This window comes from Hyla sarda, chromosome 6 (assembly GCF_029499605.1).
Source record: "Hyla sarda isolate aHylSar1 chromosome 6, aHylSar1.hap1, whole genome shotgun sequence".
Taxonomy (NCBI): Eukaryota; Metazoa; Chordata; class Amphibia; order Anura; family Hylidae; genus Hyla; species Hyla sarda.
The window spans coordinates 116,346,223-116,634,580 of record NC_079194.1 but is presented as its reverse complement, the minus strand read 5'-3'; the positions used below and the strand labels follow the sequence as shown (position 1 = coordinate 116,634,580).

Genomic DNA, 288,358 nt, shown 5'->3' with positions numbered 1-288,358 from the left:
TCGCGAATATATGGACGAATATTCGTCATATATTAGCATATTCGTAATATTCTCGTTTTATTTTCGCATATGAGAAAATTCGCGTATGCGAAAATAACATATGCGAAAATTAGCATATACAAAATTAACATAAGCAAAAATTTGCGTATACGAAAATTAGCATATGCAAATTTTTGCATATGCGAAATTCGCACACCAGTCTCACACAGTAGTATTAAAGCCTTCTTTACACCACACAAGCTAGAAGGAGAGAGGGATGATCACTGTGATGTGTACTGTGAAAAAAAAAAAAAACGAATATTCGTAATTACGAATATATAGCGCTATATTCGCGAATATTCGCGAATTCGCGAATATGCGATATTCACGAATAAAATTTGTATTGCGAATATTCGCGAGCAACACTAATTACAAGTGGTCCAAGGAAGGACAACTGGTGACATGGTCATGGGTATTAAAAGCTCACTGATATATGTAAGGTGCAAAAACTAATTCAGTGAATTAATATTTTATGTGGATTAGTGTAAAAACCCTCAGGCAGAATATAGAATATTTGATACAGTCCTACCTCAGTATCTGAGGAAAGGGATTTAGGGGTCATTATTTTAGAGGACTTTAAGGTAGGCAGACAATGTCATAGAACAGCAGTATTAGCAGTAAAGAGTAAAGTGCTCTTGGGTGTATAGGGAGAGGGATTATGCTTATGCTGCTGTGGTGAGAACTCACTTGGAATATTGTGTGCAGCACTGGAGACCGTATCTCCAGAAGAATATAGATACTGTACATTGGAGAGAGTTCAGAGAAGATACTAAACTAGTACAAGGATTGCAGGATGAAACTTACCAGGAAAGGTTAAAGGACCTTAACATATATAGCTTGGAAGAAAAACAAGACAGAGGCAATATGATAGAAACTTTTATATACATAAAGGGAATAAACATGATAAAGGAGGAGAGCATATTTAAAATAAGAAAAACTTCCACGAGATGAAATAGTAAACTATCAGGAAGTATTACTTTACTGAGAGAGTAGTGGATGCATTGAATAGCCTTCCTGCAGAAGTGGTCACTGCAAATGCAATGAAGGAGTTTAAACATGCATGGGATAGGTGTAAGGCTATCCTTCATATAAGATAGAGATAGGTATACGGCTATCCTTCATATAAGATAGAGATAGGTATAAGGCTATCCTTCATATAATATAGAGATAGGTATAAGGCTATCCTTCATGTAAGATTGGTCTGACTAGATGGGCTAATCTAGTGACACATTCTATGTTTCTATCTTCAAAGTGTACCTGTCAGATCCCCCCCCCCCCCCAAAAAAAACTGTTATATGTTGCTTAGTACCTCATCCTGATCACGTAAATCAAATTTTTGTGTCTATGACCTATTTTTCTCTCAGAATTACCTTTATTTACTTGCTGTCATTTTTTACTTGCTATCATTTGCTCAGTGAGGAATCTGTTCATTCAGAGGCATGGGGCGTGTCCCTCTCTTCTCCTCACTGATGACTCCACCCCCTCCCTCACTCTGCTCTGACTCACAGAGGACCCTTGACCTGCCTGCCTTCAGCCCTGTCAATCACTCATGGTGTCCATGACGTGTCGATGTCCACTGGACACTGCAGGACTGGTATGTGTCCCAGGAGGCAGGGGGACCCCTAGTGGCCAGTTTTTTGACTGGCTTTTTCAGTATGTAATACTGAAAATTTTCTGATGAGAGCAATTACAAAACATATTGAAGGAGATTTATCAAGCTCCATAGTAGATATTTTTTTTGTGTAAAAATGTTGCACGTACATGCGCATGTGCAACTTTTCTACACATGCGACTTTTTGATTTTTGCTTATTCCAAAGCACATTTCTGAAATCTGCTCACATAGTATTTTTTTTTTACTTTGCAGTGGTCATGTATTTATCAAATGCCATAGTAGCTATTTATGAAGAAAAAAAAAAGTCACATCTCCATTTAAAAGTCGCAAATGCATTCCATGTCCAACCTGGCTTATAGAAAGTGCATACGTCTGCAGAAAAGGCCATTAACACCCACTTTAACAACTGTTCTTGTTCTGCATCATGAAACAAAGCTACTACATTAATGTTAATGTTAATTATAGAAAAAATTTATTATATAACTAATAACTATTAAATTGAAGGTTGAAAATACACACTGCACACTTTGTTAATTTTAGGACACGTACATGCTCGCATACCCACAAAATTTTAAAATTAATGTTGTGTTAAAATAGAATAAGGCACAAAATAATTGTGTAAGAATTTTTACAGACGATGTAAATAACCCATATGTGGAACAAAAATTTTTCCTTTAAAAACTGAAACATCCATAGTAATACAGCTTTATTATGCACATTTTGGGGTGAGTAATGTACCGAGCAGTTTTTTTTTTTTTTGTTGTTGTGGCTTCACTATTGTTTATGTGCCTGTTTGTGCTACGCTGTCTTCCTTCCTGACGTAAACTCTGGCCTCAGCACAGCAACGCTAGGCTCTGTCCACAAAATGCGGGCTCAAAATTAAACAAAAAAGCCTCCAGAGTACGGATATTCATGGTGCAGCATAGTGTGTTTTTAATATTGTTTAATTTCTGAGGACGGTGAATGGGTTGTTGCAGGATAGTTGTAGTGCAGCTATTTGGTGCCAGGCAGGCCAGTCAGGGTGTCACCCAATGCGGTACGCCCCCTACCCGTCACTCTCTAGCAACGCTACTGGTAATAAAGGGTAGATAAAGAACTTCGGACATTAACATAAGGGAAAACTTTTCTGCTTTATAAAAATGCTTTTGTAAGCGTGTTTCCCGAGTTTTTCTTCCTTGCGATTTATTTATCAAGGTCGTGCAACTGTTTGTTAAAATAGGTCACATGTAAGCAAAAGGTAAGTAAAAAAAAAAAAGGCGTATAAAAGCCATACATTTGAACATTTATAACATATCAAAAGTTATTGTATCTGACAGTGGCCATTTATTGACTGCTCCCCTAACTGAAGTTTTATGGGAATATATTAGGGAAATGTTTGTGTAGTTACTTCATACAAAAAAGTTCCCCAATATGACAGAATACCTAACTGTTAAACAAACAATTGTTGCATTTTATAGACTCTGTTTGCATCTTTTGCTTGTCATTAGGCACAATAGTTCTATTGTATGAGCTAACTCACCTGCAGCTTCTAATGGAATTTCCCTTTAATAATAGTAATGCACAATGTCTATATATTGCATAATCCATACCCCTTATCTGTGCTCATCTCTTCTATCTACCAGCTCATCATTTCTACTGCAGTATCATATGGAGTGAATCTTTATGGAAATTATGGCGTAGGCATTGTGGGGGATATTCCTACTGGGTATGTGCCTTTGAATTATAGGACAACATTATAGGATTATAGGATAAAATAAATTGGAGTGACATCTTTCTAACTGATGCTTAAGAGAAGGGGTGAAAAATACAGGGGGCGCTCCCTGATGAGGTGTTTCTGCTGGTGTGTACCTTACACCACACCCAGGTGATATACCAACCTTTAAAATAGCTGCGCTGGACTGTGCCACGCTTGAGAGGGTGGAGATAGTTGAGGTAGCTGGCTGCTGCACTCTTACTGGTATGGATGGTGCCCGATAGAGAGCAATGGAGGTAATCTTTAAAAAAAACTGGTTCGGCGAGGCGATGCTCAGTATTCGGTCAGAAAAGAAGGACTCAAGTAGCACAGGACAATATATAACTATTGGTGTAGCAGGGACAACGCGTTTTGGCATCCACTGGCCTTCCTCAGGTCCACTCACAGTTCTAAAAGAATAGATACATATAAAATACACATAGAAGGTGTGCTTTTTCTGGAAGGATAGAGAGGGAGTAATTTAATATATATAAAATAGGTATGAAATAAAAGTAACCACAGGGTGAGTTTAAAAGGAAACTGATCCGCTGCTGAAGTTGCAGGGCACAGGGTAGGTGATAGTGTGTTCATGTCACTTTTAAGCAGAAAATGATTACTTTAAAAAGGCCTTGGTGGTGCCGGAATCAGTAACGTGCTACGAAATTACGAGCAGGATGCTGTCCTCTCTATCCTTCCAGAAGAAGCACACCTTCTATATGTGTTTATATGCATCTATTCTTTTAGAACTGTGAGTGGACCTGAAGAAGACATCAGTGGATGACGAAACGCGTTGCCTTTGCTACACCAATAAAGTTTTTATTGTCCTGTGCTACTCGAGTCCTTCTTTTCCGAGCAAATACTGAGCTGCGTCTCGCCGAACCTTTTATTTTTTTTTTTTTAAGATTACCTCAATCTTTCTAGCTGTTAATCTCCATATTTCTGTATTTATGTGCTAATTATATTCTTGTGTTAGGGGCAATATTATAATAGTCATATACTTGTATATAGGTGGCAGTGTTATAGTAATTATATTCTTGTACATAAAGACAGCATTACAGTAGTTAGATTGTGAGGGCTCTGCCTGCAAGGGTTTACAATCTATAAATACTTGTATATTTTTATTTTTGTACATGGACCAATATTATAGTAACTATATTCTTGCACATAAGGAGAAGTATTATATTAGCTATATTATTGTTTTTCTGTTACAGGCTCATAGCTCCAACAGTGCCTAATGTTGAATTTTTTGTACATATTGCTGGAAATGCCTTTGCCATTGCTGTGGTTGGCTATACTATTAGTATATCTTTGGCTAAAATGTTTGCAATGAAGCATAGATATAAGGTGGACAGTAACCAGGTAAGTTTAATCACTTGAAAAACATTGAATTGTTGAGGCCCCTTTATTTGGGCCAATAATTAGCCAAATGAGCATTTATAGATATATTGGCTCCCAATAAATGGTGTAAAAGAGCCAATGATCAGTCAACGAACTGAGTAAAAGTATAAAAGGGCCAGTGATCAGTCATTTGTTAGCTGATATAACCTTTTGTTTAGGTCTAAAAAATTGTTATCTACCACACATTGCTTTGTGTAAACAGAGGATGTGTGGCTGGCAATGATGAAAATAAAGTGCCGCACAACAATCCAGTGTTTGTTCATGTGGCCTGGAATGCAAAATATTTGAGCCTTATGAACAAGATTGGTTCTCATTATCGGGGTCTACTCGCCCCGTGGAAAAGAGTCTTAGCCTTTGTATGAGATTAGAACAAATGATCAGCTTTTGTTTCCTTTGTCCATGAGCTTTTTCAAGTATTTTTGATCTACATTCAAGTAAATAAGGTATACCTGCAATACTAGACATAATCCATGGGTACGGTTGGCACTACATACAATAAAATGTACTGTAGATATAGTAAACCATTACCTGCCAGTATCCATGATCTGACTGTAACACTATTTTTATATGTTAATCCCCCTTTAAGGAGCTGATTGCGCTTGGATTAAGTAATATCACTGGCAGCTTCTTCCATTGTTTTGCTGTCACCTCATCCATGTCCAGGAGTCTTGTACAGGACAGTACAGGAGGAAACACTCAGGTAATGATAGGAGACTAAAGCACCATAGAAGCAGTCCATGCAGCTGCTAATGGGGCCCTAGAAAGCCCATTCTGGGATGTGGTTTTCACAGGTGTTGCAAAGTGGAATAGCAAGAAAGATGCACACAACTTTTGGCAAAGGTTTCTAATAAAAGAGAGCGCACAACCAGCTGTGCCATAAGGTGAAAAAAAATTCTGATATCATATAAATCAAGCTTAATTGTGGATTTTAAAATGGCAAAATTAAAATCTGCAACAAAACCAATGTGTTGCCGATTTTTTCTGTACAAGACTTTCTGCAAATTGTCTGCAGCAAAATCCAGAAGTCTAGAAAGCATACATAAAAAAAGTCATAAAAAAAAAAAAAAAACGCACAGCTCCCCTGCCAGAGCTTTTTGGTCCCCCAGCGGCCTTCGTACACCTGCGCTCTGGTGATGATGTGGTCACGTGTAATTACTGGAAGCCAGCTGTACAGAGACTAGCTAAGTGTCATAGATAAAGACAGGGGAAGGGGGAGTGAACCCTTGATACGGTTAAGGGGGTGGGGGGGGGGGGGGGATTAGGGATGGTGGCCTGCAACAGTAATGGTTCAGTGAATAATCAAAGTCCACTCTCTCCTGTTTTCAATTTATACAGGTTTTTACGCTTGGCAGTTCACGGGCACAGTCTTAGTTTCAAAGAACAGTTCAAACAAGGCTGGTGGTTGCAGCTAATATAGGTTATTTGAACCAATATGGGCTCTGTCCTGTTACCACATGGGGAGGTTGTCCTTAACCTGTTCCAGTCACTGTTCTGCTCTCCTCAACCCACCGGACAAGTTCTGCTCCTTCTCTCACAGCTTGGCACGATCTGGGGTATCTTTGCGGTTCCATCTCTTTCATACCCCTTTGGCTTCTTTAAAGCCTGGTGCTCTAGCCAAGGGACTCTAAGAACACCTGCACAAGTCACTTGTCAACAACATCACCTTTCTCAGCACATCAGCCACTTAAAGGGTACCTCTCATCAAAAAAACTTTTGATATATTATAGATTAATGTATGCAGAATAACTTTACAATTGCATGTTATTAAAAAATATGCTTCTTTCTATTCAATTTTCCACTTTGAAGAAATGACCACTAGGGGTCTCCCTACCAGTCCTGGCAGTAAGCATTTCAGACCCATGCTGGAGTCCTAAACACTACGAGCTGCCCGTCTGCTTTGTTCACAAAGGAGAACACTCAGAGCTGCCAGCCTGCTTTGTTCACAGCCTGTTTGGCTGTGAACAAAGCAGGCTGGCAGCTCTGCGTGTTTAGGACTCCAGCATGAGTCAGAAATGCTTGCTGACAGGACTGATCGGGAAAAATACAATTGAAAGAAGCATATTTTTCATTAACATGCTATTGGAAAGTTATCCAACATTCATTAATCTAAAATATATCAAAAGTTTATTTGATGAGAGGTACCCTTTAAGACAAGAAACCCACCTTTTTATAAGCTTCACCCCTCCCTACTTGTTATCAAACCTTGAACCTGCCTCCCTATCAAACCCAAGCAGAGCGCTGCTGTCATTTCGGGCAGGGATAAGTTCAGCCCTGAGTTCACCCACAGCCACTTTCCCTGCCTAATTAAATATTTCCATTAAACAACAAAATCCTTGTTCTCAGTGCAGGGGAGTAACCAGGTCCAAAATAATAAACAACAAAGTACAGACGTCAGTGAAGCAGGTCAGGGTACAAAGGGCTAACAGGCAAAGTACAAGAAACAAAATACGGGGGATGAACACACTAACAGAGTAGTCAAATAAACCGGGTCCAAACTGAGATAGCAGCAAAGGTAACAAATCAATAAGCAGATAATAGTAATGTCACAAGCTGAGGTTGGAATACACAGGATGAAACAGGCAAAGAATATACAAGAGCTTGTGCAGAGGAACTGAACACTAGCAAATTGAGTTATATGTGCAGTTGAAAAGGGTGTGGACGCTGAGACCAGTATCATGTAATAGGCTGTCCAAGCCTACTCATAGGGCGTCGTCACAGCAACGCCTGATGCCTCAGGCAAACACAGAAAAATTCATCCTTAAGAGGGGTACTCCCCAGGAAAAAAAACATTTTTAATCAACTGGTACCAGAAAGTTAAACAGATTTGTAAATTATTTCTATTTAAAAATCTTAATTCTTCCAGTACTTATCAACTGTTGTATGCTCCACACGAAGTTCTTTTCTTTTTGAATTTCCTTTCTGTCTAACCACAGTGCTCTCTGCTGACACCTCTGACCATTTTTGGAACTTTCTGGAGCAGGATAGGTTTGCTATAGGGATTTGCTCCTACTCTGGACAGTTTCTAAAATGGACAAAAGTGTCAGCAGAGAGCACTGTGGTCAGCCAGAAAAGAAATTCAAAAAGAAAAGAACTTTCTGTGGAGCATATATCAGCTGATAAGCACTGGAAAGATTAAGGTTTTTAAATAGAAGTAATTTACAAGTCTGTTTAACTTTCTGGCACCAGTTGATTTAAATAAAATAAAAAAAGTTTTTCACCGGAGTACCCCTTTAAGTCAAAACCATAACATGGTGCCTGGGGTGGATTTCCTCTCTGTCATGCTGCACAATTGTACTAGAAACTGCCAGCCAACCAATATGGCATAAAACATATGTATATGATATAAAATAAAAAGGTTCTAATAACACCACATCACACCCCTGGAGAGAGGGAGAGGGGGGGGAGGTTAGTAAAGTTACAGGAAGGTACTCTGATACACTGTAACAAACCCTGCATGTGATATAACCAGGATAGGTTCCCAGCTACCGGATGTAAATTAACATTTTCTGCTACTAAATTATTTTTCCTTATTCCCAGATTGCAGGATCCATATCTTCGGTCATTATTTTGGTGATTATTCTCAAGGCAGGCGAACTCTTTACATGTCTTCCTAGGGTAAGAATTTTTTCGCTTCACTTTAGCTTTTTATTTGCTCCCCTTTAACTTGTGTCCTGTAAATTCAGCCATGTTGGTGGTATCTAAGCTCTCACAGGAAGCGATATATGTATTCAAGCTCTCCCAGGGAGTGTTAAGGGACTTTGAAGTTAGCGCAGGAGCTGCGGTTTAGAGCAGTGAGTGTCTGTTACTGTCATGATGGGCTGCAGTGATCCTGCCACTGCCGGTCAATAACTCTTTAGAACCTGTGATCAATGCCTATCACAGGGTCTAGAATAAAACTAAAACATGCTGGTTAGCTCAGTAGAGCTTATCGTACCCCTGTGACATGATCGCAGAGGGTCCCCTTACCTGCCTCCTGTCACCGATCACCAATTCACTGATTCCGCCAGGTTTAGCTAGGCTGTATCAGGGGATTGCTGATCCCACTGTATAATGCTATGTCATGCATAATTGTCAAAAAGTCCCATCAAAACAATATGGGTACCAGTAAAAACTACAGATCACTTCACAAAAAAATGTACCCTCATGCAGGCATGTGTGGTTTCGGATGAGGGTAATGTGTAATTAACCGTTTTGTGACACCAGGGCGTGGTTGAACTATACACCACCCAAGGTAGACCAGCTTCTCCTGTGCCAGGCATGGGGCAAATAATTATTCCGACACAAAGTTACAGATAACTGGCTTGCTTTACTGAGGTTGGAAAGATCGTACAATCCATTACAGCTCAGATCAGCGTGAAGGAGATGCAGGGTGGAATTTGGGAAGCTTATTGGCTTGCTGGGACTTATAGTTGATTGTGCTGTATATGACTGACTTGACTTGTATGCAGCCCACGCTATACTGTAGTTACTTGGACTTGACTAGCTTGCTGGACTTGACTTATATTAAAGGGGTTCTCCGGTGCTTAAACATCTTATCCCCTATCCAAAGGATAGGGGATAAGATGCCTGATCGCGGGAGTCCCGCCGCTGGGGACCCCCGGGATCATGCACGCGGCACCCCGTTTGTAATCAGTCTCCGGAGCGTGTTCGCTCCAGGACTGATTACGGGCGACTACAGGGCGGGCGGCGTGTGACGTCACGCCTGCGCCGGCGTGTGACATCACGCTCCACCCCAATGCAAGCCTACGGGAGGGGGTGGGATAGCTATCACGCCCCCTCCCGTAGGCTTGCATTGCGGGGCGGAGCGTGACGTCACACGCCGGCGCAGGCGTGACGCCCTGTAGTCGCCGGTAATCAGTCCTGGAGCGAACACGCTCCGGAGACTGATTACAAACGGGGTGCCGTGTGCATGATCCCGGGGGACTCCCGCGATCAGGCATCTTATCCCCTATCCTTTGGATAGGGGATAAGATGTTTAAGCACCGGAGAACCCCTTTAAATTCCCCGGACTTCGTGCTTACCGCAAGGCTTGGATTTTCACCTGGGTACTGGGGTTAACTGATAGTAGATGCGTGGTTGCTGGACTAGGCCTCGGGCCTCCTTCAGGATCACCTCCCAGAGACTTCACCAAACTGTACTACAGCAAGAGTATTAAGAGAGAAAACTGAACTCCAACCCCACTTTACATGGGAGGAATTTAGAGAGATCCCACTGGCAGGACAAGCCACCTGGTTCACCTCTGCATACTCCCCTAACAACAAGGTTCATAGCAATAGGATTCTTAAAGTAACAAGTGCATAGAAAATACTCATAACCATTATATAACATTGCATTATATAGCGAATTATAGAAAGAATTATTAGAGGATAATTAGAGGAGAATTTATAAATCAATGGGACCCCCCGCGATTAAAAACGTATCCTCTATCCTTCGGATAGGGGATACATTTTTTTTCCCATGATACCTGTCCTTTAATGCTCTTTTTTCCCCTCTTGGTTTTGTAGAGTTTTAGGTGAATTGTGTTTTTTCAGTAATTGTTGCTTGTATGGAATCAGCTACTAGCTGTACTGTGTAAGTAAACATTACCCTTACAGAATTCATTTTTTGGGGAAAAGTGTTTGTAACTGCAATAGCCATTGCAGAATATATAATTTTAATGGTTATCCAGTTGTATTTGAAATCGAACAGAAGGGCACAGTGATATCATCCCTTACATTTTATAATGGATGGGAAAGAGCTAAATCAAAATAAATACTTCATACTTAATGCAGACCTAGTACAGGTGTCAGTTGGTTTGATAATCTGTGGATTTTCATAGGACTGCAAATTAAATGACTGCATTGTCTTATATTTGGGTTCTTTTACCTTTATCAGTGTTATGTTTTATTTTGTCACTTCTATCCAAGTAAAAACAGATTATGATATATTGTATTGTGCTGACATCTAGTGGTCAAAATTGCTAATCTACAGCTGGGCTCAAAAAGGGCATTTTAGTTTACAACTTGCAGTGACATTAAAGTGGTACTCCGGCCCTAAGACATCTTATCCCCTATCCAAAGGATAGGGGATAAGATGTCTTATTGCGGGGGTCCTGCCGCTGGGGACTCCTGCAATCTTGCATTTGGCACCCACCTCTTTGAGCTGCACGCCGCGCTGCCAGCTCACAAACTGCCAGGTGCCGACTTCGGGGCCAGAGTATCGTGACATCACGACTCCACCCTCGTGTGATGTCACCCACTGCCCCCGCTATGCAAGTCTATGGCAGGGGGCGTGGTGGCAGTCACGCCACTCCCATGGACTTGCATAGTGGGAGCGTGACGTCACACAGGGGTGGAGTCGTGACGTCATGATACTCCGGCCCCGTGGTCGGCACGGGCAGTTTATGAGCTGGCAGCGTGGCGTGCAGCTCAAAGAGGTGGCTGCCAAATGCAAGATGGCGGGGGTCCCCAGCGGCTGGACCCCCGTAGTCAGACATCTTATCCCCTATCCTTTGGATAGGGGATAAGATGTCTTAGGGCCAGTGAACCCCTTTAAAGAAATGACAGTGTATCATCTTAAGAAACAAAGGGGGAGATTTATCAAAGTTGTCTATTTCCCGCATCAATATAAACCAACCTACTGAGGTTTAGGCCGGTCTATTGTGCGCTTAATTTATCAAAAGTCACTAGGCTCTTGATAAATTCTGCGCACAGACTTCGGGATCTATGGTTTCGACTGTATTTAAACCTGCTCCAGCATGGTCTGACATTTCAGCATTCTTTTGGCCAATGCAACTTTTTGCCGAAAAGTTGCTATTGATAAATTCAGCACCAATGCATTTTTTCAGCTGTCACGCCCCCTCCCATAGGCTTGCATTGAGGGGGCGAAGTGTGATGTCACACGGGGGCGGAGACGTGACGTCACCCTGCTCCGGCACCCTGCTCCGACCCTGAGCGAACGTGCTTCTGGGACTGATTTTAACGGGGTGCTGCGTGCAAGATCACGGGGGTCCCCAGTGGCAGGACCCCCGTGATCAGGCATCTTATCCCCTATCCTTTGGATAGGGGATAAGATGTCTAAGTGCCGGAGTACCCCTTTAAATTATTGCCCCACAACTTTTTACACACAGTGAAACCTCTCCAAAAGGTCCCCTCTTTATGGAGACCAACCCCTTTTCTAGACCAGATTTTCTGTGATTTTTAGTTCTACATTTATTATGCATTCTTTGATCAGACCTCTCCCTATATAAGATCACTTTTTGTGCCAATGTGGGTGAAAAGCTCAAAGTGGTTTCACTGTATACATTGTGGCCTAGTATAATTGGCCCAGTCACTCTTTTATTGTTTGCTTTTTCTAAAGGCAATTCTGTCAGCTATTGTCATTGCCAACCTGAAGGGCATGTACAAGCAGTTTTTGGATATACCTCTCCTATGGCGGACTAACAAGTATGATTTGGTAAGTAACAGAATCACACGGCTCTAACTGCTATGGTAAGAATCTTGGTATGGTGGTTTACATCACTGTGAGAAAGGTATCTGCCGATTTGTACTGAGCTGCAAAGGAAATGTACTATTTTATATTTACCCAATTATTAATATGTGTAACATCATGGAATATTACTGTAATGTTCTTAATATTATGTAAATCAATGACTGAAACATTTACTATCCCAGCTTATATGGATTGTGACCTTCCTGTCGACCATCTGCCTGAACCTGGACATTGGACTGGCTGTCTCTGTCGTATTTGGATTGTTCACAGTAACTTTCAGGAATCAGTTGTGAGTTTTTAAAGAGTACCGGTCATCAAAAAAATTTTTGATATGTTATACCCGATTGTATATATAACTACTTTCTAATAGGATTTTATTTTGAAAGAATTCTTCCTTTTAGGTGTATTTTCATTTTGAAAATGTGGCCACTAGGGGTCTCCCTAGGAGTCCCTGGCCGCAAGCTTTTGCAGTAATTTCGGACTCACTCCGGCCTGGCAGTGAGTCGAAAATCGCAGAGCGCTGGCTGAGCAAGTGACGCTGTGTTCACTCGCATACCCCGCAGGGCACTGTGCACTGAGGACAAGCAGGGCTCTGTGCACTGAGGACAAGCAGGGCTCTGTGCACTGAGGACAAGCAGGGCTCTGGGCACTGAGGACAAGCAGGGCTCTGTGCACTGAGGACAAGCAGGGCTCTGGGCACTGAGGACATGCAGGGCTCTGGGCACTGAGGACAAGCAGGGCTCTGTGCCCTGAGGACAAGCAGGGCTCTGTGCCCTGAGGACAAGCAGGGCTCTGTGCCCTGAGGACAAGCAGGGCTCTGTGCCCTGAGGACAAGCAGGGCTCTGTGCCCTGAGGACAAGCAGGGCTCTGTACACGGAGGACAAGCAGGGCTCTGTACACTGAGGGCAAACAGGGCTCTGTACACTGAGGACAAGCAGGGCTCTGTACACTGAGGACAAGCAGGGCTCTGTACACTGAGGATGTGGTGTCCCAGTATGTGATAGGGACTCAACCTGATGGGATAGAAGGACCATATCTGTCCCCCGGGCTCTCCTGCAGTATCTCCCCCTGTGTACATTGGTTTTACATAAAGAGTAAAAGGACCTTTATTGTTTGTCACATGATTATAGTTGTACCACATGATTATGTTTAAGTCACATGTTCAAGTCATATGATTGTTACCCAGAGAACCCAGTAACTAGGTGACCTCCCAAGTGACCTATGGGCTCCTTGCACAGCCCCCCCTATATAAGATAGGGAGGAGCTGCAATCGCTCTTTTTCATCTCTCTTGTTCCTGAGGTCCATTGCAGTCAAGACGTCTTACAGAGTGTGTCCAGAGCATTGGAGGCCTCAAGCCTAAAGTCTGCAGCCACCTATCAATTACAAGTACGCTAAAGTCATCTCATTGTCAGTAATCAAGTCAGTTAAGTCGAGTCAACGTGGCCTGCATCATAGTTAGTCTACCCACTGCACGTCCCAGCATGCCTGCGAGGTCTCCTGTGTTACTGGTCACCTCTCTGGGATACTGGCTGAACTGCATAGACTGTACAACCTGTCTAACCTCAGAATTACCCTTAACCTGGCCTTGGACCCTTTATTGCCCCTCCCTGACCTAGGACAAGAGGTACTACCTTCAGGATGTTATATAGGAAAACCACGCCCTGGCATCACGAACACAAAGGGGTTAATACCATCTACCCCTGGGCAACACCATATGCCCCTTACACCTCACCTCACACCCCGTGGATCACCACAAGTTTTGGCATCATGAACAGGTTTCGGGTATGTGTCATATGCCACAAAGCCATGAGTCCTTCCCCTAGTCTGAACTGTGTCTCTGATGCGAAAAAGTTAGCACCAGAAAAGTATACGGGACTGTTCTAATTGTAATGTGTTTTTACTAAAGGCGCTGGTAAAATAGTGGGGGAGGTGAAAAGGAGTCCATTATCCGTTGTTGAAAATAACTTTGAAGTTGTGAACATTGTATGCAAGATCCATAAGGAAGCAATGTTACATGCCTAAATGTCTGCCATTGTACCTCAAAGGGTTAATCTGTTGGTAGAGAAGGGCGCGAAAGGTCCCCGCCAAAGCCAGCGTCCCACCCCTGGTCATGGAATCATGTTGCTGTGTCCGTGCCGAAGTGGAACTATGAAGATCCGCTTCCTGTTGCCAGGGGACTGGAAGTCAGCGCTGCACTGATGACGTGTTTCCGGCCGGTGGCCATCTTACTGGAGCCCATTGCAGAAGGGACAAGAACAGGAAGTCTCAGGTGCACAGAAAGGTTGGAAATCCCGGTGGCTGCGTCCAGCTCCGAAAATTCTGACACCAACGATCGCAAGTAAGTCTCCGGTACTGGAGGCAAGTCACATTAACTCCTTAGTGCCCAGCAGTGTCCCCGGGTACTTGCCATCACATGGGAGAGCACCACCCAGAGTATGTCATTCAGCTCAGACTAAGTTGCTGCAGCACCTTCCCAAGCATCTTAAAGGGCCAGTACTCCCCAGGTTGCAGGCGGGCTCAGTGGTGTAAAAAAAAAAAAAAAACGGAGGACCCGAATTAAAGCACATGTGGATGGGAAGACTGCAGATGGCTACCTTCTCCGTCTATTCTGTGTTGGGTCCATAAAGAAGCTCAACAATCAGATCAGAAAGACATCCTATACCCAGCATCAACAAGTCCATCGGATTCGCAAAAAGATAATGGAAATCACTACCCAAAAAGGTGCAAACAAATGACCTGAAGGAAGTTGTCAACAAACTGATTCCAGACTACACAGGCAAAGACATTGAAAAGGCCTGCCAGTATATCTATCCTCTCCTTTAAGTCTATGTTCGTGAAGTCAAGATGCTGAAAAAGCCAAATTTTGAGCTGGTTGAACTTATAGAGCTCCCTGGAGAGGGGAAATGCTTCTGGAAAGCCATCAGAGAACGTGCCCATGCCCACTCTGGTTGCCCCAGAGATTTGGCCTGACCAGCGGGCACCAACAAAGTGCCTCAGCCTACTCCAGCTGTTGTGGAGGTTTGGCCGTCCCAACAGGCCCCAGCAGTTCATCCCCCAGTGCCACAGGCTGCTGCTGTACAAGTGGTGGTCACTGTGAGCCCGACCATCACAGAGTCCCATTTGTCTCACGCCTCGTGGAACACACGTCAACCCCATGGAGAGGGCCCAGTCTCGCGGTCCTGGGTACGTGCCCCAATCTAGGAAACAGTCCGACCGGCGAGGCTGGAATGGAAGAGTACCTATGTAAAGAAACGTCACTATTTGTGTACTTGTGTACAGTAACTTTACCAAAAGACTGCGGTAAAGTAAGAATAACTGACACTCTTTTTGTTGTTCCAGCACACTTTTTGTTGTTCCAGGCTTACAAGCAATGCTCAAGCACAGTGCCTGACGAACTTGTTAAGAAAGTTTTGGGGTAACCAATCTCGTAAGTGGTGTGCCCGGCTTCAGCCGAGATTCTTTGGAACCTGACAGAGCCTGAACTCTATAGTGAATCTATAGTGGACTATTGGACTATACATTGACACCTGTGTACATATTGTCATAGTAATATATTTTTGCTCGTCACTATGCACGAGGGACATATTTGTGTTTCTGTACTATAATTGTTGTAGTATGATATAATAGAATGTATATAATCTGTTGTACACAAAAGGTCATGGTGTACATTGTTTTTTTTTGTGTCTGTCAGTTTTCTTTGTAAGGGGTATCCTGAATCAGTCAGTAGAAGCGACATTCACCCCCCACCGCTAACATTATGTACAGTCTAGGGCTACACATGTTCCATAAGTCCACCAAAATTCATGTACACATATCTAATGTACACTAGGGATGTAGCACTCCCCACATAACAGTCCATTCAAATGCCTTTGAGTGTCCTATATCTCACATACGTCTAAAGGGTAGAAAAAGGAGAGCGCTTCTTGGTGTGATAAAAGAGATAATCAGTATAAAAGTGAAATAAGACAGCAGCTCACCAGATGTGGTTGTGTAGCATCATACACAACAATGGTAAGCACATCAAGAGGTAATGTATCTGCAGCCCTCCGGCTAGGCAAGGTATTCGATCGGTCTGGCTTCAAGGAGAACGCCAGCTCCACGTGGCGCGTGGATACAAAAGGAATGGAGATCAGATAAAATGGAGATAATTTATTTCCCAAGATGCAACGCATTTCGCTACAGGAAAGCAGCTTCATCAGGCATAACAAGAAATGGGTATTTTATAGGAGTGGTAGTTTGTTACGTCAGTACAAGGAAGGGAGAGGGAACATTTGGAGTAAGTAATGTTACATAGTTAGTATGGTCGAAAAAAGACATATGTCCATCAAGTTCAACCAGGGAATTAAAGGGTAGGGGTGTGGCGCGATATTGGGGAAGGGATGGGATTTTATATTTCTTCATAAGCATTAATGTTATTTTGTTCCAGGAATGTATCTAATCCTGTTTTAAAGCTGTTAATTTCTCCTGCTGTGACCAGTTCCTGAGCTAGACTGTTCCATAAGTTCACAGTCCTCACGGTAAAGAAGGCGTGTCGCCCCTTGAGACTAAACTTTTTCTTCTCCAGACGGAGGGAGTGCCCCCTCGTCCTTTGGGGGGGTTTAACCTGGAACAGTTTTTCTCCATATTTTTTGTATGGGCCATTAATACACTTATATACGTTTATCATATCCACCCCTTAAACATCTCTTCTCAAGACTAAACAATTGTAACTCCTTTAATCGCTCCTCATAGCTAAGATGTTCCATGCCCCATATTAGTTTAGTCGCGCGTCTCTGCACCCTTTCCAGCTCCACAGTGTCCCTTTTATGTACAGGCGACCAAAACTGAACAGCATATTCCAGGTGAGGCCGTACCAATGCTTTATAAAGGAGGAGTATTATGTCCCTGTCCCTTGAGTCCATGCCTCTTTTGATAAATGACAATATCCTGCCGGCTTTGGAAGCAGCAGCCTGACATTGCATGCTATTCTGTAGTCTGTGATCCACAAGTACACCCAGATCCTTCTCTACCAGTGACTCTGCCAGTTTAATCCCCCCTAAGACATACGACGCATGCAGGTTATTAGTACCCAGATGCATAACTTTACATTTATCCACATTGAACCTCATTTGCCAAGTGGATGCCCAGACACTTAGTCTATCCAAGTCATCTTGTAACTTATGCACATCCTCTATAGACTGTACTGTGCTACAAAGCTTAGTGTCATCTGCAAAGATAGAAACAGAGCTGTTAATGCCATCCTCTATATCATTGATAATGCCATCCTCTATATCATTGATAAATAAATTAAACAACAGCGGTCCCAGTACTGAACCTTGGGGTACACCACTAATTACCAGGGACCAATCAGAGTACGAATCATTGACCACCACTCTCTGGGTACGATCCATGAGCCAGTGTTCAATCCAGTTACAAACTAAAATTTCCAAACCCAAAGACCTTAACTTACCTGTCAGACGTCTATGAGGGACAGTATCAAATGCTTTAGCAAAATCCAGAAACACTATATCCACAGCCATTCCTCTGTCAAGGCTTCTACTCACCTCTTCATAAAAGCAAATTAGATTGGTTTGACAACTTCTATCCTTAGTAAACCCATGCTGGCTATCACTTATAATACAATTATCCCCTATGTATTCCTGTATGTAATCCCTTATAAGTCCTTCAAACAATTTACCCACAATGCACGTTAAACTTACCGGTCTATAGTTTCCTGGGGAAGACCTAGAGCCCTTTTTGAAGATTGGCACCACATTCGCTTTGCGCCAGTCCCTTGGCACAATACCAGACACCAGTGAATCTCTAAATATCATGAACAGGGGTACAGATATTACTGAACTTACCTCTCTAAGAACTCTTGGGTGTAGTCCATCCGGCCCTGGGGATTTGCTTACATTTATATTACTTAACTTACCTTGTACCATCTCTACATTAAGCCAGTTCAGTACATTACATGATGTGTTACCAGCACTGACCTGTCCAATGTCGGCTCCTCCTTCTTCCCTAGTATATACAGAACTAAAGAACCCATTCAGTAGCTCCGCTTTCTCTTTATCGCCTGTGACAACCTCCCCATTATCATTATTAAGGGGTCCTACATGCTCTGTCCTTGGTTTTTTTGCATTTAAAAAAATATTTAGGATTAGTTTTGCTTTCTTTGGCCACCTGTCTCTCGTTTTGAATTTTTGCTGTTTTTATTACATTTTTACAGATTTTATTAAGCTCCTTGTACTGTTTAAATGTTATAGCTGACCCATCAGATTTGTATTTTTTGAAGGCTATTTTTTTTGTTGTTTATTACTCTTTTAACATCATTTGTCAGCCATGTAGGATTTAGTTTTAATTGTTAATATTTGTTCCCCTTTGGTATATATTTAGCTGTATAGTTATTTAGAGTTGATTTAAAGATGTCCCATTTACCTTCTGTATCAGTATTTGAGAACACCTCCCCCCAGTCTATGTCCTGTAGTGCAACCCTCAGCCCAGGGAAGTTTGCCTTTTTAAAGTTATATGTTTTTGCCTTCCCCGCCTGTCTTTGTTTTCTACATTTTAAGTCAAAAGTAACTATATTGTGGTCGCTATTACCAAGGTTTTCCCACACAGTTACAAAAATGTGATATAACAAATACAGGAGAAATATATCAAAAACATATATGGACAAATATAAAAATGTTTTTTTTTTATAAAAATACAAAAAGTAATGAATTTTATTTACTCAGAGTGAAGTGCATACATGCATGCACACATGCGGAAATAGGCATGCATGCATATATGCAAATGCATGCAAATATATAATTATATAGTCACTATAACATACACGAGAAGTGCATCCATAGCGTGGAAAAAATAGAATACAATGGGATGAGTAAAATACATAAAGACTACACACAGAAACAGGAAAGAAAAAAATCCTATACAAAACCCATGCTTATTAAGCAGATGTAAAAATTGAAAAATATGTAGACCAAACAGGCAATAGTAAAAATTATGAAAAAAAAAAGAAAGGAGAATAAAAGAAAATTAAATAATCAAGGGTGTAAATATAGGATGTAAATGTAGAAGTGATATGTACATATATTTAATCCAATGTATCTGAGTGTAGGGAGTAGAAACTGCGGTGGTCATATTGCAACTGTAAATGCCACTGCAGAGCATGAAAAATGTATGTACGGAACATTTTTTTTAGTTTTGTTTTTAATAAGTAAAATTATTCCTATTGTGCAAACCATGTAGACTATACGGTGCCAGTAAGTACGGCCTGGGAATAATTATCGAACATTTTTGATGGTCTCATTCAAACTAATGTGGATAATTTGAACATCCAAAAAGATTCATGATTAATTAAACATTGAAACCGATTAGGTCTATTGTCTGGTATTGTTTCAAGAATATTCAAGCGTAAAGAAGATATGTAATTTTTATGGATAATGAAAAAGTGCCGAGAGACACTATGTAATATAAAGTTATTTTTAATGTTAGATCTGTGTTTAGACATACGGGAGCGCACGGTTTGAATAGTGCGCCCCACATATTGTAGGTGACAACTGCAGGATAACAAATAGATAACAAACTGTGTATCACAATTTAACGATTGGTTAATAGAGAAAAAAAAATTGGTATGATGAGAGGTAAATTTATTGATGCTGCAACAAAGACAGCGACTTTTGTTACAAGGTGAACAACCTTTTAATGGAGAAAACGAAGGTGAATTGGTAACTGATATTTTTTAGTCTATTTGGAGCAATTATGTTCTGTAGATTTTTTGCCCTTCTGTATGTTATACCAGTATATTGGGAACTAAGTCTTTCAAAATGGGATCATACAAAATAATGTGCCAATGTCGTCTTAAAGTATTTTGGATCTCCTTTGATGCTCTATTGTAGTTGGTAATAAAATTATACTTAAATGAATTGTCTGTATGTTTTCTGTTTTTATCTTTTTCTGGATATATTTCTGCTCCATTATTCTTTACTGTATTAACCAGATGTAATAGTTTTTTGTCTTTTATTTTATGGAATGCTTGAGTGATTAATGAATTGGGATAACCCTTGGAAAGAAAATGATCTTTGAGGAGGGTGGCTTGGTCAAAAAAAAAAAAAAAAAAGCAGAATCTGTGGTGCAATTTTTACATAGCCTAAGATACTGTCCTGTGCACTGTTATATTCTAAAAAAAAAACTGTTAACATCAACAGATATAAAATGAGTTTTAGTGTGAATATGACCCGCTCTATTTAAAATCTCCAGGGCTAAAAAATTAATTCTGTCAGTGGAAAAATTAAGAGTGAACTGTAAACCTCATTTATTAGAATTGAGATGGGTGACTAAATCATGAGCCAGTGATTCAGAGCCTGTCCAAAAAATAAACAGGTCGTCTATATATCGATGAAAAAATATAATATAAGGGGAATAGATCAGAGACTGTGCTATGTGGATGGCTTTGAAAGACCCCATGAATAAATTAGCGTAAATTGGGGCGAAGCGCTTCCCCATAGCACAGCCTCTGATCTGTCGATAACACAGACCAAACAGGCAATAGTAAAAATAATAAAAAAAAAAAAAAAAGAAGAAAAGAAAGGAGAATAAAAGAAAATTAATTAAATAATAAAGGGTGTAAATATAGGATGTAATTGTAGAAGTGATATGTACATATATTTAATCCAAAGTATCTGAATGTAGGGAGTAGAGTTTAGCAAAAGTGAAAAATGAAGATAATGTCTGCAATACCTTTTGGTCTACATATTTTTCAATTTTTACATCTGCTTAATCAGCTTGGGTTTTGTTTATGATTTTTTTTTCTTTTCTGTTTGTGTGTGTAGTCTTTATGTATTTTACTCATCCCGTTGTATTTTATTTTTTCCACGCTATGGATGCACTTCTCGTGTATGTTATAGTGGCTATGCTCTTGCTCTTGCTCTTTCTGAGTGTTGCTGTGTAAGAGGGGGCGTGAAAGAGGAGTTTCAAAAACTGTGATTATCTGTTGTGCGGAGTGAATCTGTGGAGTGGGAGCGACTGCCTATAGCCCACATTCATATTTTGGGTAAGTTTTTCTCTTTTGCACATAGTGGGATAACTGTTAGAGTTTAAACACCCTTTTTCATTTTTTATTTTTTTTTTCTCTGTTCCACCTCTAGGGGGAGGAGGAGTAGATTGGGCACAGGTGTATAAATCTTAGCTTGGGACTCTTATTGAGAGCTTGCTCTTCTGAGTGTTGCTGTGTAAGAGGGGGCGTGAAAGAGGAGTTTCAAAAACTGGAGTTTGAAAGCAGGAGGTTGAGATCGCTGTGAGTTTTAATTTTTGAACCCACAAGGTCTACAAAAAATTTTAAGTGTAATTTTGACTGTCTGTTTTTTCCTATACATTTGTGAAATCCCCATAACTAGATGGCCTCCATGTTGGAAAATGCAGTCCAATGTACATCCTGTTCAATGTATGCAATCCTTGAACAACAGTTTGAGGGTGCATATTGTTGTGCGAGATGTGTGCTAGTTGTCCGTTTGGAAGCCCAGATCCTGCATCTAGAGGGGCGACTGGCAACAATGAGAAGCATTAACAACATGGAGAGGAGTCTTCTGCTCACTGAGCAGGCACTCTCGGGAATAGAGGTGGGGGAGGACAGTGGGACGGAGTTGCAGGACAGTCAGGCAGTTAGCTGGGTTACAGTTAGAAAGAGGGGTAGGGGAAAAAGTGTCAGGGAGGCTAGTCCTGAACTGGCACACCCCAACAAGTTTGCCCGCTTGGCAGATGAGGGGGATGCCATTACAGAGCTAGCAGAACTGCAGCAGGATACCGCCTCTGACCGCCAGGGGGGTGTCTGCTCCAGTAAGGAGGGAGGGAGGAGTACAGGGCAGGCCAGACAGGTACTAGTGGTGGGGGACTCAATTATTAGGGGGACAGACAAGGCAATCTGTCACAAAGACCGGGATTGCCGAACAGTGTGTTGTCTGCCTGGCGCACGAGTTCGGCACATCGCGGATCGGGTTGACAGGTTGTTGGGCGGGGCTGGAGAGGACCAAGCAGTCATGGTACATATTGGCACCAATGACAAAGTAAGAGGTAGGTGGAGTGTCCTTAAAAATGATTTCAGGGACTTAGGCCGCAAGCTTAAGGCAAGGACCTCCAAGGTAGTCTTTTCTGAAATACTACCAGTACCACGAGCCGCACCAGAGAGGCAGCGGGAGATCAGGGAGGTAAACAAGTGGCTCAGAAGCTGGTATAGGAAGGAAGGGTTTGGGTTCATGGAGAACTGGGCTGACTTCGCTGTCGGTTACCGGCTCTACCGTAGGGACGGGCTGCACCTCAATGGGGAGGGTGCAGCTTTGCTTGGGGAGATGATGGCTAGAAGGGTGGAGGAGTGTTTAAACTAGGGACTTGGGGGGAGGGAAGCTACAGCAAAGAGGGGGAAGATAGTGTAGATAGAGAGGTGGGAATTATAAATGTACCTGGGGGTGGAGCGGAGGGAGGGGTTAGAATAGTTAATAGGATTAGGCTTCATAGGAAAATAAAACTTACACCCTTGAATCCCATTAACCCCAATAACATAAAGGATGGAAATGTAAAGTGTATGTTCACAAATGCCAGAAGCCTAGCAAATAAAATGGGGGAGCTTGAGGCCTTGATACTGGAGGAACATATTGATATAGTTGGGGTCACTGAGACATGGCTGGACTCCTCGCATGACTGGGCTGTCAATCTGCAGGGGTTTACATTGTTTCGCAAGGATAGAATGAACAGAAAAGGTGGTGGAGTCTGTCTGTATGTAAGAAGTGGTATGAAAGTCAGTGTGAACGATGCCATAGTGTGTGATGATTCTGAGGATGTGGAATCATTGTGGGTAGAATTACAAAAGGAGGGAAATACTGAAAAAATAGTATTTGGTGTAATCTACAGACCCCCTAATATTACTGAAGAGATAGAAGTTCGGCTTCATAAACAAATAGAGAGGGCCGCCCGGGCAGGTACAGTGGTAATAATGGGAGATTTTAACTATCCAGATATAGATTGGGGTCCGGGGTTGGCTAAAACTACAAAGGGGCGACAATTCCTAAATTTATTGCAGGATAATTTTATGGGCCAGTTTGTGGAGGACCCAACAAGAAGTGATGCCTTGTTGGATCTGATCATTTCCAACAATGCAGAGCTGGTTGGTAATGTAACTGTGCGGGAAAACCTTGGTAATAGCGACCACAATATAGTTACTTTTGACTTAAAATGTAGAAAACAAAGACAGGCGGGGAAGGCAAAAACATATAACTTTAAAAAGGCAAATTTCCCTGGGCTGAGGGCTGCACTACAGGACATAGACTGGGGGGAGGTGTTGTCAAATACTGATACAGAAGGTAAATGGGACATCTTTAAATCAACTCTAAATAACTATACAGCTAAATATATACCAAAGGGGAACAAATATAAACGATTAAAACTAAATCCTACATGGCTGACACATGATGTTAAAAGAGCAATAAACAACAAAAAAATAGCCTTCAAAAAATACAAATCTGATGGGTCAGCTATAACATTTAAACAGTACAAGGAGCTTAATAAAATCTGTAAAAATGTAATAAAAACAGCAAAAATTAAAAATGAGAGACAGGTGGCCAAAGAAAGCAAAACTAATCCTAAATTTTTTTTTAGATATATAAATGCAAAAAAAACAAGGACAGAGCATGTAGGACCCCTTAATAATGATAATGGGGAGGTTGTCACAGGCGATCAAGAGAAGGCGGAGCTACTGAATGGGTTCTTTAGTTCTGTATACACTATGGAAAAAGGAGCTGACATTGGCCAGGTCAGTGCTGGTAACACATCATGTAATGTACTGAACTGGCTTAATGTAGAGATGGTACAAGGTAAGTTAAGTGATATAAATGTAAGCAAATCCCCAGGACCGGATGGACTACACCCAAGAGTTCTTAGAGAGGTAAGTTCAGTAATATCTGTACCCCTGTTCATGATATTTAGAGATTCTCTGGTGTCTGGTATTGTGCCAAGGGACTGGCGCAAGGCGAATGTGGTGCCAATCTTCAAAAAGGGCTCTAGGTCTTCACCAGGAAACTATAGACCGGTAAGTTTAACGTGCATTGTGGGTAAATTGTTTAAAGGACTTATAAGGGATTACATACAGGAATACATAGGGGATAATTGTATTATAAGTGATAGCCAGCATGGGTTTACTAAGGATAGAAGTTGTCAAACCAATCTAATTTGCTTTTATGAAGAGGTGAGTAGAAGCCTTGACAGAGGAATGGCTGTGGATATAGTGTTTCTGGATTTTGCTAAAGCGTTTGATACTGTCCCTCATAGACGTCTGACAGGTAAGTTAAGGTCTTTGGGTTTGGAAATTTTAGTTTGTAACTGGATTGAACACTGGCTCATGGATCGTACCCAGAGAGTGGTGGTCAATGATTCGTACTCTGATTGGTCCCCGGTTATTAGTGGTGTACCCCAAGGTTCAGTACTGGGACCGCTGTTGTTTAATTTATTTATCAATGATATAGAGGATGGTATTAACAGCTCTGTTTCTATCTTTGCAGATGACACCAAGCTTTGTAGCACGGTACAGTCTATAGAGGATGTGCATAAGTTACAAGATGACTTGGATAGACTAAGTGTCTGGGCATCCACTTGGCAAATGAGGTTCAATGTGGATAAATGTAAAGTTATGCATCTGGGTACTAATAACCTGCATGCATCGTATGTCTTAGGGGGGATTAAACTGGCAGAGTCACTGGTAGAGAAGGATCTGGGTGTACTTGTAGATCACAGACTACAGAATAGCATGCAATGTCAGGCTGCTGCTTCCAAAGCCGGCAGGATATTGTCATGTATAAAAAGAGGCATGGACTCAAGGGACAGGGACATAATACTCCCCCTTTATAAAGCATTGGTACGGCCTCACCTGGAATATGCTGTTCAGTTTTGGTCACCTGTCCATAAAAGGGACACTGCGGAGTTGGAAAGGGTGCAGAGACGCGCGACTAAACTAATATGGGGCATGGAACATCTTAGCTATGAGGAGCGATTAAAGGAGTTACAATTGTTTAGTCTTGAGAAGAGACGTTTAAGGGGGGATATGATAAACGTATATAAGTATATAAATGGCCCATACAAAAATTATGGAGAAAAACTGTTCCAGGTTAAACCCCCCCAAAGGACGAGGGGGCACTCCCTCCGTCTGGAGAAGAAAAAGTTTAGTCTCAAGGGGCGACACGCCTTCTTTACCATGAGGACTGTGAATTTATGGAACGGTCTACCTCAGGAACTGGTCACAGCAGGAACAATTAACAGCTTTAAAACAGGATTAGATACATTCCTGGAACAAAATAAGATTAATGCTTATGAAGAAATATAAAATCTCATCCCTTCCCCAATATCGCGCCACACCCCTACCCCTTATTTCCCTGGTTGAACTTGATGGACATATGTCTTTTTTCGACCGTACTAACTATGTAACTATGTAACTATGTATATATCGTTATTGATTTGCATATATGCATGCATGCCTATTTCTGTATGCATGTATGCACTTCACTCTGAGTAAATACAATTCATTACTTTTATATCTATATCTTGGGAAATAAATTATCTCCATTTTATCTGATCTCCATTCCTTTTGTATCCTGCGCCACGTGGAACCAGCATTCTCCTTGAAGCCAGACCGATTGAATACCTATGTCTCACATGTCTAATCTAACTTTCTTGTGTCCACGTGCTCAGGATACTTTGCTGGCCAGAAGGTATTCCTGTACTCACTAAGCACGTAACTAAAAAGTCAAAAGGTAACAAGTGTCTAGTGTTATCTGAAAATGTCTAGCATAAATATAGCTAAAAAGTGTTCTGGGGAGAAGTGTGTTATGCCAAGGGACCCCAGTAGCCAAGGCATTGGGCAGTAAGCCTCCGGCAACCCAATCCGCCAGTGTTATGTCTTAGTCATTTGTAGTCAAATGTCATAATATGCATAGTCAAATGTCATAATATGCATAGTCATAGTCCTATTCATAGTCAAATATAAGGTTAATAGGTCATGTTCCTAGCGTAGTCCTAAGTATGTTGCTAAGAGTACTCATCCTTATACTCCAGTAATCCTATGGTTGCTACGTTATACAATTTGTCAGCGCATGTATGGACATTGATGCATAGACTCTCGTGCATTCTCAGTTAATTGCGATGCCCCAGGACTGCATACGGCCCTGTGGCCATTTCGCTCCACAGCCTTCCAGGACGGATGTCGAGGGAGACTTTACTCAAGTAGGGGGTTTGTGGTGTCCCAGTACGGGATATGGTCCTTCTGTCCCGGTCTCTGTCACCGGGGCTCTCCTGCAGTGTCTCCCCCTGTGTACATAGGTTTTACATAAAGAGTAAAAGGACCTTTATTGTTTGTCACATGATTATAGTTGTACCACATGATTATGTTTATATTTAAGTCACATGTTCAAGTCATATGATTGTTAACCAGAGAACCCAGTGACCAGGTGACCTCCCAAGTGACCTATGGGCTCCTTGCACAGCCCCCCTATATAAGATAGGGAGGAGCTGCCATCGCTCTTTTTCTCTTTCATCTCTCTTGTTCCTGAGGTCCAGTGCAGTCAAGATGTCTTACAGAGTGTGTCCAGAGCATTGGAGGCCTCAAGCCTAAAGTCTGCATCCACCTGTCAATTACAAATAAGCTTAAGTCATCTAATTGTCAGTCATCAAGTCAGTCAAGTCAAGTCTACTGTCTAGTCAATGTGGCCTGAATTATAGTCAACCTACTGCAAGTCCCAGCAAGCCTGCAAGGTCTCTCTGTGTCACTGGCCACCTCTCTGGGATACTAGCTGAACTGTATAGACTGTATAACCTGTCTAACCTCAGTAAAAGCTACCATTACCCATAACCTGGCCTTGGACTCTTTATTGCCCCTGCCTGACCTAGGACTAGCGGAACTACCTTTGGATAGTTATATAGGAAAACCATGCCCTGGCATCACGAACATCTACCCCTTGGTAACACCATCTGCCCCTTACATCTTACCTCACACCACGTGGCTTACCACAGAGAACAAGCAGGGCTCTGTACACTGAGGACAAGCGGGGCTCTGTTCAGTGAGGACAAGCAGGACTCTGCAAAGCGGACTCACTTGCGCACACCCCCGCTGCTCTCCTGCTGGTAGCTCACACTATGTGAGCAAGAAGAGCTCTTAAAATTTTTTTAGGAGTAGTTAGGGAACATAGCCTGAGTTAGTTTAGAAAAGTTTATTTAGTGACAGGTACTCTTTAACCCCTGAACGCCTAAATATACGTCCTGCGCCGGCTCCCGCGATATAACGCGGACCCCGCGTCATATCGTGTTGTCCCGGCGGCATGCCATGCATTACATGGCAGTGATCAGTGTAAAAGATCAGTGTGTGCAGTGAAAAAAAAATTTGATTTAGCCCCTTCCCTAATAAAAGTTTGAATCACCCCCCCCCCCCCCCCTTTTCCCATAAAGAAAAAGTGTAACTAAAAATAGACATAAACATATGTGGTATCTCTGCGTGCGTAAGTGTCAGAACTATAAAAATATAATCATAAATGAAGACTTGGTACACTGTCTACTGTGAACACATCAATGTGAATTTTATTACGCAATCCAAAATGGTAACGTTTCGGTCCAAATGAGGACTTTCCTCAGACCGAACGGAGGATGAATGTGAATACAGAGAAACGGCTCTCAGCCGTGTAGCTGGTATCTGGAAATGCGACCTATGGTATAAATATATATCGTTAATTAAACCGCACGGTCAATGGCGTACGCGCAAAAAAAATAAAAAATCCAAAATTGCTTATTTTTGGTCACTTTTTACACCATTAAAAAATTTATGAAAAGCGATCAAAATTCCGATCAAAACAAAAATGGTACCAATAAAAAACTTCAGATCACGGCGCAAAAAATGAGCTCTCAAACCACCCCATACACGGAAAAATAAAAAAGTTATAGGGGTCAGAAGAGGACATTTTTAAAACGCATAAATTTTCGTGCATGTAGTTATGATTTTTTCCAGAAGTACGACAAAATCAAACCTATATAAGTAGGATATCATTTTAACTGTATTACTGTAAGCCATAATATGAATTTTTATGTGGAAAATTGAAAGGGTTGTAATTTTTAAAAGTTGAGGAAAAAACGAAAATGCAAAAACTGAAAAACGCAGAGTCCTTAAGGGGTTAAAGGAATGCAGACCAGGAACTAGCTATAAAAGGTGATGATAATGAATCCTTGAACAAGTAGGAATATACACTTTGGGGGGACATTTATCATTGGCTTTACACCACTTCAATGTTCTAAATGTCCCTGCAAATTTTGCGCAACTGCATTTTTTGCCCATTTTTTTTTTTGCACAATTTTCGAACATCTTTCAAAGTTGTCTACTGTTTGGTGCACCGTACCCCACTTTTTGCAGTGGAGCTCTAATTATTATGTGCGCCTTATTTTGTAAGCCTAGATTTTTGGCGCAAACCTATACCACCTAATAAGACACATACAAAAGCGTCACATGCCAGAGCACAAAGCTTAAACCAATCTCTGCAGACCACTGGTTTCTATGGTTGAGCAAAATTTTTCAAGCCCTGTGCACCTTTTTAGTAAATTTTTAGTAACTGTGCAAATAATACACCAAGTAAACAGGGGTAAAATCTATTCTACCTTAAAAGGGGTTCTCCGCTGCCCTGCCTTGTGGAGCTCCGCTTGCAGCGTCCGGAAGTTTATTACTCCGAACGATGTGTGCGGGCTTCCGTGTTCGAGGCCGCCCCCTCGTGACGTCACGCCCGCCCCCTCAACAAAAGTCTATGGGAAGGGGGCGCGACCGCACGAGGGGGCGGCCTCAAACACGGAAGCCCGCACACAGCATTCGGAGTAATAAACTTCCGGACGCTGCGAGCGGAGCTCTGGAAGGCAGGGCAGCGGAGAACCCCTTTAAACCAACATTGATAAAGGTCCCCTTTTATGTACAATACACTGACAATGGATACACAGAAATCACAGAGCCCAGTAACTCATAGTGCACTAAGGCACTAAGCCTTTATAGTTATACAGAGAATAGGTCATCAGAAAATAACCTATTATTTAAACAAAGTTTTTAGGTTAAATGTATTTTAAAATAATTTTTATATCTTTTCTAAATTTTCCATTTTACTATCTATATTCTAAAATAATTTTGAAATCTTGCAATTTTCATTCTGGCCACTAGGCCTTATATTAAAAAGGGAAACTGACAGGCTGGTTGCACGCACTAAACCCAATACACCACAAAATTTTTGTGCAGAATTCTGTGGAAATTTACTGCACATTTGGGTTTATTTACTAACATGATCCCAACTCTTTTTTTTTTTTCTTGGGTTTTGCACCCAAATTGTGTCGTACCTTCCCGGTGATACAATTTGCGACCAAAAAAAAAAAAAAAATCAAAACCCTCCATTTTACAAGAAAAAATACGAAAAGGGGGCATGGCCGCAGGAGAAAGGGGGCGTGGTCCCAAATTTTGATATCTAGGCATTACTTTAAAAAGGTGTTTTATGGGATTACATTTTTTATTTTTTTTAAATGACTGCAGGCTCGAGGAGCCAGCCTAAGGGGATGGTATGTTCACACAGTGGAATTTCGAGGCAGAATTTGATGGAACAATTCCGAAATAAATTCTCCGTAATTTTCTGACTTTGAATGGGATTCCGCAGTCTTAGACAGCAGAAAAATTGAGCCGGGGAAATTCTGCTTTCCACATTCCGTCAAAATATAAAAGACTAGTCTTATATATTTTGAGGAATTCCGTGGGGGAATCCCATAAAAAAGGAATGTGGATTTCAGCTGAATTATGTATTTAGATAACACAGAATTCTGCCACAATTTGGGCTGAATTCCGCAATTCCATTCAGCAAGCTTTGCTGAACAGAATTTCTGCAGGATTATGGAAATTCCGCCGTGTGAACATACTCTAAGAAAACTAACCCCCATCCTTAAATCCATTATTGCTTTGGTGTCCACTGTCAAGCCATACATGCAGGAAGAGATTGCTGATCCCTAAGATTGGCTGCATTGTCAGATGAAAAATGTATGTGGCATTGTTGCAGCTGCCCTCGTTGGAGACAATGGAGTAGTTGAGGTGCTGGAGCGGTGCTGGATTTCTTTTTGTTATAGCCTGTAGCCAGTTTTTAAAAAGAATGGCCATCACTAGGATTAGCCAATTACATATAGATTTATATAGCTATTGCTGATCAAGTGGGAGAAGTACCATACAATTTTCACTGAAAACCCCCTACACACTATCACACCATGACTAGTGATATTCTTTGTATGTTTTTAGATGACAATTGCAATATAAAAAATATTTAACAACCATCATGTGCACAATACAATGTTTCTGGTGTGTTGTTCTAGGCCTCATTACTCCATTCTGGGACAGGTTGTTGAATCTGATATCTACAGGGATGCAGAAGAAAATACATTGGTAAGTGACAATGACAACCCATGCATATTCCAAGATGGAGTGTGCGCATAAAGATAATTTGCATGAGGTATAAGAAACCATTACAGTCCCAATAAGGCATGTCATACTGCTTTCCACAGACCCGGAATGGTATATAATTCACCATTTTCCTTATCATCAACAAGCATACACAGAAAAAGTCAGAGTTCACTCTACTGAGAGCTTTACCAAATGTATTATGCCTTTATTAAAGAGGACCTGTGGTCAACCACCCTGGAAGGGAGATGTCCCCTGTACAGGGGCTCTCTTTTTCTGATTAAATTACATAATTCTGGCTGCCTGCACCACCACTAGTAAGAGCTAACTGTATGTGGATTTTTATAGCATATATTAAACTAGTCGTGGCAGAAGGTAGCTGTTATGGCAGTCTCACAGTACTGTTATGAGTCCATAGCTTGGGCAACATAACTGTTGTGTACCCTGTCTCTATGGTAGATATCCCACAGCTAAAGTCCCTCTGTCAAGCCATGACAGTCTCCCTGGGAAATTTATTGGCTGGCATTAGAATATGGCCTGATTTATAATCTATAAAGACATCAAGAACTATTCAGCCTAAATATATAAAGTGTGTAAAGGGGAATTCTGTCTTTTTTTTTTCAAGGCCAAAGAGATCCCTGGCATGAAGATTTTTCAGACAAGCTCACCGATTTACTTTGCCAATGCAGAACTGTATGCAAAAGCCTTAAAGATGAAGGTAAGAGATTTGGAGTCTAAAACACGAGGAATGTCATTTGAGTCTCTAGTCATTCCCATAAGTCTCAGACTCCGAAAAACATGTATTGTAGATTGGAGTAAATGTGGACAAACTGATAGAGAAGAAGAAGAAAGCCATTCAGAAGAGAAAGGAGGGCCTGCAGAAAGTCATCAACCTGGCCAAAATGATTCTGGCTAAAACACAAAAGGTGAGCACAGTCCCCATGGGCATATATTGGGTACTGCAGTCAGGTTTTATAGAGGGGTCGCTCACATGTACTAACTAGTTGAATCACAATTGTAATTCTAAACCCAATACATATCTTAAACAGATCCTGAATGTAATTAGGCCAATCCAGTATACAGGATTGATTTAAGTAGAGTATCCACTGGGAGAATAAGAGCAGCCATGTTGCATGCCATCCTGATTTTTCACATTCCAGCAGGAGACTACAATCAATTTAATTTTTCGTGCTGGGGAGGGCAAATTCTTAGGGTTCGGTTTTGTGTTTCATGTTCACACTGAAACCTTTATCATTTGTCCAGGGAATCGGATTGGATTTTTTGACAAACAAAGAAGAGGTTATTGGAAGCCTGAAGACTCTGAGTGAGTCCATTCCACAGAGTCCAGTTACCCTCTGCTCTTTAGGTTTGGAAAAACTTGACTTCCACTCCTTAATATTGGACTTTTCAGCTGTCAGTTTCATAGACACAGTTGGAACAAAAATCTTAAAAAATGTAAGTGACATTTTGTGTAAAGTAGACTTTTTTTTCCCAAAGTATTGGGCTTAATGTTAGTTATTCCTTCTTTCTTCTTTTTTAGATTTTCAAGGAATTTCAAGAGGTTGAAGTATATGTATATATTGTAAACTGTTCCTGTAAGTTTCCATATTAGTTTCCATATTCTAGTGATAAAATTAGCAAATATTGAATTTTTTTCACCACAATTTAAAAAAGCCTTATGTCAGTAAGTTTTAATACCTTTGTCTTAAACGTTCCACTGTTAAATGAGCAACTGAATACATATTGATATTGATTCTCCTGTGTATGACTTGGACTGATAACATTGCCTTTGTCTGCTGATCAAGACTGCGCCACCTGGATGCATTTGAGCTTCCCAGGTCTGCTGGTCTTACAGCTCCAGCTGAGTTATACCACAAAGTCAGCTCTGCTTCATCAGACTCAGTTGCTGCTTTAATACCATCTATAGCACCAGCTTGTCCCATCTGCCTGTATTTCTAGCCTGCCTGGCTAGCCGCCACTAACGCAAGAGTGGTCCACCGGGACCACTCTTGGGGTAGCGACCTAATGTCTCCCCGGCAGCTGAAGTCCAGCTTTAGCATCCTGGAGCAGGATAAAGAGGAAACACTTAGACTCCATCCCAAGTTTGGCCAAGCACAGTGTGTCCACACACGTTGGGGCATTACACTACTGGTGTCCTTTATGTGACAGGTCTGGCACCACCATAATTTTCTTTCTTCTAGTGCTATGACGGAGGACTACTTCATTTCCTCTGTTCCCTTATCTTGATATCCAACAGATAGTAGAGGAACCACAAACTATCATTCAAGTGTCTCTGCTACCATCTAGCTATTCTCTAGCAATAAAAGGGCTCCTCACATGGTTTGTTTATGGATATATATATATAACCAATAATGGAGCTCAGGTGCATATATGGAAGCTCACCTTCACGAGGCTTCTTAGTTTTTCCATTTACAAGCAAAATAAAGCAATTGTATTGGTTGCTGGTAAAATTGCACACCATATTTAGGACCACTGACAAGAGATTTATTCTTTCTTTTGCAGCCTCTGTGCTACAACAGCTTGAGAACAGCAATTTCTTCAACGGAAACATCACAAGAGACTCAATTTTTGCTTCAATCCACGACGCAGTTTCGTACATTTCCAGTGGGCAAAACAGCGAGTCCAGCTCTTTATCAGAAATAACTGCAATATGACCTGGATTATACTCTGGAGTCTATAAGGTCACCAAACTACTGAGATGGGTGCAAGATGTATATGGGTTTACATATTGTGTTCTAGCAGTGACCCTTTCTTCTGTATAGAACCTATGTAAGCACTTAGGGATGCGACACAAAACTTTTACAGAATACAGTCCAACTGTAGATGAACATAAGTGGCACACACCATTTGTTCTGTAGCCTTTTTTCATTCAACAACATGAAGATGAAATCCCTGACTGCCATTTGACATGTCCACATGTTTCCTCAAGGCCTTGACACATTTTCTGGCTCTTTTCTATAGAACAAAAGAGGATTTCACATAAAATAAACATAAACCCTCTACCTGCATCATATCAGTCTTATATGTATATAGAAGCTACTAGGAGTCTAAAAATGCCAGGTAACCTTTTAATTATGTGCACACTTCGCTTTTTGAGACTCATTTTGAAAAAAAAAAAATGTCAGAACAATGTCTGTTTTATATCTCAATATTCTATTACAATATTAAATTGAATTATAACATATGTAAAACTTTGTTCAAAGGGACTTCTTTTCAGCCATAAAAATGTTAATTTTTCGGAAGATTTTCTAGCACATTTTGTAGACGTATGGTTTGCTCAAAAAAGCAGTCCAAATGCCAGAAAAAACACCTGAACATTTTCAAAATACTGTGTATGCACATCATTTAACCCCTTCTTGTTGTGACGCCAGGGTGTGGTTTAGCCTTAACCACTCGAAGGTATACCGCTGGTCCTGGGCTAGGCACGGGGGCAAAGAAGACACTGACGCCAAGTTACAGACAACGGTAACTTTACTGAGGGTAGACAGGTGATACAGTCTATACACTACAGCCAAGGAGGGGACCAGTGACACAGGGGACCTCGCAGGCTTGCTGGGACTTGCAGTATATAGAGACACTTTAGTGCAGGCCACAGTGACTATATAGAAGACTTGACAATTGACATGAAGATGACTTTGAGTTTACTTGAGCTGACTTGTGGCTGCAGACTTTAGGCTTGAGGCCTCCAATGCTCTGGACACACACACTGAAACAACTGCACTGGACCTCAGCATAAGCAAGAATGTTGGAAGAAAGAAATTGTAGCTCCACCCCTGGTTTTTATAGCGGTGTCTAGCAAAAAGCCCATAGGTCACTTGAAGGGTCACCTGGTCACTAGTGCCTCCTGGGTAACAAGCACATGGTCACAGTAATTAAAGAAACATTACACTTTTAACATATAACATATGTACATAGGGGATAACACTGCAGGGGACCCTGGGGACATAAAGGGACTCTGCCTGACAGGGCAGGAGAAGGGTATGGGGAAACACCATACCATACTGGGCTACCACATACAGTAATGTTATAATCTCAGAGGGCTGTGTATGGAGATGAAAGTCACACAAATCCTATTGACAAGAACGGTGCAGTTTCTGGGAAAACTAGCCATATTATGTAATCTAATGCAACCCCTTTTGTGTGTGCTGCCCACACAATGCCTTCACGTGTACTGACAGCTCTGTTTTTTCAACATATGAAATTAAAATAATATCTGTGTGCCTCAGGTTTGTTTATTTTGACCAAAGCAAAGTTACAAAGTGGCCAAAAAAAACACAAAACATGCCCTAAATAATTAACCTACCTTTGCATAATGATAAATGATGGATCCTGCTCAAAATATGGTGTAAATATTGATCCAAAAACAACTAAAAAGACTAAAGGCATATTTAAAGTGGTATTCCCATCTTCTACAGTGATAGTATATAGTTAGGATATACCAGCACTTCATGATCATGGGGGTCCAACATCTGGGACCCACCCACAAATCCTGGGACTAAAAGGTAGATAGGACTATAACAGCACCCCCCTGTGTTTCCTATGCACAGCTGTGCCATTGCCACCTATTGTGCAAAGAATAGTGAGATGTCCCTACTCAAGCAATGCAGTGCTGCATCCCCTTCTTATTCAGGAATTGTGGGCATCAAGAGGTCGGACCTTGACCTGTCATTGTAACAATATTAGCAGATTGCTGGGCTGAAGAAATAATGTTCAACTACAGTAGCCCCCTTCTAGAGTATTTGGCACCTGGGGCAGATCCAATATTTGCAAGACAGTCCCCCCAGTTAGTAAAGTTGCTCCCCAAGTAAGCAAGGAGTCCCCCCCAAACCCCCTTATAGGCAGATATTCCCCTCTGCAGGCAGAAAATTTCCCCTCACCAGTATGCAGTTAGCCTCCTAGCAGCCAGGAAAAACCCCCAGTAGGCAGTAGAACCCCTAGTCATCAGGCAATCCCAAGCAGCCAGTTATCCCCTTAATAGGCAGACAATCCCAGGGTAGGCAGGTATTCCCTAGTAATCAGGCAATCATACCAATTAGGCAGTTAGTTCACTCAGATGCAGGCGGTGGAGGAGTAAGAATGACGTGTAATGTTGCCAGAGCAGAAGTCACTATCCACTCCTGCTGTACCTTAGGGGTTCTGACCTGGGGTTCTGGTAGAAGTGTCCTGAATTCCTTGGTTAGTAAGTGGATTATAATGTGGGTGGTTTGGACACGCATAAAAATCACCCCCATTATCCACTAGGTCCAGTGGATATGGGGGACTTGCCACCCCCTAGGTTAGGGGCACCTAGGTTGGGTGGTCCAACCTTATCCTGTCCCCCAGCCTCTCCATAAGTACGCCACTGTACCAATGCTCAGTTGCCTCTAGGAGTTGGATAGATGACCCACTAGTAATCGCACAAGAACATATGCATATGTAAGTGAGTGTTTGTGTGTGTATCAGTCAGAACTATAGACTATAGACAACTACTTACCACATTGACACAGCAGAATGGTAGTAGAAATACTGGCAGGAATAATGGAGCAACATTTCAAAATGTGTGGCTGTAGAAGGCAGAAGCAGGAATGTGCTATATAAAGGAACAACTATTCTTTGGGTTGATAAATGATAGGAGGAATATTTTTCACAAACAAATTTGTTCCATAACAGTCATTGTAACACTCACGGTTCAGTAGACAGGAACACTAGTGGTAGTGGATCCGCTGGACCTGTGTGGCAGATAACACAGGCTTTACCAGGGGGCGGGGTCTAAGGTGCCACTGGTTTTCACCAGAGCCCGCCACATAGAGAGATGGACTTACAGCGGCAGGCGGCACCCAGGTCGCTACCCCTGGCACGACCTCGATCACACAGACGGCTGAGGATGTTCAAGGCAGGATAGCAGAAGGCAGGGCATTAGGCACAGGAGCGTAGTCAGGAACGTAGCAGGAGGTCAGAAGGCCAGCAGCAAAGGAGCCCAATGTCAGGTTATGAAACAATGAGATCAGAAACCGGCAAGGCAACACACAGGAACGCTTTCTCTCAGGCACTAGGGCAACAAAGATCCAGCAGGGATATGTGGGAGGTGTAGAAACTTATAAAAGTGTGATAGGTGCAACGGATAATTATGGCCCTTTAACGCGTACAGGACCTAGGGCGTATGGATACGCCTTCTGTACCTGGGTCTTAAGGACCCAGGGCGTACCTGTACGCCCGTGGGAATTTCGGTCCCCGCCACGCACCGGGTGGGGACCGGGCCGGGGTGACTGCTGATATCGATCAGCAGACACCCCGTGCAAATGCCCAGGGGGGTCATCAGACCCCCCCATGTCAGCGATCGGCGCAAATCGCAAGTGAATTAACACTTGCGATTTGCGCCGATTCCGGGTCATATGGGTCTATGGTGACCCGGAATATAAGGGGGATCGCGGTTGTCTAAGACACCCATGATCCCCCTCTAGCGATAGGAGTGAGGTGGCAGAGGTGCCACCCCTCCTATCTCTGCTATTGGTGGTCTAGACGCAACCACCAATAGCAGATCAGGGGCGGGGGGGTTTACTTTCGTTTTCCCCGTTCTGCCCACCCACAATAGGCGGGGCAGGATGGGGAAACCGACAGGGACCGGCGCCGAAGATCCACTTACCCGTCGGTGGAAGCTGCGGGGCGGGATCGGCGGCGGTGATCGGCGCGGGCGGTGAGGTCGTGCAGCAGAAGAGGACGGCTCCCTTGATCCGACGGAAGCCGGTAAGTTGCCTAGCAACATCTAGAGGGCTACAGTTTGAGACTGTAGCCCTCCAGATGTTGCAAAACTACAACTCCCAGCATGCCCAGACAACTGCTGGGCATGGTGGGAGATGCAGTTTTGCAACAGCTGGAGGTCTACAGTTTAGAGACCACTGCACAGTGATCTCTATACTGTAGCACTCTAGATCTTGCAAAACTACAACTCCTAGCATGCCCACATAGCAGTTTGCTGTCTGGGCATGCTGGAATTTGTAGTTTTGCAACATCTGGTGGTCCACAGTTTGGAGATCACAGTGCAGTGGTCTCTATCTGTAGCCCTCCAGATGTTGCAAAACTGCAAATTCCAGCATGCCGAAACAGCTGTCTCGGCATGCTGGGAGTTGTAGTTGCGATCCCTCCAGCTGTTGCATAACTAGATCTCCCAGCATGCCCTTTGGTGATCAGTACATGCTGGGAGTTGTAGTTTTGCAACAGCTATAGGCACACTGGTTGGAAAATACTGAGTTAGGTAACAGAACCTAACTGAAGGTTTTCCAACCAGTGTGCCTCCAGCTGTTGCAAAACTACAACTCCCAGCATGCACGGTCTGTCAGTACATGCTGGGAGTTGTAGTTTTGAAACAGCTGGAGGTTTGCCCCCCCATGTGAACGTACAGGGTACATTCACACGGGCGGGTTTACAGTAAGTTCCCTGCGTCAAGTATGAGCTGCGGCAAATTTTTCGCCGCAGCGCAAATTTCTAGCGGGAAGCTCACTGTAAACCTGCGCCCATGTGAATGTACCCTAAAAACACTACACTACACTACACTACACTAACACATAATAAAGGGTAAAACACTACATAAACACCCCCTTACACTGTCCCCCCAATAAAAATGAAAAATGTATTGTACGGCAGTGTTTCCAAAACGGAGCCTCAAGCTGTTGCAAAACAACAACTCCCAGCATTTCCGGACAGCCACTGACTGTCCAGGCATGCTGGGAGTTTAGCAACAGCTGGAGACACCCTGTTTGGGAATCACTGGTGTAGAATACCCCTATGTCCACCCCTATGCAATCCCTAATTTAGTCCTCAAATGCGCATAGATCTCTCTCACTTCAGAGCCCTGTCGTATTTCAAGGAAACAGTTTAGGGCCACATATGGGGTATCTCCGTAATCGGGAGAAATTGCGTTACAGATTGTGGGGGCTTTTTCTCCTTTTACCCCTTTTGAAAAGGAAGAGTTGGGGGCTACACCAGCCTGTCAGTGTAAAAAAATTGAAAATTTTACACTAACATGCTGGTGTTGTCCTTTACTTTTTATTTTCACAAGTGTTAAAAGGAAAAAAAAGCCCCCCAAAATTTGTAACGCAATTTCTCCTGAGTACGGAAATACCCCATATGTGGGCATAAAATGCTCTGCGGGCGCATAACAAGGCTCAGGAGTGAGAGCGCACTATGTACATTTGAGGCCTAAATTGGTGATTTGCACAGGGGTGGCTGATTTTACAGCGGTTCTGACATAAACGCAAAAAAATAAATACCCACATGTGACCCCATTTTGGAAACTACACCCCTCACGGAAAGTAACAAGGGGTATAATAAGCCCTAACACCCCACAGGTGTTTGACGAATTTTCATTAAAGTTGGATGTAAAAATGGAAAAAAAAAGAAATTTCACAAAAATGCTGGTGTTATCCAAAATTTTTCATTTTCAAAAGGAAACATAGGAAAAAAGTCCCCCAAAATTTGTAACCCCATTTTTTCTGAGTAAGAAAATACCCCATATGTGGATGTAAAGTGCTCGGCGGGCGAACTACAATGCTCAGAAGAGAAGGAGCGCCATTAGGATTTTGAAGATAACATTTGTCTGGAATTGAAGGCTACGTGTGTTTACAAAGCCCCCATAGAGCCAGAACAATGGACCCCCCCCCACATATGACCCAATTTTGGAAACTACACCCCTCACGTAATGAAATAAGGGGTACAGTGAGCATTTACGCCCCACAGGTGTCTGACAGATTTTTGGAACAGTGGTCCGTGAAAATGAAAAATGTAATTTTTAATTTGCACAGCCCACTGTTCCAAAGATCTGTCAAACGCCAGTGGGGTGTAAATACTCACTGCACCCCTTATTAAATTCTTTGAGGGGTGTAGTTTCCAAAATGGGGTCACGTGGGGGGGTCCACTGTTCTGGCACCACAGGGGGGGCTTTGTAAACGCACATGGCCCCCGACTTCTATTCCAATCAAATTCTGTCTTCAAAAGCTCAATGGTGCTCCTTCTCTTCTGAGCATTGTAGTGCGCCAGCAGATCACTTGATGTCCACACATTGGGTATTTCCATACTCAGAAGAAATGGGGTTACAAATTTTGGGGGTCATTTTCTCCTATTACCCCTTGTAAAAATATAAAATGTGGGGGAAAACCAGCAATTTAGTGAAAAATTTTTTTTTGCCGTTTACACATCCGACTTTAGCAAAAAGTCGTCAAACACCTGTGAGGTTTTAAGGCTCACTGTACCCCTTGATGTGTTCCTTGAGGGGTGTAGTTTCTAAAATAGTATGCCATGTGTTTGTTTTTTTTGCTGTTCTGGCACCATAGGGGCTTCCTAAATGCGACATGCCCTCCAAAAACCATTTCAGAAAAATTCGCTTTTCAAAAGCCAAATGTGACTCCTTCTCTTCTGAGCATTGTAGTGCGCCAGCAGAGCACTTGACGCCCACACTTGGGGTATTTCCATACTCAGAAGAGATGGGGTTACAAATTTTGGGGGGTATTTTGTCCTATTATCCCTTGTAAAAATGTAAAATTGGGGGAAAACTAGCATTTTAGTGGAAAAAAATAAATAAATCATTTACACATCCAACTTTAACAAAAATTTGTCAAACACCTGTGGGGTAATAAGGCTCACTGGACCCCTTGTTACGTGCCTTGAGGGGTGTAGTTTCCAAAATAGTATGCCATGTGTTTGTTTTTTTTTGCTGTTCTGGCACCATAGGGGCTTCCTAAATGCGACATGCCCCACAAAAACCATTTCAGAAAAACTCACTCTCCAAAATCCCATTGTCGCTCCTTCCCTTCTGAGCCCTCTACTGCGCCCGCCGTACACTTGACATACACATATGAGGTATTTTCTTACTCGAGAGAAATTGGGCTACACATTTTAGGAAGATTTCTCTCCTTTTACCCCTTGTAAAAATTCAAAAACTGGGTCTACAAGGACATGCCAGTGTAAAAAATGAAGATTTTGAATTTTCTCCTTCAATTTGCTGCTATTCCTGTGAAACACCTAAAGGGTTAACAAACCTTTTGAATGTCATTTTGAATACTTTGGGGGGTGCAGTTTTTATAATGGGGTCATTTGTGGGGCATTTCTAATATGAAAGCCCTTCAAATCCACTTCAAAACAGAACTGATCCCTGAAAAATTTTGATTTTGAAAATTTTGTGAAAAATTTGAAAATTGCTGCTGAACTTTGAAGCCCTCTGATATCTTCCAAAAGTAAAAACATGTCAACGTTATGATGGAAACATAAAGTAGACATGTTGTATATGTGAATCAATATATAATTTATTTGGAATATAAATTTTCCTTATAAGCAGAGAGCTTCAAAGTTAAAAAAAAATTCAACATTTTCAATTTTTTCATCAAATTTGGGAATTTTTCACCAAGAAATGATGCAAGTATTGACAAAATTTTACCACTAACGTAAAGTAGAATATGTCACGAAAAAACGATTTCGGAATCAGAATGAAAGGTAAAAGCATTCCAGAGTTATTAATGCTTAAAGTGACAGTGGTCAGATGTGCAAAAAATGGCCGGGTCCTACAGTGAAAATTGGCTGGGTCCTTAAAGGGTTAAATCTTAGAGCTCCGGCGCCCGTGCACCCTAGGAGGCGGGGGCACGCGTGCCGCAGCTGAGAGGAAGCAGCAGAGGACAGAGGTGAGCGACGGGCTGGGATTCACATGCAGGGCATCCCGCACTGCGAATCCCAGCCCCGCTGGCTGGGGAAGAGAAGGGGACAATGCGCTCACAGCCAGAGTGAGTGGCCGGAGCACAAGTTGTGTTGGACACGTTTAGGTCCAACACAAACGTACAAAATCACTCAGACAAAAAAAAAAACAAAGACACGTGCAAACTATCAGCACAGACCACGAGTTACAAACTGGATAATGGCTACACCATCCAAACAAACAGGAATCTCACAGACACTACACACAATGGGGGAGCTTTATCAAAACCTGTGTAGAGGAAAGTGGTGCAGTTGCCCATAGCAACCAGATTGCTTTTATTTTTAAAAGAAGAAAAATGAAAGAAGCTATATGATTGGTTGCTATGAGCAACTGCACTTTTCCTCTACAAAGGTTTTGATAAATCTCCCCCAATATCACCTGCAGATGCACAGACATACAGAAAACGGTCCCTTAAAGGGGGTACTCCGATGGAAAACATTATTTTTCTTTTATAATTTATATTTATATCAACTGGTGCCAGAAAGTTAAACAGATTTGTAAATTACAGCTGCAGCAGAAGAAGGAAGTCATCGGAGCACTCACCTCGGACACCAGGTATAGCGTGCAAAGAAAGTCTTTTATTTCATCTTTCCAAAGCTGAATACAAAAGTAGGGAGGAGGAGATGTACAGGTGCGTGTGGACTGCAACCGGTGGGCGACGGTCTGTTATCGCGCCTTAGCGCTTCGTCAGGCCCCTTCCGGTAGGTGTGTTACAACCAGGTAAGTACAAAAGGGAGGGGTCACATTACCACACCCACAGAAACAACCAAGTTTAAATGAACTCAATAAGTGCCAGTGACTAAATAATGAAAAATACCAAGTCTGAACAAGGAGCAACATCAGCGATGGGGAAAAAACCTATGGAGGATTAAATCAAAGCAGCGCACTGAGTTCATTGTAATAATTTACATTTAATGCAACAGGCCCCCTTGGTCTAAATGATTACAATGAACTCCGTGCGCTGCTTTGATTTAATCCTCCATAGGTTTTTTCCACATCGCTGATGTTGCTCCTTGTTCAGACTTGGTATTTTTCATTATTTAGTCACTGGCACTTATTGAGTTCATTTAAACTTGGTTGTTTCTGTGGGTGTGGTAATGTGACCCCTCCCTCTGTCTTTTGTACTTACCTGGTTGTAACAAACCTACCGGAAGGGGCCTGACGAAGCGCTAAGGCGCGATAACGGACCGTCGCCCACTGGTTGCAGTCCACCCGCACCTGTACATCTCCTCCTCCCTGCTTTTGTATTCAGCTTTGGAAAGATGAAATAAAAGACTTTCGTTGCACGCTATACCTGGTGTCCGAGGTGAGTGCTCCGATGACTTCCTTCTTCTGCTGCTGCTGTGTTAGAATTCTGTTTGACATCGTGTAGCACCAAACACCTGTTGCATACAGCATAGGCTGAGTGTCACCTGCCTGGCAGAGGGAGACCTATTGTGCGATATAGAGAATCACTGACAGTGCCAGGACATCCTCCTTTTCATGAAGATTTGTAAATTCTATTTAAAAATCTTAATCCTTCCAGTATTTATCAGCTGTCGTATGCTCCACAGGAATTTATTTTCTGTCTGACCACAGTGCTCTCTGCTGACTCCTCTGTCCATCTCAGGTCCAGAGCAGGAGAGGTTTGCTATAGGGGTTAGCTCCTGCTCTGGACAGTTCCTGACACGGACAGAGATGGCAGCAGAGAGCACCGTAATCAGACAGAAAAAGGAATTCAAAAAGAAAAGAACTTCCTCTGTAGCATACAGCAGCTGATAAGTACTGGAAGGATTAAGATTTATAAATAGAAGTAATTTACAAATCTGTTTAACTTTCTGGCACCAGATGATTTAAAAAAAAAAAAAAAATCCACCAGAGTACCCCTTTAAATAAACTTTGGAATGCTCAGATTCACACAAAAACTTAGGATTGATCCACTCCCCAGGCACAAAACCCAAGTCTGCTGCCAGATACCTAAACTCAAAACACAGGAGATGACAATATAGTGGGTGCAATATTTTTATCATATTGAAAAAACGATTTGATGTGATAAAAGTTTCATACAGAAATATTTACTTTTGTAATATTTTTTAAAATTAGCTTTAGTCTGACTGCCAAATGCATTTTTTTATCTACTTAATGCCCACCATAACATAATAGTAATATTATTATTATTATTATTATTATTAATAGAAATAATAATACTTTATATATCACCAACAAATCTGAGAGTACTAATAAAGACAAATAAACATTACAATATAATACACTAAGGCTAGGGTTCACGCAAAGAAATCTGTTGGCAAAATTTCAGCTGGAGACCCCGAGGCCGACAACAGTCATCGATAGGACCGCGCAGACTGTATTACCATCCCCATAGACGACAATGCATTTCTGAGTGGATCCACCAAAAGAATGTTCATGTATTCAAACAAGAGGAGTGAGGGTCCTGCTTGTGACAACTTACAATTTATAAGGAACTAGCTGAGTACCCGGCGTTGCCTGGTTTTTCCTTCCTAATCCTTGTTGGGGAGGAAAATAAACAAAGGAGGAAGCTTTTGACTTCAATTCCCGACCTCCTATCCCAACCTCCTATTCCGTCCTCCTATCCCGTCCTCCTTTCCCGTCCTCCTTTCCCGTCCTCCTATCTCGACCTCCTATCACGACCTCCTATCCTGTCCTCCTATCTCGACCTTCTATCCCGGTCCTCCTATCCCGGTCCTCCTATCCCGGTCCTCCTATCCCGTCCTCCTAACTCGACCTCCTATCCCATCCTCATATCTTGACCTCCTATCTTGACCTCATATTCCGACCTGTAACATGCGACCAGGTATTGAAATATCTGCAGCCGTACAGAAGTTATGTGAGAACATACATTTCTCATTGATTTGCATGGGACTTTAAACAAAACCCCCAACCCTCACAAATGGGGGTAGTTAAGGGTTAAATTAACTATCCTATATTTTAAGTGGACATATCAGTAACATGTGACCAAGTATTATCGAAATATCTCCAGCCGTTTGGAAGTTATGCAGTAATATATATTTCCCATTGACTTGTATGGGACTTTAAACATAAACCCCGCCCCTGGCAAATGGGGGTGAGTAAGGGTTAAATCACCTATCCTATGTTTGTTGTTGACATATAAGTAACATGTGTGCCAAGTTTCATGTTAATATCTTTAGCCGTTTGGACGTGATGCTGGAACATACACACATACATACACACGTTGAGTTTATATATACGGTATATATATATATATATATATATATATATATATATATATATATATATATATATATATATATATAGATAGATAAAATAGATTATTGGGACCAGAGCATGTGTTTTATTAGCCGTATGTAATCACACAATAGAGAGATATTGGGGAAGATTTATCAAAACCTGTCCAGAGGAAACGTTGCTGAGTTGCCCATAGCAACCAATCAGATTGCTGCTTTCATTTTTGAGAAGCCCTCTGAAAAATGAAAGAAGCGATCTGATTGGTTGCTAAGGGAAACTCAGCAACTTTTCCTCTGGACAGGTTTTGATAAATCTCCCCCATTCTGTATATGTCTGCAGTTATTAATATGTTATTGCAGTGGAATTAAGCATTAAAAGGTCTTAAAAAATAATGTGAAAACGAGCAGCTGCAATAGACATAGTTCTATGGCCATTTCTATTAGTTGCATCTTTAAAATGTATAAAATTCCTACCCCGAGCTGCAGCGAAAAGTAAATGGAAAAATCTAACGTTTTACAGCATTAGTGAACAAGGCCACACTGTCTACCCGCTTGTGTAAACTGAACTCTAACAGCTGCTAGTGGGTTAAACAACCAGAGGAGGGCGAAGAAGATGTTACATCCTGTGCCTGCAAACAGGAAGGGATCCTGGGACTCCTCCAATCCTTCTTTGTGAACCGTAGTTACAGGGGAAACGTGAGATTGTAGACGCTTTCTAATTCAGAGGAGATGAGGATACTGAGGACATGAGGCGTCTGAGTGCAGAAGAGTCTGTGACAGAGGTAAGGAGGGACTGAGGCCTAGTATACAGAGGTAAGGAGGTACTGAGACCTAGTATACAGAGGTAAGGAGGTACTGAGACCTAGTATACAGAGGTAAGGAGGTACTGAGGCCTAGTATACAGAGGTAAGGAGGTACTGAGGCCTAGTATACAGAGGTAAGGAGGTACTGAGGCCTAGTATACAGAGATAAGGAGGTGCTGAGGCCTAGTATATGCTGCACAGGCATTGTAGGGATTACACACTGCACAATAGTAGTCTTTAAATCAAAGGTTCACTTATATTTTATAGAAATGCATTATCAGCAAATTATTAAATTATAGCCTTTACTATACAGGTACAGAAATGCCAGGGATAATACGCCCAAAAATATCATACATGTATATCACAGTACAAGCACAATACAGACACACTCATGTCATACTACAGAGATAAAAACAAAGTGATATCACAGTTCAGGTAAAATAAACACAGTAATGTCCTAGTGCAGAGATAGTAAATAAAGTGATGTCACAGTGCAGTAGTACAGTAATATCAGAGTAAGAAAACAGCCATGTCACCCTACAGGGATAAACACAGCATCAGAACTCAAATATAATAATCATAGTGATGTCACACTACAACAGTGGTCTTCAACCTGCGGACCTCCAGATGTTGCAAAACTACAACTCCTAGCATGCCCGGACAGCCGTTGGCTGTCCGGGCATGCTGGGAGTTGTAGTTTTGCAACATCTAGAGGTCCGCAGGTTGGAGACCACTGCCCTACAGAGATAACAAACACAGCATCAGAACTCATGTATAATAATCATAGTGATGTCACACTACAGAGATAAACAGCATCAGAACTCATGTATAATAATCATAGTGATGTCACACTACAGAGATAACACAGCATCAGAACTCATGTATAATAATCATAGTGATGTCACACTACAGAGATAACACAGCATCAGAACTCATGTATAATAATCATAGTGATGTCACACTACAGAGATAACAAACACAGCATCAGAACTCATGTATAATAATCATAGTGATGTCACACTACAGAGATAACACAGCATCAGAACTCATGTATAATAATCATAGTGATGTCACACTACAGAGATAACACAGCATCACAACTCATGTATAATAATCATAGTGATGTCACACTACAGAGATAACAAACACAGCATCAGAACTCATGTATAATAATCATAGTGATGTCACACTACAGAGATAACACAGCATCAGAACTCATGTATAATAATCATAGTGATGTCACACTACAGAGATAACAAACAGCATCAGAACTCATGTATAATAATCATAGTGATGTCACACTAAAGAGATAAACAGCATCAGAACTCATGTATAATAATCATAGTGATGTCACACTACAGAGATAACAAACAGCATCAGATCTCATGTATAATAATCATAGTGATGTCACACTACAGAGATAACACAGCATCAGAACTCATGTATAATAATCATAGTGATGTCACACTACAGAGATAACACAGCATCAGAACTCATGTATAATAATCATAGTGATGTCACACTACAGAGATAACACAGCATCAGAGCTCATGTATAATAATCATAGTGATGTCACACTACAGAGATAACACAGCATCACAACTCATGTATAATAATCATAGTGATGTCATCCTACAGAGATAACAAACAGCATCAGAACTCATGTATAATAATCATAGTGATGTCACACTACAGAGATAACACACACAGCATCAGAACTCATGTATAATAATCAGTGATGTCACACTACAGAGATAACACAGCATCACAACTCATGTATAATAATCATAGTGATGTCATCCTACAGAGATAACAAACAGCATCAGAACTCATGTATAATAATCATAGTGATGTCACACTACAGAGATAACACACACAGCATCAGAACTCATGTATAATAATCAGTGATGTCACACTACAGAGATAACAAACAGCATCAGAACTCATGTATAATAATCATAGTGATGTCACACTACAGAGATAACACACACAGCATCAGAACTCATGTATAATAATCATAGTGATGTCACACTACAGAGATAACACAGCATCAGAACTCATGTATAATAATCATAGTGATGTCACACTACAGAGATAACAAACAGCATCAGAACTCATGTATAATAATCATAGTGATGTCACACTACAGAGATAACACAGCATCACAACTCATGTATAATAATCATAGTGATGTCATCCTACAGAGATAACACAGCATCAGATCTCATGTATAATAATCATAGTGATGTCACACTACAGAGATAACAAACAGCATCAGAACTCATGTATAATAATCATAGTGATGTCACACTACAGAGATAACAAACAGCATCAGAACTCATGTATAATAATCATAGTGATGTCACACTAAAGAGATAAACAGCATCAGAACTCATGTATAATAATCATAGTGATGTCACACTACAGAGATAACACAGCATCAGATCTCATGTATAATAATCATAGTGATGTCACACTACAGAGATAACACAGCATCAGAACTCATGTATAATAATCATAGTGATGTCACACTACAGAGATAAACAGCATCAGAACTCATGTATAATAATCATAGTGATGTCACACTACAGAGATAACACAGCATCAGAACTCATGTATAATAATCATAGTGATGTCACACTACAGAGATAACACAGCATCACAACTCATGTATAATAATCATAGTGATGTCACACTACAGAGATAACACAGCATCACAACTCATGTATAATAATCATAGTGATGTCATCATACAGAGATAACACAGCATCAGAACTCATGTATAATAATCATAGTGATGTCACACTACAGAGATAAACAGCATCAGAACTCATGTATAATAATCATAGTGATGTCACACTACAGAGATAACACAGCATCAGAACTCATGTATAATAATCATAGTGATGTCACACTACAGAGATAACAAACAGCATCAGAACTCATGTATAACAATCATAGTGATGTCACACTACAGAGATAACAAACAGCATCAAAACTCATGTATAATAATCATAGTGATGTCACACTACAGAGATAACAAACACAGCATCAGATCTCATGTATAATAATCATAGTGATGTCACACTACAGAGATAACACAGCATCAGAACTCATGTATAATAATCATAGTGATGTCACACTACAGAGATAACACAGCATCACAACTCATGTATAATAATCATAGTGATGTCACACTACAGAGATAACACAGCATCACAACTCATGTATAATAATCATAGTGATGTCATCATACAGAGATAACACAGCATCAGAACTCATGTATAATAATCATAGTGATGTCACACTACAGAGATAACAAAAAGCATCAAAACTCATGTATAATAATCATAGTGATGTCACACTACAGAGATAACAAACAGCATCAGAACTCATGTATAATAATCATAGTGATGTCACACTACAGAGATAAACACAGCATCAGAACTCATGTATAATAATCATAGTGATGTCACACTACAGAGATAACACAGCATCAGAACTCATGTATAATAATCATAGTGATGTCACACTACAGAGATAAACAGCATCAGAACTCATGTATAATAATCATAGTGATGTCACACTACAGAGATAACAAACACAGCATCAGAACTCATGTATAATAATCATAGTGATGTCACACTACAGAGATAACACAGCATCAGAACTCATGTATAATAATCATAGTGATGTCACACTACAGAGATAACACAGCATCAGAACTCATGTATAATAATCATAGTGATGTCACACTACAGAGATAACACAGCATCAGAACTCATGTATAATAATCATAGTGATGTCACACTACAGAGATAACAAACACAGCATCAGAACTCATGTATAATAATCATAGTGATGTCACACTACAGAGATAACAAACACAGCATCAGAACTCATGTATAATAATCATAGTGATGTCACACTACAGAGATAACAAACACAGCATCAGATCTCATGTATAATAATCATAGTGATGTCACACTACAGAGATAACAAACACAGCATCAGAACTCATGTATAATAATCAGTGATGTCACACTACAGAGATAAACAGCATCAGAACTCATGTATAATAATCATAGTGATGTCACACTACAGAGATAAACAGCATCAGAACTCATGTATAATAATCATAGTGATGTCACACTACAGAGATAACAAACACAGCATCAGAACTCATGTATAATAATCATAGTTATGTCACACTACAGAGATAACACAGCATCAGAACTCATGTATAATAATCATAGTGATGTCACACTACAGAGATAACACAGCATCAGAACTCATGTATAATAATCATAGTGATGTCACACTACAGAGATAACACAGCATCATAACTCATGTATAATAATCATAGTGATGTCACACTACAGAGATAACAAACACAGCATCAGAACTCATGTATAATAATCATAGTGATGTCACACTACAGAGATAACACAGCATCAGAACTCATGTATAATAATCATAGTGATGTCACACTACAGAGATAACACAGCATCAGATCTCATGTATAATAATCATAGTGATGTCACACTACAGAGATAACACAGCATCAGAACTCATGTATAATAATCATAGTGATGTCACACTACAGAGATAACACAGCATCAGAACTCATGTATAATAATCATAGTGATGTCACACTACAGAGATAACAAACACAGCATCAGAACTCATGTATAATAATCATAGTGATGTCACACTACAGAGATAACACAGCATCAGATCTCATGTATAATAATCATAGTGATGTCACACTACAGAGATAACACAGCATCAGATCTCATGTATAATAATCATAGTGATGTCACACTACAGAGATAACACAGCATCAGAACTCATGTATAATAATCATAGTGATGTCACACTACAGAGATAACACAGCATCAGAACTCATGTATAATAATCATAGTGATGTCACACTACAGAGATAACACAGCATCAGAACTCATGTATAATAATCATAGTGATGTCACACTACAGAGATAACAAACAGCATCAGAACTCATGTATAATAATCATAGTGATGTCACACTAAAGAGATAAACAGCATCAGAACTCATGTATAATAATCATAGTGATGTCACACTAAAGAGATAAACAGCATCAGAACTCATGTATAATAATCATAGTGATGTCACACTACAGAGATAACACAGCATCAGAACTCATGTATAATAATCATAGTGATGTCACACTACAGAGATAACAAACACAGCATCAGAACTCATGTATAATAATCATAGTGATGTCACACTACAGAGATAACAAACACAGCATCAGAACTCATGTATAATAATCATAGTGATGTCACACTACAGAGATAACAAACACAGCATCAGAACTCATGTATAATAATCATAGTGATGTCACACTACAGAGATAACACAGCATCACAACTCATGTATAATAATCATAGTGATGTCACACTAAAGAGATAACAAACACAGCATCAGAACTCATGTATAATAATCATAGTGATGTCACACTACAGAGATAACACAGCATCACAACTCATGTATAATAATCATAGTGATGTCACACTACAAAGCCTAAACACTGTTGTTTCCAAATGTGACAAACTGGTCATTTTACCCTATATTGCAGCCTCTCACCTCTATAGTCCTTTTTCCTATTAATGCAGTACCCTAATATATTAGGTTCTGTTCACAGTGTGCTCTGGTGAACATGTTGAGTGTATGTGTGGGGAAAGCTCACAAAGCATATGCTGAACATAGACTACATGACAGAGGCCATAATAGAGTCCTGCTACTTCTACAAAAGAATAAGTATAAAACTGAAGAATATTCCCAAAATATACACCAATATGAATAAAGCCTTAGTAAAAGTTTCCCTCCTATTAATCAATGGCAGTGGAAAAGTGGAGAATGACATTCGCCAGATTTGTGTGCGACAGACACTTAAAGCGTCTCTGTCATTTGACTAAACTTTTGTCATAAGTATATATCGTATAAGAAAAAATAGGTGCAATCCAGCTCCCCTTAAAAATGTAAACTTTAATTCATCTAGTTAAAATCCATGTGCTCGAAACACATGAGCACATGTATTTGAACTAGATGAATTCAAGTTTACATTTTTAGGGGAGCTGGCTTACACCTATTTTTTGTTTGGAATCTTCTCCTCGAGAACCGTCTTGAGTGTGCTCCTCCGTGCTCCCTCGTACATTGTCCCGGTGTATGCGTACTGGACTTTAGAAGTGGTGCGCTGATTCTACATTTTTTTTTTCATTTTTATATATTGCATAAGGCGCACTCCTGAGACCTGCTGCGATCAGGAATGAGTGGAGGGAGTAAGGCGAGAGCTGGCGAAAACTTTGCCTGGCTGTAACTCGTGATCACAGCAAATCTCAGGAGTAGGACCCAGTGCAATCTTTTTTTTCCCACATGTCGGAACAACATGTCAAAATCTTCCGCAGACAGCCTGCCCTCATTCAAACTTGCAGCGGGAAACACGATGCACGCTTGCAATCAAGTCCGCCTGTGTGAACGAGCCTTAAGGAAGTAAAAAATGTCTAACAACCTCACCCAGATGAAAGCCAGACATACATGGGTATACAGTCATATAAAAGAATTTGTGATCGGTGGCTCAAATGCGTAGCGTACCTGCCTAACCACTGATATACAAACTAACAGGCAGTCTGAGTTGTGCCATATACTGCCGCGTGTAGGTACACCTGAATAAAATAGAGGGCATACCTTAGATAGAAAAAGACTCCTAAGAGATTAAATTAATCTTTTAAAAGAGGGGGGGTTGGGTGGGACGTGAAGAACCCGCGGCGTACTGTGCTAGGGGCACCGCGGGTTCTTATAGTGATTAACCCCGCCCCCTCTCACAAATACAGGCTAACTGCGTCAGCCTTCACACTTGTGATCGGTGGCTCAAATGCGTAGCGTACCTGCCTAACCACTGATATACAAACTAACAGGCAGTCTGAGTTGTGCCATATACTGCCGCGTGTAGGTACACCTGAATAAAATAGAGGGCAAAACTTCAATATTTGAAACAAAAACGCTATATGAAATAAGACAACATTACAGAACCAGAAACTGGAAAGCCTGGGACCTTCCAGACTTTGGATAGGGGATGGGCGCATGTATGAGCTAGACTTCAGCGACTCAAATTACAAATCACACGGGCTGGCATCCCCTGACGTGATGCTGATGAGGAGGCACCTGATGCGAAGGGGGTGTCCAGATATCACAGCCAAGTCACCCCCCAAAGCATATCACTAAAATGCGTACTTTAACGAATTGCGGAGTGGTGAGAGCAAAACTTCAGAATAATAATAACGGCTGTGACCTACTGGTTCCCTGGCGTGTGAACAACAGGTCACGTAGCAGACAAACCGGGCACTACCTATGAAATGAAATGTGGAAAAGCAGCATATGGTAACGACTTGCCCGGGTAACGATGTTTTGGTAGCGCTCAACTCAAGCTAATAGTGATCGGAATTCCATATCAGTTGGCTCAGTCTCCAACAAATGTCATTTTTCGTTTTACTAGAGAACTCACCAGGTCTGAGGAAGCCATAGTAACCCAGAAATAAAGCTGCTTTCCAACACAGACTATCTTTGTAGCTGAACGGGGGTCCTGTCTAGAACATCTACTAACTGTCTGAACGAGTCGGCCGACAAAGGCTGACGGGACGAAGGCTTGGATCCTTAGCGCACCTTTCAGCTCCGCTTTAACTGTATCGAATGAAACAAGGAGGCCAAGTCGGAATGTGCCAATGAGATGTGAAGCTGAACCACTGCTAGGTATAACTTTATCGTGCTAGATGAAGAGAAGAGTGGCAAAACTCAATAAAACCAAGTAGGAAAGTAAAGTGTGTGTGTAAGCTCCTCCGAGTACATGTTACAAACCAAACCCTGACCGTATGCTTAATCCCAAGTGCATATGTACATAAAACATAACTACCTATTCGTCAACCTAAAACCGCGTTAGGTTGTAACTGTAACCGACCTGTGGACGTGACAGGTGATGACACCACTCATGCGGCAAGCCTGATCATGACACTCAACCAATGTATAACCAAAATAATGATCAAACTGAAGCTAAGACAGCCAAACTTCAACTGAAACCAAGCTATATGCATGACCCCGATGCTAAATGACCTTGTGAAAACACATGACATTGTCGTCAACCCGAAGCCGTGTCGAGTAGTAACTGAACCGACCTGTAGACGTGACAGGTCTGAAAACTCAATTAACTACGAAACTAAAAGTATCACCGCCAAGCCGCGACAGGTCGTAACCATGATTGACGTATATACGTGGCCCCTGATGCTAATGAACTTGTGAAAACACATAACATTGTCGTCAACCCGAAGCCGTGTCGAGTAGTAACTGAACCGACCTGTAGACGTGACAGGTCTGAAACTTAATTAACTATAAAACTAAAAGTATCACCGCCAAGCCACGACAGGTCGTAACCATGATTGACGTAAATACGTGGCATCCGAAAATAAAGCTATACCTGTAGCCTAACCCAACTGCTACCTAAACACAACGTATGTGATGACACTGTCGCCAACCTGAAGCCGTGACAGGTTGTGTCCGGACCGACCTGTAGACGTGACTGGTCAATCCGAAATTGAAAACCTCAACAAAGTAACGTATGTGCTGAATGTATATGAACATGTACCGAGTATGAATACCGTAAGCATATACCAAGCATAACTCCTTGGCACATATGCTGCACATGACACTGAACGTGGGCCCGGCAAACCAACCAGACCATGTGTTCATCAATAACACCCAGACCACGTGTCCACACCAGACACCTTGACCGCATACATCGACCAAACTATGCGAGAGCCTGTTCCGCACAAAGCATATGAACGTGAGCTGGAATGAACTACACGAGCGAGTGTATGCACCAACTATCAAATATGTACATCACAATAACTACTAGCAGAAATACTGAACAACTTAAACCGATTACCAGAGCAAGTCCATGGAACAGACTAAGTAAGTGAATGCACACGACTTTATGAGCGAGTGCGCTTGGCAACTACATAAGCGTAAGCACAGAACTATTTGCGCGTATGCACAGGACTAACTGAGTGAACGTATGCCAGAACAAACTATGAGTGCGTCTGCATGGACTAACTAAGTAAGCGTATGCCGAAAACTATTATGCGCATATGCATAGAACTAAGTGAGCATGCCGAGAACGAACTGTGTGCGCGTATGCACAAGCTATACGGGCATATGCACAAACGAACTATGTGAACATGCGGGGAACAAACTATATGTTGGTATGTACGGAACACACTATGTGAGCACCTAACAATTATGTGAGCGTATGCACCGATCAAATTGTATGCGCGTGTGCAGAGAAAGAACCATACGGACGTATGGCCGAACCACTGCCTGTGTTCACCGAATGACCTGTATGCATAAGCTAACTACAGGCCCAGAACGAACTGCGTAAGCAAACACCCAGAACAAGTTATATGAGCGTATGCACAAAACTATATGGCCTCTAACAAACTGGGCAACTGTCCAAACCAACTGGATGAGCATATGCACAGGACAGACTATACGAGAGTATGCATGGAAACTGAGCGTATAGACCGAATGAATAAAATGCGCGTACACGAACGCCCAGAACAAACTATATACGTAAGCCCGGCCCCACTATACAAAAATATGAACGGAACAACTATGTGCATATGTATAGAACTGTGCCGTCTAACAGCTATGAGTGACTCTACCAACAAACTTGATGAACCTATACTCAGGACAACTGTATGCGCAAATGCACAACCAAACTGTATGTGCGTATGGCCAACGACAAACGATAAATAATACATGCATGCAGTAATTCTATGACCACGTACCCATGCACAGAACAACACTACATGCGCTGTACGAGCACACGTGCGGCCCAAATGCTACAAGCGCAAGAGCCGCACAAGCATCGCAAGCGCATGTACTAGACGTATGCCACAAGCACACGAACAGCATGGTTCTCATGAGCACACGTACAATACAACCCTACGAGCCTGCACAGTATAATTCCTACCAGCGAGTGTGCAACACAGATCCTACGAGCCCGTGTACAGCACAAATCCTACGAGCCCGTGTACAGCACAAATCCTACGAGCGCGTGTACTGTATAAATCCTACTAGCGCATGTACTGTATAGATCCTACGTACAGCATAAATCCTACGAGCGTGTGTAAATCCTACAAGCGAGTGCACCGTACTTATCCTACAAGTGTGTACTGTATAAACCCTACGAGCGTGTTAACAGTACAAACCCTATGAGCGTGTGTACACTGCACAGTATAAATCCTACGAGCGTGTGTACACTGCACAGTATAAATCCTACGAGCGTGTGTACAGTACAAAACCCTATGAGCGTGTGTACAGTGTAACTCCTACGAGCGTGTGTACATCATAATTCCTACAAGCGAGCGTACAGTATATATCCTACAAGGGCATGTACTGAACAAATCCTACGAGCGTGTACAGTACAAAACCTTACGAGCGTGTGTACAATATAAATCCTACAAGCATGTGTACAGTATAATTCCTACGAGCGTGTGTACAGTACAAATCCTACGAACGTGTACCGTACGAATCCTACGAGCGCGTGTGCGGAATAAATCCTACAAGCACGTGTGTAGGATGATCCTACAAGCCTGTGTACAGTATAAATCCTACAAGCGTGTACAAGCGTGTGTACATTATGAACCCCACGAGCGCGTGCACAGAATATATCCTACAAGCGCGCGTGCAGCACAAACCCCACACGCACGTACCAGTGTGCACAGTTTAAATCCAACAAACGCGTGCACAGTATGGATCCTACGAGTGTGTGCAAGCGTTTGTACAGTATGAATCCTATGAGTGAGTGTACAGCATAAATCCTACAAGAGTGTACAGTATAAATCCAACAAAAGAGTGTACAGTATAAACGCTACCCCCGTGTGTACAGCATAAATCCTACAAGCGTGTGTACAGTATAAATCCAACAAGCGTGTGTACAGTATAAATCCAACAAGCATGTACAATCGTATGTACAGTATAAACCCTACAAGCATGTGTACAGCATAGATCCTACAAGCGTGCGTACAGCATAATTCCTACAAGTGTGTACAGTATAAATCCAACAAGCGTGTGTATAGTATAAATCCAACAAGCATGTGAAAGCGTGTGTACAGTATAAACCCTACAAGCGTGAGTACAACATGAATCCTACAAGCATGTACAGGCGTGTATACAGCACAAACACTACAAGCGTGTGCACGGCACAAGTGCTACAACCGTGTGTACAGCACAAACGCTACAACCGTGTGTACAGTATAAACCCAACAAGCATGTGTACCACATGAAACCAACAGGCGTGTGCACTGTATAAACCCCACAAGCGTGTGTACCGTATGAATTCTACAAGCGTGTAAGGCATTAATCCCACGAGCACCTGTAAGGCCTAAATCCCACAAGCGTGTGTAAGGCACAAATGTTACGAACGAGTAAACAGAAAAACGCCATGAGCGTAATCAACGTGCGCGAGTGCATGAATCGTACAAATACCATGAGTGCATGGACAGAATTACCAGCGCCCATACTACGTGCGCCTGAACTGCACCAATGCTACAAGTGCATGTGTATTGACAAACACATGAAACAGGGCCGTGTCGTAAACCTTGAATAAGCTAAAACGTGTACGTGTATATATACATATATAATCATATACATGGAGCACATTAAGGGGGCGTGTGCAAGGAACCGATTATATGGTCGTATGCGTAGAATAATTATAGGAACGAAGATAAAAATTTTTTTTTTTTTTTTGCCTGCTCAGACCAACTATATGACCGTGTATGAGGAATAAATTATAAGAGCGTGAACACCAACAACTACATGACCGTATGCGTAGAAAATGAATCGTGTACTCGGCATAACTATCTGACCGTATGCGTGGTAGGAATGAGTGCATAGAATAACCTCTTTTTTTTTTTTTTTTTTTTTTTTTAAATATCCCTTACTGTAATGCAACGAGCGGAGCAGTCGAGAGTGTGCTGGCATATAATAACCCCTTATAGTAAAATGCAGAGCTGAGCAGCCAGAGAACGTGTCAGCATATAATTAACCCCTTGTAGTAAAATGCAGAGCTGAGCAGCCAGAGAACGCGTCGGCATATAATTAACCCCTTGTAGTAAAATGCAGAGCTGAGCAGCCAGAGAACGTGTCGGCATATAATTAACCCCTTGTAGTAAAATGCAGAGCTGAGCAGCCAGAGAACGTGTCGGCATATAATTAACCCCTTGTAGTAAAATGCAGAGCTGAGCAGCCAGAGAACGCGTCGGCATATAATTAACCCCTTGTAGTAAAATGCAGAGCTGAGCAGCCAGAGAACGTGTCGGCATATAATTAACCCCTTGTAGTAAAATGCAGAGCTGAGCAGCCAGAGAACGTGTCGGCATATAATTAACCCCTTGTAGTAAAATGCAGAGCTGAGCAGCCAGAGAACGTGCCGGCATATAATTAACCCCTTGTAGTAAAATGCAGAGCTGAGCAGCCAGAGAACGTGCCGGCATATAATTAACCCCTTGTAGTAAAATGCAGAGCTGAGCAGCCAGAGAACGTGCCGGCATATAATTAACCCCTTGTAGTAAAATGCAGAGCTGAGCAGCCAGAGAACGTGCCGGCATGTGACTAAACCCCCCCCCCCTTCCCCCGTTGTGCACGAACCCGGTAACCGACACACACAATATACACTACATAACCATGACAGGTGGCGGGGGTATGATGATAGCCTATAAGCTCCCCGATACCACAAACAGGGGCCAGTACCCTGGCAGAAAACCCTAAGGTGATAGCACCGACCCGGCTGTAGAAATGCTGGTACCGTACTGCCACGGGGGTTCGTGGGGGAGCGAGGACTCGCGCAGCCATCCAAAGACAGCAGCAGCATGCCCCCGTCACGGATCCCACTGCCGGAGGGGACTCGTTATGCACTGCCATGCCAGACCAGCCGGAGGAAGAGAACGGGCCACGTGTCCCACTGTTACTGAAACCGGGGCCGGGGCCTGGCCGAGGGTACACCCCCGGACTCCGGCTTACCTCCGGAGAGGTGGTTGCGGAGAAATGCCGCCACCCAGGCCAGCCCCGGCCACTTACCCGTACCGTACCGCACCGCACCGCCGGAAACAGCTTCCAGTCAGCTGACTGGTGTGTCAGCTGACCTCTCATCACGTGAAGAACCCGCGGCGTACTGTGCTAGGGGCACCGCGGGTTCTTATAGTGATTAACCCCGCCCCCTCTCACAAATACAGGCTAACTGCGTCAGCCTTCACACATATATAAGTCCATGAACAAGAGTAGAGGAAGGGAAATGATTCCCAAAATTAGAGACTCCAGACTGCACAAGATAACTAAACTAGACCATAACTAGCCCAGCCAAATAAAGACTATAACCCACAAACCTATGGCTAGGTTCGCACCGTGTTTTTGTCTCTGTTACACTGTATCTGTTACTGTCCATTTAATTTTGCTGTATGTAAAAATGTAGTCAATCACACTATTGTCTACATTAAAAAAAAAATCCATAATGGTCATCTTTTTTTTATATATAATGTAAGTGAATGGGAAACAGATTATGCCGTATGACATACAGCAGAATCTTTTTATAGCATATGCTATTTTATTTTTTTCTGAAAAAAACGTATATGTTAAACAAAGACAAAAACGTGGTGTCAACCAAGCATAAACCCACCAGCACCCAGGTCTAGGATCTGTTCTTAGGGAACGTTCACACAGACACAGCATATTTTACACTGTGGACCAGACGATGATGGACCCTACATTGTGCCTTCAGCTGTGCCTGCTCGTTGCAGAAATCCACGGCTACGAGCAGACAAGGCTGAGTGCGGCTGCGATGTGTGCAAGTATACTGCACATGCCCGCGGCGACTGGCACACATCGCAGCCGCACTCAGCCTATTGCAATTCATGCAAGTACACTGTGCATGAGCGTATTGCCGCTATGAGCAGGCACAGCTGGAGGCACAATGTATGGTCCATCGTCGGCGGATCCGCAGCGTAAAATATGCTGTGGATCCGCCCGTGTGAACGTACCCTTAAAGTCACCTTTTCTGAAGTCCCTGGTGCTACAGCTACATGTCTGAGGGCATTCAGGTTACATCAAATTTACCATGCCATTCCATTTTTACTGTTCTGTAAATGAATGCACCCTTAGGCTAGGTTCAGACTACGGAATTTCCGACAGAAATTCAGTCGTAAAATTTCCGTCAGAAATTCCGCTTGCTAAAATGTCTAGTGTAGTGAATGGTTTTCCGTTCACAAATTCACACTTCGGAATTTGTGAAGCGGAAAATCCGCTTAGAAATTTCCGCCTGAAGAAAGGGGTTGCTCTTTCTTCAGGCGGAAATCCTAGCGGAACACATAGCAGTCTATAGGAGACTGCAGTGTCCGGGCGGTCCTAGCGCCCGACTAATTCAGTCGGTGCAGGCGGAACTCGGAATCTCCGGGTGGAAATTTTCTGCCCGGAGATTCCGTAGTCTGAACCTAGCCTTAGGGTACGTTCACACGCGCGGATTTACTGCGTGTTTTACACTGCAAATCCGCTGGTGAAGGCCCTCTCTATGCTGGCTTTATATGTGCCTGCTGGTAGCGACAATACGCTGCTACCAGCAGACACACTGCGATGTGCGAGTCGCAGTATACTCGCACATCGCGGGAGCTCTCTGCCTAGCTCAGAGCAGGAAGAGCGGCTGCGATGTGCGAGTAAGCCGTGCACATTGCTGCACTGTGTCTGCTCGTGGTGGCGTATTGCCGCTACCAGCAGGCACATATAAAGCCAGCATACAGCGGGGCCTTCACCAGCTGATCCTCAGCTAAATACGCTGCAAAAATCCGCCCGTGAGATCGTACCCTAATGGTACGCTTACACCAGTGGATCCCCCGTATTTTACACTGCGGATCCGTTGCTGAAGGAACGCTGCACAGTGACTTTACATGTGCCTGCTCGGAGCAGCAATACGCCACCACGAGCAGACACACTGCAATGTGTGAGTAGCCGCTCATGCGCGGTGTACTCGCACACATCACGGCCGCTCCCCTGTTCCATGAGCTAGCCCAAGAGCTGCCGCAATGTGTGAGTATACTGCGCATGCGCGCTGCGACTCGCACATCGCAGTGTGTCTGCTCTCAAATTCCGCTCCGAAAACAGGCTGCAAACTTTTAGCAGTTTTACTGAATTTCTGTGCTTTCAAAACACAGATTCCGCTCGAATTCAGAGTCACGTTAACTTCATTGGGGCTCTGAACGGAATTCCGCTAAAATTTAAAGAGATGTCTTATAATTCTGCAGAATTCCGATGTGTGAATGGGACATTGCATCGCCATCAAAGTTAATGTGCAATTAAATTAACTGAATGTCCTTGCAGAATTTTTTTTTTTTGCGGAATTCAGTGTGTACATTCTGCCGTGTGAACATGGCCTCAGATGGCGTTAGTAAAGCTCCCCTTATATTTAACAGTACCTGCACACAAGTCTGTCAAGCAGTGTGATTCATCAAAACCTGTGCAAGTCAACCCGTTGCCCATAGCAACCAATCAGATCGCTTCTTTCGTTTTTGAAAAGGCCTCTGAATAATAAAAGTAGCAATCAGATTTGTTGCTATGGGCAACTAGTTGACTTTTCCTCAGCACAGGTATCTCTCCAGCTGTTGCAAAACTACAACTCCCAGCATGCCCGGACAGCCTTTGGCTGTCCGGGCATGCTGTGAGTTGTAGTTTTGCAACAGCTGGAGAGTCACTGTTTGGAAAACACTACTCTCTTACCTCAGCACAATGGGGGAGATTTATCAAAACCTGTGAAAAGGAAAAGTTGCCCAGTTGCCCAAAGCAACCAATCAGCTTGCTTCTTTCATTTTTACCAAGGCCTCTGCAAAATGAAAGAAGCTATCTGATTGGTTGCTATGGGCAACTGGGCAACTTTTCCTTTGCACAGGTTTTGATAACCAATGTGCATGTAATGTCTCAACCGGAGTACCCCTTTAAGCAGGAGTTTGAAAAAGGAGTGATACTTTAAGTGAACTTGTCTATCAGGTTCTGTGACTCTTCACCTGTTGCAAAAAAATTCAGCTCACAACATGTTTGCCAGCCAGGAAGTTTTTGCATAGCAAAATCTATAGAGCCACAGGCTACACACTACTGCTTTGAACAGTAGCTTTATCCTTGGTTAACCTGTTTGTAGAAGGATCTGTTCACATGTTTAGTATCCTGCGCATATTTGATGCACAGGATTTGAAGCTGCAGATTTGATGCTGTGTTCAGTCATATAGTTTACATTGAACTCTGCAGCAGAAAATCTACCGCTTCAAATCCTGTGCATAGAATATACGCTGGATACTGTACGTGTGAATACACCCTAAGGGTAGGGTCACAGGGACCATATTTTGCTGCTGCAAATTTTCTTACTTATTGGAGGCAATGGGTAGCAAAATCAGCTGCAGAAAATATGCAGTAAAATACGGCACGTGGGACCCTACCCTAAAGGAGAAATGCTTATATAACAATTCCCTTATATACTTTTATTACCCCAACCCCCCCCCCCCCTCCTCCTCCTCCTCCTCCTCCTCCTCCTCCTCCTCCTCCTCCTCCTCCCCCCCCCAAATACTCCCTTTATGAGCAGAGAAGGTTGGGTAACACTTGGAAAATCAAATTATGTGTTGCTTTCATTCACACTAAGGGTAAGTTCACACGCGCAGATTTTCGCAGCGTATTTAGCTGCGGATCCGCTGGTGAAGGCCCCGCTGAATGCTGGCTTTATATGTGCCTGCTGGTAGCGGCAATACGCCGCTACGAGCAGACACAGTGCAGCGATGTGCGCGGCTTACTCGCACATCGCGGCCGCTCTCCCTGCTCTGAGCTAGGCAGAGAGCTCCCGCGAGTATACTGCGACTCGCACATCGCAGTGTGTCTGCTGGTAGCGGCGTATTGCCGCTACGAGCAGGCACATGTAAAGCCAGCATAGAGCGGGCCTGCACCAGTGGATTTGCAGTGTAAAATCCGCGCGTGTGAACGTACCCTACAACAGGAAAAACGCACTGTGTGAAGACTGTTCACACAGTGGAATTTCTGAGTAGCGTCCCACTGATTTCAATGGGATTCTGCTGCGAACGCGGTGGAATTTCAATTTTGGTGTCCGCTCAGAAATGAGTCATCTCATAGATGGCAATGCATTTCCAAGCAGTCCTAGCGCCCAGCAGAATATTCAAGTGTGAAGAATGTCTACCCGTGTGGACATTCTGCACGTTTTCAGCTAGGGAATTGTTATTTATGCAATATATAGAAATCAAATATTCATTAATATATGTAATCTAATATTCACTAAAGGGTCTATTCACACGTACAGTATTCTGCGCAGGATTTCAAGCTATGTTTACATTGAGATCTGCAGCAGAAAATCCTGCCCATCAAATCTGCCCAGAATACTGTACATGTGAATAGACTAGAGATGAGCGAACTTACAGTAAATTCGATTCGTCACAAACTTCTCGGCTCAGCAGTTGATGACTTATCCTGCATAAATGAGTTCAGCTTTCAGGTGCTCCGGTGGGCTGGAAAAGGTGGATACGGTCCTAGGAAAGAGTCTCCTAGGACTATATCCACCTTTTCCAGCCCACGGGAGCACCTGAAAACTGAACTAATTTATGCAGGAAAAGTCATCAACTGCCGAGCCGAGAAGTTCGTGACGATTCGAATTTACTGTATGTTCGCTCATCTCTAGAATAGACCATTAAGGTGAACCATCACTTTAAAGGCCACGTGTAAAGGAGTCCTAATAGCCAAAGCTCAGCCTGCTGGAGGAGTAGTTTCCTCCCCTCCAATCTCTGGCTGGATTCAGCAGTCACTATTGGTTGTGTTGCTTGGATTCAATGCAACTCAGAAATCTGCAAGATCAGAGATAAAGGAGTGTTAAATAATTAACCTGTGATCCACACCCTCAAGACTCACAAGCCTTTAAATCATATGAAGTGAGTGGAGTAAAGGGTAAGTGCTGACTGTCGGCAGCAGGTATACATCTACTTGTATTTTATGAATCATTCATTAGACCAGAGTAATGTGTGTCAGATCAAAGTGACAAAGTCCCTTTAAATAGGAGAATAGACCTGTGAAAAAAACAGGTCTGTTACCTGCCTGATGGGACCTTTAGGACGGCACTGCTGCTATAGGTAGGATAATGATGCTCCCTGTAATCCATAGGACAGTGTTTTCCATCCAGTGTGCCTCCAGCTGTTGCAAAACTACAACTTCCAGCATGCCAAGACAGCCAAAGCCTGACCAGGCATGCTGTGGGTTGTAGCTTTGCAACAGCTGAAGGCGTCCCAGTTGGAAAACCCTGCAATAAGATATCATATCTTAACTGTTAGGGTATATACACACGCATCCGTATTACAGACCTGTGCTATATGGATCTCTCATAAGTCACACATAACCATATACTGTACCTCTCTGTGGTACTTTACAGGATCTGTTGCACTTGCTATATGCATTAAACATAGAGTGTGTCGGTAGATAACCATTTGGCTCCTCTAGTCCAATGTTTCATAAGCGCGGTCCTCAAGAACCCCCAACAGGTCATGTTTTCAGGATTTCCTTAGTCTTTACAGGTGATATAACTGGTGATTTCTGATTCACTGACCAGAATTATATCACCTGTGAAAGACTAAGGAAATCCTGAAAACATCACCTGTTGGGGGGACTTGAAGACCGCGCTTGAGGAACACTGCACTAGTCTGTCCAATATCCTGAATACTATGAATAGTCCCTAACCCTATCTTATATGGAGGAAAGCCTTATACCTATCTCTATCTTATATGAAGGAAAGCCTTATACCTATCTCTATCTTATATGAAGGATAGCCTTATACCTATCTCTATCTTATATGAAGGATAGCCTTATCCCTATATCTATCTTATATGGAGGAAAGCCTTATACCTATCTATCTTATATGGAGGATAGCCTTATACCTATCCCTATCTTATATGAAGGAAAGCCTTATACCTATCTCTATCTTATATGGAGGAAAGCCTTATACCTATCTCTATCTTATATGGAGGAAAGCCTTATACCTATCTCTATCTTATATGGAGGAAAGCCTTATACCTATCTCTATCTTATATGGAGGATAGCCTTATACCTATCTCTATCTTATATGGAGGATAGCCTTATACCTATCTCTATCTTATATGAAGGATAGACTTATGCCTATCCCTATCTTATATGAAGGATAGCTTTATACCTATCTCTATCTTATATGAAGGAAAGCCTTATACCTATCTCTATCTTATATGGAGGAAAGCCTTATACCTATCTCTATCTTATATGAAGGATAGCCTTATACCTATCTATCTTATATGAAGGATAGCCTTATACCTATCTCTATCTTATATGAAGAATAGCCTTATACCTATCTCTATCTTATATGGAGGAAAGCCTTATACCTATCTCTATCTTATATGAAGGATAGCCTTATACCTATCTCTATCTTATATGAAGGATAATGTTATGCTTATCCCATGCATGCTTAAACTCCTTCACTGTATTTGCAGCGACCATCTCTGCGGGAAGCCTATTCCATGCATCCACTACTCTCTCAGTAAAGTAATACTTTCTGGTATTACTACATTATCCTTTGCCCCTCTAATTTAACCACTTAAGGATGCAGGGTGTACCTGTACACCCTGAGTCTGCTCCCGTTCTAGAACACGGGGCCACAGCGGCCACGGGTCAGGTGAATAGCGTGTGGCACTGATCGCGGTGCCGCGCGCTATTAACCCTTTAGTCGCGGCATTCAAAGTTGATCGCCGTGTCTAAAGTGAAAGTTAAGTACTGCCGGTTAGCTCAGTGGGCTGTTTGGGACCACCGCGGTGAAATCGCGGTGTCTTGAACAGCTGGCAGACACAAGGAGGGTCCTCACCTGCCTCCAGGCATGAGCAGTCAAGCAGCAGAATCATCGATCAATGTTATCCTATGAAATAACAAAGATCGATGTAAAAGATCAGTGTGTGCAGTGTTATAGCCTCATATGGGAGCTGTAACACTGCAAAACAAAAGTGAAAAGAAAAAAAAAGCGAATAAAGATCATCATCTAATAAATGTTTGAATCACCCCCCTTTTTCCCATAAAAAAAACTGTGTAAATAAAAATTAAAATAAACATGTGGAAATGTCCGAATTATAAAAATATATAGTTAAATAAACCACAAGGTCAATGGCGTACGCACAAAAAAAATTCCAAAGTCCAAAATAATGAACAAATGAATAAAAAGCGATCAAAAAGTCTGTTCAATACAAAAATCGTACCACTGAAAACTTCAGATCACGGCACAAAAAATGAGCCCTCATACCGCCCCGTACGCAGAAAAAAAAAGTTATAGGGGTCAGAAGATGACCATTTTAAACGTATACATTTTCATGTAGTTAAGATTTTATCCAGAAGTACGACAAAATCAAACCTATATAAGTAGGGGATCATTTTAATCATATCGGCCTACTGAATAAAGAGGTGTCATTTGTACTGAAAAATGTACTCTGTAGAAACGAAAGCCCCCAAAAATTACTAAATTGCGTTTTTTTCTTCAATTTTGTCGCACAATTATTTTTTTTTCCGTTTTGCCATAGATTTTTGGGTAAAATGACTGACGTCATTACAAAGTAGAATTGGTGGCGCAAAAAATAAGCCATCATATGGATTTTTAGGTGCAAAATTTAAAGAATTATGATTTTTTATCCTGCAATTCATGTACTAGTTTAGTAGCTCTTCTCTGAACTCTCTCCAATGTATCTATATCAGTGATGGCGAACCTAAAGGTTGCACACCGAGCCCCCTCTGTGGGCACGTGGCCATAGTTCGCCATGGATGCCTTTTGATGCGCTCCGCCGTTGTGAGGTGGAAACTTGCCCCGTGCAGACTTGCGACCGCTCCTCCCCTCAGCTCTCCAAAGGTTTACGAAGCTAGAGCTGGGGGGAGCCGCAGAGCAGGGGACGCAGGTCTGCACGGGAGAAAGAAGCCAAGCCTCAAGCCATGCCCCCCTCATCTCCCCCTCCCGGAGGACACAGGTCTGCATGGCAGAAAGAAGGCTGAGCAGGGGAGAGAGGACGTACACTGCTCCACATCTCCCCTTCCCCTGCTCTGCCTTTGGAGGACGCAAGTTTCCACTGGGAAAAGAAGCCAGAGCAGGGGAGAGAGGACGTACACGGCTCCTAATCTCCCCTCCCTAATGATTTCTATGTGTGAAGGGGGACATACTGCACGGGCTGGGGATAAGGGGGGGGGGGGGCATCACAGACTGGGGATGATTTCTATTTGAGGGCACTTTGAGGGAAAAAAAAGTTGGCGTGCATTACGGTTTGGGCACTCGGGCTCAAAAAGTTTTGCCATCACTGATCTATATCCTTCTGGAGATACAATACTCCAAGTGAGGTCTCACCAGTGCTCTGTACAGCAGCGGCGTGTTTTGTGTCTCCAGCTCTCATTCAGAGCTATGTGTATACAGGGTTACAGGCTACAAAGAAATCCTGTATAATCTGATCCTGCAGCAGTGTGGATATTAAGGTTCTGCTTTTCTGATTTAAATAGTTACTGGCTGCCCTAAGAAATGGCGGATCCTACCAGCCCTGGTGATCTGCAGGAGAAATCCATTTTAACTGAGGCTGAACTGGAAGAAATAGCACCAAGGTCAAGAGATTCCAGGTTACATCTGTTAACCAAAATAAGAAGTAGGTTTAGGTGAGTGGACAAGTTGTGTGCTAGACACTTGGTGGAATGATATAAACACAATGGAGAGGCTCCTGTCTGTCTGACCGTCACTAAAGACCCGAGCAACCCAACAAACACCTATACCCACGGTGTAAAAAAAAAAAGGGACAATATGTTAAAAGTAAATGGGGCTCAAAGGTCAAAGATATCTGGTTTAAAAATAATTATTTATTAATATAGAATGATAGATTAAATAGGGAATGTACAGGGCCCTTGTACTCCCCTAATTAATTTAATTAAATACACAATAATAAAATATAATAATACCAATAACAACTATAAAAATAATCTGCGACTTGAGCCTGTAATAACAATATAGCAATCTAATAATCCTGTGGAACAACACAGTGCAAAATGTTCATTAAATTGTTCTTATTCTCAGTGCTCTTCGATATAAAGCAGATAAAATGTAGCAGCTACAGATATACAGTTAGTCAATTGACGCAATGGTACTGTATCTGTCCAGACAGTGTCAACTCGATCCCACCGATAAAATGTAGCGCTTGATGAACAGTGAACAGTCACTTAAGATCACTCTTTAAGCATCTCTGTGTATACCACACATCAAAATGTCATATCAAATCAGCCAGTTTGCAATAAACTCCATACAATGCTCACCACTCCCGGGATGTCACGTATCTCCCTTCAGTGTAGTCCTGTGTGCCGGCTGTATAGAATCTTTCGCCCGGTGACTTGTCTCAGTCAGGGATCGCACTGCTGGAGTCTCGGCCAACTCCTAAGATCGCAGCACTTGGTGGTGGGCACCGCAGCGCTGTCACGCGGAGTTCCTTAGTCGGACCAGCTGGGAATGGTGGCGGTCAGCAAGCATCAAGTCCTTATTGTGGATAGCCCGATCGGCTTTTCACTTGCAATTGATATAACGGCTGGATGCGGTATACTGAGTGAATAACCCGGCGGCGTTCCTCGTGCACAGGTCGCGCGCTCGGGAGATAGCGCACTGTAATGGATTCCTTGGATCTATCTCCCGAGCGCGCGACCTGTGCACGAGGAACGCCGCTGGGTTATTCACTCAGTATACCGCATCCAGCCGTTATATCAATTGCAAGTGAAAAGCCGATCGGGCTATCCACAATAAGGACTTGATGCTTGCTGACCGCCACCATTCCCAGCTGGTCCGACTAAGGAACTCCGCGTGACAGCGCTGCGGTGCCCACCACCAAGTGCTGCGTTCTTAGGAGTTGGCCGAGACTCTAGCAGTGCGATCCCTGAATGAGACAAGTCACCGGGCGAAAGATTCTATACAGCCGGCACACAGGACTACACTGAAGATACGTGACATCCCGGGAGTGGTGAGCATTGTATGGAGTTTATTGCAAACTGGCTGATTTGATATGACATTTTGATGAGTGGTATACACAGAGATGCTTAAAGAGTGATCTTAAGTGACTGTTCACTGTTCATCAAGCGCTACATTTTATCGGTGGGATCGAGTTGCTACTGTCTGGACAGATACAGTACCATTGCGTCAATTGACTAACTGTATATCTGTAGCTGCTACATTTTATCTGCTTTATATCGAAGATCACTGACAATAGGAACAATTGAATGAACATTTGCATTGTGTTATTCCACAGGATTATTAGATTGCTATACTGATATTACAGGCTCAAGTCGCAGATTATTTTTATAGTTGTTATTGGTATTATTATATTTTATTATTGTGTATTTAATTAAATTAATTAGGGGAGTACAAGGGCCCTGTACATTCCCTATTTAATCTATCATTCTATATTAATAAATACTAATTATTTTTAAACCAGATATCTTTGACCTTTGAGCCCCATTTACTTTTAACACTTGGTGGAATGAGCTGATACAATTGTAATGTCTCCCTAACTTCATTTCAGTGTTTTCAGTGATTTCCCTCATACACACTTTTTCTTGTCTAAATAGTCCTAACATTTGTGTGCTGAGTTGTCACATAGCTCCCATTCCTCAGTAGTTAAATTATAAGCTTCTGGCTGCTGACAGTCACCACTTCCAGTTTGTATGCATTTCATACACTGAATGTAAAAAGTGAAACAGTATGCAATAAGCTTCTCAGCTCCCCCTACTATCATTTAAAGGGTTACGATCATCTAAAAACAAAAGTTTTGATTGAACCGGGCCTCACTTCTGAGAGGTGAGTGGACTGTGATGCTGTGGTCACTCTAATTTTTTTTTTAGTTCTACCTATGAATGGCTAAGAAAGGTGGTGGTGGTGGTGATCATATACCTGTTTATAGTATGTTGATCAATCCACCCCCCCCCCCCCCCATTCCGGATATATAGTGTCCTGTAACCCCTCTGCTGATCTCAGTGCTCTGTCAGAAGAGCGGGATGTAATTATACTGTGTGCTGTGCTCGTGCAGCCACATAGTGCCAACCCAAAAATTAAAAAAGGGTGGCCTTTCCTGTTAAGGGGTAACTATTACTTTTAAAAACTTCTGATATGTCATTGTGAATAGTTTTGATCAGCAGAGGTTACGGTGCTAAAACAGAAGCACGCTGCAGAGTAGCAAGGGTCACGTAGATATTTAGAGGAGGTCTATAGACTTCGATCTGGACCTCCATCGATCAAAATTTCTAAAAAGTCATAAAAGGTGCTGTAATGATGCTTTAAGGACTTGGTACAAAATTTATGTGCTACATAGCTATGTCCTCAAGTGAGGTTTGTTTTACTTCATCGTAAGGATATGGATGCATATAAAAGAGATGGCTATACATTTACTTAATATCTCTATTCACTTTTTTTTTTTTTTTTTTTATTCAGATGTTCGGGAACAATTGTGAAATCCCTTCTACTAAAATTTATCCCAATCCTTAACTGGCTGCCACGTTATCCGGTCAAAGAATGGCTCCTCGGGGACATGATTTCTGGGCTGAGTGTTGGTATCATTCAGCTTCCACAAGGTAATACATCAGTGCAGAATTCCAATGGAGCAGTTGTCCATGGCAACCAATCAAAGCCCAGCTTTAATTTCTGTAGTCAGATTTGCTTTTAACTAAAAGGGGTGAGCGGTTAGACAGGAACTTGTTTTTTGTATGTGGGGCAGATTTATTACTAATGTCCTCTTAAAGGCTCTTGGTACACATTTTGGGGGACATGTATCATTGCATTTAGACCATTTTTCACGTCTACAAATTTTGCGCAATTGCACTTTTTTTGCAGAGAGCTGCGTTTTTTTTGGTGGACAGTTTTCTAAAGTTGTCACCAGTTTGGTCTACCGTACACCAACTAATCCAGTGGACTGGTATTTATCAATTGCGCAAAAAAAAAGTAGATGTTTTTTTTTGCGCAATTGCACTTTTTTGCAAGAAAAGTAGTCTAAACCTAAGAGTGCTAGCAAGGACTCGTAGAAAATGGCAGACGGTGGAAGATGCAGGTGGGGGATGCAGGAGCCTTCTCTCAGCACTGCAGTACTACAACTACTCCCATCATGGGACAGAATCTGTCCCATAATGGGAGTAGTTGTAGTACCGGAGCGCTGAGAGACGCACATCCCCCGTCTGCGGGACTCTATTGTGACTGTTAGGACTACTACTCCCATCATGGACAGACTCTGTCCATGATGGGAGTTGTAGTCCTGGGGCTGAAAGACAGATCACAGCAGGTCATTCTCCAGAGACCCGCTGCGCTCTGCATTTATTAACTTAAAAAGCCGGCGGTATATGCGGCTCCACTGCGCTGCCACCGGCTCCCGTATACAGATGTCACGATTCATAATCCCCGCCTCCGGGAGAGGGGAGCTCTGATTGGTGGAAAGCTATTCACCACTATTAGCCAATCAGAGCTCCTGTCTTCTGGCGGGGATTATGAATTGTGACAGGTCTATACAGGGGAGCGAGTGGAGCCGCTTCTACAGTATATAATTGTTATGTGTACTGTACCCCCCCCCCCCCCCCCAGACTAATACTGACCCCTTCTATAGTGAGCGCTGGGACCGCTGTGTGATTGACAGGTCCCCAGCGCAAGTGTCCGGCCCCACTGACCTTTATATGTTATAAATCTTTATGATACACACTGCCCGTCCTCCTCTTCATTCTTCTGATACCGGAGTCGCGCGGCTTCTGCTTTCACTATAGTCAGAGCGCCCCCTGCCGTTGTCTGGCCCCAGCCCCGTGCAGTGTGGAGGCCGGGAGGGAGCTCTCTGTCTATAGACTATGATACAGAAGCCGTGCGTCTCCGGTATCAGAAGAATGAAGAGGAGGACGGGCAGTGTGTATCATAAAGATTTATAACATGTAAAGGTCAGTGGGGCCGCACACTTGTGCTGGGGACCTGTCAATCATACAGCGGTCCCAGCGCTCACTATAGAAGGGGTCAGTATTAGTCTGGGGGGGGAAATACACATAACAATTATATACTGTAGAAGCGGCTCCACTCACTCCCCTGTATAGACCTGTCACAATTCATAATCCCCACCAGAAGACAGGAGCTCTGATTGGTGTATAGTGGTGAATAGCTTTCCACCAATCAGAGCTCCCCTCTCCCGGCGGCGAGGATTATGAATCGTGACATTTTTGGCGCTAATAAATGCAGATCGCAGCGGGTCTCTGGAGAATGACCTGCTGCGATCTATCCTTCAGCCCAAGGACTACAACTCACATCATGGACAGTCTGTCCATGATGGGAGTAGTAGTCCTAACAGTGACTATACAGTTTCGCAGCTGGGGGATGTGTAAGAGCCATCCCTCAGCACTGCGGTACTACAACTACTCCCATCATGGGACACAAAATTTCCCATGATGGGAGTAGTAGTCCAAGGGCAGACTGACGGATCTCAGGGGTCTCACTCTTGAGACCCCTTGCAACTTCTCCGCCCCTGCCCCCTAGTGATGACATAATTAGGGGGCGGAGCTTCACAGTCCAGGCCTGAAGCCAGGGTGGTAAGTATGGCTCTGTTCTCATTATGCGTTTTGCATAATGGGAACAGAGCCTTTTTGGCAGTGTGTTCCCAAACAGGGAGACTCCAGCTGTTGTTTACCTACAGCCCCCATGATGGGAGTTGTAGTTTAGCAACAATTGGGGGCTCCCTCTTTAGGAACACACTGCATTATGTGCGCTCTACCCAGGGGAGAGCGCCAAAAATGTACTGACCCATTTTTCGTGTTTTTATTTTCTTGTCATTTCAGATAAGTGAATGCAGAGGACTACCTGAGATTCGGTGGAGTGTGACGATGACTAGCATTTTTTTAATGTCAATAAAAGGGTTAACGAGGGCTGTGGGGGAGTGTTTTTTTAAATCCATTTTTTATTTCATGTGTTGTGTTTTTTATAATTGAAATTTCAGGCTTAGTAGTGGAAGCCGTCTTGTAGACGGAATCTATTACTAAGCTGGGCTTAGCGTTAGCCCCGAAAACAGCTAGCGCTAACCCCCAATTATTACCCCGGTACTCACCGCCACAGGGGTGCCGGGAAGAGCCGTTACCAACAGGCCCGGAGCATCAAAAATAGTGCTCCTTGGCCTAGGCGGTAACAGGCTGGGGTTATTTAGGCTGGGGAGGGCCAGTAACAATGGTCCTTGCCCATCCTGGTAATGTCAGGCTGTTGCTGATTGGTTGGTGTCTGATTGACACTGAAAATATGGGGAAGCCTATGTGTTGTTTTTTTTTGTAATAAAAAAAAGTGTGTGGTTCCCCATATTTTCAGTGTCAGTCAGATACCAACCAATCAGCAACAGCCTGACGTTACCAGGGTGGGCGAGGACCATTGTTACTGGCTCTCCCCAACCTAAATAACCCCAGCCAGGAGCGCTATTTTTGACACTCCAGGCCTGTTGGTACTGGCTCTTCCCGGCAACCCTGTGGCGGTGGGTAACGGGGTAATAATGGGGGGTTAGCGCTAGCTGTTTTTGTGGCTAACGCTAAGCCCGGCATTGAAAAAAAAAATGTCTTTAAAAAAAAAAAAAAAAAACACTCCCCACACAGCCCTCATTAAACCTTTTATTGACATTAAAAAAAGCTGGTCATCATCGCAATACACTGAATCTGACGTAGTCCTCCCCATTCACGTATCTGAAATGAGAAAAAAAATAAGTTAGGACATCATTTGCGATCTCACCTGGGGAGTGCGCCCATACTGCAGTGTGTAACAGGGAGCCTCCAACTGTTCTTGTCTGCCTACTGTATCCTGTATATACTGTCATCTATAGATGGCTGTATATACAGGAGAGCGTACAAAGATTTCTCAGAGCTGCAGTGTGGGTTAACTCTTTCCTTGCTGGGCTCCTGTATAGTATACATGGATACACTATGCCCCCTGTATACTATACAGCGGGTGGAGGTAAGTAGTGATGCACTGCACCCTGTATATGTATATGCTATACATCATTCCTTAACTCCTTACACTCCGTGGGGCGGGCGCTCTGCATCCGACCCATGGAGTAGTACCTGCAGTGAAAAAAATGCCCACAGGGTACAAAAATGTTTGTTTCCGCACACCAGCAAAAATGCAAGAAAAAACACAAGGGGAGAGATTTATCAAAACCTATGTAGAGGAAGAGCGGTGCAGTTGCCCATAGTAACCTATTAGATTGCTCCTTTCATTTTTGTAAAGAAGCAATCTGATTGGTTGCCATGGGCAACTGCACTACTCTTCCTCTGTACAGTTTTTGATAAATCTCCCCCAAGAAAAATTACCAAAATGCAGGAAAAGCTGGGACCGTTTTTCAGGCGTTTTTGCTGGTGGACAAAAAAAACCTCAGTGGAATCCTGAAAAACAATAGAACAAAAGCCCAGCGTCCAGGATACACCACTATTCCTGTGAGGTGTAGAACAGGTCTACAAATAGAACTTTGTGGAGATTTAGACCATTGCACGAAATTTATCATGGGGCTTGCACAAGTCTGCTGCCACCTGATGCCCAGGAACTGTCCAGAGCAGGAGAAAATCCCCATAGCAAACCTATGTTGCTCTGGACAGTTCCTGATACGGGCATCAGGTGTCTGCAGAGAGCAATGTGGACAAGACAAAAAAGAAATTCAAAAAGAAAAGAATTTCCTCTGCAGCATACAGCTGCTAATAAGTACTGAAAGGATTAAGATTTTTAAATGGAAGTAATTTACAAATCTGTTTAACTTTCTGGCACTATTTCATAAAAATAAAAAATTAAGTTTTCCACCGGAGTACCCCTTTAAGTAGTGTCTGTCAGATGTACACATTGGGGCAAGTCTCTGATGTTTAGAGGGGTACTCTGCTACAGACATCTTATCCCCTATCCAAAGGGGCCACTGGGGACCCCCGGAATCTCGGCTGCAGCACCCCGCTTTCATTACTGCACAGAGCAAACTCACTCTGTACCTAATGACAGGCAATACAGGGGCCGGAGCATCGTGATGTCATGGCTCTGCCCCCTCGTGACATCACGGCCTGCCCCCTCAATAAAAGTCTATGGGAGTGAGATCCGAGGGGTTCCCAGTGGCGTGACCCCCGGAATCTGACATCTTATCCCCTATCCTTTGGATAGGGGATAAGATGTCCTGGGGCAGAGTACCCCTTTAAGTCCGACATAAGCTTATGACTGATGCCAGATTGTGGTCCCATGGTAAAGAAACATATGTTATGCAGCATAAGTTTTTTTACAGGAACCAGTCCAATGGAATAGCACGGAGATCCAAACTACTACATTCAGCAGACCCTGCTGCATATGCCCCATATGATAGCTAAAATGACACAATTTTGATCTTTATCAGGAATTAACTGTTCCCTTCTTAATGTGAAAATCACCTTAGTCTGTAGTCAGGACATTGCACTGTGGAAAATTGACAGCTTGTTTTTAGGAGCCTCTTAGGCATTCTGGGAAATGTGGCAAGTATAGATAATTTTTGTTATTATTGATGATATTTTTACATTCCTTACTATATCTCTATAGGTTTGGCTTATGCTCTTTTGGCTGGTGTTCCCCCAGTATTTGGCTTATATTCATCATTTTATCCTGTAGTCATCTACACCATATTTGGGACTTCACGACACATCTCTCCAGGTAAAAGCATATATTTCTGTGTCTGTGTGTGTGTATATATACTCGGAGTACATTAAAAAAAATGTAGTACACTTTACACTACAGATTGTAACTAACAGATCCCACCTTTAACAAAAGGCCAAATTCCTTCCCTACAGTTAAATAAAATGAACATAAATTAATTGATAAATAGACACTGCATAGTGGACCAATCCAACACTATGCATACGGAGATATATATACGGTAATCAATAACCCCCCCCCCCCCCCCACCCAAGTGTCCCTCTTGATTTTGACCCAGGCCCCATTATTAGCTCTTTAAATATCCCTGTCCTTTAGACCTGATAAATATATGTGCCTTAATACTCTATTGCCCCAGAAGCAATCTTTATGGTTTCTAAATGTCTGGGACACAAACGTATATACTATTCTCTCATTTAACGCAATTTGTATTATAAAAAATTCTGTGTTCCAGTGATTTTGTGCTACTAGTTTGTGCCAAAATTATTCCAGTATATAGATATGTCTAAAAAAAAAAAAAAAAAAAAAAAAAGGTTTCCTACACAATGAGCCTAAGGGGTATTTTGGAATTGATTTTTATATGTATTTACATCTATAACTATATAAAATGCAGGCCAAGTTGTAAAAAATGCCTGCTTCTGAGACAACTATTGGAGCAGAACTCAGCCGATCACCAGCGCAGCCGTGTCCTGCTTCAGTCAGTGAATGGCTGAGCAGGCAGGTCTTGCTCAAATGTGTTGTCTGAGATGTATGCAGAAGAGATGCGCAGGAACAGAATAAGTGTCCCTCTCTGACCATGGGAGACCTAATTATATATTTAAGGGGTTATCCAGGGAAAAAAAAATTTTACATATCATCTGGCTCCAGAAAGTTAAACAGATTTGTAAATTACTTCTATTAAAAAAATCTTAATCATTTCAATACTTATAAGCTGTTGAAGTTGAGTTGTTCTTTTTTGTCTAAGGGCTCTCTGATGACACCTGTCTCGGGAACTGTCCAGAGTAGAAGCAAATCCCCATAGCAAACCTCTTCTACTCTGTGCAGTTCCGGAGACAAGCAGAGATGTCAGCAGAGAGCACTGTTGACAGACAGAAAAGAACAACTCAACTTCAGCAGTTGATAATTATTAGAAGGATTAAGATTTTTTAATAGAAGTAATTTATAAATCTGTTTAACATTCTGGAGCCAGTTGATATAAAAAAAAGTTTTTTCCTGGAATACCCCTTTTAAGCCTATAAATAAAAGACTGTTGTAAGACATGCATACCTCTCTTTCCACCACAGGCACTTTTGCTGTAATCTCCGTGATGGTGGGAAGTGTGACAGAGTCATTGGCTCCATCTGATAATTATATGATGCCAGGGAATGATTCAATGATTCTTGACACTGTTGCCAGAGATGCAGACAGGGTTCAGGTGGCATCAGCCTTAACATTACTAGTTGGCATTTTTCAGGTAAGAAGCATTATAGTAAAAGCCGTAAGGTCTTCATACACAATAATGAAAATATTTATATTGAGACCTCCTGACTTTTCCTCCAACAGATAATGTTAGGGAAGAAAATAGTCAGTCCTTTTGTATTGAGCGGGTGAGTCGGCTGCCAGAGCAGCCTGTCCGCAGATTTGGCCGGTAGTTAGATATATGGGCTCCTTTAACCCCTTAAGGACCAAGCCCATTTTCGCCTTAAGGACCAGAGCGTTTTTTTCACATCTGACCACTGTCACTTTAAGCATTAATAACTCTAGAATGCTTTTACTTATGAATTTGATTCCGAGATTGTTTTTCGTGACATATTCTACTTTAACATAGCAGTAAAATTTCGACGATACTTGCATCATTTCTTGGTGAAAAATTTTGCAATTTTCGAACTTTGAAACTCTCTGCTTGTAAGGAACATAGACATACCAAATAAATTATATATTGATTCACATATACAATATGTCTACTTTATATTTGCATCATAACGTTGACATGTTTTTACTTTTGGAAGACACCAGAGGGCTTCAAAGTATAGCAGCAATTTTCTAATTTTTCACATTTTCTAAATCTGAATTTTTCAGGTACCAGTTCAGTTTTGAAGTGGATTTGAAGGACCTTCATATTAGAAATACCCCCTAAATGATGCCATTATAAAAACTGCACCCCTCAACGTATTCAAAATGACATTCAGAAAGTGTGTTAACCCTTTAGGTGTTCCACAGGAATAGCAGGAAAGTGAAGGAGAAAATTCAAAATCTGCATTTTTTTTTTACTCTCGCATGTTCTTGTAGACCCAGTTTTTGAATTTTTATAAGGGGTAAAAGGAGAGAAATCCCCCCAAAATTTGTAACCCAATTTCTCGCAAGTAAGGAAATACCTCATATGTGTATGTCAAGTGTTCGGCGGACGCAGTAGAGGGCTCAGAAGGGAAGGAGAAACAATGGGATTTTGGAGAGTGAATTTTTCTGAAATTTTTTTGGGGGGCATGTCGCATTTAGGAAGCCCCTATGGTGCCAGAACAATCAACAAATCCACGTGGCATACTATTATGGAAACTACATCCCTCAAGGCACGTAACAAGGGGTCCAGTGAGCCTTAACACCCCACAGGTGTTTCACGACTTTTCGTTAAAGTCGGATGTGTAAATACATTTTTTTTTTTCACTAAAATGTTGGTTTTCCCCCAAATTTTACATTTTTACAAGGAGCAATAGGAGAAAAATCCCACCCAAAATTTGTTAGGCAATTTCTTCTGAGTACGAAAATACCCCATATGTGGCCCTAAACTGTTGCCTTGAAATACGACAGGGCTCCGAAGTGAGAGAGCGCCATGTGCATTTGAAAACTAAATAAGGGATTTGCATAAGGACGGAACCAGATGCAAGAATTACTCTTGCCTCCGATACCAAAAATACCCTATGGCAATGTTCCCCAAACAGGGTGCCTCCAGCTGTTGCAAAACTTCCAGCATGCCTGGAATGTCAATCGCTGTCCGGCAATACTGGGAGTTGTCTTGCAACAGCTGGAGGCTCCGTTTTGGAAACAGTGTCATACGAGAATTTATTTTTTATTTTTTTGGGGGGAGGTGACTGTGTAGGGGTATGTGTGTATGTAGCGTTTTACTTTTTACTTTGTGTAATGTAGTATAGTGTAGTGTTTTTAGGGTACACTCACACGGCCGGGGTCTACAGCAAGCTTCCCGCTGGGAGTTTGAGCTGCGGCGGAAAACTTGCTGCATCTCAAACTTGTAGCAAGAAGCTCGCTGTAGACCCTGGCCCTGTGAATGTACCCTGTACATTCACATGGGTGGGGGTGCTCAAACCTCCAGCTGTTGCAAAACTACCACTACCAGCATGCCCTTTGGCTGTCCGTGCATGCTGGGGGTTGAAGTTATGCAACAGCTGGAGGCACACTGGTTGCAAAACACAGTGTTTGTTACTTAACTCAGTGTCTCACAACCAGTGTGCCTCCAGCTGTTGCATAACTAAAAGTCCCTGCATGTACGGTCTATCAGTGCATGCTGGAAGTTGTAGTTTGCAACAGCTGGAGGCACACTGGTTGCGAAACACTGTTAGGTAACAAACTTTGCAACCAGTGTGCCTTCAGCCTTTGCAAAAACTACAACTCTCAGCATGCAGTGACAACTGAGGGCATGCTGGGACTTGTAGTTATGCAACAGCTGGAGGCACACTGGTTGCAAAACACTGAGTTTGTTACTTAACTCAGTGTTTCCCAAAAAGGGTGCCTCCAGCTGTTTCAAAACTGCAACTCCCAGCATGCACGGACAGCCAAAAGACATGTTGGGAGTTAGTTTTGCAACATCAGGAGGGTCCCAGTTTGGTGACCACTGTGCAGTGGTGTCCAAGCTGTAGCCCTCCAGATGTTGCAAAACTTCAACTCCAAGCATGCCCAGACTGTCAAGGCATGCTGGGAGTTGTAGTTCTGCAACATCTGAAGGGCCAGATGTTACAGAACTACAACTCCCAGCATGCCCGGACTGTCTGGGCTTGCTTGGAGTTGTAGTTTGGCAACTCCTGGAATGCAGCAGTGAAGATCACTAAGGGCTGATCTTTACTGCTGCGTCCGCCGCTGCCTCCGTCGGTCCCGTGCTGCCTGTCCCGCTGCGATCGTCAGTCCGGGTGTGAGGTGAGATTTCCGAACCCGTCCACCATCTTCCCCCCCCCCCCCCCGCTCTGCGCCGACATTCAGGGTGGGCAGAGTGGGGATTTCACCTTTAACCTCCCGCCCCCCTCCTGCCATTGATTGGTCGCTAGCCCTAACGACCAATGGCAGGGGTTTAGGAGCGAGGTGGCAGCTGCCACCTCAGTCCTATCCCTTAGAATGATCGGGGCTGTCTCTGACCGCTCCGATCATCCCTATTTTCCGGGCGATCGGGTCACCAGAGACCCGATCAGCCCGTAACCCCGCAAGTCCTTGTCAATAGTCAGTCACTGACTGACTAATGACAACGAACAGCAGCAGGGGACCAGTCTGATTGGTCCCCAGCTGCATAGTGTCATCGGTCAGCTGTCCAGAACAGCTGAGATGACGTTTCTATCACCATGCCAACGGACATGGTGATAGAAAATGTATTGGACGTGTATATACGTCCATTTGCGTTAAGTCACAGTAAAAATGGACGTGTATACACGTCCATTTGCGGGAAGGAGTTAAATGGGTAGTCCGGCGAAAAACAACTCACCCCCTATCTAGAGAATAGGGAATAAGTGTCTGATCATGGGGGTCTGCCGGCTGGGACTTCCCTGCAATCTCCTGCCCGGTGCCCCGGCTCTCTGAGAGGAGCACGTGCTATAGACGCACACTCTTCATTCATTCTCTATGGGAGCACTAAGAGACCTGAGCTCTGTACTTGGGCATCTCTGGCACTCCAATAGAAAGCGCTCCACTTAGAGTCACCAGTAATCTGAGGCTGGATCAGCTGTCTCTTTCAACCCACTTTCCCCCATACACAATCACATTCAGGGGGGGGGGGGGGATGTGTTGGAGAAACTGCTTGCCAGACTCCTCTAGTAGTTGTTTATCTATCTTTAGAATGAAAGGATCAGACATGCTGAAATCTAACTGTCTGATCCACTATCAGGCAGTTAGATTTCAACATATCTGCACACTACATACACTGCTCTCATAGCAGAGCCAAGCAGCACTTAAAACAACTAAAGGAGTAGCAGCACTCAGCTGAGTGTTGTGTCCCATTTCATTTAGGTGATTATAAAGGTCTCAGCACCAGGACCCCACCACCGATCAAAACTTCTGAAATCTTGCTATGATGTGTCAGAAACATAAGAGTTTCCGTCTAGCAGTGTCCCAGCCCTCTGGCAGGGAGCACATGGTAGGTGTTCACACTGGTGTGGTGCTCTGTGGAGGCCATTGTTGCTGTGATGCTTTGTCTGTGGGGTGGTGTGGCCCGGAACCGGGGGCTTGGTCGGGCAGCAGTGGGCTGCCTGCCCATTGGGTCATTCTCCCTGTGGGCATGGTGTCACTGAGGCAGTGGTCACCGCCCAGCGCTACACCAGTGTTATTAGGTGGCCTTTACATGGCGAGTGGGCTTGTACTTTTTGATCAAAATGTATAATAACAACCTGTTAGTTTTTGAACTTATGCTGAGAAGCAAGTAGATCAAAATACATATTGTGGATGTGCAGCTGTGTTTCTCTATTTTTGTTGTGCATTTTATTATAGCAAGTCATAAATATCATTATCATAGCGCACCATTCCACATTTAAGAAGATAACTAATATATTACTGCCCACAATGTATAAAAATATGCCTACTACAATACTGCCTCTATGTACAGATTTAGAACTACTATAACACTGCCCGAAATCTACAGGGATATTATTACTATAATGCTGCCGCTATTTACAATAATATAACTACTATAATACTATCCTTTGTACAAGAATATAACTACTATAATACTGTCCCCATGTACAAGAATATAACTACTACACTAAAAGTAAAAAAGAAACAACAGTGGCACCGATACCTTAAGCCCTTAAGACCACGAGATGGAGACGGCGTCCCGCTAGTCTGGAAATCCACCCTGGCAGCGGAGGTGCTAGGACAATAAAGACCGTAGTCACCAAATAGTAGTAAATAAAGAAAAAAGGTGTCCTGCACTCACCGCTTCAGTCCAGGTAATCCTGCTCCCATCTCGGGTCACGACTCGAACACGGAGAACATGGATAGTGGAGCGCTCAGAGGCAACTGCCGGCGGTTTCACGCATAGGAATGCGCTTCATCCGGCCTCGAGCAGGATTACCTGGACTGAAGCGGTGAGTGCAGGACACCTTTTTTCTTTATTTACTACTATAACTACTACACTGTTAACTAAAGTGTCTCATTCTTTGCAGATCTTATTTGGACTCGTACAGGTTGGCTTTGTAGTAACCTACCTCTCTGAGCCCCTGGTTCGGGGCTACACCAGTGCAGCTGCCATCCATGTGACTCTATCTCAGCTTAAAAGTATCCTGGGTGTGGAGATAAGTCAGCGGAGCCACCCATTGTCTCTGATTTACGTAAGTGTACAAAGGATAAGATCTACATTTAATTTTAAGGAAATATATAAATTGTCCATAGCAACCAAGCTGCTTTTCCAATTATCCAACCAGCCTTGTAAAAATGAGCTACAACTTTGACATGTTTACATATGTTTTTACATATTGACCCAGTAATATATTTGTCTGGTCTCATTATGGATTTATACACGCCAAGTTGTTAATAACTGCTGTGCTACATAATTGCTATAACCTAAATGTTATTACACGGATATACAGGGTACATGTATGGCTGTTAGTTAAGTATGTTTATCCATCAGAACAGAATATGTTTGGTTAAGGAAGTTTGTGTGTTTCAAATGGATTATGAAACCCTGAGAAAGTTGCCTAACAGTGACAGAACATGTGGGGCTCTGTGGGGGGCACATGTTGTGACCTGTTTATACCTGCATCAGTCTTGTCCCCGTCTGGTATCTTGCACTGGTTTGCATGTTTTAGGCTGCTGTCACGTCATGTTTTGCAGCCTACGGCTGCCGAATCCGGCTGGGGGATGGGTAAGCCAGGCACTCCCGTACCCCAGCCCTATCGGCGTCGAAACACATTCACATTAATGACCCGACCAGAGTCAAACAGTGACTCCAGTTGGCTCATTTTTGCTCTGTATCCGGTTTTGTGACCGGACCTAAAACTGTAGTATACTAGCGCCCGGTTTTCCCATCCCCCAGCTGGATACGGCAGGAATAGGCTGCAAACATGATGCAAATGCAGCCTTACTTTTACATTCATTTTTACATTCATGGCAATGTTACTTTGCTTTGATGTTATACCGTGTAATTTGACTTTGTACACTAGATATTGTTTTTTTTCTACCACATAAATGGTTTACACATGAGGTTGGGGCTCTAGAGCGACTGAGCAGTATTATCTGCCTACCATTTATATACATGTGCCCTCTTTAGGGTGGTTATATCCTCCTCTCATGTTTTTGTAGGAGGTTGCTCTGGTTAGAGGATTTTAATAGTTTTTAATTGTACTGTGTATTTTTGTATATAATATGCTAATAAAGAATAATATTTTATACAGAATATTATTGTTATTGATAGGTGTGCGCTGCATTTTAGTATATCTTTTTTCTCTCCTTTTTGTATTTTTCAAATGGATTATGAGACCCAAAACAGTCAAAACATTTGTATATGATTTGACAAAATATTTAGATTTACCCTAATTTTGTCTATAGGCTGACTTTATCTTTGACTAAATACTTGATTACAATAGACTTTGGTAAATATTCATTTCCTCCACAGACCTTTATCAATCTCTGTTCCAAAATCCCTCAAACCAACTTGGCTTCCCTTTTCTGTGGTGTTCTTGCCATTGTTTTAATGTTAACAGTGAAATTTCTCAATGAGAAATACTACTCAAAGATTCGGATACCAATACCTATAGAACTGATCACAGTGAGTATCCTGCTATAGTTATACTTTTTTGATTGAATATGTTTTTATTTAAAATGTATTAAAAATGATTACAAACATACATACAGTATAATGTACTGCAACTTTCCCCTGAGGAAGCCAGGATATGGACACAACACAAAGGTGTATTTATTACACCTAACCCAATAATGACAGGTCTTAATATTATTTGCTTGAATTAGATTTGAATTAGATTTTTTTTTTCTGCCTTTTCTGAGGTTCGTTTTTTCCTCTTTTTCAACACGTCACATGTTCTGTACTGCATGGTCTGTAAGTGTTTTTTTTTTTTTCAATGTATTTTTCTACTTTATATGCGTATCCTTACTTGCCTTACCATGAACATGTAATCGGATTTATTGGGCCTTTATAAAGGTTATTAACCTTGTATGTGATAGTCCAATTTGCATTGATGTGCATTTTTTATTTTTTTTTGCCTAAACTCACAATTTTTTTCTTTATGTGAATGGAAGTACCCACTAAGACAAAATGCCTCTGGTCACATGATTCTACTTAAATAAGTATTATTCACATATCATACCACATATTGTTAATCATGTATTCCACGCTTACCTCTTGTATTTAGAAAGCAGGCATTCATTCTAATATGGATTTTGTCTCATTTTTCAGCTAATAGTTGCCACTGGGATATCATATGGTGTAAATCTGAACAGAGCATATGATGTGGCTATTGTAGGACACATCCCAACTGGGTAAGTAATGAATAAAAAAAACATGGCTACTTTCTTCCAAAAATCAGTTCCACACCTGTCCACGTGTTTGTGGTTATTGCAGCTCAGCCTCATTTTCTCTGGGGAGCAGAACTGCAAAGCCAAACACAAGATATGGACAGATGTGAAGTGGCTTCTGAAACAGATATTAGACGTATAATTTTTAAGGAGCCATACCAGTCATCTGCATTATATAACATACAGTTCACAGACCATTTGCAGGTGAATGTGAGTAGAGAGATAAGAAATTACAGATTCAGAATTGCCATCTTTTAACCTATTCTGATTACCATAGTTTAGGGAAGGAAGGGGGTTTGTAGGTGACAGTCTCTTTAAACGTACCTGTCATATCAAAGAAAAAACTTATGCTTCTATGTGTTACTCACTAGGTAATGTATATGCTTTCCATGTCTTTATGTGTCTAGCTTCTGTATTTGGCTCACCACAAATCCCACCATTCTGCTGCTCACTCATTCTGACATCCACTGCTCTGGAAGAGGCATGTTCGAGGCAAGCACTGAACCTGCCCTCACTCACCATGCATTGACTGCCTCCCTGAGTCTGCTGTGTTGTGCTGGGTCTTTTAATCTAATCACTGCAGGCTGCTCTGTAACCCACTCCTCTGTTTTTAAACAGGAGTCTGATAGGACAGGAGTGAGCACAGAGTTGTGCTGGTCCCGCCCTCACTTACTGGACTTTGGTAAAGCTAGAAAATAAGAGCTCCACGATTAAGTATTTATTATTAGTGATACATTTTGGACTCAAGAAAAGACTGATGGCATTGTAAGCAGTAGCATGTTTGGCTGAGCTGTCAATTATGTTCACTCATCGTTTTGCTATGGGGCTCCCTCATTCTTTGGGGTAGAGAACAATTGAAAAGACACAGTGCCAAATGGCACTGCCCAGAGAAACCTCCAGACGACATGGGTGATGGGAAGTTCATTACTAAAACACAGAGGACAGCAAGTTATATTTCAGACTTCCTCAGACTGCAAACTGTGGAGGGAATATATGCCCCTGAAAGACATAATTGTTGTACACTGTTTTAATAAATTAACTTTCCATTACCCTGGGCATCTCTAAACAGATTCCTAGAGGTCTCTCTGGGCAGCGCCATTTAAGACTGTGTGTGTCTTTTTCATTGTTCTCTACCATTGGTTACGGTTCACATAGGCTGATCACCGGTATCCAGGTCCCCGGGCCGAGCAGCCCTATATTTATGGAGTGTACCTTTATTGTTGGTGATAGACCTAAACATATATTGCGCAAGGTCGCAGTTCGATCACAGGGTGGGCATTGGTGCCTAGGTCTTCGGACATTGTGATATCCTAGGAGGCATAGTCCTTGTTTAATAGCCTAGGAGGCATAGTCCTTGTTTGCCTCTGAGGGGCAAAATCGATGGGGCTAAATGGAATTTAACCTTTCCTGTCTTCCAAGTGCTGCCAGAGATGTCAGTGATCGCTTCTCTTCCTCCCTCTATTGATTTTACATTGGAAATATACATCCCTGTATGAATATGTAACTCATACTAACATAGTTGGAGAGGTCAAATCTTAGTTTGTACCAATATTCAAATGAATGTGGTCTATTGTTCTGTGCTTTCATGCATTCTGTTTTCCTGTTTATAGGCTACAGGCTCCCATTGTACCAAGAACTGACCTGTTTGCCAGTGTGGTTGGCAATGCTTTTGCTATAGCCGTGGTTGTCTATGCTTTCACAATCTCTTTAGTTAAAATGTTTGCTGTTAAACATGGCTACAATGTGGACAGTAACCAGGTGAGATCTCCTCTAATAAATCTCTTGTATGATTATAAAGCCATATGAACAATAAGAAAGTAAACATATATTGAGACTTAACAGGTACTGTATTTGCTATCCCCAAGTGATGGGCAAAATAATTTAGATTTAAGCTTCTCTTCTAAGTTTCATATTTATTCCTGCATCCTCTATGCATGTTATTAACAGGTTGTTCTTACTTGGTGTAGTCCTGATAAATAAATAACCATTCCCAATGCATTCTAATTAACTCCATATTGTAATACTTCAAACTCTGGTTGTCCTCCTTATCTTTCACAAAACTGCTTTCTTGCCACGATAGTCATAACAGCTCCCTGAAACAACCACCAGGACAAGCTCAGACATACAGAAGAGTTCAATACAAGCTATATTAAGTCATACATACTCAAGGTGGCTACTAGAGCTGGCAACCATCAGTTTGTGCAGAATGAATAAAGGCATAAAACACATAGTCAGGAACAGGGCCCAATCTGAGTTTATCTATAAAGCTGTATGATTTGTGGGAATGCCTCTGGTTTCAAGCATCACTATATTAAAATATACAGATTTTTCCAGTATGTTCTGTGTATAAATGTTCTATGTTTGTTTTGCAGGAGCTCATAGCTCTAGGACTGAGTAATTCTTTTGGAAGCTTTTTCCAGTGTTTTACTATTGGAACAGCCATGTCTCGGAGCCTGGTCCAGGAGAGTACGGGAGGAAACAGTCAGGTGCTGCTTTCAAATTTATAATAAGGCGCTTTCCATATTTACTGAGAACACTGTTCATGTCCCCAAAGATTTTAGTAAAATAGTCATCTCAATCCGCCAACCTAGGTGGGTACAGCAGACTGATTAAGATGTAAGAGGGCCCCCCTGGCTCTCCTCAAACTGATTGCCAGTGGGAGAAAAGGATTGGGAACCTTGGATTTTAATTGCCTGATCCTTTTTGTGCTTTGAGAGATAAACAGTTGCCACATCTTTCTGGCAGCAGCTTACCCCTTCTCTCTCCACTGAGAATACATAAATGTTCGGCCATCTGGGGAGATGAAGAGAGAGATTTGTTCACCCGAACATTCAGCCAACAGCTATTGAAGGTGTATCTACCATAAGGGGATTTTAGTACTTACCTGCCAGAACTAGGCATTTCCTGTTGCATTTTGTTCTCTAAACTACACATCCCACAGTTCTATGCTTGCAAGTATGAGGTCACTTTCCTTCCTCCCACACATCAGCCACCACACCCATTGAACCACAGTGTTTTCTAATCAGGGGGCCTACAGCTGTTGCAAAGTTGAAGCAGGACAGGCTCCCTCTGATCACCCTACTACTGAGGTCAGGTCTCGATGCACTGCAACCTGGGAAATCCCGAGACATGAGTCATTTTGTATGCTGTTAAAAAAAAAATATTGGGGCGATAATCGCAATTGTGAGAAAACCGTCACACACAGGTACAGACATTCTATAATGAACTACACTTACTTTACAGCCCCTGTAGCATAGTCAAATAAAAAAAATCCTGGAATACACCTTTAAGACTTTCAGGTCAAATGCTGCAAACTCCAATCATCACCTTGATCTTCCACCAGCTGTTATTCATGTAGACACATTGCTTCATAAATAGGAATACCTGTTAGATCTGTACTTCTACTTAGGAAACTTATATGTATTATAGTAGTCATATTCTTCTACGTGGGGGCAGTATTGGGCCATTAATTTAGTAGTTAAAATCTTGTACATAGGAAGCAGTATGATAACAGTTATATTTTTGTACATAAGGGCAGTTATATCCTTTGCATATATAGGCTGCAATATTATAGTAATATTCTTGTACATAGGAAGCAGTATTATAGTAGATATATTCTTGTACATAGGGAGCAGTATTATAGTAGTTATATTCTTGTACATAGGAGGTAGTATTATAGTAGTTATATTCTTGTACATAGGAAGCAGTATTATAGTAGATATATTCTTGTACATAGGAGGTAGTATTTTAGCAGTTATATTCTTGTACATAGGAGGTAGTATTATAGTAGATATATTCTTGTACATAGGAGGTAGTAGTTTAGTAGTCATATTCTTGTACATAGGGACAGTATTATAGTAGTTATATTTTTGTACATAGGGACAGTATTATAGTAGTGATATTCTTGTACAAATGAGAAAGTCGTAGTTATATACTTGTTCTTAAAGAGCAGTATTATAGTAGTTATTTTCTTGTGAATAGGGGGCTATTATGATAATCAGAGATTTTATATAAGTCCTGTTATAACAAGATGTCATTGATGTTGCTTCTTATGATTCTTTGTGAGTGCCCTTTTGGACCTTTATAGCTCATCCACAACTAATCCCTCTCTGTGTTCAGGTAGCTGGTGCTGTATCTGCCTTGGTTATCCTCATCATCATTCTCAAGGCTGGTGAATTGTTTGAGTCTTTGCCAAAAGTGAGTTCAGTCTCACCACGGTGAGTTTATCAGAACACTGTCTTTGTCCTCTGCAGTAAAGTGTCTTGTGACAATGTGTCAGGTCAGGTTATTTCAACCTGTACAAGCTAGAGAATAAGGCTTTGTATACAATGAAGGATATTGTTCAGCTATTGTTCTTGCAAGAACATTGAGAAATATTAGTATTGTGTAAACATCAGATAACCTTTAAATTAAGAAGTAATATTGTTAATGGGTAACATGCTTCTGTTTTCAGAAAGTTATAATAAAGCTATTGACTTTTCTGTATTTAGCATTAACACTTTTTTATTTTTTTTTATTATTATTTCAATCTGTTGAGTATCTGTGGCCCTTTAATATAAGCAGGGGCCCACAGCATAAAATGTAATGTGACATTGAACTGTATCCAAGCAAAAAAGATTGTGTGGCTCTTCTAAAATAGTCAAAAAGTTTTTGACAATTTGGACTCTAAGTATTGTTTACTATTGTCGCCTTGAATCAGGAACAGAATGCCCAAACTTCAGTGCAATCTGACTCGTATTTTCAAAAAAATAAATACACATAAATAAAAATATGTAGAACGTATGCCTCTCAGAACAAGAGGAAAGTTGGGGAACAGTCCCTATAGGCACTGAAATGGTATAGCTTGGTTGCTTTATTAAAAAGGAAATACTGTTTACTTTGCAAGATAACTCTGTAGCTGTAGACTTAGGATTCTTGACTATCGGACAGGAATACATACAGTCTAGAAAATTTTGAAAAACCTACAAACTACCAACACTTTTACAGTTGAGTGCAAGCAAGACCAACCAGATTTTTAGGCTCTTGTAAGTTTTTCTTTCCCCGTTTGCTGTTAGTGAACAGTTGTCTAGAACTGAATTCTTGTGTACCTCCAGAATCCATGTATATCAGTAATCCTTAAGTTTGGGTACTGTATTCTTATTTCTCACCTCATCCAGGCTATACTGGCATCAGTGGTTGTTGTAAATTTAAAGGGAATCTACAAGCAGTTCATGGATATTCCAGCACTATGGAGATCAAACAAAATCGATCTGGTAAGAAATATTCCTTTACCCCATCTGACTGTTTCTTCAAAGGGTAACAAACCCTAAATTAGAAATGTTTAAATGAATGATTGCATAACAAAAGTAGTTGCTGATATCAGTCACATCTATGTATATAAATGTACCTGGAGACACAAACTAGTATTCGTGGGGTCAGGAAGTTTTTTTTTTTTTTAATTTCCTGTCAATCCACTGAGGTACTACAACAGATAATAGTAGACATCTTTAACTGTATGGTACATGGTGATGTACAGCAGGGCTGAAAACTTTCTCAGGCTGTGAGTGGGTTTGTCATGGAGCGGTCATCTCTTTACGTTGATGTGTTCTCATCTTACAGATGGTTTGGTTGGTGACCTTTACAGCTACAATACTCCTAAACTTGGACCTGGGTCTGGCTGTGTCAATAGCGTTTTCCCTTTTGACCGTCATATTCAGGACCCAATGGTTAGTACAATTTATTCCACCAATAATTTACAAAGATGTAACTGTAGATGTAGCAGAGCTGAGTTTCTCGTCATACCACGGTTTTTTGTTTTTGTTTTGTTTTTTTGCATTTTGATTTGATGTGGTAGAATGTTTTGTTGCAGCCCTATGTAAAAGGACATATAATGCATTATGATTTGTTATTACCATCATAAAGCATTAATACAGGTACATTTTTATTTGATACTCCCACAACATTTGGTCATCTGTTCTCTCACAGGCCTCACTACTCAATGCTTGGGCAAGTTTCCAGTACAGACATTTACAGAGATATGTCGCAATATAAGCAGGTACGTTGATTTAAATGGTTACTCAACCACTAAATATTGACAGGCTGTGTGAATTCTATATTTTGGGTAAAGGTAACCCTTCCATACCTAGTGTTTCTTACTTGAAGCCAACTTCCTACTAAGTTAAAGGGGTTGTCCTAGCTCGCTCCTCAGCTTTCTCTGCTCCTCTGGCCTGTTTGCAGTGCTGTAGGTGTTTGTGAAAGCCAAAAAAAGCCAAAGTGGGGATGTTACACAATTTATGTAACTCCCTTTGACTTTAATGTAACCCCTCTAGCCATGCCATTTACGTAGCTTCCAGAGTTATGTAAATAGAGTATCCTGCTGGACTACGCCATTTGGTTACTTCCCCACTTTGACTGTTTTGGGCTTTCCTGACCACCTCCAGTGCTGCAACAGGCCAGAGGAGTGGAAAAGCCATATTCCCGTTTCTGCCTTAGCACTGTGTCTATATACCATGACCAAGGTAAAGTACATTTTTGGCACCCACCCTAGATATTACTATGCTGAATACATGTCTAATAAATCTTTGGTATTTATCCTGTAGGCTTTCCAGATTCCCGGTATTAAGATCTTCAGGTCTTCATGTACTCTTTACTTTGCTAATGCCGAATTATACGCAAATGCTGTTAAAAAAATGGTGGGTACGTAGATTCCTAAGAATGAATCCCATGTCTCCCCTCTTTTGCTTCAGTGTTTGTTTCCTTCTTCCAGTGTGGTATTGATGTGGATAAACTGATTGAGCTGAAGAAGAAAGAAGCTAAAAAAAAGCAGCAGCTGAAGGAAAAGGCAGAGAAAGAGGAGAAGAAAGGGTTAAAGAAGCAGAAGAAGAAGTCTGAGATTGCACAAGAAAAAGTATGTACTACTCAATTTCTACAACTGATGGGACAGCTGTCTTATAGTAAAATTCTCTTTGTTGGCCATAGCAACCAGAACTTTGGTAAAATTTAAATCCCAGCTCTGGTTGCTATGGACAACAAAGACAATCTAGAAGATAGCTTCATAAATCTCCACTATGTCATTATTTATATGTACATATAATCTACTTGAAAAGTTACTTTTGTAAGTAAATTACTTGTCTTGTTCTGATTCTATATTGTAGTCCACAGCTGTATTCCCAGTTGTTTGTCACAGGCACACTCCTAACAGCTTAGCTGGGCGTCTATACTGCAGACACAGATGGTTTTTCCTGATTACTGTACATTTGACACAAAGATTTCCAGCATGCAAATCTTTTGAACATGTTATATGCAAATACTGAACAAGCAGGGGTGGCTGGGAAATTGTAGCTCTGAGGTCTACAGCATTGTGAATACAGCTCCTGGGCTATACAGGCTATAATCCAAGATACATTTAGTATATGTATTTACAAAGTGAGTTAAGTTTTTGTCTAAATTTAGATGAGTCATTCCAAGATTAAGTTATCCCCCTATCTACAGGATAGCGGATAACTAGATGATTGTTGGAGGTCTGACCACTGGGACCCCCACTGATGACTAAAATGGAGGTTCATGGTCCCGCTTATGAATGGAGTAGCAGTGTGCAAGCTAGACTGCTGCTCCTTTCACCCTCTATGGTCAGGGTTGTATATACAGCTTGTGCTGCCCTAGGCACTCGAACCGATTCCACAAGTACTAGACTTTATGTCACAAATACACATTAAAAAAATCACCAGTTGCATGCAGATTTTCTTGCAGAATCACCGTAAATCTCAATGACAAATTCACAACATAATGGGGAGGAATTTACAAAGACTTGCATATCGTACACGTTGTGATAAATCCAGGCAGCCTCAGAAATCTACACCAGCTCCGAGCTAGCATAAATTTTAACTTCAATTTATGCCTTATGACTCTTTACTGAAAAGCGCCAAGCGCAGACTTTAATCACTCCTTCAATAAGCGTGCTGCGTCTGATACACTGCTAAGCACAGAACTTTGGTGCCTAATTACAAGCGCATTCCTGTCTGTGGGAATCTCAAACATAGCCGAGTGCTGTACGAGAGAAGTCCTGTATAGAGTTAATGAAGCGTCACTAAACATGCATGCCACCACTGCATTCACTCAGGGGAGAAGGGACTCCGTTCTTATTCTAGTTATCCCCTATCCTGTGGATAGAGTATACATTTTAACATATAAGCCCCTTTTTAAGTATTTATTTATTTATGCAAATGGTATTCAAAAATGGGCATGCTCTTTAAAACGAATCTTTCATCCCCAAATTTATATCATATACCTTCCTTACCAGCTGAGTAGAAACCATCAACAAGCAGGCAGGATGCTGTTTTGGCTTTATTTTAATTCTAGTTCTGGCTTGTATAAATATCCAGAGCATCAGTTCATCAGCCTATACACATTTACAGACAGTCAATGTTTTAATACATTTTTCTAGGTTACTTCTTGTCCCTTATGGATAAACACATTGGCTTTGATTTATTAATCTGTATGAGACCAAAAGAATCTGGTTTTCCCAACCAATCACAGCTCAGTGTTTATTTTACCAGAGCTATTAGTGAAATAAAAGCTGAACTGAATGGTTGCTATGAATTTTATTTATTTTTAATGTTTATTCATTTGATCCGGTTATGATTTATTTATTTTTTTTCCCCCATGCACAGGAGCTTGAATACATCCATTCACACAACATTGTTGTCAGGGAATCACAGATTGAAGTTTTAGGCAATGAAGTTCTGGAGGAGACCACATTAAACAGTGTGGAACCCAACAAATGTCCCTTCCACTCGCTCATCCTGGATCTCAGCACTGTCAGCTTTGTGGATACAGTCAGCATTAAGATCTTGAAGAATGTAAGCCATGTATGACTTGTGTCTGATGTATGACTATGTTCTTCTTCCTTTCACATATATGAAACCTATGTAAGAGTTCCTTTTCGTTGTCAGTGGCGTCACAATGCTCGCAGTTGCGAACGGGACCCTTAGCTTCTCGGCCACTAACCATATTTGCCAAAAGTCCTGAATTCTTCTGTTATATGTGGCTGCAAGCAGGACTGTAGTGTTTGACACTGTCAGCAGCCCTTGCGTCGTGAAAGAAAAAATCTTCTGCAAAGGTTGCCAGGGAGCAGCAAATGTTGTGCCATTTCTCTGGACCTTGTAAGTATGCTGGACCTTGTCACAGCACAATGCAGTTTAGTGTTCATGCTGAGCTCACATCACCCGGAAATGACATGGTCCAGCATTCTGACAAGGCCCAGAGAATGGCACAACACCAGAAACCAACATTGGCATACACTGGCACACAAGATGAGAAGACGCCATCATGCCTGCTAAAGTGAGGCAGTAGACTGGTGAGGAAAAATTGTGTACAACACTGGACTAAGGGTGGGTACACACCGCGATTTTGCTATACGGTTTCGGCATACGTTTTCATCAAAAAAACGTATGCAACCGTACAGAAAACCGTGCCCATAGACTTCCCATTCAAACCATATGCACCATAATGTATACGGTTGTCTCCGTTTTTCAAAGCATACGGTTTTTTACCTTTTTTTTTTTTCCCCCGGACAGAAAACCGGTGAAAAACCGTATTAAACCATATATGTGTTTTTTTTTTTTACATGGGAGACAATGGGAACCGTACAGAACCGTATGTGCCTACAGTTCCATCCAGTTTGCACCATACGGTTTTTGACTTTGCACAGTTTTTTTTCCCTTGAAATTTCAATCAAACAAGTGAAACTTTATTCATAATGGAGTGAAAAGTTTAAAAAGTATACGTTTTTTTTTCTTAAAAAACGGATGCAACCGGACATTAATTTTTCAAACCGTAAACAGTTTTTAACCGTATACAGATAAAAATTTGTACACACGTTTTGATACAGTTTAGTCAGGTTTTGAGGAATACGTTATTTTATCAAAAACCTGATACGGGAACTGTATTGCAAAAACGTGGTGTGAACCCAGCCTTAGAATGAAAATTAGTGAGTACGCTGGCCTACTCAAGGGTTGTATTTACAGCTGCCCTAGGCATGCAGGTCAATTTACAACCTTGTTAGGGCGACTTTACAAATTGCTTTTGTTGCGGATTTACAATAGATCTCCCCTATACACAAGATGTGGTGAAATCAATAACAGTGACTCCTCAACTTACAATGGCCTCAACATACAATGGTCTTTTCTGGACCATTGTAACTTGAAACCACTCAGCATACAATGCTACAGACAGTCCAGATCTGTGAAACGTGTCAATGGCTGGAGGAACTGACCAATCAGAATGGGCATTCACTCATAAAACCCCTGCACTGACTGGCTGTCTGGTAGCGCCTACAGCACAGGGAGGTATTACATGTTCTGTTTTGTGCCACAGTTAGCTGCTTCTTTGAACACCAGGTAAGGGCAGCTCCATGTTACTGAAGAAGCTCCTGTCCTCTACATAGATAGTGATTTACAGTTCCCAGCAGATCTTTCTTACTTTTATATGTAAGGACTTGCTTCATGTGTATTAGTTATCTACTTATTTTTGTTTAATCCTCACTTGTTTTCCTATTTTTGGTCTCAACATACAATGGTTTCAACATACAATGGTCATCCTAGAACCAATTAATATTGTAACTTGAGGGACCACTGTACAAATCCACAAAATAGTGAGAATGCTGCGGCTGTAAATCTGCAGGTAAAAATTAGCAATAATAAAAACAATATGGGCAACTCAACAACAAAGACTGTATGAGGTTAACTGGGTACACCTGTACTCACAGGTGTGAGAAAAATTCTAGAGACAATATAAAAGAGAATCCCAGTCCCCAAATACCTCAACCAAAATCGATGTACAATGGATACTTGGTAAAAATAAGTTTTATTGTAATATACAATTGTTGCATATAAATATAGTCACAGGGCCCATGTGATACACAGATATTCAATTCAGACATATAATGTTTAAAAAAAAAGGGAAAGGGGACCTGGATATAACCTGCAAAGGAAAAAGAAATAGAAAATATGTCCCAATGAACTAGTAATATAGTTACATAGTTAGTACGGTCGAAAAAAGACATATGTCCATCAAGTTCAACCAGGGAATTAAGTTCAACCAGGGAATTAAGACATATAGTCCTGTATTAAAAGAAGGTCCTATGATGGTATAATAGTCTTAGATGTCAGAAAAATAGATGTACTAGATAGTCCAAGTGCAATTGAGTAGCAAGTTCATAAGATGCTAGAACAAAATGGAAGAGCGCTCATAGCACAAAACCACCTATAGGTAATCCATCAATGAAACTTGTAACTCTTACCATAGGAGGTTGTGTGGACTAACGCACAACAATGTTCAGCGTGAATGAGCAATAAGCCCGGTCTGCAGCCTCCCCGACCAAACGAACAATAGCAGGTGAAGACTTCCAAGGGAGGAGGAGTGGGGTTCAACGGCGCTGACCAGGAGCAAGCACATCAGGTGGAATAAGGTTTATTGGATAAAAGAATGCAACGCGTTTCACCACACTGATGTGCTTGCTCCTGGTCAGCGCCGTTGAACCCCACTCCTCCCTTGGAAGTCTTCACCTGCCATAATAGGATGCGACCTACAGCAATGTAATACAGAGCAGGATCACCAAATATGATACATACAGTTGGTACTATGTACCGCTCACCACTTCAGGTGCAGATGTAGATCAATGACACACTGTATGCCAATCGTCAGCTCCGCTGGTCAGATGCGATGGTTCCTTGGTCACACCAATCGGTCCTCAGCCCAAGGCGTGGATGGTGAGTCTCGGCAGAGTCTGCATCTGATGTCACCAGTCAGCTGATCGATCCCCGGCTAGTGATTGTAAAGTGCTGGAGATTGTGAAGCCCTGGAGGTACAAAGCGCCTGTATTGCATGGCACCGATATTACAGGACACTGATGTTAATAGAATCACTAGTGTCACAAAATGCTTATCGATGTAACAATGTGAGCTTGCTTCAGTGTGTACCAACTTCAATAAAGATGTTGATCCTATACAGAAGGTGATATGGTCACAATCCAGGACATTGATCAAAAAGCAAAAAAGTCCATCCTCTGCAGTTTTGTATGAACAATGTTCAAATAGAGCAGATTAAAAAACATCCAGATAAAAGGCCAAAAGTGTTTTGGATGTGGACAAATATGTTCTAACCCCTTCCTCAGTGGCTGTGAATGGCTGCGATCGGTGTGACCGGACGCTGTCTGCACTGAGGTAGCTTGCATACAGTACCAGTAACCATCGCAGCTGACCAGCTAACACCAGCAGAGCTGACGGTCGGCATACATCTGAGCGATGCGGTGTGTCATCGATCTAAATCTTAAGTGTGGTACCAATTGTATGCATCATATTTGGTGATCATGCTCTGAATTACATTGATGTAGGTCGCATCCTATTATGAACTGGCTACTCAATTGCACTTGGACTATCTAGTACGTCTATTTTTCTGACATCTAAGACTATTATACCATCATAGGACCTTCTTTTAATACAGGACTATATGATTACTAGTTCATTGGGACTTTTTTCTATTTCTTTTTCCTTTGCAGGTTATATCCAGGTCCCCTTTCCCTTTTTTAAACATTATATGTCTGAATTGGATATCTTTGTATCACGTGGTCCCTGTGACTAATTATATGTATATGTGACATAATTTTATTTTACAATAAAACGTTTTTGTTTTTTTTAACAAGTATCCATTGTACATCCATTTTGGTTGAGGTATTTGAGGACTGGGATTCTCTTTTATATTGTCTCCAAAAATTTCCAATTGTTCTGACCCATGTAGAGTCAGCTAAAGGGGGGAAAGAGATTTTTTTTTCCTCTCCGGGCCACAGCATGGCACTTCAACAAATGTATTTACTATTTATTTCCCTCACTGAAGTGCTGCTCCACTCAACACTTCTGCAAAAGGCACAGGCCAACAGGTGCCTAATGGCAAATACAGCCCTGCACTGCTCTCACTTTTTTCTTTCTAAAGGTCATTTCCCCTATTGGACACCCCTTTGCTCACAACTGAGGGGAATGGCTGGTGAAGCTGGTGCAGAGCACTCTTGGAACTCGCTATTGTGGTGCCTGGAATGTTAAAACTTGTTTGCTTTTTTCAGTCGTGCACCATACATGAATATCACTGGACATATGTCTACACTTTTCTGTCGTCATCTATATAATTATAGCTCTGTTACAGGTTGGAGTGCTCAAAATGGATGAAATTCTTTCTTTTAAATGGTAAAATTCTGGCTACCCGCTGCTACCAGTAGGGGGAGTTCAGTGCATACAGATTTAAAGCACCACTGTAATTTGATTAAACTTTTGGCATGTTAACCAAACATGTCAAATGTTTTTAGATATCAGGTCTACCTCCTGAGTCCTGCTTCAATCATAATTTACAGATGGTTAAATTGTGCTGCTGAGTGTGCCTTACTTCCCAGAAGTCAATCAAATATGACCCTTTTACTACATATGCCAATGGAGCGTAAAGGTCCGCTGTGCCTGTAGGCTGGGGAGTAACTTATGATCACAGTGGGTCTCAGGAGTGAGATCAGGAGCAATCTAAACAATTGACCAGTCTGGACAACATGTCCAAAGCTTTCTCAAATGACAGTAATGCTTAAAATATCTTCTAATAGGTTCAACCTATTCAGAACTGATCAAAGATCCTTTTTCAAATGTGACTAAGCCAGCACAATTGTAATTTTTCTGATGCATTATTATAATGACAGAGACTCTAAATCATTGACACTGGCTAAGGAAGTACAGAGCTGTGTATAGCACCCCAAATTCTACCTCTTTGTACCAGTACACGGAGCCTTACACATGGCTATGTAAGATATACACTTTATAATTGATTACACAGGGAATTCCTTCCAATGTGGATGAATCTCCAGACATAGTGCTATCACCATTGTTATTTTCTATATATTTTAGAACAGTATTCTTAATTTTTTCCTTAGATATTTCGTGATTTTCAAGAAATTGATGTGACTGTCTATCTGGTTGGATGTCACGGTAGGTGATAAGGTCTTCCTATATAGTATAATTTTCTTATAATTTGGCAATGACCTAAACAAACCGCCCAGTCTGAAAAAATTGGTAGGGATTTTGGATTAGATATTGGGGATGATGGCTATCTGGATTATTCATCATTTTGTTAATACACAATAGCCAATTGTTGGACTTGCCCACCAGAAGTAAAAAACAAAATGAACACAACAATAATGTCCAGAAGACTGATGACAACCACCTGCCACTAGGATCAACTTGTTATGTGATGATTATCAAATACCTTAGGGCCTGCTCACACTATGGCATTTCCTTGTGGATTTAGCTTGCAGCAGACCCTTATTGATCTTAATAAATTTCTGCTGTTCAGTTCACACCATGAAACTTCTGTAGCGGAACTTTCAGTGCAGAATTGGGTTACCTTCAAGACGTAAAGGGGTACTCTGGGAGAAAACATATATATATTTTTTTTTTTTTATAAAGTGGTGCCAGAAAGTTATACAGATTGGTAAATTATTTCTATTAAAAAATCCTAATCCTTTCACTACTTATCAGTTGCTGTATAATACAGAGAAATGTATTTTTCTTTTTTAATACATTTTCTGTCTGACCACAGTGCTCTCTGCTGATACCTCTGTCCATTGCAGGAACTGTCCAGAGCAGGATAGGTTTGCTATGGGGAATTGTTTCTACTCTGGACAGTTCCTGCAATGGACAGAGGTGTCAGAAGAGAGCACTGTGGTCAGACAGAAAGGAAATTAAAAAGTAAATTAGCCTCCTCTGTAGTATACAGCAACTGATAAGTACCCTTTAAGGACCAAGCCCATTTTCACCTTAAGGACCAGAGCGTTTTTTTGCACATCTGACCACTGTCACTTTAACCCCTTAAGGACCGGAGGTTTTTCCGTTTTTGCATTTTCGTTTTTTGCTCCTTGCCTTTAAAAAATCATAACTCTTTCAAATTTACACCTAAAAATCCATATGATTGCTTATTTTTTGCGCCACCAATTCTACTTTGTATTGACGTCAGTCATTTTGCCCAAAAATCTATGGTGAAGCGGGAAAAAAAATCATTGTGCGACAAAATTAAAAAAATAAACGCTGTTTTGTAACTTTTGGGGGCTTCCGTTTCTACGTAGTACATTTTTCGGTAAAAATGACACCTGATATGTATTCTGTAGGTCCATACGATTAAAATGATACCCTACTTATATAGGTTTGATTTTGTCGGACTTCTGGAAAAAATCATAACTACATGCAGGAAAATTAATACGTTTAAAATTGTCATCTTCTGACCCCTATAACTTTTTTATTTTTCCGTGTATGGGGCGGTATGAGGGCTCATTTTTTGCGCCGTGATCTGAAGTTTTTAACGGTACCATTTTTGCATTGATAGGACTTATTGATCACTTTTTATTCATTTTTAAATGATATAAAAAGTGACCAAAAATGCACTATTTTGGACTTTGGAATTTTTTTGCGCGCACGCCATTGACCGAGCGGTTTAATTAATGATATATTTTTATAATTCGGACATTTCCGCACGCGGTGATACCACATATGTTTATTTTTATTTTTATTTACACTGTTTTTTTTTTTTTTTTATTGGAAAAGGGGGGTGATTCAAACTTTTAATAGGGGAGGAGTTAAATGATCTTTATTCACTTTATTTTTTTTCACTTTTTTTTTGCAGTGTTATAGGTCCCATAGGGACCTATAACACTGCACACACTGATCTTCTATGTTGATCACTGGTTTCTCATAAGAAACCAGTGATCAACGATTCTGCCGCATGACTGCTCATGCCTGGATCTCAGGCACTGAGCAGTCATTCGGCGATCGGAGAGCGAGGAGGCAGGAAGGGGCCCTCCCGCTGTCCTGTCAGCTGTTCGGGATGCCGCGATTAGCCGCGGCTATCCCGAACAGCTCGACTGAGCTAGTCGGGAACTTTCACTTTCACTTTTAGCCGCGCGGCTCAGCTCTGAGCGCGCGGCTAAAGGGTTAATAGCGCGCGGCGCCGCGATCGGCGCTGCGCGCTATTAGAGGCGGGTCCCGGCTTCACTATGACGCCGGGCCCGCCATGATATGACGCGGGGTTACTGTGTAACCCCGCGTTATATCAGAAGAGCAGGACCAAGGACGTACCGGTACGTCCTTGGTCCTTAAGGGGTTAAGCATTAATAACTCTAGGATGCTTTTACTTTTTTTTCGTGACATGTTATACTTTTTAATATAGTGATAAATTTTCGCTGATATTTGCTTCATTTTTTGGTGAGAAATTCCAAAATTTCATGAAAAATTAGAAAATGTTACATTTTTCTAACTTTGAAGCTCTATGCTTGTAAGGAAAATAGACATACACATTATATATATATATATATATATATATATATATATATTGATTCACATATACAATATGTCTACTTTATGTTTGATTTATAAAGTTGACATGTTTTTTACTTTTGGAAGACATCAGAGGGCTTCAAAGTTCAGCAGCAATTTTCCAATTTTTCTAAAAATTTGCAAAATCGGAATTTTTCAGGGACCAGTTCAGTTTTGAAGTGAATTTTAAGGGCCTTCATATTAGAAATACCCCATAAATTACCGCATTAGAAAAACTACACCCCTCAAAGTATTCAAAATGATATTCAGTAAGTGTGTTAACCCTTTGTGTTTCACAGGAATAGTAGCAAAGTGAAGGAGAAAATTCAAAATCTTAATTTTTTACACACTCACATGTTCTTGTAGACCCAGTTTTTGAATTTTTACAAGGGGCAAAAGGAGAGAACTCCCCCCAAAAATTTGTAACCCAATTTCTCTCAAGTAAGGAAATACCGTATTTATCGGGGTATACCACGCACCGGCCTATATCACGCACCCTCATTTTACCAAGGATATTTGGGTAAAAAAAGCTTTTTACCCAAATATCCTTGGTAAAATGAGGGTGCGTGTGTGTGCATGCGTATACCCCGATACACTGTTTCTGACCCCGCAGAAGCCCCCAGGAAAGGCAGGGGGAGAGAGGCCGTTGCTGCCCGCTTCTCTCCTCCTGCCTTTCCTGGGGTCTAGAGCCCTGCTGCCGCCGCTTCTCTCCCGCTGGCTATCGGCGCCGCTGCCCGTTCTCTCCCCCTGACTATCGGTGCCGGTGCCCCATTGCGGGCGCCGATAGCCAGGGGGAGAGAAGTGGCGCCGACAATGGGGCAGCGGTGCCGATAGCCAGGGGGAGAGAAGGGACAGCGGCATCCATGCCCCGTTGCCTCCCCCATCCCCGGTTGTATAATTACCTATTGCCGGGGCCGGGTCCGCGCTGCTTCAGGCCTCCGGTATGTGTCCCCTGCGCCGTTGCTATGCACTGCACGGCGTGGCGCAATGATGAGTGACGTGATTGCGTCTCGCAGCGCATAGCAACGACGCAGGGGACGCACACCGGAGGCCTGAAGCAGCGCGGACCCGACCCCGGCAACAAGTAATTATACAACCGGGGATGGGGGAGGCAACGGGGCAGCGGCGCCGGCAATGGGTGCCGCTGCCCCTTCTCTCCCCCTGTCTGCCGGCGCCGCTGCCCCATTGCCGGCGCCGCTTCTCTCCCCCTGGCTATCGACGCCGGCAATGGGGCAACAGGCAGGGGCAGAGAAGCAGGCAGCGACGGCAGGTCTCTGCACCTGCAAAGCCGCTGCAGTTCATTGATTTAAAGCGCCCGCTTTAAATCATTGAACTGCAGCGACTTATGGGCGTATAATACGCAGATAGACTTTAGGCTAAAAAATTTTGGCTAAAAAGTGTGTGTTATACGCCGATAAATATGGTACCTCATGTGTACGTAAAGTGTTCGGCGGGCACAGAAGGGAAAGAGCGACAATGGGATTTTGGAGAGTGAGTTTTTCTGAAATGGTTTATGGGGGGCATGTCGCATTTAGGAAGCCCCTATGGTGCCAGAACAGCAAAAAAAAAACACGTGTTTTGGAAACTACCACCCCCCCCCCCCAAGGAACGTAACAAGGGGTCCAGTGAGCCTTAACACCCCACAGGTGTTTGATGACTTTTCGTTAAAGTTGGATGTGTAAATGAATTTTTTTTTTTTCACTAAAATGCTGGTTTCCCCCAAATTTTACATTTTTACAAGGGGTAATAGAAGAAAATGCCCCCCAAAACTTGTAACCCCATCTCTTCTGAGTATGGAAATACCCCATATGTGGATGTCAAGTGCACTTCGGGTGCACTACAATGATCAGAAGAGAATGAGTCACATTTACCTTTTGGAAAGCAAATTTTGCTGAAATGGTTTTTGGGGGGCATGTCGCATTTAAGAAGCCCCCATGATGCAAGAACATTTTCACAAGTGGTAATAGGAGAAAATGTCACTGTAAATTTGTAAATACATTTCTTTGGAGAAAGGACATGCCTCATATCTGGACGTAAACTGCTCTGCGGGTGGGCAGTCAGGGGCCTTGAGCCTGTACTGAGCTACCTATGGAGCCAGAACAGCAGCCCCCCCCCCCCCCTCAAGGAGCGTTACATGGGGTACACTAAGTTACTAAAGTGAGGTACAGTAGGCCCTAAAATGACAAAATAGGTTATGTTCCCAGAATGATGACCCAGAGCATAGCCAAAACTAAAAAATATGCCCACCCCAAACCCTATGCTCTGAATCATCATTCTGGGAATGTGATGTGTGTGGCCGTCCCTAACCTGTTGTCTCAAATGCGCACCCCGCTCAGGTGGAGAGAGAGCGCTACGTATTTGAGGCAACATAAAAAGTCCCCGATGATAGTGACTCAGCGATCCATGACCCATTTTTGGAAAAAAATACCCTCAGAGGTCTTATCAGTTTTTTTTTTTTTTTAACATTTTATTTTTATTTATTTATTTATTTTTTTTGATGGAAGAGTTTTTTTTGGGAAATTTAGTGGTTAAAATTTGGAATGTACTCTGGACATTGGGGTCAAATGATGGGAAATGAAAAGGGAAAATTTAGCACTTCATGGAAGTGTGATACTCCCTGAAGCAGTTTTTAATGCAGAGGCCCGGATGATCGGTGCAAGTGTCACATTGAGCGGTGGTGTCCTTCCGAATCCCCCTCCTGTGACACTTACCTGGAAAGTGCTGGTCTGGGACGATCCTGGCGCCTTTATTTCCAGTTCCTTGGGAACTCCGGCCTGCTCTTTTCCGGTCGCCAAAGATCATGGCCTTTTAGGACTTTTTGTTGGAACTGGAGGAATGTCCCTGTGTTGCCAGCGTACTGGGACAGTACAAAAGAGTTGTACATGGCAACCTGTACCAAGTAGACTGCAACTTTTTTGTACCATACCCGTGTTTTCCGCATGGCCATGTATGGCTTGAGGACTTGATCAGAGAGATCAACTCCCCCCATATACTGATTGTAGTCCAGAATACAATCAGGCTTGAGGACCGTTGTTGTGGTACCTCGCACAGGGACAGGTGAGCTGAATTGTGGTCAGCATAAGGACATCCCTCTTAGCCTTATACCTGACCACAGGTTTTCATGTGTAAGGGCACGGGACTCACCCTTGGGCATAGGTGTCTGGAGTGAATTTAGAGGGAGGCCTCTCTGGTTCTTCCACACAGTCCCACAAGCAGACGTGGCTCTGGTACAGGTATGCCCTTGGTCCTTAAGTACCCTAAGTGGTTAAAGGAGAAATGCGGCGCATAACTTTTACCTTTCCTTGTGCCGGGGCTGCAAAAATGAAACAAACAAAAACTTTAACTCTCCTTCCTATGTTCCCCCATTGCGCCGATATCTGCATCCTGTTCCTCCAGAGCTGCTCTGCTATTCTAGGCTCGGAACGACACACTGCAGTCAGTGTATCACCGGCCGCAGCGATGTCCCGCCTCGACCGGTAATAGGCTGAGCGCACTGTCATGTAAGGAGCCCGGGCAGCAGGGAGAAGGCGGGGCCCAGGCTCCTTACATGACACTGCTCTCAGCCTATTACTGGCCGAGGCGGGACATCGCTGTGGCCACCGATACGCTGACTGCACTGTGACGTTCAGAGCCTAAGAAGCAGGGAGCCGAGCAGTGCCAGAAGACCAGGATATCAGCACAACGGGGAAACGAAGGAACGTGAGTTAAAGTTTTTTTTTTTTTTTTTTCGTTTTTGCAGCTCAGGCACAATGAAAGGTAAAGCTGTGGAACATATTTAACCTTTTAGCGGAATATGCCAGTGAAGTCACGACACACTGCTGTATATTTTTTTTCAAATCAACTGGTGACAGAACGTTAAACAGATTTGTAAACTGCAAGTGCCCTGCGGTCTTTAGTTTCCTATTGTTATAATTGTTATTCATACTCTTATCCATACTTTTAAATAAATTGAATATCATTCTTTCGAATATTTTTTTTACTTAGAGGTCCACTTACTTATGATTAAACCTCCTTTAATTTTCCCTTGGGTAGTGGATTAGCTGCACCTCAGTACTAAAATAGGTGCTAAAAGTGAGCTGCACTCCCATCGTTAGAAATTCAGATTTGTAAATTACTAAAAAAAAATCCCAACACTTCAAGTACTTATCAGCTGCTGTATGCTTCAGAGGAAGTTGAGTAGTTCTTTTGAGTCTGACCACAGTGCTTTCTGCTGACTCTTCTGTCTGTGTCAGGAACTGTCCAGAACAGGAGAGGTTTGCTATGGGGATTTACTCCAACTCTGGACAGTTCCTGACACAGACAGAGGTGTCAGCAGAGAGCACTGGTGTCAGACTGAGAGGCACTATACAACTTCCTCTGTAGCATACAGCAGCTGATAGGTACTGGAAGGATTAAGATTTTGTAATCGAAGTAATTCACAAATCAGTTAAACTTTCTGGAGCCAGTTGATATAAAAAAAATTGTTTTCCGGCGGAGTACCCCAAGTGCTGATTCCGGAGGAGGCTGCTGTAATCGGAATCTGCACAGAATTTCCATTTGAAAATTCTTAGTGGAATTTTTCTAGTTTAGTCATTTATGGCCTTATCCTTCCTTAATTATATGTTGCATTAGGATGCATGTAAAAGGGTATATGCACATATTCTATAAAGATGGAGGGTGCCCCCCCCCCCCCCCCCCCCCCCCATTATTATGTCCACTTTTGGGCCCAAGGAACCTCAGAGCAATATTGTTAGCACCAATCGGACTGTTCTGGTGAATAACATTTAGAATTTTTAATGTCTATCTTTTACAGAGAATGTTCTAGAACAACTGGAATGTGGGAATTTCTTCAGTAAGACCATCACTAAACATCAGCTATTTTTTTCCATCCATGATGCTGTCACTTATATTTTAAGGATCCATCGTAATAAGCTGGTGGAAGAAGAAAATGTAAGTGTTTGCATGTATTTTCATCTGTTTCTTTTAAATACTAAAAAGAGCACCACAGCCTCATATGTCAAGTGCAAAGAAAAAAAGATAATTTCTTCCACTTACATGTAAGTAATAGAAATGACAATAATTATTCGGCACAATAATATCTAGTAAGTATTCTAGTGTTCAACCTTAACTCTTTAGCTACATTTTTTATTCTCAACAAGAGAAGCAAATGAAGTGGCACCGGTACCTGTATAACTCCAGCTCCACGAGATGGACAGTATAACATTCGGGCTCACACCAGATCAAATCAGCTGACGGCTGTGCTAGGACGATAGGAGACCCAGTCAATATAAGTATAGAATAAGAGAAAAACAGGCATCCTGCACTCACCGTCAAAATTCTGATCAAACAGCTCCCTTCTCGGGCTGGTCGGTCCGGCACGTCAGGCAAAGATAGTGTGGGGCGCTCAGAGCGCCCCACACTATCTTTGCCTGACGTGCCGGACCGACCAGCCCGAGATGGGAGCTGTTTGATCAGAATTTTGACGGTGAGTGCAGGACGCCTGTTTTTCTCTTATCCTATACTTACATTTTTTATTCTGCTTTTTATATATTCATGATTACACGAGAAAACAATCATAAATCCACTAACTGCACATGTGTTATTTATTATTGCAGTCTTGGTCTACAAAGATATGAAAGCAACGATTTTCTACCAGCGCTCTTTATATGAATAACCCGATTCTAGGTGTTCAGGATAACACATGGACATTACAGCTGCATAAACTGCCAAGTAAGGGCTTTCCCTAGTGGCCGGATTATGTGATATGCCACTTCACTGTCTTTGAGAATCAAACAAAAGGAACCATCTACTGCTGCAACCGATGAATGATAAGGAGAAAATACATATCCCTCGTGCACAGATGGGAGACCATGTATTAAATCGGCATTAAACTGGTGCTACCATTTTATTTTGGTGCTACCATTTTATATTTAAAATGTAATAAAACATGTTTTGTGCTAATATTCCTGTCTGCTATGTAATGTGTGCCAAGTGATATTGGTAGCAGAAGTAGGACTATAGAGGCAAAAAAAAAAAAAGTTGTGTTGTAGAAATAAGGTAGATGTCCAAGCTTGAAAAATAGGGTCAGTTTTGTTTTACTGAAAAACAGTGCCCCTCTTGTCTATGTCTGGTATCGTAATAATAGACACTACAGTGGTCCTGCAAGTTACAATAGTAAGTTCCAGAATGAACTTTGTATGTTGAAACTACCGCATCTTGATACCATACTGCTATGGAAAACTAGTAATTTGGTTTATAGTCTCCAAAATTTTAACCTAAAATAAAAAAATACATAAATAGTAATGAAAAAGTGACAAGCTAAGTAAAACTGATAAAGTTATTACATGTAAAAGTCATAAATAGCTGCTAGAAGCGATAAATAATTTTATACATAGCGGGTAAGTGCTTCTTCAGGTTCCTGCACAGTGAGCCCGAGATACAAAATGGAGCCATTGTCACCTAGGGTCCAAAGGAGTAGCTAGTCCTAGGTAAAGAGCAGTACAGTACCAAATTACACTTTAGGGTGGCACTCCTAGACAGGGGTTCTACCAGTGAAATGCCCACTTTGATTGTTTGAATCTTCCAGTCATCCGCACAAGTCACAGATCCAGACTGTCTGTAGTGTTGTGTGGTTATTGTAACTTCAGGAATCACCGTACTAATGGTTTTTCTAACACTCCCTTTAATTAACCAGAATAAAGAAGCCTTAATAGTCAATGACATACTGAATTCACACCCTGTCTGGAGATATTCCAGGCGGCTATTCCGTCTGTATCAGTTGGTGCTAGATGGCACATTTTCAAGTGGATTTTGCAGAAAAATTCATTCTTTGTTCTTTGAACAAAGTTTTAGATCTGGAATTTTAGCTGCGAAAATCCAGTAGTATGAATTGAAAACATTGGGTGGCTGCTGCATCAGAATTTCTGAGCGGAGTTTTGAAGTGGAATTCCGCATGAAAATTCCATAGTGTGACTGGCCCTTTATAGTGAGGCTAGGAGGTTTACAGTGATAGAGGGACCCTTGGTGGTATGACATAAAACAATGGCATGATGGGACTTGAGGTTACGTAACTCATATACTGTACTTTGACAATAGGACTATTTGTGTGTGTATGTGTCCTGAAACAGTGGAACTTAACTTTTATTTATTATTAGTACAATATGTGCAAGGTGGGTTTAAAAGCACATCCACTATACCTATCCAGTCCCTATATCCCTGTGTATGTGCTCGATTATTATCCTTTTTATTAGGGATCCAGCACAGTTACACTTTATTTTCAATAGTCCTACTAGGGTTCGGATATTTAGCACTTATAGTAGCACCAACTAATGACAATTGCCAATGAGCAAGTACAACATGCACTCTGCTCTTTAATTTAACTTGTGGGTAGTGGTGCAACTTAAAATCTGTGTGTACTGCTACATCCTACATGTAGCAGTACACACATTTTAACAATCAAGTGGATAGTGGATGTGCTTTTAAACCCACCTTGCAAATATTTTACTAATAATAAATAAAAGTAAAGTTTTATGGTGGAGGGATCCATGAGGGAATAGTGCCTGTTGGGCACCCTTGATGGTTGTTGGCTATATTGTACTCTCCCCTCCAACCGTGGCAAAAATTGGCTGAAACAGTGGAACACTGCAAAAATTCCTAGGGCTGTTGACTCCCCATGGTATACTGAACACCCGTCAACTTTACTATCTTGCAATATCTATACAGGCCCGCACCATATACTGTGCCACCATATTACAAAAGCAGATTGAACTATTGACATGAACCACAGTGACCCTAAATAATTCATTTTATTCATTTACTAGCTTAATACCCAGCATTGCCAGGTTTTTCCTTCCTAATCCTTGTTGGGGAGGAAAATAAACAAAGGAGGAAGCTTTTGACTTCATATCCCGTCCTCATATATTGTTGTCATATCCCAACCCCATATCCTGTCCTCCTATCCCGACCTCGTATCCCAACCTCCTATCCCGTCCTCCTTTTCCCGACCTCCTATCCAGTCCAACATGTGTGCCTAGTTTCATGTTAATATCTTTAGCCGTTTGGACATTTTTGTGGAACATACATACATACATACATACATACACACACACATTGAGTTTATATATACAGGTTCTTCTAAAAAAAAATTAGCATATTGTGCTAAAGTTCATTATTTTCCATAATGTAATGATAAAAATTTAAGTTTCATATATTTTAGATTCATTGCACACCAACTGAAATATTTCATGTCTTTTATTGTTTAAATACTGATGATTTTGGCATACAGCTCTTGAAAACCCAAAATTCCTATCTCAAAAAATTAGCATATCATGAAAAGGTTCTCTAAATGAGCTATTAACCTAATCATCTGAATCAACTAATTAACTCTAAACACATGCAAAAGATTCCTGAGGCTTTTAAAAACTCCCAGCCTGGTTCATTACTCAAAACCGCAATCATGGGCAAGACTGCCGACCTGACTGCTGTCCAGAAGGCCATCATTGACACCCTCAAGCAAGAGGGTAAGACACAGAAAGAAATTTCTGAACAAATAGGCTGTTCCCAGAGTGCTGTATCAGGGCACTTCAATGGGAAGTCTGTGGAAAGGAAAAAATGTGGCAGAAAACGCTCCACAACGAGAAGAGGTGACCGGACCCTGAGGAAGATTGTGGAGAAGGACCGATTCCAGACCTTGGGGGACCTGCGGAAGCAGTGGACTGAGTCTGGAGTAGAAACATCCAGAGCCACCGTGCACAGGCGTGTGCAGGAAATGGGCTATAGGTGCCACATTCCCCAGATCAAGCCACTTTTGAACCAGAAACATGTCAGCTGCAACTTTTTAACATGCCATGTCAGCTGCTGGTGTTGGTCCACTGTGTTTTATCAAGGGCAGGGTAAATGCAGCTAGCTATCAGGAGATTTTGGAGCACTTCATGCTTCCATCTGCTGAAAAGCTTTATGGAGATTAAGATTTCATTTTTCAGCACGACCTGGCACCTGCTCACAGTGCCAAAACCACTGGTAAATGGTTTACTGACCATGGTATTACTGTGCTCAATTGGCCTGCCAACTCTCCTGACCTGAACCCCATAGAGAATCTCAAACCTACAATTCCGGCCATACACCGACTAAAGTCCATAAATGCTAGAATGAACTAACTATAAACCTACAACTAGCACCCAATAAGAATCCAGAAATATAAAGTCAAAAAATGAAAATACTTTATTTAGAACAATTCAATATACACAATATGGGACCCACCCAATTAAAACAACCCACCCTTAAAAATGAACCCCACAAAAATAGACAGGGGATAGCTCATCTCTAGACCCTAGCATACATGAAAGAATCACAAAAATATCAAAGTCAAAGAAGGAAATAATGTGGTCATGTGTCATTACCTAAGGTAGTCATACTGGGTCCTGCAAGATCACTATGCCCCCGCCGCCGCCTCAACACGTGTTTCGTATTCTTCCTCAGGAGGTGGGGATTAACACACTTAGTGTCCTTTTTATATCCGCCTGTCCATAATTGGCGCATGCGTCCGGGCCGCCCGCCGCCGGTAGTTCCGGGAACCGTCACTGAGACGCACACGTCACATTCGGTAATGGATGGGTAATAATACAACTTAGATATGTTAAATATTATCAAGGGCAACCCGTACTCCATCCCACTTGTGTTAGCCTAAATACAAAAATCATTACCCAAACAGTAAATACATTCGATAACTATAATTTTAAATTTAAGTTACATAACGGAACGGAACACACATAACAGAACACACACATCAGCGTAACATATTGCATATCACATATTTTTAATTACAAGTATCAGGATGAAACACTACATCCATATCTATAATCCTATTGGACATGGACCCCCCCCCCCCCTACTTCTTTACACCGTTTTAGTAGTATTATTATTATATTTTGAATTATATTCTTATGTTAATGCACTTTCAGAATATCCACTTACACATAGTGAAGGTTAATACTTAGGGGTAAAAGGGGGGGGGAGGGGGGGGGTCCATGTCCAATAGGATTATAGATATGGATGTAGTGTTTCATCCTGATACTTGTAATTAAAAATATGTGATATGCAATATGTTACGCTGATGTGTGTGTTCCGTTATGTAACTTAAATTTAAAATTATAGTTATGCAATGTATTTACTGTTTGGGTAATGATTTTTGTATTTAGGCTAACACAAGTGGGATGGAGTATGGGTTGCCCTTGATAATATTTAACGTATCTAAGTTGTATTATTACCCATCCATTATTCATCCATGCGGTTTATTGGGCGTTATAAATATTGTAAAATGTGGTCATCTGTTATTATCTAGGCTAGAGTGATTGAGATAGCGGGGCGCATGCGTCAACCGTGACACTGTTTGGTCAGCGGAGATACGCTTGCACCAATCTACACTCACCTTGTGAGGACATCCCCCTGTCAGTGCGCATGTGTGTGGTTCCGTCGCCGCTGGGCGTTCCGAGGAGCTGTCAATAAGGGGATAGCGCGTCACCGGATGTGACATGTGCGTCTCAGTGACGGTTCCCGGAACTATTGGCGCATGCGTCCGGGCGGCCCGGACGCATGCGCCAATTATGGACAGGCGGATATAAAAAGGACACTAAGTGTGTTAATCCCCACCTCCTGAGGAAGAATACGAAACACGTGTTGAGGCGGCGGCGGGGGCATAGTGATCTTGCAGGACCCAGTATGACTACCTTAGGTAATGACACATGACCACATTATTTCCTTCTTTGACTTTGATATTTTTGTGATTCTTTCATGTATGCTAGGGTCTAGAGATGAGCTATCCCCTGTCTATTTTTGTGGGGTTCATTTTTAAGGGTGGGTTGTTTTAATTGGGTGGGTCCCATATTGTGTATATTGAATTGTTCTAAATAAAGTATTTTCATTTTTTGACTTTATATTTCTGGATTCTTATTGGGTGCTAGTTGTAGGGTTATACCCATAGAGAATCTGTGGGATATTGTGAAGAGAAAGTTGAGAGACGCAAGACCCAACACTTTGGATGAGCTTAAGGCTGCTATCGAAGCATCCTGGGCCTCCATAACACCTCAGCAGTGCCACAGGCTGATTGCCTCCATGCCACACCACATTGAAGCAGTCATTTCTGCAAAAGGATTCCCTACCAAGTATTGAGTGCAAAACTGAACATAATTATTTGAAGGTTGACTTTTTTTTGTATTAAAAACACTTTTCTTTTATTGGTCGGATGAAATATGCTAATTTTTTTAGATAGGAATTTTGGGTTTTCATGAGCTGTATGCCAAAATCATCAGTATTAAAACAATAAAAGACCTGAAATATTTCAGTTGGTGTGCAATGAATCTAAAATATATGAAAGTTTAATTTTTATCATTACATTATGGAAAATAATGAACTTTAGCACAATATGCTAATTTTTTTTAGAAGAACCTGTATATATAGACTAGCTGAGTTCCCGGCGTTGCCCAGTTTTTCCTTCCTCATCCTTGTTGGGGAGGAAAATCAACAACCTCATATCCCGACCTCCTGTCCCGTCCTTCTGTCCCGTCCTCCTGTTCCGCCCTCCTGTCCTGTCCTCCTATCCCCTCCTCATATCCTGACCTCCTAACTTGACCTCCTATCGCAACCTCCTATCCCATCCTCCTATCCCGACCTCCTATCTCGACCTCCTATCCCGTCCTCCTATCTCCACCTCCTATCCCGTCCTCTTATCCCGTCCTCATATCCCGACCTCCTTACTCGACCTCCTATCCCGACCTCCTATCTCAACGTCCTATCCTGTCCTCATATCCCGACCTCCTATCTCCACCTCCTATCTCGTCCTCATATCCTGACCGCCTAACTCGACCTCCTATCCCGACCTCCTATCCCGACCTCCTATCCCGACCTCCTATCCCGACCTCCTATCCCGCCCTCCTATCTCGATCTCCTATCCCGTCCTCCTATCCCGTCCTCCTATCCCGACTTCCTATCCCGACCTCCTATGCCGCCCTCCTATCTCGACCTCCTATCCCGACCTCCTATCTCATCCTCAAATCCCATCCTCCTATCCCGACCTCCTATCCCGACCCGTAATATGTGCACCAGGTATTGAAATATCTCCAGCCGTACAGAAGTTATGTGAGAACATACATTTCCCATTGATTTTCATGGGGCTTTAAACAAAAACCCCGACCCTCACAAATGGGGGTGGTTAAGGGTTAAATTAACTATCCTATATTTTAAGTGGACATATAAGTAACATGTGACCAAGTATTATCAAAATATCTCCAGCCGTTTGGAAGTTATGCAGTAACATATATTTCCCATTGACTTGTATGGGACTTTAAACATAAACCCCGCCCCTGGCAAATGGGGGTGAGTAAGGGTTAAATCACCTATCCTATGTTTGTTGTTGACATATATTTAACATGTGTGCCAAGTTTCATGTTAATATCTTTAGCCGTTTGGACGTGATGCTGGAACATACATACACACACACACACACATTGGGGGAGATTTATCAAAGGATTTAGACTGGTTTTTCTTGTCTAAATTTGTCGCACAGAAAGTCGCAGTCTAAATATGTGCAACTTTTCTGCGACTTTTGCTCTAGAGGATTTTTAGAACATGATGCATGTTAGTCTATTTTAGACTGAAATGCATTGAAAAATGCATTGGTGCTGAATTTATCAAAAGCGACTTTTCAGCGACAAGTCGCATAGGCTGAAAGTACGCCGAAATGTCAGACCATGCTGGAGCAGGTTTAAATATAGACTAAAGCATAGATCATGCAGTCTGTGCAAAAGAGCCGTGCGCCATTTGATAAATTAGGTGCACAATAGACCAGCCTAACCCTCTGTAGTTTGGTCTATATTGATGCGGGACATAGACAACTTTGATAAATATCCCCCATTGAGTTTTATATATATATAGATAGTACTATTATATTCCACTGTAGCGAATAGAGATTGTGATCACTCACATGGACCTCTGTCCCCATTGATTTTTACAGTTTAAATGGTTTGTCAGGACTTTTATTTGATGGCCTTTCCTCTAGATAGGCTATTAATATCTGATCAGTGGGGGTCTGACACCCGGCACCCCTGACGATCAGCTATCTACCAGAGCTTTGGCTCCTGTGTATACTGTAAAGAGACAGAAGCAGACATCTCTGTACAATAAATGAATAGTAGCTGAGCTCCAGTAACCCAGCAGGACCATGACAAAATGTGAGGAGCTATCGGCTGTACATATGGACATCGACACTCTAGCAAACAGCTGGTCGGTGGGGATGCTGAGTGTCGGACCCTGACCAATCAGATATTATTAGAGACCTAATAAAAAGTCCTGGAATTCCCATTCATTTCCAAAGTTATCAGTGTGGTTAAAGGGGTACTCTGTCACTGAATATCTTTAGATAGGGGATAAGATTTCTGATCGTGGGAGGCCTGGCCGCTGGGACCCTTGCGATCTCTGGGCGGCAACCCAGTGTTCAGAAAATTTTTCAGGGCGTAACAGCTGTGGTTGCTTGTCGTCTCCCCCCCCCAATAGACATGAATGGAGGGGGCGTAGTGTGACATCAGCTCGAACACCTTTCAGCTAGAAACGGACTTGGAGAGACTGTTTCGTAATGTGAGACTGAAAGCTAATTTCTCTGCAGAACTGAAAGGGAGAGAGACTATGCTGGCTAGTTAATCGAGCCGAGAGAATACACAGGTTTTCTCTTTGGAGGACTTTTAACTTAAGACAGTTATAAACCCCCAAATACCATCACCCAGTCGAAACATTCTGGAAATCAGTCAAAAATGATGTTTATGCTAAAAGAAATGGAGAGAGGTAAACACCGTCGGGGACATTTATCATCGTTGCTTTGGTAAGCGAGTTCTGTAGGCATTTTTTTTCTTGCTTTTGGTTTAGCTTATGTGTGACATATTTATTATACCATCACAGGGGGTTGATAAATTTGGCTTACATAAGCAAAAACCAATAAATCACTTTTGAATACCATTTATTTTTTATTTTTTAGCACACACAAGCAAAAAACAATAAATTACTCCAGAACACCACTTTGTAACCCCACCTCCTCTTCTGCAAAAAATGTGATCTATATTTTAACCCCTTTAGGACACAGGGTTTTTTATTTTTGAAGTTTTTTTTTTTTCTCCTCACCTAATTTTCCACCTTACATATAAGGCCTTGTTTTTTGCATAACCAATTTTACTTTGTTATGACATCAATAATTTCACCACAAGATCTATGGCGAAACAAAACAGAGAAACAGCGAGACTCCAGCTGTTGCTAAATTACAAGTTATATCTTTCCCAGACAGCCAAAGTATGTCTGGAAATGATGGGGGTTGTAGTTTAGCAACAACGAGAGGCTCCCTGTTTGGAAACACTGGTTTATGGGCATTTTCCCTAAGGCTAGGTTTCCACTTGGTTTTTTTTTCTGGCAGTTTTTGGAAAACTGCCACTGCACTTTTTGAACCAAAATCAGAAATGTATTCAAAAGGAATAGGACATATAAAGGAAGGACTTACACTTCTCCTCCATATGGATCCACTTCTGACATTGGCTCAAAAACTGCAGTGGAAACTTGGCCTAAGGGAGGGCACCATAAATGTACTAACCAATTTTTTTTTCTTATAATTTCAGATTCATGTATGCAGAGGACTTCTTCGGATCCGGTAGACTACGGCGATGACCAGCGTTTTTTTTTGTTTGTTTTTTTTCTCTTTTTTTATATTAATAAAATGGTTAACGTGGGCTTGTGGGGGAGTGTTTTTTTGGAATAAAAGCTTTTAAAAAGTTATTTTTAAATTTTTTTTAATTTACTTTACAGGCTTAGTAGTGGAAGCTGTCTTATGGACGGAATCCATTACTAAGCCGGGGCTTAGCATTAGCCCCCAAAACAGCTAGCGCTAACTCCCAATTACTACCCCGGTACCCACCGCCACAGGGGTGCCGGGGAGAGCCGATACCAACAGGCCCGAAGAGTCAAAAATGGCACTCCTGGGCCTAGGCGGTAACAGGCTGGTGTTATTTAGGCTGGGGAGGGGCAGTAATAATGGTCCTCGCCCACCCTGGTAAAGTCAGGCTGTTGCTGCTTAGTTGGTATCTGGCTGAGAATGAAAATATGGGGAACCCCACACATATTTTGCATAAATAATAATAATAATTAAAAAAATGCATAAGGTTCCCCGTATTTTTATTCTCAGCCAAATACCAACCAAGCAGCAACAGCCTGACGTTACCAGGGAGGGCGAGGACCATTGTTACTGGCCCTCCCCAGCCAAAATAACGCCAGCCTGTTACCGCCTGGGCCCAGGAGTGACATTTTTGATGCTCCCGGCCTGTTGGTACCAGCTCTTTCTGGCACCCCTGTGACTGTGGGTACCTGGGTAATAATTGGGGGTTAGCACTAGCTGGTTTTGGGGCTAACGCTAAGCCCGGCTTAGTAAAGTAAAGACATCTTCCACTACTAAGCATGTAAAGTAAATAAAAAAAAACACTTTCTAAAAACTTTTATTCCAAAAAAACACTCCTCCACAAGCCCTCGTTAACCATTTTATTAATTTCAAACAAAAAAAATGCTGGTCATCGAAGTAGTCCACAATTCTGCATAAGTCCTCTGCATAAACTGATCTGAAATGAGAAGAAAAAAACACAGAAAATTGGTTAGTACATTTATGGTGCCCTCCCTTAGGGAAAATGCCCATAAACCAGCATTTCCAAACAGGGAGCCTCCAGCTGTTGCTAAACCACAACTCCTATCATTTCCAGACAGCCTTGTACTTTAGCAACAGCTGGAGTCTCGCTGTTTCTAAACTACAACTCCCTTCATGGGAGTTGTAGTTTAGCAACAGCTGGAGGCAGCAGCCACTCATCAGCCACCCGCTCGCACCTACAACCTGCCCGCTAGCTGTTACAAGACTACAACTCCCAGCATGCCCAAACAGTGAGGACATGCTGGGAATTGTAGTCGCAATGGCAAGCGGGCTGATGGTAGTTGCGGGCAGGTGGCCGGGTTGCGAGACCGACCAGCCAATCACAGCCCAGGTCGGAAAATATGAAAATACAGCATAGTTTCATATTTCTGGGAGCCGGCCGCTCATATGTTCCCCGCCGCCGCCCATCTCTCCTCCACCGCCCATCTCTCCCCCGCTGCCGTCGCCACTCATGTCCCCTCCGCTGCCGCCGCTCATCTACCCCCCCCCATGGCGGAGGAGAGATGAGCGGCGGGGGGGGGTTAGGTGATCAGCGGCGGTGACTTTTGCTCACGTACGGGAGTTTTGTACTCCAGATCAGACCTGGAGCAGACTTTTTGAAGGGGGTTTGTGACTTTTTTTTTTTTGCCTAAGTGCAACTTTTGCACATATCATGCATATCTGACAAAGTGAAAACTGAAATTTGCGTAGGTAAGGCTGTTTGTAACATTTTGCTTACCCACAAAAGTCGCACAAAAAATTGCTTAGGCACATGTGCGACTTTTGTAAGCAAAAAAAAAAGGCTCTAAATACCTTGATAAATGTCCCCCCCCCCCCCCCTGTGTGTTTAAAGGGGTACTACGGCGCTAAGACACCTTAGGATAGGGGATAAGATGCCTGATCGCGGGGGTCTTGCCGCTGGGGATCCCCGTGATCTTCCACGACTGTCATGCCCCCTCCCATAGGCTTGCATTGAGGGGGCGGAGTGTGACATCACACAGGGGCGGGGCTGTGATGTCACAATGCTCTGTCCCCGTGATCGCCAGTAATCAGACCCGGAGTGAACATGCTCCGGGGATAGATTGTAACAGGGTGCTGCGTGCAAGATCACAGCAGCAGGACCCCCGCGATCAGGCATCTTATCCCCTATCCTTTGGATAGGGGAAAAGATGTCTTAGCGCCGGAGTACCCCTTTAATAATTTATCAGCTATGGAGAGACAGGCTATGGAGGATCAATCAGCTGACCGGAGTATCACAATAAAGCCAGACGATAAAGGGGGCTTAGTGGGCGTTATGGACATCACTGCATATAAATCTGAAGTGATGCAGCAGCTAGCTGATAGTGACACCTATATCAAGTTGAATAGGAATCCTCTATTTCATGTTGAGAGTGTGATTAGATCTACGGTGACAAAATATAGAGAATTGGGGGTGATGGATGAAAAGATGTCTGTATATTTACAAAAAAAATGATCCTATTACACCAGTTTTCTATATTCTCCCGAAGATACATGAAGGCTTAACAAACCCACCGGGATGCCCAATTGTTGCATTAATGGACTCTGTTTTGTCTCCATTATCTATTGTTTTATAAAAAGTTTACACCTTTAGTCAAATCCACCCCTGCTTTCCTGTTAGATACCTCAGATTTTTGGGAAATACTCTCCACTATTGGGGGTGTAACTGATCAGACATGGCTGGTCACTATAGACGTGGTCAGCCTTTATAACTCAATTGAGCATAGCAAGGGCATTGAGGCAACCAGATGGCTTCTAGAAAAGAGTGACTATAATGAAATCCAACGTAATTCTTTTCTTGAGATGTTGGCCATAGTTTTGGGAGAGAATTACTTTCTTTTTGAGGATTGCTATTACTTGCAATGCAGGGGTTCGGCGATGGGAGCGAACGTGCCCCCCCCCCCCCCCCCCCCTTATGCAAACGCTTACATGTCTCACTTTGAAGATCAATATGTGTTTAATCATACTTTATTCACACATGTGAAGTTATGGAAGATATTTATAGATTACATTGTTTGCATTTGGGAGGGGCCACATTCGCTGCTTCAGAACTTCTTTGAAGATTTAAATTCCATATGCAGTGAATTGAAACTTACACTAACTTGTGACCAGACTAATGTCAGTTTTTTGGACAACATGATAGAGAAGGATGGTAGAGGGGGTTTGTGTCCAGATATTTATCGTAAACCTACGGACAAAAATAATCTGTTACATTTCTCAAGTGCACACCCACCAGCTGTTAAAACGCACATTCCCCATCTGACAAAAGCAGAGGGTAAGTAGGATTGTCACTGACCCCATAAAAAGGAATGAGAGATTGAGGGATTTAGAAGACAAATTCCGGGAGAGGGGTTATCCCCAAAGGTTATTAACCTCTACACTAACCCCTCAAGTAAGAGATGGAGATAGATCACGCACTACAATGAAGAATATCCCGTACAGGTCTATCATCCTGTATCTCCTAAGGTTGACAGCATTGTCAAGGAACATTGGAGAATTCTGGAGAAATCATACCCACAAGTAGAGGAATTTAAAAATCCTCCATTGATTTGTAATAAGAGTTTGCGGAACTCATTCGTGCAGACGTAGGTACTAAAGAGTAGACAGACGTTTTTGATTACCAGAAAATGTGTCACACACCCCTGTTTGAATTGCGCTCAATGCAGCAATGTTATTACAAGTGATTGTATAGTTCATCCACATACAGGCAAACGTTTTCCCATTAAAGGTTTGTTTTACCTGTCACTCAAGAAATGTCATTTAGGTGATAAAGTGCCCGTGCAGTCTCCTTTACGGTGGGGAAACCACCCAGTGTGTAGGGGACCGCATTGATAGGCACAAATTCACCATCAGGTGCAGTAACCTGTTGTTCCCTATCCCGTTCCACTTTTAACAGAAATGTCATTTAATAGCGCAACTTAAATTCCAAATGATAGATGAGGTTCTCTCCCCTAGACGAGGCGGAGACATCAAGAAATTACTTGTGCACAAAGAGGCTCAATGGATACATATATTGGGTACCCTGGGACCCCGGGGTTTAAATTGCGAATATGAATTATCGAGACTTCTATATTCAATGTATATTTTTTACAATTTGCTAATACATTGAATGTGTATTTTGTCTCTGTAGATACCGACATGATTTATTCCTGACAACGCTGAGAAATACTTCTTCTTCAAGTAGGATCATTTATGTTTACGTTTATGGTGGTTACTAGGCAAAGGTGACGTTGCAACCATGAGACTGATGTATAAAAAGAGCGTCTTACCTGTTCTTTGTTATGAAGTTAAGAAAGGCCTGTGTGCCGTAACGTGGGCTGCTGTTAGCACTTTGTACTAACTTTTGCTTCAATAAACACAAAGAGATTTTGAGCAAGTTACTTTTGGAGTGCCGGGATTTCCTTGTTCTTTGACATGATGACCACGGCCGCCCGAACCCATCGTTCTGAACAAAAATGTTTACAACGCTGGGTTGCCGGCAGGAGATTGTGGGGGTCCATTAGCCATTCCCCTATCCAAAGGTAAGATAAGATGTCCAGAAGCAGAGTACCCCTTTACAGAAAATGGATTACCCTGGGGAAAACCACTCAAAATCTATACAGGTGTAGCCAATGATTGGATAAGAGCCAATGACCCCAGTACTGCAAGGCAATAGTGTTATAGTGTTAACCACAAAGCACCTGGGCTTCTTTTCCCCCACTTGAACAATATGATATGTCAGTATGACATGCAATCTGATGAAAAATCCAAAAACAGTAAAGAGATTAGTCCTGCAGGAAGTGATGTTTGAATTATATGGAAAAGTTTACCTCTTATTTAATTCATTAATTCATCTTAAAGCATATTGCTTTATTCACTTTTGCTGGTACCTGTAAGATGCCACAAAAAAAATCAAAATATAAAAAAAATAGGTTACTCAGTGCCTAATCCTGACCATGTACATCTAATTGTTATACACATATCCCCTATATTTATTATAAAAATACCTCTTTTATTTAGCTCAGTGTAAGAAATCCTCTCAGGGGAAGGGCTTGTGTCCCTCTCTTGTGGTGGGAGGTGATTGGTGGGTCTGCTCATGTAGCCTTGTCCATGACTCATCTCTTGTCCATGACTCATGGAAAAGCCTGATGCTGCTGCAGGACTGGATAGCATCCCAGTAGATATGGGGACCCCTAGTGGTGGGATTTTCAGGAGCAGTTTTCTTTATTAAATATTTAAAAAAAAATTAAACAACCATATTACAAAAGGGGTACTCCAATGGAAAACAATTTTTATTTTTTTCAAATCAACTGGTGGCAGAAAGTTAAAACGGATTTGTAAATTACTTTTAAAAAACTGTAACTATTAAAAAATCTTACTCCTTCCTGTAGTTATCAGCTGCTGTATACTACAGAGGAAGTTCTTTTCTTTTTGAATTTCTTTTCTGTCTGACCACAGTGCTCTCTGCTGACACCTCTGTCCATGTCAGGAACTGTCCAAAGCAGGATAGGTTTGCTATGGGGATTTGTTCCTGCTCTGGACAGTTCCTGACATGGACAGAGGTGTCAGCAGAGAGCACTGTAGTCAGACAGAAAAGAAATTCAAAAAGAAAAGAACAGCCTGTGGAGCATACAGCAGCTGATAAGTACTGGAGGGATTACGTGTTTTTTTTTAATAGAAGTAATTTACAAATCTGTTTAACTTTCTGGCGCCAGTTTATTTAAAAAAAATAGTTTTCCACCAGAGTACCCCTTTAATTTTCATCAGTAACAGCACAAAAAAGTTTTGGGATTTGACAGTGCCCATTCAAGAAAGCAAGATGTCACATGATATCCTCTAGTCTTTATAATAACACACTGACCCAGATTCATCAGTCTGAGCCACTCGGTTATTATAAAAACTTGAGGCAAAAACTCCAATCACAGCTCACTTTTCATTTACTAGCTGTGATTGGTTGTTATGGGCAAAACCAGTTTTTGTCTCTGGCAGATTGACAAATCTGGGTCATTTTACGGCGGCACATGGACAAATGTTTGTATAAAATATTTGCGCTCCGTTTTGCTTGTAGTCTACACATGGGTGAAGTTGTCCTGGATGTTTACAATGTACTAACGGTGCAGCTAAATAGGGCACACAATAGCAGCTTTTCATTAAAACCTTTGGCTTTTGTGGGGTGATATGACTGGCAGTGCCAAGATCACTATGAAATTGTCCTACAGGTGTTGGGGTTTTGGTAATAGCTCTATGGCACCTTTGTTATCCCACAGTCAGTACAGGTGGGCAGAATAAATATTATTGGGCAATAATTCAAGTGGCACTGTATATATATACTGTGGTGACAACTGCTTCATATGATTTGGAGACAGTCACATGGGTGCATTGCAAATAGGATTACTGTATTGCAGCCGGGAATGTCAAAACGTCTATCATATGTGAAGAAAATAAATCACTGTATGGTAAGTAACCTTTGCTTCAGTATGTAGAAGGCTTCAGTGCTACTACAAATAACAGTATGCTCCAGTGGCATGTGACTTTAAATTCTGTAGCCACTATTTATAACAGTGTTTCTCAAGCGCGGTCCTCAAGTCCCCCCAACAGGTGATGTTTTCAGGATTTCCCTAATCTTTCACTGGTGATATAATTATGATCAGTGAATCAGGCATCCCCAGTTATATCACCTGTGAAAGACTAAGGAAATCCTGAAAACATGGCCTGTTGGATGGACTTGAGGACCGCGCTTGAGAAACACTGATTTAAAGAAACAAGATCACCTACATCAAAGTTTTTTAGAACCTTGCAATTGTGACTTAAGATACTAGGGTTAATGACAGTCACATCTCAGTTATGTACTTTACATCAGTACGTTGTACCCTTGTGTGTTTGTTACAACAACTCGCAGCATGTACAGACTGCCAGAGCATGATGGAGGTTGCAGACCACTGCTGTACAATGGCACATTGTGTCTATCTGCGTAGGGGTATTATTATTAGGGGTATTATTAGTAGATGTTGTAGCCTTCTGCAGTTAGTACACATCCCCTGAAAATAAAGCTGAACGTTGCACTGCTTAATGCAACTTTGCAAACCATCTAAATTGAAAATATACTGCTGTTTTTTGGGATACAGCGCTTATGCAGCCCTATAGGTTTTAGTAGCAACAGACAATAGACAAGCCTTGTGTAGTGTGATCCTGCAGCCACATTGCTTTGCACTGCTCCCCTATTTCCTAATACCAAACATTTGGTAGGATAGGAAGCAATGAGCACACCTACAAAGGAGTATTGCTATGTTCACACAACTTTTTTTTTTTTTTCAGCCGTCTTTTGTACAAAAAACAGCATTTTTTTTTTTTGCCATTTTCCATTGTCTGTATTTTTCCGGTTATTGGATTTAATGGCAAAACTGGTTACTGATACTTTACAATTGTCCTATATTGGATGTGCTACCTGTATAAACTGGATGGCAATCTCCTCCTATGACCATAGGCATGTGTGATATTTTTAGTAGATTTTTTACTTCACTTAACCCTTCCAATGTCTGAAATGTCCCGTCACTTTAAATTGGACTTTGATGTATCTGGCTATGGGCCTGTGTTAAGTTATGCGCTCTGGCCGCACACGCTGACCGTGAGTGCATGGTCCCGTTACCTGCTGCTGCCAGCGGGGCTGGGACTCGCATCACGTGACGCGCCCGCATGCGAGACCCAGTCCGTCACTCACCTGATGCTTTTCCTGTCCCAGCCTCTGCCTCTATGTTCCGGCATGCGTGTCCCTGTCCCCTAGGGCGCGCGTGTCAGACCTTTAAGATGTAAAGGGCCAGTGCGCTCACAGTGTAATTCACCTGTGGCTCATTGATAAATTCCTCCACACTCCTCACTTCCCTGCCAGATCTTTGTTGCCTTGTGCCTGATAGAAAGCATTCCTGAGAGTTGCCTTAAGGTGTATCTGATCCTTTGCTCTGTGACTTGACCTTGCTCCTCTGTCGCCTGCCTACTGACCTCCTGCTACATCCTGACTATGCTACTGTGCCACCTGCCCTTACCTTCTGCTATCCAGACTACGAGTTGCCTTATCCCTCCTGTGCCTCGCATCTCCTCAGCCACCTGTCTGGTCGAGCCGTGCCAGGGGTAGCGACCTGGGTGCCGCCTACAGCTGGTAAAAACCAGCGGCACCTTAGACTCCGCTCTGAGTCATCTGCCACACAGGTCCAGTGGATCCACATCCACTGGAGTTCCTGTCTTCTGAAACGTGAGTGTTACAGCCTGTCCTGGTCTTATCTATTTGTCTTTACTAATAATTGAATCTTAACCAGTGTCAATTACCAACTTTTAACTTTTGGTTTATCTTTGTGTATATTTACATATTTATGTCCAACACCTCACATCTTTGTAATGTATGTGTAATATCATTGACTTACAAGTTTTTGTATGTCATCTCCTCCATCCCTGAAGACCCTTTTTTTTTTTTTTTTTATCTTGGGAGAATTGTGTTGGAATAAGAAGTATGAGATAGTCCTTTTGTTATTAGGTGTTAAATATCAGTGGATAACTGATTTGTTAAAACACAATAGTAATTCCTGTCTGATTAAACATTGTTTAACAGCATGTCTAATAGATTCTCAAAGATTTTCTCTTTTTTAGAATCGGGTCATCCTACATATGAATTTCGTTGGAAATTATGGTGGGGTTCTTTTAAGACTTGGGAGTGGTTAAGACTGCTTTTTAAAATTGACGTCAGCTTTGGCTTCACTCCTTTATGGAATAATTTGAATCTGGTGGAATTTAGTAAAATAGTTCAAGTGGGTTTTTAGAACAGTAGGACGGCTTCATGCGTCACTCAATTTTATGAGGGTAATGAATTGAGGAAAACAGAATTAAATCTAGGAAAGGAGCATAACTTTTGGCTTTAACAAATAAAACAAGCAGATAGGTATACCCTTAATCGGCAATAGTGATGAGCAGCAGGGGCCATATTCGAATTTGCGATATTTCGCAAATATATTGACAATTATTCGTCCTATGTTCGCGAAATTCGCATATTTGCTATGTTCATTCCCATGGAAAATTTGCATGTGGAAAAAAAATATTCATCATTATAAATATACAGCACTATATTCTAAATATTCGCATTACGAATATTCGAGCTCAACACTAATCGGCAACTATTGAAAGTTGTTGACAATCCATTTTTTGAGTGGTTATATAGTGGAGTGAAAAAAAAAGTATGGTAAACATTTACAACAAACTGAAGGATGAACTGGGCAAAACTCAAGAAATGGAAAATCAAGGCCAAATGGGAAAGGGATGTAATTAAATTGGGAACCAAATCTTAGGTTATAGCCACTAATAATTTTAGATCAATGTCAGTTAATACCAATTTTAGAATCATGCAGTTTAAATATTTACATAATCTTTACTACTTCCCCAAAATATTTGCCAGATTTAAGGGCAGGTACAATTCAAACTGTCCCCACTGTGGATCTGAGGATGCAGACTTTTTTCATATTATCTGGGAATGCGAGGTTGTCCATATATATTGGGAGAAAATTCTCTGTACATTGAATAATAAAAGGTATTATAGCAGATATCCATTTTGTCACATTTGAAGAAGCTATTTGAGCCACTAATGCTATTGGTGGGAATGGGGGGGGAGAATAATAGAATTTTTTTTTCTATGTGCTAAGATGACTATTTTGAGAATTTGGCTGTCGGGAAAATACCCGAGCTATAAGGCTTGGCTCAACCTAGTGGAGAAGATTAGAAAATATGAACGAATAGATAGCAAAAGATCACCAAGAAGATTTATTAAAATGCAAAGAATTTGGGGGAACTGGTCCAAATAAAAGGTGACTACTCTTCTTTTTTTTGTTTTGTTTTTTCCCCTCTGGATGGGCATGGGTGGGTCAGGAAGGGATTTAAAGTCTTGGTTGTGTGGTTGGTATATTGTTTTTTTATGCATTGTAATTTTGGAGAAAATAAATAAATAAAAAATATCTCTTTACTTTATGGAACAAACCACTGTCTGTTTCTGTCTTACTGCTTGTAATAACACTGTATATACACTTTTTTGATATATCATTTATTTGTATTCTATCTTTTACAATTTTTTTGAGTAAAAGTTATGTTTTATGCATCTTTTTGGGCCTAATTGGTGGGTTTTTCCTATTTTTGTGGTATGTGCATATTTTGCTACCAAGGGCATATTTATCTTAGGTCTTCTGGGAAGACTTACATTTAAATTCCACTACTAAGTTTTGTTTGTGTCAAATGTATACAGAATTTTATTTAAATATTAGATTCATTGGTCCATAAATAAATTAGTAGCTAAGTCCTATAGCATGATAAATTTCCGTTGATACTCTACACAGCGTATTCGTGATGGTTTAACACAATAACAAGAATTTCTTTCTTTGACAGTAATGCCATAGAGCTTGTTGACTTTGGCAGCTCGTGTCTTAAGTCTTATCCCAAGGATAGATAAAAATGACACAGGACAAGAAAGACACGGTGCACATGCAATGTTACTCTGCCAGGCAACAGGCCTTAAGTGAAGCTGACCTGGACAGAATAGCTCCAAGGACCAGTATTGTAAGACCATCCCTCTGGAGGAGGTTCAAGAACAGGACACGGTAAGTAGATCTGGTAGTATCTGTAAAATTGTTGAAAGTTCTAACCAGCCTTTCCAAGTTATATCAGTTTCTGGATAAAAACGAATTGATTACACTATTAGGGTAAGTTTCCATGGTTAAGATAAACTGCTGAATTTTCTGCAGTGAATCTAACCCATAATTCACTGAGAAATTTGCAAGAAAATAAACACCAATTTGTGTGGATTTTGTAGTGGATTTTTCACGGCAGAAAAAAAAGAACCTTTACTAACCTATTCCACTACTCCCTTGCCAATACTCCTGTGGTCTTCTTCCAGTCTCTGTACAGCAGGCCTCCAGCGATAATATTTTATCATATTCCCACTGCAGCATGATGATATATGATCACTGGAGGCTGGGTATATGGAGACTTACTAAGAACCAGAGAAGCTCAGAGTTACCATGGGTGCAATGAGGGATGGTAATATAGTAATTTTGTATCTATTTTTAAACATAAGCTTTGCACATTTTGACTTTCCCATTGAAATCAATAAGGAAAATACTCAACCAACCCACTATCATTCCACAACATAGACTTACATGCTAAAGATTTGAGAATCGGCACCAGAGGTAATTTTATCAACTGAACAACTCCTGCTATATATAGGTACTAGAAGAATATGACATTTTGGGGACGGGAAAGCACTGTGACAGTCCTCGAGGGGACTATAATGGTGGTCACCCAGCTTTTTTTAAATGAAATTCATGTATCTGTTCTATTTTCAAGATGTTCTCGGGCCACGGCCAATTTCTTACTGCTCAAGTATGTCCCTGTCTTGAAGTGGCTTCCACGGTATCCAGCCAGGGATTGGCTATTGGGGGACCTAATTGCTGGTTTAAGCGTTGGTATAATCCAGTTACCACAAGGTAATTGCTCTATAAATCAAATAGGATTGTGTCACTTTTGTGTATAATTTCATGTATTGTTGAATCTCTTTGCCACTAATGGTATGCTGATCATTTATGATATGTTTATTATAGTAGGTTTTGGGTGTGCAATACATCTCTGTGTGTGTGTGTTAAAGCAGCAATCTGGGTAAATGTATTTTTTTTTTTTGTTGTTGTTGTTTTTCATGCTATATTTAGGCCAGGTTTACATCAGCGTTGACTTCCGTTCAGAGGAGCTCTGTTGACTGAGTCGTTCAAAGAACGTTGAGCAGAGAAAACATTAGTTGAGCAGAGAATAAAAATACAACAGGTTTGCTTTTTTCCCCCACTCAACTCCTACAAAACAACAAACAAACCTGAAATGGAAACTCGACAGACCCCATTCAAAGTCAATTGGATCCGTTGGTGTCAGTAGTGCAACGGACCATCCAACTCCAATGTTTGCCTCTGAAACAGCATCTGAGACTGAGCTTCACTGCAGATGTGAACTTGGCCTTAAACAGCCGCACTGATGTTTCTCTTACTGGATGGCCTTGTGGTCCTGCTGTCTTTGCCCACTTGACCGACTGTTTGAATTCTACAGCTACTGCTGTGTGGACCCGAATTCACTTTACTAATGCATCTCCATGGTGCTGAATGTGAGTCTCTAAGAGGTGTATAAAGAAAGAGACCATATACATTGCCTATCATGCTTGTCTTTGTAGACTGCAGTTACCGTTCACTGCAACCGATATAGGGACTTTTATATGAGCCTAGGAGACAGAAACAGTTTGGTGTCTGCGCCCACATGCATGCGCCTACAATCTTCTGATTGGCAGCAACTAGGCTGAAAGTGGAATAGAGGTGGTCAATAAGTGGAGATATGTTAAAAAAAAAAAAGCTCTCTTATTGCAATAATATGTCCAGGTTTTATAAATTCTTAACAGGGCTTAAGAGTGAATGAGCACCATGTGCATTTTAGGCCTGATCTGGTCATTTACACAGCATTGGCTCACAAATGCAGAGGCTCTTATGTGAAATAAAAAAAGAACCCCCTAAGAAGTGGCCCCATTTTGCAAATTACAACCCTCAAACAATTTTTCGTAATATTTTAATAATAATATTTATTATCAAGAAATTAATGCACAGCTGACTTTCCAAAGTTAAAATTGAAATATTACCACAAATATGCTATTTTACTGAATCAGGTATATAGAGTGAAGGATAGAGACTATAATTTCCTCATATAACATCTATACACTGTGTTTGATTTTAGGCTTGGCATACTCACTTCTGGCAGGCCTTCCCCCTGTCTTTGGCCTCTATACGTCCTTCTATCCAGTGTTTATATACTTCCTTCTTGGCACCTCGAAACATATATCTGTAGGTGAGTCCTGTGCTGTGTATCAGAGCTGTGACAATCTTCTATGATGACAACAAATATGATATATTGTAATGGCTTGACAATGGTTATTTTATAATGAATGGTATATATATATATATATTCCCATATAGGCAAATATAGGTATTACTGTATATTTATATTAAAATTTAAAGCTGTTTAAACTACAATTCCCAGCATGCCCCACATTATAAAATGGCTGGATTAATAATTCTATAATGCAGTGGTCGCCGACCATAGCTTTGCAGCTGCTGCTTTACTATACAATACTACAGTATTATAAAATAGTCCATAAACCTACAGTCTATATTATGTTCGCTGTCACCTACATTCACTTTAAAGGGGTTATCCAGGAAAAAACTTTTTATATATATATATATATATATATATATATATATATATATATATCAACTGGCTCCAGAAAGTTGAACAGATTTGTAAATTACTTCTATTAAAAAATATTAATCCTTTCAGTACTTATGAGCTGATGAAGTTGAGTTGTTCTTTTCTGTCTAAGTGCTCTCTGATGACACGTGTCTCGGGAACCGCCCAGTTTAGAAGCAAATCCCCATAGCAAACCTCTTCTACTCTGTGCAGTTCCCGAGACAAGCAGAGATGTCAGCAGAGAGCACTGTTGCCAGACAGAAAAGAACAACTCAACTTCAGCAGCTGATAATTATTGAAAGATTTTTGAAGTAATTTACAAATCTGTTTAACTTTCTGGAGCCAGTTGATATATAAAAAATGTTTTTCCTGGAATACCCCTTTAACTGTTTTTATATGGCAACTGCGCTGTCTTCTGTGCTGACTTTAGTTCTAGTGACCCTCTGAATTATAAAGGAACATATATTAATTCTCTTTAATATCTCATTTAGGTACATTTGCTGTAGTGTGTGTCATGATCGCCAGTGTGACAGAATCCTTAGCACCAAATGAAAACTTCTTGCTTGGAGACAATTCTTCTTCTATAGACACAGTTGCCAGAGACCTTATGAGGGTAGAGCTCTCTATGGCTCTGGCTTTCCTTGTAGGAATATTTCAAGTAAGATAACAATTCCATTATTTTACATTTTAAATCTGCAGCTATACACTTGAAGATTAGAATGCGCAAGCACTAGAACATTTGCAAAAATATTGTTTTATTTATATAGCAGTTATCTTCAGCACATCCTCTAGCATACTCCAGAGCTACCGGTTGCTAATTGAAACTTTCAACAAGGTTGCCCTCGTTCACCCCTCTAAGGGTCCATTCACATGGCAGAATTCCACCTCAAATTAAAGCCCATAGACTTGTATGGGATCCTGCACCAGGGATGTGGAATTCCTATCGCCCGACGCCCGGGACTAGCAGTTTTGGGCGCCGGGCAGGTGAATTTGTCCGGCCGTTAGCCCGGCTTCGGGCAAGCAGGGCCGGACCTGACAAGTGCGGCGGCGATCTGCAGTCTGTATGGAGCGGGCTCCAGACTCCTGCCCGCTCCATACTCTACAGCCTGTGTCCTCCGAAGCAGAGCAAGGGAGATGAGAAGCTGTGTATTTGTCTTCTCTCCCCTGCTCTGCAGACGTGCGGGGGGAGATGAGGGGGCATGGCTTCTTGCTCCCCGTGCAGACCTGCGTCCTCTGCCTTCACTCCCCCCAGCTGTAGCTTCGGAGAGCTGAGGGGAGGAGGCACGTCTGCACGGGGAGATGCATGTGGAGCTCACAGGGGAGTATGGAGTGGGCTCGGGATTCCTGCCCGCTCCATACTCTGCAGCCCCCGGCTGTTCTCAATAGCCAGGGGGCCGCCGCTAATAGCCAGCATGCGGCTATCGCCGCGGCTGGCTATTAACCCTTTAGATTGCCGCTGTCAAAGCTAACAGCGGCATCTAAAGGGACATGTGAATGCTCCCTGGTGGGCTAGTGGGGTGGATCGCCCCCCTGCAGCGCGATCGCAGGGGGGCGATCCACTATGGAGGTAGCCGGAGGTCTTACCTCTGCTTCCTCCTGTCCGGCTCTGTCATTGATAGATCCTGGCTGGACCAGGCTCTATCAATGGATCACAGAGCACACAGATAAATGGAGTTCAATAGAACTCTATTCATCTATCTAAGGAATCTAATGATTCCTCATAAGTCTAATAAAGTGTAAAAAAATAAAATAAAAAAGTTTTAATAAAAGTTTGAAAGACACACATTAACCCAGTGGTCTTCAAACTGTGCCCCTCTAGATGTTACAAAACTACAATTCCCAGCATGCCAGGACAGCCGTTGGCTGTCCGGGCATGCTGGGAGTTGTAGTTTTGCAACATCTGGAGGGCCACAGTTTGAAGACTGCTGCATTAACCCCTTCCATGTTAAAAGTTCAAATCACCCCCTTTTCCTATATAAAAGCATGTAAACATAATAAAAATAAACATATTTGGTATCGCTTCGTGCGTAATTGTACAACCTATTAAAATATAACATTATGTATCCCGTACGGTAAATGTAAAAAAAATATCAAACCACAGATTTGCAATTTTTATAATATCCCAGAAAAAAAAGTTAAAAAGCGATTAAAAAGTCAGATCAATACGAAAATGGTACCGATACAAAAAAAAGATTATGGCGCAAAAAATTAGCCCTCATACAGCCTGGTATGCGGAAAAAAATAAAGCTACAGGGGTTAAAAAATGGCAATTAAAAAAATTAGAAAAAGTTCAGAATTAGTAAAACATGACGTAAACGATACAAATCTGGTATTGCTGCAATCAGGCGACCTAAAGCATGAAACTAACATGTTACCTCAACCACATGGTAAATGGCGCAGAAAAGAAAAAACACCAAATCTGCTAAATTATCCTTTACGATTTCAATTTCACTTCCCTAAATATATATATATATATTTTTTTTGGTTCAGAGAATATGTTATTGAAAAATTAAAAGGTATCATTATAGTAGGTAGTTATGGCTATCATAGGGCGAGGAGGAAAAAGTTAGGGCGTAAAAGCGAAAATTGGCCGGGACAAGTGGATCGTCATGAGGGACAAGTAGATTTTGCTCCATTTTAGTCCCGTGGACAAGTAGTTTTGTTATAAAATTTCCACACCCCTGTGCACTCACATTCACACTTCTGAATTTCCGTTTGCGGAATTCCGCTAGCGGAATTCCGCAATCGGAAATTCAGAAGTGTGAATTGGAGTGCAGAATCCCATACAAGTCTATGGGCTTTAATTTGAGACAGTATTCCGCAAGCTAAAGTTCTGTCATGTGAATAGACCCTAAGGCTAGGTTCACACTGCGGAATCTCTGGGCAGAAAATTTCCGCTCGGAGATTACGAGTGCGGCCAGCGCCGACTGAATCAGTCGGCACTAGGACCGCTCGGACACTGCAGTTTCCAATAGATTGCAATGTGTTCTGCGAATATTTCCCCCTGAAGAATGAGCAACACCATTCTTCAGGTGGAAATTTTCAGGTGGAATTCCGCTTCACAAATTCCGAAGTGTGAATTTGTGAACGGAAACCCATTCACTATACTATACATATTAGTAAGCAGAATTTCAGCCTGCAATTTCTAAGCGGAATTGCAGGTGGAAATTCCATAGTGTGAACCTAGCCTAACTTTTCCTGCATGGGATTAGTGTACAAAGCAAATGAAAACAATTTTCAGAATGTAAATCACCAGTAAAAGTTCTGTGCAGACAGTGAATATAGAATGCTGGGAGATTTCAGCTTTAGGGTACATTCCCACACGGCGTATTTGCTGCGTATTTGCTGCTGCGTATTTTATTTTCTCTGTTGAAGTCAATGGGTAGGAAAATACGCAGCACCAACTACGCAGCAAATACGCAGCAAAATACGCCGTGTGGGAACGTACCCTTAAAGGAAATCTGTCATCAGAATCACCCGCACTAAACCTGTTACACAGGCTTGTAGTGCGGGTGATCCTGATTAAAACGCTCCTTACCTGGTTAAAAATGGTTCAGCGCTTCTTAAGATATCTATATTTTTAGTTTTCTGTTATTCCCTGGCTTGGGACTCAGTGGGAGGTGTTATCATCTGGGACTCTGCCACACGTCATTCTAGCTGGGCGGAGCTGCCGCCTGGCTCATGAATATTCATGAACTTATCCTCGTAGTCTGGGTCTGGTGGGGAGGGCCGCGAGAATAAGTTCATGAATATTCATGAGCCAGGCGGCAGCTCCGCCCAGCTAGAATGACGTGTGGCAGAGTCCCAGATGATAACACCTCCCACTGAGTCCCAAGCCAGGGAATAACAGAAAACTAAAAATATAGATATCTTAAGAAGCGCTGAACCATTTTTAACCAGGTAAGGAGCGTTTTAATCAGGATCACCCGCACTACAAGCCTGTGTAACAGGTTTAGTGCAGGTGATTCTGATGACAGATTTCCTTTAAAGCCTGCAGAACTGTGAATGCAGCTCTGGAGTGGGGTTTTCTTTCTTTTTTTACCCCACGGTCAAGCAGGGTGGGTAGGGTGATTAATGAAATGGGGGGACTTTTTAAATGTAATGTTATTGTTGGTTATAAATAAACATGAAACTAAAATATATATATATATATATATATATATATATATATATATTGGGCCTCATTTACGAAGAGTGGAGTTTTCTTTGTGGGTTTTTGTTTCCAACAGGTATTTTCCCATGGTATTTACTATTGTATCTTGTTTTTACATATGCTCTGATCTGTCGGGTTTTCCAGAGCTCAAATCCACCACATTTTATGTAATAACATCAGTAAATTTGTAGGTTTCTTTTGAAAATTTTATTTTTACAGAGAGACATCCCTTTTTCCCTTATGGCCACGCCCCTTTATAGGGTTTTCTGAGTAAAGTGGAGCGTTAGTAGGGGTTTTTGGATTTTTTTGTCAGAAATTCTGGCGCAAGACAAATGCGCCAGAAACAAAAACACTACAAAATCTACTCAGAAAAGCCTTAGGAAATAAGGCCCATTGTGTATACATATTTATTAAGTGTGATATATACTCAGTGTCAATCTTTTAATTTTTTTTCCACATCCATAGATAGCTCTAGGTCTCATTCAGTTTGGATTTGTGGTCAACTATCTATCAGACCCACTAATAAGCGGCTACACCACAGCATCTGCTGTCCACGTGCTGACATCCCAACTGAAGTACCTCTTTGGCCTTAAAATAAGCCAGAAGACCCAGCCATTATCATTAATATATGTAAGTTACATTTATGTAAAGGCTTTGCACACTTTTAATGAAAATGAATACAAATAATTTAAGCAACAACTAGCCCTTTATGCTTGTGCAGAGGCCCAGGGGGAGTGTGGATGTACTAACAGGAGCCCTGGTGAAAAAGAACTAAGAGCAGTAGCCTCTTTGATTTTCACAATGGTCACAGTGGGCAGAAGGTTTCCATCACTGTTCTCACACACACCTTGAGCCGGTGCAGTGATAGGGGGGCTGCACACCTAGTAGTGATGGTGTAAATTCCCCCAAAACACATCTTCTGTAGTGTCTGTCGGATGGATAATGGGTTGTCCTTGCTGTTAAGCGCAGATTTAAAAAAAACCACACACGTCATTTAAAAAACTCTTGACATGCTCCGTGCTGGGATCACTAGAACGAGTGAGATATGCACCGTAATAAGCTTCACTCCCTGGCTCATAGCAATCTATATCCTGTTTTGCTGGATGGCCCCATTGACTCATAATGGTACTGTCCTGTGAAGCAGGACGGAGATCTATGCAAGATTGGGTGTTCAGTACGCTACAACAGGTTTCTCAATGCTCACTCTAATTAATGGTGGAGGTCTCAGCACTTATAACCTGACAATCAAAATGTGTCTGTGACATGTGAAATGTGCCAGGGACAATTTTAAATAGTCAAAGAATGGCTGTAGTAGGGGATGCACTCTGAAGGAAGAAAAAAAGTGGTAAGTGGGGGTTTCCAGAATTAGTTTTACCCTTGGGAAGTAATTAGAGATGAGCGAATCGAATCTGACGAATCCGAATTTGTTCAATTTGCAACAAATGCGAATATCGTCGCGATTCTATCGCGCAAATCGCTTCATTAAACTCCGTTTAGTGCGGTCCAGGCTCCAGGGCATCTAAAATAGCAGATCCACATGTGAGGACATGGGGCAAGGAATCCTGGGAAGAAGGGAACAAGGGTAGGCGGGATGACCCTGAATCACATGCAGGATACAGCCTATCAGCAGCCAGTCACCCATGTGATGTCACAGCCCTATATAATCGGCAGCCATATTCCGGCTAGTCACTTCATCCTTTCACTGCAGAGAGATAGGACAGACAGCACTGTGTGTTACACAGAAAAGCTTTTTCCAGCAGCGTTTCACCTCTTACTCACGTCAGCGTTCTGTTGGACAGAGAGCAGTGCGTTTTTCACAGAAAATAATTTTTACTGCATCGATTAACCTCCCAGTCACTGTCTACAGCATTGTACTACAGAGAGGGCCAGAGAGATGTGTGTTGCCTCATACGTTTGAACAAACTGGTTCAGCTGGAGAAACGTTAGCAGAGGAGGGAGGAATACGTTTTTAGCGCAACTCTGTGTCTTTGTTCCACAACAAATGGTCTACTGGTTATACTAATCTATAGACGGTATAATACATACCCAGCAGTTCATTCCTAATAGTCTTTGAGAGAGAGTGCAATTTTGGATTTAGTACGCAGCGACTGTGTGCTGCAGCACTGTTGTGTACTGCTGGTGTTATGCACAAATTCTGAGATTTAAAGGGCCAGTGCGCCCGTAATTATCTGTTGCACCTGTCATACTGTTATACATTTCTGCACCTCCCACATACCCCTGCCGGATCTTTGTTGCCTTTATGCCTGAGAGAAAGCATTCCAGTGAGTTGCCTTGCCGTTTTCTGACCTCCTTGTTCCGTGACCTGACCTTGCTCCTTTGCCGCCTGCGTATTAACCTCCTGCTGCGCTCCTGACTACACTCCTGTGCCGCCTGCCCTGACCTTCAGCTTTCCTGACCACAAGTTGCCTTATCCTACCTATGCCTTGAACCTCCTCAGCCGCCTGTGTGGTCGAGTCGTGCCAGGGGTAGCGACCTGGGTGCCTCCTGCCACTGCAAATCCATCCCGCTTTGCGGCGGGCTCTGGTGAAAGCCAGCGGCACCTTAGACCGCGCTCCCTGGTACAGCCCGTGTCATCTGCCACACAGGTCCTGCGGATCCACTACCACAAGTGTTCCTGCCTACTAAACCGTGAGTGTTACACATACATCTAAGTAGTGTAAAATTTTGTACTTGTTATTCTGTCAAGGGCCTAGATACTGGGAAAGTCTAGGCAAAAGAAATCACCGGCTGGTGTTTTACTCAAATACTTTTTTAAGCATACTCTAGCGCATTGTTCTGCCCTCATAAGTGCATACCACATACCTACATCTAAGTAGTGTACTATTTTGTACTTGTTAAACTCTCAAGGGCCTAGATACTGTGAAAGGACAGCCAAAAGTACACACCTGCTGCTGTTCTAGACAAATACTGTTTTAAGCATAGTGTATTGTACTCCCCTCATATACGCATTAAGTAGAGAAGTGCCAGGACGTGCACAGAGGAGGCCTAGTGACATCTGATACCCTCAGTCAACAGTCGGTGGGTTCCTAAGACACAACCCTTAGTTGGCATGGCCCGGGAGCAGTCCCTGTCCTCACATTGCCTCTGTACTATGCTGTTCCCTCCCCTAAAGAAGTATCTTATGCTGTGGGTTATGCCCTATGATTAAAAGATTAATTCTGAAATTTAAACTGAAGATTTTGGGTAGCTAGTGGTACCATAACAACATTTTTATTCCCAGACTCAGGCCCAGCAGCATCAGTAAACCATATATTGACTGAATGACACAGCCTGGAGTTGGCTGAAGCATGAGGAGACCATGTAGTGTCTGAATGGCACAGCCTGGAGTTGGCAGCAGCATGAGTAGACACTAGGGCTTCACAATCCCTAAGATTAAAAGATTAATTCTGAAATGTAAATTGAAGATTTTGGGTAACTAGTGCTACCATAACAAAATTTGTATTCCCAGATCGAGGCCCAGCAGCATCAATAAACCATATAGTGCCTGAATGACACAGCCTGGAGTTGGCTGAAGCATGAGAAGACCATATAGTGTCTGAATTAAACAGCCTGGAGTTAACAGAAGCATGAGTAGACACTAGGGATTTACAATCCCTAAGATTAAAAGAGGAATTCTTAAATTTTAATTGAAGATTTTGGGTAACTAGTGCTACCATAACAAAATTTGTATTCCCAGACCCAGGCCCAGCAGCATCAGTAAACCATATATTGCCTTAATGACACAGCCTACAGTTGGCTGGAGCATGAGGAGACCATATAGTGTCTGAATGGCACAGCCTGAAGTTGGCAGAAGCATGAGGAGAGTATTGAAATGTATGATATTTAAATATAAGATTTTGAAATTTAAAGCGTACCTGTCAGATCCAACAAAAAAAAATGTTTTAATATATCACTCAGTACCTAATCCTGACCATGTACGTCTAATTTTTATGTGTCTAGCACCTTTATTTATTTTTTTATTACATTTTAAATTTAGCTCACTAGTCTGAATTCCTCTCAAATGCAGGGGGTGTGGCCTCTGTTCAGGTCTCCGCCCCCTCCCTCAGTATGCTGTCTGCTCACATCTCCCCTATCATTAGCAAAACTACAACTCCCAGCTTTTCACTGTTTGTACAGTCGGTCGAACATATGGAGGGTGGAATTCCACCGTGTGGCAACGTCACAAATCAGACTATGTTGGGGGATACCATTCTGACGCTGCAGCTCAAGGAGGGGGTGCTTTGCGGTGTACGAGTGGCTGATGTGCATGCAAAGTTTCCTTCCCATTGTTAGGATGTCTTGTAAATGCAGGAACCACATTCACCCAGTAAGCCGTAAAGGACACGTATTGTCCCTGACCGTAGTTACAGCTCCAGACATCAGCGCTGCGGTGCACTTTGGTACACATCGACAGGCTCAAGGACTGGAACCCCTTCTCTTCCACAAAATTGTGCAAGGCTGGTACTGCCTTCTTCACAAAGAAATGACCACTTGGCACTCTCCACCTTGTCTCGGCACAAGCCATCAGGGAGGGACTGCAGCACCAGCAACTTAGACAGGAGCACCCTCACCTTCTGCCCCGTTGGATGAGTTGGCGCATACTGTTGTCTCTTGGACATGGCTTCACCGACGGATTGTTGACGGAATGGCTGAATAAAAGTAGAAGGTGCAGGAGCATCTGGAGCGACAGAAGGAGGGTATGACACACAGCTCCCTCCGGCTGAGGTGGTGGAGCCTTGGCCTGCTGAAAGAGGAAGCAGCGCGCCACTGGGTGATGCAGCATGCTGGACCACTACATAGGAGCCACGGTTCTCCCAGGCTGCTTAATGGTGGCGAAGCATATGTTGACGCAGGGCCGTGGTGCCAACATTGGGACACTGGCCACGCTTCACCTTCTGCCGACATATCTTGCATTTGGCTATGTGAACCTCCTCCGGATGCTTGATGAAAAATGGCAACACCGCCGAGTAGCTGATTTTCCCACCAACAGTCTGCACTAATTTACTGCTATTGCCACCGTCTCCAGGAACCCTTGTTCCACTACCTCCCGGGAAGGTAGGCTGCCGCGAAGCAGGTGGTCTCCCCCGGAAACGTTTGACTTCAGAATTTCCACTTCTGCCACCATGCTGACTGCCAACCATGCTACCACCTTGCTGGCTCAACTGCTGCCTCACGGGCAACTTGCAACTCTCTTCTCCTGATGATGATGAAGCCCCTTCTTCTGCTTCAGGACCCTGAACCCTGGCAACACCGCCTCCAATGTCACTCTCCTCATCACTCCTTGCCCACCTAGAGGAGGAAGCGGCGGATGTCTCCTCCACTTCTTGGCTGGGCAGTAGCTGCTGACTCTCCTCTATTAGATTGTCCTCAGTGAATAGTGGAGCTGAACCCACAGCATAAGATACTTCTGTAGGGGAGGGAACAGCATAGGACAGAGGCAATGGGAAGACAGGGACTGCTCCCGGGCAATGTCAACTGAGGGATGTGTCTGAGGAACCACCGACTGTTGACCAATCGACGACGGCAGATGGGTTGCTGGTCGAGACACGACCGCTAGCTCATAACAGGAGCTCAGGCCACTCGCCCCTAGTCTGCTGCGAACTATGCCTGAAGGATTTAGGCCTCTTCCACTCCTCTGTGCACATCCTTGCACTTCTTTGCCTGACATACTCAGTGCGTATATGAGGGGAGTACAATACGCTTCACTATGCTTAAAACAGTATTTGTCTAGAACAGCAGCAAGTGTGCACTTTTGGCTGGCCTTTCACAGTATCTAGGCCCTTGACAGATTAACACGTACAAAATAGTACACTACTTAGATGTACGTATGCGGTATGCACTTATGAGGGCAGAAAAATGCGCTACAGTACACTTAAAAAAATGATCTGAGTACAACACCAGCCGGTGAGTACTTTTGCCTGGACTTTCACAGTATGTAGGCCCTTGACAGATTAACAGGTACAAAATGGTACACTACTTAGATGTACGTATGTGGTATGCACTTATGAGGGCAGAAAAATGGGCTATAGTACACCTAAAAACTCTGTATTTTTGTAAAACACAAGCCGGTGATTACTTTTGTCTGTCCTTTCACAGTATGCAGGCCCTTGACAGATTAACAGGTACAAAATAGTACACTACTTAGAAGTACGTATGCGGTATGCACTTATGAGGGCAGAAAAATGCGCTACAGTATGCCTAAAAACTCAAAAAAAGCTGTGTACTAAACACAAAATTGCACTCTGTCAAAGACTATTAAGAATGGACTGCTGTGTATTATACCATCTACAGACTAGTATAACCAGCAGATGATTTTTTTGTGGAACAAAGACACTGAATTACTCTGAAAAATTATTCCTGCTTCCTCTGCTAAGGTTTATGAAGTTGAGGAAGCTTGTTGAAATGTATGAGGCAACACACAGCTATCTGCCCCTCTTTGTAATAATATGCCAAAGACAGTGACGTTAATGCCTGCAGCTGCAGTAAAAATCCTTTTCAGTGAAAAAAACTATGCTCTCCGTCCACGAGAACGCTGATGTGACTAGGAGGATGTTAAACACTGCTGGACTATGCTTTTCTCTGCTGTAACACACACACACACAGGCTCTGCTTCCTATGATCCTTCTGCAGTGTATTGTAATGAAGTGAGGAGCCGGAATTATGGCTGCCAATTATATAGGGCTGTGACATCACAGGGGTGACTGGCTGCTGATAGGCTGCATCCTGCATGTGATTCAGGGTCATCTGGCCTACTTCCCTTCCTGCCTTGCCTTCTCGCCTTCCCAACGTTCCTTGCCCCATGTTCTGACATGTGGATCCGCCATTTTAGATGACCTGGAGCCTGCACCGCAGGAGACTGCACTCTGCGGTAATGATTCTAATAGTGATGCCTGTAATCTGCATGTCATACTGAATAACAGTATTATTTCACTAACACAGCACACTCCCTATGCGTGTAAGGACAAGGCAAAATATTCTACACCCCTATTGAGCCTCTCTGTAGGCCAGAAATAGCCATTTTTAATAGCAATTTGCCGCGAATAAATTTGGTGCAAAACATTTTTTGGGGAAAATTCAGCAAATCGTCCGAATCAAATTTTTCAGAAATTCGCTCATCTCTAAAAGTAATACACTAGTTCTTAGTTTACTCACTGATGGGTGTACACTGGTTGGCTCCCATTGCACTGTGCAAAATAAAATATTTACTGATCTGAGCTACAATGCAGGTCCGTAAATGGGCACTGTCACTTTGTAGAGACATGTCAAAAGTTTTGATTGCTTAGGGTCTGATTGTTCAGACTGTGACTAGCTGGGAGAATAGCACACTACGCGAGACAAACTTACATTGGTCAGCTGCACTTTTCTCTCCATACATTCTTATAGTCTGGGTCTGAACACTCAGACCCTGACCAATCAAAACTTTTACATGTCTCTAGGACATGTCAAAAGTTTTTAAAAGTGAAAGTTACCCTTTAAATAATTCCCTGGAAGGTCCTAGAAGTGCTATGATGCTCATAGAATGTGTCGGCAGATAAGAACCATTTGGCCCATCTAGTCTGCCCAATAATCTGAATACTATGAATAGTCCCTGGCCCTATCTTATATGAACGATAGCCTTATGCTTATGCCATGCATGTTAAAACTCCTTCACTGTATTTGCAGCGACCACTTCTGCAGGAAGGCTATTCCATGCATCCACTACTCTCTCAGTAAAGTAATACTTCCTGATATTACTTTTAAACCTTTGCCCCTCTAATTTAAAACTATGTCCTCTTGTGGTAGTTTTTCTTCTTTTAAATATGCTCTCCCCCTTTACCGTGTTGATTCCCTTTGTGTATTTAAAAGTCTCTATCATATCCCCTCTGTCTCTTCTTTCTTCCAAGCTATACATGTTAAGGTCCTTTAACCTTTCCTGGTAAGTTTTATCCTGCAATCCATGTACTAGTTTAGTAGCTCATCTTTGAACTCTCTCTAGAGTATCTATATCCTTCTGGAGATACGGCCTCCAGTACTGCGCACAATACTCCAAATGAGGTCTCACCAGTGTTCTATACAGCAGCATGAGCACTTCTTTCTTTCTACTGCTTATACCTCTCCCTATACATCCAAGCATTCTGCTAGCGTTTCCTGCTGCTCTATTACATTGTCTTCCTACCTTTAAGTTTTCTGAAATAATTACTCCTAAATCCCTTTCCTCAGATACTGAGGTCAGGACTGTGTCAAATATTCTATATTCTGCCTGAGGATTTTTACGCCCCAGGTGCATTATCTTGCACTTATCCACATTAAATTTCAGTTGCCAGAGTTCTGACCATTCTTCTAGTTTGCCTAAATCCTTTTTCATTTGGTGTATCCCTCCAGGAACATCAACCCTGTTACATATCTTTGTGTCATCAGAAAAAAGACATCCCTTACCATCGAGGCCTTCTGTAAAATCACTAATGAAGATATTAAACAATATTGGTCCCAGTACAGATCCCTGAGGTATCCCACTGGTGACAAGACCTTGCTCTGAATATTCTCCATTGACTACAACCCTCTGTTGTCTGTTACTCAGCCACTGCCTAATCCACTCAACCACTCCAAGCTCAATGACTGTAGTTTATTGATCTTCTATGTGGGACAGTGTCAAAAGCCTTACTAAAATCTAAATATGCGATGTCTACTGCCCCTCCGCCATCTATTATTTTAGTCACCCAGTCAAAAAAAACAATAAGATTTGTTTGACATGATCTCCCTGAAGTAAACCCATGTTGTTTTTCATCTTGCAATCCATGGGATTTTAGTTCCACAATCCTATGCTTTAGTAGGGTTTCCATTAATTTCCCCACTATTGATATCAGACTTACTGGCCTATAGTTGCTTGATTCCTCCTTACTACCTTTCTTGTGAATGGGCACAACATTTGCTAATTTCCAATCTTCCAGGACGGCTACTGTTAACATTGATTGGTTAAATAAATCTGTTAACGGTTTTGCTAGCTCACCACTAAACTCTTTTAATAATTTTGGGTGTATCCCATCAGGCCCCTGTGATTTATTTGTCTTCACTTTAGAAAGCAAACGTAGAACCTCATCCTCTGTAAAGACACATGCATCAAACGATTCCTTAGTTTTCCTCTCTAATGGAGGTCCTTTTCCTTCTTTTTCTTCTGTTAAAAACTGAACAGAAGTATTCATTAAGGCAGTCGGCTAGCCCCTTATTCTCTTCTACATACCTTCCTTCCTTTGTTTTTAATGTAGTTATTCCTTGTTTTAATTTCCCTTTTTCATTTATATATCTGAAGAATGTCTTATCCCCTTTTTTCACAGACTGAGCTAGTTTTTCTTCTGCCTGTGCTCTAGAAGTTCTTATAACTTGATTGGCCTCTTTCTGCCTAGTCTTGTATATTTCCCTATCTTCATTGCTCTGGGTTGTTTTATAATTACTAAATGCTAGTTTTTAGTTTTTTATGATTTTGGCCACTTCTGCTTAGTACCACAGTGGTTTCTTCCTTTTTTCTGCTTTTACTGACAAGTTTAGTGCAATTTTCTGTTGCCTTCAATAAAGCGTCTTTTAGTAGTCCCATTTCTCCTGAACTTCATGTAATTTGTTTCAGTCTGATAGGGACTCATTTATGACTAATCTCATTTTTGAAAAGTCTGTTTTTCTAAAATCTAAAACTTTTGTTTTTGTGTGGTGCGACTCCTTCACTGTTCTCATATTGAACCACACTGACTGGTGATCACTAGATTCCAAGCTTTCACCAACAAGATCATATCCCAAATCCTCATTTGTGAACACCAAATCCAAAATGGCCTCCTTCCGCGTTGGCTCCTCAACCACTTGTTGTAGAGATAATCCCAGTAGGGAATTTAGAATATATGTACTCCTGGCAGAACTAGCTATTTTGGTTTTCCAGTTTATATCCGGAAGATTGAAGTCTCCCATAATGATAACTTCTCCTTTCATTGCCATTTTAGATATTTCTTCAACTAGTAGATCATCTACTTCTTTAACTTGGCCAGGTGGTCTGTATATCACACCTACACGAGTTACTGCATGATTACCAAACTGCAACGTAACCCAAACTGACTCTGTGGTTGCCTCACTAACTTGTATTAGGTTAGATTTTATGCTATCTTTCACATATAGGGCCACTCCTCCTCCTTTCTTGCCTTCTCTGTCTCTTCTGTATAAAGAGTACCCTGGTGTGGATATGTCCCATTTATTCCTTTCATTAAACCATGTCTCAGTAACAGCCACTAAATCTACATTCTCAGATGCCATTATTGACCCAAGTTCATTGATTTTATTACCTAGACTGTGGGCATTTGTAGACAGGACTCTGAGCTTGTCATTTCTTAACCTCTGGGCTACTGACATGTTCTGGCATTGTTTCGGGGACAATTGGCCTTCCTAGTTTAAATACTCCTTAGCAAATTCTTGGAATTGTTCACTGAGTACATTTGTTCCTTTGAGAGAAAGATGCAAACCACCTTTTTGTACAGTTCCTTTCTATTCCAAGTAGAGCTATCATGAGACACAAAGCCAAATCCTTGCTCTTGACACCATTTACTAAGCCATAAGTTGAACTCTTTAATGTCCCTGTGGCTCATGTGCAACTACTCCCCAAAGTATCTTTCTGTCTCTGTATCTCCTCTTTGGTTATCCCCTAGATTGTAGAATCCTTTCCTTACTTTGCTTTGTTCACCATACTCTAAGCAAAAAAAACACTCACATGACTTATGGTACAGACGCTACAACAGTTATAGCATAATATCAAGTAACATAATGGAAATACATGTAAGCTATGCAGAACAAGATTCATTATGCATAAACAACATATTTTATTACAATCAAAATGTAGTAATAAGAAAATAAATGTCCAGCATCCAACATTTCTATCTTCCAAGATCATGCAGTTATATGAGCTCTGACAACCTCTTCTCAGATTGATTTAAATGAAGACGACAGTATTGAAATTTTTAAACATGTTTTTTTTTTTCTTGTACCTAGACAATCATTAAGATCTTCTCGAGAATTACAGAAACAAACATTGGCACGTTGGTCACCAGCATCATTGCTATCGTTGTTCTGGTGCTGATGAAATTTCTGAATGAGAAGCTTGCTTCCAAACTAGTGATTCCAATCCCTATTGAACTGATCATGGTAAATATCAATATTAAAAACATACAAAAATAAATGTTGTTCTTTAAGTATTTTTATATTTTCATTTATATATGATTTTGGAAAAGTTGGGTGACCACTGAAATGACATGTCATTACAGTTCACCCATTGGCTTTCTCAAATTACTGAAGTTCTAATCTAATTAATTATGTGGCAACACAAAGGTGGGCTCCAAAAGTACGAGTGGAACATGGTCATTGGATTGTAGAACTACAAGTACCAGACACAAACAGGGAAGTGGTCATAGAACTTGCAGGCATTGATAAAGCAGAAATTGATTTCCTCCCATTGAATCCTGGCCACATAAGAGTACACGATTTCACACATTCATATATCGTATAGAATTAGCTCCTTCTCTCACAGTTGATACCTCCCAGATAATAGATATTTCACCAGATTTTGATCTCTGCTAGAATGTAAATAAAACCTGTTTCCCTATAATATCATCATTTTCTAAAAATATGTATTTGAGAAAAGTATTTGAGTAAACACAGCTCAGTAATCCTGCAGCCCCTATTACACGGGAGATGTGGGGTCTGCAGTCAATCGTTTTTGATAGGTCAAAATGACCCAATCATAGTTACATAGTTCATAAGGTTGGAAAAAGACCAAAATCCATCAAGTTCAACCTATATCCCATGATAGACTTATCATTCCTGCAATTTATTATTAGTTTCTCATAAATATGATGGCCACCATGCATAGAAGATCAGTGCCCTTGAACACTTGCACTCTATGTATAAACATGTTTTTACAGAAAGACCTGCAATTACCTAGTCAATCTTATCATTTTCAGCTCATTGTCTCCACTGGCATATCATATGGTGTTGGATTAGATGACAAATTTGGGATTGAGAATGTTGGGTACATCCCTGTTGGGTAAGTAATATAGGATAAAAGTATAACCGCTAATCATTAGATATGTGACTACCATGACTGGAAAGGTAATTATGTTATAAAATTAATTGTAGGAAACCCCTTTAATTTCCATGTGTGGCCACTACTTTGTGAAGCTCACTGCACATGGACTGATTTAGCTCATGTTGACCACAATACTACATATGTATTCAGTAATCTCCCAGGCTGCCCCCTTGTGGTAGCTGCGAACACATTCTTTCAATTTATGTCAAAGCAGAGGATTTGGAGTTCTGTAATAAAAAAAAAAACTTCAAATAAAGATTTTGGACTTAATATTGTGAGCTGCTATGGCTCATTGGTCATTGCTTCTACTAAATAGACCTTTATCCTGTTATCTTCTTTAGTTTGAAGGCCCCAATGTTACCTGACTTCAGCCTGTTTACAGATATAATTGGAAACGCCTTTGCCATTGCTGTGGTAGGCTATGCCATAACCATTTCTTTGGGGCAAGTGTTTGCCTCTAAGCATGGTTACAAAGTGGACAGCAACCAGGTGAGATAATATTACCCCTTTTAATGCTTTGTGGAAATCATTTCTTATGAGTCATGGTGGTTAAAGAATTATTGGGGGAAAGGGATACAGCTGAAGGGTATAGAGCAGTCTACATAGGCAGTGCTGAGGTGACAGACATAGATATGAGGGTAATATACAGTCTATATAGGCAGTGCTGAGGTGACAGACATAGATATGAGGGTAATATACAGTCTATATAGGCAGTGCTGAGGTGACAGACATAGATATGAGGGTAGACACAGTTCATAGACAGACAGCGCGGCACTACTATCCCTTCAGGTGCAGAACGATGATGACACGGCAGACCAGGACTATAGTTTGCTGGGGGTGGTGCTCTGACTAGCAATAGTGCATGGAATCGCAACAAAGAAGAAGAGAAAAATAATCTGCAACTCACCGCGGTCAGCTGGCCGCGGTGAGTTGCCGATTATTCTTCTCTTCTTTGTTGCGATAGATATGAGGGTAATATATAGTCTACATAGGCAGTGCTGAGGTGACAGACATAGATATGAGGGTAATATACAGTCTATATAGGCAGTGCTGAGGTGACAGACATAGATATGAGGGTAATATACAGTCTATATAGGTAGTGCTGAGGTGACAGACATAGATATGAGGGTAATATACAGTCTATATAGGCAGTGCTGAGGTGACAGACATAGATATGAGGGTAATATACAGTCTATATAGGCAGTGCTGAGGTGACAGACATATATATGAGGGTAATATACAGTCTATATAGGCAGTGCTGAGGTGACACATAGATATGAGGGTAATATACAGTCTATATAGGCAGTGCTGAGGTGACACATAGATATGAGGGTAATATACAGTCTATATAGGCAGTGCTGAGGCCACAGACATAGATATGAGGGTAATATACAGTCTATATAGGCAGTGCTGAGGTGACAGACATAGATATGAGGGTAATATACAGTCTATATAGGCAGTGCTGAGGTGACAGACATAGATATGAGGGTCATATACAGTCTATATAGGTAGTGCTGAGGTGACAGACATAGATATGAGGGTAATATACAGTCTATATAGGCAGTGCTGAGGTGACACATATATATGAGGGTAATATACAGTCTATATAGGCAGTGCTGAGGTGACACATATATATGAGGGTAATATACAGTCTATATAGGCAGTGCTGAGGTGACACATAGATATGAGGGTAATATACAGTCTATATAGGCAGTGCTGAGGTGACAGACATAGATATGAGGGTAATATACAGTCTATATAGGTAGTGCTGAGGTGACAGACATAGATATGAGGGTAATATACAGTCTATATAGGCAGTGCTGAGGTGACAGACATAGATATGAGGGTAATATACAGTCTATATAGGCAGTGCTGAGGTGACAGACATATATATGAGGGTAATATACAGTCTATATAGGCAGTGCTGAGGTGACACATAGATATGAGGGTAATATACAGTCTATATAGGCAGTGCTGAGGTGACACATAGATATGAGGGTAATATACAGTCTATATAGGCAGTGCTGAGGTGACAGACATAGATATGAGGGTCATATACAGTCTATACAGGTAGTGCTGAGGTGACAGACATAGATATGAGGGTAATATACAGTCTATATAGGCAGTGCTGAGGTGACAGACATATATATGAGGGTAATATACAGTCTATATAGGCAGTGCTGAGGTGACACATATATATGAGGGTAATATACAGTCTATATAGGCAGTGTTGAGGTGACACATAGATATGAGGGTAATATACAGTCTATATAGGCAGTGCTGAGGTGACAGACATAGATATGAGGGTAATATACAGTCTATATAGGTAGTGCTGAGGTGACAGACATAGATATGAGGGTAATATACAGTCTATATAGGCAGTGCTGAGGTGACAGACATAGATATGAGGGTAATATACAGTCTATATAGGCAGTGCTGAGGTGACAGACATATATATGAGGGTAATATACAGTCTATATAGGCAGTGCTGAGGTGACACATAGATATGAGGGTAATATACAGTCTATATAGGCAGTGCTGAGGTGACACATAGATATGAGGGTAATATACAGTCTATATAGGCAGTGCTGAGGTGACACATAGATATGAGGGTAATATACAGTCTATATAGGCAGTGCTGAGGTGACAGACATAGATATGAGGGTCATATACAGTCTATATAGGTAGTGCTGAGGTGACAGACATAGATATGAGGGTAATATACAGTCTATATAGGCAGTGCTGAGGTGACAGACATATATATGAGGGTAATATACAGTCTATATAGGCAGTGCTGAGGTGACACATATATATGAGGGTAATATACAGTCTATATAGGCAGTGCTGAGGTGACAGACATAGATATGAGGGTAATATACAGTCTATATAGGTAGTGCTGAGGTGACAGACATAGATATGAGGGTAATATACAGTCTATATAGGCAGTGCTGAGGTGACAGACATAGATATGAGGGTAATATACAGTCTATATAGGCAGTGCTGAGGTGACACATAGATATGAGGGTAATATACAGTCTATATAGGCAGTGCTGAGGTGACACATAGATATGAGGGTAATATACAGTCTATATAGGCAGTGCTGAGGCCACAGACATAGATATGAGGGTAATATACAGTCTATATAGGCAGTGCTGAGGTGACAGACATAGATATGAGGGTAATATACAGTCTATATAGGCAGTGCTGAGGTGACACATAGATATGAGGGTAATATACAGTCTATATAGACAGTGCTGAGGTGACACATAGATATGAGGGTAATATACAGTCTATATAGGCAGTGCTGAGGTGACAGACATAGATATGAGGGTCATATACAGTCTATATAGGTAGTGCTGAGGTGACAGACATAGATATGAGGGTAATATACAGTCTATATAGGCAGTGCTGAGGTGACACATATATATGAGGGTAATATACAGTCTATATAGGCAGTGCTGAGGTGACAGACATAGATATGAGGGTCATATACAGTCTATATAGGTAGTGCTGAGGTGACAGACATAGATATGAGGGTAATATACAGTCTATATAGGCAGTGCTGAGGTGACAGACATAGATATGAGGGTAATATACAGTCTATATAGGCAGTGCTGAGGTGACAGACATAGATATGAGGGTAATATACAGTCTATATAGGCAGTGCTGAGGTGACAGACATATATATGAGGGTAATATACAGTCTATATAGGCAGTGCTGAGGTGACACATATATATGAGGGTAATATACAGTCTATATAGGCAGTGCTGAGGTGACACATAGATATGAGGGTAATATACAGTCTATATAGGTAGTGCTGAGGTGACAGACGTACCAGTAGATTTGAGGGTAATATACAGTCTATATAGGCAGTGCTGATGTGACACATAGATATGAGGGTAATATACAGTCTATATAGGCAGTGCTGAGGTGACACATAGATATGAGGGTAATATACAGTCTATATAGGTAGTGCTGAGGTGACAGACATAGATATGAGGGTAATATACAGTCTATATAGGCAGTGCTGAGGTGACAGACATAGATATGAGGGTCATATACAGTCTATATAGGCAGTGCTGAGGTGACAGACATATATATGAGGGTAATATACAGTCTATATAGGCAGTGCTGAGGTGACACATATATATGAGGGTAATATACAGTCTATATAGGCAGTGTTGAGGTGACACATAGATATGAGGGTAATATACAGTCTATATAGGCAGTGCTGAGGTGACAGACATAGATATGAGGGTAATATACAGTCTATATAGGCAGTGCTGAGGTGACACATAGATATGAGGGTAATATACAGTCTATATAGACAGTGCTGAGGTGACACATAGATATGAGGGTAATATACAGTCTATATAGGCAGTGCTGAGGTGACAGACATAGATATGAGGGTCATATACAGTCTATATAGGTAGTGCTGAGGTGACAGACATAGATATGAGGGTAATATACAGTCTATATAGGCAGTGCTGAGGTGACAGACATAGATATGAGGGTAATATACAGTCTATATGGGCAGTGCTGAGGTGACAGACATAGATATGAGGGTCATATACAGTCTATATAGGTAGTGCTGAGGTGACAGACATAGATATGAGGGTAATATACAGTCTATATAGGCAGTGCTGAGGTGACAGACATATATATGAGGGTAATATACAGTCTATATAGGCAGTGCTGAGGTGACAGACATAGATATGAGGGTAATATACAGTCTATATAGGCAGTGCTGAGGTGACAGACATAGATATGAGGGTAATATACAGTCTATATAGGCAGTGCTGAGGTGACAGACATATATATGAGGGTAATATACAGTCTATATAGGCAGTGCTGAGGTGACACATATATATGAGGGTAATATACAGTCTATATAGGTAGTGCTGAGGTGACAGACATACCGGTAGATATGAGGGTAATATACAGTCTATATAGGCAGTGCTGAGGTGACACATATATATGAGGGTAATATACAGTCTATATAGGCAGTGCTGAGGTGACACATAGATATGAGGGTAATATACAGTCTATATAGGTAGTGCTGAGGTGACAGACGTACCAGTAGATTTGAGGGTAATATACAGTCTATATAGGCAGTGCTGATGTGACACATAGATATGAGGGTAATATACAGTCTATATAGGCAGTGCTGAGGTGACACATAGATATGAGGGTAATATACAGTCTATATAGGTAGTGCTGAGGTGACAGACATACCGGTAGATATGAGGGTAATATACAGTCTATATAGGCAGTGCTGAGGTGACACATATATATGAGGGTAATATACAGTCTATATAGGCAGTGCTGAGGTGACACATAGATATGAGGGTAATATACAGTCTATATAGGTAGTGCTGAGGTGACAGACGTACCAGTAGATTTGAGGGTAATATACAGTCTATATAGGCAGTGCTGATGTGACACATAGATATGAGGGTAATATACAGTCTATATAGGCAGTGCTGAGGTGACACATAGATATGAGGGTAATATACAGTCTATATAGGTAGTGCTGAGGTGACAGACATAGATATGAGGGTAATATACAGTCTATATAGGCAGTGCTGAGGTGACAGACATAGATATGAGGGTCATATACAGTCTATATAGGTAGTGCTGAGGTGACAGACATAGATATGAGGGTAATATACAGTCTATATAGGCAGTGCTGAGGTGACAGACATAGATATGAGGGTAATATACAGTCTATATAGGCAGTGCTGAGGTGACACATAGATATGAGGGTAATATACAGTCTATATAGACAGTGCTGAGGTGACACATAGATATGAGGGTAATATACAGTCTATATAGGCAGTGCTGAGGTGACAGACATAGATATGAGGGTCATATACAGTCTATATAGGTAGTGCTGAGGTGACAGACATAGATATGAGGGTAATATACAGTCTATATAGGCAGTGCTGAGGTGACAGACATAGATATGAGGGTAATATACAGTCTATATAGGCAGTGCTGAGGTGACAGACATATATATGAGGGTAATATACAGTCTATATAGGCAGTGCTGAGGTGACACATATATATGAGGGTAATATACAGTCTATATAGGTAGTGCTGAGGTGACAGACATACCGGTAGATATGAGGGTAATATACAGTCTATATAGGCAGTGCTGAGGTGACACATATATATGAGGGTAATATACAGTCTATATAGGTAGTGCTGAGGTGACACATAGATATGAGGGTAATATACAGTCTATATAGGTAGTGCTGAGGTGACAGACGTACCAGTAGATTTGAGGGTAATATACAGTCTATATAGGCAGTGCTGAGGTGACAGACATAGATATGAGGGTAATATACAGTCTATATAGGCAGTGCTGAGGTGACACATAGATATGAGGGTAATATACAGTCTATATAGGTAGTGCTGAGGTGACAGACGTACCAGTAGATTTGAGGGTAATATACAGTCTATATAGGCAGTGCTGATGTGACACATAGATATGAGGGTAATATACAGTCTATATAGACAGTGCTGAGGTGACACATAGATATGAGGGTAATATACAGTCTATATAGGCAGTGCTGAGGTGACAGACATATATATGAGGGTAATATACAGTCTATATAGGCAGTGCTGAGGTGACACATATATATGAGGGTAATATACAGTCTATATAGGCAGTGTTGAGGTGACACATAGATATGAGGGTAATATACAGTCTATATAGGCAGTGCTGAGGTGACAGACATAGATATGAGGGTAATATACAGTCTATATAGGTAGTGCTGAGGTGACAGACATAGATATGAGGGTAATATACAGTCTATATAGGCAGTGCTGAGGTGACAGACATAGATATGAGGGTAATATACAGTCTATATAGGCAGTGCTGAGGTGACAGACATATATATGAGGGTAATATACAGTCTATATAGGCAGTGCTGAGGTGACACATAGATATGAGGGTAATATACAGTCTATATAGGCAGTGCTGAGGTGACACATAGATATGAGGGTAATATACAGTCTATATAGGCAGTGCTGAGGCCACAGACATAGATATGAGGGTAATATACAGTCTATATAGGCAGTGCTGAGGTGACAGACATAGATATGAGGGTAATATACAGTCTATATAGGCAGTGCTGAGGTGACACATAGATATGAGGGTAATATACAGTCTATATAGGCAGTGCTGAGGTGACACATAGATATGAGGGTAATATACAGTCTATATAGGCAGTGCTGAGGTGACACATAGATATGAGGGTAATATACAGTCTATATAGGCAGTGCTGAGGTGACACATAGATATGAGGGTAATATACAGTCTATATAGGCAGTGCTGAGGTGACAGACATAGATATGAGGGTCATATACAGTCTATATAGGTAGTGCTGAGGTGACAGACATAGATATGAGGGTAATATACAGTCTATATAGGCAGTGCTGAGGTGACACATAGATATGAGGGTAATATACAGTCTATATAGGTAGTGCTGAGGTGACAGACATATATATGAGGGTAATATACAGTCTATATAGGCAGTGCTGAGGTGACACATATATATGAGGGTAATATACAGTCTATATAGGCAGTGCTGAGGTGACACATAGATATGAGGGTAATATACAGTCTATATAGGCAGTGCTGAGGTGACAGACATAGATATGAGGGTAATATACAGTCTATATAGGTAGTGCTGAGGTGACAGACATAGATATGAGGGTAATATACAGTCTATATAGGCAGTGCTGAGGTGACACATAGATATGAGGGTAATATACAGTCTATATAGGCAGTGCTGAGGTGACAGACATAGATATGAGGGTAATATACAGTCTATATAGGTAGTGCTGAGGTGACAGACATAGATATGAGGGTAATATACAGTCTATATAGGCAGTGCTGAGGTGACAGACATATATATGAGGGTAATATACAGTCTATATAGGCAGTGCTGAGGTGACACATAGATATGAGGGTAATATACAGTCTATATAGGCAGTGCTGAGGTGACACATAGATATGAGTGTAATATACAGTCTATATAGGCAGTGCTGAGGCCACAGACATAGATATGAGGGTAATATACAGTCTATATAGGCAGTGCTGAGGTGACAGACATAGATATGAGGGTAATATACAGTCTATATAGGCAGTGCTGAGGTGACACATAGATATGAGGGTAATATACAGTCTATATGGGCAGTGCTGAGGTGACAGACATAGATATGAGGGTCATATACAGTCTATATAGGTAGTGCTGAGGTGACAGACATAGATATGAGGGTAATATACAGTCTATATAGGCAGTGCTGAGGTGACAGACATATATATGAGGGTAATATACAGTCTATATAGGCAGTGCTGAGGTGACAGACATAGATATGAGGGTAATATACAGTCTATATAGGCAGTGCTGAGGTGACAGACATAGATATGAGGGTAATATACAGTCTATATAGGCAGTGCTGAGGTGACAGACATATATATGAGGGTAATATACAGTCTATATAGGCAGTGCTGAGGTGACACATATATATGAGGGTAATATACAGTCTATATAGGCAGTGCTGAGGTGACACATAGATATGAGGGTAATATACAGTCTATATAGGCAGTGCTGAGGTGACACATAGATATGAGGGTAATATACAGTCTATATAGGTAGTGCTGAGGTGACAGACATACCGGTAGATATAAGGGTAATATACAGTCTATATAGGTAGTGCTGAGGTGACACATAGATATGAGGGTGATATACAGTCTATATAGGTAGTGCTGAGGTGACAGACGTATCAGTAGATTTGAGGGTAATATACAGTCTATATAGGCAGTGCTGATGTGACACATAGATATGAGGGTAATATACAGTCTATATAGGCAGTGCTGAGGTGACAGACGTACCGGTAGATATGAGGGTAATATACAGTCTATATAGGCAGTGCTGAGGTGACACATAGATATGAGGGTAATATACAGTCTATATAGGCAGTGCTGAGGTGACACATAGATATGAGGGTAATATACAGTCTATATAGGCAGTGCTGAGGTGACAGACATAGATATGAGGGTAATATACAGTCTATATAGGCAGTGCTGAGGTGACACATAGATATGAGGGTAATATACAGTCTATATAGGCAGTGCTGAGGTGACACATAGATATGAGGGTAATATACAGTCTATATAGGCAATGCTGAGGTGACAGACATAGATATGAGGGTAATATACAGTCTATATAGGCAGTGCTGAGGTGACAGACATAGATATGAGGGTAATATACAGTCTATATAGGCAGTGCTGAGGTGACAGACATAGATATGAGGGTAATATACAGTCTATATAGGCAGTGCTGAGGTGACACATAGATATGAGGGTAATATACAGTCTATATAGGCAGTGCTGAGGTGACAGACATAGATATGAGGGTAATATACAGTCTATATATGCAGTGCTGAGGTGACACATAGATATGAGGGTAATATACAGTGTATATAGGCAGTGCTGAGGTGGCAGACATAGATATGAGGGTGATATACAGTCTATATAGGCAATGCTGAGGTGACAGACATATATATGAGGGTAATATACAGTCTATATAGGCAGTGCTGAGGTGACACATAGATATGAGGGTAATATACAGTCTATATAGGCAGTGCTGAGGTGACAGACGTACCGGTAGATATGAGGGTAATATACAGTCTATATAGGCAGTGCTGAGGTGACACATAGATATGAGGGTAATATACAGTCTATATATGCAGTGCTGAGGTGACACATAGATATGAGGATAATATACAGTCTATATAGGCAGTGCTGAGGTGACAGACATAGATATGAGGGTAATATACAGTCTATATAGGCAGTGCTGAGGTGACACATAGATATGAGGGTAATATACAGTCTATATAGGCAGTACTGAGGTGACACATAGATATGAGGGTAATATACAGTCTATATAGGCAGTGCTGAGGTGACACATAGATATGAGGGTAATATACAGTCTATATAGGCAGTGCTGAGGTGACAGACATAGATATGAGGGTAATATACAGTCTATATAGGCAGTGCTGAGGTGACAGACATAGATATGAGGGTAATATACAGTCTATATAGGCAGTTCTGAGGTGACAGACATATATATGAGGGTAATATACAGTCTATATAGGCAGTGCTGAGGTGACACATATATATGAGGGTAATATACAGTCTATATAGGCAGTGCTGAGGTGACACATAGATATGAGGGTAATATACAGTCTATATAGGCAATGGTGAGGTGACAGACATATATATGAGGGTAATATACAGTCTATATAGGCAGTGCTGAGGTGACACATAGATATGAGGGTAATATACAGTCTATATAGGCAGTGCTGAGGTGACAGACATACCGGTAGATATGAGGGTAATATACAGTCTATATAGGCAGTGCTGAGGTGACAGACGTACCGGTAGATATGAGGGTAATATACAGTCTATATAGGCAGTGCTGAGGTGACACATAGATATGAGGGTAATATACAGTCTATATAGGCAGTGCTGAGGTGACACATAGATATGAGGGTAATATACAGTCTATATAGGCAGTGCTGAGGTGACACATAGATATGAGGGTAATATACAGTCTATATAGGCAGTGCTGAGGTGACAGACATATATATGAGGGTAATATACAGTCTATATAGGCAGTGCTGAGGTGACAGACATAGATATGAGGGTAATATACAGTCTATATATGCAGTGCTGAGGTGACACACAGATATGAGGGTAATATACAGTGTATATAGGCAGTGCTGAGGTGGCAGACATAGATATGAGGGTGATATACAGTCTATATAGGCAGTGCTGAGGTGACACATAGATATGAGGGTAATATACAGTCTATATAGGCAGTGCTGAGGTGACAGACATAGATATGAGGGTAATATACAGTCTATATAGGCAGTGCTGAGGTGACAGACATAGATATGAGGGTAATATACAGTCTATATAGGCAGTGCTGAGGTGACAGACATAGATATGAGGGTAATATACAGTCTATATAGGCAGTGCTGAGGTGACACATAGATATGAGGGTAATATACAGTCTATATAGGCAGTGCTGAGGTGACAGACATAGATATGAGGGTAATATACAGTCTATATAGGCAGTGCTGAGGTGACAGACATAGATATTGTCACGATGCCGGCTGGCAGGTAGTGGATCCTCTGTGCCGGAGAGGGATTGGCGTGGACCGTGCTAGTGGATCGGTTCTAAGTCACTACTGGTTTTCACCAGAGCCCGCCGCAAAGCGGGATGGTCTTGCTGCGGCGGTAGTGACCAGGTCGTATCCACTAGCAACGGCTCAACATCTCTGGCTGCTGAAGATAGGCGCGGTACAAGGGAGTAGACAGAAGCAAGGTCGGACGTAGCAGAAGGTCGGGGCAGGCAGCAAGGATCGTAGTCAGGGGCAACGGCAGGAGGTCTGGAACACAGGCTAGGAACACACAAGGAAACGCTTTCACTGGCACGATGGCAACAAGATCCGGCAAGGGAGTGCAGGGGAAGTGAGGTGATATAGGGAAGTGCACAGGTGAACACACTAATTGGAATCACTGCGCCAATCAGCGGCGCAGTGGCCCTTTAAATCGCAAAGACCCGGCGCGCGCGCGCCCTAGGGAGCGGGGCCGCGCGCGCCGGGACAGGACCGAGGGAGAGCGAGTCAGGTACGGGAGCCGGGGTGCGCATTGCGAGCGGGCGCTACCCGCATCGCGAATCGCATCCCGGCTGGAAGCTGAATCGCAGCGCCCCGGGTCAGTGGATCTGACCGGAGCGCTGCAGTGAGGAGAGTGTAGCGAGCGCTCCGGGGAGGAGCGGGGACCCGGAGCGCTCGGCGTAACAGTACCCCCCCCCCTTGGGTCTCCCCCTCTTCTTAGAGCCTGAGAACCTGAGGAGCAGACTTTTGTCTAGGATGTTGTCCTCAGGTTCCCAGGATCTCTCTTCTGGACCACAACCCTCCCAATCCACCAAAAAAAAAGTTTTCCCTCTGACCTTTTTGGATGCCAGAATTTCTTTGACGGAGAAGATGTCCGAGGAGCCGGAAACAGGAGTGGGAGGAACAGATTTGGGAGAGAAACGGTTGATGATGAGTGGTTTAAGAAGAGAAACGTGAAAGGCATTAGGAATACGAAGAGAAGGAGGAAGAAGAAGTTTGTAAGAGACAGGATTAATCTGGCACAAAATTTTGAAAGGACCAAGATAGCGTGGTCCCAACTTGTAGCTAGGGACACGGAAGCGGACATATTTAGCGGAGAGCCATACCTTGTCTCCAGGGGAAAAAATGGGAGGAGCTCTTCTTTTCTTATCTGCGAACTTCTTCATGCGTGATGAAGCCTGTAAGAGAGAATTTTGGGTCTCTCTCCATATGATGGAAAGGTCACGAGAAATTTCATCCACAGCGGGCAGACCAGAGGGCAAAGGGGTAGGGAGGGGGGGGAAGAGGGTGACGGCCGTACACCACGAAAAATGGGGATTTGGAGGAAGATTCAGAGACTCTGAAGTTATACGAGAATTCGGCCCATGGAAGGAGATCTGCCCAGTCATCCTGGCGGGAGGAAACAAAATGTCGTAAATAATCACCCAAGACCTGGTTAATTCTTTCTACTTGTCCATTGGATTGAGGATGATATGCAGAAGAAAAATTTAATTTAATCTTGAGTTGTTTACAGAGAGCCCTCCAGAATTTAGACACGAATTGGACGCCTCTATCCGAGACGATCTGCGTAGGCAACCCGTGAAGACGAAAAATGTGTACAAAAAATTGTTTAGCCAACTGAGGCGCTGAAGGAAGACCAGGAAGAGGGATGAAATGTGCCATTTTGGAGAATCGATCAACGACCACCCAAATAACAGTGTTGCCACGGGAAGGGGGTAAATCAGTAATAAAATCCATACCAATCAGAGACCAAGGCTGTTCGGGGACAGGCAGGGGATGAAGAAAACCAGCGGGCTTCTGGCGAGGAGTCTTATCCCGGGCACAGATAGTGCAGGCTCGCACAAAGTCCACAACATCCGTCTCCAGAGTCGGCCACCAATAGAAGCGAGAGATGAGTTGCACAGATTTCTTGATGCCCACATGACCTGCGAGATGGGAGGAGTGCCCCCATTTGAGGATTCCGAGGCGTTGGCGTGGAGAAACAAAGGTCTTTCCTGGAGGAGTTTGCCTGATGGAGGCTGGAGAAGTGGAAATCAGGCAGTCAGGAGGAATGATGTGTTGCGGAGAGAGTTCAACTTCCGAAGCATCCGAGGAACGAGAGAGAGCATCGGCCCTAATGTTCTTATCGGCAGGCCGAAAGTGAATTTCAAAATTAAATCGGGCAAAGAACAGAGACCACCGGGCCTGGCGAGGATTCAGCCGTTGGGCAGACTGGAGGTAGGAGAGGTTCTTGTGATCGGTGTAAATAATAACTGGAAATCTTGATCCCTCCAGCAGATGCCTCCATTCCTCAAGTGCTAATTTGATGGCTAGGAGCTCTCGATCCCCGATGGAGTAGTTCCTCTCCGCCGGAGAGAAGGTCCTAGAAAAAAAACCACAAGTGACAGCATGCCCGGAAGAATTTTTTTGTAGAAGAACAGCTCCAGCTCCCACTGAGGAGGCATCAACCTCCAATAGGAAGGGTTTGGAAGGGTCAGGTCTGGAGAGCACGGGAGCCGAAGAAAAGGCAGACTTGAGCCGTTTAAAGGCGTCTTCCGCTTGAGGAGGCCAAGACTTGGGATCGGCATTTTTTTTGGTTAAAGCCACGATAGGAGCCACAACGGTAGAAAAATGTGGAATAAATTGCCTGTAATAATTGGCGAACCCCAAAAAGCGTTGGATAGCACGGAGTCCGGAGGGGCGTGGCCAATCTAAGACGGCAGAGAGTTTGTCTGGATCCATTTGTAGTCCGTGGCCAGAGACCAAGTATCCTAGGAAAGGAAGAGATTGGCATTCAAACAGACATTTCTCAATTTTGGCATAGAGTTGATTGTCACGAAGTCTCTGAAGAACCATACGGACATGCTGGCGGTGTTCTTCTAGATTGGCAGAAAAAATCAGGATATCGTCCAGATACACAACAACACAAGAGTACAAAAGATCACGAAAAATTTCATTAACAAAGTCTTGGAAGACGGCAGGGGCGTTGCACAGGCCAAAGGGCATGACCAGATACTCAAAGTGTCCATCTCTGGTGTTAAATGCCGTTTTCCATTCATCCCCCTCTCTGATACGGATGAGATTATAAGCACCTCTTAAGTCCAGTTTGGTAAAGATGTGGGCACCTTGGAGGCGATCAAAGAGTTCAGAGATGAGGGGTAGGGGGTAGCGGTTCTTAACCGTGATTTTATTAAGACCGCGGTAGTCAATGCAAGGACGTAGGGAGCCATCTTTTTTGGACACAAAGAAAAATCCGGCTCCGGCAGGAGAGGAGGATTTACGGATAAAGCCCTTTTTTAAATTTTCCTGGACGTATTCAGACATGGCAAGAGTCTCTGGGGCGGACAGAGGATAAATTCTGCCCCGGGGTGGAGTAGTGCCCGGGAGGAGGTCGATAGGACAATCATAAGGCCTGTGAGGAGGTAGAGTCTCAGCTTGTTTTTTGCAAAAAACATCCGCAAAGTCCATGTAGGCCTTAGTGAGACCGGTTACTGGAGGAACCACAGAGTCACGGCAAGGGTTACTGGGAACCGGTTTTAGACAGTCCTTGGAACAAGAGGGCCCCCAACTCTTGATCTCCCCAGTGGACCAATCCAGGGTTGGGGAATGAAGTTGAAGCCAGGGAAGTCCAAGGAGAATTTCAGAAGTGCAATTGGGGAGGACCAAAAGTTCAATCCTCTCGTGATGAGATCCGATGCACATTAGAAGGGGCTCCGTGCGGAAACGTATGGTACAGTCCAATCTTTCATTGTTTACACAATTGATGTAGAGGGGTCTGGCGAGACTGGTCACTGGGATGTTGAACCTGTTGACGAGAGAGGCCAAAATAAAATTTCCTGCAGATCCAGAGTCCAAGAAGGCCATAGTAGAGAAGGAGAAGGCTGAGGCAGACATCCGCACAGGCACAGTAAGACGTGGAGAAGCAGAGTAGACATCAAGGACTGTCTCACCTTTGTGCGGAGTCAGCGTACGTCTTTCCAGGCGGGGAGGACGGATAGGACAATCCCTCAGGAAGTGTTCGGTACTAGCACAGTACAGGCAGAGATTCTCCATGCGGCGTCGTGTCCTCTCTTGAGGTGTCAGGCGAGACCGGTCGACCTGCATAGCCTCCACGGCGGGAGGCACAGGAACGGATTGCAGGGGACCAGAGGAGAGAGGAGCCGAGGAGAAGAAACGCCTCGTGCGAACAGAGTCCATATCCTGGCGGAGCTCCTGACGCCTTTCGGAAAAACGCATGTCAATGCGAGTGGCTAGGTGAATGAGTTCATGTAGATTAGCAGGGATTTCTCGTGCGGCCAGAACATCTTTAATGTTGCTGGATAGGCCTTTTTTAAAGGTCGCGCAGAGGGCCTCATTATTCCAGGATAATTCTGAAGCAAGAGTACGGAATTGTACGGCATACTCGCCAACGGAAGAATTACCCTGGACCAGGTTCAACAGGGCAGTCTCAGCAGAAGAGGCTCGGGCAGGTTCCTCAAAGACACTTCGGATTTCCGAGAAGAAGGAGTGTACAGAGGCAGTGACGGGGTCATTGCGGTCCCAGAGCGGTGTGGCCCAAGACAGGGCTTTTCCAGACAGAAGGCTGACTACGAAAGCCACCTTAGACCTTTCAGTGGGAAACTGGTCCGACATCATCTCCAAGTGCAGGGAACATTGGGAAAGAAAGCCACGGCAAAACTTAGAGTCCCCATCAAATTTATCCGGCAAGGATAGGCGTAGACCAGAAGCGGCCACTCGCTGCGGAGGAGGTGCAGGAGCTGGCGGAGGAGATGATTGCTGAAGCTGTGGTAGTAACTGCTGTAGCATAACGGTCAGTTGAGACAGCTGTTGGACTTGTTGCGCTATCTGTTGTGACTGCTGGGCGACCACCGTGGTGAGGTCAGCGACAACTGGCAGAGGAACTTCAGCGGGATCCATGGCCGGATCTACTGTCACGATGCCGGCTGGCAGGTAGTGGATCCTCTGTGCCGGAGAGGGATTGGCGTGGACCGTGCTAGTGGATCGGTTCTAAGTCACTACTGGTTTTCACCAGAGCCCGCCGCAAAGCGGGATGGTCTTGCTGCGGCGGTAGTGACCAGGTCGTATCCACTAGCAACGGCTCAACCTCTCTGGCTGCTGAAGATAGGCGCGGTACAAGGGAGTAGACAGAAGCAAGGTCGGACGTAGCAGAAGGTCGGGGCAGGCAGCAAGGATCGTAGTCAGGGGCAACGGCAGGAGGTCTGGAACACAGGCTAGGAACACACAAGGAAACGCTTTCACTGGCACGATGGCAACAAGATCCGGCAAGGGAGTGCAGGGGAAGTGAGGTGATATAGGGAAGTGCACAGGTGAACACACTAATTGGAATCACTGCGCCAATCAGCGGCGCAGTGGCCCTTTAAATCGCAAAGACCCGGCGCGCGCGCGCCCTAGGGAGCGGGGCCGCGCGCGCCGGGACAGGACCGAGGGAGAGCGAGTCAGGTACGGGAGCCGGGGTGCGCATTGCGAGCGGGCGCTACCCGCATCGCGAATCGCATCCCGGCTGGAAGCTGAATCGCAGCGCCCCGGGTCAGTGGATCTGACCGGAGCGCTGCAGTGAGGAGAGTGTAGCGAGCGCTCCGGGGAGGAGCGGGGACCCGGAGCGCTCGGCGTAACAGATATGAGGGTAATATACAGTCTATATAGGCAGTGCTGAGGTGACAGACATATATATGAGGGTAATATACAGTCTATATAGGCAGTGCTGAGGTGACACATATATATGAGGGTAATATACAGTCTATATAGGCAGTGCTGAGGTGACACATAGATATGAGGGTAATATACAGTCTATATAGGCAGTGCTGAGGTGACAGACATAGATATGAGGGTAATATACAGTCTATATAGGCAGTGCTGAGGCCACAGACATAGATTTGCGGGCAAGGCCCTCTCCCCCTCTGTGTCAGTCAGCAGGTTACTCTGTAATGCTTAACAGTAACCTTTATCATATGTAAAGTGCCCTGGAACCAAGGCACACTATATAAAGAAATAAATAATAATAATAATAAATCTGTCTGTGACCTTAGTATTGCCTATATATACTGTATATAACCCCTAAATCTATGTCTGTGGCCTCAGCATTCTCTATATAGACTGTATATAACCCCTAAATCTATGTCTGTGGCCTCAGCATTCTCTACATAAACTGTATATAACCCCTAAATCTATGTCTGTGGCCTCAGCATTCTCTATATAGCCTGTATATAACCCCTAAATCTGTCTGTGGCCTCAGCATTCTCTATATAGACTGTACATAACCCATAAATCTATGTTTATAACCCCCAAATGTATGTAAATTTTAGTCCCTGCCCCCTTCTCAGATTGACCCTTTTATATAAATTATTGCAAACTCTGCCCCTATTTGTTATCCAATTTATAGGTCAATTCCACTTAATTCATGACTGTTGGCTTTACAGGTAACAGAATGACGCGTTTCGACTGATGGATCAGTCTTCGTCATGAGTATGCATATGACTAAGACTGATCCATCAGTCGAAATGTGTCATTCTGTTACCTGTGCCCTTTTGAATTTGTGTCTACCTTTGAATAAAGCAAAACATCGGACTGAGAGCTGCTGTGCTGGACATTTTGTTTGGGTATTGTTATATATTCCATGTGTGGTCCTTAAGGGTCCGAGACATAGCACAAGGAGGGGTGAGCTGGATGCTACAGTTTTATTCGCACTGATAAATAATGTTACGTGTTTTGGGCTTGAGCTGTCCTCATGGTAACTATGATCTCTTCCAGGAGCTTATTGCTATTGGTTTCAGTAACTTCGTTGGCAGCTTTTTCCAGTGTTTTGCCATTAGCGCCTCTGTGTCCAGGTCTCTGGTTCAAGAAAGTACTGGAGGAAACACCCAGGTGTGTGATCTAGCTATATCTGTTTCTGGGAAAGCTGGGTGACAATCAATATGGCTGCAATTACAGATTACCAACTTATGGATCTCAATTGCAGCTCCCAGCCTAAAGGCATCTAGGATTGCACCAGCTGGAGAACCACAGGTTCAAAATAATACAAAATCTTTTACTAGGTACTAATTCTTTTATTTATCCTTCCTTAATATTTCTAGGTGGCCAGTGCAACAGCATCTTTTGTCATCTTCATCATTATACTGAAAGCTGGGGAGCTTTTCCAAGACTTACCAAAGGTAAATACAGCATCACCTTACATTGGTCTCCAAGAAGCGTTAAATGGTTGTGTATAGTGAATCAACAATGTAAAACTTCGGAGACCCTTCGGGGCTATGACGTCACGAGCTCCTGGCGCCGGCTCTAGCGTTTGGAACAGTTTGTTCCAAACACTGAACAGCGGAGTACCCCTCTAACTTGTCCCTAAAACAAAAAGAGGCAGCGTCGCTTAATTGTTAAATACATTTGTTTCTTTACTGCAGAAATGAATACACTTTAAGGGAGATATTACAGGGTCCCTATAACCCTATCTAAAGATAGACACCCTTGGTGTTAAATTTAGCAAAACCACATAAGAAATACACCAATAAGGTAAATAAAACTTAACCTTTACTTAGAAATAATAATAAAATACAATAATACAATTCATGGTTACTGTGATGAAGCCACCATTGTGGGGGGATGGGGAAAGGGGTACAGGTGAAAACCTAAACTACCTATGATGGGCCCTTCTTATTAATGTGTGGATAGGGAGAGGGAAATCAAATAAAAACAGATACTGGCGAAACTCCAACGCGTTTCGTCCTGCGATGTCCAGGACTCATCAGGGAGTATTTGTATTAGATAGTATAGATGCTCAAATTCAAAACAATATTACACACAGTAACACATGCTCAGATCGATAGATAGAACAAGACATGGTAGAGTAATATGGTCTGTCAGGCACTGTCCTTAAGCAGTCAATGATAAGAGAAGTCAATAGACAACAAATAGAAAGTGATATATTACATAGAATAAGCAGACATTTGGTAACACCTTAATAGTCAGTACTGCAAATAATAAGTGGAAAAAATCCACCTCATTAATAAGTACGGATAAAACTCTCAGTCCACAAAAGTATCCCAGACAATATGGGTTCCTATCAAATCGTACATAATGCTTGTATGTTCCAAGTACCGCTATCAGGAATAATATTTGTTGTCAGATAAAGTGATACTATAGATATGGAGATGAGCCCATAACATATTGGAAATCCAAATGAACTTGGACTGCTAGTCAAGTGATGAATCAATAGCAGGGCCCCATCAGAGCAGGCAGATACAATAGCCTGAACTTTAAAAAATATAGGGTTAAGATGTTTCAAGAGGTCAATGAATAGATGGTGCCTGTGTCCCGTCCTGGATGGAATGGAGGACGCCAGACAGAGCATATTACTCTACCATCTCTTGTTCTATCTATCGATCTGAGCATGTGTTACTGTGTGTAATATTGTTTTGAATTTGAGCATCTATACTATCTAATACAAATACTCCCTGATGAGTCCTGGACATCGCGTTGGAGTTTCGCCAATATCTGTTTTTATTTGATTTCCCTCTCCCTATCCACACATTAATAAGAAGGGCCCATCATAGGTAGTTTAGGTTTTCACCTGTACCCCTTTCCCCATCCCCCACAATGGTGGCTTCATCACAGTAACCATGAATTGTATTATTGTATTTTATTATTATTTCTAAGTAAAGGTTAAGTTTTATTTACCTTATTGGTGTATTTCTTATGTGGTTTTACTGCAGAAATACTGCATATTTTCTGCAACTGATCTGCAGCAGATCTTTAGTGTGTAAACATACCCTTAGGGTATGTTCACACTTGCTGTATAAATCTGCAGCGCATGTAGTACGTGTGAACATACCCTACAGTCAGTCAACCAGCACTTGATTTACTCATTCCCTGTCTGCTCCTCTGCCTGTGGCATTGTTCACCACAAGTTAGCATTCTGTAAATACACCTCATTCTTCCCTAAATGTCACAGTAAATTTTAATCCCCCCCTCCCACACACACACACACACAAAGTATATGGCAGGGCTGTGTGGGCTGATAAGAGGTGTTGATGTAAGCCTTAAGGGCTGGTCAGAGGTGATAGCACTCCAGGGGCAGGGCCTGAGCTCCCAGACAAGATCCAGCCAAGCCTCCTGAGACAGCAGATGATGATGCTTCATCTGGGAGGGAGGAGACAATACCACATTGAAAATGAACAAATGACACCTTCCTGTCAGGGTAATTCAAAAGATACTGAAGCCAGTACAATTGTGACAACACTATATTAGTAAGTTATGTATACTGTATATTGGGGTGTTATTTATTTAGATATAATATTCCGACACTGGAATACCCCTGTAAGGGGTTAAATTACTCCTGGAATTGTCTTCACAGATATGTTAAAGAAAAATGTACACTGTGTTTGTGCCTTTATTTTAGTCCATTCTGGCTTCAATCATTATAGTCAATTTGAAGGGGATGTTTAAACAGTTCTCAGAAGTTAAAGTCTTATGGAAAAACAACAGAATTGATATGGTAAGTACTGACTATACAAACTTTGTCATTACCCAGCAAACCCTATCAGTCCTCTCCCCACATGTGCACCATGGAAGTTCCTACATACTGTAGTATTACCACAAACAATAATTGGTAGCAAAACAGTTGTCTAGGATAAGAAAAATATCAATGCTTTATTTCTAAAACAGCTCCACACCCATCCACAGGTTATGGGTGGTATTGCATTTTATGTTATTCCCTATTCACTTCCACAGGTCTGATGTACCAGACACAATCCTTGGTCAGATGTGGCACTATTCAACTAGTAAGCAGCTGCTGCATAATTACAACTCCCAGCATGCCCTGCCAGCCAAAGTGGTAGTTTTCCAGCAGCCAGAGAAGTGCAACTTTGTAACATAGTTCCCGTTCATTTTCAAAAATTATTTAGATCTTTGTTAGCTGTTAACATATGGAAACAATGGTTGAAAACTCATATGAACTGAGGGTTTTGTCACAATTGTATCCAGTCTAGACAATCCACTAAGAGATAAACTGGACTCATGGATGATGAATTTTACTTGTACCTATACATTGTTATATGTTTATTTTCTTACTGATTTCTTTTTTGCTGTTGTTGTTGTAGCTTACATGGTTGGTGACATTTGTTGCCACAATTCTGTTTAATATGGACATTGGCCTGGCCGTCGCTGTCGCATTTTCATTGCTGACCATTATTTTCAGGACACAGTTGTGAGTATTCTATGATAGGATATAACAGCATACACATAGTAGGGATAGCAACTACTATTGTGCTTGTAGTGACAAGAGGCCTGGCGCTAGGGGTGGGTGAAATAATAAGGTGGACACTAACCCTAATAAAGGCGTAGTACCTTTCATAAAGTTTTTAGTAGAGACCATTATTTTTTGCTTACTTATAGGTTTTGCTATATGGTTCGACTATTAATCTGGGATCAAATGTTTATTTCTGTTTCAGATCCAATTACTCCATCCTAGGTCAAGTATATGAAACAAGTATTTATAGAGACGTGTCAAGGTGTCATCAGGTAACAGCCACTTGGATAATATCCTACAACTGTTGCAAAGCACCAGAAAGTAGAATAGCATGCAGATCTTAAAGTGGTACTCCGGTGAAAACCTTTTTTCTTTTAAATCAACTGGTGGCAGAAAGTTAAACATATTTGTAAATTACTTCTATTAAAAAATCTTAATCCTTCCAGTACTTATTAGCTGCTGAATGCTACAGAGGAAATTCCTTTCTTTTTGGAACACTGATGACATCACGAGCACAGTGCTCTCTGCTGACATCTCTGTCCATTTTAGCAACCGTGCATAGCAGATGTATGCTAAAGTCAGCATGGTGACTCAGTGGTTAGCACTGCTGCCTTGCAGTGCTTGGGGACTTGGGTTCAAATCCCACTAAGGACAACAATAAATAAAGACTTATTATTATAATAACGTCAGCAGAGAGAACTGTGCTCGTGATGTCATCAGAGAGCATTCCAAAAAGAAAAGAATTTCCTCTGTAGTATTCAGCAGCTAATAAGTACAGGAAGGATTAAGATTTTTTAATAGAAGTAATTTACAAATATGTTTAACTTTCTGCCACCAGTTGATTTAAAAGAAAAAAGGTTTTCACCGGAGTACCCCTTTAAAATCATGTCATTTTTATTTTACGTAAATACCAGAGCGGTTTCTTAACACATGAACATTCAAAGCATGTGAATTTTGTGTGTATCATGACAATATGTAAGCGCCTGACTTCATAGTTGGACATTTTGCAGTCCTTTATTACCTTTATAATTCCTTTCACATATGCTTGGTTGTATTCTGTTCCTCACTTGAAATCAGTGCTGTACAAAGGCACGAACGACATATTGTTGTTGTTCTTGTTATTTACTCTTGTATAAACTATACCTATCAAAAAAAAAAAAGAAACAGCTTAAACATTTTTGGCACCTGCCTTGGGCATTCATGTTTATAACACACAAAAAAGGTTAACAGATCAGTCAACAGCGGCTGCTGACAGTTTTCATGCAGCAAAGGTAAGTACAGTGGTCCCTCAACATACGATGGTAATCCATTCCAAACGGACCATCGTTTGTTGAAACCATGACATGTTGAGGGATCCGTGCAATGTAAAGTATAGAACAGTGGTCTACAACCTGCGGACCTCCAGATGTGGCAAAACTACAACACCCAGCATGCCCGGACAGCCACTGTTAGAGGAAGTTGTACTCACCTGTCCCCCCCGCTCCGGACCGTCACCGCTCATCACCGCTGCCTGGGATGTCGCCGTCCATCGCTGACGCCGCGTCCCCGAGGTGTCCCCGACGCTCCGGCAAGGCCTCTGCTTCCACGGCATCCGCTCTCCATCGCCGCCATCACGTCGCTACGCACGCCGCTCCTATTGGATGACAGGACGGCATGCGCAGCGACGTGATGACGTTGATGGAGAGCGCCGACAATGCAGAGGATCCCGAAGAGGACGCGCCGGAGCCCCGAGGACAGGTAAGTGATCATCAGCACAGGGCACGGGGCACCGTAAACAGCCGTTTATGCGATGGTCCCGACATACAAAAGCATCGTATGTTGATGCTGCCTTCAACATGTGATGGTCTCTGAGAGGCCATCGCATGTTGAAATTATCGTATGTCGGGGCCATCGTAGGTCGGCGGGGTCACTGTAGATTATAGTCAGTGTTAAACAGAGGTGGATATCCATTTAATATTCATTTCATAGATTTCATGCAAGCTTCTGTAAACTTCTATAATAATTTATACTATTATGTTTCATGTTTCAGGCTAAAGAGATACCAAGGATAAAAATCTTCCACTCTACCTCTACAGTCTATTATGCTAATGCAAATCAATATCTAGAGACCCTCTACCAGAAGGTAAAAGTAAAGAGCAATCTAAAGGAGATTTTCCCGTTTTGTCTCTATAGCGCCCATCAATTGTATAATGTAAACTTCTGCAACTTTGTAATACAAATTAGGGGAGATAATGAAAAACTGACTTGTTATTAGACAGTGTAAACTTAGACTAGACAGTCTAAGAATGTGCCAGATGTGTAGCAGTGATTAATGCATCTTTAGACCGTGTAGTCTAACTTTGACCTAGAGCTGGGCGGTATGACCAAAAATGTGCATCACGGTATTTTTGTAAGTTATGGCAGTTCCACGGTATTTAACAGTATTTTCCACCCCTCCAATCATGTGACCCATGGGCGCTGCTTCTCTAAAACCAACCAAACCCCCCCCCCCTCCCCCCCGGCCGGCTCCTTATATGACAGTGCGCTCAGCCTATCACCGACCGAGGTGGGTCATCGCTGCGGCCGGTGATAGGCTGACGGCTCTGTGACGTTACCATCACCAGCGTGAGGCCATTACCGGAGCGATGACGGGGGAACATAGAATGGTGAGTTAAAGTTTGTTTATTTTTGCAGCCCGAGCACAAGGACTATGTAGTACAGTACAGATTTCCAGCGCCGGCGGCCCGCAACTCACAAGAGGACGAGGTGACATATGATTAGTTCCCTGATGTGGGGGACAGCGCAGCGCTGGGCTGATAAACCATGGGGGAAGAGAAGCAGAACAACTCCCGCGGGTCACATACGATTGGTTCCCCGATGTGGGGACAGCACGCTGCGGTTGATAATCAAGTCATTTGAGGGGGGGGAGGGGCCCAACCGGTATTGCGGTATGGGAAAAATTAATATTGTGAGGGAAAAAAAATTGGTATTTGGTATGAACCGCAATACTGCCCAGCACTACTTTGAACTACCTATTAATCGTCTGGTTTCATGCCAAAAATGTGCACCAAAATGTGATACAGTTTTGGCACATTTAAGTCATACCCTCTTTTCAGAGAAGCCACACCCACTTTTTAGTAAGCCAAGTGTGGTTCAATCGCAAAAAAACATATTGAAAATGCGGTGCTAATCATGTAAGCCAGTTGTACCAGTTAGTGTTTTAAATCCACCCTATTGTCAAGATCTGTTTACTGCCAGTAAGTGGAAACGTTGGGGTAGATTTATTGTTGCAAATACTCCATAATTCTGGTGTCATTTGTGTCAAAAAATGGCTAACATGCTCCACATTTTTTCCTTGCCTTATAAGAGGTATGGCTTACTGAGAAAAGGGCATGGTCTACACATGCGCCAGATTTATCAAACATGCTAAGCTACTGTGATATTGTTACGCCGAGTGCTCCGGGTCCCCGCTCCTCCCCGGAGCGCTCACAGCGTTCTCTTATTCACAGCGCCCCGGTCAGACCTGCCGACCGGGTGCGCTGCGATAATGTTCCCAGCCGGGATGCGATTCGCGATGCGGGACGCGCCCCCTCGCGATGCGCATCCCGATTCCCTTACCAGACCCGTTCCCCGTCTGTGCTGTCCCGACGCACGCGGCCCGCTCCTTAGGGCGCGCGCGCGCCGGGTCTTTGCGATTTAAAGGGCCGGTGTGCCACTGATTGGCGCATCAGGTTTTAATCAGTACCTTCACCTGTGCACTTCCCTACTTATACCTCACTTCCCCTGCACTCCCTCGCCGGATCTTGTTGCCATTGTGCCAGTGAAAGCGTTTCCTTGTGTGTTCCTAGCCTGTGTTCCAGACCTCCTGCCGTTGCCCCTGACTACGATCCTTGCTGCCTGCCCTGACCTTCTGCTACGTCCGACCTTGCTCTTGTCTACTCCCTTGTACCGCGCTTATCTCAGCAGTCAGAGAGGTTGAGCCGTTGCCGGTGGATACGACCTGGTTGCTACCGCCGCTGCAAGACCATCCCGCTTTGCGGCGGGCTTTGGTGAATACCAGTAGCAACTTAGAACCGGTCCACCGACACGGTCCACGCCAATCCCTCTCTGGCACAGAGGATCCACCTCCAGCCAGCCGAATCGTGACAGATATACCTGGTGCATTTAAAAAATGTCGACTAGAAAATTTTGGGCAGATTTCATTTCAGTGTCGTTCAATCTTATGGTACAATCCAATTCCGCTACAAAAGTTCCACTACTCTGCCATGGAAATTCAGCAGTGCTCAGTGCGGAAATTCTGTGTTTTTATTGGAAATTACCTCTATTTTCTGATGCAGTTTTCAAGTTCAGCTTGTACAGAAAAGTGTTACTGTACCACTATGCTTTCCCTGTACAAGCCGTGCAGCCACAAAACCACTGTAAAACAACTTGGGGCACAAAACACAATAGGTCTGGGCAGTCTGACGTGCTTTGTCATGGACAACATCTGGGCTAATGTATATTTAGAAGTGCTGGTTTACTGTAAAAGCTGTAAACTGTACCAGAACCACAAAAGCCAAAAAATGTACAGTATATAAAGTAGTTGAGAAATAGGCAGGGATAAATGTGCTTCTAGAAAGTAACACGGCTGGAGGTATCTGTCCTATTACAGTGCGGGGTAGATGTGGAGAAGCTGATTGAGAAGAAGAGGAAAGCCATTAAGAAAAAACAGAAAAAGGAGCTTAAAGCAATGAAAAAAGCGATGAAAGAGAATGAGGCCGACAACCAGGTGAGGGTGTGACAACTACGCGGCAGATTCATTTAAACTGTATGACAGTATAAATTCTTTTGTTGCCCATATCAACCAGTGTTCAGATTTATTTTAACAGAAAAGCTTTATAAATATAATCTGAGCTCTGATCGCAACGGCCTGGACCGCGCAAATCTTCTGCAATCTTTACAAGAGGATTTCTGAAGTTCCTGTGTAAATGAAGTGGCGCTCAAATATGTGCACTGCTGCTCCATTCATTGTCTATGGAACTGCCAAAGACAGACAAGTGCTGTACTCAACTATTTTCAACGCTCATATAGACAATAAATAGAGCGGCAGTGCTTATATTCGACTGCCACTTCATTTACAAAGGAGTCATGTTCTTAAAATCGAGGAGGGGGAGATCCTGCGATCATACCCTTATCCGGAGATGAGTTAATGGTGGATCTTTTTTAAAAATATTTTCCCTCCCTGGAATATACCTTTAATATTTTAAATGCATTAAATCAATGAAAAAGAAATGGCAGCAACAGAGCATAAAGAGATAAGATTCTAAACAATGCCAATGATGCAATGCAAGTCTCCAGCATTGTGAATGATATCGGATAATACATTACAGCCAAAATGTTGTTAGAGTACATTGTCTTCTAGTCCTAACAGTCATTGTGTAGTAAGGGTGTTGGAATGGCAGATGTTATGAACCCTTAGGGCAAATGGTATTAACCCTTTGTGTTCGTGACTCCAGGGCGTGGTTTACCTAATTCACCACCTGAGGTATAGCCGATAATTCCTGGGCCAGACGCAGGCAAATAATCACTCTGATGCAAGGTTACGGAACAACGGCTTTTACTGAGGCAGACAAGGTGTTAAAGTCTTTACAGCTTAGCTCAGTTTTGGGGAGATGCAGGGTGAACTTCAGGAAGCTTATCGGCTTGCTGGGACTTATGGTTGCTATTGAGTTGACTGATGCAGCCATGCTTATTAACAGACTTGACTTTGACTGACTTTGCTTGGACTTGACTTGACTAGAATTCCCGCTGGTGTGGGTCCTACCTTGCAGGTCTGACTTTCACTACAGGTGCATGGGTTAAGTAGAAGCCTGCTGGCTGGATTAGGCCTCAGGCCTCCTTCTGGATCACACAGACTGCTCAGGTTCTCACTCAAGCTGTACTTCAGCTACGACTGCAAGAGGCAAGGAGCTCAAGAGAAAGAGCTGAACCCTGACCTCATTATATAAGGGGACAGTTTTGAGAGATCCCATTGGTCACCAACAAGCCACCTGTTCACCTTGCATTCCTCCCCTTGACAACAAAGGTCCTTAGTAACAGAGATTTAAAGGCACAATAACATATTAATACAGTATGCAACATTACATTAACCCATACATTACTGGACATAATTGAGAGAGTACTGAGGAGTGTGGGGCCAGGGGACATGGTCTGAGTTCGCCTGATAGGACTGACAGGGGTACAGGATGGCACATTCTGTACTGAGTCACCACAATTGCTCAATGGTAAAGTTGCGTGATTGTTGAATGTCAACTGTGTAACACAAAGTCACACAAATTGTCTTCTCCTACTGTTAACCCCTTCTGTCTTTATTCTTGTAGATCACAGGACATGACAATATCGCCTTTGACCGCCTTGAACTTGGAAAACTTGAATATGAGATAGAAGAGGTAAAATCTGAGGCCCAGTCACCAGCTTTCCCTTCAGTGTATTATGTGCTGTAGGCTAAGCAAAAAGGCAGTTTATGAAGGTATTATACTAAAGCAGTGGTCTCCACCCTGAGGCTGACACTGGCATATACTAACAGCTGCATGCTGGGAGTTGTACTTTTACAACAGTATATTCTAATGCATAGTTTACAATCTCAAGAACACCTTTATACACATGATTTTTTTTTTCTAATACCCTGACAGCACAAGGAGGAGAATATGACAGAGGGGTCCCTCACTGTTGTACCAGGCAATGCTGTAAATGAAGAGAGTGGTGGAAGGAACACACTGCAGTCACTGGGGCTGGAGAAACCAAATTTCCATTCCTTAATATTGGATTTTTCTTCAATGAATTTTGTAGATACAGTGTGTGTCAAAGCTTTAAGGAAAGTAAGTGTGTTGAATATTAATAGATTTATTTTAAAAAATGCTTAAAAAGGCTTTTTTGGGGCAGTGGCTTCTGAGGTGGTGTTTTTTCCTACCTCAAGAGAACCAAGAACATAGACCTAACAATGTTGGATGTCACCTCATTTTTATAAATATTTATAGGATCCAGGAGGGCCTAAATAATACATGATAAAGATAAAAATGACAATTATATTCAAACAGTCCAGAATGACAGAGAAATAAAAAATGCAGGGGTGCTCTCTTGTGTAGTATTTTGAGCGGTGGACTACTCAATATTTTTATTTGCCACAATGGAACAACGAGTTTCGGACCCTTTTTATTTTTCTACTACAGTCTAAAATAAGAATAAGATCTGACAACCTTGTTCACAGACTAGAATCAGGGTAGAACATGACAATCCGATTCAAAAACATGAATCAGCATAATACCTGACAACTTTATTAACACAATTCATAATAAAGAAAAAAACAGACAACTACTGCATATTCACTCTGTCCAAAATGTTAAAAAGGAGTTGAAAACCATATTCACATACTCCAGAATCCTAATAAGACTCAAAAACATCATTCACACAGTCTAGGAACAAGATAGGAACTAACAACCTTATTTACACAGTCATGGTACAGAGACACAAAAATCTAGTCTTCACTAGTTTGAGAGAACAATAATAAATATTTGTTGTTTTTTGGAAAGTAAGAACCGAACCTGAACGTCTTTAAAGAGTGCCTCTCATGATCTTGTTAAATTTTATAATCCTCTCAGTTCACTGCCCCCATCATAATAAACCACCTCCTGCTTTTATTTTTAGTATTTTTTTAGTTCTCTACCTGTATTTTCTGCTCAGTCACAGACTGGGAAGGGGTGTACCCCAGCAGGCGTAACATCATCTGAAGCAAAATAGGGGAGGACTTTCCTTCCTCATTCTGCTACACACAGCCCAAAGCAGTTCAGTGTGAGATGAGCTACGACTGGATAAGGCTGCACACCCCCCCCCCCCCCCCCCCCTCAGCACTCCAGACTGCATTTCCTGATTTTGGACTTCTGCCAGGCCAGCAGGAGTCCAAAGTCTGTGCAAGACATAGGGGGGAAATGAGCTCTGGACAAGTAGGGAGACACCAAGTGGAAGCTTTTTTAAACACAAATAAAACAGAAAACTTCATTTTTTTTTAAAAACAAAGTACATAACAAAGATTTTCTATTTACCATAAGGAGTGCAATAACAAAAATTAGTTTTAATAAGAGTGCCCATTTATGTATTCATAAAAATCCTTCTTTCTTTTCCCCTAGATCTTCAAGAATTTTGCTGAAATTGAGGTGGATGTCTACCTGGCTGGTTGCAATGGTAACATGTTAGGGGAATAAATATAATTTAAATGTCACTTTACAAATCTGGTCACATGATAAGCGCATTATGGGGTAATAAGTGGAGTGATTATCCTGCCTTGTTATGCAGCAATATGGCATGCGGTGACATATCACTGCATAAGCATAACTGTCCATATAAGTCATTCAGGGGACTGGGAAAGCTGCAATAAAATCCTTGTTGGTTTCTATATCTAAGTACAATGCTTTATGTTTATTCAGCAACAGTAATGACAGGACTGGAGGTTGGGAACTTGTTTAATGAAAATATCACCAAGTCTCAGGTTTTTCCATCCATCCATGATGCTATTACCTATCTGACCATGGACCATGAGCAGATCTCCATTCATGAAGCCAATGTAAGTTAACCAATGAGGAGGGATGATTTTCTGTATATGGAACATGAAAGCAGAGTCCTAAATGAGTCCTAAATGGCCACCATTAATTTATAAGGATTTTTATATGGGTTTTGAAGTGTGCCTCTGATAAACTGAAACAGCTATAAGTAGACATTCTATTCAGGTGAGAATGTCCCAGGTTCCTGACTGGCATATCTGCTTATAGCTGTATTACTTAATGCACAGAGACACTTCACAACTCAAACAATAGTACCTGCATTGGTGCCGGGGCTAGTAATGATGGCCAACTGGCTGTGTTCTTGCATTACTAAGCAGATATGCCATTGAGGGGCCTGGAAAAAGAGTGTGACAGTCAGACCCGGCTATAAGCAGATATGCATACTGGGAGTTGTAGTTTTGCAACAGCTGGAGGCACCCTGGTTGGGTAACACTGGCATAGGTGCTGTACACACAAAACAGGAGGGGAATTTAAAACAATATAATTGGAAAAATTGCTTAATTGTTCATATTAGATGCATTGGTTAGAAAACTTAGCCTGGTTGGACAAAACAGAGTACTTTCACCTACATATGGTCTTTAACTGTTGTAAAGGCTTTTAAATAGTCATTTAAATAGTCGTCTGTTTTACAGGGAGCTCCGGATACAAGGTTATAATCCATACAACTAGTTAATGAAGCAACCAACAACTGGAAGTCTTCTGCAACATCTATGACCTGTGTTTCGCACTGTTCCTATACTTTTGATAATATTGGTGCATTAATACAGGTGAAACTCGAAAAATATGAATATCGTTCAAAAGTCCATTATATTTCATTAATGCAACTTAAAAGGAAAGGAAGCATGAAGTGCTCCAAAATCTCCGGATGCGTTGACCCTGGACTTAACCCGTACAGGACCTAGGGCGTATGGATACGCCTTCTGTACCTGGGACTTAAGGACCCAGGGCGTACCTGTACGCCCGTGGGAATTTCGGTCCCCGCCGCGTGCCGGGCGGGGACCGGACTGGGGTGACTGCTGATATCAATCAGCAGGCACCCCGTGCAAATGCCCAGGGGGGTCATCAGAGCCCCCCATGTCGGCGATCGGCGCAAATTGCAAGTGAATTCACACTTGCAATTTGCGCCCATTCCGGGTCATACGGGTCTATGGTGACCCGGTGACCCGGAATATAAGGGGGATCGCGGTTGTCTAAGACACCCACGAGTCCCCCTGTAGCGATAGGAGTGAGGTGGCAGAGGTGCCACCCCTCCTATCTCTGCTATTGGTGGTCTAGACGCGACCACCAATAGCAGATCGGGGGCAGGGGGTTTACTTTCGTTTTCCCCGTTCTGCCCACCCACAATAGGCGGGGCAGAACAGGGGACCGAACGCCGAAGATCCACTTACCCGTCGGTGGAAGCTGCGGGACGGGATTGGCGGCGGTGATCGGCGATGTCGTGCGACAGAAGAGGACGGCTCCCTGGATCCGACGGAAGCCGGTAAGTTGCCTAGCAACATCTAGAGGGCTACAGTTTGAGACTGTAGCGCTCCAGATGTTGCAAAACTACATTTGCAGTTTTTCAACAGCTGGAGGTCTACAGTTTAGAGACCACTGCACAGTGATCTCTATACTGTAGCACTCTAGATCTTGCAAAACTACAACTCCTGGCATGCCCACACAGCAGTTTGCTGTCTGTGCATGCTGGGATTTGTAGTTTTGCAACATCTGGAGGTCCACAGTTTGGAGATCACAGTGCAGTGGTCTCTATCTGTAGCCCTCCAGATGTTGCAAAACTGCAAATCCCAGCATGCCGAAACAGCTGTCAGTACATGCTGGGAGTTGTAGTTCTGCAACAGCTATAGGCACCCTGGTTGGAAAATACTGAGTTAGGTAACAGAATTTAACTGAAGGTTTTCCAACCAGTGTGCCTCCAGCTGTTGCAAAACTACAACTCCCAGCATGCACGGTCTGTCAGTACGTGCTGGGAGTTGTAGTTTTGAAACAGCTGGAGGTTTGCCCCCCCATGTGAACGTACAGGGTACATTCACACGGACAGGTTTACAGTAAGTTTCCTGCTTCAATTATGAGCTGCGGCAAATTTTTCGCCGCAGCGCAAATTTCTAGCAACAGCTGGAGACACCCTGTTTGGGAATCACTGGCGTAGAATACCTCTATGTCCACCCCTATGCAATCCCTAATTTAGTCCTCAAATGCGCATGGCGCTCTCTCACTTCGAAGCCCTGTCGTATTTCAAGGAAACAGTTTAGGGCCACATATGGGGTATCTCTGTACTCGGGAGAAATTGCGTTACAAATTTTGGGCTTTTTCTCCTTTTACCCCTTATGAAAAGGAAAAGTTGGGGGCTACACCAGCCTGTTAGTGTAAAAAAATTAAAACTGTTACACTAACATGCTGGTGTTGTCCTTTACTTTTTATTTTCATAAGTGTTAAAAGGAAAAAAAGACCCCCAAAATTTGTAACGCAATTTCTCCTGAGTACGGAAATACCCCATATGTAAGCTTAAAATGCTCTGCGGACGCACAACAAGGCTCAAGAGTGAGAGCGCACCATGTACATTTGAAGCCTAAGTTGGTGATTTGCACAGGGGTGGCTGATTTTACAGCGGTTCTGCCATAAGCGCAAAAAAAGAAATACCCACACATGACCCCATTTTGGAAACTACACCCCTCACGGAAAGTAACAAGGGGTATAGTTAGCCTTAACACCCCACAGGTGTTTGACGAATTTTCATTAAAGTTGTATGGAAAAATGAAAAAAAAAATTTTCACAAAATTGCTGGTGTTACCCAAAATTTTTCATTTTCACAATGAAAAATAGGAAAAAAGCCCCCCAAAATTTTTAACCCCATTTCTTCTGAGTAAGAACATACCCCATATGTGGATGTAAAGTGCTCTGCTGGCGCACTATAATGCTCAGAAGAGAAGGAGCACCATTGGGATTTTGAAGATAAAATTTGTGCGTAATTTAAGGCTATGTGTGTTTACAAAGCCCCCATAGAGCCAGAACAATGGACCCCCCCCCCCCCCCACATATGACCCCATTTTGGAAACTACACCCCTGACGTAATGTAATAAGGGGTACAGTGAGCATTTACGCCCCACAGGTGTCTTACAGATTTTTGGAACAGTGGTCCGTGAAAATGAAAAATGTAATTTTTCATTTGCACAGCCCACTGTTCCAAAGATCTGTCAATCGCCAGTGGGGTGTAAATACTCACTGCACCCCTTATTAAATTCTGTGAGGGGTGTAGTTTCCAAAATGGGGTCACGTGGGGGGGTCCACAGTTCTGGCACCACGGGGGGGCTTTGTAAATGCACATGGCCCCCGACTTCTATTCCAACCAAATTCTGTCTTCAAAAGCTCAATGGTGCTCCTTCTCTTCTGAGCATTGTAGTGCGCCAGCAGAGCACTTGACATCCACACATTGGGTATTTCCATACTCAGAAAATGGGGTTACAAATTTTGGGGGTCATTTTCTCCTATTATCCCTTGTAAAAAATGTAAAATGGGGGGGGGGGGAACCAGCATTTTAGTGAAAAAAATTTTTTTTCATTTACACATCCGACTTTAGCAAAAAGTCGTCAAACACCTGTGAGGTGTTAAGGCTCACTGTACCCCTGGCTGTGTTCCTTGAGGGGTGTAGTTTCTAATATAGTATGCCATGTGTTTTTTTTTTTTTTTTGCTGTTCTGGCACCATAGGGGGTTCCTAAATGCGACATGCCCTCCAAAAACCATTTAAGCAAAATTCGCTTTTCAAAAGCCAAGTGTGTCTCCTTCTCTTCTGAGCATTGTAGTGCGCCAGCAGAGCACTTGACGTCCACACTTGGGGTATTTCCATACTCAGAAGAGATGGGGTTACAAATTTTGGGGGGCATTTTGTCCTATTATCCCTTGTAAAAATTTAAAATTGGGGGAAAACTAGCATTTTAGTGGAAAAAAATAAATACATAATTTACACATCCAACTTTAACAAAAAGTCGTGAAACATCTGTGGGGTGTTAAGGCTCACTGGACCCCTTGTTAGATTTTAAAAATTTGGGGAAAAATTGGAAAACTGCTACTGAACTTTGAAGCCCTCTGATCTCTTCCAAAAGTAAAAACATGTCAACGTTATGATGCAATCATGAAGTAGACATGTTGTATATGTGAATCAATATATAATTTATTTGGAATATTCATTTTCCTTATAAGCAGAGAGCTTCAAAGTAATTCAATTTTTTCATCAAATTTTGTAATTTTTCACCAAGAAACGATGCAAGTATCGACAAAATTTTTACCACTAACATAAAGTAGAATATGTCACGAAAAAACTATTTCAGAATCAGAATGAAAGATAAAAGCATCCCAGAGTTATTAATGCTTAAAGTGAAAGTGGTCAGATGTTCAAAAAATGTCCGGGTCCTACAGTGAAAATTGGCTGGGTCCTTAAGGGGTTAATGAAGCACAGTGGACAAACACCAGCAGATGACATGGCTCCCCAAATCATAGCAATTTTTTTTTTTTTTTTGGGGGGGGGGGGTTGTGGTTGGGGTTTTCATGAGCTGTAAGCCATAATCATCACAATTATGACAAATCATGGCGTGAACTATCTTGCTTTGCATGTAATGAGTCTCTCACATACAGGGCAGATGTAAGGATTTTTGTCTACACAAGCAAAAGTTCATTTTAGTGCACCCCCCACACACACACAATCACTGACTTAGCATGGGTTGAAGCACCAGGGCAAGGCAGAATATTGTGTATCCCCTAACGCCATACAGTGACCGTATAGTGATGACCATATAAGTGATTACAGTGCAGTTACATGTAGGGACTCACAGGGGCTTCTTTGTGGAGTCGTTCTCTTTCCTTTTCTTTCTCACTCAGACCGCCATGAAGATTCTTCCATCCATTATTCGTCCCCACAGAATCTGCAACAAAAACATGTTAGGGTCTGCACGTTTCCAGCACATTTCCCAATTCTTTCCTACCCTCAGTGCCCTAATTAGTGCAGGTAGATAATGCCAGTAGGAAGGTAGATAGCGTTGGTAGATATAGTGCAGGTAGGTAGTGGTGGTAAGTAGACAGATTTTACCCAAAAATATACATTATTCGTGGGGTGAAAAAAAAAACGCAATTTTGCAACTTTTAGGTGCTTCCATTTTTATGCAGTGCACTTTCTGGTACAAATGACACACTATCTTATTTAAAAAATGGGAAAGGGGGGGATTTAAACTTTTATTAGGGGAGGTTTTTTTCACATTTATTTACAATTTTTTAAATATTTTATTTATTACTTTTGACGCTGTAGAGCTGTGATCGAAACCTAAGGCTCTCTATCTGTTCAAAACTACAACTCCCAGCATGTTGCACTATATAGTAGTATAGTATAGGTCATGGTGCAACATGCTGGGAGTTGTAGTTTTGGGTCAGCTGCAAAGCCAGAGGCTGTGTCAAGGAATTCCGGGAGTTGAAGTTATTAACTACAACACCCAGCATGCCCTGATACAGCCTATGACTGCAGCTGACCCAAACTAAAACTACAACTTTCAGCATGTTGCACCATATTCTAGTATAGTAACGGTAATGGTGCAACATGCTGGGAGTTGTAGTTTTGGGTCAGCTGTAGAGGTACAAGCTGTATGAGGGCATTCTGGGTGTTGTAGCTATTAAGTGGAACCCCCAGCATGCCCTGACACAACCTATGGCTTTGCAGCTGACCAAAAACTACAACTCCCAGCACGTTGCACCATAACCATACTATACCACTATATGGTGCAACATGCTGGGAGTTGTAGTTTTTGGTCAGCTGCAGAGCTAAAGGCTGTGTCAGGGCATGCTGGGGGTTGCCATTACTAACTATAACTCCCAGCATGCCCTGATACTTCCATTGGCTCTGCAGGTGAGCAACTTCAGGCAATATTAACTTTTAACAGTGTACTGTCATGCACTTACCCCCACCTTGCCAGTCAGCCCAAAGAATACTGCAGAGAGAGGAGCACACACCACCGCGCTCCTCTCCGGTGGTCACTGACGTCTGTTATCCTGGACAGAAGTGCACATGGCACGCATGTCTGTTTCCAGGAGACCAAGAGCCCCTGAACATAAAGTGACCTCCGACCGAGGGGGGCCTATGATCCTCCGCTGCAGCCTCCAAAGATTTATAGTGGCCGTGCGCCTGGCCCACACCAGAAGACCAGGACATCTCTCCGCTGCCAGCGCCGTAACGCAGCCGCTTTGGTTGCCTTCGACTAGCGCCAGGCCTGCTCTCATATATTAGCTTCACCTTTTAAGTTGCATTACTGAAATAAATGAACTCTGCACAATATTCTCATTTTTCGAGTTTCACCTGTAAATGTTGGTGATCATTTTGGACACAACTATTGTGTGTATATATGTCAGTCATATATGTAACTAGTTGTATGTTATCCTGATGAAATGTACAGATCTGTAAATAAATCCAATTCTCTCATTTTTGGTGTGTTATGTTATAGGGTAACTCAATGGCCCAGATTTATCAATCTGCCTGAAACCAAAATGTCTGATTTGCCCACAATAACCAATCACAGCTTAGCTTTCATTTTAGCAGAGCTCGTTAAGATATAAATTGGTTGGTTGTGGTCAGAAAAATCAGACATTTTTGGTTCGGGGCAGATTGGCACCATTGCTACCATAACTACTCAAAGCGTTTTTTCTTCATGTAAATTCATGGACTTTTTCTATAGATATAGGATTGTAAGGGTAGGGCCACACACAGCGTATTTGCTGCGAATTTTCTGCATGTAATTTCAATGCTGAAATTCTTGAAGTGCCTAAAATGTAACTTTATTGGGATAGATTAAAAAAAATCACCACAAATTGTGAATACCAGCACACAAAGAATTCTCAGAAATAGCTACCAGCAGCATGAGGTGGTAAGTTACCTCTAAGTGTAGTAAGTACTGGGAAACAAATAGGGTGTCAAGGTGAGAAGGTAAGTGAGCTCTTTGTGGGTTGCTAAGGTCTTGTTTACCTTGTATACTCACCTTGGCATATATTTGGTGCAGCTCTGGTTCACTGCAGAAAAGCTGTAGAATTTACACAGCAAAAAAAAAATGCTGCATTTGTCCGTACCTAAAAATTTGAATGCTGAGACCCCCGCTGATCACTAAAACAAACAAAACCCATTGCAACAGCTTTTCTCGTACACACAAGGTTGGTCTATGGGCCGACCACAGGCTATAAAGCTATACTGGGAGTTGTAGTGTCAGTGGGAGAGACAATGCTTAAAGGTTACTGAACTAGAGAAGGGGAACAAACTAGATGTATATTAATTGATTAAGGATTACATGTTAAAGTAGTAACTAGTAATGATGGCCAACTGGCCGTGTGCTTGCATTACTAAGCAGATATGCCATTGAGGGGCCTGGAAAAACTGAGTGTGACAGTCAGACCCAGTTATAAGCAGATATGCTATTTAGGATCCTGGGAAAGCTGGGTGAGACATTCTCACCTAGCTTTTCTAAGCTCATGGATGGCATATATGCACCCTCAGGTACTATAGAAATGTCATGCAGTACAATACATTCCATTATGGGTGCATAGGGAACTGTTGGGCACTATGGACTTGGTGTGGACGTTATGTTTACACAGGGCACTAAGGCGGCTGTGTACCTGGTGGTCCTTGAGTTTATTATGGACAGAAGTCCTCCTAACCCTTTGGGTGAACCTGAGCGGTGCAACACTATGCCACCGCACCAATAAGATTAAACACACAAGGAGGAGTCAGCAGCAGTATAGCCAATCGCAGGACACTTGAGGCTGCAGAGCAGGTCGCTAGTGTCCAGCTGTTCTCTCTGAGTTTCAACGCGCACCGGATGCCAGAAGTGAGATGAATAAAGGGAAAGTGACTTTACGCTAATCCAACCCATGCCTGCAACTGTTCGTTTTTTTCTGGGACATATAAAGAGCAGAGGGGTCTGCCCTGTGGTGCGGGAGTTTGTAGGGGATTTGTGGGACCCGCAGGCATAGTGTTTGACCACCTGCAACATACTTAATACCGCCCTCGTCCGCAAGTATTTCATCAAGTCCATCTGCATCCTAATCCCAAAGCAGTCCTCTACATGTAACCACACAAACAACAATATTTAAGATCCTGCAAGTCAAACTGATAGGAGTCCTGGAAGATACGTGGAGTGGTTGCAGACTCCTTACATAGGAAAGCTGTTTTAGCTTATATTGTGCCATCTGTGACACAGAGGATAAACTGTGGTCACAGGGTTGCTCTGTCCTAGACAAACACCATAGTCGCTCTACAAGGTCAAGGAGATGTTGTTTGTGCACTCACTTGTAAGTACTTGCAACTCTCATTCTCTTCCTAGACGGGTCAACAACATATTCACAACTACCTCTCTGCTGAAGAATGGAGCTACCAACACAATGTAGGAACAGACTGCACATGGTGTGATTGTAGACTGTAACCATGGAGATTACCCATTAGTCTGCATAGGCCAGTGTTTCCCAACCAGGGTGCCTCCAGCTGTTGCAAAACTACAACTCCCAGAATGCCTGGACAGCCAAAGGCTGTCCAGGCATGCTGGGAGTTATAGTTTTGCAACATCTGGAGGCACCCTGGTTGGGTAACACTGGCATAGGTGCTGTACACACAAAACAGGATGGGAATTTAAAACAATATAATTGGAAAAATTGCTTAATTGTTCATATTAGATGCATTGGTTAGAAACGTGTACATAGCCTGGTTGGACGAAACCGAGTACTTTCACCTATATGGGGTATTTAACTGTTGTAAAGTCTTTTAAATAGTCGTTTAAATAGTCGTTTTACAGGGAGCTCCGGATACAAGGTTATAATCCATACAACTAGTTAATGAAGCAACCAACAACTGGAAGTCTTCTGCAACGTCTTTAGGAAAAGTGTCTATGACCTGTGTTTCGCACTGTTCCTATACTTTTGATAATATTGGTGCATTAATACAGGTGAAACTCGAAAAATTAGAATATCGTGCAAAAGTCCATTGTATTTCATTAATGCAACGTAAAAGGATCTAGATGCGCTGACCCTGGACTTAATGAAGCTCAGTGACACAAACACCAGCAGATGACATGGCTCCCCTAATCATAGTCATTTTTCATGAGCTGTAAGCCATAATCATCACAATTATGACAGATCATGGCGTAAACTTTCTTGCTCTGCATGTAATGAGTCTCTCTCATACAGGGCCGATGTAAGGATTTTTGTCTACACAGGCAAAAGTTCATTTTAGTGCCTCCCCCCCAATCACTGACTTAGCATGGGTTGAAGCACCCGGTCAAGGCAGAATATTGTGTATCTCCTAACGCCATACAGTGACCGTATAGTGATGACCATATAAGTGATTACAGTGCAGTTACATGTAGGGACTCACAGGGGCTTCTTTGTGGAGTCGTTCTCTTTCCTTTTCTTTCTCACTCAGACCGCCATGAAGATTTTTCCATCCATTATTCGTCCCCACAGAATCTGCAACAAAAACATGTTAGGGTCTGCACGTTTCCAGCACATTTCCCAATTCTTTCCTACCCTCAGTGCCCTAATTAGTGCAGCTAGATAATGCCAGTAGGAAGGTAGATAGCGTTGGTAGATATAGTGCAGGTAGGTAGAGGTGGTAAGTAGACAGGTCATTTTACCACAAAAGCAAAAAAATACATTATTCGTGGGATGAAAAAAAGGACAACCCAATTTTGCTACTTTTAGGTGCTTCCATTTTTATGCAGTGCACTTTTTGGTACAAATTACACTCTATCTTATATTAAAAAATGGGAAAGGGGGGGATTTAAACTTATTAGGGGAGGGGCTTTTTCACATTTATTTAAATTTTGTAATATTTTATTTATCACTTTTGACGCTATAGAGCAGTGATCAAAACCTAAGGTTCTCTATTGGTTCAAAACTACAACTCCCAGCATGTTGCACTATATAGTAGTATAGTATAGGTCATGGTGCAACATGCTGGGAGTTGTAGTTTTGGGTCAGCTGCAGAGCCATAGGCTGTGTCAGGGCATGCTGGGGGTTGCTGTTACTAACTATAACTCCCAGCATTCCCTGATACTTCCTATGGCTCTGCAGGTGAGCAACTTCCAGCAATATTAACTTTTAACAGTGTACTGTCGTGCACTTACCCCCACCTTGCCAGTTAGCCCAAAGAAAACTGCAGAGAGAGGAGCACACGCCACCGCGCTCCTCTCCGGTGGTCACTGACGTCTCTTATCCTGGACAGAAGTGCACATGGCACGCACGTCTGTTTCCAGGAGACCAAGAGCCCCTGAACATAAAGATAATCCCTGTGAGTGACCTCCGACCGAGGGGGGCTACGATCCTCTATGGCACCCTCCAAAGATTTATAGTGGCCGTGCGCCTGGCCCACACCAGAAGACCAGGACATCTCTGCGTCCTGAAAAGAGCAATCAGGAGGCAGGCATGTCCCGGGGTGGGGAAGCTGCCTGTGATCCGAATCCGCTGCCAGCGCCGTAACGCAGCCGCTTTGGTTGCCTTCGACTAGCGCCAGGCCTGCTTTCATATATTAGTTTCACCTTTTAAGTTGCATTACTGAAATAAATGAACTCTGCACAATATTCTCATTTTTTTGAGTTTCACCTGTAAATGTTGGTGATCATTTTGGACACAACTATTGTGTGTATATATGTCAGTCATATATGTAACTAGTTGTATGTTATCCTGATGAAATGTACAGATCTGTAAATAAATCCAATTCTCTCATTTTTGGTGTGTTATGTTATAGGGTAACTCAATGGCCCAGATTTATCAATCTGCCTGAAACCAAAAAATCTGATTTGCCCACAATAACCAATCACAGCTTAGCTTTCATTTTAGCAGAGCCCCTTAAGATATGAAAGCTAAACTGTGATTGGTTGTGGTCAGAAAAATCTGACATTTTTGGTTCGGGGCAGATTGGCACCATTCCTACCATAACTACTCAAAGCGTTTTTTCTTCATGTAAATTCATGGACTTTTTCTATAGATATAGGATTGTAAGGGTAGGGCCACACACAGCGTATTTGCTGCGAATTTTCTGCATGTAATTTCAATGCTGAAACTCTTGAAGTGCCTAAAATGTAACTTTATTGGGATACATTAAAATAAATCACCACAAATTGTGAATACCAGCACACAAAGAATTCTCAGAAATAGCTACCAGCAGCATGAGGTGGTAAGTTACCTCTAAGTGTAGCAAGTACAGTGATCCCTCAACTTACAATGGCCTCAATATACAATAGTTTCAACATACAATGGTCTTGTATGGACCATTGTAACTTGAAACCACACTCAACATATAATGCTACAGACAGTCCAGATCTGTGAAATGTGTCACAACTGGAGGAACTGACCAATCAGAAAGGGGCTTTTTACTGGTAAATCACCTGTATTACTGAAGTGCATGCACTGACTGGGTGTCTGGTAGCACTTCCCTACAGTACAGGGAGGAATTACAAGTTCTGTACTACTCCTTAACTGTGCCAGGGTTAGCTGCTCCTTTGGACACCAAGTAAGGGCGGCTCCATTTGGGACACTGTGTGTACTGTATAGGACCCGAAAGAAGCTCCTGTCCTCTCCTCTATATTAACCATTGTTTCCCAACCAGGGTGCCTCCAGCTGTTGCAAAACTACAACTCCCAGCATGCCCGGACAGCCAACAGCTGTCCGGGCATGCTGGGAGTTGTAGTTTTGCAATAGCTGGAGGCACCCTGGTTGGGAAACACTGACATAGACAGTGATTTACAGCTCCCAGCAGATCTTTCTTACTTTTATATGTAAGGATTTGCTTTATCTGTATTCGTTATCTACTTATTTTTCTTTAAACCTCACTTTTTCCTTTTTTTCGGATGACATTTTGGGGCTTCAGAACCAATTACCAGGTTTCCATAGAGTTATGGTCTCAACATACAATGGTTTCAACATACAATGGTCATCCTGGAACCAATTAATATTGTAACTTGAGGGACCACTGTACTGGGAAACAAATAGGGTGTCAAGGTGAGAAGGTGAGTAGGTAAGTGAGCTCTTTGTGGGTTGCTAAGGTCTTGTTTACCTTGTATACTCACCTTGGCATATATTTGGTGCAGCTTGTTCACTGCAGAAAAGCTGTAGAATTTACACAGCTGCATTTGTCCATACCTAAAAATTTGAATGCTGAGACCCCCGCTGATCACTAAAACAAACAAAACCCATTGCAACAGCTTTTCTCGTACACACAAGGTTGGTCTATGGGCCGACCACAGGCTATAAAGCTATACTGGGAGTTGTAGTGTCAGTGGGAGAGACAATGCTTAAAGGCTACTGAACTAGAGAAGAGGAACAAACTAGATGTATATTAATTGATTAAGGATTACATGTTAAAGTAGTAGTACCTATTATGACCACCAGATGATGCACCAACGCCTACATATTTTATAATTATTACATATTACTAGCTGGATATTTGCCAATTCGTTGTGTAAACACGGAAAGTAACAAGGGGTATAGTTAGCCTTAACACCCCACAGGTGTTTGACGAATTTTCATTAAAGTTGTATGGAAAAATGAAAAAAAAATTTTTCACTAAAATGCTGGTGTTACCCAAAATTTTTCATTTTCACAATGAAAAATAGGAAAAAAGCCCCCCAAAATTTGTAACCCCATTTCTTCTGAGTAAGAACATACCCCATATGTGGATGTCAAGTGCTCTGCTGGCGCACTATAATGCTCAGAAGAGAAGGAGCACCATTGGGATTTTGAAGATAAAATTTGTCCGGAATTGAAGGCTATGTGTGTTTACAAAGCCCCCATAGAGCCAGAACAATGGAACCCCCCACATATGACCCAATTTTGGAAACTAGACCCCTCACGTAATGTAATAAGGGGTACAGTGAGCATTTACGCCCCACAGGTGTCTTACAGATTTTTGGAACAGTGGTCCGTGAAAATGAAAAATGTAATTTTTCATTTGCACAGCCCACTGTTCCAAAGATCTGTCAAACGTCAGTGGGGTGTAAATACTCACTGCACCCCTTATTAAATTCTGTGAGGGGTGTAGTTTCCAAAATGGGGTCACGTGGGGGGGTCCACAGATCTGGCACCACGGGGGGGGGCTTTGTAAATGCACATGGCCCCCGACTTCTATTCCAACCAAATTCTGTCTTTAAAAGCTCAATGGTGCTCCTTCTTTTCTGAGCATTGTAGTGCGCCAGCAGAGCACTTGACATCCACACATTGGGTATTTCCATACTCAAAAGAAATGGGGTTACAAATTTTGGGGGTCATTTTCTCCTATTATCCCTTGTAAAAATGTAAAATGGGGGGGGGGGAACCAGCATTTTAGTGAAAACATTTTTTTTTCATTTACACATCCGACTTTAGCAAAAAGTCGTCAAACACCTGTGAGGTGTTAAGGCTCACTGTACCCCTTGATGTGTTCCTTGAGCGGTGTAGTTTCTAAAATAGTATGCCATGTGTTTTTTTTTTTTTTTTTGCTGTTCTGGCACCATAGGGGGTTCCTAAATGCGACATGCCCTCCAAAAACCATTTAAGCAAAATTCGCTTTTCAAAAGCCAAGTGTGTCTCCTTCTCTTCTGAGCATTGTAGTGCGCCAGCAGAGCACTTGACGTCCACACTTGGGGTATTTCCATACTCAGAAGAGATGGGGTTACAAATTTTGGGGGGCATTTTGTCCTATTATCCCTTGTAAAAATTTAAAATTTGGGGGAAAACTAGCATTTTAGTGGAAAAAAATAAATACATAATTTACGCATCCAACTTTAACAAAAAGTCGTGAAACACCTGTGGGGTGTTAAGGCTCACTGGACCCCTTGTTAGATTTTGAAAATTTTGTGAAAAATTGGAAAACTGCTACTGAACTTTGAAGCCCTCTGATCTCTTCCAAAAGTAAAAACATGTCAACGTTATGATGCAATCATAAAGTAGACATGTTGTATATGTGAATCAATATATAATTTATTTGGAATATTCATTTTCCTTATAAGCAGAGAGCTTCAAAGTAAAAAAAAATGCAACATTTTCAATTTTTTCATCAAATTTTGTAATTGTTCACCAAGAAACGATGCAAGTATCGACAAAATTTTTACCACTAACATAAAGTAGAATATGTCACGAAAAAACTATTTCAGAATCAGAATGAAAGGTAAAAGCATCCCAGAGTTATTAATGCTTAAAGTGAAAGTGGTCAGATGTTCAAAAAATGTCCGGGTCCTACAGTGAAAATTGGCTGGGTCCTTAAGGGGTTAATGAAGCACAGTGGACAAACACCAGCAGATGACATGGCTCCCCAAATCATAGCTATTTTTTATTTTTTTTTGGGGGGGGGTTGTGGTTGGGGTTTTCATGAGCTGTAAGCCATAATCATCACAATTATGACAAATCATGGCGTGAACTATCTTGCTTTGCATGTAATGAGTCTCTCTCATACAGGGCAGATGTAAGGATTTTTGTCTACACAAGCAAAAGTTTATTTTAGTGCACCCCCCACACACACACAATCACTGACTTAGCATGGGTTGAAGCACCAGGGCAAGGCAGAATATTGTGTATCCCCTAACGCCATACAGTGACCGTATAGTGATGACCATATAAGTGATTACAGTGCAGTTACATGTAGGGACTCACGGGGGCTTCTTTGTGGAGTCGTTCTCTTTCCTTTTCTTTCTCACTCAGACCGCCATGAAGATTCTTCCATCCATTATTCGTCCCCACAGAATCTGCAACAAAAACATGTTAGGGTCTGCACGTTTCCAGCACATTTCCCAATTCTTTCCTACCCTCAGTGCCCTAATTAGTGCAGGTAGATAATGCCAGTAGGAAGGTAGATAGCGTTGGTAGATATAGTGCAGGTAGGTAGTGGTGGTAAGTAGACAGATCATTTTACCAAAAAAGCAAAAAAAATACATTATTCGTGGGGTGAAAAAAAAAACGCAATTTTGCAACTTTTAGGTGCTTCCATTTTTATGCAGTGCACTTTCTGGTACAAATGACACACTATCTTATTTAAAAAATGGGAAAGGGGGGGATTTAAACTTTTATTAGGGGAGGTTTTTTTCACATTTATTTACAATTTTTTAAATATTTTATTTATTACTTTTGACGCTGTAGAGCTGTGATCGAAACCTAAGGCTCTCTATCTGTTCAAAACTACAACTCCCAGCATGTTGCACTATATAGTAGTATAGTATAGGTCATGGTGCAACATGCTGGGAGTTGTAGTTTTGGGTCAGCTGCAAAGCCAGAGGCTGTGTCAAGGAATTCCGGGAGTTGAAGTTATTAACTACAACACCCAGCATGCCCTGATACAGCCTATGACTGCAGCTGACCCAAACTAAAACTACAACTTTCAGCATGTTGCACCATATTCTAGTATAGTAACGGTAATGGTGCAACATGCTGGGAGTTGTAGTTTTGGGTCAGCTGTAGAGGTACAAGCTGTATGAGGGCATTCTGGGTGTTGTAGCTATTAAGTGGAACCCCCAGCATGCCCTGACACAACCTATGGCTTTGCAGCTGACCAAAAACTACAACTCCCAGCACGTTGCACCATAACCATACTATACCACTATATGGTGCAACATGCTGGGAGTTGTAGTTTTTGGTCAGCTGCAGAGCTAAAGGCTGTGTCAGGGCATGCTGGGGGTTGCCATTACTAACTATAACTCCCAGCATGCCCTGATACTTCCATTGGCTCTGCAGGTGAGCAACTTCAGGCAATATTAACTTTTAACAGTGTACTGTCATGCACTTACCCCCACCTTGCCAGTCAGCCCAAAGAATACTGCAGAGAGAGGAGCACACACCACCGCGCTCCTCTCCGGTGGTCACTGACGTCTGTTATCCTGGACAGAAGTGCACATGGCACGCATGTCTGTTTCCAGGAGACCAAGAGCCCCTGAACATAAAGTGACCTCCGACCGAGGGGGGCCTATGATCCTCCGCTGCAGCCTCCAAAGATTTATAGTGGCCGTGCGCCTGGCCCATACCAGAAGACCAGGACATCTCTGCGTCCTGAAAAGAGCAATCAGGAGGCAGGGATGTCCCGGGGTGGGGAAGCTGCCTGTGATCCGAATCCGCTGCCAGCGCCGTAACGCAGCCGCTTTGGTTGCCTTCGACTAGCGCCAGGCCTGCTCTCATATATTAGCTTCACCTTTTAAGTTGCATTACTGAAATAAATGAACTCTGCACAATATTCTCATTTTTCGAGTTTCACCTGTAAATGTTGGTGATCATTTTGGACACAACTATTGTGTGTATATATGTCAGTCATATATGTAACTAGTTGTATGTTATCCTGATGAAATGTACAGATCTGTAAATAAATCCAATTCTCTCATTTTTGGTGTGTTATGTTATAGGGTAACTCAATGGCCCAGATTTATCAATCTGCCTGAAACCAAAATGTCTGATTTGCCCACAATAACCAATCACAGCTTAGCTTTCATTTTAGCAGAGCTCGTTAAGATATAAATTGGTTGGTTGTGGTCAGAAAAATCAGACATTTTTGGTTCGGGGCAGATTGGCACCATTGCTACCATAACTACTCAAAGCGTTTTTTCTTCAGGTACATTCATGGACTTTTTCTATAGATATAGGATTGTAAGGGTAGGGCCACACACAGCGTATTTGCTGCGAATTTTCTGCATGTAATTTCAATGCTGAAACTCTTGAAGTGCCTAAAATGTAACTTTATTGGGATACATTAAAATAAATCACCACAAATTGTGAATACCAGCACACAAAGAATTCTCAGAAATAGCTACCAGCAGCATGAGGTGGTAAGTTACCTCTAAGTGTAGCAAGTACAGTGATCCCTCAACTTACAATGGCCTCAACATACAATAGTTTCAACATACAATGGTCTTGTTTGGACCATTGTAACTTGAAACCAGACTCAACATACAATGGTACAGACAGTCCAGATCTGTGAAATGTGTCACAACTGGAGGAACTGACCAATCAGAAAGGGGCTTTTTACTGGTAAATCACCTGTATTACTGAAGTGCATGCACTGACTGGGTGTCTGGTAGCGCCCCCTACAGTACAGGGAGGAATTACAAGTTCTGTACTACTCCTTACCTGTGCCAGGGTTAGCTGCTCCTTTGGACACCAAGTAAGGGCGGCTCCATTTGGGACAGTGTGTGTACTGTATAGGACCCGAAAGAAGCTCCTGTCCTCTCCTCTATATTAACCATTGTTTCCCAACCAGGGTGCCTCCAGCTGTTGCAAAACTACAACTCCCAGCATGCCCGGACAGCCAACAGCTGGGCATGCTGGGAGTTGTAGTTTTGCAATAGCTGGAGGCACCCTGGTTGGGAAACACTGACATAGACATTTACATAGTGATTTACAGCTCCCAGCAGATCTTTATTACTTTTATATGTAAGGATTTTCTTTATCTGTATTAGTTATTTACTTAATCTTTAATCTTCACTTTTTCCTTTTTTTCGGATGACATTTTGGGGCTTCAGAACCAATTACCAGGTTTCCATAGAGTTATGGTCTCAACATACAATGGTTTCAACATACAGTGGTCGTCCTGGAACCAATTAATATTGGTAAACTTGAGGGACCACTGTACTGGGAAACAAATAGGGTGTCAAGGTGAGAAGGTGAGAAGGTAAGTGAGCTCTTTGTGGGTTGCTAAGGTCTTGTTTACCTTGTATACTCACCTTGGCATATATTTGGTGCAGCTCTGGTTCACTGCAGAAAAGCTGTAGAATTTACACAGCAAAAAAAAAAATGCTGCATTTGTCCGTACCTAAAAATCTGAATGCTGAGACCCCCGCTGATCATTAAAACAAACAAAACCCATTGCAACAGCTTTTCTCGTACACACAAGGTTGGTCTATGGGCCGACCACAGGCTATAAAGCTATACTGGGAGTTGTAGTGTCAGTGGGAGTGACAATGCTTAAAGGCTACTGAACTAGAGAAGAGGAACAAACTAGATGTATATTAATTGATTAAGGATTACATGTTAAAGTAGTAGTACCTATTATGACCACCAGATGATGCACCAACGCCTACATATTTTATAATTGTTACATATTACTAGCTGGATATTTGCCAATTCGTTGTGTAAACGGAACATGATTGGATAACGGCAAAGACAATCCAGGACTCCTCTCTATAACAGACACAATTCTTCTTTATTTATAGACACATGTCCTCATTTTAGATATTATCATCAGCCCATACATCTCTATAGTCTGCACTATGTGAATAGCGCCCCTTTTAATAGTATCCTTGGTTGCACCATTGTCGTTGTGAAATCTTCGGTTGCTACAAGAGTCACATGACCTCAATATTACCTCATGAGGTAAAAGTCACAAATAAGATTATTAACGACACATTAGATTAATGTAATATGGTTTCTATTAACATAGCATGCAAGATGCATGAATGAGAAGCGCCGGCTTTAGGGCACAGTTGAAACTCGTGTCTAATGGGGGTCGAAAATCCAACAATTTAGTGTTTCCCAACCAGTGTGCCTCCAGCTGTTGCGAAACTACAACTCCCAAAATACCCGGACAGCCTTTGGCTGTCTATGCATCCTGGAGGTTCTAGTTTTGCAACAGCTGGAGGCAGATTGCTTGGAAAACAATTATTTATAGACTCAGGCTACTGCTATAATGTACTAGCCATGCTTTACACTGCAGCACCAATTGTTCTGACACAAATCTATATCACCAGTGAGGAATTGTAAGTGACCTGCCACATTAAAGACTAAGAAACACACTAGAACAGTGGTCTTCAACCTGTGGACCTCCAGATGTTGCAAAACAACTACTCCCAGCATGACCGGACAGCCGTTGGTTGTCCGGGCATGCTGGGAGTTGTAGTTTTGCAACATCTGGAGGTCCGCAGGTTGAAGACCACTGCCCTAGGCCTTAGTAACGACGGGGGGGGGGGGCTGGAGCAAATTTAGATTACACAGCAGATAATGGCTCAAACTCTTTATATTAATAATATAAAAAAACTAAAACCCACAGATCACATGGTTAAGGAGGTCACATGCCGCCAAGCTGTTCATCACCTAGCAACGATTTATAGGCGTTTTTCCTGATCTGTCACGAACTATCCAATCACGAATCAGCTTACAATCCTGGATGTCGCATTATTCTGTTCTGTGATTGGGCAGAAGAGTTTAGCGGAAACACGTGATACACCCGGGCGGAAGTGGACCTAAAGAGCGTGTGTGAGTATATGACAAGCCTGGCATTTCATTAATAGGATGTATAAAGAGGCTGATACTTGTTTCACTGTAGTGGAGAACGTGTAGGTGTCGGAGGAGGATTTGTGATAGTTCAGGCAGAGTCAAACTGATGTTGTCCCTGCAACTAGTCCCTTGATGCAGGGCATGCTGTGACTTGTGGTTCCCTGTGTAGTAGACTTGTCTTAATGAGGTTATACACTATGGGGGAGATTTATCAAAACCTGTCCAGAGTAATAGTTGCTGAGTTGCCCATAGCAACCAATCAGATCGCTTCTTTCATTTTTCAGTGGCCTTTTCAGAAATGAAAGAAGTGATCTGATTGGTTGCTATGGGCAACTCAGCAACTTTTCATCTAGATAGGTGTTGATAAATCCCCCCCCCCCCCCCCCCCCAATGTATCCTGCTCTACAACAGTGTTAATTGACCCGTGGCTTTCTATTGGTTGTGGTACTACAACTCACTGCATACCCTGACAGACAAAGATGGTCAATGACTGTTCTAGAGATAAATGATGTCCAGGGGATATTAAAAAGAACAATAGGCAGATCGACTAAAGGCTGTGACCAAGTAAGATCATACGAAGAGGCGCCATCTGTCCGTGTGCGAAAGATTATACTCTACTCTAGCTATGAGATGCCCTAGATTTCAGCTACAACCCATGTCAGTTTATGGCATTAGTTGTAGCCTTACCACAGTGTTTCACGCACCTTTACAGAATGTGGCAAGTACAGTGCAAACATGCTAGTTGCACATTTTTGTGCAAATGGGGCTTGCACAAAAAATTGGTACTTTTATGCAAGAACAGAATGTGAGATATCCTACAGTCCATTTCTACTAGTGAAGCTATGTTCACACTGGGGAAATTCTGCTCAAATATTGTTCTGCAAAGCTTGCAGCGGAATTTTGGCAGTTTTGTGGAATTTCAGGTGGATTTCTGTGTGCTCAGAACACAGAATTCTCCCGAAATTCAAAGCCCTATTGAGTTCATTGTGATTTCACCTTGAATTCTGCAAAATGTAACCCCTTAAGGATCCGGCCAATTTTCGTTTTTGAACTTTCATTATACCTCCCCCCTTCAAAAAATCATAACGCTTTAAATTTAGCACCTACAGACCCATATAAGGGCTTTTTTTTTTTTTGCATCATCATTTGTTCTATGTAATGACATCACTTATTTTATAACATAATCCGCAGCAAAACAAAAAAAAATAAAAAATTTGTGGGGTGAAATAAAAAAACAAAACAAAAAACACATTTTGTAACTTTTGGGGGCTTCCATTTCTACACAGTGCACTTTTTGGTAAAAATGACACCTTATCTTTATTCTGTAGGTCCATACTAGAGATGAGTGAACTTACAGTAAATTCGATTAGTCACGAACTTCTCTGCTCGGCAGTTGATGACTTATCCTGCATAAATGAGTTCAGCTTTCAGGTGTTCCCATGGGCTGGAAAAGGTGGATACAGTCAACTGCCGAGCGAGAAGTTTGTGACAAATCGAATTTACTGTAAGTTCGCTCATCTCTAGTCCATATGTTTACCAGGATTCCTAATTTATGTAGGTTTTATTTTATTTAAAAAATTAACTACATGCACCAAAATTAGTATGTTTAAAATTATCATCTTTTGGCCTCTATAACTTTTTTATTTTTCCACATACGGGGCTATATGAGGGCTCATTTTTGCACCGTGGTCTGTAATTTTATATTGGTAGCATTTTGGTTTTGAATGGGGAGTGATTCATGTTATTAGGGGAGGGGATTATTCACATTTATTAACTTTTTATATTTTTTAACTTTTTTTTTAGTCCCCATAGGGAGCTATACTGTGCAATCTCTGGGTTGCATACACTGTTCAATGCTGAGCTTTGGCTCAGCATTGGTCAGTGTTATCAGTGCTCTGCTTCTCTAGCCTTCCATGGCTGGCTGGGAGATTCAGAGCACCGATTGGATGGTGAGGAGGCAGGTAAGGGCCCTCCTGCCATCCTCTCAGCTGATTGAGACTTCGCAATTTCACCACGATGGTCCTGATCAGCTCCGGTCCCAATAGTTTTGTTTACATTTCAGATGCCGCAATCAACTTTGATCTAGGTGTCTAAAGGGTTAATGCCAGGCATTGGCCCGATCGGCGACGCCCGGCATTAACCCTGGGTCCTGGCTGCTAATAGCAGTCAGGACCCATCGGGTATGAAGCGTGCTCAGCTGGTGAGCACGCTTCAAACACCGGTAACGGGATTAGGGCATACAGGTACGCCCTGCATCCTTAAGTACCAGGACGCAAGGACGTACCCATACACCCTGCATCCTAAATGGGTTAAAGGGGTATTCCAGGCCAAAACTTTTTTTTATATATCAACTGGCTCCGGAAAGTTAAACAGATTTGTAAATGACTTTGATTAAAAAATCTTAATCCTTCCAATAGTTATTAGCTTCTGAAGTTGATTTGTTGTTTTCTGTCTAACTGCTCTCTGATGACTCACGTCCTGGGAGCTGTGCAGTTCTAAAGAAAAATATTTATAAAGGTGCCGTAAAACTTAGCATTTAATTGTATAGCTAGATAAAATTCACCACAATATTAGTGCAATATAATAATACTATCACCAAATAATAATTAAAGATAATTAATGTATGTATCCTATTTAAGATGATCGCCTGGTATGTTTAAGCGAACCATTCACAATACATATCTGATTGCATTAAGTATGCGTAAAGATAACCCCAAGTACACCCGACGCGTTTCTGCCTGGTTAAGTTTACTCATTATCACATATATAACCAGGCTTCCTCAGGGGTAACACAACACACAAAGGGTTAATTGAACACTCAAAAGGGTTAATAATCCTATATAGAGAGTAATATGAATGGTCACAGCCTTTAATGACCACAATTATTAAAGCACAACACTGCAGCTCTAGACCGCTCCAGGTGGAGCAAAAATTAGAATATATTTAAGGATTTTTTCATCCAATACAAGACACCTCCCCTCTGGGTAACGATAAACCCACTCTGGAATGATACCAATGATAGTACGGGAATGTCTCAAAATTGCCTCCTATATAAATAATTCCAGGTCCACTGTACTGTAAATAGATGTACCAGATAACCTGAAAAAAGATCAAATACAGATACTAAATATATATAATAAAGAAGAGAAGAGGGCTTACCCTATCTTCATCAAAACAGTTAATGATGGTTGTACTCACAATGAACTATAGGAGACCAGACCTGAGCTGCCTAGAAACAGACCAGGATACATCTTAGTTAAGAAGAACATACATACAACGAGTCCTCATACGTTTAGATAAGTAAGGCATCCCAAGGAGGACTTGTACTTACAGTGAAGAAAGCGAACAATCACGCACGTCCTGCAGTGGCAGGGGACCCGACCGTCTGCCGGGATACACGCGCCCTGTATGCGCGCCGGCGTCCTTTTGTAAACCAGCGCTTCCGGGACCCGTCACATGAGCGCCACCCATGTGACGCTGTACATGGGCGTGGCTCTGTTCCCGGAGCCGAGAGGCTCCGGACATTGCCGATTACTGACGGGGAGCGCTGGTTACAACCATTATCAAATTACTAAAGGCTGGCTCATATGGGAAGAGTGTGCAGGAACAAAGTGTAACTTAGAAAGGATATATACAACGGCACTTAATAACCCTGGTTATACAAGATTAGAATTGTACAAAACTAGAAGCATGTTTTAGTGTATATAATGGAGGTACTAAATTCCAACCTATTATATACTTAAAGACACATGAGACTCCAAGGGGTCACCCTGATGTTATAGAAAATCCAACAAGGATAAAAAAAAAAAAAAAAAAGGAATACTGGGAAATGGTACTGAGGACAAGATCAGGAGCTTCTAACTGGCACCGCTATTAGGCATACAAAACGAAAAACTTTTGTAAGAATAAAGAAGGGAATTGAAAAAAAGGGGGAATAAAAATAATTGTAGTTCTCCTCTCTCTATTAGACCTGGAAAAAAAAATACTCCATTTACCAATCTAGACAAGTTATATACGTAGCCATATTAAAACATTAGCCAAGCGCAGGTAACTTGCATATGATATAAACCCAATATTAATCCTATATACATACGGACCTCTACCTGACATGAATATAAGATGTCGGGGGGGGGGGAGGGGAGGAATAGCTGGGCCCTATGGGTCTACCAAACCCTAAGTGTCCCTAGAAGACGACCCTAAACCTAGACGGCATGGACGCCCTAATAAGGGCGGTACCGTATTCTGGAACCTCCTACAGATACCTATTATGCCCTAGGTATGGGTGGTACTAGACGTATCGGTCAGCTACAACCGTCCCTGTCTACCTATCATTCCACCCAATCAAGGGAAGAGGTCCGTAATATCATTTAATAAACTATCTGAAAAAGTCGAGGATGTGATAAGTTAGGGTATGGGTTATAAAAATGGAGCAAAAGACAACTGCTCATTCAATCCTCCTGGGGACATAGATTTGAACTTAAAAATCCACCTTGTTTCCCGCTGCATGAGGATTTTGTCCAAATTCCCCCCTCTTGGTGATGGTTTAATTTGTTCCAAACCCACGAAGGATAAACATTTATGATCCCCTTGATGTATTGTGTTGATATGGGTGGAAATCGGGGTGTCCCTCTTGTGTCGTATATCACCCAAGTGTTCCAGGACCCTGCGTCTAAATTCCCGCAGGCTCTTGCCGACATATTTTGCCCCACATTGACAGAGGGCTACATACACTATTGCCTTAGTACTACAATTTATAAAGCTCCTGATCTCATGCCTCAAACCAGTATCACCATACAATACAACCTTAGTTTTTTGTATACTCGGGCAGGCTTTACAATGCCCACAACGATAACACCCAGGAGAGGAATATCTGTCTAGCCAAGTCTGGTTGGATTGTACTGGTAGATGGGAATGCACCAAATTGTCCCCTAGGCTTCTCCCTCTCCGGAAGGTTATTTCAGGGCGTTCACCCACTACCTCAGATAAATCTGGGTCTAACTGTAGGATGTTCCAGTACTGATCAATTACTTCCCTCACACGTTTGGATTGAACATCAAAGGTACCAATAATTCTGAGCGGTTGTATAGTGTCAGTTTTTGCCCTCGGTACGAGCAATTGTGCTCTGTCTTGTTCAAGGGCAAAACGATAAGCCGATCTTAAGGTATAGTCTGGATAACCTCTTGTCAAAAATCTGGTGCGGAGATCCTTTGCCTGCCTCTTAAATTCAGCCCTATCTGAGCAGTTCCTCCTGAGACGGAGATACTGCCCCCTCGGTATCCCCCGTTTAAGGGGGACCGGGTGGCAGCTCTCCCATCTCAGGAGACAGTTGGTTGCAGTGTCCTTCCTATATACCGATGTCTGCAGGCCACCAGCACTGTCTTTACAGACATAGACATCCAGGAATGCCAGCCCCTCTTGCTGAATCTCAAATGTAAAGGAAAGCCCCAAGTCGTTGTTGTTCAGCACCCGAAGGTACTCCTCAAATTCTGGCCTGGAGCCAGTCCATAAAATAAAAATGTCATCTATATAGCGCGACCAAAAGGTCGCGCTAATAGAAAGATGTTCCCGCTCGTCTGAGAAGGCGGTGGTTGCCTCCCACCAGCCCAGGGTGAGGTTGGCGTACGATGGGGCGCATGGGCTCCCCATCGCCGTCCCCCTGAGCTGGTGGAAGTACCGCCCCTCGAAGAGAAAATCTCCGTCTCAGGAGGAACTGCTCAGATAGGGCTGAATTTAAGAGGCAGGCAAAGGATCTCCGCACCAGATTTTTGACAAGAGGTTATCCAGACTATACCTTAAGATCTGTAGAGAAAAGAAAAGAAAGGACCGACGGACGGCGCCTCGTGTATTTACCCTCAATAGATCGGTTGGTGGGTGGGGGGGGAACCCCACGGGGCTTATAGATGGCCGCTCACCTTGAGATCTATGCAAAAAAGCATATCACCCACGATATAATCTGGGTACTGTAGTACGAGTCGCTGCTATGCCGATGGGTTGCAGGAGGAAACAAGTCGTCCTGGGAGTCAATATTAGAAGTAGAGCAGGAAAAAACCCTCAGGTATGGCGCTGCAGACTCTTGTAGACAGATGAGGCGGATGCCAAAGGTAATAGGAAAGTCCTCAGCAGGACATTTTATTAAAAAAACAATAAAATGGACAAGATTACGCGTTTCGGGAGGATCCCTCCCTCAGATCAGGGGGGGATCTGAGGGAGGGATCCTCCCGAAACGCGTAATCTTGTCCATTTTATTGTTTTTTTAATAAAATGTCCTGCTGAGGACTTTCCTATTACCTTTGGCATCCGCCTCATCTGTCTACAAGAGTCTGCAGCGCCATACCTGAGGGTTTTTTCCTGCTCTACTTCTAATATACCTTAAGATCGGCTTATCGTTTTGCCCTTGAACAAGACAGAGCACAATTGCTCGTACCGAGGGCAAAAACTGACACTATACAACCGCTCAGAATTATTGGTACCTTTGATGTTCAATCCAAACGTGTGAGGGAAGTAATTGATCAGTACTGGAACATCCTACAGTTAGACCCAGATTTATCTGAGGTAGTGGGTGAACGCCCTGAAATAACCTTCCGGAGAGGGAGAAGCCTAGGGGACAATCTGGTGCATTCCCATCTACCAGTACAATCCAACCAGACTTGGCTAGACAGATATTCCTCTCCTGGGTGTTATCGTTGTGGGCATTGTAAAGGCTGCCCGAGTATACAAAAAACTAAGGTTGTATTGTATGGTGATACTGGTTTGAGGCATGAGATCAGGAGCTTTATAAATTGTAGTACTAAGGCAATAGTGTATGTAGCCCTCTGTCAATGTGGGGCAAAATATGTCGGCAAGACCCTGCAGGAATTTAGACGCAGGGTCCTGGAACACTTGGGTGATATACGACACAAGAGGGACACCCCGATTTCCACCCATATCAACACAATACATCAAGGGGATCATAAATGTTTATCCTTCGTGGGTTTGGAACAAATTAAACCATCACCAAGAGGGGGGAATTTGGACAAAGTCCTCATGCAACGGGAAACAAGGTGGATTTTTAAGTTCAAATCTATGTCCCCAGGAGGATTGAATGAGCAGTTGTCTTTTGCTCCATTTTTATAACCCATACCCTAACTTATTACATCCTCGACTTTTTCAGATAGTTTATTAAATGATATTACGGACCTCTTCCCTTGATTGGGTGGAATGATAGGTAGACAGGGACGGTTGTAGCTGACCGATACGTCTAGTAACACCCATACCTAGGGCATAATAGGTATCTGTAGGAGGTTCCAGAATACGGTACCGCCCTTATTAGGGCGTCCATGCCGTCTAGGTTTAGGGTCGTCTTGTAGGAACTCTTAGGGTTTGGTAGACCCATAGGGCCCAGCTATTCCTCCCCTCCCCCCCCCCCCCCCCCCCCGACATCTTATATTCATGTCAGGTAGAGGTCCGTATGTATATAGGATTAATATTGGGTTTATATCATATGCAAGTTACCTGCGCTTGGCTAATGTTTTAATATGGCTACGTATATAACTTGTCTAGATTGGTAAATGGAGTATTTTTTTTTCCAGGTCTAATAGAGAGAGGAGAACTACAATTATTTTTATTCCCCCTTTTTTTCAATTCCCTTCTTTATTCTTACAAAAGTTTTTCGTTTTGTATGCCTAATAGCGGCGCCAGTTAGAAGCTCCTGATCTTGTCCTCAGTACCATTTCCCAGTATTCCTTTTTTTTTTTTTTTTTTTTTTTTTTTTTTATCCTTGTTGGATTTTCTATAACATCAGGGTGACCCCTTGGAGTCTCATGTGTCTTTAAGTATATAATAGGTTGGAATTTAGTACCTCCATTATATACACTAAAACATGCTTCTAGTTTTGTACAATTCTAATCTTGTATAACCAGGGTTATTAAGTGCCGTTGTATATATCCTTTCTAAGTTACACTTTGTTCCTGCACACTCTTCCCATATGAGCCAGCCTTTAGTAATTTGATAATGGTTGTAACCAGCGCTCCCCGTCAGTAATCGGCAATGTCCGGAGCCTCTCGGCTCCGGGAACAGAGCCACGCCCATGTACAGCGTCACATGGGTGGCGCTCATGTGACGGGTCCGGGAAGCGCTGGTTTACAAAAGGACGCCGGCGCGCATACAGGGCGCGTGTATCCCGGCAGACGGTCGGGTCCCCTGCCACTGCAGGACGTGCGTGATTGTTCGCTTTCTTCACTGTAAGTACAAGTCCTCCTTGGGATGCCTTACTTATCTAAACGTATGAGGACTCGTTGTATGTATGTTCTTCTTAACTAAGATGTATCCTGGTCTGTTTCTAGGCAGCTCAGGTCTGGTCTCCTATAGTTCATTGTGAGTACAACCATCATTAACTGTTTTGATGAAGATAGGGTAAGCCCTCTTCTCTTCTTTATTATATATATTTAGTATCTGTATTTGATCTTTTTTCAGGTTATCTGGTACATCTATTTACAGTACAGTGGACCTGGAATTATTTATATAGGAGGCAATTTTGAGACATTCCCGTACTATCATTGGTATAATTCCAGAGTGGGTTTATCGTTACCCAGAGGGGAGGTGTCTTGTATTGGATGAAAAAATCCTTAAATATATTCTAATTTTTGCTCCACCTGGAGCTGTCTAGAGCTGCAGTGTTGTGCTTTAATAATTGTGGTCATTAAAGGCTGTGACCATTCATATTACTCTCTATATAGGATTATTAACCCTTTTGAGTGTTCAATTAACCCTTTGTGTGTTGTGTTACCCCTGAGGAAGCCTGGTTATATATGTGATAATGAGTAAACTTAACCAGGCAGAAACGCGTCGGGTGTACTTGGGGTTATCTTTACGCATACTTAATGCAATCAGATATGTATTGTGAATGGTTTGCTTAAACATACCAGGCGATCATCATAAATAGGATACATACATTAATTATCTTTAATTATTATTTGGTGATAGTATTATTATATTGCACTAATATTGTGGTGAATTTTATCTAGCTATACAATTAAATGCTAAGTTTTACGGCACCTTTATAAATATTTTTCTTTAGTTTTGATCCGCAAGGTGAAGTCGCTAAGGCAGACGTGAGGCCCTACTACTTACGTAACTAGAGCTGTGCAGTTCCTATGGGGATATTTTCCCATCATGTACAGCTCCTGGGACGTGACATCATCAATGAGCAGTTAGACAGAAAACTTCAGAAGCTAATAACTATTGGAAGGATTAAGATTTTTTAATAGAAGTAATTTACAAATCTGTTTAACTTTCCGGAGCCAGTTGATATAGAAAACATTTTTTTGCCTGGAATACCCCTTTAAAGACATGTTTAGTGTTTTTGCAGAATCCGGAAATTAATCCCCATTTAATTCAATGTGATTCTGAGCAGAATTTTCTGCTGAAATTCTGCACAGAAATTCTGCTGTGTGAACATAGGCAAATAGTGCCATAGCTGTCCACAGGTCCTGTGTGATATCGCAGCTTAGCTCTATTCAACAAGATGGGTTGTCCATCACCTAAAAAATGTAAGAATGTTGTAAAGTAATAATAGAAGTCATAATCGCCATACAAATCCTCGATTGCTCCCATATCTACATCTTTAGGGTCCGTTACTGCTACTTTACTCCCTAGTCCCTCTAGACACAGGCATTTGGCTGCTACAGTTCATTGCTGTGTCCAGGGGTTGGTCACATGTCGGTGTCCAGAGGGACCAGGAAGTAAAGACCAGTAAGGAACCATAAAACAGGAGCAGTGGAGGGTTGCGGTAAATTGAGGTAGAGAAGAGCAGACAACACCTGTAGCAATGGGGATTGGAGCAGTTGCCCATAGCAACCAGATTGCTTCTTTTATTTATTACCAAGGCCTCTAAAAATTAAAGTGGGGTGATAATCTTATTTAAATACAATTTTCTAAAATTAGAAAAAGATGGGGGGGGGGGGGCTGGTTGGCAGTTTTGCACCCATGTCCAGCATTAGAATGTCTTGTCAATATAATTTATCTTAAAAAAATATTTTTTACTTCTAGACTAATGGGGAAACCTGGTGAGATCTCTTTGGATGTTGTTCTATGAGGTTTATGTGCATCACCAAAATGGAGTCACAGCTGCTGCTGGCTCCAATCACTGCCTTGGAGTTTGTGGGTGATCATCTTCTGGCTGGTAAGTTCTAGTGGATAATGTTTAGTAATAATTGTGTGTGTGTGTGTGTGTGTGTATATATCCCTCACAGTCTCATTAGATGTAGGTGAACATGTGCTTTCGTGGTCATTCCATTCAGTTCCTGAGTCCAGGATGGCAAGCCTATATAACTAGACTGGGTTGCTTTTTATAGACTCTGAAAAGCTGTGTCAATCTGTGTGAGCTGTAAAAATAAACATACAATTGAAAATTATATTACTTACACCTGAAGTTGTGTGTTTTACTTTGTAGGTGAAGGCCCTAACCTAACTGTTTATACCTTAAGAAGCAGCAGTTCGACCTCCCTGAGGCTAAAGGAGAACGTCCTGGCAGGTTACACAATTCATGGAATAAAACCTTGCGGTTCAGACTCGTCTGTCGTGTGTGTGTTTGGAAGTAAGGGTCTTGTTGTTCTGAATTTTAGCACCAGAGATCAGGAAGTAAGACTGTCCAAAGTCTGCAATCTTCGAGAACTGCATGACTGGATATGGGACGTTCAGTGGCTTGGAGATGCCTTGCAGTCTACTGCTTACCTTGGCTTAGCTTTGGGACACAATTCTGTTGCATATTATGACTACAAGATGGGTAAAGTCTTGAAGGAAATTCACTGCTCTGAAAAATGTATCTTGTACTCTGCCCATTTTGTGGGAACAACCTGGGAAAAGCTCACACTGATATCTGGGACTGTGTTCAACCAGCTTGTCATTTGGGGGATGTCTGACCAAATTAATGAAGAAGGAAGAGTAGAGCCTCGAAGGAGAATAAGCGGACATGATGGTGTCATTTTTAGTATATATTATGAAAAGCAGAAAGGTGTTTTGGCTTCAGCCTCGGATGATCGCAGCATCAGGGTGTGGAACGTGGGCAGTCTTACTGACCGTGATCCTGATGTTAAGTGTCTTCTTTTGTTATACGGGCACCAAGCACGAGTGTGGTCAGTCAGGCTTCTCCCAGACAACATTATCAGTATCGGTGAAGACTCTGCTTGTATTGTGTGGAGCTATAGTGGTGATATTATCCATAACTTTAAAGGTCACAAAGGTCGGGGCATCAGAGCTGTTTCTGTCCAAGATGAGCTTGGTTTGGTTGCAACTGGTGGGGCAGACTCCGGAATCCGACTCTGGCAGATTAGAGAAAAAACTTCCCCATCTAGTAACCTTTTGAACCTACATTTTGATGCCTTCAAAAACATTGGGGTCCCAAAGGCAATAACATTAGCAGATATCAACTGTCTTGTTATAATGACTGACTTGGGTTTTATATACACTTATAGTTTTATCAGCAAGCAATGGATCTTTGTATTGAAGGATAGTAACTATACATCGTATGGTCTCTTAGAGGCGATCAGACTGGCTGACTCCACCCTGTGTGCCATCGGTAACATAACAGGCAGTGTTAAGATTTTCTCACTTTCATCTGCTCAAACTTGCAAGGAGTTGAAGCACCATGAAGGAAAAGTACACAGCTTGACTTGGGTTGCTTCATCGTCGTTGTTGTCTACAGACACTTGTAGCCTGTTTTCTTCTGGTCCTAATGGAGTAATAATTTGGAATGAAGTCACATGTGTGTCTGGTAATCTCACATCTGTCACAGAGAGATGTAGGTTTCTGCTGCCTACTTGCAAACAAAGGTGGCACACCAGCATAGCATTTGTGCCTGAAGAAGGTTTGATCGTATGTGGTGACCGCAGAGGTTCATTGGTACTATTTCCAAATAGCGTTTCTGGAGCAAACAGCAATGAAAACATCACGGACGGGTCTTTACAAAGTGCCAACAACAACACTAAGAATTCTAATGTTCCCAGACAAGAAGGGCAGGAAGCAGAGGCAGTTCATGTTCTTTTTGGCCTTCACGGCAAATTAGGTGTAACATCGGTTGTGTACCATAATGGCTTTGTGTACAGCAGCGGTCGAGATGGATTTTATCGGCAGTTGAAGGTGGAAAGACGCCAGTTGGTAATGCTCCGCAAACTCAAGGCTTGCAAGGGGATGGAGTGGATCGAACGTGTGTCCTTCACACCTGACGGAAACTTACACATCCTTGGTTTCCATTCTACTGACTTTGTGGTGTGGAGTACGAGAACTAATGAAAAGCTACTGTGCATCCCTTGTGGTGGTGGACACAGGTCTTGGAGTTACAAGAAAGAAGATTCAAATGAAATGTTTGCCTATATTAAATCTGGTGATGTATTTACTTACTACAGTAAAGCATCTGAAAGAATTCAGAATGTTTTAAAGGAAACCTTGCATGGCAGAGAACTGACAAGTGTTAGGTATGCTGGAACAATTAAGAATTCCAGTAAGGAACTTCTTGACATCATTATTACAAGCAGTGAAGACACCACAGTCAATTTATGGGCCTTCAGTGCAAATTCCAGACACTTGTATTGCCTTTCGACTATCAGCGACCATCTTTCCAGTGTGAAAACGTTGGCTTTAGCAAGGACTAAACATCAGGATGGCATCCTCTCCACTCTACTGTTCACTGCCGGAGGTAGAGCTCAGATAGAGGTTTATCGATTGTTGATCCAAGCAGGGGAGGTTAATGACAATATTACATGCCAAGTCATTCACGTAGCATCCCACCGACTAGATGAACACTGGGATAGAATTAGGAATAAACACAGAATGGTTAAGATTGATCCGGAAACAAGGTAACTAAGTTGGTATTATCCTAATTGAGTGTCTGTCTTCCCCACTGAGTGGCGGGTGCTGTTACATTACATTAAATGACTTCCCTTATTGCAATGTGTCATTCTGGAGATAGTATTGATAAATGTGCCACAGAATGTATTACATTGACATCCTTAATACACCCAAACATTTAAGAACCCCCTACCCCATTCACTAGCCTTTGTTTTCAGATGTACAGTGGATATAAAAAGTCTACACACCTCTGTTAAATGCCAGATTCTTGTGATATTAAAGAATGAGACAAAGATAAATCATGTCAGAACTTTTTCCTCCACCTTTTTTCCTCCACCTGTAACATGAATAATTCAGTTGCAAAACAAGCAGAAATTTATGATAGGGAAATAAAAACTTAAACACACTATAACCTGTTTGCGTACGTGTGCACACCCTCATAAAACTGAGGATGTGGTTTTGTTCAGAATTAATCACATTCAAACTCATGTTAAAGATGTTATCCATTGATTTTCATTTTGAATTGTCCCCAGGCTGCCGCAATAAAAATAATAAACTTTGACCTACCTTCCGCCATTCCAGCAGTGTCGGTGGAATCTGTCTCCCGTCTCCTGTCCTCTAGGACCCAAAACATCACACTGCTCTCAGCTAATTGCTGCCCACAGTGATGTTTTGCCTCAGCCAGTGATAGACTGAGCGCCAGTGTCATGTAACGGGCCTGGGCCCGGCCATTTATCTGGGTGCCCAGAAACTAACACTGTTGCTCGTCCTATCACCAGCCTAGGCGGTCCATCGATGCGGCCAGCGATTAGTTGAGCGCATTGTGGCGTGTTGGATCCCAGGAGCCGGAAGAACAATGGGGCCATAGGATGAGAGACCGATTCAGTGGCATCGGGGTAATGGCAGAAGGTAAGATTCTGGGCAAGATTCTGAAAAAAAAAAAATAATTTGCTTGACCAACCCTATAAATAGAAGTCATTACACATGTGCTGTAATTTAACCTCCTAGGGACTCAGCCCATTTTCACCTTAAGGCCCTTTTTGCAATTCTGACCACTGTCACTTTATGCATTAATAACTCTGAGATGCTTTTACCTTTTATTCTGATTCCGAGATTTTGTTTTTTCGTGACATATTTTACTTTAACATAGTGTTACATTTTCGTCGTTACTTGCATCCTTTTCTTGGTGAAAAATCCCCAAATTTCATGAAAATTTAGCATTTTTCTAACTCTGAAACTTTCTGCTTGTAAGGAAAATGGACATTCCAAATAAATTATATATTGATTCACAAATAAAATATGTCTACTTAATGTTGGCATCATAAATTTGACATGTTTTTACTTTTTGAAGACAGAGGACTTCAAAGTATAGCAGCAATTTTCAAAATTTTTACCAAAAATTCAAAATCTTCATTTTTCACGAACCAGTTAAGTTTGAAGTGGATTTGAGGGGCCTTTCTGTGAGGAATGCCCCATAAATGACCCCATTATAGAAACTGCACCCCTCAAAGTATTCAAAATGACATTCAGAAAGTTTGTTAGGTGTTTCACAGGAATAGCAGCAAATTGAAGGAGAAAATTAAAAATCTTAATTTTTTACACTCGCATGTTCTTGTAGAGCCATTTTTTGAATTTTTACAAGGGGTAAAATGAGAGAACCCCCCCCCAAATTTGTAACCCAATTTCTCTCAGGTAAGGAAGTACCTCAGATGTGGATGTAAAAAGTTCTGCGGGTGCAGTAGAGGGCTCAGAAGGAAAGGAGCGACAATGGGATTTTGGAGAGTGAATTTTGCTGAAATGGTTTTTGTGGGCATGTCGCATATAGGCCCCTATGGTGCCTGAACAGGAAAAAAAAAAAAAAAAAAAAACAACACTATTTTGGAAACTACACCCCTCAAGGAACATAACAAGGGGTACAGTGAGCCTTAACACCCCACAAGGTGTTTGACTACTTTTTGTTAAAGTCGGATGTGTAAATGAAAATGTTGGTTTTTTTCACTAAAATGCTGTTTTTCCCCCAAATTTTACATTTTTACAAGGGTTAATAGGAGAAAATGCACCCCAAAATTTGTAACACCATTTATTCTGAGTTTGGAAATACCCCATATGTGGATGTAAAGTGCTCTGCGGGCAAACTACAATGCTCAGAACAGGAGGAGCGCCATTGAGATTTTGGAGAGAGAATTTGTTTGGAATGGAAGTCGGGGGCTATGTGGGTTTCCAAAGCCCCCATGGTGCCAGAACAGTGGACCCCCCCCCCACACATGTGACCCCATTTTGGAAACTACACCTTATTTACACCCCACTGCCGTTTGACAGATCTTTGGAACAATGGGCTGTGCAAATGAAAAATTACATTATTCATTTTCACGGACCACTGTTCCAAAAATCTGTCAGACACCTGTGGGGTATAAATCCTCACTGTACCCCTTATTACATTAAATGAGGGGTGTAGTTTCCAAAATGGGGTCACATGTGGGGGGGGGGGGGGTCCATTGTTCTGGCACCATGGGGGCTTTGCAAGTACACGTGGCCTTCAATTCCAGACAAATTTTCTCTCCAAAAGCCCAATGGCGCTCCTTCTCTTCTGAGCATTGTAGTTCGCCCGCAGAGCACTTTACATTCACATATGGGGTATGTTCTTACTCAGAAGAAATGGGGTTACAAATTTTGGGGGGCTTTTTCTCCTATTACCCCTTGTGAAAATGAAAAATTTAGGGTAACACCAGCATATTAGTGAAAAAAAAGTTTTATTTAATTTTCCCGTACAACTTTAACGAAAATTCGTCAAACACCTGTGGGAGGTTAAGGCTCACTATACCCTTTGTTACGTTCCGTGAGGGGTGTAGTTTCCAAAATGGGGTCACACATGGGTATTTTTTTTTGCGTTTATGTCAGAACCATTGTAGCGATCAGCCAGCCCTGTGCAAATCACCAATTTAGGCCTCAAATGTACATTCGCGCTCCCTCCTGAGCCTTGTTGTGCGTCCGCAGAGCATTTTATGTCCACATATGGGGTATTTCCATACTCAGGAGAAATTGCGTTACGAATTTTGGGGATCTTTTTTTCCTTTTACCTCTTGTGAAAATAAAAAGTATGGAGCAACACCAGCATGTTAGTGTAAAATGTTTTATTTTTTTACACTAACAGGCTGGTGTAGACCCCAACTTTACCTTTTCATAATGGGTAAAAGCCCACCAAAATTTGTAACGCAATTGCTCCCGGAGTACGGAAATACCCCATATGTGGCCCTATACCTTGAAATACCACAGGGCTTCGAAGTGAGAGAGCGCCATGCTCATTTGAGGTTTAAATTAGGGATTTGCATAGGGGTGGACTCTGATGCAAGCATTACAATTGCGTCCGCTACCAAAAATATTCTACGCCAGTGATTCCCAAACAGGGTGCCTCCAGCTGTTGCTAAACTCCCAGCATGCCTGGACAGTCAGTGGCAGTCCGGAAATGCTGGGAGTTGCTGTTTTGCAACAGCTGGAGGCTCTGTTTTGGAAACACTGCCGTACAAGATGACCTTTCATTTTTATTGGGGGGGGGGGGGGGGGGGGGTGACAGTGTACATGTGTTAGTATGTAGTGTTTTACCCTTTATTTTGTGTAGTGTAGTGTTTTTAGGGTACATTCACACAGGTGGGGTTTACGGTGAGTTTCCCGCTGGGAGTTTGAGCTGTGGTGGGAAATTTGCCGCAGCTCAAACTTGAAGTAGGAAACTCGCTGTAAACCCTCGCCTGTGTGAATGTATCCTATACATTCACATGGGGGAGCAAACCTCCAGCTGTTGCAAAACTGCAACTCTCACTATGTGCTGACATACCGTACATGCTGGGAGTTGTACTTTTGCAACAGCTGGGTGCACACTGGTTGGAAAACCTTGAATTAGGTTCTGTTACCTAACTCAGTATTTTCCAACCAGTGTGCCTCCAGCTGTTGCAAAACTACAACTCCCAGCATGTACTGATCAAAGGGCATGCTGGTAGATGCAGTTATGCAAGAGCTGGGGGCACGCAACTACAATTCCTACTATATGCAACTTTTACAATGGCTACATATGAACACTATAAAAAAATGCTAAAAACCCTAAAAATATACAATTAGACCATAGTTTGTTTTAATATTGTCATTTTTATTATCATTTTTATTAATATCATTACTATATTTTGAAACATATCTTCTGAGTTCATCTGCAAAGGCCCTGCAGTTGGCACTCATTGTAATGATAATTATCGTATTTTATTTATGAGACTCTGTTAAATGTTTTAGTTTTCTTTTATCTGACTGAATTATCATTATTACCACTAGCCTTTTCAATATTTTCTATTGTATTATGTATTATTTTTAAGCTATAGAATTTTAGTTTAATATTTAAGACCAGGCTTGAGGATGGTGTATCTTTATATTTTTCATATATTCACGGGTTGAATAGGATACACAACTTTTTCTCACACCTAGTACTCATCTGGCACAACACAATATTGTCTCTACGTTTCTGGTTGAGCTACCTACCCCCTTTTCCTTCTAGTCAATGATTTATCTTAGCCTTATTCTCTAACATCACAAGAACCTGGCATTTTAACAGGGGTTTGTAGACTTTTTATTACCACTGTATATGTAGTGTATAAGCAGACTTCCTCCCTTGTCAAAACATAGACTATTCTCATAAGCAAGCACAGTTCCATTTAAAGGAAAACTGTCACATGTTCTGTCCCGCACTAACCACAGGTACTGACTGATAGTGCAGGGAACGCTGATTCATATGATCCCTACTTTGCCCAGATCCCTCTGGCCATTTGCCTGCCATATTAGTTTTTCTATGTATGCAAATGTGGCTGTAACTGGCACGAGTATGGTTTTCAGGAGCCTAGTGGCACTGTGACATCAGCGCCTCCCATCCGCAGTGCCGCCCACTTATGAATATTCATCCTCCCTCCCTCCCGGTTCTCCCTCTCCCCGCCACTCCTGACTGGTCTTCACTGCGCATGTCAAGAAGCAGCACATGCGCAGTGGAGACCAGTTAGGACCGGCGGGGAGAGGGAGAGACGGAGGGAGGGGGGATGAATATTCATAAGTGGGCGGTGCTGACATTACAGTGCCACTAGGCTCCTGAAAACCCCGCCTGTGCCAGTTACAGTTACATTTGCATATATAGAAAAACTAAGACTGCGGGCGAACGGCCTGACGGATCCAGGCAAGTTAGGGATCATATGAATCAGTGCACAGCCAGGTGAGCGGGAAAAGGGAAAAACCGTAAAGAGGCACAGCAATGCATCAGACCTGCAGCCTCTTTATTCTCAGGATCAGTAGGATTTTTTTTTCTCTTTTCATGTAATTCTGTTCTCTTTTTGTCAGATACTTATCAGTCACTACAGTGGATGAGATTCCAGAAAGCAGGAAACCTGCATCCTCCAGCGTCTATCTTGCTGCTGCTTGCAGTGATGGATCTATAAGGTGTGTGCATATGAACCATCATGAATGATCAATGAGATTATATTTTTTTATTGAGTATTTGAAGAATAAATTCCATCCGTGGGTCACCAGTAGAGGGAGATTACTGAATGCAAATAGATTTTTTAGGTCAATAGCAGCTGTATAATGTGCGGTCAGTAAGCTCTTCCTGGTGATGATGGCAGGCTGCCAGAACATTAGCTCAATAGCTGTGCAGCAGATTTAAAGTTCAGAAAAACACTCCAACCCCTATAGAGAGAAACTATAAAATGTGTACAAGAGCCCAGGTAAGGCTATTCCATGGGTAACAACCTCTCGGCTTCTGATTCTCATTTATATATTAACAAAAAGGCTTATATCTTGACACTGGAGAAAAATATTAAATAAATAAGGTATGCTCAGAATCCTAATCCTAGCTATGTGCATATTGACACCCATGTTTTCTTAGTGACAGATCCACTTTGAATATTCAGAACAGTATAAAATGTTCTATGGCTAGGTTTATATCTGCCCGATAGAAGCAGAACAATGAAAAGCCGAATGTGCCGAGTTCCAGCAGTATCTGTTGGACTGTATTGAAGCAAATAGGGTTTACATCATAGTACCAGGCATTTTAATGGACAAAATAGTGCTTTTTTTGTCCTGCTTTTTCGGAAAAATCTTTAGTGGAGGCTCCAAACAGAACCTCTGACACACATGTGAACAAAGCCTAACAAGGAGAAGTATTACTGTAGATGCAACTACTTAATAACAGAACTGTGTAATGGAGGCTCACTAGATCCCTGTGCACCTAACTGAGCAAACCAATTGACAACTATACCCTCTGTGTCCAATAAGAAGCAAATATGAAAAAAGTTGTATGGTGCTTAAAAGTTATATGTAATCAAGGTCCTAATACGATTATAATAAAATGTAATAATCTAATAGTGAAATACAATAAGATACAGGGCCCTTGTGACTCACCACAAGTTACAAAAGTACTAAAACACATTCTGGAGGCGGGCCCGGGATTTGAATATTCATGGCGGCTGGTCATGTGAGCGCTTGTGACCAGCCACCATGAATATTCATATCCAGCTGGCGGGTCCGCCTCCAGCGCACAATTCAGCACAGATAGAAGCTGATCTGCAGAGGGACCGGGCACCGGACTGAAGGTATATATATCAGTCAGAGACCCTGCATCACTCTGCTGTTCACACGCACTATAACCCGGTGAATTGGGTTTAGTGTGGGTGAACAGGATGACCATTTTCCTTTAGAAGTCTACATATCCATTAAATAGCGCCTGCAGGATAAATCTTAACCAGACCACTGGGTTAAATTTTATGTAACTTATTGTATTCCACTATAAGGGTGGGCTCACATCATGTTTTCTTAGTACGGGTACCGGATCCGGCTCCGCTCCTGTATTCCAGCCGGACTTGGCTCCCTTCTCATTCATTTAAATGAGCCGACCGGAGTCAAACAGTGATTCCAGTCGGCTCATTTTCGCCCCGTAACTGTGGTATGCTGCCGATCCGGTACCCGTACTAGAAGACTTAATGTGAACCCACCCTTAGACTATTCAATTTTATTATAATCCTATTATGACCTTGATTTCATATACTTTTACTTTTGAGCACCATATAACTTTTTTCACAGTAATATAAGAGTTCCTTATTGTCCGTCTATAAATGATTCTACACAGGAGTGAAGAGCTACTTTCAGCCCTCCTCTACATCTTATTGTGTAATGAATTTTTTTTTTTTTTTTATGTTTTTGTAGATTCTTTGTGATGAGTGAGAGTTCTCGGCAGATAATATTGGTAGCCGAGTCCTTTTACCACCAGTGCTGTGTACTGAAAGTAGAGACATTTGTTCATACTTCTAGCAACAATTCAAGGTAAAACTCCAGAAAAATGCCACAAGCCAATGAATATTTATCTTGATCTTTTTCACCCATCCCAACAACCCTTCTCTAAATAAGGACTGGCAGCTGAAACTTGTGGCAACCACCTGCTATCCTTGGGGGACCACTGTAGATTTCTCCTGCAGTACCACTACAGGACAAATGTGGTATTACAACACCTTAAAGGGGCGGAAAACATTTTTTTTTCCAAATCAACTGGTGCCAGAAAGTTAACCGGATTTGTAAATTACTTCTATTAAAAAATCTTCCAGTACTTTTTAGCAGCTGTATGCTACAGAGGAAATTCTTTTCTTTTTGAATTTCTTTTTTGTCTTGTCCACAGTGCTCTCTGCTGACACCTCTGTCCGTGTCAAGAACTGTCCAGGGCAGCATAGGTTTGCTATGTGGATTTTCTCCTGCTCTGGAATGTTCAAGTGTCAGCAGAGAGCACTGGACAAGACAAAAAATAAATTCAAAAAGAAAATAATTTCCTCTATAGCATACAGCTTCTAAAAAGTACTGGAAGGGTAAAGATTTTTTTAATAAAAGTCATTTACAAATCTGTTTAACTTTCTGGCACCAGTAGAAACAGTCCTAATGAGACAATTCATATTAGGAAAACAATCCCAGTAATTCTATGAGCTGTCTTCTTTTATTAAAGAGGACCTGTGGTCTCTCTGTAAAAAATGACATACAGGCATGTAAAGATAGCTGAGGGGGCTGATCACATACCTTTTATAGAATGTGACCCCCCCCCCCCTCCCCCATTCCCTTAGCTATCTATATATACCCTTATCTCACATTTTAGATCCTATTTAAATTGTTATATAGAAAAAAAAACTCTTTGGAGGTATCACTGCAGAACTCTGCAAACTTGACATCCCCCCCCTGTGGGAACTGTGATGGCGGCCATATGAACTGTTACCTAACCTTCCCAGAAATGGATATAACTTAAAAAAAATAAATAAATAAAAAAAAGGCACTCTCTTACTCCGTTCAAAAAGTTACCAGTTCCCTCCTGTGAGTTACTGATGCAAGACAACAAAGAGAATATTGTGATGCATTTCATCCAGTGTTCATCATGTTTTAGATGTATTTATATCATTACTATAGTCAAGTGTTTCCCAACCAAGGTGCCTCCAGCTGTTGCAAAACTACAACTCCCTGCATGCCCAAACAGCCTTCGGCTGTCTGGGCATTCTGGGAGTTGTAGTTTTGCAACAGCTGGAGTCACCCTGGTTGGGAAATACTGCTATAGTCTGACAATGGGTAAATATGTTTCTCCTCCGTCTTAGAGTTATGCTGTGCAGTGCCGCTACAGATGGTCGCATTGCATTCTGGGATATATCTGGGACAGTATCCTGTGCTGACCGGATACTGGAAAAGGAGGATACAAATTCTTCACTGCAGCGTGAGTATCTATAGTGTTTCATTTAAATAAAACTTTCAATTATGCAATAACAAAGGCTTGTAGCATGGCTGCCAGTTTGCCGCAATGGCCGCAGTAACCTGCATTGACTCTAGCCTTATAATAATCAGAATAAAAGTTAGATCTTCTTAGAATAGTAGATTGTATAGATGGTTTCATTATCAGGTTTACCTCTCTCCACTCTCTGATTTTTCTGTTTTAGTTAGTACTTCTGTTCGTCATAAAAAAACTGTTCTGGAACATCTTCCTCGTAACTCTATGTTGTGCTATTCTTCTGTCTATTCCTACCGAATATTATTTAAAAAAAATTATATTTATTTAACTACACAACTGGGCAATACTTTTTACCTTGTCAAATATCCTCTGATATTGTCAGCTCTGATTGGACAATAGAGGGTACTAGAGTATAAAGTGACCCATCCCCCCCAACTATTAACACTCAGTTGTCCATTTGTTAAAAACATTTCTAGGAGGAATAACAGGAATGTTACAATGCAAAGTCCCAAGAAAATATGCTCCAGAATTATTATTATAAAGAATACATGTATTTACTACGATCATTAGCAGACGTGACAGATGCCCTTAAGTGGATTATGTCTTTGTGGTGGATTGTATTGTTCTCTGGAGAGGGCAGTTAGTAGAGTATTGGTCTTAAGTATTGTTATTCTAGTGCACACTCATTCTTGCTGGGGAGGCAATGAGAACACATTAATACTTGTGCACGTTGAAGAGGCTCATTACACATTTATTAAGTGCTGAGTGATTTCTCTGGGGTTAGAACAAAAGAGATAATTTGATCCATGATACATATGGCTACAATACAGAGGGTTCTGTGTATCCGGCGTGTTCTTTATTATTGACCTCTAATATTTAGTCTTATATATGAAATTGAAAAATAAAGTTTGAAAAGTAAACATTTATATTGAAAATATAATCAACCTTTGCCCTATCTCCAGAGGTGTAACTTAATTCTTCCAGTGACCATTACAGATGAAACACCATTAGAATAGCTTCAGTGCTTTATCTTCTGTTGCACAATTGTTGGTCTTTGTTAATATGTTTGTGCATTGCTTCTCTTGTACACTTCTTTTGCCAATAAAAAATTTTCGGGAAAAAAAAATATAATTGCTTCAATTGTTGCATTCGTATTTATGTGCAGTAAATAATGAAGGAGGGATGAAGCAGGGATTAAGAAAACATCCACAATTTGGGGAAAATGTCATGTTGCGATTTCTGTATGTGATTGGGATAGAATAAACAAATGGGGAAATCCCCCCCCCCCCCTTTCATGTCAATGGTGCCAGAACACAGGGGAAGCATTAAAAAAACTAATACTGATACTTACCTAGCCCTGGTCCCCGTAGATCAGCCGCAGATCCTCTTCTTTTTCTTGTGGTCCTGGTGTCTTATTTGCATCCTTCTTCAGAGACATGCTGCTGGTTGCAGGACCTTTGCCGCTCAGCCAATCACTGGCCAAGACAGGACACTGCTGCAGCCAGTGATGGATTGGATGTGTGGGAAGGTCCTACAGGAAGCACAGAGAAGACACCGGGTCCAAACAGAGGATACCTGAGTCTGCAAAAGACCTATGGGGGACTGAGTCTAGGAAGACATCAGGTTTTTTTGTTATGTTTCCTTTGCCCACCATTACTATAATACACACAGGGTGGTGGGATCTGGGGCTAGGCCACCACCAAAATTCAAATGCAAGGTGATAATAGCAGGATTTTGCAGGCACGTAATCACAGTAATCGGTAATGGCTAATATCCAGATTCAGTTGTTTGCCTGAAGTGTTCAATTAAGTTCAATTACTAAAATAAAGTATATATTTGATAATTTAGCAAAAGCAATCAAGAAAGAATAAATGATGAAAACTAATGAAACTTGTGTTCTCGACAGATCTGGGTCCCGTCTGCTTTACTGTATCCACTCACCAGTCTGGGATCAACAGTCTCTGTATTCAAATGACTACAGAGGGACAATACCTGGTTGCCAGTGGAGGAGATGACAATTCCATCTGTGTGTATTGGTTAATATTGGACCATAATTCTCAGGATGATCCAAAAGGAGGTGTCCAACTTCTCCGGTCAGTCTCGGTCAGCTCAGCTCATGCTGCACATGTCACCGGTTTGCGCATCCTCAGAGATGACCTCTTAGTATCTGCGTCTGTGGATCAGCGTCTAACTTTATGGAATATCAGGGACAGCGGACTTCAGCATGTGGCCACCAGATTCTGTCACGTGGCCGATGTTTCTGAGCTTGACGTTTGGACACATGATAAAGAGCATCTATGTGTGCTGTGTGGACAAGGCCTGGAGATTGTGAAGTGCAATCATTAGATATTTCTGTATAGTTACTGTTATCTCTTTGTAAAATAATGTGCAAATAATGACAGTGTGTCAGGAAAAACAACATAACAGAATTTATATTTCAATGAAATTTTTTCAAAGTGTTTTTGTACATAAAACCAGTCTTCATGAGGGAAGCCATTGATATGAAGATTCTTACTAACGATTTCCAACCGTAGTTCTTGCATTATAGTAGTTACTTTATTGTCCTGAGTGCACAGCTTTACAGAAGTTATATTCCTGTACATAGGAAGCAGTATTATAGTAGTTATATTCCTGAAAGAACAAATAGAATGGTCCAGCGCAGGTTCAGTGAAATAGCGGGGATTTTATTAAACAGAAACAGGTACAATCATGGTGACGCGTTTCGGCTGCTAGTTCACAGCCTTAGTCATACAAAAAAATACATTTTTTGTATGAATAAGGCTGTGAACTAGCAGCCAAAACATGTCACCATGATTGTTTCTGTTTAATAAAAACCCTACTATTTCATCAAACCTGGGCTGGACCATTCCGTTTGTTCTTTCAAGATTGCATTGAATTGGCCTATTCCAGTTCGAGACGCTCTGGGCAACAAAGGTTGAGCTGGACATCTGCTCTACTTAGGATAGTTATATTCCTGTACATAGGAAGCAGTATTATAGTAGTTATAAAACAAAAATAGAGAAAAAGAAACACATCCACAATTTGTATTTTGATCTACTTGCTTCTCAGCATAAATTCAAACACTAACAGGTTGTTAGCATGCAACCACACCAATGTGAATACCTACCAAGTGCTCCCTTCCAGAGGGCTGGGAAAATGCTAGGAGGAAACCCTTATGCAGTCTCCTGATAATTAAAAACGCCTGGATCGAATGGGTGGAGCAGAGTGCTGGCTATGAAAGAGGGGACAGGATGGAAAATAGAAATGGAGCACTCGCCCGGTCAGTAGCTTTGAAACTGTATACAAGTGCAGGGGAAGGGTCAAAAGCAGTGCGGGAGGAGTAGTATGCCCATACTACTCCCAAAGCCCCTGTATGGCAAACTCCGCAATGAAACAGTCACAATGCAACAAGCAAACACAGGTAAGCTCCTAAAGTGCCGGTGCAATAACTGTGTGAACACGGGTGCTGTACCAATATAGCATAGAAATCCAAAGTGTAGACGAAGATGGCAGCACCCACCAGTACAGTAGTAGAAAATCTTCTTTATTAAAGTGCAAACTCACATGTAGTGCGGCCAGACCAGGACGCCAAACAGAATCAGCAGCATGGGTGACAGTTGATGCGCGTGTGCAAGACAGGTTTCATCAGACCCTCCTGCTCCTCCAGTCTGCTCTGCTCCATAGGCCCCGGACCAGAGAAGCAGTGGTCGGAGCACACACATACTGCCTCCAGTCATATACTGTGTATGGCTGGAGGCAGTAAGTCTGTGGGGGCACCAAAGGGGCCTATAACTAGCTGTGAGGGCACTAAGGGGGCCTATAACTAGCTGTGGGGGCACTAAGGGGGGCCTATAACTAGCTGTGGGGGCACAAAGGGGATCTATAAATAGGTGTGGGGGCCTATAAATAGCTGTGTGGGCACAAAGGGGGCATATCACTAGCTGTGGTGGCACAAAGGCGGCCTTTCACTAGCTGTGGGGGCACAAAAGGGGCCTATCACTTGCTGTGGGGGCACAAAGGGGGCCTATAAATAGCTGTGGGGGCACAAAGGGGGCCTATAAATAGCTGTGGGGGCACAAAGGGGGCCTATTACTACCTGTGGGGGAACAAAGGGGGCCTATTACTACCTGTGGGGGCACAAAGGGGCCTATTACTACCTGTGGGGGAACAAAGGGGGCCTATTACTACCTGTGGGGGCACAAAGGGGGTCTAACTATATTTTGGGGGCACAGGGGGCTTACAACTATATATAGGGGCACATAATGGGCCTACAACTATATATGGGGGGCACAGAGGAGGTGTACAGCTATATATGGGGCACAGATGAGGTGTATAGCTATATATGGGGGCACAGAGTATGTGTACAGCTATATATGGGGGCACAGAGGTGTACAGCTATATATTGGGGGCACAGAGGAGGTGTACAGCTATATATGGGGGCACAGAGGTGTACAGCTATATATGGGGTAACAGGAGCCTACAACTATATATGGGTGCACAGAGGAGCTGTACAGCTATATATGGGGGGCACAGAGGGGGTGTACAACTATATATGGGGGCACAGAGGAGCTGTACAGCTATATATGGGGGCACAGAGGGGGCGTACAGCTATATATTGGGGCACAAAGGGGTGTTCAACTATATTTGGGGGCACAGAGGAGGTGTACAACTATATAGAAGTGGACATTTGTGCTGAAGAAAGGAGCCTAAAATATTTGTCTGGTGGCTCTGACAGGTTCAGTGAAGACAAGTCTTGGGCAGGAGAAGTCTTTATGATGCACCGAGCTGGATAGGGAAAAAAAGAAAACGTGACAACTCCGATCAGCGAAGTCCCCTGTGAGTATCTAAATGTAATTGTAATCACTTATAGTCTGCAGAGTGATTTCTGGTATCTACCTCTGTATAGACAGTGAAAGAGATTCCAGTTGCCCAGAGGTGGGGGGGCTGGCTATGAGCTGCGTAAGGAGCCCCGAAATTTCTTTTGGCAGCCCTGCTCTAGTGTATTTTATCATCACCAGTCACTATGCTTTCCACTTTAAAATATTTAAGAAAATCAACCTGTACATTTATACGAAGCATTGATAGAGTTGTTGATGATAATATTGAAGTGTGGAGTAATGACACATTGTGAATTGACAAATTGTAGGCCATTCAGACTTTCAGGCCTTCCAGTGCCAGGCTAAGGGAAATTCTGAATTAACAAAATCATATATATATATAGTAATCTACACATTTCATATTCAGACATTGCGCATATACAGTGGGGCAAAAAAGTATTTAGTCAGCCACCAATTGTGCAAGTTCTCATACTTAAAAAGAGAGGCCTTTAATTTTCATCATAGGTATACCTCAAATATGAGAGACATAATGAGAAAAAAAATCCATAAAATCACTGTCTGATTATTTTTAAAGAATTTATTTGCAATTTATGGTGGAAAATAAGTATTTGGTCACCTACAAACAAGCAAGATTTCTCGCTCTCACAGACCTGTAACCTGTGCGGAAGCAGGGTTTTACCGTTTTTGCACTTTCGTTTTTTCCTCCTTTTTCACCTAAAAATCCATATGATGGCTTATTTTATTGTGCCACCAATTCTACTTTGTAATGACATCAGTCATTTTACCCAAAAATCTACGGCGAAATGGAAAAGAAAATCATTGTGCGAAAAAATTTAAGAAAAAACACCATTTTGCAACTTTTGGGGGCTTTTGTTTCTTTGCAGTAAATTTTTTCGTAAAATAACACCTTCTGTTTATTCTGTAGGTCCATACGATTAAAATTATATCCTACTTATAGAGGTTTGATTTTGTCTTACTTCTGGAAAATATAACTACATGCATGAAAATTAATAAATTTAAAATTGTCATCTTCTGACCCCTATAAGTTTTTTATTTTTCAGCATACCGGGTGGTATGAGGGCTACTTTTTTGCGCCGTGATCTGACGTTTTTAGCTGTATCATTTTTGTATTGATCGGACTTTTTGATCGCTTTTTATTAATTTTTTCATGATATAAAAAGTAACCAAAAATATGCTATTTTGTACTTTGGAATTTTTTGCGCATACGCCATTGACCGTGCGGTTTCATTAACTGATATATTTTTATAGTTCGGACATCTACGCACCCGGCGATACCACATATGTTTATTCTTATTATGGTTACATATTTTTTTATATGGAATTTGGGAAAAGGGGGGTGATTTAAACTTAATAAGGAAGGGGTTAATGGGTGTTGTTTTTTTTTTACTTTTTATTCAACTTTTTTTTTTTTTTACAGTTTAGGTCCCCTTAGTTTAGGAGGAATCATTAGATTCCTCATACAGATCAATGTGGTTTCATAGAACCACATTGATCTGTGTGCTCTGCTTTATCATTCTCAGAGCCGGCCAGCTCATCCTTAGATGGCAACTGGTTAAGAGTCTCCTCTGTCCTCCACTCGCTACCTGTATTAATGGCACCTGTTTGAACTTAAAACAGTCACACTCCAAACTCCACTATGGCCAAGATCAAAGAGTTGTCCAATGACACCAGAAACAATAGACAAGCAACTTGGTGTGAAGAAATCAACTGTGGGAGCAATTATAAAAAAATGAAAGACATACAAGACCACTGATAATCTCCCTCGATCTGGGGCTTCAGGCAAGATCTCACACTGTGGTGTCAAAATAATCACAAGAACAGTGAGCAAAAATACCACACAAGGGGAACTAGTGAATTACCTACAGACAGCTGGGACCAAAGTAACAAAGGCTACCAACAGTAACACACTACGCCGCCAGGGACTCAAATCATGCAGTGCCAGACGTGTCCCCTGCTTAAGGCTGGGTCCACACTACGTTTTGTCCCATACGGGAGCGCATACGGCAGGAGGGAGCTAAAAGCTCGCGCTCCCGTATGTAACCGTATGCGCTCCCGTATGGTTTTAGGTCCGGTTGTAAAAGCGCATACGGCGCAAAAATGAGCCGACCGGACCGAACGTTTCACTCCGGTCGGCTCATTGAAATGAATGACATACGGGAGCGCATACGGTTACATACGGGAGCGCGAGCTTTTAGCTCCCTCCTGCCGTATGCGCTCCCGTATGGGACAAAACGTAGTGTGGACCCAGCCTAAGCCAGTACATGTCTGGGCCTGTCTGAGGTTTGCTAGAGAGCATTTGGATGATCCAGAAGAGTATTGGGATAAGATGAAACCAAAGTAGAACTTTTTGGTAAAAACTGAACTGTGTTTGGAGGAGAAAGAATCCTGAGTTGCATCCAAAGAACACCATACCTACTGTGAAGCATGGGGGTGGAAACATCATGCTTTGGGGCTGTTTTTCTGCTAAGGGACCAGGATGACTGATCCGTGTAAAGGAAAGAATTAATGGGCCATGTATCATGAGATTTTGAGTGAAAACTTCCTTCCATCAGCAAGGGCATTGAAGATGAAACGTGGCCGGGTCTTTAAGCATGACAATGATCCCAAACACACGACCGGACAACAAAGGAGTGGCTTTGTAAGAAGCATTTCAAGGTCCTGGAGTGGCCTAGCCAGTCTCCAGATCTCAACTTCATAGAAAACCTTTGGAGGGAGTTGAAAGTCTGTGTTCCCTAGAGACAGCCCCAAAACATCACTGCTCTAGAAGAGATCTGCATGGAGGAATGGGCCAAAATACCAGCAACAGTGTATGAAAACCTTGTGAAGACTTACAGAAAATGTTTGACCTCTGTCATTGACAACAAAGGGTATATATAACAAAGTATTGAGATGAACTTATGTTATTGACCAAATACCTATTTTTCACCATAATTTGCAAATAAATTCTTTAAAAATCGGACAGTGATTTTACGGATTTTTTCCTCATTATGTCTCTCATAGTTGAGGTATACCTATGATGAAAATTACAGGCCTCTCATATTTTTAAGTGGGAGAACTTGACAATTAGTGGCTGACTAAATACTTTTTTGCCCCACTGTATAGAAGAGTTCAGAGAAACACGTATATGTCCTACTCAGGTTTATATTCGAATGGTCTTGAGCTGCTTTTTCTTAAATATGATCCTCTGGCTCTTATTCACTGCCTGTTGCCCTCTTGACAGGTTTTATAATAGATACAAATGTGCATTGCCTTTGCCTGTCTGAATTATTGAGTATTTGCCACCCATGAAAGGCTGATCCACTCCCAACCCAAGAGCCTTAATAAATTATTTACCTGAGCCCTCAACAGGAACCTCCATGGTTCACCAGTAACACTTCAACAATGAACTTGGATACCCGTCCATGCAGAGCCTTGGACAAAGGGAAACTGTTCTGTGCATTGGCACGAAAATGCTGAAATGTTTGCATGGGTCTACTGAAGATCATAAGCACCTACTGCAATGCACCTAAGTAGTGTTCCCAAGAAAGGGAGGTCAGATCGAGGGACCTCTAAGAGGGCAAATGTGATGGTACCGGGTCTAGAGACTGCATCTGGTACACATATGCCATCAGCGACCTCCAGGCTCTGCCAAAAAATAGAACACTCTCAAGCTTTGTCTCAAACATGCCAGAGTAATTGGACCAACACCAGAAGAATTCGGCAGGACAACTCCCTTCAAAAGGTAAGTTAGTTTTCTAGGGTCTGACGTCTAATGGATGAGGAAGTGTTGGAAATATCCAACTGCTTTTTAGTTCAATCTGTTGGAATAAAAGCAGGGTGAAAACAAAATTGCTGCTTTTACAGCTCAAACAGTGAGTGCCGCCCAAATACTCTCGGTACCCCCGGAGGTACCTTTTGTAGATATTTGAGCAAATATTTGTAATTTTTAGTAGTTTTACATCTACATTATTCTTATAGTGAGCTTTAAGATTGTTTATACTAAGGCTTTTATAGAGGATTTGTGAATATGTGACATCAATAAAATTTAGCAGATTTTGCCATAAGGTGCCTGCAGCCCGGACCCCACCAATCATTAGAAGAGCCAATTGTGCGCTTCACTTTCGGCTGTTTCTTGCAACTGGCATGTACAGGTATCCGCAATTCCATATGGTCTTCACAACTCTCTCCTTTATGTCAGGGCTTGGCCTACAGTGTGATTGACACACAGGTCCTCAGCCCATGCACCATCCAACGTAAAGGAGAGAGGCATAGAGGCCTTGGAGAATTGCGGACACCTGGCCACGCCTACCTGACTTTGCTGACTCAGGCCAAATTTTTTTTAGCACCATAAAGTTACAGATAAAGCAGCCAAAAGGTATGGCTGCATTACACTACTAAGCAGCTTTCATATACTGGGCATAAATTCTAGTGACAGTTGGGCTTTAACCCCCTTAAGGACGCAGGGTTTTTCTGTTTTTGCACTTTCGTATTTTCATCATCACTTTCTAAAAATCATAACGCTTTCAATTAGTTTTTTGTGCCACCAATTTTACTTTGTAATGACATCAATCATTTTACCGCCCAATCTATGGGGAAGCTGGAAAACATTTTTGGAAAATTGGGAAAAAAAAACAACACAATTTTTTTGAAATTTTGGTGGCTTCTGTTTCTGTGCTGTGCACTTTTCGGTAAAAATGACACCTTATCTTTATTCTGTAGGTCCATACAATTAAAATGATACCCTACTTATTGGTTTTGTTTTACTTCTGGTAAAAATCCTAACTACATGCACCAAAATTAATACATTTAAAAATTGCCTGTTCTGACCCCTATAACTGTTTTATTTTCCTGCATAGCTTATTTTTGGTCACTTTTTATACCATAAAAAAATGAATAAAAACTTCAGATCACATCCGTATGAGGGCTCATTTTTTTTGCACCGTGATGTGAAGTTTTTATTGGTACCATTTTTGTTTTGATCTAACTTTTTGATAGCTTTTTATTCATAAAAAGTGACCAAAAATAATCTATTTTGGACTTTGGAATTTCTTTACAGGCACGCCATGGGCCCTGCGGTTTAATTAACAATATATTTTTATAGTCCGGACATTTACGCACGTGGCGTTACCACATATATTTTTATTTACATTTTTTTTTTTTATGGGAAATGGAGGGTGATTCTAACTTTTATTAGGGAAGGGGTTAAATCACATTAACAATATTTTTTACACTTTTTTTTTTTTTTTGCAATGTTATAGCCCCCATAGGGAACTATAACATGTATTACACTGATTGAATACATTGATCAATGCTATGCCATAGCATTTCATTGATCAGTGTTATCAGCGCTTGTTTGCTACAGCCTGGATCTCAGGCTTGGAGCAATCAAGTGCCGATCGTACAGCCGAGAGAAAGGTAAGAAGACTCCCCCTGTCTTCTCAGCTGTTCGGGATGCCACGATTTCACTATGGTGGTCCCGAACAGTCCACTGAGCTAACCAGCAATACTTTTCTCCCGTTTTAGACACCACAATCAACTTTGTTTGTGGAGTCTAAAGGGTTAATACCAGACTTCAACTAGATCTGTGACGTCCGGTATTAGCCGCGGGTCCTGGTTGCTGATAGCAACCGAGACCTGCCGTGTATGAAGCGTGCTCAGCCCCTGAGCGCGCTTCACATAACGGAAGCCGGGCATGAGCGTAAATATACGCTCCTGGTCGTTAAGGGGTTAATGGGTTACTCTGGAGGGAAAAATTTACAGATTTGTAAATGTTGTCTATTTAAAAATCATAATCCTTCCAGTACCTATCAGCTGCTGTATGCTACAAAGGAAGTTGTGTAGTTCCTTTCAGTCTGACTACAGTGCTCTCTGCTGACACCTCTGTCTGTGACAGGAACTGTCCAGAGCAGAAGTAAATCCCCATAGCAAACCTCTCCTGCTCTGGATAGTTCCTGACAAGGACAGAGGTGGCAGAAGAAAGCACTGTGGTCAGACTGAAAAGAATTGCACAACTGTATTACAAATCTGTAGAATTTTCTGGTACTAGTTGATTAAAAAATGAAAAATTTTCTCTGGAGTACCACTTTTAAGCAAGTGCTAAGTGCTGACTTACCCTGTCCCTCTATTAACGCATCTCCATAGATGCAACACATTTTTTTCAAAAATTTTTTTTTTTTGGGAAAATGCAAAAAAAATTTCACAAGTACACAAGCCTTAAACTCAACCATAACCCTTATAAGAATGGTGTAAAGTATGCTGCAGATAAATTCCTCCCATTGTGTTGTTGTTTTACTATCAATTCATTTATGTAGCGGTTATTTTTTCTGCCCCAGATATCAGCTGACACCAAGTTTCCAGACAACACATTAAGCGATCGGGTGGCTGAGAAAGGGAAAATATCTGCTTTGCCGTTAATCAGAAAAGGAGCAGGAAAGGTCACAGGTATGGGCTGAATAACAGGCATATGGGTAGGGTGGGCATCTCTGTCCATGCTTCTCTAGGGATATGTTGTCCTCCTAAATGCAGGTGTTGGGCACATGGAAATGTATCCAGTCAACCGTGGCTATATGCCACTATGAAAGCCTTGTCTACCTCCACCCACAATTGAGTTTTAGCTGTTTGAGGGTGTGCCAGCTGTAATCGTCCATCTGCTGCATAAGAAAATCACTGGCACTTGTCTACGCCCATCAGCAACAAAGTCAGGTAATGAAAGGTGCGCGCCCAGTTCAAAAACCTGGCTTCAGCTGCACTTGGCATGCTAGGGTAAGTGTCAGTCTTGCCCTGCAGAGCGATGGTTTTCAGATTATATGTCAGGGGGCGTTACCTGAGCCTGAACTCTCCTCACAAAGGAATCAACTAATCAAAAATACATAAAAGGCGGCTACATCTGATGCCAGGTTTATAGTCTAATCTACACATATCAAATCCACTTATAGCCACCTGCTCCTTTATATCACCAGTGGTCATGGCGGAGGCTTCAATACTCATGCAGTGACTGCCGGTGTCGAGTATCTAAAATTATTCTGTAGACAACATTAGTCACATATTATTTAGAACTGGCATAACAAACTTTAGGCATTATCAACAAGTTTTTTTATTAAGTGGCAACAGTACAAAATTGTGTTATTCTTCTGGCCTGTAAGGTTTCATGCACCTGACTGGAAATATATCATATCATACAGCAATATTTTTCACCAGTTATTAAGCGCTGTTGATCCAGGACAGTGAATACAAGACCCTGCTTCTTTTTTAACACTTAGGCTGCTTACACACTATGAAGTTCACCCGTTAATAAACGTACGTTTGAAAAATAATGAATAATGCCCGTTAAACAACCCCATTCAAGTCAATGGTTTTTTTCCTTTACCCTTTGTCACACGTTATAGCCCGTCTTGACTAACGGACATTAGTTGTAACGGGAGAAATAACGTGACATGCACAAATTTCACAAGAAACGGGTAAATTAACGGACGTTATTTTTAACATTGAAGTCTATGGCCAACAGACGTTAGTAAATACACCCGTTAATGCCAGTTATTATAACTGACGTTATTTTTACTGAGCATGCTCAGAAGAGGTGACATCAGCAGACTCTTGCAGTGCTGAGGGACTACTTCTACTCCCATTATGGAACAGACTTGGTTCCATGATGGGAGTAGTAGTTCCCCACTGCAGGAGTCTGCCGGTGGCTGGGGAGGTTACATTGGTGTTTGTTCTACTACCCCATCATGGAACAGATTCTGTTCCATGATGGGGTTGTAGTACAGGGGCTGAGGGATTGATCGCACCGGGTCTCACTTCTGACACCCGATGCGATCAGAAGTTATTAAGCAGGGGAGCAGGCGGCATGGTCCGCAACCCTGCGATCACGATGTGTTTTTTACTTTCATTTTTAAATTCCCTGCTGGGATCCCTGAATGGCCGGTACTGAGGAGCCATTCAGGGGATCCCAGCAGGGTTTTTAAAATGGACAATGTGAGGGGACATATGTATATTAAAAGTGTTTTGGGGGGGGGCGGGGGGCAAGATATCTAGCGCTGCAGGGGGGGCATAGAGCGCTATATATCTAGCCCCCCAGCGCATTTATAATATGCCTCCCGCCAGCGCATCAATAAAAATATATACCCCCGCCAGTGCATTAATAAAAATACGACCCCGCCAGCGCATTAATATGTATATATCTATACCTCCGCCAGCGCATAATGTGACCCCGCCGATGCATTTGTCTTAATTTTCCATTGCAGCGCTATATGTGAATGGTATATCTATCAGAACGCGCCCAGCAGCCGCCGGACAGATGATCCTGACAGATATACTATTCATTCATAGTGCCGGCAGCTGCATATGTATATAGATGTGCTGGGGGGGGGGGGGGGGGCAGACATATAGTGTTATCTGCCCCCCACAGCGATTCTATATACATATGCAGCCGCCACGCTATGAATGAATAGTATATCTGTCAGCATCATCGGCCGGGCGGCTGAAAGATATGACATATAGCGCTGCACAAATGCGCTATATGTGACAAGTATATATGTCAGCAGTGCATCCAGCAGCCGCCCGGCCGATGATGCTGACAGATATACTATTCATTCATAGCGTGGTGGCTGCATATGTATATAGAAGCGCTGTGGGGGGGCAAATAACGTTATATGTCTGCCCCCCAGCACATCTATATACATATGCAGCCGCCGGCGCTATGAATGAATAGTATATCTATCAGCATCATCGGCCGGGCGGCTGCTGGATGTGTTCTGATAGATATACCATTCACATATAACATGGCAATGGAAAATTAAGACAAATGCGCCGGCGGGGTCACATTATGAGCTGGCGGGGGGTATAGATATAAACATATAAATGCGCTGGTGGGGGTCATATTTTTATTTATGTGCTGGGGGGGCTAGATATATAACGCTCTATGCCCCCCCCCCCCACACACAACACTTTTAATATACATATGTCCACTCACATTGTCCATTTTAAAAACCCCGCTGGGATCCCTGAATGGCTCCTTAGTACCGGCCATTCAGGGTTCCCCGTGGGGAATTTTAAAATGAAAGTATAGAATACATTGTGATCACAGGGTTGCGGACCATGCCGCCCGCTCCCCTGCTTAATAACTTCTGATCGCATCGGGTGTCAGAAGTGAGACCCAGTGCGATCAATCCCTCAGCCCCTGTACTACAACCCCCATCATGGAACAGAGTCTGTTCCATGATGGGGGTAGTAGTAAAAACACTAATGTAGCCTTCCCAGCCACCAGCAGACTCCCGCAGCCGTGGAACTACTAATCCCATCATGGAAACAATGATGGGAGTAGAAGTAGACCTGGCTGTGGAAGTCTGTAGAAAGATGTTAAAACGTCCATACATGACGGATGTTATAACGGGTCTTAACGGAATAATATGCCCGTTATTTGGACAGACATTATTCAGCCGTTAGCATCCTTTACTTCACCCGTTATTAAACGTCCGTTAACAATGCATAATAATGTACGTTTATTAACAGGTGAACTTCATAGTGTGAAAGCACCCTTACCAACAAAAGGTTTTTCTTAGAGGGTGGATTTAAAAGCAAAATAACAATTATTGTTATGGATATATAATTTTGGTTATAACAGCTACTTGCAGGTAAATTAAAAGGGGAACTCCCCTGGAAAACTTTTTTTAAAATCAACTTTAAATCAACTGGTGCCAGAAAGTTAAAATTCTTAATCCTTCCAGTATTTATCAGCTGCTGTATGATCCACTGGAAGTTCTTTTCTTTTAGAATTTCTTTTCTGTCTGACCACAGTGCTCTCTGCTGACAACTCTGTCCATGTTAGGAACTGTCCAGAGAAGGTTAGGTTTGCTATGCGGATTGTCTCCTACTCTAGACAGTAGTTTAACTTTCTGGCAACAGTTGATTAAACATTTTTTTTTTCCAGTGGAGTACCCCTTTAATCATAATGCATTTTACCACTTTGGATTAGCCTTCTATTTAAACCCTTGATGTCCCTGTTAAGAATTGGTCCTATTGTGTTGAAAGTTGTGGCTTCTTACTGGATCCCATGGCAGCTGTTTAATGGTTATTGACCCACGATGCAGTTATTGTTTGTTCATAGACCTAATATTTTACATTACAGCTATAAGTGCCCAAAATACTGCCAAGAATACAGACCTTCCCCTATTGCTAAAGACTTCACAGAGCAGGGGGAAACAAAAGCCTCAGCCCATCCTTGCCAGTGATGTGACACCATGGGTTAGAGCATCTCCTTCTGAGACCTCGCTGACATGTCTTCTTCACAGCATCCCATCTCCAAAGATGTTACCTGACAACACGTCTGACTGCCACCAAAGTCAGAGAGATATTGCTAGGAAGGACAGCTGGAGGCAGAATGAAAGTCCCCCTGAACAACCACCAACAAAAGACAAGGCCAACAGCAAAGCTAAACTCAGGGGCAGAACTGGCGTGACCAAAAGACGGACCTTTAATAAGTTCCATAATATGAAATTACCTCCAGTCCCTGCAGTGACAGAACTCAACTTTAGCCGTAACTTCAGCTTTTCATTTTTTGAATTGCCGCAACACCAGAGTCCCCAGCACTGGCTCCAGCGGCAGAAATATGTGTATATGATGATGAGACAGCTGCAATAAACTTCAATGTAAAAGGTGTTTTCTCTGCAGTAAATTAAAACACAATTTCATTACATTTTTACATATAGTAACTATATGGTAACTGATCTCTTGTATGTCAGAGGCAGTATTATACTAGAAAAAAGATTGTGATGACAAATAATGGAAACTGTATTAAATGGTTAAGTAGGGTGACAAACACACAGCTAAATATGATGATACTTTTACTGAATGGTAAACATAGAATGCATGGGCAGATAAGAACCATTCGGCCCATCTAGTCTGCCCAGTATTCTGAATACCATGACTAGTCCCTGGCCTTATCTTATATGAAGGATACTTGAGAGGGTTAATGCTGTCTGGTATATGTTGCATATGTTATACAATATCTACTACAAGAGAAAAGTAAAACCAGCACACATATTATAACAACTTTATTATTATTATCTTTAATGTAAAGTACATTTTACCAGCATATTAAGATACAGTTAAAGGAAATAGGTGGGTGGCAACATAAAATAAATGCCAGCAAAACTGCTGACAGCCCTAAATAGACAAAAGGAGGGAGCAATACTACATACATCCCTTAAAAAGAGTTCTATGGGATTTGGCTTTACCATCATTGGAGGAGACAGACCAGATGAGTTTCTCCAGGTGAAAAATGTTAGGGAGGGAAAACATAAACCATAGTCATGGTCCTGTGCACGACTAACAAAGCAACATTTTATTGTCCTGGTCGCAGGCTGCTGAAGAGTTGAAAAGGCCTGGGAGGCTCTTCCACTGAGCTCTGTGTAATAAAATTCATCTCTAGCATCAAGTTAGAAAACAGCTTGAGTGGTCAATCATTGGTGAGAGGCCGGGGAGGATCTCATTACAGGAAGCTTGGAGGATGGTCCCACCTCTTTGACTCTTCACCAGCCAGGACATTATAATACTGTTTTATCATGCACATGACCAAGAGCCGATGTATGTACGCTCACCTTTTCTCAGTGCCTGCTTAGGTTTGTCAGCACAAAACTGCTGATACCAAAGATATCCAGATTACTTTTTTAGCTGTAGAATACCAACCCGTCCCTTATGACTAGACATGGTCCCCAATGGCTGTTCCTAAAATCACATCTGAAAGGGAATCTGTCATCTCTAGATCATGCTCAGGGCTGAAAACATGGTCAGATAACTGATTATATATATATATATATATATTATATATATACAGTACAGACCAAAAGTTTGGACACACCTCAGAGTTTTCTTTATTTTCATGACAATAAAAATTGTAGATTCACACTGAAGGCATCAAAACTATGAATTAACACATGTGGAATTATAGACATAACAAAAAAGTGTGAAACAACAGAAAATATGTCATATTCTAGGTTCTTCAAAGTAGCCACTTTTTGCTTTGATTACTGCTTTGCAAACTCTTGGCATTCTCTTGATGAGCTTCAAGAGGTAGTCACCTGAAATGGTTTTCACTTCACAGGTGCTGGTGTGGAGGAGGAGGTGTGATGGTGTTGGGGTGCTTTGCTGGTGACACTGTTGGGGATTTATTCAAAATTGAAGGCATACTGAACCAGCATGGCTACCACAGCATCTTGCAGCGGCATGCTATTCCATCCGGTTTGCGTTTAGTTGGACCATCATTTAATTTTCAACAGGACAATGACCCCAAACACACCTCCAGGCTGTGTAAGGGCTATTTGACCAAGAAGGAGAGTGATGGGGTGCTGCGCCAGATGACCTGGCCTCCACAGTCACCAGACCTGAACCCAATGAAGGCCAACAAGTGCTAAGCATCTCTGTGAACTCCTTCAAGACTGTTGGAAGACCATTTCAGGTGACTACCTCTTGAAGCTCATCAAGAGAATGCCAAGAGTGTGTAAAGCAGTAATCAAAGCAATAGGTGGCTACTTTGAAGAACCTAGAATATGACATATTTTTAGTTGTTTCACACTTTTTTGTTATGTCTATAATCCCACATGTGTTAATTCATAGCTTTGATGCCTTCAATGTGAATCTACAATTTTCATAGTCATGAAAATAAAGAAAACTCTGAATGAGAAGGTGTGTCCAAACTGGTCTGTACTGTATATAGAAATAAAAGGAATAAAAACTGAGGGAGATTTATCAAACCTTGTGCAAAGGAACAGTGGAGAAGTTGCTCATGGAAACCAATCAAAATGCTTCTTTTTGTTTTTAAAAAGGCCTCTGAAAAATAAAAGTTGGAATTGGATTGGTTGCTATGGGCAACTGCTCCACTGTTAATTTCCACGAGATTTGATAAATCTTCCATGTCTCTTTGCAAAGTTAAAAACATGATTTTTTTAAATATGATATAGAAAATACAAATTCCCTTTAAGGGGTTCATAGAATTAGCTGTTTGGAACACCCTAGGTCAATGGGAGAGTAAGATAAGGGTATGCCATATTGATCAGATGCTGCTTATCTTCAAGAGGTTAACAACAAGATTGCACAGTAGGGAAATGGCACAGATGATATGGTGTCACCTCCCCATCCAATTTCCGTATGGCAGTTATACCCACTTCTCCAAAGACTGTATCACTTGGTTCTTCTTTATACCTCAGTCCACATGTCTATGCACAGGATGATGCTGTGACCACTCACAGTTCATATAGTGTCATCAGTCCCAATGTCACAGGGACTGTTTTATATCTGAGTCAGTGGCAAAATGTGCAGCATCTTCAATGCAGAATGCAGAATGCTCTGAACAGCTTTCATTAGCTGCAAGCGAGCAAACATCTGACTGAAGAGATGGGGCAACGGCTCCTGCAGAATTCACAAGAAATGTGCTTATGAAGATGGAGGTTAAACAACATTTAGTTAATAAGGGAGATGTATCAAAACCAGTGCAGAGGAAAATATGACCAGGTGTTCATAGCAACCAATCCAATTGCTTATTTTTAATAGAAGGCCTTTTTTAAAAGTAAAGAAGCGATATGATTGGTTGCTATGGGCAACTGGTCAACTTTTCCTCTGCACAGGATTGGACAACTCTCCCCAATGTCTTTATAACATCATATACTCACCCCAAGAATATGCACTCTGTTGTAGTAACAGCTGAAGTCCATACTGAGACTGACAAGGAATTTACATACCTGAAATAAACCCAATATAGTCAATGTACAGCGCAGATAATTCAGAATGTTAGAAGTGGAATGTGATACAACAACAACAGCTGTAAAGATGTTTTAGTGCATTGGTCTCTAACCTCTGGTCCCCCCACTATTGCAAAAATGCAATGCATAGCAGGCCTGGACCACAAAAAGGTTGGAATTATAGTTTTTCAGGTGGAGAGCCATAGGTTGACAGGGTAAAGAGGATTGTCACTGTAGCAGATAAAAATGACAAGATCTGTCACCACTCTTGTTGTCTGTGAAATAAACACAAGGCAGGGTATAGCTCCATAGACAATGCTGGGGGGGCTATAAAGTGCTCTGTTGGGAAGATCAAAGCCCCACACTTGTTCTGGATGCCAGTGTAAATTGCTTTTGCAGGTGTCTAGGACAGAGAATCGTTACCTTCTACGGTCGATATGAACCCTCCATAAGTAGACTTACTTACCTATGATGTAGTGGGAGACAAATAGGCTGGTTTCACACACAGAATGTGATCCGAATTTTTAGCTAAAACTAGGAGTGAGTTCAAAACACATATCATCATAGTGTCAGTACCACACTTTTGGCTAAAAATACTGACTAAAACACTACATGTGAACCCAGCCTATGTGGATAATTTGCCACAGCTACAATATTGCACACACCTCTCAATGTTAAAATCCTGTGGAAATGTGGACCATTGGAAGTATGTACTGCAGTTGAAGGAAATCTGAATAATTTTCATGCTGCCTGAACCTCAAGTCATCCAAGTAGTCCCCAATGGCCTCAGCCTGCACCAACAGCCTTGATTGATCAAAAGATTGAAATCTTTTTTTTTTACCCAAACAAGGAGAGGTTGATCATCCAAGGATGTGGGCAGGTAGAAGCTGCCTGGGACCGTCCTGATGACTCGTGGTTCAGGCAGCATGAAAGTGATGAGATGCTCTCTTAAAAAAATTCTTCTCTTCTCTTCATTTGGTGTCTAAAGTTGCCTTATATAAGACCACATAACACAAAAATGTTGAAATCTTTTCTCCAGGAAAATTTCTGCAGCCTATTTGGAGTTAAATCAGCAACAACAAAATTTGCTGCTGGGATATTTAGAGCAGATTATGTAAATTGTAAATGTAATAGTAAAAAAACAGCAAATATTACAAAAGAACTGCAGCATTTCTTGTGCAAAATAAAACCTCGTTGCAGATATTCTGTGGATTCTGACTGCCACAACAAAATCTACAGCTTATCCACAACATAAATAGATATTAATAACTCAGGTGTTAGTAAACTCTTAAGTTCTATTATACATAACATACAGAAAGAGCAGTGCTAAATTTGTAATTTTATACGAGTGGCGCCAAAAGAAAAACTCAGCTCAGCTACATCTTTATGCATTTGGTAATGTTTTATATTGTTCAATCTCTTTCCCTAACATCATAAACAAGCCCAGGAGATATCTTACTGCCTCTGTGTTGGCTGTGACCCGGATCCCAGGAGAGGTCGCTGACATCTGTGCTGACTGGCTGAGCACCTCTGGGAACATCATGATATAATTAAAGAGAAGAAGCCATTCTCCCTGTATGAGGAAAAGAAGTTGTGAGCTGGCTGCGGGCACGCCCTAATAGGCCACCATCCAAAAGAGAACATGACCTGCACTCCATTTAAATAGACCTTTACGGGCGAAGTTTGTGATATAAATGAAATAAAACCACCAACCAGTTTAGAATGCCCCATTCCTAACCAGCCACATTTCCATTTTTTTAATACATAAGGATTTAAAATGCCCTAAAGTTTCTTCTTGTTTAGCTATAAAAACATTTTGTATTTTTTTAATGTTATATTTTGAGATATGAAAAGAAAAAAAAACACTTTTTTTAGCACTTGCATAAATAACTGCTAAAATGCCATTTTGAATTGTGTCCCTTTTCCCCCCCCTTCAGTACAGTAATTTTCATATAGAAAATATATAAAAGGTTGGGGTCCAGAAGGACAGGGGCTTTTTTTTATTTTTTTTATTATTGTTTACATTTGAGGTTCTGTTGACACTGAGGAAATTCAGGAAGGAAATTCCTCGCTGAATTTTCTCTGTGGATCCACGATCTTCCTGAATGAAGCAGAAATTATCTGGATTTAGCCCCTATGTAGCAATCTGCAGACATAATGGGCCATCCCATTGCCAGACGAGACTTCTCTGGTGGATTCCAACAAGTTCAATCTTCTGCAGGAATACAATTCCTTGTCGGATGTTTCATTGCAGAACTTCCGTAATATGTGAACAGAGCAGAGGCTGCTGTAAGTGGATTTTCCCTTGTGAAAATTCTGTGTGGAATCTCTGGAAGTTAATGGGGCCTAAGATTTTTTAAAATTTCATATATTGTGCCCAAAAGGATATAAAACTGTTTTACTGCTGGTTTTCACTGGGACTGACACATTAGCTCAAGTTACAAAGGGAATACATCCTCCCTAAGGATATGTTCACATGATAAAATTTCCCTGTGGAATTCCACAGCAGCAGAGTCCCATTGATGTGAGCTGTGCACACGGCAGATTTTTCTCCTGCGGAATCCTGATTCCAAAGTCCGCAGAAAGAATACATAGTTACATAGTTTGCAAGGTTGAAAAAAGACAAGAGTCTAGGGAGTCCAATCTAGAACTCTACTGTGTTGATCCCGAGGAAGGCATAAACCCCCATGAGGCTGCCCCATGACAGAGAAAAAAATTCTTCCCACCCCAATATGGTGATCAGAATAAATCCCTGGGTCAACATTCTATCCACATAAATCTAGTATCCATAACCTATGATATTACATTTAAAAAAAATAATAATAATAATAATAATGCAGGCCCCCTTTGAACTTGTTTATTGTGTCAGACATCACAACATCATGTGGAAGAAAGTTCCATAGTATCACTGATTTTATAGTAAAGAATCTATGTCTGTGATGATGGGGAGTAGAGAAAGGGGGGGGGGGGGGGGGGAAGACAAGTGCCTCTAGTAAAGTATGCAAAGACACTAATATTAAAAAAAAAAGTAGGATAAGCTCATTCACCCTGCACAGTTGTGCTAAGAGCACAACATCTGCATGCGTTGGTTACAATGTGTGGTCCTGCAGCTGTGTTCCTCCCGGTACCAGGACCAGCTGGTCTGGTGTAGTGATAGAGTAGGTAGCAAAATAGGAACTTGATTCAGCGCTAGCTCCAATCCAAGAGTAATCACTTTTGACATAAACCAGTACATATCTGTAAGCAGTTTATTTAAAGGCACATATTAGCATGTTTCTGGCCCGGAATGGGCCCTTCCTCAGGAAAAAGTGCTGATCATTGGTGAGCCTCAAAAAAAGGAAGGCCAGATTAGAGTTTGCCAAACGACATCTAAAAAAGCCTTTACAGTTCTGGAACAACATCCTATGGACAGATGAGACCAAGATCAACTTGTGTTAGAGTGATGGGAAGAGAAGAGTATGGAGAAGGAAAGGAACATGATCCTAAGCATACACCTCATCAGTGAAGCATGGTGGTGGTAGTGTCATGGCGTGGGCATGTATGGCTGCCAATGGAACTGCTTCTCTTGTATTTATTGATGATGTGACTGCTGACAAAAGCAGCAGGATGAATTCTGAAGTGTTTCAGGCAATATTATCTGCTCATATTCAGCAAAATGCTTCAGAACTCATTGGACGGCGCTTCACAGTGCAGATGGACAATGAACAAAAGCATACTGCAAAAGCAACCAAAGAGTTTTTAAGTGGAATGTTATGCAATGGCCAAGTCAATCACCTGACCTGAATCCGATTGAGCATGCATTTCACTTTCTGAAGACAAAACTGAAGGGAAAATGACCCGAGAACAAGCAGGAACTGAAGACCGTTGCAGTAGAGGTCTGGCAGAGCATCACCAGGGATGAAACACAGCAATGTCTGCTGATGTCTATACGTTCCAGACTTCAAGCTGTAATTGACTGCAAAGGATTTGCATTATTATTCTGTCCCATTACTATTATTCTATCCCATTGCAGGATTATGATTATTATTTTGTCCCATTACTTTTGGTCCCTTGAAAAGTGGGAGGCACATATGCAAACTGTTGTAATTCCTACACCGTTCACATGATTTGGATGTAAATACCCTCAAATTAAAGCTGACAATCTGCAGTTAAAGCACATCTTGTTCGTTTCATTTCAAATCCATTGTGGTGGTGTATAGAGCCAAAAATGTTAGAATTGTGTAGATGTCCCAATATTTATGGACCTGATTAAGTCATGCTCTCACCTCTTCGCGTAAACTGGAATAGTTGAGATTTTCAGCTGGCGGGAACTCTGGATAGCTACCTGAAAAAATGAGCATATTGTCTGAGATTTACAAAATCCTTGTTTGTAAAATTGTTTATACCTAGATTGGATGGCATGAATTTATGAAATGCTCCTTAACATTTTAATAAGTTTGTATGTGAATAGGGGAGATTTCTTAAAATCTTTGAATGAATAGAGACAGTTCCGTGCGGCACTGCAGCAAGTCCTACAGGTAGCGTTGCTTACTCCAATAAAGCACATAACGCTATATCCAAAATAGAAAGAGAGGTTTGCCATGGGGGATTTGCTCCTGCTCTGGACAGTTCCTGACATGGACAGAGGTGTCAGCAGAGAGCACTGTGGTCAGACAGAATATAATTATACAACTTCATGTGGAGCATACAGCAGCTGATATGTACTGAAAGGGTTATGATTTTTAAACAGAAGTAATTTATAAATCTAACTTTTTGGCAGAAGTTGAATAAAAAAAATATATATATATTTTCCACCAGAGTACCCCTTTAAAGGGACTTATTGACAGTTCTAGAGAAGATAAAGAAAAAACAGGGATATGCGCCCCTAGTGAAGGATGTTTAAGGTGAGATGGAGACAGGTTTAATTGTTGCACTCACCAATTTGCGTTGTGCTGAGAGCACAACACCTTTGATAGCCTTAGATAAGATCTCAGGTCTGCAGCCACGGTCCTCTGCAGCAACAGCGATGTCCCAGCAGTTTTAAGTAACATGAACAGACAAAAAATGGGCCGTTGATGGCGCTGGTCCTGATGAAAAGAAAGTTCTATAGACCCTTCTCAGTGTCTAAAACGTGGTTTATTAGCACAGAAAGCAACGCGTTTCTGGTCCGAACTAGACCCTTCGTCTGGCAAAGTGCATACAACATGGTGAACAGATGCGGTTAAAATACATTCTATCCGCAACCATAAAGGTTACGTTCATTTAGTAATTCACAAACATGGTTTACGCAAATAGCGTAGGTAAACAGAACATCTGCAGCTAAACACCTAATACCGTACAGGTGCACACTTCTTTAGACAGTACTTAATAGCCACTTGCAGGTTGCTGACTCCCCGGCCGTAAGTGCATATGCAGTAATGCACCCGTACGGTATTAGGTGTTTAGCTGCAGATGTTCTGTTTACCTACGCTATTTGCGTAAACCATGTTTGTGAATTACTAAATGAACGTAACCTTTATGGTTGCGGATAGAATGTATTTTAACCGCATCTGTTCACTATGTTGTATGCACTTTGCCAGACGAAGGGTCCAGTTCGGACCAGAAACGCGTTGCTTTCTGTGCTAATAAACCACGTTTTAGACACTGACAAGGGTCTATAGAACTTTCTTTCCATCAGGACCAGCGCCATCAACGGCCCATTTTTTTGTCTGTTCATGTTACTTATTGACAGTTCTAACAGCCAATTCTAAAGGAATAATAGCCATCTACATAGCAGTTGTTAGTGGTGGCCGTAGGCATCATCCAGGGGCTGCTGGGTATGGAGCAGGCTTAAGTCCTTTACAGTGCTATAATGTGTCGTTAAGGTGGGTTATTTACATTTGACCGCTAAGCGATCACTAAGACCCTATATTTCCCACCCAATATAAAACTTAACGTTTATTGAGCCAAGATTAAAATAACCTCACATATATTGATCCATAATCCATTGATTGGCATGACACTGCATGCTATCTGATTAAATTGAAAAGATAGATTGTGGCTGCAGTCCACAATCTACAATGTGAGACAATTTAAAATCTAACACATTGCCCGCCCGACGTTTCGCCACAGGCTGTGGCTTTATCAAGGGCTAAGAGGCAAACGGCCATTTGCCTCTTAGCCCTTGATAAAGCCACAGCCTGTGGCGAAACGTCGGGCGGACGGGCAATGTTTTGGATTTTAAATTGTCTCACATTGTAGATTGTGGACTGCAGCCACAATCTATCTTTTCAATTTAATCAGATAGCATGCAGTGTCATGCCAATCAATGGATTATGGATCAATATATGTGAGGTTATTTTAATCTTGGCTCAATAAACGTTAAGTTTTATATTGGGTGGGAAATATAGGGTCTTAGTGATCGCTTAGCGGTCAAATGTAAATAATATTGGATTAACCCTCCACTCATAGGTCCTCTTTGTTGCATTAAGTTAAGGTGGGTTCACACTACGTTTGTAGTGTACGGGTGCCGGATCCGGTTGGGAGGAGCGAAAATCGTCCGCTCCCATACCCCAGCCGGATCTGGCCAGAACCACGGTTTTAGGTCCAGATAGAGAACCGTATATGTATACGGGCCAAAAATTAGCCGACCGGAGTCAGCGTTTGACTCAGGTCGGCTCATTGAAATGAATGGGGTTCCGGCTTGGGTTCGGGAGTGGCCGGTATTCGCTCCTCCCAACTGAATCCGGCACCCGTACACTACAAACGTAGTATGAACCGGCCCTAAGATGTTAAAGTGTCTGTGTGTTGTGTTATTTAACTAAAACATATTTACAAATAAAATACACACAGGGTTTTCGGGCCTTGCTCATGTATATTGCAGACTGTGTTACGCTGGTGCCACTTTAGTGAATGTTTGTTATAATTTTTACGTTATTGAGGTCATTAAAATGTATTTTTTTATCTTATTTTGTTGTCTGTGTACATTTTTTTAATTTTTTTTAGGGAATTTCTTAAGAATATTTTTTTTTTACCATGATAAGTGTGTCTAAAGTTATTTTGAATAAGAAACGTCTACTGGTGTGTTAAAATGAAAGTCAAATTGACTATGTCTTAAAAATAAGGAATGTATAGTAAAGAACAATGGTGAATTTGGGACAGACTAAATGCGCCATGCTGCGCTAATAAAACACAAACTAAATAGTAACCTGCACCCCACAAGTTGTCGATGCATGCTGTACCTTGACTGACAGCATTGTTATAACTGTCAAACATGGTGGCCAGCCGAGCACAGTTATACATCACAAATGCTCCACTTTTCGTTCCCTTAGTTGTGATGTTGACCTCTTCCAAGTTCAGATTCACCTAAATGAGACACAAAAAAAATAAGTGACAATCTATTTAGGTCATGAAGGCGGCAGGCACGTTACAATGTTGTAAGACCTAATAAGAGACATCGAAACACATGTAATGCAACAAGTAACACATTTTATTGCGCATCATTATACAGTAAAAGTATATTAAAAGGTGCAGACTGAAAAAAACTGGCTGAAAACGAGATTCCACAGGAAAATAAATAGAAAAGGTACATAGCTAGTCCATACACTGTTAAAAAAAAATAAAGGGAAAACTTAAACAACACAATGTAACTCCAAGTCAATGACACTTCTGTGAAATCACACTGTCCACTCAGGAAGCAACACTGATTGATAATCAATTTCACATGCTGTTGTGCCAATGGAACAGACAACAGGTATGAAATTATAGTCAATTAACAAAACACCCACAATAAAGGAGTGGTTCTTTAGGTGGTGACCACAGACCACTTCTCAATTCCTATGCTTCCTGGCTGATGTTTTGATCACTTTTGAATGCTGGCGGTGCTTTCACTCTAGTGGTAGCATGAGATCGAGTCTACAACCCGCACAAGTGGCTCAGGTTGTGCAGCTCATCCAGGATGGCACATCAATGCAAGCTGTGGCAAGAAGGTTTGCTGTGTCTGTCAGCGTAGTGTCCAGAGCATGGAGGCGCTACCAGGAGACAGGCCAGTACATCAGGAGACGTGGAGGAGGCCGTAGGAGGGCAACAACCCAGCAGCAGGACCACTACCTTCTCCTTTGTGCAAGGAGGAGCAGGAGGAGCACTGCCAGAGCCCTGCAAAATAACCTCCAGCAGGCCACAAATGTGCATGTGTCCACTCAAACGGTCAGAAACAGACTCCATGAGGGTGGAATAAGGACCCGACGACCACAGGTGGGGGTTGTGCTTACAGCCCAACACCGTGCAGGACGCTTGGCATTTACCAGAGAACACCAAGATTGGTAAATTCGCCACTGGCGCCCTGTGCTCTACGTAGATGAAAGCAGGTTCACACTGAGCACATGTGACAGACGTGACAGTATCTGGAGGCGCCGTGGAGAACGTTCTGCTGCCTGCAACATCCTCCAGCATGACCGGTTTGGCGGTGGGTAAATAATGGTGTGGAGTGACATTTCTTTTGGGGGGCCGCACAGCCCTCCATGTGCTTTCCAGAGTTAGCCTGACTGCCATTAGGTACCAAGATCAGAACCTCAGACCCCTTGTGAGACCATATGCTGGTGCAGTTGGCCCTGGGTTCCTCCTAATGCAAGACAATGCTAGACCTCATGTGGCTGGACTGTGTCAGCAGTTCCTACATGAGTAAGGAATTGATGTTGGGACATAATTTCTCGCTCTATCCATCAACAAGACCTCATCAGGAGCATGCCCAGGCATTGTAGGGAGGTCAAACGGGTACGTGTAGGCCACACACACACTACTGAGCCTCATTTTGACTTGTTTTAAAGGAAAACTGTCAGCTTGCTCCCCCCGCACAAACCAGATACTGGCTGGTAGTGCAGGGGACACTGATCAGTTTGATACTAACCATGCCCGGATCCGCCCTGCCGTTCGGCCGTAATCTTCTATTTTCCGTATATGTTAATTAGGTGCTAACTTGCACCGGCTGGGCTAAGTGGCACTCCGATGTCAGCGTTTGTCCGCAGCGCCTCCCAGCTCATCAATATTCCTCCCCTCTCTCTTCATTACAGAGCAGGGAGAAGAGGGAGAGGCGGAGGGAGGGGAGGAATATTGATGAGCTGGGCGGCGCTGTGGCTAAAAACGCTGACGTCAGAGTGCCAGTTAGCCCGGCCGGTGCAAGTTAGCACCTAATTAGCATATACCGAAAATAGATTACGGCCGAACGGCTGGGCGGATCCGGGCACGGTAAGTATTAAACTGATCAGCGTCCCCCGCACTACCAGCCAGTACCGCTGGTTAGTGCAGGGGGAGCAACCTGACAGTTTTCCTTAAAGGACATTACAAAGTTAGATCAGCCTGTAGTGTGGTTTTCCATTTTGATTTTGAGTGTGACTCCATATCCAGACCTCCATGGGTTGATAAATTTGATTTCCATTGATAATTTTTGTGTCATTTTGTTGTCAGCACATTCAACTATGTAAAGACGAAAGTATTTCCTACGATCAGTTCATTCATTCAGATTTAGGATGTGTTATCTTAATGTTCCCTTTATTTTTTTTGAGCACTGTATTATATTGCACATATGTATCCATTTGATTGTAAACCAACATTAAAGGGCATAAAATGCAATTACAATCAGCACGTATCTCAATAAAGAGAATAAATAATACAAGTGGAATAGACAGGAGAAAAAAAACACCATAAGCATAAAAATATAAATAGAATGCCACATATGGGAATAATCCAGGAGGGATCAGCAGAGTATGGCCAGGTTTCAAAGGATGCCGGTGAAAACTTATCTCTGGATCCCAGAAGAAAAATCAATGAAGACCTGGAAGTCACATATGCAGCATGCCAAGCGGTGTGTAGTCTCCTTACAAGTGTACAATGAGTCACCCCGCTAGTTTTATCATTCCATAACCACCATCTCATATGACTTTCGCTTCAACTTAATTTTGGAAGCGCTGCAACCCCCTGAATTTGGTACCACTCAACCACGCACACTTACAACTTACCGCTGACACAAGGATGCTACCGCAGACTGTCACATCTTTATCACTATCTTGCTTACTATCATCTTGTTCCTCATAGGCCGGACGCAGGTCCATGCCAGTCTGTTTACTATCTCTCTGTCTATACCATCTGCCAGCATACACATCATCTGCTACATCTGCCACAACCGTTTACATCTAGACCGGACATCACTCCGTGCCAGCAGCAGCCAGCCCGTCCATCCAAGCTCAGTGAGTGCAGAGAAGAGCGATCCTGACGTGCGCTCACAGGCTATTTGCATCAGGACATTCTAGGACTCTGGTCCAGACACAGCTCCATGGTAATCTGCGAGCGCAAAGTGATCTATAAAGGTGGTTAGTGGTGCCGTGCACCAACCTTTCTAATTGATTTTAAGGGACATGTTCCACACTTATTTGTGAAATTCTACACTGCTCAAAAAAATAAAGGGAACACTAATTGTCTATAATTTCCACCTGTTGTCTGTTCCATTTGCACAACAGCATGTGAAATTGATTGTCAATCAGTGTTGCTTCCTGAGTGGACAGTGTGATTTCACAGAAGTGTGATTGACTTGGAGTTACATTGTGTTGTTTAAGTGTTCCCTTTATTTTTTTCAGCACTGTATAAGAGACTGAGGCATTTGCCTATGGACATTTGATTCCTTTTAGGTGGTTATTATCTTATATATTTTCATTTTTTATTTAATGTGTGTGATTATACATATATGCATTTTTTATCATCTTACTACTTCTATAGGAGGGGCCCTGCTTGGACAGTAGTGGATTACCATTTTATTGAATGTACATTAAATATTTTATACTTAGTTAGCTATATCTTTGGTCCAGAAAACTGTTTCTACTACCCACAACTTTTAAACTGTGACATTCTCACTGGATATCATCTTTCTTTTCTATTTATTTACCTACTATCTACTCTTCATGATCCTTTGAGGACTGTATTTCTTCTTACTATATTTCTTACACAATTTTAGGTCTACTTAGGGTTTAGATTACACCAGTTAACCTCGGGATTGCTCTTATGCTTTAGTGAGCTACAATACCTCTCTATCCAGGTTATAGTGTTGGACAGGGATGATTATTTTCAGCTTCTCTCAGTATAAATATCTGTACACTATGGTTAGCCTCAAGCAGATCTTAGAAGATACAGCAAGAGGGCCTACCCTTTACATAGAGGGTGCCCTTGAATGAGGAATGTGTATAAACAAATGGTAATGGATGTATTCCTCATTGATGAAAGCACAGTATGCAAATGTTGTCCACACAGTTGCATTCCCCTGGATGCCCCCAAGTGCAGGCAACTTTGCTAAATGTAATTTTGTGCATACAGCTCCTATGCAGATCTATGTGGCTCCATGCTTTTAGACTACAAATCCTGCATAGTCCCACCTTCCAGTCATAGGCTACTTCACTCTTTATGCCTTCTCTCTAAGGCCATGTTCACAAGTGGAATCTTGTAGAAAAATTCAGCTTGGAAATTCTGTTGCAGCAGAGTCCTATTGCTTTCAGTGGGAGTCTGTTGCAGTTTCACACAGCGGAACTTCTACTGCGGAAACATCTACTGCGGAAATCCTGAATCCGGTCTCAGCTGAAAGAATTGACATGTCATTCCTTTTGGTGGAATCCGCTCAGAAAATGCATTGCCATCTATAGAGTGGATTTCCAAGCGGTCCTAATGTCGGTATATTCTGCCTATGCCCGCTATTTGTGGAATATCTGCTGTTTTGTGGGTGGACTTTCTGCTGTGTGAACATGGCCTACTGTTTTAAAACAGCAGTGTAAAAACTGTGTTTCTCTATCTGTTGAGAGGCAGCAATTCTAAGTCGGTCATAATGCAGGGATCTAAAAGGCTCCGTTTAACACAAGAGCCAGGATACATCCCAGCGTAGGTGTTTAACGCATCCATAGACCTCCATTTATCCAACGGAGGCAAAAGTGTGTCAGTATGGTCTCCATTGGTCTCAGGGTTTGCTAGATGGAAAGTGTGGATCCTGTAAAAATATTTACACTGTGTAATATATATGTTTTTCTTCACATTGGGCCCCATGTATGATGGATGCCACTAAGTGTACGTATATGTCAGGGTCTTCTCCTGCCCTTTACATCAGATGGATAATGATAACGCAGTGTGAGCCTAACTGTAGAAGCAAAACAGATGTTGCTGAAACTGTTCTACTGGATGTGGAGGAATACGTTACCTGGGAGCGATGGGGAATTGCCATTAACTCAAACTTGATAGCGGCTGATGTTAAAGAGTCAATTATTTGATCCCAGCTCTCACCTAAAGCAAACATATGATAAGAAATGACATCAGATCACATAACATCTCCCCAACCTAACATATAACATCCATTCTGACAGATCATATTTGAAATACACTCCCAGGTGACAGACTTGAGTGACCTATCAGAACTGGATCTTGCTGAAGTGTCCACTATCCAGTCCACCCTAGTTAAAATGAACTGAACAGAGACCCAAATGACAAACTTTTGGCATCTTTCAGGTAATAGGGATCTATGCAGTGTTAAAAACGCTTTTATTTCTCACTCTATTCTCTTCTCCTGCCACCGTAAGGTTTGTATGTCTTTTCTATAAGCTGAAATTCAAAGTGGCTGTGATAAGTGCTGCAAGTTGCTGTATTGCATTGCTGACCACTATACCTTTCTTATTTTTCCGTATGTGGGGCTGTATGAGGGCTCATTTTTCTTAGCGGTACCACTTTTGCGCATATGTGAAGTTTTGGTCATTTTGTGTTTTTTTGTGTTCTGATGCGACTAAAAATCTGCACTTTCGGACATTGGAATTTTTCATACTTTTATGCCATTTCCTGTGCAGGACCAGTTTTAATTTTTTTTATTTGTAAAATGGAAGAAAAAAAATAGTAACTTATTTTTTTGGGGGGAGGGGCTTATTCACAATTATTAAAACTCAGGTCATGCTGGGAGTTGTAGTTGTGTACATATTGTGTACGTAGCGAGACACATGTTAGGGCAGCAAGTTCCAACCTATGACTCTCCAGCTGTTGCAAAACTACAACTCCCAGGATGTTCTCACAGTCATTTTTTACTTTAGTAAATTCCTTTGGAAGTTTCCCACTCTGACTTTTGTGCAACTTTTTAACCGTTAAAATGTGCTATTTAAATGCTATTCAAAGGCAGTTTTGTAAGCCAGGTCTAGGCTGGTGTAGAATTGCAGTGTTTTGGAGGTGTTTGCAACTTTGTGTGACTTTGTAAAAAAAAGTCGCAATGATAAATTCCTGACCACTGCATCTGTAAAGACAGTTTTCTTTCAAAGCTGCTGTGGGCACAAAGTAGTAAAAAGGCTGCATATGCACCAAACCACAGCAAAAGAAAATGTCTAAATCATTTAATGATTTCCCTTCTAAGTTTACACAAATTACCCACTGTGACAATCTTCTGTTGGTTCCCTATTTGGAAAGTTGCAAATACAATCTGCTATACAGGTATACGGTCTAACAGAAGACCAAGATAGGTAAAAACTTCCAGCAAGAAAATCAGGACAATTTATCTACTAACTATAGTGCAATAGAGTGGGGAGAGGCTTAAAATAAAATATAACTTACTGTGTACCTAAAAAGTAAGAAAATACAAAAAAAAAAAAAAGGTGCCAAGTGTTGTTTAAAATGGCCAAGAGAGATGCAAGTCGCAATCTCTGGCAAAGCCAGAATATGTAAAGGTAGCAACCAAATATTAGAAAACAGAGAACAAAAGCTACCAATGGAGCAATAGTTGCATATGGCAGAATTTGATCCTACACAAAAATTCCCTCCATGCAATAGAACAACAATGAGATACCCATGTTCTCCATTTCATAGCACAACAATAAGGGTTCCCTACAAGTTTCCTTTCGGGATACATCGGGGTCCTCAGGGGTAACCCATATACAATCAAAGAAGAGCAATCAAGTTCTCAGGTAAGTCCAAATGTGTTATGACATAGATAGCTATGTTGCTATATGGTATTATGCAAAATAAAATGTTCCTATGCAGCTATATAAGGAATGGAAATTCATGATATCAAGTTTGCAGATACAATATCCCAGGCTGTAGGTTAAATTGCCGCAAGACTCCTGGTCCAATCAGTCATTGCTGTAGAGATGTATGGTCTTGTTGTCCAGCTCAAAGAATCAGGCGGAGCGCATACCTGCAATGGCAGGGAGCCGTGACAGCCGGCTTCACTGCGCTCTCTGTTACTATTTGGAGAATTCACAGTTAGACAAGATTTTTACAGTTTCTACTTTTCCGGCAGAGAGCAGATCAGTAAGTAACACAATTATATATATAATGCTACACTTTCTACTACACACTGTGTGACTCTGTTATAACATATGAGCATCTTTAAGGGAACCTGTCACCACTTTCATGCTGCCTGAACTACGAATCATCAGTGTGGTCCCCTGTAGCTTCTCCCCTCCCACCAGCCTTGATTAGTAGATCTCTTCCTGTTTGGGTATAGGAAGAAATATATGAATCAAGGCTGGAAGGATGAGAAGAAGCCTCAGGGGACCGTTCCAATTCTTGTGGTTCAGGCAGCATGAAAGGGATGACAGCTTTCCTTTATATGATTTAATAAATAAACTTTAGAGAGAGAGAAAAAAAAAAAGACATAATCCACAACCTTGAACGCTTTCCCCGTATTTCATCACTGAGGCTTCAAGCATCTGAGATTTCCGGAGCCTGTGGAAGAGAACAACCATTCCTATAATAAGTAAATACGGCTCACCTCACTAATACAAATGTTCTTCCATTATATGAAAGTATTAGAAGTAATGTTCAGCAGTTTCCTCGCATACCTGATAAAGCTTCTGAACCCCATTCCTCTGGTTCCCACCAAATACCTAAAAATATCTTGGCTTCCTGATGCTACCACTAGATAGCAATGTGTATTGTTTCTGACAAAATTTCAAGACTATGACACATTATAGCTATTATTATAGCTACAAAAGAATGCAGCAGCACACTGCCAGCACAAGGATATAGGTGAAACATGAATATGCAGTTAAAACATGGAGAGCTATACAGCTATGGTGTAATAGATGCAAATGTGAAACTATGAAATAGTGAGGCACTTAGCTCGCAAATTTGTCTCCGCCGGCGGTCAAATAGCTTGGATCGTCCCACCGCGATAAGGGGGGACGGACCCTACACTGTGAATATGCCTCTGTGTGAACAGTTCAGTAAGCATGGCAGGGTCTGGAACATCCAAGACACCTTATATACACACCTGATAGAGGTGGGTGGGGTGCAAGGCCAACATGGAGGTAGCCACTCCCCCTTCTTTGTCTGTATTATTATAGCTAGAGATGAGCGAACTTACAGTAAATTCGATTTGTCACGAACTTCTCGGCTCGGCAGTTGATGACTTATCCAGCGTAAATTAGTTCAGCTTTCCGGTGCTCCGGTGGGCTGGAAAAGGTGGATACAGTCCTAGGAAAGAGTCTCCTAGGACTGTATCCACCTTTTCCAGCCCACGGGAGCACCTGAAAGCTGAACTAATTTATGCAGGAAAAGTTATCAACTGCCGAGCCGAGAAGTTCGTGACGAATCGAATTTACTGTAAGTTCGCTCATCTCTAATTATAGTTGTCAGGAGCACAGCCTTTATTCCCTTGTTTATGTGTTGTTTGTGCATTCCCTATGACATCTAAGAAGCACTTACTGAAAGTACTGAAGGCAAGAGGTGGGCAATGTAGAGTTAAGAACCTTTACTGGTCCACTTATTAGATGCTTCTGTAAAACAACAAACAGATAAATATTAGAACTATTATACATGGGGCAATTCAAATGTTTACAAACAGTAAAGCTAATCTCCCACCCCTTATTGTATCTCCTCTGTCCTAACCTGAACAAGCAGAGCTGCTTTGTAAAACATGGGGGATGGATATTGGAGCAGCCCAGGCCTCTGATAAAAACAGTAGGTAGAATTTAGACTTATCCATTGCTGCTGCGGCACTGTGTCAGTGGGGAGGTGCGGCCCAGGGACTGGTTTGAGTGGCATTGGGGCAGCTGTGCCAGTGGGTCGTTCCCCTTGTGGGAACTGGTGCTGCGGCGGTGGTGGTCGCCGCCCAGTGCTACGCCATTTTATGCTAGGGACCTTAGGGACCCACTCTAAATAGGTGGCCTTGACGTGGCGAGTGGGCTTGTACCTTTTGATCAAAATGTATACTAACAACCTGTTAGTTTTTGAATTTATACTGAGAAGTAATTAGATCAAAATACAATTTGTGGATGTGCGACCAGGTCTGTCTTTACTTGAATTCAGAATTTAGACTTATACCTCAGACCTTTGTCAAACAGTAAAGCTGATCTACACTTTAATAAGTCTTAAGCAGAGCTGCAGTGTGAAGAATGCAGGATGGACAGGGCTCAAGTCCTGCCGGAGCGCATGGGAACTGAGTTTCTGCACTTTCCACAGCAGGAACACCGTTCCCATTAGCAGGACCAGTCCATGAATGGAAATTTTGGGTGAGTTCCCACACTTTTTTTCCCCAGGACTTGACCCCTGGGGATGGACACCTAATTCTCTAAAGGTGCCCATACACCTTATACTAAAATTGGCTGAACTCGCCACTGCGAGCGGGTATTCTCACTATCTAAGATGTATGACAGCCTCCTGACTCTCGGGAATGAGATTTTTTCCCGACTGATCCTTCTATTCTTGGATGGATAAACCAGTACCCGAGCTATCTGGCTGGGGCCTACCCCTCTCCATAGAAAACACATATGGTCTCTTTAAGGTAGAGTTCAGACTACCTCCAGAACCAACAGACAGTTATGCTACAGTTACTGATCACTGCTGTGCCCTTATGTAGCAAGGCTAAAACAGACAGCCAAAGCCTGTCCTTGTTCACATGTAAAATCCAAGGGCATAAGCACATGTTGCTTGTTAAACCAGTTTCATCCTACGCTCATTTAGTAATGTTATGGTGCTTATGGAGAGGAGAAGCCCAGTATTGGTACATACTTAAAATATGAAACCAGGATAAGACTCATGGACAAACCTTTACTCACAATTATCCTCATAATAGCTGCAGCAGAGTCTATAGTAGATTATTCCTGCATACAACACTTTCACTCTGTATACTTAACAGCTACCTATTATTGAGTGATATAAGATAGCAGTACCACATATATGCAAATACTATACAAACAGTGCCCAAAGTATGTAATGTTCTCAAAGAAATGTGTCTGGAGTACATGTAGAAGATTTAATGTTTATCTGGATGCACAGGGTTAATCTGAGCTGCAGGATGAGACCCTTCCTTCATTTATAGCTCCTGATCCTGCTCTGAGATTACAGGGGCTCAGTTTCCTGATACAGGTCAAGCCCTGTATAATACTGGAGCAGATCAGTGACTGTGCCCTGCTTATTAAATCATATTGTATAGTAAGCAGGGCACAGTCACTGATCTGCTCCAGTATTATACAGGGCTTGACCTGTATCAGGAAACTGAGCCCCTGTAATCTCAGAGCAGGATCAGGAGCTATAAATGAAGGAAGGGTCTCATCCTGCAGCTCAGATTAACCCTGTGCATCCAGATAAACATCAGATCTTCTACATGTACTCCAGACACATTTCTACTGCACATTGTTGCAGATCAGTGCTATGAAGCCTGTGGTTAGGCGAAACTATCACCCCAACAGAAAAGGTACTCGCATAACTATTGCATTCAAAGCCTTGCCCTTAAACCACATCTTGCTTTTTTTTTTTTAACCAATTAGGTCAAAAGGGTTGAAAATAAAAGTGTAAATGAGTAGTGATGATAGCACAACTCTTTGGGCATCAAAAAGGTAATCTAAGGCAAGATTTTCAAAGGAGTTTGCTAAATTAAGTTCTGTTGTCTTAAAGGATTATTCCCATTTCATATAAAGATAGCATGACCAGTGGGGGTCTGACCATTGTGACCATTTGTGAGACTGAAAGAGACACAACCATGAGGTTGACTTTGGCACCTCCTGGGCTGTGCTCATGTGAATATGGCTGTTATGCAGCCTCAGACACCTGGCTACGCATAAGCAAAACAGAGAAAAGGGTCCTGCACTACACCAATGCTGCACCCCCTTCATTCTCATGATTGGTGGTGGTCCCAGAGGTTGGACTCGCAACAATTATAACATGATTGCATATCTTAGCCATGCCTAAATATGCTATCATTCTGATGCTGGCTCTTACAGAGGCCCTGCACCTAGCACTTATAGGAGCATTGGCATTTTTAAGAGCACATATTGTGAAACTATGACTGAAACATATTGAGCTTTCTGTCACTTATAAGAAATGTTTTGGGTTGCATGTGGGAAGTCTACAGCAAAATCCATGTTGTGTGTCTTGTGAGGTGCTTATTTTTTTATTTCAGAGTGTTGAAAGGTATGCATCCTAGCCTTTGTTAGTACCTGAGTGACATCTCTGATGCTAGGGACCATCAGCTTCCAAAGCAGGTCCAGCTTCTGCTGATGAAACTGTTCCTCACAGCTGACTATGTGTAACACAGTACAGGAGGATGTCTTCTGCAAAAGGTACAATGTAGAAAATCAGTAGACAAAAATAGAAACGGTGCAACTGTACTTACAATTACTTACCACTGTTTCCTGGACTGATTTCTGCAGCCTTGCGATGTGTCTTAGATCATCTTCATTTACTACGTAAGTAAGACATTTATGAATTTGGGTTTTACATCAATATTTATTGTCCAGGAAAAAAAAAAAAGATTTTTTTTTTTACTTCTTACGCTTTGCAGTATTTATGCAATGACGCTGAGGCCAGGTTCACACTTCAGAATTTCCAGCCAGACAAAATCAGGCCAGAGATTCCGAGTGCGACCAGCATCAACTAAATCAGTCGGCGCTAGGACCACACAGACATTGCCGTTCCCATAGGCGGGAATATCTGAGGAGCAGAAATCTTACAAGCTCATTGTTCTGGCTTAATTTTTCGAGTGGATTTTCCATCCGGAAAGTCTGCCTCAAAAACTCTACAGTGTGCACTGTCCAGAGGAATCACATTGCCAGCAATGGGACTCTGCTGCACAAGAATTCAGTTTGAAAATTCGGTAGTGTGAACCCGGCCTAAAAGCTCTAGAGGGTTGGAGTTGCAGTACTCCAATATGGCCAGCAGATGTCATTAGTGCACATAGTTCTTTAGCAGGCAAACTAAATACACTGCTTAGAAACAGTGACATCTACAGGCAGTAACTAAGCTTTTGCAACTGTCACAGCTGAAGAAAAATCATTGTTGATAAATAAGAATGGGTAAAGAACAGAAGAGTGACCCATACTGGACTCTAATTGAAATATACTGATACATTACTGATTTACCAGGGAAGAAGTCTACATTTGGGTCATATCCTTGCAGGCATAAGTTGTGCTTCTCTGCTAAAGTTTTCAGTTGTACACCAATCACACCCGGTGACTGTGTGGAGTCCACATCTGTGCTGTTTGGAATACAGTCTCTTAGGAAGTCCTTAAAACTTGAAACAGTCTCTTCTAGAGATGGTGTGTCAACTAAGCAAGACCAAGAGATCCCCAAATGACTCAAGAATTCCTCCACCTCCTTACAGAGCAACGCGGGAACCAGATATACTTGTTTTCTAGTGAAACAAAAAAAAAAAAAAATTTAAAAAAGGATCTGTAACATGTTGATAACATGTTTTATCAGTAATAATGCGCAATCAATATTGATCATAACACTTTGTGGTAATGGATGCGATTTTGCCATGCAGAGGTTGGCTGTGGGCACACTACCCCTTCGTGTCAACCCTGATTTACAGTTAGGCTAAGTTTCCACTTTGTTTCTTTCTGGCAGTTTTTGGAAAACTAACACTGCAGTTTTTGAGCCAAAGTCAGAAGTGGATCCATAAGGGAGGAGAAGTATAAGTCCTTCCTTTATATGTCCTATTCCTTTTGAATACACTTCTGGCTTTGGCTCAAAAACTGCTGTGGCTGTATTCCAAAAACTGCCAGAAAAAACAACAAGTGGAAACTTAGCCTTAAAGGGGTATTCCAGGAAAAAACGTTTTGTTTTTTTCATATCAACTGGATCCAGAAAGTTAAACAGATTTGTAAATTACTTCTATTAAAAAATCTTAATCCTTTCAATAATTATCAGCTGCTGAAGTTGAGTTGTGGTTTTGTGTCTGGCAACAGTGCTCTCTGCTGACATCTCTGCTTGTCTCGGGAACTGCACAGAGTAGAAGAGGTTTGCTATGGGGATTAGCTTCTAAACTGGGAGGTTCCTGAGACACGTATCATCAGAGAGCACTTAGACAGAAAAGAACAACTCAATTTCAGCAGCTCATGAGTACTGAGAGGATTAAGATTTTTTAATAGAAGTAATTTACAAATCTGTTTAACTTTCTGGAGCCAGTTGTTATATAAAAAAAAAGTTTTTTCCATGATAACCCCTTTAAGTTGTTGCAGAACAATGCAAGTGCTGCAAGCCAGGAGTGTGTTTATGAGATTCTGGTTTACTGCAAAAATATGTAACATGTAAAGAAAGCCTAATAATGAACAGCAAAGATCCACAGCATGTGGAAAACTACAATTACCAGCATGCTCTGACAATCAGAGGCTTTCAGGGAATGCTGAGCTTTGTAGTTTTGCTACAGCTGGAGGGCAGGTTTGATATAACTGGTCTATTGGATAATACAATGAAAATCCCTCTGATGGATTGCATTGTTTAAAATATCTGTTTTCATCATATTACTAAATCTCCCAAAATTCAACACAGCAGAGATTGAACCAGGAGGATATGGCAGAAAGATGAGAGGTGGTGGAGATGGAACATCAGCTCTAAATTCATCTCTAGCTGTGAACGGAATAGGAGAAATTTACTGACCCCTTCAATGTGAGAACTTCAGCAAGATGATCGGCTAACAGCACAGCCCTCAAGTGACTGAGTCTCAGCGTGTCCAGGCTCTTACAGCTTTGCAGCGGAGCGCAGTTCAGGATGACAATGTCCTGTCCGTCATCTGCGGTGGGAAGAGGCTTCATATATGGAGTAAAGTCTTTCAGCACTCGATAAAACACTTCAGGTCTGTCCAGCTGAATGACAAGTCCGGCTTCAGCTTGCAGACATTTCTTCACTGGGGGAAGGCCCGGGGTGACCAGGGACATCAGCTTCTGTATGAGGTCTGCTGGAACCTGGAAACATGCAAAGAAAATCGCTGAGCAAACTAGTCGATAAGCCAATAAAGACATTAATATACAGAAAGTACCTAGATGAGAGGCCACGAGATGACGGTTTAGATACACAGACTGAGCAATGGACAGTATCACATAATGTAAGCTTAGATACCCTGGGTCAAAAAACAGTATCAAAAACAGGTTTGGATTTAACAGCTACGCAGTAGTTGGTATCACACAGATAAGCCTAGATACAACGGCTCAGCAATACATAGTATCACATATGAGAGGCTTAGATACAGTGGCTTAGCGGTAGAAAGAACCACATAAGATTGGCTTAGATACACCAGCTCAACAGTCATCAATATACTGTGGCCAAGCTGTAGACAGTATCAAACGTGACAGGCTTAGATACAGCAAAAAAAATTTTTTGGGCACCAGAACATTTAAATAGATTTATCGGACCTTATCCTACACGTTGGGCTTGGATTAGGCAGAACACTGTACTTAGACATTAATACTGAATTAAAATGATGGGGATTGTAGTGCTGTTTGCTTGTCAGGATAAGTAACAATTAGTAACACCATGTGACAGAAGTAAAAATGGCGCAGAAACAAACAGAAATTTCCAGTCACAGCACAAAACATTCCCCCATCTTGGATAGCTTAAAAGTTGCATCATGTGACTTGTCACATGACAGACATTGATGTCCAATGAATTTCTATTCACCAGTTATCCCAAAAGCAGCCAAAGAACTGCAAGCATGATGGGACTTGTAGTTCTTCAGCAAATTCAAAGCCACCTCAATATCAATTACCCCCATGTGACCTGCACCCTGCATGCACCTCTCCATCCGGGAAGCTTTTCCGTAGCGCTCCACTGGGTACCAAGAAGTCTCTGCTCCTCAGGTTCTTCTGGCTGCTTTCTTTGAACCAAACAGTAGAGGGCGCACAGGAGCCCTCCAGCGCTTTACCCAGTACTCGCAGAGCCTCGGAAACCCACACTGGTCCGGTTCTGCAGGGCTCGGCGTCCATGTCGGTGTGAAACGAAACGGAACCTTCCTGCCTTATCTAGTTGTCAGCCGGAAGAAAACATATGTAGAACGACACACGACCTGCATCCGGACGTGAAGTCAGAAAGTAACGTGTGGTATGGTTTAAGAAGCCATATTGGTTGTGGCAAGTATATATAAATAAAAAAATAAATAATAAAAAAAATAAAATAAAATAAAAATAAAAATATATATATATATATATATATATATATATATATATATATACACACACAGATAGATTAGATATATAGATAGCTATGTATTTATATGTTTGGGGACATAGAAGAGAGGCGACTAGGGGCTGTCCCACCTGGCAGACCCTACCTGAGTGTAGTTGCTCTGACTTTGGGGACCACCATACAAGGTATGGTATGCAATACGGGTTCGGGACACCACATGTCTAACCTGCAGCCTTCTATTATTGGCCCTTGGTTGTCCGGGCATGCTGGTAATTGTAGTTTTGCAACAGCTGGAAGGCCACAGGTTAGACTCCAAAGAGATAGGCGATAACTAGCAAATCGGTAGGCCAATTATTGGAACCATCACTGACCATAAGTAGGGTTGCCACCTGACCGATATTTTACCGGCACAGCCGGTATTTTGGCGACCCTGTCGATATTTTTATATTAAAAATACCGGCAATGCAATGGCTGGTATTTATGCAACCAATCCTCTAACTCCCGGAATGTTGCACTATAACCTATACCAGTGTTTCCCAACCAGAGCGCCTCCAGCTGTTGCAAAACTACAACTCGCAGCATGCCCGGACAGCCAACGGCTGTCCGGGCATGCGGGGAGTTGTAGTTTTGCAACAGCTAGAGGCACCCCTGGTTGGTTAACAGTGACCTAGACTATATACTGCTATATAGTCCAACATGCTGGGAATTGTAGTTTTTGTTTGGGGCAGCTGCTGAGCCACAGGCTGTATCAGAGCATGCTGAGAGTTGTAGTTAGTAAGTAACTGCAACTCCCAAATAAAAAAGCGACCAAAAAGTCCCAGCAAACAAAAATGGTACTTCTAAAAACTACCAAAAAAATGAGCCCTCATACTGGTCCAGATAAGGGGAAATAAAAAATGTATAGGGGGTCAGAATAGGACAACATTTCCCCCGCATATATATATCTCCTGTGATGTCACGCATATATAATTAATTATGCAAATTAGCATGGCCGGTATTTTTTTAGCAAGAAAGGTGGCAACCCTAACCATAAGCAATGTCAGAAGTCCTATAGACAGTGAATGAAGTGGTGGCCATTGCTAGTTACTAGCGTGTGAACGCACCCTAAGGCTAAGATTCCACTTGTTTTTTTTCTGGCACAAAAAAAATGCCACAAAAAACGCCACAGCATTTCCCTGTGTTTGGTGGTTTTTTTCTTGCGTTTTTTGACTTTGAGTGGAAATTGCATTTTTGGCCCCTTTGATGTTTTTTTAAAAATTTGTTGGTGATGGAAAAAATTTCATTTAACAGAATTTATATTTTTTATAACAAATTATAAAATTAATTTTTAAACAGGGATTAATTTATGTGTGCGGGCAGGACACTAAAAATGTAGCTGACAATAATAAAAATGTAGTGCGTGTGTGTGTTTTTCACTTTTTTTTTATTTTTTTTAAATATTTTTTACAGAGAACTACTACTCCCAGCATGGAACACACTGTTTCATGATGGGAGTAGTAGTTCCTGTACTCAAAAACAGATCGCCCATAATATAGCAGAGATGCGGAGCGGCTCTATACAGTGCTCGCATCTCTGCTCTGTACTCCGGGTCGGCCAGTGATGTGAATTGAATTCACATCACTGATTCATATTTTCTGCCCAGAGTGGTGATTGGCCGGATGGTGGCAGCCAATCCCCGCTCTCTGTGGGAAATATGAATACTTGTATATATATGGCAGTACAGGGAACCATAAAAGAGTGGCCGGCCGCCTGCATCTATACATTATACAGGAGGATCGCAATGGGTTTCAGAAGTGACACCCAGGGCGATCTGTCAATTAGTACAGGTACTACTACTGCCATCATGAAACAGTGTGTTCCATGCTGGAAGTAGTAGTACCACCTAAAAAAAAATTTAAAATTAAAGGGGTTGTGCGCTGCCCTGCAGTTCGGAGCTCCGCTCACAGCGTCCGGAAGTTCATTACTCCCAACGCTGTGTGCGGGCTTCCGTGTTCGCGGCCGCCGGGCGTGACGTCACCCCCAGCACCTTCGTGACGTCTCGCCCGCCCCCTCGTGGCGTCACGCCCGCCCCGTGACAGTGGTCGCGCCCCCTTCCCATAGACTTTCGTTGAGGGGGCGGGCGAGACGTCACAAAGGGGCCGGACGTGACGTCACGCCCGGCGGCCGCGAACACGGAAGCCCGCACACTGCGTTTGGAATAATGAACGTCCGAATGCTGTGAGCGGAGCTCCGAACTGCAGGGCAGCGCACAACCCCTTTAAGAAAAAAAAAAGTAAAACACACACACACTACAGGAAGGTGAGTTAAAGTTTTTTTTTTTGGGGGGGTTTTTGCAGCCCGGGAACAGGGGAAATAAAAAATGTTTTGCTGCAGTTATCCTTTAACCCCTTAAGGACCAAGCCCATTTTGGCCTTAAAGGGAACCAATCATCAGATTTTACCCTATATAATGCTTGGCAAAGCGTTATATAGGGTAAAATTGTTGTCCTCACCATCCCCGGGGGACGCTCCTGCCCCCAGGGATGGTGAAGATATGAAGTTATAAACTAGTCACCGCCGCCGCCGTAAGTAGTCACCTGGGCGGGGAGCTCTTCTCACCAAATCCCATTCTTCGGCCGGCAGCGACGCCCCCTCCGCTTGATTGATGGGCCGCGTCATTGTTCCGCTCACTGAACAGACGGAGCAGAGTGATGACGCGGCCCATCAATCAAGCGGAGGGGGCGTCGCTGCCGGCCGAAGAGCGGGAGTAGGTGAGAAGAGCTCCCCCGCCCAGGTGACTATTTACGGCGGCGGCTGTGACTAGTTTATAACTTTATATCTTCACCATCCCTGGGGGCAGGAGCGTCGCCCGGGAATGGTGAAAATAAAGTTTTTACCCTATATAATGCTTTGCCAAGCGTTATGTAGGGTAAAATCTGATGATTGGTTCCCTTAAGGACCAGACCAATTTTATTTTTGCATTTTCGTTTTTTCCTCCTCGCCTTCTAAAAATCATAACTCTCTTATATTTCCATCCATGGACCCATATGAGGGCTTGTTTTTTTCACCAATTGTACTTTGTAATGACATCACATATTTTACCATAAAATGTATGGCGCAACCAAACAAATATTATTTATGTGGGAAAATTGAAAAGAAAACCGCAATTTAGCAAATTTTGGAAGGTTTTGTATTCACGCTGTACACTTTCCGGTAAAAATTACATGTTTTCTTTATTCTGTGGGTAAATACGATTAAAATGATACCCATGATATATGCTTTTCTATAATTGTACCGCTTAAAAAAAATCTCAAACCATTTTAACAAAATTAGTATGTTTGAAATTGCCCTATTTTGACCACCTATAACTTTCTCATTTTTCCATATTTGGGGCGATATGAGGGCTCATTCTTTGCACCATGATCTGTAGTTTTTATCAGTACCACTTTTGCTTAGGTTTTTCCTTTTCATTCATTTTTTTATAAAAATTTTTTGAATAAAATGTGACAAAAAGCAGCAATTTTGGACTTTTTTTTTATCTTTTTACGTTTACGCCGTTCACCGTACGGGATAATTAACAATATATTTTAATAGTTCATACTTTTACGCATGCGGCGATACCAAATAAGTGTATTAATTATTTTTTTACGCTTTTTTGGGGGTAAAATGGGGAAAAACGGACGCTTTACTTTTTATTGGGGGAGGGGATTTTTCACATTTTTTTACTTTTTTATTTTACATTTTTTTACTTTTTTTTTTTCACTTTTAATGTCCCCATAGGGCAGGGGTCTGCAACCTTTAAGACAAAAAGAGCCACTTGGACCCGTTTCCGAAGAAAAAAAAAAAACTGGGAGCCGCAAAACCATTGCGACAGTTAAAACAAATACAACACTGCATATATTGTTTCTTACCTTAATGCTATATATACAGGATCGTGCAGTCAGCTGTCAAGCTGAAGAAAAAAAGGACTTTCACTTAACAATGTAAAATATATTTTTGCTGGGGTGGGCTTTTTTTGGGCCCAGGCCTGGGGTGGGCTTTTTTTGGGCCCAGGCCTGGGGTGGGCATTTTTTGGGCCCAGGCCTGGGGTGGGCTTTTTTTGGGCCCAGGCCTAGGGTGAGCTGGGGAGAGGGGGGTTAATGCACTGGGGAGAGGGGGGTTAATGCTGCTGCGGGGTGAGGGGTTAATGCTACCGCTGCCATGGTGTGAGGGGTAACTTAACCCCTCACCCCATGGCAGCGGCAGTGTTAACCTCTCACCCCGCGGCAGCGATAATGCTGCCGTTGCCATGGGGTGAGGGGTTAAGTTACCCCTCACCCCATGGCAGCAATAGCGTTAACCCCTCACCCCGCGGCAGCATTAACGCTGCTCTGGGGTGAGGGGTTAACGCCCCGCTGTCAAGTGAGTAATGTACTTTACATACTCACCAGCTCCTCGCGTGGCGTCTTCCTCTCCCGGCGGCGCTCCTCGACTGAGGAGCAGGCCGGCGACGTCACTGTCATGTGACGTTACATTGTCACATGACAGTGAGGATCCACGCGGCCCTGGAAGAAGAGACTCCGCTCCGATGGCACCAGGGCAGGTAAGTAAACCGACGGCGGCTCACGGGCTCAGATCATTCCGGGACACTGCATTGTCCCGGAATGAGGGTGACCGGGACCCGGGACAGACTCGCGGAGCCGCGGCAAAGGAGTAAAAGAGCCGCATGCGGCTCCGGAGCCGCGGGTTGCCTACCCCTGCCATAGGGGACTATTCATTGCAATCAGTTGATTGCTAATACTGTGCAGTGCTATGTATAGGAAACAGCACTGCTCAGTATTATCGGTGATCTTCTGCTCTGGTCTGCTCGATCTCAGACCAGAGCAGAAGACCCCGAGAGACGGCCGGAGCCAGGTGAGGGGACCTACGGCCGCCATGCTGGATGATCGGATCCCCGCGGCAGCGCTGCGGGCGATCCGATCGTCCATTCAAACTACCGCAATGCCGCAGATGCCGTGATCTGTATTGATCACGGCATCGGAGGGGTTAATGGCGGACAGCCGCGCAATCGCGGATGTCCGCCATTACCGGCGGGTCCCTGGCTGCTGATATCAGCCGGGACCTGCGCGCAATCGCGGATGTCCGCCATTACCCGCGGGTCCCTGGCTGCTGATATCAGCCGGGACCTGCAGGGCATGTCACGATCATGTCGGCGCATAAATGTACGTCATGGTGCGCTAAGTACCACGTCACCATGACGTACATTTACGTCCATTGTCGTTAGGGGGTTAAGGAGAACTGAGTTGCAATACTACAAACAACCTAAGGAGAAGAGTGGTGCTGTTTTTGGAAGAAAGCAGCTATGTTTTCTCATTTTGGATAACCCCCATTTAACCCCTTAAGGACGCAGCTCTTTTTCACATTAAAGGAGTTCTCTAAGCTAAAACTTTTAACCCCCGCTGTGCCGGGCTGTAAAACTATACATAATAAACTTTCACTTACCTGCCTACGATCCCCCGTTGTTCCGATATCGCCGTCCCATTCTCCGGTCCCGGTCTCTTCCACTTCCTGCGGATCGGTGACTTCAGTTTGCGCTCAGCCTATCAGCGGCCGCAGCAATGTCCCGTCGCGGCCGCTGATAAACTGAGCGCAGAGTGAAGTCACCGACCCGCAGAAAGTGGAAGAGACCGGGACCGGAGAACGGGACGGCGATATCGGAACAACGGGGGGTCGTAGGCAGGTAAGTTAAAGTTTATTATGTATAGTTTTACAGCCCCGGCACAGCTGGAGAAAAAAAAATTCAGTTGGAGAACTCCTTAAAGGACACAGACCTTTTTTGCAAATCTGACCACTGTCACTTTATATATTAATAACTCTGGGATGCTTTTACCTTTCATTCTGATTCTGAGATAGTTTTTTTGGGACATATTCTTCTTTAATGTAGTGGTAAATTTTGATCGTTACTTGCTTCCTTTCTTGGTGAAAAATCCCCAAATTTCATGAAAATTTAGAAAATTTAGAATTTTTCTAACTTTGAAACTCTCTTCTTGTAAGGAAAATGGATACTCCGAATAAATTATATATTAATTCACAAATACAATATGTCTGCTTTGTAATGGAGTTGGATGTGAATCCTACTAACCTGTGTGGCGATGACTCGGATTGTATCGGGCAGCGGTGTCTAAGGTGTCACTGGTCTTCACCAGAGCCCGCCGCAAGGCAGGATGGGCTTGCTGCGGCAGGTGACACCCAGGTCACTACCCCCAACACGGCTCGACCACACAGGTAGCTGGGCAGACGAGGTACCAGAGGATGAGGTAGAAGCGTAGTCAAACTTAGCAGGAGGTCAGGGCAGGCGGCAAAGGTGTGTAGTTAAATAACGTAGCAGGAAGGTCTGGATACACAGGAAGAGGCAAAAGGAACGCTTAATCTCAGGCTAGGGGCACTGAAGATCCGGCAGGGAAGTGTGGGAGGTGCAGGGACTTTATAATATAGTGGCAGGTGCAAACAGTAATTATGGGCGTACTGGCCCTTAAAATTTCAGAGCTCCAGTGCTCGCGCGCCCTAGCAGACGGGGACGCGCGTGCTGATGCTGAGACACAGGAGAGGAGGCGGCAGTGGAACATGGTGAGTGACTGGTTGGGATTCGCATGCGGGCACATCCCGTGATGAGAATCCTGGCCCCGCCGGCAGACGGGGACACAGGGACTCTGCGCTCGATGCCGGTGTTTGCGGCCGGAGCGCACAGTGTAACAAGCTTTATGTTTGCATCATAAAGTTGACATGTTTTTCCTTTTTGAAGACATTAGAGGGCTTCAAATTTCAGCAGCAATTTTCAAATTTTTGACGAAAATTTCAAAATTTGAATTTTTCAGGGAATTTGAGGGGCTTTCATGTTAGAAATACCCCATAAATTACCCCATTGTATAAACTGCACGCCTCAAAGTATTCCAAATGACATTCAGAAAGTTTATTAACCCTTTAGGTGTCTTTCACAGGAATAGCAGCAAAGTGAAGGAGAAAATTCTAAATCATAATTTTTTACACTCGCATGTTCTTGTAGAGCCATTTTTTGAATTTTTACAAGGGGTAAAAGGAGAGAAATCCTCCCACAATTTGCATCCCAATTTCCCTCAAGTAAGGAAATACCTCATATGTGTATGTAAAGTGCTCCGTGGGTGTACTAGAGGGCTCAGAAGGGAAGGAGTGAAAATGGGATTTTAGAGATTGAATTTTGCTGAAATGGTTTTTGGGGGGCATGTCGCATTTAGGAAGCCCCTATGGTGCCAGAACAGCAAAAAAAAAAAAAACACATGGCATAGCATTTTGGAAACTACACCCATCAATTTTACATTTTTACAAGGGGTAATAGGAGAAATTGCACCCCAAAATTGGTAACCCAATTTTTTCTGAGTATGGAAATACTACTACAATGCTCTACAATGCTCAGAAGAGAAGGAGCGCCATTGAGCTTTTGGAGAGAGAATTTGGTTGGAATAGAAGTCGGGGGCCATGTGTGTTTACAAAGCCCCCTGTGGTGCTAGAACAGTGGACCCCCCACATGTGACCCCATTTTGGAAACTACACCCCTCACAGAATTTAATAAGGGGCGCAGTGACCATTTAAACCTAACTGGCGTTTAACATATCTTTGGAACAGTGGGCTGTGCAAATGAAAAATAAAATTTTTAATTTTCACTGACCACTGTTCCAAAAATCTGCCAGACACTTGTGGGGCGTAAATGCTCACTGTACCCCTTATTACATTACGTGAGGGGTGTAGTTTCCAAAATGGGGTCACATGTGGGGTCCATTGTTCTGGCACCATGGGGGCTTTGTAAACACACGTGGCCTTCTATTCTGGCAAATTTTCCCTCCAAAAGCCAAATGGCGCTCCTTCTCTTCTGAGCATTGTAGTTTGCCTGCAGAGCACTTTACATCCACATATGGGGTATGGGGCTTTTTTTTCCTATTTTCCCTTATGAAAATGAAAAATGTAGGGTAACACCAGCATTTTAGTGAAAATTTTTTTTTTTTTCATTTTCCCATCCAACTTTAACGAAAATTCGTCAAACACCTGTGGGGTGTTAAGTTTTTTATACACTAACAGGCTGGTGTAGACCCAAACTTTTCCTTTTCGTAAGGGGTAAAAGGAGAAAAAGCCCCCCAAAATTTGTAACGCAATTGCTCCCGAGTACAGAAATACCCCATATGTGGCCGTAAACTGTTACCTTGAAGTACAACAGGGCTCCAAAGTGAGAGAGCGCCATGCGCATTTGAGGACCAAATTAGGGATTGCATAGGGGTGGACATAGGGGTATTCTACGTCAGTGATACCCAAACAGGGTGCCTCCAGCTGTTGCTAAACTACCAGCATGCCTGGACAGTCAGTGGCTGTCTGGAAATGCTGGGAGTTGTTGTTTTGCAACAGCTGGAGGCTCTGTTTTGGAAACACTGCTGTATGATACGTTTTTCATTTTTATTGGGGGGGGGGGCAGTGTAAGGGGGTGTGTATGTAGTGTTTTACCCTTTATTATGTGTTAGTGTAGTGTAGTGTTTTTAGGGTACATTCACACAGGCGGGGGTTTACGTTGAGTTTCCCGCTAGGAGTTTGCGCTGCGGAGGAAAATTGCACAGCTTGAGCTTGAAGCAGGAAACTCACTGTGAACCCACCCGTGTGGGGAAACCTCCAGCTGTTGCAAAACTACAACTCCCAGCATGCACTGACATGCTTGGAGTTGTACTTTTGCAACAGCTGGAGGCACACTGATTGAAAAACCTTCAGTTAGGTTCTGCTACCTAACTCAGTATTTTCCAACCAATGTGCCTCCAGCTGTTGCAAAACTGCAACTCCCAGTATGTACTGATTGCCAATGGGCATGCTGGGAGATGTAGTTATACAACAGCTGGAGGTACGTAACTACAACTCCCAGCATGGCGAGACAGCTGTTTGCTGTTTGGGCATGCTGGGAGTTGTAGTTTTGTAAGATTTAGAGGGCCACGGTTTAGAAACCACCGCACAGTGATCTCCAAACTGTGGCCCTCGAGATGTTGCAAAACTACAAATCCCAGCATGCCCAAACAGCAAACAGGTATTTTAGGCATGCTGGGAGTTGAAGTTTTGCAACATCTGGAGGACTATAGTTTAGAGACCACTGTATAGTGGTCTCCAAACTGTAGCCCTCCAGATGTTGCTAGGCAACAACTCACTGGCTTCCGCAGTCGCAGGATCGCCGCACCAGGGAGAGGATCGCCGCCCGTCGCTGATCGCTGCCGGCAAGTGACCTCCACCGCCGCTGCCGGTCACACCACAGTTCCCCCGTTCTGCCCTGACTACCGTGGTTGAGCAAAACGGGGGAACCGAACTTTAAACCCCCCCGCCCCCATCTGCTATCGGTCGGTCGCTTCTTACCAACCAATAGCAGGGATAGGAGGGGTGGCAACTTACTCCTATCCCTTTAGGGGGATCGGGGGTGTCTTGGACACCCCTGATCCCCCTTATTTTCCAGGTCACCGAAGACTCGTATGACCCGTAATCGCCGCAGATCGCTGGTCTGAATTGACCGATGATTTGCGACAATGGCCAATATGGGGGGTCAAACCCCCCAGGGGTTTCCACGGGGTGCCTGCTGAATGATTTCCTTAAGTACCAGGGCATCAGGCGCGTGCGTACCTGTTTGCCCCTGGTCCCTAAGTGTTTAAGTACTTAGGATGCAGGGTGTATGCCCTGCGTCCTGAAGAGATTAAAGAGTACCTGTCATCAAACCATATTTTCTAAAGCAGTGTCTCCCAAGCGCGGTCCTCAAGATCCCTCAACAGGTCATGTTTTCAGGATTTCCTTAGTCTTTACAGGTGATATAACTGGTGATGTCTGATGCACTGACCAGAATTATATCACCTGTGAAAGACTAAGGAAATCCTGAAAACATCACCTGTTGGGGGGACTTGAGGACCGCGCTTGGGAAACACTGTTATAAATAAACTCAGATTATATTCCCTAACACCCCTTCTGCCCTTAGAATTTTTTTAGAGCTTTACAAAGCTCTGTATCATACCTTTCCCTTTGGTCACATTAGGGGAGATTTATCAAAACCTGTGCAGAGGAAAAGTTGCTGAGTTGCCCATAGCAACCAATCAGATCGCTTCTTTCATTTTTGAAAAGGCCTCTGAAAAATGAAAGAAGTGATCTGTTTGGTTGCGATGAGGAACTGGGAAATTTTTTCCTCTGGACAGGTTTTAATAAATCCCCGGCAGCCGTGACATGACTGAAGCCTGCGAGAGCTGCGCCTCACCATGCCTCAGATTCACTTTCGTAGTTTGGTCTCCTGCCAGGTCGGAAGGAGGCCAAACTAACTGTCTGACTTGCGCAGGGAATAGAACAGGGCCACCGAGTGTTTTTTTTAAAAAAAATCACATTAAAAACATATAAATGTTGAGAATTTTAATAGCAAGTAAATAGCAAAGTGTCTTATAATTACATAAGCAACAATATATTTGTGGCGTCGGGGTGTGAGGTGCAGGGTAGATGTTATAACGCAAGGGGCAGATGTTATTAACCCTTTCTTGTCATGACGCCAGGGCATGGTTTAGCCTTAACCACCTGAAGGTAATACTGCTGGTCCTGGGCTAGGCACGGGGGCAATGAAGACACAGATGCCAAGTTACAGACAAACGGTAGCTTTACTGAGGGTAGACAGATGACACATTCTATGCAGTACAGCCAATATCCCAAGGAGGGGACCAGTGACACAGGGAGACCTTGCAGGCTTGCTGGGACTTGCAGTAGTTAGACAGACTTTGATGCAGGTCACCTCATCACTAATGCCTCCTGGGTAACAATCACATGGTATAACAATTAAAGAAACAGTACATTATATATACAAACATGGTGTATGTACAACATGGTGAACTGTAAGGGGGACCCTGGGGACATGCAGGGACTCTGTCTGACAGGGCAGGAGAACAGCAGGAGGCCACATCATCCCATACTGGGACACCACATATTAAAAGTTTAGTTTGGTGACAGGTACACTTTAACCCCTTAAAGACGCAGCCCTTTTTCACCTTAAGGACTGAGCCCTTTTTCGCAATTCTGACCACCGTCACTTTACGCATTAATAACTCTAAAACGCTTTTACCGAATATTCTGATTCTGAGATAGTTTTTTCGTGACATATTCTACTTTATTTTGGTGGTAAATTTTCGTCGTTCCTTGCATCCTTTTTGGTGAAAAATCCCAAAATTTCATAAAATTTTTGAAAAATGTAGCATTTTTCGAACTTTGAAGCTCTCTGCTACTAATGGATATTCCCCAAAAAAAATTTTTTTATTCACAAATACAATATGTCCACTTTATGTTGGCATCATAAAATGGACATATTTTTACTTTTTGAAAAAATTAGAGGGCTTCAAAGTAGAGCAGCACTTTTCTAAAATTTCATGAAAATTGCAAAATCTGAAGGGACAGATGTTACAGAACTACAACTCCCAGCATGCCTGGGCAGTCTAGGCATGCTGAGAGTTGTAGTTTGGCAACATCTGGAGGGCTACCGTTTGGGCACCACTGTAACAAACACCACCGTCGTTTTCCCTACCTGTTCCTGTCTCCAGCGACGATCTGCGGTCCTCAGGCCATCTTCTGGCCAGGTATCGGCCTCCATCTTCTCCCCCCGTTCTGCCCGACATCCAGGGGTGGGCAGAACGGGGGATTGCCATGGCAACCCAGTATCCTGTGCTGCCATTGGTCAGAATCAGTTCTGACCAATGGCAGGGGATAGGAGGAGATCGCAGCACTGCGACCTCACTCCTATCCCTCAGGATGATCAAGGCTGTCACTGACACTTCCGATCATCCCTATTTTCCGGGTGATCGGGTCACCAGAGACCCGATCAGCCTGGAATAGTAGAAAATCGCATGTCTGACATGCGATTTTCTGCGATCGCCGACATGGGGGGGGTCTCAGGACCCCCCTCGGCGATGTGCCGGGATGCCTGCTGAATGATACCAGCAGGCATCCTGGTCCGGTCCCCAACCGGCTAGTGGCGGGGACCGGAATTCCCACGGGTGTATGCATACGCCCCACGTCCTTAAGGACTCGGGATGCCGGGCGTATGCATACGCCTGGCGTCCTGAAGAGGTTAAGACTCTTACATAAGGCAGAACCCTGTGCATGGAGCATGTACAATTTCTTAGTACAGAGCTTTATAGCCTCCATGTGTTGCCTGTGTAGAGATACTTTCTCCTAGAAGAAATTCTTCACCTTGGCAGCTTTATTATAGCTGTGTTCAAAATGTTGCTGTAATGCTGCCACGTGCATTACCCTGAATACACAGGATTCCCCCGACAATGCTGTCATTAAAAAAGGAGAACTATTTATTTGTAAGTAAAGGCAATTTGAGCATAAAATACATCCTCTTTGTCTTCATGTAGCCCTTTCATCTTCGCAATATTCTCTTGTTCACTGTTATATACAGATACCTTAAAACAATGGCCTTGTTGGCACAGATTTTCAATGGGAATTCACACCATAGTTTGAAAATGCACATCAGAATGCACTGAGCCTATCATTGGCTGCAGCGATGTTCCGCCTTGGCCAGTGATGCGCTGAGACGCAGTGTGAGGAAACCGGCCCAGGCCCAGCCTTCTTCATGGTGCCCTGGCCTATTACATCACACTGTAGCTCAGCTTATCACCAGCCGAGGTGGAACATCACTGCGGCCGATGATAAGCTCAGCCCAGTCACCCCAGAATACGGAGGAAGGCCCAGAAGACAGGAGAGCGACACACCGGGGCAGCGTTGGAGTTAAAGTTTGTTATTTTTATCTTTGCAGCCTGGCAGAATGGAAAAAGAAAAAATTTTGTGAAGTACCCCTTTAACCCTCTTAAATGAATGCTAAAGTCTACACTTCGATCATTTGTTTGCTTAGTTTCAGATCCATTGTGGTGATGCGCAGAGGTTAAATTCAGAAAATTTCAAATCTGTCTTTCTGCTACACTTAAGCCCCAGACACTTCCATAGCCCTTAAGCTATTGGGCTTATTTTCCTATGCAGATTGGAGTCACAACCAACATTCAGTTGACATATTAATATTTGCTCATGGCATCTGGTGGCTCCTCATGTGATAACAGTAAAGTGTAGAGATATTTGTTTACCCGGCAGCAAGAGAGAGAAAAGTAAATCATCATTCTCCAAACTACTTTATAATAATACTTGTATTATTTACAGTTTCTTAGGCACAGGTCCGGCCCTACCGTGGGACCAGGTGGGACAATTGGTCCCATGCGGCACTTTGCTGCCCGATTATTATTATTTTTTTGCCGCCACGGTCCAGGCAGGGCCAGCCCTGGCTGCCGCTGCACAATGGCTCACTGTTGTAAAGCGGCCACGGTGCAGCCTGAACTGCTTAATATTCAGTGGCCACTTTAATTAAGCCTGCCCCAACTTACTCACACAGACGTTCCTCTCTCCTGCGGCATCTTCAACGTTCTTCTGTTGACCCGCGCAAGAGGATGTCACTGACGTCACATGCACACTGTGGACACAGTGCACCACCTGAGCCTGCTGGACTAACAGGCCAGGTGAGGGGGGGGGGGGAATCTTTAGGAGAAAAAAGAGACCGATACCGGCGCCTAGCGCATTACCCTTGGTAACAAGAGTAGTGTATTCAAGGGTTAACAGAGGAGACCATATAGATGGCTGCTCACCTTGAGTCAGATAAATGAAAGCCTATCACCCCAGTGATAATAGGGTCCTCAATGTACGTGGAGTCGCTGCTGGCCTTCTGGGTTGCAGGAAACAGCTTCACTGCTGTCCTGTTGCGCTAGAGGAGGAGCTTGTGAAAAAACCCTTAGGAGATGGCACTGCGGCTTCCTTAGAAATGAAGGAGATGGACTGGATGTATATTTATAAAAGGTTCGCAGTGGAACCACTTTTATTAAATCAAGAACATAATATAAAAAAAGGGGGATGACGCGTTTCGGGAGGTGCCCTCCCTTCCTCAGGTCAGGATGCTTACAGTCAGATCAGTGCACTTATATATACACCAAAAAAATGCCAAGGTACAGGTAAAGGGGGCGTGGCTAAATTACATCATGCAGGTAGACATACAGACTAAGTGATATATACAGTGTAAATGCCTATCTCACATGTTCTGTACACAATTATAGGGAAGAAAACTTGCAAGTGTTTTTTTCACAAGCTCCTCCTCTATCGCAACAGGTGAGGGGGGGGGGGGAATGAATTGGCCCGGGGGGAGGAGAGGAGGGGGGTAAATGAAATGGCACAAGGGATGAGAGGAGGGGGGCAATCAAATGGCACAGGGAGGGGGGTTAATAAAAGGGCTAGGGTGATGGATGGGTTAATTAAATGGTGCAGGGGGTTTGGGGGTAATTAAAATTGCGCAGCATAGAGGGATCAGAGAGAGAGTAATTAAATGGCACAGGGGAGGGGGGGTTGTGAAAGAAATGGCATGGGGGTAATTAAAGTTTCACTGGGGGATTAGGGGAGCCACCTTAATTCATAATCCCCCCTCTGATCCCTCTGTGCCATTTGAACCCCATGGTCTTTGTGTGGCAGTATTATGTGTCCCTTATACAGGTGTAATATTGGTAATATTTATCTTGGTACACTGGTATTGTTGGTCTCAGTATGCCCGATCTGGTCAGGTTATAGTAATGTAAGGTAATATTTGCTCCTTGTTTTTATATATATATATATATATATATATATATATATATATATATACGCACGTGTATATGTTGTGTTTTTTTGGGGGGCGGGGATCGGCATTTCATTCTTGGACCCAGACAGCACAATGTCTTGGGCCGGCACTGCTTAGGCAGAATGTAACATTGGGGTATAGAGTTCCCAAATAAAAAAATTAAAAACATTGTTTCATCAGCTATGTTATTGCTGCTGCAGAGGCCTTAATAGGTCATGTGGACAGAGGTTGCCATCTAATTCACATATATAAAAAATACTCCAGCGAGCCAGATGCAAACTGTCAGGCTCTGTTCAGCAGTACCGTAACTGGACCGTACCATATTGTAATTACTGCATGCATTTTGCTGATAACTAACGAAATTGCTGTAAAAAGTGTGCATTTTACAATGTCATTAACACAATCATGGTGAAGACACATGCAGTAACACGTTGCAGTGAACAAAGTCTAAAAAAGTGCTAAATAATGAATTCTTAATCCTTGTGTGAGGCCATCAATAAAATTTTTTATTCAGGAATAGAAAAACAGACCTAATTTCTCTTTCTAAAAAAAGAAAAAATTGCCACCCCTATCCTCAGGATGTGTGTTGCATTGCAACTTAGCTTTATTTACTTCAATAGAACTGGGTTGCAATACTACATACAACCCGAGGACAGGATTGGTGCAGTTTTGTAAGAAATCAGCTCTATTTTTTGGGGGGAAAAAATTTCTACACTAATCCGCTGTTAAATGAACATGTTTATTGTTAACGTTTAGCTTTTTTTTTTTTTGTAAATCTTTTTTTTCATTGGTAAATAAACATAAATGCCCCCCTGTCCTGTGCCCCTAACATATAATGCCCCATGTCCTATGCCCCTCACATATGATACCCCATGTCCTGTGTTCCTCACATATAATGCCCCCCTTTCATGTGCCCCTCATATATAATGCCCCATGTCCTGTGCCCCTCACATATAATGCCCCCGTCCTGCCTCCTCAGGGGGCATTATATGTGAGGGGCACAGGACATGGTGCATTATGTGAGGGGCAGAAGACAGGGGGCATTATAAGTCAGGGGCACATGCCAGGGGGGCATTATATGGGCACATGACAGGGGGTGGGCTGTCATGTGCCCCCATATATAATGCCCCCTGTCATGTGCCCCCCATATATAATGAAGTCCCTCGATTCATGTGCACACCTTGTTTTGCCATGTGGAGCAGCGCTGGACGCATTATCGTCAGGTTAGATGCCGACACCGATAACGTTCAAAATCGTGAATATCGGCCAATCTGATAATCGGTCGATCCCTACTATGCATTCCGTGTGGACTCCTGACGTTTGCCGAAATTGCACCACAAAGGTGTCACAAATGCGCCTAAAACTAAGCCAAACTAAAACTGGGGCAAAATGAAACCACAATCCCAGATCATCATCAATCTACTAAAAAGCAAATCCAAGGCAGATATGTTTTACTCTTTTTATTTGGAACAAAAAAGATATTCAGTAATTTGGCCACATAATGCAATCCTTTTTATCCTTCATTTTAATAAAATTGGGAGCAACGAAACATATGCTGGTTAAAATACAATAACAAAAGATGAGCATAGGCGTCAATAACAGTTGTGCAGATTCTTGTTGCCGTCCCTGGATGCTGCGCACAGCCAATAGGTGATCTGAAAATTTATGTTCACGCCAGACCAACTTCTGACTGTCTACAGCAACTGGGCTGTCATCATCATAAACATTCTTGTATATATAGGGGATATTATAGTTGTTATATTCTCGTACATAGGAGACAGTATTATAGTAGATATATTCTCGTACATAGGAGACAGTATTATAGTAGTTATAGTCTTGTACATAGGAGGCAGTATTATAGTAGTGATATTCTTGTACATAGGGACAGTATTATAGTAGTTATATTTTTGTACATAGGAGGCAGTATTATAGTAGTTATATTCTTGTACATAGGGAGGAGTATTATAGTAGTTATATTCTTGTACATAGGGACAGTATTATAGTAGTTATATTTTTGTACATAGGAGGCAGTATTATAGTAGTTATATTCTTGTACATAGGGAGGAGTATTATAGTAGTTATATTCTTGTATATATAGGGAATATTATAGTAGTTATATTCTTGTACATAGGGAGGAGTATTATAGTAGTTATATTCTTGTATATATAGGGAATATTATAGTAGTTATATTCTCATACATAGGAGACAGTATTATAGTAGTTATATCCATGTACATAGAAAGCAGTATTATAGTAGTTATATTCTTGTACATAGGAGGCAGTATTATAGTAGTTATATTCTTGTACATAGGGAGGAGTATTATAGTAGTTATATTCTTGTACATAGGGACAGTATTATAGTAGTTATATTTTTGTACATAGGAGGCAGTATTATAGTAGTTATATTCTTGTACATAGGGAGGAGTATTATAGTAGTTATATTCTTGTACATAGGAGACAGTATTATAGTAGTTATATTCTTGTACATAGGAGACAGTATTATAGTAGTTATATTCTTGTACATAGGGAGGAGTATTATAGTAGTTATATTCTTGTACATAGGAGACAGTATTATAGTAGTTATATTCTTGTACATAGGGAGTATTATAGTAGTTATATACTTGTACATAGGGGACAGTATTAGAGTAGTTATATTCTTGCACATAGAGGGCAGTATAGTAGTTATATTCTTGAACATGGGGAACAGTATTAGAGTAGTTATATTCTTGTACATAGGGGTCAGTATTATAGTAGTTATAGTCATCATGATTGGAGTGGAAGAGAGAGCTTTGGAGCGACACGATATTCCCGATGGCGGGTCTGTGCTTGGGCTCAACGGGAGTGATCGTGTCATTCCAGGGCAGGGTCTCTCTATAAAGGTGTCCGTGAGTCTTCAGGCTTGATCATTTTAGTCAATCATTGGCTCTGCCTCTGTGTTCTACTATATGATGCCAGATGCTGTGACACAAAGCCTGTGAATTCTAGAAATGTGAAAAAAAATATTGTCATATAAAATTTCAGAAATAAATTATTGCTTGATGTCGTTCCAGCTGGATTCTGTGTTCGGATGTGGGTACAATTCATGTTGTGCATGTTGATAAAAGGAGTCCACCCTAATGCTGCTGTGACAATCTGGTATCAAGGTAAATAGATTAATCATTTGGGACAGACCGGTTGCTAGGGAAACACAGCTTAACAACCACAGCTTGTCCCTAGCAACCAGTTTGTTTCATGATACTTGTGTCTTAATTTGAACACCCAATTGGCAGTGTAATAGTGGAACAGGAAGGCTGTGGGGACATGGCAGTGCCCAAACCTCACAGACTTTAGTGCCTTTCTGTCTTATTAATCAGATTTATGTAAAATACATTTAGATGAAGAACTTGTTTAAGGGCCCGTTCACACGGACAGATTTTATTCCAAGATCGCAGCGTCTTTCCCGCTACGAGTTTTCCGCAACAGATTTTTGGCAGTGGAGTTTCCACAGTGGAAAATCCACAGCAGATTACATTAATGTAAAAAATCCACTGAGGCTCAAACCCTCAATGGGAAACTCACTGTAGATTCCACACGTGTGAACATGATGTGTTATGGTTAGTGCTGGGCTTCTCTGCCCCCTCATACCCTGCACTTAACATTATACATTGACCCAGATTTATCAATCTGTCTGAAACCACAACTGTCTGGTTTGCCCATAACAACCAATCACAGCTCAGCTTTTATAACCTAACGAGCTCTGGTAAAAGGAAACCTGAGTTGTAATTGGTTGTTATGGGCAAAAGCAGACAGTTGTGGTTTCAGGCAGAATGGTAACTCTGCACCAGTTTTGTTTGGTAAGTACCTGTAGGGTAAGGTCACACGTAGCGTATATACAGCCTATTTCCTGCTGTGCGGTGGGAAATTCGCTATGTATTCTATCCTATGAGCAGATGTACAAGGCTACCCTTAGCTGCCCTGTGTTTGTAGTGAGGTTTGGAGGCGGGCCCGTGCGTCAGTCACGTCAGCGTGCTAGCCATGCCTCCAAACCTTACTGCGCACACAGGGCCGCGGGTAGCCTTGTATGTCTGCTCATAGTATATTCCCCACTGGGCAGGGGAATTTGGGCAGCCTCATATATGCTGCGTATACGCTACGTGTGACCCTACCCTTAAAAGGGGTACTCCACTGGAAAACATTTTCTTTTAAATCAACTGGTGCTAGAAAGTTGAAAAGATTTGTAAATTACTTCTATTAAAAAATCCTTCCAGTGCTTATGAGCTGCTGTATGCTCCACAGGAAGTTATTTTCTTTTTGAATTTCCTTTCTGCCTGACCACAGTGCTCTCTGCTGACACCTCTGTCCATTTTAGGAACTGTCCAGAGTAGACGCAAATCCCCGTAGCAAACCTAATTTGCTCTGGACAGTTCCTGACATAGACAGAGGTGTCAGCAGAGGGCACTGTGGTCAGACAGAAAGGAAATTCAAGAAAAAAAGAACTTCCTCTGTATTGTACAGCAGCTCATAAGTACTGGAAGAATTTGGATTTTTTTAAATAGAAGTAATTTACAAATCTATTTAACTTTCTGGCATTTAAAAAGAAAATGTTTTCCAACAAAGCTACTTAAAAGAAATCAAGAAAATGTTTTTGAAGGGGATAAAATAAAGTTGTTGTCTGCTGACAACTATCCCTTCCACACCCCTGAATGTATAAAGGCTACTGGGGCAGTTTTTTTTAGCTGACACAACTTCTGCAGTGGAGGGGGAAGCTTATTATGTGGACATCAAACATGATTCAATGAGAGAGGATGGATATGAACATCTGGCGTGTCTGACACCGCCATATGCAGGATCTAGGACAGTGTTTCCCAACCAGGGTTCCTCCAGCTGTGTCAAAACTATAACTGGGAGTTGTAGTTTTGCAACAGTTGGGCAACCACACACTGCATTACATCAGTTTCTCCCAACCAGGGTGCCTCCAGCTGTTGCAAAACTACAACTTCCAGCATGACCGGACAGCCTTCGGCTGTCCGGGCATGCTGGGAGTTGTAGTTTTGTAACAGCTGGAGGCACCCTGGTTGGGAAAAACTGATCTTGGATCTACCGTTATCAGTCTATTGCATAGAGATCAGCTATCCAACATAATGGAGCAAGACAGGCCATTTTATTTTTATGGGAAATGAAAGGAGAACTGGTTACAATACAGTCACATTTTTTTTTTTTATGTAGCAAAACCATCCAATGGTCGGTTGCCCCGTCAATGAGCCATAGACTGTTAAAGGAATGACTGCCCACACCTCGCTAACCACAGTCATATCTGACCCAACGCCTTCCTGCATCCTCGAGTTACACAGATGTCCCTTCAAATACACAGCCTGGAACAAAGTGATGCATGGCACTGCTACTTGTAAATTCATTTTTTTTATGTGTTTTTTTTTCTTTTTGTAACGGCAATTGTGGTTTCATGCAGGAAATTGGTAACTATCTTTAGATTTATCTCACTCCAGAAGAGAAGGAAGAAAAAGTTATTTCAGTATAAGTTTTACAGTTGAAGGGATAATTCAAGTGATTTGCAGTGACAAAAGTAAAGCTCCACCTTTGCCTCTCCAGTCAGCACATGAAAAACCTAACGTCTTTTCAACCTTTGTTTTTATAATTTTTTTTTACTGTTTTTCTAGTTCGTAGGTTCGTTTTGATAAATCCTTCCATTGTAACAAAATGTCTGATGTTGCATGGAATGCATGGATCTGTTATTTGGACACATTTAAAGTAGACCTGTCAGCAGCTAAAAACAGTATAATCCTATAGGTAGGATAAGGATTCCTTGCATACCCACTTTTTTATCTCCATAGTCCAGCACAGCAAGAGCCCATTGGTAGCCAGCCCATCTCGTTTATTTACCACCTCTGTACCTTCTTGTATATGCCTGCTCCCCCTATGATTGACACCCATTAGGCTTATACACAACAGATAGGTAGTAAATAAGATAAGATGCGCTGGCTATCCCGGGGGTCTCACCGTCTGGAGAATGCCTTCTGGGCATTAACAAAAGGGTTTATATCTTGGCACTGAGAAAAAGATATGCCTGGAATCGTGATGAGAAGTCCTATATAGCCATAGGCTTATTTTACCCCTGTTTAGCTGCTGACAGATCTTCTTTAAAGGAGTTATCCACCATAAAGTGATTTTAGTACTTACCTGCCAGACAGTAATGGACATGCTTCAGAAATATCCCTGATTGTCTTGGAGCTAAATGGCTATGTTGTAAGTCAACCATAATGCTGAGGCTATTTCCTGTTGTAGTTTGTTCCCTCAAACTACAAGTCCCATGATTCCTTGTTTGTAAGTGTGAGGTTACTTTTCCTTCTCCCACACATCACACCCATTCCACCCATTGAAACACACCTGTGATCCCTTAATTTTTTGACCAGGGTGCCTCCAGCTGTTGCAAAACTGTAATTCTTGCAGAATGATCTCCCTCCCACCTAGTGGTCGCTCCACCCATTGGATCAAAGACAGGCTCCCTCTGAACACCTGACTAGTGATGTGATGTCTCGGGCTGCACTGTAACCTAGGAAAACCTGAGACAACACTCATTTTGTATGCTGTTAAAAATAAACATTGGGGAAAAAAATCACAGAAGAATTACGAGACCACCATGAAACACAGGTACAGATATTCCCTCTTGTGTTTGCTGAGATCAAGCCATGCAAGTGTATTTACTAATGGAGCCTTTATAATGCGGAATTCTATGTTGCATGTAGTATTATAGTAGCTATATACTTCTACATAGTGGGCAGTAGTATAGTGGTTATATTGTACAAAGTAGGCAGTGTTAAAGTAGTTTTATTCTTATACATAATGGAGAGTAATATAGTAGATATTTTAATGTACATAAGTAAGAGTGTTATAGAAGGCAATATTATAGTAGTTATATTCCTGTACCTATGGGGCAGTATTATACCAGCAACATTCTTGTATCTAGGGGACAGTATATCATAGAGGGCAGTGTTATAGAAGCTTTATTCTTGTTCATAGTGTGCAGTATAATAGTGGGTATATTCTTGTCTATAGGGGTAGTGTTATAATGGTTATATTTTTGTCCATAGGAGCAGTATTATCGTAGTTCTATTAAATGCACCATTAGCCTAGAAAATAAATAATTGTAATCAGTGTCTGGGTTTCGTGTTTTTAATGAAAAAGGTACTGTTGTAGTCCTGTAGCGCTGAGAGCTTCTAAAGATGTACCTCTATAATGTATACAGTCTCATTTACAGATGTTACTGTAAGTTAGAGCTGTAACTGGAAGCTCCTGGCCCAAATGCAAAATCTGTAACAGATCCCACTTATATGTCAATTATAGTGCCCATGGAAAAGTGTTCATGGCCATTAGGACCTACCATCTCTGCACACTCAAAGTTACACTCCAGGATACTGGTGGTGTTGGTACTATAACTCTTCACATCAGACATTCTCAAGACTTTTCTCTTTACCTTCTGTGTGCAGAACTCCTTTCTTCTTCCCCAAACATTGATAAGGGCTCTTTTCTGCCACATTCTTAGTTGATCATTAAGCCATAACAGCTAGAAAAGTTCTGGACTCTGTGTTGTTTTAAGATCATATTGCAAGACCAAGATCAAATCTTGTCTGCAGGGCTGAAGACATCTTGGGAAAAAAGAGTTGCCGTAGTTGCAAGAAATCAGCTAACGGATCCCAACTGCAGCTGAACTGTTCACAACAGCTGCTTTTGGGATTCCGTTGTCCAATGTCTCGCCTCATCTAGGGAAAGGGAATGAAAGTACAGGAGGATATCCAGTGGATTCTGCAAAACAGAACAGTAAATCATGTGAGACCAATGAAGAGCATTCTTGTAAACTACATATAAATCAGTTACATATTAATGAATTACAGGGGAAATGTGGCAAAAGAACAATTAAAGGGATCTTCCTATATCACAATAGTGTAGGCCATCTATATCAGATAAATGGGAGGAACTCTTGGCACAGCCATGGATTAGCTGTCTGAAGGGGCTGCTCACACTTGGGTAAATGCTCAGGCACGTTCATGGCTCCGGAATAGGCCATAAAGTGTAAAAGCCTAAACAACCTCCCTACGTTTTTTGGGGGCAGCAATCCCAAAATATCAACAAAAGGTTTAAACATCAGACAAAAGGAAGATCTGAGTCCAGGTTCACATTAAGTTTTTCTTTGCTCATTTTGACACACAACAATACATTTAGGGCTGGACCATTGTTTTTAATGAGGATATATGCACAGTCCATACTGTGATAGGTCAAAAGGGTCTGATCTGTTGGGTCTTGTCATTGGGACCTTCACTGATAATGAGAACAGGGGTGTTTGAATAGAGTGGTGGTGTGCTTCCTATGGAATCCAGGAAATTAAGATGTAACAAAAAAGAAAAAAAAAGTCAGTATTCCTTTACATAGGGAGCAATGGTATAATAGTCTTATTCTCATGTACGGGGGCGCATTATAGTTCTCGTTCTTGATCGTTCAGGGTGTGAACTTACCATAAGGCTTTTTTTCCCTGCATTTTTTTCAGGCATTTTTGCATTTGAGTGGAAATTGCACTTTTGGCCCCTGTGGTGTCTTTTTTTTTTTAATTTGTTGGCTAACAAAAAAAAAAAAAAAAAAAAGGATGCAGTAGGGAATGGGAAAAAATTTATTTAATGACATTTTTATTTTTTATCAACATTTTTTTAAATTAATTTTTAATAAAGTGTGTGTGTTTCACTTTTTTTCTCTATTTTTTTATTTTTTTAGGTAGCACTACTACTCCCAGCATGGAACAGACTGTTCCATGATGGGAGTAGTAGTACCTGTACTAAAAGACATATCGCCCCGGGTGTCATTCCTGATGGTTGCAGCCAATCACAGCTCTCAGAGGAAAATATGAATGAGTGATGTTCTATTCATATCACTGGCCGGATTATAGTGCAGAAATGCGAGCGCTGTAGAGAGCTGCTCCACATCTCTGCAATACATAGGACAATCGCATCAGGTGTCACAAGTGACATCCGCTGTGATCTGTCCTTAACTGCAGGTACTACTTCTCCCAACATGGAGCACACACTGCTCCATGCTGGGAGCTGTAGTACCTGCATTAATAGACAGATTGCAGAGAGTGTAACTTCTGACACCTGTTGCGATCTGTCTATTTATGTAGGCACTACAACTCCAGCATTGACTAGAGTGTGCTCCATGTTGTGAGCTGTAGTACCTGCAGTTAAGGAAAGATCACAGCGGATTTCACTCCTGACACCAGCTGTGATACTCCTGTATAATGTATAGATGCAGCCGGCCGCTCTTCTATGGTCCCCTGCACTGCCGTATATACACATATTCATATTTCCCATAGAGAGTTGTGATTGGCTGGAACCATCTGGCCATTCACAGATCTCTGTGGGAAATATGAATAGGTATATATATATATATATATATATATATATATATATATATATATATATATATATATATTAGGTATATATAGCAGTACAGCGGGCCATAGAAGAGCGGCCGGCCGCATCTATAAATTATACAGAAGGATCGCAACAGACCCGGGGCGATCTGTCAATTAGTACAAGTACTACTACTCCTATCATGGAACAGTGTGTTCCATGCTGGGAGTAGTAGTACTACCTAAAAAATGTAAAAAATTAAGAAAAAAAGTGAAAAACACACACTACATTTTTATTATTGTCGGCTACATTTATAGTGCCCTACCCGCACACAAAGATTGATCCCTGTTTAAAAATTAATAAAAATTTTGTTATAAAAGGTACATTTTGTTAAATACTATTTTTCCATCACTACTGTATCTTTTTTATATATATTTTTAATGGTACCCTAGAAATTTTATTAAAAAAGATATCTCCACTTTTTTCGATCACTAAAGTCCAAAAAAAGAATAAAAACCGCCTTCAAAAACGTCAAAGTAAAAACCCACATGGCGTTTTTACTTTCATATTTTTACTCCCATAGACTTCTATGGGAGAAAAAACGCCACAATTTAATGGGAAAAAAAACTCCATAGGCTCAACATGCTATGACTTTGCAAATCCGCCAAGGAGTTGAAAAATGGCAAAAAAAGAGTGAAAAAATGCCAAAAGGATCAAAAAAAATAAGCCAAACTGAAAAACAAAGTGCAAAAAAATTTAGCGTTTTTTCATTGATTTACAACTAACATCTGGTCACAGCGTTTTTTCTATGAAAAAACACATGGGGGCCATTTTGGCATTTTTGGGGCAAAACGGCAAAAAAAAAAAAAAAATTGTGGAAACTTTAAGTTTAAGCCTAAAAGATTAAAACTTTTGATATGTCTCTATGACATCTTAAAGTTTTTTCATAAGATATATTTAAAAAAAATATTTCTACCACATAAGAGAAGCAGGGGAAACTAAGGGAAGAATTTATCTACAAGTTGAGAGATTTTTTTTCATAGTCATAGAAATGTCTCTGTTAAGCAAAATTTGTGTGACTTTTTGCTTAAGTGATTTTGACTTAAATGACTTTGGTACATACACACTTTTGGCTTTTTACTTTGCAGTGGTTGCTGATTTATGGAGTACAACTTTGTTGCAAAGCCCTCAATTTGTCGCAAATCTACACCAGCCCATACATGACTTACAAAACTGGCTGTGGAGGGCATTTTTAAAAAGTTGCAAATTTTTTGTGCAATGGGGTAAAAAGTCGCAAGTGGTGTTCTGAAGTGATTTATTGTTTTTTACTTACATGTTCCAAATTTATCAACCCCCGTAAACATGTCAACTTAAGCAAATCCAAAGCAAAAATAAACTACTTTAAAACACACTTTCTAAAGATACAATAAATATACAATAATGTAAATAATGATAAATGTCCCTCTATGTTTTTATTTGGGATGGTTTTTTTTTTAGACTTAAAAACACAGTTTCTTGGCTATTTAATATTTTAAAAATTGGACCAGAATACAGAATGGAAAGTAGCCTCAGACTCTTTTGGACTCATGAAGGAATGAATTGTGGCACTTGTTTTGTTATTATGCTGGTGCAGTTGCCATCTATGGAAATGTGTGATGGTTTTTGTTTGTTAGCATTACCACAACAATTCTGAAAGTAGATTTCATAAACATAAATATCTGACAACACCCATTAACAACAATAAAACATTTTTCATATATTGTATTTTAGTTCTTTGCTAATTTGCATTTTTTTACAACTTTTTCCTTGCAGTGCAGAGGCAAGAGTCCCACCTGGCTTTGGTGACTAAGAAGACATCAGCACTACAGTTGGCACATATTAGGTAGCGGACTCTATAGTAGATATAAAAACGTATGCGGTTGCAGTATGGTTTTTAAACCGGAGACAAAATTGTGGTCAACCACGGTTTTGACTCCGGTTTAAAAACCGTACTGCAACCGTTTTTTTTTTTAACATGTACGTCAATGGGAAACGCACATGTATACTGTCACGATGCCGGCTGGCAGGTGGTGGATCCTCTGTGCCAGAGAGGGATTGGCGTGGACCGTGCTAGAGGATCGGTTCTAAGTCACTACTGGTTTTCACCAGAGCCCGCCGCAAAGCGGGATGGTCTTGCTGCGGCGGTAGTGACCAGGTCGTATCCCCTAGCAACGGCTCAACCTCTCTGGCTGCTGAAGATAGGCGCGGTACAAGGGAGTAGACAGAAGCAAGGTCGGACGTAGCAGAAGGTCGGGGCAGGCAGCAAGGATCGTAGTCAGGGGCAACGGCAGAAGGTCTGGAATCACAGGCAAGGAACACACAAGGAACGCTTTCACTGGCACTAGGGCAACAAGATCCGGCGAGGGAGTGAAGGGGAAGTGAGGTGATATAGGGAAGTGCACAGGTGTAAACACTAATTGGAACCACTGCACCAATCAGCGGTGCAGTGGCCCTTTAAATCGCAAAGACCCGGCGCGCGCGCGCCCTAGGGAGCGGGGCCGCGCGCGCCGGGACAGAACTGACGGGGAGCGAGTCAGGTACGGGAGCCGGGGTGCGCATCGCGAGCGGGCGCTACCCGCATCGCGAATCGCATCCCGGCCGGAGGTGGTAACGCAGCGCCCCGGGTCCGTGGAACCGACCGGGGCGCTGCAGTGAGGGAAGTGTAGCGAGCGCTCCGGGGAGGAGCGGGGACCCGGAGCGCTCGGCGTAACAGTACCCCCCCCCTTGGGTCTCCCCCTCTTCTTGGGGCCTGAGAACCTGAGGATCAGACTTTTGTCCAGGATATTGTCCTCAGGTTCCCAGGACCTCTCTTCTGGACCACAACCCTCCCAATCCACTAAAAAAAAAGTTTTTCCTCTGACTTTTTTAGAGGCCAAGATTTCTTTGACAGAGAAGATGTCCGAGGAGCCGGAAACAGGAGTGGGAGGAACAGATTTAGGAGAAAAACGGTTGAGGATGAGAGGTTTAAGAAGAGAGACGTGAAAGGCATTAGGGATACGAAGAGAAGGAGGAAGAAGAAGTTTGTAAGAGACAGGATTAATTTGAGACAAAACTTTAAAAGGACCAAGATAGCGTGGTCCCAACTTATAGCTCGGGACACGGAAACGGACATATTTAGCGGAGAGCCATACCTTGTCTCCAGGGGAAAAAATGGGAGGAGCTCTTCTTTTCTTATCTGCGAATCTCTTCATGCGAGAAGAAGCCTGTAAGAGAGAATTTTGGGTCTCTTTCCATATGGTGGAAAGATCACGAGAAATTTCATCCACAGCGGGCAGACCAGAGGGCAAGGGGGTAGGGAGGGGGGGAAGAGGGTGACGGCCGTACACCACGAAAAACGGAGATTTGGAGGAAGATTCAGAGATTCTGAAATTATACGAGAATTCGGCCCAAGGTAGAAGATCTGCCCAGTCATCCTGGCGGGAGGAAACAAAATGTCGTAAATAGTCACCCAAGATCTGGTTAATTCTCTCTACTTGTCCATTGGATTGAGGATGGTATGCAGAAGAAAAATTTAATTTAATCTTGAGTTGTTTACAGAGAGCCCTCCAGAATTTAGACACAAATTGGACGCCTCTATCCGAGACGATCTGTGTAGGCAACCCGTGAAGACGAAAAATGTGTACAAAAAATTGTTTAGCCAACTGAGGCGCTGAAGGAAGACCAGGAAGAGGGATGAAATGTGCCATTTTGGAGAATCGATCAACGACCACCCAAATAACAGTGTTGCCATGGGATGGGGGTAAGTCAGTAATAAAATCCATACCAATCAGAGACCAAGGTTGTTCGGGGACAGGTAGAGGATGAAGAAAACCAGCGGGCTTCTGGCGAGGAGTCTTATCCCGGGCACAGATAGTGCAGGCTCGCACAAAGTCCACCACATCAGTCTCTAGAGTCGGCCACCAATAGAAGCGAGAGATGAGTTGCACAGATTTCTTAATGCCCGCATGACCTGCGAGATGGGAGGAGTGACCCCATTTGAGGATCCCAAGGCGTTGGCGTGGAGAAACAAAGGTCTTTCCTGGAGGAGTTAGTCTGATGGAGGCTGGAGAAGTGGAAATCAGGCAGTCAGGAGGAATGATGTGTTGAGGAGAGAGTTCAATTTCAGAGGCATCTGAGGAACGAGAGAGAGCATCGGCCCTAATGTTCTTATCAGCAGGCCGAAAGTGAATTTCAAAATTAAATCGGGCAAAGAACAGAGACCACCTGGCCTGACGAGGATTCAGCCGTTGGGCAGACTGGAGGTAGGAGAGGTTCTTGTGATCGGTGTAAATAATAACTGGAAATCTTGATCCCTCCAGCAGATGCCTCCATTCCTCAAGTGCTAATTTAATGGCTAGAAGCTCTCGATCCCCGATGGAGTAGTTCCTCTCCGCCGGAGAGAAGGTCCTGGAAAAAAAAACCACAAGTAACAGCATGCCCGGAAGAGTTTTTTTGTAGAAGGACAGCTCCAGCTCCCACTGAGGAGGCATCAACCTCCAATAGGAAGGGTTTAGATGGGTCAGGTCTGGAGAGCACGGGAGCCGAAGAAAAGGCAGACTTGAGTCGTTTAAAGGCGTCTTCCGCTTGAGGAGGCCAAGACTTAGGATCGGCATTTTTTTTTGTTAAAGCCACAATAGGAGCCACAATGGTAGAAAAATGTGGAATAAATTGCCTGTAATAATTGGCGAACCCCAAAAAACGTTGGATGGCACGGAGTCCGGAGGGGCGTGGCCAATCTAAGACGGCAGAGAGTTTATCTGGGTCCATTTGTAGTCCCTGGCCAGAGACCAAGTATCCTAGAAAAGGAAGAGATTGGCATTCAAACAGACATTTCTCTATTTTGGCATAGAGTTGATTATCACGAAGTCTCTGAAGAACCATACGGACATGCTGGCGGTGTTCTTCAAGATTGGCAGAAAAAATCAGGATATCGTCCAGATATACAACAACACAGGAGTATAGGAGATCACGAAAAATTTCATTAACAAAGTCTTGGAAGACGGCAGGGGCGTTGCATAGACCAAAGGGCATGACCAGATACTCAAAGTGTCCATCTCTGGTGTTAAATGCCGTTTTCCATTCATCCCCCTCTCTGATGCGGATGAGATTATAAGCACCTCTTAAGTCCAGTTTGGTAAAAATATGGGCACCTTGGAGACGATCAAAGAGTTCAGAGATGAGGGGTAGGGGGTAGCGGTTCTTAACCGTGATTTTATTAAGACCGCGGTAGTCAATGCAAGGACGTAGAGAGCCATCTTTTTTGGACACAAAGAAAAATCCGGCTCCGGCAGGAGAGGAGGATTTACGGATAAAGCCCTTTTTTAAATTTTCTTGGACGTATTCAGACATGGCAAGAGTCTCTGGGACGGACAGAGGATAGATTCTGCCCCGGGGTGGAGTAGTGCCCGGGAGGAGGTCAATGGGACAATCATAAGGCCTGTGAGGAGGTAGAGTCTCAGCTTGTTTTTTGCAAAAAACGTCCGCAAAGTCCATATAGGCCTTAGGGAGACCGGTTACATGAGGAAGCACAGGGACACGGCAAGGTTTACTGGGAACCGGTTTTAAGCAGTCCTTGGAACAAGAGGGCCCCCAACTCTTGATCTCCCCAGTGGACCAATCCAGGATTGGGGAATGGAGTTGAAGCCAGGGAAGTCCAAGAAGGATTTCAGAAGTGCAATTGGGGAGGACCAACAGTTCAATCCTCTCGTGATGAGATCCGATGCGCATTAGAAGGGGCTCCGTGCGGAAACGTATAGTACAGTCCAATCTTTCATTGTTTACACAATTGATATAGAGGGGTCTGGCGAGACTGGTCACCGGGATGTTGAACCTGTTGACGAGAGAGGCCAAGATAAAATTTCCTGCAGATCCAGAGTCCAAGAAGGCCACAGCAGAGAAGGAGAAGGCAGAGGCAGACATCCGCACAGGCACAGTAAGACGTGGAGAAGCAGAGTAGACATCAAGGACTGTCTCACCTTTGTGCGGAGTCAGCGGACGTCTTTCCAGGCGGGGAGGACGGATAGGACAATCCTTCAGGAAGTGTTCGGTACTAGCACAGTACAGGCAGAGATTCTCCATGCGGCGTCGTGTCCTCTCTTGGGGTGTCAGGCGAGACCGGTCGACCTGCATAGCCTCCACGGCGGGAGGCACAGGAACAGGTTGCAGGGGACCAGAGGAGAGAGGAGCCGGGGAGAAGAAACGCCTCGTGCGAACAGAGTCCATATCCTGGCGGAGCTCCTGACGCCGTTCGGAAAAACGCATGTCAATGCGAGTGGCAAGATGGATGAGTTCATGTAGGTTAGCAGGGATTTCTCGTGCGGCCAGAACATCTTTAATGTTGCTGGATAGGCCTTTTTTAAAGGTCGCGCAGAGTGCCTCATTATTCCAGGATAATTCTGAAGCAAGGGTACGGAACTGTACGGCATACTCGCCAACGGAAGAATTACCCTGGACCAGGTTCAACAGGGCAGTCTCAGCAGAAGAGGCTCGGGCAGGTTCCTCAAAGACACTTCGAATTTCCGAGAAGAAGGAGTGTACAGAGGCAGTGACGGGGTCATTGCGGTCCCAGAGCGGTGTGGCCCAAGCCAGGGCTTTTCCAGACAGCAGGCTGACTACGAAAGCCACCTTAGACCTTTCAGTGGGGAACTGGTCCGACATCATCTCCAAGTGTAATGAACATTGGGAAAGAAAGCCACGGCAAAACTTAGAGTCCCCATCAAATTTATCCGGCAAGGATAGTCGTATTCCAGAAGCGGCCACTCGCTGCGGAGGAGGTACAGGAGCTGGCGGAGGAGATGATTGCTGGAGCTGTGGTAGTAACTGTTGTAGCATAACAGTCAGTTGAGACAGCTGTTGGCCTTGTTGCGCAATCTGTTGTGACTGCTGGGCGACCACCGTGGTGAGGTCAGCGACAACTGGCAGAGGAACTTCAGCGGGATCCATGGCCGGATCTACTGTCACGATGCCGGCTGGCAGGTGGTGGATCCTCTGTGCCAGAGAGGGATTGGCGTGGACCGTGCTAGAGGATCGGTTCTAAGTCACTACTGGTTTTCACCAGAGCCCGCCGCAAAGCGGGATGGTCTTGCTGCGGCGGTAGTGACCAGGTCGTATCCCCTAGCAACGGCTCAACCTCTCTGGCTGCTGAAGATAGGCGCGGTACAAGGGAGTAGACAGAAGCAAGGTCGGACGTAGCAGAAGGTCGGGGCAGGCAGCAAGGATCGTAGTCAGGGGCAACGGCAGAAGGTCTGGAATCACAGGCAAGGAACACACAAGGAACGCTTTCACTGGCACTAGGGCAACAAGATCCGGCGAGGGAGTGAAGGGGAAGTGAGGTGATATAGGGAAGTGCACAGGTGTAAACACTAATTGGAACCACTGCACCAATCAGCGGTGCAGTGGCCCTTTAAATCGCAAAGACCCGGCGCGCGCGCGCCCTAGGGAGCGGGGCCGCGCGCGCCGGGACAGAACTGACGGGGAGCGAGTCAGGTACGGGAGCCGGGGTGCGCATCGCGAGCGGGCGCTACCCGCATCGCGAATCGCATCCCGGCCGGAGGTGGTAACGCAGCGCCCCGGGTCCGTGGAACCGACCGGGGCGCTGCAGTGAGGGAAGTGTAGCGAGCGCTCCGGGGAGGAGCGGGGACCCGGAGCGCTCGGCGTAACATATACGGTTCCATACGGGAAAAACGTATACGTTTTTACTTTGCACATGCGCATTTGAATCCTAAAGTCCCCACCCAAGACCCCTCCCATTAAAAATGGACAAAATTTTCAAAAACTTATGGGTTTTTTTTTCTATAAAAACTGACGGAACTGTATGCACTTTTAAAAACAGTATACTGTTTAAAAACGCATACGGTTTACTTTTTCCCATACTGTCCCATCCGTTTTTTTCCCCATACGGTTTTTGATAG

General features: G+C 42.3%; 5 protein-coding genes and 1 long non-coding RNA gene across 13 annotated transcripts in view; 5 read left to right on the top strand and 1 right to left on the bottom strand.

The window, feature by feature from the left end:
- LOC130276015 (solute carrier family 26 member 6-like) overlaps positions 1-33,698 on the top strand; it is a 45,975-nt gene extending 12,277 nt beyond the window's left edge. The window contains exons 7-18 of the mRNA XM_056524807.1: positions 3,275-3,357; positions 4,596-4,743; positions 5,369-5,482; positions 8,320-8,397; positions 12,121-12,216; positions 12,435-12,541; positions 30,638-30,707; positions 31,348-31,440; positions 31,532-31,648; positions 31,986-32,177; positions 32,263-32,317; positions 33,246-33,698. Coding sequence (XP_056380782.1) covers positions 3,275-3,357; positions 4,596-4,743; positions 5,369-5,482; positions 8,320-8,397; positions 12,121-12,216; positions 12,435-12,541; positions 30,638-30,707; positions 31,348-31,440; positions 31,532-31,648; positions 31,986-32,177; positions 32,263-32,317; positions 33,246-33,397 — 1,305 coding nt within the window. The 3' untranslated portion in view covers positions 33,398-33,698. The remainder of the gene's footprint in view (positions 1-3,274; positions 3,358-4,595; positions 4,744-5,368; positions 5,483-8,319; positions 8,398-12,120; positions 12,217-12,434; positions 12,542-30,637; positions 30,708-31,347; positions 31,441-31,531; positions 31,649-31,985; positions 32,178-32,262; positions 32,318-33,245) is intronic.
- An 11,305-nt stretch (positions 33,699-45,003) lies between these two features.
- On the top strand, positions 45,004-106,327 carry LOC130276014 (solute carrier family 26 member 6-like). 5 transcript variants are annotated; one of them, XM_056524802.1, is made up of 20 exons: positions 45,005-45,466; positions 67,144-67,293; positions 70,097-70,236; positions 75,197-75,307; positions 76,591-76,760; positions 81,658-81,822; positions 83,106-83,258; positions 83,904-83,986; positions 85,633-85,780; positions 86,395-86,508; positions 88,142-88,219; positions 89,179-89,274; positions 89,621-89,727; positions 89,987-90,056; positions 90,601-90,693; positions 90,768-90,908; positions 92,671-92,859; positions 97,962-98,016; positions 105,185-105,321; positions 105,987-106,327. In XM_056524802.1, exons 2-20 carry the CDS (start codon positions 67,163-67,165, stop codon positions 106,005-106,007), a joined length of 2,202 nt encoding a protein of 733 aa, XP_056380777.1. In that variant the 5' UTR covers positions 45,005-45,466; positions 67,144-67,162; the 3' UTR covers positions 106,008-106,327. The 5 variants fall into 5 exon arrangements, with proteins under 5 accessions (XP_056380781.1, XP_056380777.1, XP_056380780.1 ...); XM_056524805.1 differs by lacking the exon at positions 45,005-45,466 and adding an exon at positions 61,586-61,605; XM_056524804.1 differs by lacking the exon at positions 45,005-45,466 and adding an exon at positions 63,262-63,552.
- Positions 106,328-125,548: 19,221 nt separating this feature from the next.
- On the top strand, positions 125,549-175,613 carry LOC130277454 (solute carrier family 26 member 6-like). Its single transcript, XM_056528125.1, has 20 exons — positions 125,549-125,694; positions 126,440-126,579; positions 127,856-127,966; positions 128,857-129,023; positions 132,984-133,148; positions 143,517-143,669; positions 144,485-144,567; positions 144,951-145,098; positions 162,557-162,670; positions 162,880-162,957; positions 165,195-165,290; positions 165,895-166,001; positions 166,246-166,315; positions 168,073-168,165; positions 170,674-170,790; positions 172,382-172,450; positions 172,694-172,879; positions 174,185-174,239; positions 174,482-174,618; positions 175,249-175,613. Exons 1-20 carry the CDS (start codon positions 125,549-125,551, stop codon positions 175,270-175,272), a joined length of 2,259 nt encoding a protein of 752 aa, XP_056384100.1. The 3' UTR covers positions 175,273-175,613.
- An 18,068-nt stretch (positions 175,614-193,681) lies between these two features.
- On the top strand, positions 193,682-217,976 carry WDR6 (WD repeat domain 6). 3 transcript variants are annotated; one of them, XM_056524796.1, is made up of 7 exons: positions 193,682-193,826; positions 203,874-204,006; positions 204,277-206,677; positions 212,031-212,129; positions 213,891-214,007; positions 215,309-215,424; positions 217,343-217,975. In XM_056524796.1, the coding sequence occupies exons 2-7, from the start codon at positions 203,916-203,918 to the stop codon at positions 217,780-217,782; spliced, it is 3,264 nt and encodes a 1,087-aa protein (XP_056380771.1). In that variant the 5' UTR covers positions 193,682-193,826; positions 203,874-203,915; the 3' UTR covers positions 217,783-217,975. The 3 variants fall into 3 exon arrangements, with proteins under 3 accessions (XP_056380771.1, XP_056380772.1, XP_056380773.1); XM_056524797.1 differs by lacking the exon at positions 193,682-193,826 and adding an exon at positions 193,833-193,906 and having other exon boundaries at positions 217,343-217,976; XM_056524798.1 differs by lacking the exon at positions 193,682-193,826 and adding an exon at positions 193,846-193,864 and having other exon boundaries at positions 217,343-217,976.
- A 14,929-nt stretch (positions 217,977-232,905) lies between these two features.
- DALRD3 (DALR anticodon binding domain containing 3) lies at positions 232,906-256,219 on the bottom strand. Of its 2 annotated transcripts, none has more exons than XM_056524786.1 (13): positions 255,976-256,219; positions 254,843-255,147; positions 253,324-253,595; positions 252,589-252,647; positions 252,403-252,516; positions 249,671-249,741; positions 248,631-248,689; positions 246,192-246,274; positions 241,207-241,330; positions 238,273-238,331; positions 235,467-235,580; positions 233,939-234,007; positions 232,906-233,678 (listed from the first exon to the last, which is right to left on the bottom strand). In XM_056524786.1, the coding sequence occupies exons 1-13, from the start codon at positions 256,162-256,164 to the stop codon at positions 233,559-233,561; spliced, it is 1,638 nt and encodes a 545-aa protein (XP_056380761.1). In that variant the 5' UTR covers positions 256,165-256,219; the 3' UTR covers positions 232,906-233,558. The 2 variants fall into 2 exon arrangements, with proteins under 2 accessions (XP_056380761.1, XP_056380762.1); XM_056524787.1 differs by having other exon boundaries at positions 255,948-256,120.
- A 30-nt stretch (positions 256,220-256,249) lies between these two features.
- On the top strand, positions 256,250-277,977 carry LOC130276010 (uncharacterized). The gene is made up of 3 exons (XR_008844987.1): positions 256,250-256,279; positions 274,089-274,181; positions 276,244-277,977. It is a non-coding gene; the product is annotated as an uncharacterized LOC130276010 (long non-coding RNA).
- Positions 277,978-288,358: the final 10,381 nt, after the last annotated feature.

Coding starts and splice junctions, on each gene's coding strand:
- LOC130276014 (XM_056524802.1), top strand. CDS start 67,163: ATGGCGGATCCTACCAGCCCTGGTGATCTGCAGGAGAAATCCATTTTA. Junction 83,259..83,903: donor TACCTATAGAACTGATCACA/GTGAGTATCCTG, acceptor CTCATTTTTCAG/CTAATAGTTGCCACTGGGAT. Junction 89,275..89,620: donor GATCAAACAAAATCGATCTG/GTAAGAAATATT, acceptor CTCATCTTACAG/ATGGTTTGGTTGGTGACCTT.
- LOC130277454 (XM_056528125.1), top strand. CDS start 125,549: ATGACACAGGACAAGAAAGACACGGTGCACATGCAATGTTACTCTGCC. Junction 129,024..132,983: donor TCCTTGTAGGAATATTTCAA/GTAAGATAACAA, acceptor CCACATCCATAG/ATAGCTCTAGGTCTCATTCA. Junction 166,002..166,245: donor ATTATTTTCAGGACACAGTT/GTGAGTATTCTA, acceptor TTTCTGTTTCAG/ATCCAATTACTCCATCCTAG.
- WDR6 (XM_056524797.1), top strand. CDS start 203,916: ATGAGGTTTATGTGCATCACCAAAATGGAGTCACAGCTGCTGCTGGCT. Junction 204,007..204,276: donor GGGTGATCATCTTCTGGCTG/GTAAGTTCTAGT, acceptor TTTACTTTGTAG/GTGAAGGCCCTAACCTAACT. Junction 206,678..212,030: donor AAGATTGATCCGGAAACAAG/GTAACTAAGTTG, acceptor TCTTTTTGTCAG/ATACTTATCAGTCACTACAG.
- DALRD3 (XM_056524786.1), bottom strand. CDS start 256,164: ATGGACGCCGAGCCCTGCAGAACCGGACCAGTGTGGGTTTCCGAGGCT. Junction 241,331..246,191: donor CAATTCCCCATCGCTCCCAG/GTAACGTATTCC, acceptor TGTCTCATTTAG/GTGAATCTGAACTTGGAAGA. Junction 233,679..233,938: donor ACAGAGTGCATATTCTTGGG/GTGAGTATATGA, acceptor TGAATTCTGCAG/GAGCCGTTGCCCCATCTCTT.